Source organism: Perognathus longimembris, chromosome 17, assembly GCF_023159225.1.
Source record: "Perognathus longimembris pacificus isolate PPM17 chromosome 17, ASM2315922v1, whole genome shotgun sequence".
In the NCBI taxonomy this organism is placed as follows: Eukaryota; Metazoa; Chordata; class Mammalia; order Rodentia; family Heteromyidae; genus Perognathus; species Perognathus longimembris.
This window is the reverse complement of record NC_063177.1, coordinates 16,866,276-17,139,478: the sequence shown is the minus strand read 5'-3', so window position 1 is coordinate 17,139,478 and position 273,203 is coordinate 16,866,276. Positions and strand designations below refer to the sequence as shown.

At 46.6% G+C, this 273,203-nt stretch overlaps 6 protein-coding genes and 1 long non-coding RNA gene across 15 annotated transcripts; 2 read left to right on the top strand and 5 right to left on the bottom strand.

Moving 5' to 3' along the window:
* The first annotated feature begins 18,745 nt into the window (after positions 1 to 18,745).
* On the top strand, positions 18,746 to 47,017 carry Doc2b (double C2 domain beta). Of its 2 annotated transcripts, none has more exons than XM_048365071.1 (9): positions 18,746 to 19,279; positions 27,470 to 27,549; positions 32,275 to 32,349; positions 33,554 to 33,663; positions 33,797 to 33,923; positions 38,094 to 38,251; positions 45,191 to 45,272; positions 45,804 to 45,900; positions 46,732 to 47,017. In XM_048365071.1, the coding sequence occupies exons 1-9, from the start codon at positions 18,907 to 18,909 to the stop codon at positions 46,866 to 46,868; spliced, it is 1,239 nt and encodes a 412-aa protein (XP_048221028.1). In that variant the 5' UTR covers positions 18,746 to 18,906; the 3' UTR covers positions 46,869 to 47,017. The 2 variants fall into 2 exon arrangements, with proteins under 2 accessions (XP_048221028.1, XP_048221027.1); XM_048365070.1 differs by having other exon boundaries at positions 18,785 to 19,279; positions 33,797 to 33,998.
* Positions 47,018 to 59,742: 12,725 nt separating this feature from the next.
* Ywhae (tyrosine 3-monooxygenase/tryptophan 5-monooxygenase activation protein epsilon) lies at positions 59,743 to 100,978 on the bottom strand. The gene is made up of 6 exons (XM_048365485.1): positions 100,804 to 100,978; positions 78,309 to 78,508; positions 72,169 to 72,275; positions 70,873 to 71,079; positions 68,513 to 68,649; positions 59,743 to 61,001 (listed from the first exon to the last, which is right to left on the bottom strand). The coding sequence occupies exons 1-6, from the start codon at positions 100,865 to 100,867 to the stop codon at positions 60,949 to 60,951; spliced, it is 768 nt and encodes a 255-aa protein (XP_048221442.1). The 5' UTR covers positions 100,868 to 100,978; the 3' UTR covers positions 59,743 to 60,948.
* A 25,837-nt stretch (positions 100,979 to 126,815) lies between these two features.
* On the bottom strand, positions 126,816 to 148,932 carry Crk (CRK proto-oncogene, adaptor protein). 2 transcript variants are annotated; one of them, XM_048365647.1, is made up of 3 exons: positions 148,548 to 148,932; positions 139,763 to 140,298; positions 126,816 to 129,375 (listed from the first exon to the last, which is right to left on the bottom strand). In XM_048365647.1, the coding sequence occupies exons 1-3, from the start codon at positions 148,786 to 148,788 to the stop codon at positions 129,238 to 129,240; spliced, it is 915 nt and encodes a 304-aa protein (XP_048221604.1). In that variant the 5' UTR covers positions 148,789 to 148,932; the 3' UTR covers positions 126,816 to 129,237. The 2 variants fall into 2 exon arrangements, with proteins under 2 accessions (XP_048221604.1, XP_048221605.1); XM_048365648.1 differs by having other exon boundaries at positions 139,933 to 140,298.
* Positions 135,519 to 135,903, top strand: LOC125365523. Its single transcript, XR_007213713.1, has 2 exons — positions 135,519 to 135,556; positions 135,782 to 135,903. It is a non-coding gene; the product is annotated as an uncharacterized LOC125365523 (long non-coding RNA).
* Positions 148,933 to 161,843: 12,911 nt separating the features above from the next.
* Positions 161,844 to 186,623, bottom strand: Myo1c (myosin IC). 4 transcript variants are annotated; one of them, XM_048365640.1, is made up of 32 exons: positions 186,369 to 186,623; positions 178,767 to 178,922; positions 178,548 to 178,663; positions 177,882 to 178,080; positions 177,720 to 177,800; positions 175,513 to 175,692; positions 175,333 to 175,431; positions 175,021 to 175,134; positions 174,857 to 174,928; positions 174,352 to 174,471; positions 174,151 to 174,233; positions 173,842 to 173,947; positions 173,653 to 173,733; positions 173,344 to 173,435; positions 170,391 to 170,485; positions 170,164 to 170,210; positions 169,962 to 170,042; positions 167,087 to 167,192; positions 166,877 to 166,994; positions 166,223 to 166,336; positions 166,070 to 166,146; positions 165,784 to 165,852; positions 165,611 to 165,695; positions 165,361 to 165,520; positions 164,993 to 165,076; positions 163,960 to 164,053; positions 163,810 to 163,865; positions 163,514 to 163,649; positions 163,366 to 163,436; positions 163,180 to 163,277; positions 162,968 to 163,067; positions 161,844 to 162,548 (listed from the first exon to the last, which is right to left on the bottom strand). In XM_048365640.1, exons 1-32 carry the CDS (start codon positions 186,441 to 186,443, stop codon positions 162,522 to 162,524), a joined length of 3,192 nt encoding a protein of 1,063 aa, XP_048221597.1. In that variant the 5' UTR covers positions 186,444 to 186,623; the 3' UTR covers positions 161,844 to 162,521. The 4 variants fall into 4 exon arrangements, with proteins under 4 accessions (XP_048221597.1, XP_048221600.1, XP_048221601.1 ...); XM_048365643.1 differs by lacking the exon at positions 186,369 to 186,623 and adding an exon at positions 185,504 to 185,648; XM_048365644.1 differs by lacking the exon at positions 186,369 to 186,623 and adding an exon at positions 180,524 to 180,543.
* A 2,833-nt stretch (positions 186,624 to 189,456) lies between these two features.
* On the bottom strand, positions 189,457 to 210,471 carry Inpp5k (inositol polyphosphate-5-phosphatase K). 2 transcript variants are annotated; one of them, XM_048365646.1, is made up of 12 exons: positions 210,269 to 210,471; positions 207,841 to 207,948; positions 207,414 to 207,522; positions 202,140 to 202,256; positions 201,642 to 201,817; positions 200,484 to 200,595; positions 199,770 to 199,879; positions 191,985 to 192,171; positions 190,487 to 190,624; positions 190,143 to 190,226; positions 189,904 to 190,008; positions 189,457 to 189,730 (listed from the first exon to the last, which is right to left on the bottom strand). In XM_048365646.1, the coding sequence occupies exons 1-12, from the start codon at positions 210,322 to 210,324 to the stop codon at positions 189,671 to 189,673; spliced, it is 1,362 nt and encodes a 453-aa protein (XP_048221603.1). In that variant the 5' UTR covers positions 210,325 to 210,471; the 3' UTR covers positions 189,457 to 189,670. The 2 variants fall into 2 exon arrangements, with proteins under 2 accessions (XP_048221603.1, XP_048221602.1); XM_048365645.1 differs by lacking the exon at positions 210,269 to 210,471 and having other exon boundaries at positions 207,414 to 207,515.
* Positions 210,472 to 212,159: 1,688 nt separating this feature from the next.
* On the bottom strand, positions 212,160 to 261,245 carry Pitpna (phosphatidylinositol transfer protein alpha). 3 transcript variants are annotated; one of them, XM_048365649.1, is made up of 13 exons: positions 260,997 to 261,245; positions 256,677 to 256,725; positions 256,384 to 256,414; positions 248,033 to 248,178; positions 241,385 to 241,476; positions 232,886 to 232,893; positions 231,877 to 231,951; positions 228,768 to 228,851; positions 223,671 to 223,748; positions 223,406 to 223,516; positions 222,526 to 222,648; positions 216,439 to 216,507; positions 212,160 to 214,780 (listed from the first exon to the last, which is right to left on the bottom strand). In XM_048365649.1, exons 2-12 carry the CDS (start codon positions 256,697 to 256,699, stop codon positions 216,463 to 216,465), a joined length of 816 nt encoding a protein of 271 aa, XP_048221606.1. In that variant the 5' UTR covers positions 256,700 to 256,725; positions 260,997 to 261,245; the 3' UTR covers positions 212,160 to 214,780; positions 216,439 to 216,462. The 3 variants fall into 3 exon arrangements, with proteins under 3 accessions (XP_048221606.1, XP_048221607.1, XP_048221609.1); XM_048365650.1 differs by lacking the exon at positions 256,677 to 256,725 and having other exon boundaries at positions 260,997 to 261,244; XM_048365652.1 differs by lacking the exons at positions 248,033 to 248,178; positions 256,677 to 256,725 and having other exon boundaries at positions 260,997 to 261,244.
* Positions 261,246 to 273,203: the final 11,958 nt, after the last annotated feature.

Here is a 273,203-nt window from a genome sequence, read left to right as displayed (position 1 = left end):
GCTCAAGGCTTGCCCTCTACCACTTTGAGCCACAGCACTACTTTCAGTTTTCTGGTAGTTAATTGGAGATAAGAGTCTCGCGGACTTTCCTGCTGGGGCTGGGCTTCAAACTGCAGTCCTCAGATCTCAGCCTCCTGAGTAGCTAGGATTACAGGCGTGAGCCACTAGTGTTCAGCTCTTGTTTGTGTTTGTGTTTGGGTTTTTGCATTTGTTTTTGTGATACTGAAGATTGAACTCAGCCTTCCACTTACTTGCTAGGCCATATTCCCAGCCCCTCTTTTTTTTTTTTTTTTTTTTTTTAAGTTTGTTTTCAGACTTTTTTTTTTTTTTTAATGCCAGTCCTGAGGCTTGAACTCAAGACCTGGACACTGTCCCTGGGCTTTTTGCTCAAAACCAGCATTCTACCACTTGAGTCACAGCTCCATATCTGACTTTTTGGCATTTGGAGATAAGAATCTCATAGACTTTCCTGCCAGGGCTGATTTGGAACAATGATCCTCAGATCTCAGCCTCTGAACTACCTAGGATTACAGGCTTGAGCCACCAGTACTGGGCACATCCCACTCTTGATCCACCTCCCTCTGCATGCCAAGTAGTTGGGTTATAGGCATATACCACCACATTCTATTTTTTTTTCTTTTGATGGTAGTAGTCAAACCTAGGGCCTTATGTATGCTAAGCTCAGAGGTATAGCCCAGCTCTTGTGGAAATCTTGGATGGATGAGGATGAGGATAGTGAGGAGCACCCCCATTTTCCATGGTTAACATTATCTTGTAAATTTTGATCTCTTAGGGAGTTTAGGAAAGAATAGGCTCTCCTTGCTCACAATCAAATGGCCCCAGGGAGTGAGAGCTGCAGCTGGCAACTAACAAACACATCAGGAGACCAGCCCAGGATGGGCTCCTCCTGCTCTGCTGCTCGTGCCCCCGGGGAGACCAGGCATCTGCTGGTGGGCAGGAGATAAACGAGCATCACCAAGATGTTGTTCTGGACTTGCTGGGAGGCCAAACTCGGACTCTGAGATGAGCTCTGTTCTAAAGACATTTTTCACTGTTTAAAGGGTTTTGATCCCTTCGAGGCCCAGGAACTGGCTGAGTTCCCAGGGCCGAGGACGTTGCCTTGAAGTTGACTGCTGGGGAAGACAAAGAGCTCTCCCCTGTTTTGTTATGGATTTGATCCAGAGTCTGCATTAGTAGCATAAAGATTTCAAACATCCTAAGTAGATTTCTGCAACTAGACTGTTTTTGTTTTTGCAAATACAAGAATAAAATTGGGGGGACAGACACATAAAGAAAAATAAGACCCAATGTCAGACAGATGCAGACTGGGCAGGGGGTATCCTACAGACACTCAGGCTCCAGAGGGATTCACAAGCCAGAAAAATGACTTGGGTTTGAGGTTCACATTTTAACTTGCATGAGGAGTGGTGGAGCACATTTGTAATCTCGGGACTCAAGAGGCAGAGGCAACAGGATCTCTCATTCAAGGCCCGGTATAAGACCACCTTCATTTCAGAAAGGAGAACATTTTTATAAAAGGCATTTCTTATAAACTTAATACTGTGAGTAACTTTCTCCACTGCCCTCTGTATCTCCCACTGTGTCTTGGACTGTACGGGAAGACTTCCTCATGAACTGGTCAGATTATCAGCTTTTGCAAACCACCAGGGCAGGCCCGAGACTTGGGAGATGGAAGCCAGAACTCTGGGTGGCTACTAGGCAGTAGGGTCTTCTGAGCACAGGGCCTGGAGTTGCACTCAGAGCGTAGCTCTTGCTGGCAGAGGACACTGAAGGTAACTGTGCCTCAGCTTCCCCATCTGGACAGTAGTGGTAGTTGCTGTGCCCATTTCTTAGAGGGGCAGTGAGGCCATGTGTGCACTTGGTCCTTGGTTCCTATTGGTTGCCTGTTTGGTTGAACATGGGGCCTCAGACTTGCTACATGGGGACTCTACCACCTGAGCCAGGCCTCCAGACCTTTTTGCTTTTGTTATTTTTCAATGGGGTCTCATGTTTGCCTGGGCTATCTGGATTCCAACCCTCCTATTTCCACTTCCTCCATTGCTAGGATGACAGGCACATGTCACTACACCCAGCTCCTGGTCTCATGAACTTTTTGCCTTGGCTAATAGCTGCCTCCCAAGAAGCTGAGATTACAGATGTGAGCCACCATGCCCTCTGTTGTCACTTTTTCACTTGTGGCTCTGTGGAGGGAAGTTCAAATGAGTACAGGGATAGGCATGTCTCTGGAGTGGAAGCTTGAAAGCCAATTGGTAGAGAATGGACACAGCTGCCCCTGAGTTCATGTCCAGCTCTGTTCTCCTGGCCAGAACTATGAGAGGCCTGCAGCAGACTCCTGGGCAGAGGCTGCGGGGCTTAGGGCAAAGCCCCGCAGTTAGAGGATGCCTTTATCAGAGGGGCATCCCAAAAGGCGAAGCCCCATCTCATACCACAAGCACAGCAACTCACACACCCATGCACATATGCACAAAGGCATGCACTTTCTCTCTGTCACACACACACCCTGAGCCAACAAAGAGCCTCTGAACACCAACCATGGTTAATTGAGTGTCTGTTCAGCAATGCACATGCACAGGCCTGTGTGGGTGTGCACCTGTATGTATTGCTTATTTACACAATTGTGTGCACAGACGTGTGCACATAGGAGTGCTGCATGCCATGTGTGAGTGTATATACATGGGATTGCCTTTCATGAGATAACGTGAGTGTAAAAGAATCCAGATGTTAGCTCTACCATGTCTCCCTCACTTTATTCTCTCTTCCTTTCTCCCTCTCTCCTGCCCTCCCTCCCTCTCTTTTACTTTCTTCCCTTCTGCCTCTCCCCCTCTGCCCCACCTGCTACTCCTTTCTTCCTAGTTTCTTCTTCTTTTTTTTGGCCAGTCCTGGGCCTTGGACTCAGGGCCTGAGCACTGTCCCTGGCTTCTTCCCGCTCAAGGCTAGCACTCTGCCACTTGAGCCACAGCGCCGCTTCTGGCCGTTTTCTGTATATGTGGTGCTGGGGAATCGAACCTAGGGCCTCGTGTATCCGAGGCAGGCACTCTTGCCACTAGGCTATATCCCCAGCCCTAGTTTCTTCTTCTTGAAGAAAGGAAGGCAGCAGAGGAGACGAGCAAGGGGCCAGGCGAGCTTGGGGGTCGCACACCTTGGTTCAAGTCCAAGCTCTACCACTCCATGCGTGGTGTAGCGCCTGGGCGCTTCCCTCCCTGGGCCTGGTCCACACCGCGGGAGCACAGCACTGGCTGTCTGGCCCCATGGCAGGAAAGTTCCTAGCTTCACTGGGGCCAAGACCTGGGACCAGCCCTGGGGCTCGGGCTGTTTCTGATACAGTGATCTGGGCCACCTCTTATCCTTTCTGTGTCTCTGTCATCCTAAGGCTGCTCCTTTCCCAAGTAGCTATTAGGACCAAAAGTGGTGACATTGAGTCGAACCCAGGGCTTCATGCATGCTAGGCAAGCACTCTACCACTAGGCCACATTCCCAGCCCCATTTATGCTTTTAGAGAAGTGATGGAAATGTTCTGCAACTGGATTCTGCTGATGATTACACAGCTCTGTAAATTTACTAAAAAAATCATTAAATTGTACACTTGGAATGGTTTGATTTTGTGGTATATAAATTATGCCTCAGTAAAGCTGGGGGGTTTTTTGTTTGTTTTGTTTTGTTTTTTTAGAGTTGAAGGGGAACAACTGGCAAGATTATATATGCAACATTATTACCACTTATGAAAAGTTCTAACTTATATGCAAGGATACTGCTCTAATGCCACAGTGCCATTTCCAGCTTTTTCTAAGTAGTTTATTGGACTTTCTTGGCCAGGCTAGCTTCAAATCCCGATCCTCAGATCTCAGCCTCTTGAGTAGCTAGGATTACAGGTATGAGCCACCTGCACCCAGTTATAGTTATACTTTTAAGATAGCAGGAGGCTGAGAATGTGGCCTAGTGGTAGAGTACTTGCCTCCTATACATGAAGCCCTGGGTTCAATTCCTCAGAACCACATATAGAAAAAGCCAGACGTGGCGCTGTGGTTCAAGTGGTAGAGTGCTAGCCTTGAGCAAAAGAAGCTCAGGGACAGTGCTCAGGCCCTGAGTTCAAGCCCCAGGACTGGAAAAAAAAAAGACAACAGGAAAAACAGCACAGTGGCGTCATGAGCATTAGAATATAGTGGGTACAGGAGGCAACGTGGGTGACAGGGACTTGGGGGGGGGGACAATTCCATTTATGATTTTGCTGGTGTACGCTATACCACTAGTCATTACCATGGGCATCAACATTCTGTGCAACTTTACCTATAGCAGGTGTGTGTGTGTGTGTGTGTGCACACGCACATGCATGCATGCTAGGGATGGGACATAAGACTTTTGCATGCCAACCATGCCCTCTGTCATTGAACTACACAGCTAGCCCCTATAGTCCCAATTTTTTTAAGTTAAAAAGAATCTCTTTTTAAAAAGAAAAAGATGAAACTGTTCATTTTGGTGGGTACATCTTTGAGTTCATGTGTTACTCTTTATACCCTGTGTATTCACATTTAGACAAAAGGCCTGCCTGGCAGAATGAGAGGAGGGCTACAAGGAAAATGAGAAGGCGTTGAAGTGCCTGCAGAGAGAAAAGGAGTTGGTGGTGTGGAGGCCCCCTCCTCAGCCCGGGGCTGCTCCCACTGTCCCCAGTCCCCCGGCCTAGCCTGCTGACCTGGCTTCCAGTGACCCAGAGTGCCATGCAGACAGTAAGGGAAGGGGCCTCAGACAGCCTCCCTGATTTACCAGGCTCTCCGCGCATCGCAGCTGATGGATGATCCCCCTCTCCCTCCTCCTCTCTCTAAGCACCACCCACCCCCCAGGCTTTGCAGGAGCAGCAGGGAGGAGCCACTGGCTTGGCTGCTGGGCCTCTGCAGGCCTCTTCCCAGTTACCCTGCCGGGGGGAACTCCATGGATTCAGACCCCTCCCACCACCCCTGTGAACTGAGTGCCCAGTGACCCCACAAGGAGCATGCAGCCAGTACACAAAACACCAGCCAGACACGACTGGCTCGTGCCTGTGACCCTAGCTACTTGGGAAGCTGAGATCTGAGGATAGAGGTTCAAAGCCAGCCCAGGCAGAGAAGTCCATTGGTGAGACTCTTTATCTCCAAGTAGCCAGCAAAAAAGCAGAAGTGGAGGTGTGGCTCAAGTGACAGAGCACCAGTCTTGATTGAAAAGGCTAAGGGACAGTGCAAGGTCCTGAGTTTAAGCCCTAGTACTAGTACAAAAAACAAACAAACAAAACAAAACACAGGGGCTGGGAATATGGCCTAGTGGCAAGAGCGCTTGCCTCGTATACATGAAGCCCTGGGTTCAATTCCCCAGCACCACATATATAGAAAATGGCCAGAAGTGGCACTATGGCTCAAGTGGCAGAGTGCTAGCCTTGAGCAAAAGGAAGCCAGGGACAGTGCTCAGGCCCTGAGTCCAAGCCCCAGGAAAGGCCAAAAAAAAAAAAAAAAAAAAAAAAAAAACAGATGCTTTTAGTGGCTCCTCTGACCTCTCTAGGAGCTGTCCTTGAGCTGAGACCTGAAAGGTGAGAATGTACCATCATAAGAAGATTTGATGTAATGATACTCCAGGAGTGCTTTGCTAGTGCAAAGGCCCTGAGGTGGGTCTAAGCATTGGTCTGTGAGCCTGGGCAGGCATAAGACAAAGGAAGGTGGGAGAAATAAGTGAAATGGATTATTCCTACACACTGAGTATCCTTGCCAATGCCCTGTGGGTGAGGGCTTAGGTACTGTAAGTACCACAATGCCAAGCTAAGGAACAGCCCCCAAAACCAATCTGTGGGCCTCACTGGGGTGGACTTAAAGCCTTGAACTTAAGACTGTGGCCCAAGATGGCAGGAGAGGATAGAACCAGCTTCCTATCCCTGCCCTCTACCCTTGCCCTGGACAGAGAGGGCACAAAGCTAGGATCCTGGTAGTAACTTCAAAGTTACTGTGACCGTTAGTAGCTTAGTGCCCTCTCTGGGCCTCAGTTTCCACATTAACGAAGTGATCTGTGCTTGAACATGGCTGGAACACTGGGGGCATGGCTGATTCCAGACCCCAAGAGGTTCCAGAGTGATTAAGTTGGACCCCACAAAGACGGACAGGCTACTTCCAAGGCCTCAGACAGGAGACAGACAGTCAATATCCTAACACGTGTGACACACCCCACCAGACTGCAGATGCAGCTGCCATCAGTGCCTGTGATGGGAAAGCCTGCTCTGTCTTCACAAAGGGAGCCACGCCTGACTGGGTGCTGAGGCTAGCCCAGCACATGCTGGGCGGGTGGCCCTGGGGGGAGGAGGGCCATGAAGCAGGCAGCCTGAGGCTGGGGCTGGCACTGGCTGTGCAGCAGGAGGTACTGGAGAGGCCGGAAGAACCCTTCAAACCTGAACCTTCCATTGCCAATGCAGACACGAAGCCCAGAAGGCAGATTGGGCCAGTGTGGCCAGTGCTCTGGGGAGCGGGAGGGGAGGAAGGTGCCGTGCCAGGCCCAAGGGCCCCAAGCAGTAAGGGCGAAGGCTAGGCCTCCTGGGCTGTCCAACAGAGAGGCCAGGGACCCAGGGGACAAAACAAGGAGGCAGGGGCTGCCAGGCTGGTAGCCGGAGGTAGATTCTGTACTCGTGGAGAACACTGGAGTGAGCCTCATGCCTGGCCTTGCAGGGAATGTGGAACCCCAGGTCCTTGTCCTGTGAGAAAGAGAGAGGAAAGGACCGGCCCAGGGCTGGCAACTACTATCAAGGATCTTAAGCTCCATTATCCCCAACGCACCAACCAAGAGAGAGGCTCTGCCATGTTTAGACCAATTGTAGCTTGTCACAGCCTCAAGTGTTGGCTTTGACTCCAGTTATGAGTTGTTGGGTAATTAGTGCAATGTATTTTATAGTAATATTGTGTGTTTATCTCGATGTTCCAATAGGGAAATCTATTGGGGTTGGTGGGGGGGGGGGGTTCTTGGGGGTTGGGTTTTTGTTGTTGTTGTTGTTTTTGTCAGTCCTGGGCCTTGAACTCAGGGCCTGAGCACTGTCCCTGGCTTCTTGCTCAAGGCTAGTACTCTGCCACTTGAGCCACAGCACCACTTCTGGCTATTTTCTATATATGTGGTGCTGAGGAATCGAACCCAGGGCTTCATGTATACAAGGCAAGCACTCTTGCCACTAGGCCATATTCCCAGCCCTGAAAACTATTGTTGTGAGGACAAAGCTAGCCTGATACCTCGTGGATTTGGTTTGGTGCTAGGAAAAGGAACACCCTGAGCACACTCTACCAAGCTATACCCCCCAGCTCTTTGATACATCATTAAGTGAGTCAAGTTGAAGAAAATCAAAAGGCAGGACTCTGGTGGCTCACACCTATAATCCTAGCTACTCAAGAGGCTGAGATGTGAGAATCAAGGTTCAAAGTCAGCCTAAGCAGAAAAATCCTATAGACCATTTTTTTGAGGGGTGGGGGTGAGGTCCTGGGGCTTGAACTCAAGGCTTAGGCACTGTCCCTGAGCTTCTTTTTACCCAAAACTAACTCTCTACCTTTTTAGCCACAGCACCACTTCCAGCTTTTTCTAGGTAGTTTATTGGAGATGAGTCTCACAGAGTTTCTTGCCCTGGCTGGCTTCAAACCTAGGTCCTCAGATCTCAGCCTTCTGAGTAGTAGGATTACAGGTGGAAGCCACTGGTGACCAGCACCTCCTTGAGACTCTTACTTCATATTCACCAATAAAAAGCTGGAAGCAGAGCCTGTGGCTCAGTGTTAAAGTGCCAGCCATGAGCAAAAAAAGCTAAGGAAGAGCTTGAGGCCTTGAGTTCAAGCTTCAGCACCTCCACCCAAGGGTCTACAGGTAAGGAAGGGAGGGGAGGGGAGGAAGGGGAGGGGAAGGGAGGGAGACTCCAGGTGAGAAACTGGTCTCTAGCAAGTTGGTGAGAGAGAGAAAGGTGAGGTCAAGGGCATATTTCATATTTCATGTCTGGCTATGGTTTGGGTTCTTCCTGGAGGCCAATAGTTCTGTTCCTCAGATTCTGGGACCCCGAAGGGACTAGGCCCTTTGAGGGGTTAAGGGCAACAGGGTGGAAAGAAGGAGGCTCCTCACCACTGTGGACTAGCTGTCCTTTCTTTGAGGTCTGACCTCACACTGCACCTGAGACCCTAGCATCGCTGCACATGTGTGACTTACGTAGGGCAGCACTCTGGGGTGGAGAGAGAGACTGCTGAGGCCAAGGGGAACTAGGGCCACATGTAAGCCAGTCAGCAAAGACAGGGCAGCATAGGGAGGGTGTTAGGGTGTCCATGGGGCTGACATACCGCATCAGGGGCAGAGTCTCAAAGGAAGGGGGTGGTAACCACACTGCCAATTGATGAGGAACGGTGGAAGGACTGGCTAGGACAAAACGGTGGAGAGGCCCAGGTTATCTGAGGTCTGTGTACAGACAGGAGTAGGGCCAGGGCTGGAGGGAAGTGTGGGGGCTGGGAAGAGCCAGGCCACTAGATCAATGGGGCACAGCATGGTGGGTGGTGCTAGGCCAATGGGGCACAAGAGGCTGTAGGATCACAGCGCCCTCCTATGGAGTGTCCTTTCCTCTCCCCCAACCCCCCCCCCCCCCAACACACACACACACCCATGAGCTGCTGTTTCCAAGCCTGCTTGTTCTTGCAGGGGTATTCTATGCAAATATATATATGTGTATACACACATACACACACACACACACACACACGTATCCTTCTATTTATACCCAAAGGGGGCACACTGATTTATGCCTCTTTCTTTTTTTATTTAATAATAAATCTGAGGCGCTGGTGGCTCACACCTGCAATCCTAAGAACTCAGGAAACTGAGATCTGAGCTGTGTCTCAAAGTGGTAAAGCACAAGCCTTGAGCAAAAACAGCTCAGGGACTGTGTCCGGGCCCTTAGTTCAAGCCCCACAACCAACAATAACAATGACAATCATAACAAATTTGAGAAATCAACACATCAAGGTGCCTTCCACATCGGAGCTGCTTCATTCTCCTGTTGTTTTTTCCCCCTTGACACATATTTGGCTATGGAGCTCAGCTTATCTACCTCAGCCTGCTGAGTATTGGGATTACAGGTGTGTATCACCACACTTAGCTGCTTCGTTCTTGTTTTTCTGCTTTTTGTAAAAGGGTTTCACTCTATAGCCCAAGCTGGCCTCCCACTCCCTATTTTCCTGCCTCAGCCTCACAAATGCTGAGGTTATAGAATGCACCGCCATGCCCACCTGCTTCATCCTCTTTAATAATCTGTATAATGTTTTCTTGATACAGGAAGAATGACACTATATTTAATGAATCCCATATTGATAGAAAATCTTACAGCCGGGCACCAGTAACTCACACTTATAATCCTAGCTACTCAGGAGGCTGAGATCTGAGCATTGAAGTTTGAAGCCAGCACTGGCAAGAAAATCCATGAGACTCTTATCTCTAATTAGCCAGCAAAAATCCAGCTCAAGTGGTAGAGCCCTAGCTTTGAGCAAAAAAAAAAGCTCAGAGCCAGTGCCCACGTCCTCCAGTACAGAGGGGGGGAAAAAAAGAAGAAAGAATTCCTCCATTTGACTTCTTTTTCTTTATTAACATCACATAATTACCTTTAGTAGCAAAAATGAATTAGCACTAGTTAGAAGGAAAATAAATAGAAGAGAAACCCTTTAATGTCTCCCAGACACTCAAAACCACAAGTCTGAGGATCCCAAGTGTTGATGAAGATGTGGAGAAATTGACAGGAAATGGACGGCTAGTGGGAGAGGACTGGCTCCAATCAGTGCAGGGAGCAATTTAGTAATCCCCAGTCAAGCTAAAGGCATTTACTTAGCTCCTCAGAGTAGTAATCTCCTGTCCAGGTTTTGCAAAAGCAACAGTGCTCCTACACATGGGCCAAGAATCAGAGCTGGCGTAGGGTCCAATGCCAGAGTGCTTGCCACCTAGATTCCATCCCCAGCCCTGCCAAAAGGAAAAAATAAAGAGACAAGAATAACAGCACAGCACGTTGATAATAGGGAAGTATAGGAATCAACCTACATCCCAAAATTAGAAAAAAGTAAATTACCATTCATTCCCAGAGTAGAATAAGTACCGGAAGGAAAACAAATACAACTACACCACGGGTAGGAAGAGAGCTCACAAACACTATGAGTCAGAAACTAAGTTAATGAGGATCTGTACATTCTGATAGTATGTGTGTGGAGTTTTAATGCAAGCTAAACAATGACATTTATTGTTTAAAGGTACGTGTTTGTTGAGTAAATATAAAAAAATAAATGCATTGTTGCCAGGTGCCACACACCAGTAATCCTAGCTACTCGGGAGGCTGAGATCTGGGGATCACCTTTCCAAGCCAGCTGGGGCAGAAAAGTTCCCCTGAGACTCATCTTCAATTAACCATTGCAAAAGCTGGAAGTGGGGCTGTGGTTCAAGTGGTAGGGCGCTAGCCTTGAGCAAAGAAGCTCAGGGACAGTGCCCAGGCCCTAAGTTCAAGCTCCAGGACCAGCACACACACACACACACACACACACACACACACACACACACACACACACACACAATTAAAAAAGGCATGGAATGGAACTGACCAAATTCAAGATACTTTTTGCCTCTGCAGAAAGCAAAGAGAAGGAAGAGAAATATTGTATCAAGGGATTTCAGATACATTTGTAATATCCTTTGGTTTGGGGTTTTTGGTTGTTTTGTTTTTTGGCCAGTCCTGGGGCTTGTATTCAGAGCCTGAGCACTGTCCCTGGCTTCTTTTTGCTCAAGGCTAGCACTCTGCCACTTGAGCCACAGCGCCACTTCTATTTTGTTTTATATATATGGTGCTGAGGAATCAAACCCAGGGCTTCATGCATAAGAGGCAAGTATTCTACCACTAATCCATCTTCCCAGTCCTCTGTTTTTTTATGCCAGTCCTGGGGCTTGAACTCAGGGCCTAGGTGCCGTCCCTGAACTTTCTGGCTCAAGGCTAGTGCACTATCATTTGAGCCACAGCTCTACTTCTTGCTTTTTGGTGGTTAATTAGAGCTAAGAGTCTCACAGACTTTCCAGCTCAGGCTGGCTTTGAATGGGGAATCCTCAGATTTCAGTCTCTTGAGTAGTGGGAGGCACTGCTGCCCAGCCTTTTCTGTTTGTTTTTAGGCAGGGTCTCCCTATGTATCTGTGGAATGAGCTGTGGAACTCAGGCTGACATCTAACTCCCAATGCTCCCACTGCTGCCTTCCAAATACTAAGATTACTGAAGTGTACTCCTATGCGTAGCCTATAACACATTTTTTTTAATTGTGGTAAAATATAAATGACAAAGTTTGCCTTTTTAGTCATTTTTATGGAGTCTTGCGAGTTGAATCAGAGCCTCTTAAGTGTTTAATGAGCTACCCAGCCCCCCAATTTATTTTATTTTATTTTTGCCAGTCCTGGAGGGCCTGAGCACTGTCCTTGGCTTCTTTTTGCTCAAGGCTAGCACTCTGCCACTTGAGCCACAGCACCACTTCCAGCTTTTTCTATATATGTGGTGCTGAGGAATCAAACCCAGGGCTTCATGCATACTAGGCAAGCACTCTACCGCTAAACCACCTTCCCAGCCCAGCCCCCCAATTTTTGATCATTTTAAATGTACAATTTTGTTTTACATTCACAATACTATATACAACTATTATCACTATTCCTGAAACTTTTTCTATCACCCTGAACAGAAACTCTGAGCCCATTAAACAATAATTCTCCATTCCCTGAGCCCCTCAGTTTGGGGACCCTCCGATTTGTATTCTGCCTCTATAAATTGACCTCGCCTAATATCTCACGTAAGTGGAACCACATACTAGTGTGCTTTTACTTCACTCACCATGTTTTTAAGGTTCATTCATGCTGTAGCATATATAAGAACTTTTTTTTATTTTTATGACTAGACAACACTCCACTGCTGAGCTAGCTGGTGCTCTACTGCTGAGCCACACCTCTAGCCCTGTGTTTTGCTAAATTTTTTGCCAGTCCTGGGGCTTGAATTCATGATCTAGGCACTATCCCTGAGCTTCTTTTTTACTCAAGGCTAGCATTCTATCACTTGAGCCACAGTGCCTCTTCCAGCATTTTCTGTTTATGTGGTACTGAGGAATTGAACCCAGCACTCTACCACTAAACCACATTCCCAGGCCTTTGCAAATTATTATTTTTTTTTTATTTATTTTATTATTATTTTTTTTGCCAGTCCTGGGCCTTGGACTCAGGGTCTGAGCACTGTCCCTGGCTCCTTTTTGCTCAAGGCTAGCACTCTGCCACTTGAGCCGCAGCGCCACTTCTGGCCATTTTCTGTATATGTGGTGCTGGGAAATCGAACCCAGGGCTTCATGTATACGAGGCAAGCGCTCTTGCCACTAGGCCATATCCCCAGCGGCAAATTATTTTTAAGATAGGATCTCACTTTCTGTCTGCACATGTGCCCAGACTGCAACCTGCCCATTTGGGCTTCCTATAGTTGCTGGGATAGAATGAACATGCCACAAGTGTGTTTCTCTCTGTTAAGATGGAGTCTCTTGACTGCTCCTGACTGGAGCTGACCTGGAACTGAGATTCTCCTGATCTCATCCTCCAAAGAAGTTATGATTACAGGTGTGAGTCACTAACCTTTTTTTTTTTTTAGACAGGATCTTAACTACACTGCCCAGCCTGGTCTCAAACCCCTGAGTTCAGTTATCCTCCAGTTCAGCCTCCATAACTAGAGGCATGCACCACTGTGCCAAACTCCTGTGTTTAGCTTTTCCCTTATATTTATTCTTATTTATCATTTAATTTTGGTACAGTGTTACATCTCAAACCCAGGACCTTGTACATGCTAGGCAAGCATTCCACTACATTGAGCTACACTCCCAGCCTCTTTTTTTTTTTTTTTTTGCCAGTCCCAGGGCTTGCACTCAGGGCCTGAGCACTGTCCCTGGCTTCTTTTTGCTCAAGGCTAGCACTCTGCCACTTGAGCCACAGCGCCACTTCTGGCCATTTTCTGTATATATGGTGCTGGGGAATTGAACCCAGGGCCTCATGTATAGGAGACAAGCACTCTTTGCCACTAGGCCATATCCCCAGCCCCACTCCCAGCCTCTTAAATGTAGCTTTTTTGAAGGAATTTGGAATGAGTTACTTTTAAGTCAGCTGATGGGTACATTATACTCGAAACCTTTTTGTATGACTGAACTATTTTATGAATTTAAGAGGTAGAACGGGTTATAATTGGAAGCTCCCACTTGCATTGTTAATACCTTTGAACTGCATGTGCCTTGCGTTTCAAAATCATTAGTTTGAGTACTTCCTTTGTGGAGGGGCAGTGCTGGAGATCACACTGAGGGCCTTTCACGTACTACCGGGCAAGTGCCCTACCACTGAGCCATACCCTCGAACCCCAGTTCCTGCCATTCGGATACATTTATTACACCCCACTTCTGATGTGAACCAAGCCCCTGAGCCGCAGTAGCCCTCAGGCCTGGGGCTGGAAGGACAGCTCATCAGGCTGTCACCTAAGACTCAAATGACTTTTCTCTCCCAGAGGTCGCAAGAGGATAGAGCATGTTCTCTTTATAGGAAAATGAACTCCCTGAGCTAATCCCTCCTGGAAGATGAGCCTCTTTCTAGCCTGGTGGCCCAAACAGTGGCCATGTGGAGAGACAAGGCCTCAACTTTGCACACAGGGGGCGGGGGGGGGGGAGGGGGAGAGACATCAAGAGACTTGACTGAGTCACAAGCCGGCCTCGCGGGCCTCCATGCCAGGCACTCTGTCTCTCCAGGCCTCATGTGCCTCATCTGGAGAGCTGGAGTGGGTGCAGTGAGGAGCCCCCCCACCCCCCCCCCACCCCGCAGGTGCCTCATTGAGTCCATCACTGCAGCTGCAGAGCGTTTGACATCTGCAAAACATCATTAGGTAAGCCTTAACTCGTCCCCACTGCTAGGCCAGTGCCCGTAAATGTACTGTGACGAGTGGAATGTGTTTAGGAGAATGTGCATAATAAATTATCTGAAATAGCTGCATTTTTAATATCACTTAGTACATCAAGTTTGCCCCGCAGCAGACACAAGCTATATTGCAAACACTTAAACTGCCTTGCTGGCATCCGTGCTCTCCAAGTCCCTCCTGTGCTGAGGGCATGGTGAGTACAAAGGTACAATGAAGGCAAGGGTCCCACAGAGAGGAGGGCTGTGGCACCCCATCCTTACTTACCGCCCCCCTGCCCCCGTCATCCAAACTCTAAAGAAAATCAGAGCTTTGCCAACACCTGGTCCTCTGCAGCCCACAGCATGGGGCCTGTGACAAAGGCGTCACTCAGTAAACATTTGTTGAAATATGGCTTCATAAATAAATGAATGGACAAGAACCTCTAGGCGGCTCCTCTCTGCCAGCCAGCAACACTGTTTAGAATTCTTCCACCAGCATCCCCTTTGGGTTAAAAATTCCACTCAGCACAGGCAAGGTTCTAGCAACATAGCAGGACAGGTGTTCCCCCCAATAATCAGGGAAAGGTGGATAAATTGGGGGGTACGTGTTATGCTGGGGCTAGTGAGGGGCCTTTCTCCCAGGGTACATGGGCACTAGCCAAAGGTATCAACCAAGGACACCCAGACAAGTATTGGGTAGAGGCTGCTTCCTCAAAAATCAAGTCATAAGCCAGGCACAGGTGGTTCATGCCTATAAGCCTAGCTACTCCGGAGGCTGAGATCTGAGGACTGCATTTCAAAGGCAGTCCATGCAGGAAGCTCCATGTGACTCTTACCTCCAATTAACTAGCAAAAAGCTAGAAGTGGGGCTGGGGATATAGCCTAGTGGCAAGAGTGCCTGCCTCGGATACACGAGGCCCTAGGTTCGATTCCCCAGCACCACATATACAGAAAACGGCCAGAAGCGGCGCTGTGGCTCAAGTGGCAGAGTGCTAGCCTTGAGCGGGAAGAAGCCAGGGACAGTGCTCAGGCCCTGAGTCCAAGGCCCAGGACTGGCCAAAAAAAAAAAAAAAAAAGCTAGAAGTGGAGTGTGGCTCTAGCACCAACTTTGAGCAAGAAAGCCCAAGCCTTGAGTTCAAGCCCTATCTCACTACACACACACACACACACACACACACACACACACACACACACACACACACACACACACACACACACCCCTATTGGAAGGAAAGGTATTCACTGGTTTTTCTGAGCCAGGAAACACATCCTAATAGCCAAGGTGGGGTGTACCAGGCTCCCCACGGTGGCTTTGCTAAGCCCCTCTAGAAATTCCAGCACTGCCACTGCCTCCCATAACTCCCTCTGGCACTCACCTTTCCAGCTGAGAACTGCTAAATATCAAGAGATGGTGTGCATTACCCATGTGAGCAATGTGGGAGCTGCCAACAGGTTTGGAATGGTTGTGAAGCTATTTGCACCTCCTAACCCAGCCATTCTCAGCCTTTCATTGTGCATAAAAAGGATGGGGGGGTGCTTTGTTGAGACACCTCCAGCCGTGTGAGGTAGGGAACTGGGATTGGCATCACTAATAGGCATCAGAATGGGCCAGGGGCATGAGGTTCCAGGTGTCTAGGAACAAAAGCACACTCCACCTATGTAACTTTGCCCAAGGGCCAGTCCAGCTGCCACGCTGCCCACCCCAGCAACATGATTGATGGGGCTTGGATGTTTCCAGCTGCGCCATGGGCCTCACACCTGCCAGCTTGTGCCATCTTGGCAAGCACATGTGCTTCTCAATGTCCTGGTCCTGACAGCAGACAGGGGGAGCAGCCAAGTGCTTTGCACTGATGGAGAAACTGAGACAGGGCTGGGAATATGGCCTAGTGGCAAGAGTGCCTGCCTCGTATACATGAGGCCCTGGGTTCGATTCCTCAACACCACATATACAGAAAATGGCCAGAAGTGGCGCTGTGGCTCAAGTGGCAGAGTGCTAGCCTTGAGCAAAAAAAGAAGCCAGGGACAGTGCTCAGGCCCTGAGTTCATGGCCTAGGACTGGAAAAAAAAAAAGAGAGAGAGAGAGAGAAACTGAGGCAGACTTTTTGATGGTCAATTGGAGATAAGAGTCTCACAGACTATCCATCCAAGCTGTCTTAGAACCAGAATCTCCAGACTCAGCTTTTTAGATGTTAAGATCACAGGCATAAGACACTGGCACTTGGCTAGATATTAGCTTTTGAATTCAAGTCTGTCTCCTCCCCTGATCCACGTTCTTTCTAGAAATTGGACACCTGTCCACTTCTATCCCATCATGGGCTCCACCTCATCTGCACTGGGCTCATGTCCTCATCAAGTCAGACTCAGAATGGACCTGAGTTCTGTCACCTGCCAAAGGTTTTCTCCAAATATACCCCACAGGGGGGAAGCATATTGGGGTTCCCTGACTCTATTCTTTGGATGCTGGGCCCTACACCCTACTTGTTCCAGGCCTTACCCACCCACCCCAATAGCCAACTCCAGAAGAGCCAAGAACTGTGAGCTCATCTCCAAAATGCTAGACACACAGAAGATCAAGAGGCCAGGAGGGAGCCATCAGTCTCATCCTCTGTCCCAACTCCTAGAGAACACAGGGGTCAGGGGTCAGTGTATCCTGTCTCTGGTCTGTGTCTCACTAGTCAGCTAAAGTCTCAGGTTCCCATCTGCAAGATGATTATCACACCGTCTTACTCTTCAGTAAAGAAATTATGAACAGCAGTTCCATTCTGTATTTTAATCCCCGTAGCATTACATAATCATGATACAGCCACCTCTGGCACAGCAAAAGTCGATATGTGCCTATTTAAGAACTAATCCCCTTAAGTAGTTCTAGAAGGAAAACCCCACTGAGCCCAGACTCCTCTGTCCTTCTCTGGAGCTGTGCCCCACCAGGACCCAGGTCATTTCCACTGTAATCTCCAATGCTTTCTCTGTCCGCTTCCTCTTCGCTCTCCTCCTCCTCCCTCACACCATTCTCCACTGAGTTGTTCCTTAGGTTTTACCTGCACAGTCGGCTCTCTCTGCGCCCATGGGTCTCTGTAGGAGTGGGGAAGAAAAGGTAGAAGAGAGAAAGTGGAAATGTCAAAAGGTGGAAAATCTGTAGGTTTTAATTCCAACTCTCATCAACCAAGCAGTCACTCAGGGCAAGTCCTGTACCTCAGTCTTTATTTATTTATTTTTGGTGGTGGTGGTAGTGGTTGAACTCAGGCCCTGGGCACTATGCTCTTTTTGCTCAAGGCTGGCCCTCTACCACTTTGAACCAGAGTGACATTTCCAGTTTTCTGGTGGTTAATTGAAGATAGTCTCACTGACTTCCCTGCCTGGAATGGCTTTGAACAGCGATTTATCCTCACATCTCAGCCTCCTGAATAGCTAGGATTGCAGGTGTGAGCCACTGGCACCCAGCTCTTAATTTCTTTACCTACAAAATGGGAACCACATGCTCTGCCTGTTTTCTGGACTAGTAAAGGAATCAGAGTTGCTAGCAGTGAAGAATGTTGGAACAGATGAATGTGGTTGTCAAAAGTAGGTAGAGCACAACACAAAACAACGTACAGTTCACCGCTACTCAGCAGTGCATCCATCCGTGGGGAGCAGAGGGCAAGAAAACAAAACATCTTGTTGAGCACCTTGAACCTGTTACACTCAGTGCTAATGGCGCCTCACCACAAAGCCTCACCCAACTGGGGAAACTGAGGCTCAGAGTTCAAATGACCTTCCTGAATGATGCATCTGCAAACGAACAAAGGAAAGCCTCTCTTACCTCAGGGACTCACTGGAGGGGCCCAGCCCAAGAATTCCATCCACACTGGGGTTTCCTGAGACACCCCTGTATAAGTAGGAGCTTGTTCCTAGCAGAGTCTGCTCCCAGAAAGCTGGGCACTAGCTTGCCAGGGATTTATTTAGTTAGCTGACAGTGTGGGAGGCCTGAGGGCGGCGACTTGGCTGCCCTGTCCTGACCTGAGGTCCAGGTCCTGTCCCAGTGGGTCCCTCACACATCATGGTCTGAGGGGATGACTCAGGTAAGAGTACTCACCTGAGAGTGGACATCGGCAGGGCCAGGAGTGTCCTGGGACAGCTGAGGGGCCATGTGTCCTGCTATAGTGTGTGTGTGGCCTGTTCCCACTGGGCTAGGAGTGTGTCTCCTAGAAAGGAAGCCAGACCTAGATTCCCCAGTGGCTTCCACAGAGTGGGGTTCTGTTATCTGTGCCTAGATGCATGGAAGACTGTGGCCTGGGTGTCCTTGATCCCATGTGTGTGTGAGATCTTACACGTGTGTGTTTTCCTACACTGATGTGTGTATGTGTGTTGGGAGTGTTGTGCCACAGCATCCTCCTCCAACTCTGCCGTGTTCGCCTGCTTCAGCCTGGCTTGGGCGGACACTCCACTAAGTGTCTCTGCACGCGCTGGAGAGCGCGCGGAGTGTCTGTGCACACCCGCATGGGCAGGGAGAGTGAAAGGAGCCTCCCCACCCCCCCACCCCCACTGGCCGGCCCGCCCTGGGATGCGTGCGCGCAGTCCGCGCGGTCTGGCGGGTCGGGCTGCGGCCCGCTCTCCGCGTGTCCTGCGCGGGACGGCGAGGCCCGGGCGCACGTGTGCACGCGCGGGGTGCCGCCGGCGCGCGCGCGGGGCGGGTGAGAGTGCGAGTGTGGCGGCGCTGGGCTCGGCGCCCGCCTGCACACTCGCGCTGCTTGGCTGCTACCGGGTGACGCGGGCTGGGCCCGCCCCCTGCCTGCCGGCCGCGGGCACTCACTCGCCCGGCCACCGCGGAGCAGGCAGCAAGCCGCGTCAGCGCCGTCCGGGGGGCCGCGCCGGTGATGCCCGCAGCCCCCGCCGAGCCCCGCCGGGCCTGCTGAGCCGCCCACCGGGCCAGGGTCACACCAGGCCGGGGTCGCGCCCGGGCGGGGCGGCGCTGCCTGCATGACCCTCCGGCGGCGCGGGGAGAAGGCGACCATCAGCATCCAGGAGCATATGGCCATCGACGTGTGCCCCGGCCCCATCCGGCCCATCAAGCAGATCTCCGACTATTTCCCCCGCTTCCCGCGGGGCCTGCCCCCGGACGCCGGGCCCCGCGCCCCGGCGCCCCCGGACGCCCCCGCGCCCCCCGCCGCGGCTAGCGCCGGCCGCCCCAGCCCCTCCGACGGCGCCCGCGACGACGACGAGGATGTGGACCAGCTCTTCGGCGCCTACGGTGCCAGCCCGGGCCCCAGCCCCGGCCCCAGCCCCGTGCGGCCGCCCGCCAAGCCGCCCGAGGAGGAGCCCGACGCCGACGGCTACGAATCGGACGACTGCAGTAAGTTTCTCGTCGCGGACTCCGCGTCCCCCGCCTCGCGCGCCCCCTCAGCCCCGCGGTCCCCGCGCGGGGTTCGCGCGCTCCCCGGGCACGCACCGCCCGCTCCGGCCCTCCCGCGCGCCCCGCAGACCCGCCCGACACCTCCCCCGACCCGGACTCGAGACGTGGGAAGTTTGGGGGCGCCCTCTGGGGGGTGTCCCGTTTCCAGGCCCGGGCATCCCGGTGCCCGCGCCGCGACCCTGCTTGGCCCGCGCGCCTGGAGCCCGGCGCGGGCAGCGGCTTTTGTTCCCGGGAAGGGCGGAGCTGCGCCCCGGGGAGACACCAGTTGCTGCCCACCGTGCTGTCTCTCCCGCCGGGGAGCCGGCCCCGGGCAGCCCCGCGGCCGAGGGTCGGCACGGGGCGGGGCGCGCCGCGGAGGCCCGGGGCTGGGGCCCGCCCGCACGCCCGGTGGGCCCGCGGCCCGCACAGCGCCGCGGCTTTGCTGGCGTGGGCCGAGCACCAGGAGGACCGCGGAGCCGCTTGTCCTTTGCAAAAACCTTGGCGGTTCTTCCTCCCGCGATGTTGGACCCCGTTGCGGCGGCGCTATCCCGGGCCACCGACCTTCACCCACCTGTTACACGCCAGCCTTTCAGGGCAGGAGCCCCCACCCCCCCCCAGCCGCGCCCCTTCCTCCCGGGACTGAGCCCCAGCCCGTGAGCAAGTGAGGGTCCCCCAGGCCGAATGAGGCCAGGCTGGCGGGAGTGCCTGGCCTCTTTCTACAGACCCTGAGGGTGCCTGCTTCGCACCACCTGATCGCCAGGGAAACTGAGGCCCAAAGATGCCACAGGCCGGTGTTCAGTCGTCTTGCATGGGGACATGGAGAGGTCGCCACATGGAAAGCCCCCAGCTCAAATGAGGACGCTTAGACCTGGAAAACCACTGTCCAAAGGGCCAGTGGTGGCGGGGAGGCGTGGACCTTGCAGAGCGAAGGTCCTGTGCCAGCTGCTCGGGGCTCCTCCGACCCCCCTTTGCAGTAACACTGGCTGTGCCTGGCCTGGGCGCTCACTCAGGCCTCTGAGCTGGAGCCGGGAGTTCTGCAGTGTGTTTCCAGAAGCTGAAGGTGGGGGTTCACAGTGCCGCCAGGGGTGCAGACCCCTCACTGCTCCACCTCTGGGAGGCCATCAGCCATGGTAGGTCAGAGCTGGCTGCTTTGGGGAGCATGGCTTGCTGTGTACTTTCCCAGGCCTGCACCACAGCCCTGCAGCCCACGTGTATTGAGGCCCTGCCCTGGGGCATGAGGGCTTGGGGGGAGGGGGTCAGCCCTCTCCCTCACTTTCTTGCTGGCTTGGAGAAATTGGGTCCAGAGAGCTTATTGCCTGCAGGACTGTGCCCTGGATCTGCTCCCCTCCCAGCTCCCAGCACCCTGTGCAAGGCTCCTCCTCCCTGGGTCACCGGCCTCTGGGGAAGCCCTCACTAGGACCCGAGGAGAAGGGGTGGGAAGTTGTTTCCGTTTCTAGCATCTAGACTGCTGCACCAAAGAGGTGAGCAAGGCTTCCACCCAAGCCTGGGAGGGACCACTCTCCAGGCACCGCAGCAGGCCTCAGCCAGGAGGGGAGGGATGCAGTGTTGCTTTTGATTGTCCCCGAACCCACAGATGGAGGGGACCAGAAAGTCCAAAGCTCAAGTTGCCCATCACAGAGCACTCACGTCCCAGGTCCATGGGTGCAGAGCAGGCAGGAGGCCCTCCTGGGAACACCCACGCAGGGTGCCCAGGGCAAGGCTGTTCCCGGTACAGCTTTGCCAGCTTGAAGTGAGGGGCTGGCCACACCCATGCCATCAGGACACACTAAAGACACCCTAAGAAAGAGGGTTGGAAGTTTGGGGGTTAAGGAAGCAGGTGTGTGGATGAGCCAGGCTGTCCCCCTTCAAAGGCGCCCACCCTAGACATGGACCCCCACATGGACCACCGTGGCTGGGGGCACAGAAATCTTAGGGGAAACAGGTTCTGCATTTGGCTGAGTGCTGACAACCAGATACCTAGAATAAGCCTAAATGATTCAAGCCAGATGGTTTGTTACAGCTTTAGCCAGGGTTATGCTATTTGCTGCCCTAATTATTGGATTATCTCTTCTGACAAAAAGGGCGGCGGCTGTGTTGTCGAAGCAGAGAAGGAAGTACTGTTTACAAGGCTTTTTCCTCCTCTTTAAAGCCCTTTGTTAGTCACCCCAAAGCACACACCCAGGACTCACACGTCCCCAGCCCATCTCCCAGAGGGACAGTTATGGGGAGAAGACAGAGCATAGGGAGAAAGCACCAGCCCAGGCCTCCCTTTCCCGCTGTCTCAAGCTGACTGTTGCCTGCTCCCTCTAGTCAGGCCCTGTGCCCCCCCATGCTGCTCTGCACACGGCCCCCAGCAGAGACGCAGCTCCACCTGCTCCTCACAGGGGTAGCGGCTAGGGTGCTTTGGTTTACAAGTAGAAGAGCCAATTCAAAGTGTCTTCAACCAAGGGGGTAGTAGAGATCCTATGGTGCAAGGGTGTACTGTCACAGCAGCCTCTCGCCACCTGTTTCTCTTCCCACTTAGCCAGCGTTTTGACTCCGAGGCTGAGAATTGGAAATGTCTTATCCCCAAGCAAGTATGGGAGGGAAGCACCCAAGTACAAACCACAGTCCTGATAATGCAGTTAATCTCTATCACCTGAACGGGACCCTCACCATCCTCATGGCTGCTTTGGTCCAGACATCACATGTAACAATAAGGTCCTCTATTTTGTTGAAGATGGGTTTCCTCCCTCAATGCTGAGTTTAAGATCAAAGGAACCTCTCTCAGAAGATCCCAAGAGACCTGTCCTTTTGCCTTATTGGCCAGAATTGTGCCACATGCCCAGCTTCAAGCTGCCCCCACCTGCCTCGCCCTGGGCAAGAGTGATGCTTATTGAAGGTATGGGGTAAGGGGGGGAAGTAGAGGTATCATGGCTGGGGCAGATCCCAGATCCTACTGGATATGATTTCCCTTCCTCTGAACCCCAAACTTCCACGGGCCTGAGTCACAGACCTGGTATCACATTTTATATACTCAACATTACAATACCACTGTGTGCCGGGCCCTGTGGGAAGCACAGCCTCCAACCTCGTGGGGCCCAAACAGGAAGCTCCAGCTTGCTCCCACAGAGAGGGCTCTGTTCTGAGGCTGTGTGGAAGCAGGGAGTGGACTGGCATGATGAGAGGAGAGGAAAGGGGGCAACCGTGAACACAGGACACCCAAGTACTGGAAACAGCTGGCAGAGGCACTGTAGAGCTGGACACTGAGGCCAAGGCCTTTGTGGTCATATCGCAGAAGGTCTCGAACACCTCGCCAAGGAGGTCAAATGAAATCTGGGAGGCGAAGAACTTATGAACAATTTAAAGCAAGGAAATAAAGAGATGTATAAAGGTTCTACAAACCTTTGCCTCTAAGGTTCTGGGAAACAGGGGTGTTTAGCACATTCCTCTGGCCCTCCCTAAGCATCCCCCCAATCCAGGGTCTACCTCAGTTTCATACTGAGTTTCTATTCCCCAGGGTGTAGGGGGTCAGGCAAGTTCAGGTGCAGACCAAGGTCACAGTGGGGCCCAGCTGAGGGGGGGGGCGGGGGTTCAGCCTTAGAAGAACCCACAGGGCCCTGAGCTTGATTTTCTCTGAATTAGTCCCATTAAAGCTCTATAATTATCGACAAGCGGGTGACAACTCTCAAAGGCCCATTAGTGACCAACCTTCATTATGTTTCCAAAGATGTAAACTTTCATCAGGGCGTATGATGTGAGTGGTTCCAGGGGCAAGGTGGCAGGATCTTGGGGCTCACAGAGGCACAGCCTCCCCCACCTCTCCATAGACAGGGGTACATTTCCTGTCCCATCCTTCCCTAGCAGTTCTCTCTCTCTCTCTCTCTCTCTCTCTCTCTCTCTCTCTCTCTCTCTCTTGCCTCATCCCCCAAAGACTGCAATTAAACAAAGTAGAAGATGAGAAGTTTCAGGGGTTAAAGAAGAAAACTGCCCACCCCCCTGACAAGATTGCCTCCTATTTCTGAGCCCAATTTCTCCAACTGGGAAGGGAATCCTTTGGATGCTAGGCTCCCTACTTCTCTCTCTATCCTCACACTCCTGCCCACACATCCCTCAAGACTGTGACCACATTTCCACTTACAAACTAGCTTCCCTCACCCACATCTTGGGGCTTGGGCTCAGGGCCTCAGCCTCTTGCTTGGCTTTTTCACTCAAGGCTGGTGCTCTAGCCTGTGAGCCATACCTCCACTTTCAGCTCTTTTGCTGGTTAATTAGAGATAAGAGTCTCTCAATTTGTCTACCCTGGGTTGGCTTCAAACCATGATCTTCAGATCTCAGCCTCCTGAGTAGCTAGGATCACTGGCATTAAGTCACCAGAGCCTGTCTCACTAGTGTGACTTATAGAAATCCCAGCGGAGGTAAGGAAATGTGGCTGTCCCCTCCTAGGGCACTTGGGGTATGCTGCTCCTTCCCAGGACTTGGCTTCTCCAGGGGGCAGTGTCAACCGTCGGTGGACAGGGCCTTCTGAGAAGCAGTGGCACAGACCTGCATCCACACTCCTTTTGGTCAGCAAGGAGCCCATCTGCCTCCTTGGCTCGTCTTCTCTGGGATTGGAAGACAGACAGCATGACATCACACCAAAGCCCCCTCCTGGGAGACACTGGAGAGCAAGGTAGTTTGCACGGAACCCCACTGAACTCCTAGTGTCAGAAGGTGTGGCCAAGGCAGACCTGAAGGGAACAGAAGATTGGTTGACTACCATTCAAAACCCACACAGCTCAGCCCTACACTGGTGGCTCACGCCTGTGATCCTAGCTATTCGGGAGGCTGAGCTCTAAAGATTATGGTTAAAAGCTAGCCTGAGGACTGGGGATATAGCCTAGTGGCAAGAGTGCCTGCCTCGGATACACGAGGCCCTAGGTTCGATTCCCCAGCACCACATATACAGAAAGCGGCCAGAAGCGGCGCTGTGGCTCAAGTGGCAGAGTGCTAGCCTTGAGCGGGAAGAAGCCAGGGACAGTGCTCAGGCCCTGAGTCCAAGGCCCAGGACTGGCCCCCCCCCCAAAAAAAAAAAGCTAGCCTGGGCAGAAAAGTCTAAGACTCTCATCTCTAACCACCAAAAGGCTGGAAGTGGAGCTGTGGCTCAAGTGGTAGAGCATCAGCCTTGAGTGAAAAGGCTAAGGGACAGTGCCCAGACCCTTAGATCAAGCCCCCAGCCCAGGCCAGGTGAGTCTTGGGCCTGTGGCTGTGTCAGTGGGCACAGGAAGGGCAATGGGTGTTTCTCCTGCTCATCCTCACCTGCCCACTGCACAGATGGAAGCGAGGACACAGGCAATGAAGGGCCAGACTCAGTTCACACTGAAGCCCACATGTTCTACGCAGGCTCACGCCTGACCTGTTGACTCCTCGTCTGGCCACAGTTCTAACAAGCATCATGGAGCTCTAATTGGTCTCACAGAGGGAAAAAAATAGGAAAGAGAATTGTCTATGTTACCAGAGGCAAGTACTCTGCTGCTGTGGAAGAACGAGGCAGAAAAGAGAACATCTTAGCCGGACACCAGTGGCTCATACTGTAATCCTAGCTACTCAAAAGGCTGAGATCTGAGGATCACAGTTCACAGCTAGCCAGACAGGAAAGTCCCTAATTCTCTTCAATTAAACACACACACACACACACACACACACACACACACACACACACACACACACACACACCAAAAAAATCCTGACGTGACACTGTGGCTCAAGTAGTACAGTGCTAGCCTCAAACTAAAGAGCTCAGGGACAGCACCCAGGTTCTGGGTTCAAGACCCAGGACTGGTACAAAGAGAGAGGAGGTGGCTCCTGGACACCACCCCCAGGAAGGATTGCTTCACACCCCTGTGTGTGACTGACAGGGTGATCACAGGTATCCAGTGACTCGGGTTACTCAGAAGCTTATGTGACCATTGGCACATTCTGTCCCCAAAGACAGGGAGGGGGCGATCCAGTTTAGAATGGGCTCCTTCCAGAGCAGGCCTCAGAGGAGCCAGCACAGTTATCCAGAAATGTCACTGAAATAGATCTGCGTCTGTAATCATCCGCTGAGCACTCACAATGCCCTGGGTACTGCAGGGTTCTCTCGTTTCCTGAGCCCCTCTGTGCCAGTGTACAATGCCTACTGATCATTCCTGGCTCAGGGGAAGCCTCACCTCCTCCAGGAAGCCTCCCTGATGGCCCCAGATCATACAGAGTGCTGCTGTCCTTCCTTGGGACCCCACAGCTCTTGGCTAACCAGACTTAGGACCTGCCCAGCAGTTGGCAGGACCAGGACTTCTGAGACATTTAGGAATGTGCTAGGGTCTCCCTCACCCCTGCCCTGGCCTATCTGTGGGAGCCTCTGGCGCGCAGAAGACACAGCTGCTCTGAATGACACAACTTCACCTGGTTGTTGTTGCATGCTCTGGCCTGTCCCTTGGGACTTGCCACTGCCTTGGGGAGACTTGGGGGCAGCAGCATGGGACCCAACTGGCCTGTCACCGTCTCCCCACAGGCCCCCTTCAAGGAGCCAGGGAGTGGGGAGTGAATTAGCAGGTCAGCCTGGCTAGGCTGGGGCCCCATTCACCTTCTCACACATTCCTGTGGCACTGCCCATATGAAGGAAGCCTAGACCCAGTACCCAGGCCAGCAGCTGCACACGGGGGACAGGCACCCGATGTGTGGGGAGCACTGGGCCGGGCCAGGCAGTGCAGAGAGGGCTGGGGCCCGGGGCAACTGCTGGAATGTGATGTGGGTGACCACTTGTGGCGCCCTGAGTGGCACATGTGGGTGTGCACACGCACACACATGCTCTGAGCATCAGCTCCTCATCTGGACAGTGACAGGACATTGTCACTTTCCATAGTTGGGTGGGGAAGGGGGTATGGGTGAAAGAATTGGCCTACCGTTGGTGGCTCCCCCCCCCCATGAGATTTTGGCGGTCTTTGATTCCTTGATTATTGGGGGGGGGGGCGCGAATCATCATATGTCATTATACTGGAGTGAATAGTTTTGTTGGTAATATATAGAGACTTTATTTTTTTGCTTTTTGCGGTGCTGGAAATGAACACAGGACTGTGCACACATAAGGCAAGTGCTCTTCTACTGAGCATACCCGCTCTGTGTTTGTCTTTCACGAGCGAGGGAGTATTGTGGATTCGAATGGTGGTGTTGCTCCTGGTTGTGAATGAGAAGGGTTGCCTGGGCCCTTAGCCAACCTTCAGTGTTCCTCAGCACTAGGAATTTTGCGTTCTTCCCTAATCTCAACACAGAAATCTTTTGGGAGGAGGCTGAGATGCGAGGATCATGATTTGAAGCCAGCCCAAGCAGACAAACCTGAGAGACTCATCTCCAGTTAACCAGCAAAAAGCCAGAAGTTGGAGGTGTGGTAGCATGCCAGCCTTAAGTGAAAATGCCAAGCAAAAACATTAGGCCCTGAATTCAAGTCTCAGTACCAGCAAAAAATAAAAATAAATCATTTGGATAACTTAAAATGTTGTTAATGCCATTCCTGCATGGTTTCACTAAGCTTCTTTTTTTAGGGGCTTGAACTCAGAGCCTGGGCACTGTCCCTGAGCCCTTTTGCTCAAGGCTAGTGCTTTATAACTTTGAGCCACAGCACCACTTCCAGTATTCTGGCAGTTAATTGGAGATAAGAAGAGTCCCTTGGGCTGTCCTGGCTGGCTTTGAACTGCGATCCTTAGATCTCAGCCTCCTGTGTAGCTAGAATTACAGTCAAATTACAGTCATGAGCCACCCGTGCCTGGCTTTGGTGTGACAGTAACACTTTGGTTTCTTTAATTAATTCCAGCCATTAAAAAAAACATTTCTCTCACCTTTTGCATCACACAGCAGCCGTGCAAACAGTGCGTGACAGCCAGCGTCCATTGTCCGTCGGGCCAGGTGGCCTGGGACCTGGGGCTGCGCATACCTGTGGCGCCTCCAGATCAGCTTTGCTGTTACTGCCGCCATTTCCTGCAGATTCTGCACGTTTGCATATTCTGAAAAGGATTATGAAGGATCTTTGTCCTGTGCAAATCTTTTCATCTTGAGGAGGCTGGTGGGAGGGGAAGAGTGGCTCTTCAAACCACACAGGACGGTGGCATTCCTACAGGATGCAGCTGGAGTGTGACCCCTGTCCTCCTCTGCCCACAGCTGCCCTGGGCACACTGGACTTCAGCCTGCTGTATGACCAAGAGAACAACGCTCTGCACTGCACCATCAGCAAGGCCAAGGTAGGCCCCCACCCCATCCCCAGCTCTGGGCTCCTGAGGAATGGCCCAGGAATGGAGGGAAGTCTCCCCCCACCCTTTCTGTTCAGGCTTCAAGGTGTCTATACCATGTGAGGTACAGTATAGAGGGAGGAATTTCTTGCCTAAACCACTTCTAAAGCCTATTCCTAAAAGTACCCTTACAAGCTGGGCACTGGTGACTCGCCTCTGTAATCCTAACTTCTCAGAAGGCTGAAATCTGAGGATCAAAGTCCAACGCAGGAGAGGCTGTGAAACTCCAACCAACCACTGAAAAGCTGGAAGTGGAGGTGTGACTTAAGCACCAGTCTTGAGCCAAAAAGCTAAGAGACAGTGCCCAGGTCCTGAGTTCAAGCCCTAGTACAGGCTTTTAAAAAAGCTCTGTACAATAAGTGCATTTGGTGGAGCAAAAGCAGCGAGGAATCAGCAGGGCTTTGAGGAGGCAGCTAGACAGGCTGTTGAGGTTGGAAGCAGGAAAGTGGGTGTGTCCTGTAGCAAGACAGGGAGGGAGGGCTGCGTGCGGAGGCCTCCTGGCCTGGACCCCCCCCCCCCCACCTGGCCTGCTCTGCAAGCTGCAGGTGCCATCAGAGGAAACTGACCCTCCAGCTAGAGCCCTCGGAGCCCTGCTATTTGGGCTTCCAGGTGTCTGTGAGCCCCTGCAGCGCTGCACTGAGCCAGCAAGTGCAGCTTGTTCTCATCTGTGTTTCTTCATCCCCGCACATGGCTCCTTCTGGGAGAAAGGTGCCCAAGTTGATGTTCTCTCGAAAGGTAAGGGCCAGGCTGGCCAGTAGAGCACCCAGTAGGGCTGTAGAGCACCCAGTAGGGCTGTAGAAGAGCCTAGGCCAGCCCTGCTCAGGGGAAGGGGCTGCCATGGAGCTGCCTGGCCCAGACCCAACCTGCTGTACCCTTACAAACACCCCACACTTGTCTCCCAGCCCAGCCGGGCTGCCACACGAGGATTATCACGGCAGGTGTGAGGACCGTCCCCACTGGGCCCAGCTGCTCTATCCCCTTAAGCCATGACTTGGGGGATACCCAGGCCCACTCCAAGGAATGGAGCCAGCCAGGGCCCCCAAGCCCTCAAGGAAGAGGTCAGACTGTGTGCCAGGCAGACTCTTCTCCTCTACCCTCCCTAGCTTCGCAGAGCTTGTCCAGGCTTGGGGACTAGTTGTTGGTACACCCCCTCCACCTCCCCCACCCCCGCATGCAAACCTCAGGCACATCCTGCCTTCTCTGCCTCCCTCCAGGTGTGTGGGTGTGACTGCACACGTACGTGCACATCTGTACATGCACAGATCTCTCCGGGTACCAGTGCATACACTAATATGCCCACTTAGAGTGCATATCTGAAGGCATCAGTGTGGGAGGCCCCAGAACCACAGTGGGCCCCTTCTAATTCCTTCTCTGTAACTGCAGCTGTGCAGGGAAGACCTGGGGCTTCGGGCTGGGCCCCAGAGTAGGAATTAAAGCAGGACTGAGGAAGTGAAGGTGTGGATCAAGTGTTAGAGCACTTGACCAAAACTTCTAAGCCATAATGCAAGGCCCTGAGTCCAAACCCCACATAAAAATAAGTACACTAGATAAAATAAAGAGCTGGACACTGGTGGCTCACGCCTGTAATCTGAGCTACTCAGGAAGCCTGGGATCTGAGGATCACAGTTTGAAGCCAGTCCAGGCATGAAAGTCCATGAGATTTTTTTTTTTTTTTTTTTTTTTTTTTGGCCAGTCCTGGGGCTTGGACTCAGGGACTGAGCACCATCCCTGGTTTCCTTTTACTTTTGCTCAAGGCTGGCACTCTACCTCTTGAGACACAGTGCCACTTCTGGCCTTTTCTGTTTGTGTAGTGCTGAGGAATCAAACCTAGGGCTTCATGCATGCTAGGCACGCTCTCTACCACTAGGCCACATTCCCAGCCCCCCATGAGACTCTTATCTCCAACAAACAACTCAGAAAGAACCAGAAGTGGAGCTGTGGCTCCAGTGGCAGAGCTCTAGCCTTGAGCAAAAAAAGCTCAGAGGCAGCACACAAGCCCTGAGTTCAAGCCCCAGGAGTGGCAAAAATAAATGAAATAAAATAAAACAAATTAGGGCTGACTCAGTGCTTTGGGGTTGTGGGGTGATGGGGGAAGCCCCTCAGGGCTGCACCCCTTACCTTGGGTGAAGTTGGTCTCCATTGCTCATCTGTAAATTGAGCTCATTTTGCCACCCTGTGTAACTTCTGTGCGCAGAAAACAAGGGAACGGGCAGCACCTCCTAAGTACTCAGTGCCCGGCACTGTCCTGCAGGACAGAGGCACACGCTCGTGAACAGGGCACAGTCCCGGAGGACTTGGTGAGATAGTGCAAACATAAACTTTACCATGGCAACCATTCTGAAGTGCACAGGGCTGGTGTGAGGTTGTGCCCCATGAACACCATCCGTCCCCAGAATTAAGTTGGTTTAATTGTCTGTTTGCTTTTTATTACTGGGGTTTGAAGCCAGGGCCTTGCTCAGCAGGCCCGCTGCCACTTCAGCCATGCTCCCAGCCCTTTCAGCTTTAGGTATTTTGAGGATAAGGTCTCTGTCTATACCCAGCTAGCCTGGACCACCATCCTCCTATTTATACCTCCTTGTGTAATTGGAATGAGAGATGAACACCACCATGCCCATCTATTGACTGAGATGAGGTCTTTACAACTTTTTGCCTAGACTAGCTTCAAACCTCAATCCTCCCAATTTCCACCTCTCAAGTAGCTGGGATTATAAGCATGAATCAGCATACCCAATCCCCTCAAACTCTGTGTGTGTGTGTGTGTGTGTGTGTGTGTGTGTGTGTGAGAGAGAGAGAGAGAGAGAGAGAGAGAGAGAGAGAGAGAGAGCACATGCATGCGTGTGCATATGTATACCAGGACCAGGGCTTAAACTCAGGGTCTCTTGCTCAACTTTCTTGTTCACAACTGGCAATCTGCCACTTGAGCCATACCTCTAGCCTAGCATTTTGCTGATTCATCGGAGATAGTCTCACAGACTTTTTTGCTAGGGCTGGCTTTGAACCACAAGCCCCCAGATCCCGGCCTCTTGAGTAGGTCAGATGAGTGCTTATCATTTCACTCAACCCCAACCCCCCTACCAATCGCTGCTGGAGCTGTCGGAACACTTTCCTTCTCCAGACTGGGCCTGGTGGCCACCTTGGCTTTGACAATGCAGAGAGCAGCCTCTGAGCCCCTCACTAGCCAGCAAGGACCTGGGGTTTGGGAGGAGGACCATTTGTCCTCTTGGTGCCAGCACCTCCTCTGCTGCCCTCCCTTGGCTTCAGCTTTTGTCTCTTGCAGACATGATCAGTGGAGAAGACCCCTTCCATAGCCTCTGACCTCATTTCCTCCCAGGGTCAGGCTCCCTGCTGGGCAGCCCCCACAGAGGACTGAGGGAGGCCTGACACCAGGGACAGGGAGGCCACCTGCATGAAAACAAGAGCGATGCTACCTCTGGCAGTGTCCATGTCAACTCTTCCTACTTCTGGCAAGGTGTACAGCTGCCTGGGTGCCCAGGACTGGCCTAGTGGAGGGGCGCAGCGGTCCCACTGCAGTCTGGGGGTCAGAAGGACAGAGCAGGCCTCACCACCATCCCAGCCTGACAATCACACACATGCCCCAAGCCCCATCTAATCATGAGGACCCCAAAGATCTGCAAGAAAAGTCACAGATTTGACCCAATGAAAACATTTTAAGCCACAATAATAAGCAAATGTGTGAGAATTATAGAAATAAAACACAAGCCTGCAGTCATCCCCTGCTCACAAGGAGTCACTGGATTTCCCAGGATCCTTTGAATTTTGCTACAGGCTGTGGAGGCCCGGAGGATGGGCCAGGCTTGGCCCAGGGCCCCTTGCCTAGAAAATGGGAGCCGGAGCTGAGTGCTGAGCTCCAGCCAGCCTACCCACCCCTCTGCCCTGTTTTGACAGCTGAGAAGTGATAGGTAGAACCCCCCCCACACACACACACACAGCCTTTCAACCTAGAGGCCAGGCCTGGGGGTGTCCCGGTAGCAGCAAGATGGAATAGACAATGGGCCTGCCCACACCACCCTGCCTACCCCCTGGCCCTGTGCAATTTCCTGATGCAAACACCTCCAGGCCCATGGTGCCTGTGTGCCCCTGAGGCCCTGCATACCTGAGTAGTCAGGACTGGAAGCAGCATTAGGGAGGGGTGCCATCTTGTGGAAGAACCCTCCACAGCCAGGCAGCCTGTGGCTCTGGGGACCCTGACTGGCTGACAATGGAGCAAATCCAGAGAGAAGCTGAGCACGGGTCCATCCAGCCTCCCAGGATGCAGAACACATATCCCAGCCACCAAAGGAGTCGTGTACATGAGTGAACGGAGGGTCATGTGGACTTAGGGTCAGGAAGGGAAGTCTCCAAGGAGACTTCGAGAAACGGGAGAGGGGCTGGGATGGGGGAAGGACCTGCCCAAGGCAGTGAGGCTTGTTGGTCCCTGCCTGCTGCGCATGATCCCGAGGCTAGGAAAAAAGGCCCCATGGCAGCTGCCCTGGGCCACGGTGTCATAGGGAGGGGAGAATGAGTCAGCCTTACACAGCCCATCTAGGACTTTGGCTTGGCTGCACAGAGGGTCATGAAGGAGCCAAGCCAGGAGGCTCCAAGGGTGTGCAAAATTATCTGCTGGTGGCTCCATGTCCCTGATTTCCAGCTCACACCCTCTGGTGGTCTCTGCTCTAGGGCCTGAAGCCGATGGACCACAACGGGTTGGCGGACCCCTACGTCAAACTCCACCTGCTACCAGGAGCCAGTAAGGTGAGAGGGACAACGTGGCATAGAAGCGCTGCCCCTGTGCCTGCTGAGCCAGCAGGCAGACAGAAACACAAAGGGAGGAGGAGAGGCACTGCACCAGCCCTCACAGGACACACCATGACAAGACATGCTCTAGGCAGAAGGAACAACCTGAGCAAAAGCCAGGAAGAGGGGACCTGAAGGAGGTCCCCCGCCTCCTGTAGAACCAGTGCTCCCCACAGAGGCCTGAAGCGGAAGTACTCCTCAGGGCAGCTCCCTGTGGTAGCCTACAACAACCTGCCACAAAGTTAAAGAGCTTAAAACAACACATGTATTATCTCCCTGGTCTGTCTGTGGATTAGAAGCCTGACAGGCATCGCTACACTGAAAGCAGGGTTACATTTCTTCTGGAGTCCTGAAAGTAATCTTAGTTCCCCTCCCTTCCCAGCTTTTAGAGGTTACCTGTATTTCTTAGCTTGTGGCCCCTTCCTACACATTCAGAACCAACCATATGCATCTCCTGACCTGCTCCCATAGTCGCACCTCCCTTTCTGGCCCGCTCTTCTATTTTTTTCTTTTTTTACCAGTCCTGGGATTTGGGACTCAGGGCCTGAGCACTGTCCTTGGCTTCTTTTCACTCAAGGCTAGCACTCTGCCACTTGAGCCACAGCGCCACTTCTGGCTTTTCCTATATACGTGGTGCTGAGGAATCGAACCCAGGGCTTCATGTATACAAGGCAAGCACTCTACCACTAGGCCACATTCCCAGCCCTACTTTTAAGGACCCATGGGATGACAGGTACCCCTCTCTAGAATAGTTAGCTTTTGCTTTTTTTTTTGGTCAGTTGTGGGCCTTGAACTCAGGGCTTTGGTGCTATCTCCAAGCTCTTCTGTTCAAGGCTAGTGCTCTACGACTTTGCACATCTCCACCTTGTTTTTCTGGTAGTTAATTGGAGATAAGACTCTCACAGACTTTCCTGCCTGCGCTAGCTTTGACCCATGATCCTCAGATCTCAGCCTCCTAAGTAGCTAGGATTACAGGTGTGAGCCACCAGTGCCCGGCTCAAAGTCAGCCATTTGGTGATCATCATTCCATCTGTGGTCTTAGGCCCCCTCTGCGTGTCACCACGCCACAGGTTCCAAGAACTAGGATGCTGTCTACTTTGGGGGCCTTGATTCTGCCTATTGCGCTCATTTGGGGCTAATCATTTTTTTTTCTTTTCCCCAGGCAAATAAACTCAGAACAAAAACCCTGCGGAACACTCTGAACCCCACGTGGAATGAGACCCTCACTTACTACGGAATCACAGATGAGGACATGATCCGCAAGACTCTGCGGTGGGTGAGGGCCCCGGGCCGCCCGACCCACAGGGCTGCCAGGCCCAGGACCAGACCCACAGTGGCTGTGGAAGCACGGGTGGTGCCCCTCCCCGCTGTGTGTCTGAGGTGCTGGCCTTGCCCTCCCCCCCAGGATCTCCGTGTGCGATGAGGACAAGTTCCGCCATAATGAGTTCATCGGCGAGACTCGGGTGCCCCTGAAGCGGCTGAAGCCCAACCACACGAAGACGTTCAGCATCTGCCTGGAGAAGCAGCTGCCGGTGAGCGGCCTCGGCCCCCACGTGCGTGGCCACAGGTGTGGGAGGCACTTGGGACTTCCTTTAAGAGGCGTGGGGGTGAGTGGAGCCCAAAGCCAGGAGAGGGGGCCATCCCAGAGGTAACATTGGGAAGCGGATGCTAGGCAATGACATAGGGATATCTGGGGGGTTGGTTTAAGATTTAAATTTGGGATCTGAGCTGGCGCTCTATGACCAGAGCCACACCTCCATCCCCAGGTTTTCGTGTGTGTGTGTGTGTGTGTGTGTGTCTTGTTGGTTGTGGGGCTTCAACTCTGGGCCTATGCACTGTGCCTGAGCTCTTTTACTCACTGCTAGCTCTCTACCTCTTTGAGCCACAGCGCCCCTTCTGGTTTTCTGGTGGTTAATTGGAGGTAAGAGTCTCCTGGACTTTCCTGCCTGAGCTGGCTTTGAACCGCAGTCCTACTCCTCAGATCTCAGCCTCCTGAGAAGCTAGGATTACAGGTGGGAGCCAACAACACCTGGCTCTGCTTTTGTTTATTGTGTTAGCACTGAGGCTTGTATTTGTGCTGTTGCTTGGCTTTTTCTGGCTGGGGATTTGAACCCAGGGATTTGAATAAGTCCCCAGCTCTCAGCTTCTTGGGCTCAGATTGGCAAGAAGAAGAAGGAGGAGAGAGGGTAAGGGCCCCTCCTAGGCCAGAGACAGACCTGCTTCCAGACAGATGTCCCAGCAGGCTGGGCCTCGGGTGAGGCAAAGGGCAGTTGCAGGTCCGGGGCCTGAGCGGCTGGCGGCACCAGGCGGCCCTTGACTAGGGGCAACGGGAGCGACAGCCATGCAGGAGCTCAATTGGAACACGTTAGACTTGAAGTGCCTCTGAGATGCCCAGAGGAGACAGCAAATAATTCTTTTCCTAGCAATTGCAATTGTTTGAAAATGATGTCAGAGAGCTTTTGCCCCCTGGCTGGCTTCAGCAGCTGAGCCTCCAGAGCCTGCTCTCCGCTCCTCACTGTGCGCCCACCTCCCTCTCTGTGCCTGGCCTTCACATGGTTCAGAAGGGTGGGGAGAGGCCACTAGTGTCCAGGACCAAGAGAATCCCTGGCCCTCAGCTACCGGAATATGCACATGGACAGGGACACCACCCTCTCAGGGGCCTGATTGAGGTGAAACCGGGAGGGACAAAGCCCAGCAGCCTGTGTGGAGGACACGGCAGGACACAGCCCTCAGGATGTGGACTGGCCCCTGCACAACCCAGGGCTGCCTTTTTTTCCAGGTCTTCCAGTTACTTGGCTGGAACTCTTATTAATGAGCCACACCTCCAGTCCTGCTCTTTGCTAGTTAATTGGCGATATGAGTTCCATGGACTTTGCTATCGTGACTGGCTTTGAACCACAATCCTCCAGATCTCAGCCTCCTGAGTAGCGAGGATTCCAGTGTGAGCCAGCCACGCCCGGCTCCAGTGCCTGGTTCTGCACATCATGACGGATCTATTCCCTTGTCGCATCTCTCCCACTCACAGATACTGTGTGATGGGTGAACTCTTCTCTGCCTTATTGTTAGTCACTGACCACAGGCAACTGGGTTTTTCCAAATACTCCTCATCACTCAGGAAGGCAACACAGGTTCCCACAGTCCTCATGTTCCTGAGCTCCAATCACAAGCACACACACACACACACACACCCCTTTATATGAGTGGCCATATAGAGGTGCATGGATTGTATGTGCAGCCCAGGCACCAGAGGAGCCAGGCCCAGAGTCCTGGGAGAGGTCCTGGGGGGAGGGGCATGGGCTCCAGCAGGCATGTCTGAGTGGGCAGAGGGCAGAGGAAGGAAGAGGCTTCTGGGATAGAGGCCTGGAGCTGAGCCCCTGTGGTGGGGACACAGAGGCCTGGAGCTGAGCCCCCGGGGTGGGGACATGGAGGCCTGGAGCTGAGCCCCCATGATGGGGACTGGGCATGAAGAGGCCCCCCGGGGACTGGTGGCTTTCCTGCCTGGCTCCCAGCCACCCTGGGGCTGGAAGGGGCAAAACTCTGTCTTCTGGGCTCTCACAAAGCTGCACCCTGAAAGATGCTAGGCAGCCTCCTAGGACACCAGAGCTAAGGTTGAGACTTGTCTTCTAGAATGCTCCATGTAGAGCCTGGACAGCCTTTTGTCCTTTCTCTGAGGCCCACCCCAGCATAAAGTTGAACCCAGAGGGGACCATCTGTCATTCTGTTCCCAGATGAAGGTCAGAACAAGCTTCTGTCGAGGCAGCTCAGTGTCAGGCCCTTAGCCAGTTCTGAAGTTGAAAATTATACAACTAAGCCAGGCACCAGGGGCTCCTGCCTGTGATCCTATATACTCAGGAGGCTGAGATCTGAAAATCACAGTTCGGAGCCAGCCAGGGCAGGAAAGTCCGTCATTCTCTTATCTCCACTAAACTAGCAAAAAAAAGCCAGAAGTGGACCTCCTGTGGCTCAAGTGGTAGAACACTAGTCATAAACAAAACGCAGGGACAGAGCCCAGACCCAAAGTTCAAGTCCCAGGACACTGGTGTGCACGTGTGCGCACACACACATACAAGTAGATCCAGGCTCACTGGCTAACACCCATTAATCTCATCTATTTGGGAGGCTGAAATTGGGAGGATCACTGTTTGAGGCCAGCCCTGGAAAAAAGTTCTTGAGACACGCCCCCCCCAACTCCACCAATAAAAACCTAGGCATTATGGTTCAAACCCATCACCTCAGTTACCTGGGAAGTATAAATAGGAGGATCACAGCCCAGACTAGCCTGGGAAAAAAGTTAAGATCCTACTTGAAAAATAATGAAAGCAAAAAGGGATAGACTCAACCGGGCGCTGGTGGCTCACATCTGTAATCAGGAGGCTGAGATCTGAGTATCACAGTTTAAAGCCAGCTGGGGCAGGAAATCTGTGTAACTCTTATCTCTAATTGGTGCTGTGGTTCAAAGTGGTAGAGTGCTAGCCATGAGCAAAGAGCCCAGGTCCTGAGTTCAAGCCCCATGACAAAAAGGGAAGAGGGGGGCTAGAATCATGACTTCAGCAGTACCAAGCCTGCACGGCAAGCTCAAAGATGTGAGTTCAAATTCCAGTACAGAAAAAAAAAACACAAGTAGAATCTGTTTTCCAGGGACCTAGAACCTAAGGGCAGACACGTGAGGAAGCAGAGCAGAGAGGGGACGGCCAGCCACCAGGTCAGGGAAGCCAAGCAGAAGCCATTCGGGTGGTATCGGTCCTAGAAAGACCAGGGCTCGTGGGTCAGGTAGGACAGGAGGGCACGCTGGAGAGGACGCAGCCTGGGCTAAGGTGTAGCGTGGGAGCCGACCTCAGCACTGAAGACCCCGGAACAGACCCAGTTTGGAGTGGGGAAGAGGAGCAGAGCCCGGACTGGCACAGCAGCAGAGCGCTTCTGCAAAGGGACCATGGTGAATATGTTAAGCTTCTCCAGCCTTAACACCTCTGTTCACCCACCGTCACTGTAGAGCCAAAGCAGCCTAGAGGAGAGGTTCATGGAAGGACAGTACTATGTCCCGATGAAACTTTGTTAATAGACACTAACATTTCTTTTTTTTTTTTTTTCATGAAATTGAGTTTTGGACTCAGCTTTGAGCTCACTCTATTTATTGCTTGGTGGGGCTACTACTTGAGCCATTCCTCCAGCCCTGCATTTTGCTGGTTACTTTGGAAATGGACTCTGGAGGGCTTTTCTGCCTGGGCTGGCTTTGAACCCACGATCCTCTTATCTCACTCTCCTGAGTAGCTAGGATTACAGGTGTGAGCCACTGGTGTCTGGGAGAAGCTATTTTTGGAAACATAGCCTTGCACTTTTTTTGCCCCAGCAAGCCCCTTGCTGCAGTCATCCTAACCATGCCTCCCACATAGCGAGGATTACAGGTGCTGCCACTTTTTTTGACCACTTGAGAAGGAAAAAAAGAAACCACTTTTAGCCCTCACCCTATGAAGAGCCAATGTCCAGCCTGACTGGGCCCGTAGACCCGAATTTGCTGACGCCTGAGCTGAGACATGCAGGACCCTGGCTCCAGGAAGGGTCAGGGTCACCGTCCACCTCAGATCCCTTAGGAAGGAAGTGGTGGCAGAAAAGCCTGAGGGGACATGGCTGGGGCTGCTCACAAGGGGCCCTGCTGAGGCCTGGGGGGCAGTACAAGACAGCCGAGTAACTGCCCCGCCCAACAGGTGGACAAGACGGAAGACAAGTCCCTGGAGGAGCGAGGCCGCATCCTCATCTCCCTCAAGTACAGCTCACAGAAGCAGGGCCTGCTGGTGGGCATCGTGCGGTGTGCACACCTGGCCGCCATGGACGCCAATGGCTACTCAGACCCCTACGTGAAAACGTGAGTGTGCAGCCAAGCCTATACCCGCACCCCTCCCCCCACCTCTCCCTTCCCCACCCCACGGGCCCAGCCTGTGCCCAGCAAGCCATGGTTGCTTCTTTTGACAGCTCAGGAAGGGACAGGGAGGGGTTGTATGTGGCCAGCCTATTTCACAGGTAGGGAAACTGAGGCTCGTAGGCACTGAGTGCTTTTCCTAGGGTCACATAGAGAATAGTTATCTCCTGGTGCCATGGATGAGCCTCCTCTGTGACCCCTGGGGTCCAGAGTCACATGGACACGGGAGGAGGGGACAGGAGGAAGTGGGGGCCATGGCAAGGGAGGGCAAGAAGCCGGGAGACCTGGCGAGGGAGCTCCATCCAGTCTGCCCTGTGTGCCCCGCCCTATACTGGATGAGGACAGACATGCATTGGTAGCTCATGCCAGTGACCTGAGCCTGAACTTCTCGCCTAGCCGGGGAAGACCACTTTGAGCCTGGTGGGGCAGATGTGGTCACAAGTGAGGAATCATGGGGTCCTGGGGGCTCCCATCTCCAGTGCGGGGCTCCTCACAAAGGGAGTGGGCTTGCTCAGGCTCCACAGAGACTCTCCTGGCGGGGGGGGGGGGGGGGGGGAGGGCGTGAAGAAATCCAACTCAACAGAGCAGCGCTGGAGCTGCTGGGGAGAGGACCCAGGAACTATGGGACAGGATGCATGCGGGCCCATCCTAAGGGTGCACTGAGGAGACACAGGTGGCTGAAGCCATCTTGGTCCCACCAGATGGCCAGTATACAACTCTAGGGGGCCATGCCTGGGGGGATGGGCTCAAGTGGTAGAGCACCTGCTTTGCAAGTACAAAGCCCTGAATTCAAACCTCAGAACTGCCACAAAGAAGAAAGAAAGCAGCTGGGCCCCAGGGACTCACACCTATAATCTGAGGCACTCAAGAGGCTGAGATCTGAGGCTCAATGTTGAAAGTCAACCTGGGAGGACAGATCTGCCTGAGAGATTCCTAGTCTCCAATTAACCAGCAAAAAGACAGATGAGGTCCTGAGCTCAAGCCTCAGTACTGGCAAGGAAGGCCAGGGGAGAAAGCCAGCAAATACGCACGTCTCCTCAGGGCGCCTGGGGGGGTGAGCCATCCACACCCCCAGTGTGGGGTTTCCTGGAGGCATCCCAAACTCATCCACTGCAGCACGCAACACTGACAAGGCCATCAGAAAAACAGCACAAACCCCCCCCCGCATGCCGCATGCTTTCACTTACCTTGAAGTGCAAAATAGGTAAATACATAGCAACCCAACCAAGTAGGTAAGTAGTTGCCCAGATGAAGAATGGGGAAGTTGGGAGAAAATGGAGAATTTCTGCTAATGGGTATAGGGGTTTCTCTTTGGGGTGATGAAGATAATTGAAAATTGTTTATGGCGATGGCTGCGCAATTCTTGTGTCAGTACCACTAGGCAAGTGTTCTGTCCCTTTAGCTATATCCTCAGTCTCTTTTAAAATTTTATTCTAGGGCTGGGAATATGGCCTAGTGGTAAAGTGTTCACCTTGTATACACGAAGCCCTGGGTTCAATTCCCCAGCACCACATATATAGAAAATGGCCAGAAGTGGCGCTGTGGCTCAAGTGACAGAGTGCTAGCCTTGAGCAAAAAGAAGCCAGGGACAGCATCCAGGCCCTCAGTTCAAGCCCCATGACCAACAAAAAGAAATTAGCTAAAATATTTTAAAATTTTATTTTGAGATAGGGTCTTGCTATGTAACTCAGTTGGCCTCCAACTCTTGATCCTCCCGCCTCTGCCTCCTCAGTAGCTAACAGGTGTGAGCCACTGGTTCCTGGCTCCAGCTGTAATACTAAAAACCCACTGAATTAGACTTTTTAAAAAGGGTACATTACACCGGGTGTGAATTATATCTCAATAAAGTAATTATTTTAAAAAAAAATTTAGGGGGGCTGGGAATATGGCCTAGTGGCAAGAGTGCTTGCCTCCTACACATGAAGCTCTGGGTTCGATTCCCCAGCACCACATATATGGAAAACGGCCAGAAGGGACGCTGTGGCTCAGGTGGCAGAGTGCTAGCCTTGAGCAGGAAGAAGCCAGGGACAGTGCTCAGGCCCTGAGTCCAAGGCCCAGGACTGGCAAAAAAAACAAAAACAAAAAACTTAGGGGCTGGGAATACGGCCTAGTGGTAGAGTGCTTACCTCGTATACGTGAAGCCCTGGGTTCGATTCCTCAGCTCCACATATATAGAAAAAGCCAGAGGTAACACTGTGGCTCAAGTGGCAGAGTGCTAGCCTTGAGCAAAAAGAAGCCAGGGAGAGTGCTCAGGCCCTGAGTTCAAGCCCCATAACTGGCAAAACTCATCACCCAGGCTGCAGAAGCAGAAACCAGGCATAAAGGATGGCGACTATATTGTCGGAGAAAGTCAGGCTCCTGAAAGAAGTAGTCCCGGGATTACTACTGGTTTTCTATGAGAAACCTGAAAGCCAAATTTAACGAAACAATGTTACCAGTGGATTAGAAACCCAGGGAGGATGGAGTAACTGTGGGAAGACAAGCCACAGACTCAGTGTTGGGGAGAAGTTGGAAAACATGCCTTCAGGCTGTAGGTGTGTCCTCCCTGGTTCCCCTCCTAGAAACGGCACAGGTGGAAAGCTGTTTATCCTTGTACTAGCCCGACTTTTGTCAGCAAAATAAATGAAGAAATATGGCATCTGCATAACAGGAGAGTATTAGGAAGTTAAAAAGAATAAATTAGAACTAGACAGCTATCCAAAAGGTACTGAGCCAAAAAAGCAAACTGTAGGAACATGCATGGTTTGTCTAGATATTTTCAGCATCTGTGGAATCCAACTGCAGATCAAAAATATTATTCGAAAAAATAATTGCACTGTGTTCTCTGAACACAGCATAACAACAATTTCCACTGCAGTTCCACTGTTAACAGCATTATAGATGGCTTAAAGCCTAAGTAAGGATGTGTATGGATTATATGCATATTCTGGAGCCTTTTATACAAGGGGTTTGAGTACCCCCCAATTTTGTTACCCCGAAGGGGGTCCTGGTAACAATCCCCCACAGATACAGAGGGACCCCTATATTTCTTGAGTGGTGGTCTCTGGAGAGGCAGTTTTGTGCCTTCACCTCTACCTGCAATGCTAGATTACTCTTCAGACAGAAATACCATGTGAAGCCAGTCTCCTCCTTCCTAAACAGCGTAAATGAGGGTGCAGGCTAGATTCTCAGCAGTGCCCCCCTCAGCTGTGGTGTTTTGTTGTTTTGGGTTTTTTTTTTCAGTCAGGGCCTGGTGCTGTCTCTGAGCTCTTTTTGCTCAAGGCTAGCAATCAACCACTTTGAGCCACTGCTCCTTTCGGCTTTCTGGTGGTTAATTGGAGATAAGAGTCTCCTAGACTTTCCTGCCCCGCCTGGCTTTGAACTACAATCCTCAGATCCCAGCCTCCTGAGTAGCTAGGATAACAGACGTGAGCCACAGCTATGGTCTCCGTGAAGCATTGTGGCTCAGAAGGAGAACTCGGCGGGGGGGGGGGGGGGGGGGGGGGGACGGAGCAGGGTGGCAGACTCTGAGGAGCAAGCAAGCCTCCGTGGGCCAAGACGTTCTCTCACTTGTTTCCCCTAACCTGCATTCCTAGTAACACCAGCCTCAGCTTCCCCAGGCTCAGCCCCTCAGCGTGATGGGCAACACCGGGTTATAATCCTAAACACCATGTGGCAGGCCTGAGCTGTGACCTTCGTTTCCCCTCCCACGAGGCCCTGCGCTCGCTAGGCCACGCGGGGCAGCTTGCGGTGCGGGATCCTTCCGGGAGCCTTTGGCAAGCACAAGTCGCTGTACCGAGGAACTCAAGGTGGCACTGCCGGGTGCGGGGGCGGAGGGGGGGAGGGTGTTGCGCGACAGCCGCAGGGCTGGAGAGGGTCCTGACCCCAGGGAGGTGTCAGGAGTCTTGACGACCCGTGCGCACGCAGCGCTTGGAAGCCATGTGCAACGCCCGCTGCTGGGAGAGCTGGGGTAGAGGGGGCGTGGCAAAGCCGAAAGTGGGCGGGCTGTCGAGAAAGGCGGGGCTACAGCAGATGGTGGGCGGGTCAAAAGGGGTGTTGGGGCCGAGGGGGCGTGGCCTAGCCCGTAGCGCCAGTGGAGCAGGGAGGAGGGCTGGGTGTGGAGGAAAAGGTAAGGTCTCCGTCTGGGAGAGAGAGGGAGGGAGGAGGAAAGAGAAGTGAGGCCTGAGAGGCCCGAGGCAGGCGTACAAAGCTACTGACCAGGAATCTTGGGGACAAAATAAGTGCCCGTGTTCAGTGGAATGTACTTTGTTCTTTGGAATATTTCGTCTCCAGTTGGAGCAAAGGACAGGCCAACTATATTGGCATACCGTCTTCTGGCCGAGGCTTTCATGGCATCCTCAAATGGATGCTGACTCTGGTGTCTGGCTTCTTGAGCCCAACAGGAGGCTTTTGAGGTTCCTGCATGTGGTGGTGGTGGGAACCCATGGGTTAGTCTTCCTTCTTGCTCAGTAGTCTATGGCTATGGGGATAAACCACAGCTGTGGATGACTAGGTCTACCCCGCTGAAGGGCTCATAGATTGTTCCCAATCTGAGCTGATTGTATAAAGCTGATGTAAATAGGTATCCTAACTTCTCCTCCCACTTTTGTTTTTTGTTTTGTTTTGTTTTTTTTGGCCAGTCCTGGGCCTTGGACTCAGGGCCTAAGCACTGTCCCTGGCTTCTTCCCGCTCAAGGCTAGCACTCTGCCACTTGAGCCACAGCGCCGCTTCTGGCCGTTTTCTGTATATGTGGTACTGGGGAATCGAACCTAGGGCCTCGTGTATCCGAGGCAGGCACTCTTGCCACTAGGCTATATCCCCAGCCCTCCTCCCACTTTTGTTGACACATACTTTCTAGTATCTCTTTAATCAATATTATCTATGTAATGAACGTTACAAATTGTTTTGTGTGCCAGTATTGGGCTTGAACTCAGGGCCTGTGCTCTGTCCCTTAGCTTTATTGCTGACATGCTACCACTTGAGCTATAACTTCTGGCTTTTGGTGTTTTAATTGGAGAAAAAGAGTTCAGAGACTTTTCCTGCCAGGGCTGGCTTCCAACTGTGATCCTCAGATCTCAGCCTCCTGAGTAGATTGGGTTACAAGTGTGAGCCACTGGCAATCAGCTAATAAAATCACAACTTTAAAAGACAAAGGAGGGGCTGGGAATGTGGCTTAGTCATAGAGTGCTTACTTAGCATGCATGAAGCCCTGGGTTCAATTCCTCAGTACCACAGAAAAAGCCAGAGATGGCACTGTGGCTCAGGGGCAGAGTGCTAGCCTTGAGCAAAAGAAGCTCAAGGACAGTGCCCGGACCCTTAGTTCAAGCCCCAGGACAGGAAGGGAGGGAGGGAAGGAAGAAAGTTAGTTAGGAAGGAAGGAAGGAAGGAAGGAAGGAAGGAAGGAAGGAAGGAAGGAAGGAAGGAAAAAGAAAACAGTAAGATGCCAGCAAGGATTGAACTAGAAGTTGATGCCACCTGCCTTTGGGCATATCATGGCACTTTTAGGAATCCAATCACTCTTTTGACACTGAAGCAGGTGCCAGGAAGTTGGTGGTGGGAGACTGAAGTGACTGTCACCTAGAGCACACTGGGCAGGAGTAAAGCAACCAGGCAGGGACAGGGCAATGGGCTCTCAAGAGCTCACAGGAACCCCTCCCTCCTCTACTCATCACTGGGCATGGCTTCCAAGCACTGCCCTTACGAATGGCAGATGCGGAAGTTTGCACAAGTCAGTCCATGTCTTTGAGCCTCTGGAGAAGGCAGTTTGTCAACCTCGCCTCCCTCTCCAGGAGGCCTTTTCCTCCCTGTGGGAAACACATTGGAAAGACACTGGGTTTTATACTTGATAAGGATGGAATTTATGGTGTGTGAATTCATCAAGGACCTCTTTTTAAGTTTCACAGTGTAGCTTACACTAGCTTCAAACTTCTGACTGCTGGCATTACAGGCTTGCATCACGATGCCTGGTGTGGGGGCGCACATATGCATGCTCCTACACACACCAGTCCTGGGGCTTGAGCTCAACACCTGGGCACTGTCCCTGGGCTTTTTTGCCCAAGGCTAGTCTTTTAACACTTGAACCACAGCTCCACTTTTTTTTTTTTTTTTTTTTTGGTGGTTAATTGGAAATGAGTCTCGTGGACTTTCCTATCCCCCACTAGCTTCACACCCCCATCCTCAGGTCTCAGCCTCCTGAGTATTTAGGATTCTAGACAAGTTACTTGAGCCTTGATAGGCCTGGCTTTTAATCTGTTTAAAGAAATGTGCCAGTGGCTCATGCCTATAAGCTATTTGGGAGGCTGAAAACAGGCAGATCACAGTCTAAGGCCAGCCTGGACAAAACGTTGGTGGGATCTCTTCTCAACCTATTCCAGGCATGGTGGAATGTTCCTGTTGTCCTAAGCTAAGTGGGAAGCTCAGGATGGGAGGATCATTTTTCCAGGTGAGCACAGGCAGACATAGAGGCACCTGCCTATCATTCTAGGTAGGGCAGAAAACCTAAAATAGGCATATTGAGGTCCAGACATACAAGGGCAGGAAGTGAGGCATTATCTCAAAAATAATAAGCACAAAAAAAGCTGGAGGCTCATCAACCCTAAAGCACCCAACTGGCCAGCACAAAGTCCTGAGCTCAAGCCTAGTCCAGCCAGAAAAAAAGAAAAAACAATTGAACAAAGGACCGGTGGCTCTGCTGAAAAAGGAAATCTGAGCTTCATGAAAACTGAACTTCCAGAGACAGCACCACTCTCTCCATCGGGGGTGGAGGGCCTGTGGGCACCGTGACTGGGCGCAGGCCCCCTTCCTTCTCCACAGCCCGGTGCTGGGCAGCCCTGGGACGAGGCTGGGCTCTTAGCTGTGTGGCCCTCGGCTCTCCCCAGCCCTGACTGCCCTCGGTTGTCATTCTAGATACCTGAAGCCAGATGTGGACAAGAAATCCAAGCATAAGACAGCAGTGAAGAAGAAAACCCTGAACCCCGAATTCAATGAGGTACCAGGGGCTGCCATGGCTTCGTGAGGCCTTCCGACTCCTGAGGGAGTGGGGGAAGCGCGTGGAGGGGTGAGCTTTGCACTGTAGAAGCCGGTGGGGGCAAGCAAGAGGTGACCAGCAGGCAGGACAGCCTCCACACTTAGGGGCCGAGGCCCCCACCAGGCTGTGGTGATAGGGGGTGGGGGGTTTCTGGGAGGCTCCACCCTACAGTGTGGGGATCTGAGGAGAGGAAGAAGGGCCCATCCTCAGGGGAACCACAGCCACAGCCAGCAGAGAGGACTCCACAAAGCGAAGCTAGCCCAGAAGTCAAGTAGAAACAGGACCCACACACAGCAAGAGGGGCTCTCAGAGAGCTAGAGGATGGCTTCCATGCGAAGGGGCTATGGATGAGGGAATGGGGGTCCTGGCTGAGGATGGGTGAGACCCCACGATTGTCCAGCCCCATGCCTGCCCACCTCTCCCTTCCCTGTCCTCACCACACTGCACAGCCCACATGTGGCCCTGGCCTTGACGCCCCCCTCTGGCCACCAGGAGTTCTGCTACGAGATCAAGCATGGCGATCTGGCCAAGAAGACTCTGGAGGTCACAGTGTGGGATTATGACATTGGGAAATCCAATGACTTCATCGGTAAGGGGGCAGTGGGAATGGGGTTCATCCTGTGCTTGTCCTGGGTTTGGCTGAGTCAGGTCACTGCCCCTCCTTGCTGGTCTCTGGGGAAGCCTAGGGCTATGGACCATTTGTCCTCAGTGTTAGGTGTTTCAGACATTGTCCCAACCTGCCCCACATGACAAGTGACAGGTCCATAGGGTGATGAAGGCCTAGAAGAGCCACATGTGAAAGGGTAGAGTGGGGGGGAAAGGATGGTCAATGCATGGGGCTGGACACTCAAGCCCATGTGGCCCCAAGTTCCCGGTGGTTGTGACACAGTACCCCTGCATGGCCCTATTCTTTCTCTTCCCCTACTTGTAGTAGGATTTGAACTCAGGGCCTAGCACTTGCTAGACAGGTGCTTTAGCACTCACTTCAGGCCCCCAGAGTGGCCTCAGATCATGAGCCTCTCAGACAGCTGGGATCATAGAAGTGCACCATCATACTTGGCTTGTGGAGATGGGACCTTGTTTTTTTGTCTTGCTAGCCTCAAATTGTGATTCTCCCAATCTGTGCCTTCCAAGTAGCTGGTATTACAGATATGAGCCACTACACCCAGCCTTCTTTCCCTCTTGTGGCCCCCATTCGTCAGCCCCTCCCACTCAACTTTCCCAGCCCTATCCCCATCCCCGTAGACGAAGAGCAGGAGCCAGGGCTCTGACAGGGGCTGGGGAGGCCGAGTGTGGCTGAGAGCCAGGCCTGGTGGGCAGGGGAGAGTCCAGCTCACAGCACAGGCTCTGGGTGGGAGAACGTCCCCGCGCCCCTGGTCACCAAGGTCCCTGTCCCCCCCACCCCCGGCCCCTCCTGCAGGTGGTGTGGTTCTAGGCATCAACGCCAAGGGCGAACGCCTGAAGCACTGGTTTGACTGCCTGAAGAACAAGGACAAGCGGATCGAGCGCTGGCACACACTCACCAACGAACTCCCCGGGGCAGTGCTCAGTGACTGACTGCCCCCCTCCCCCCACCCAGCCGCACAGGCCTGGCCCTGGGCTTCCCCAGCTGCCACCAAGGGCTGTGGCCCCAACGCCAGGCAACCTTCAGAAGGCCTGCTCGGACACAGAGCCACTGCAGCTCCATGGCATGGAGGACAGAGTGCCCGGCCGCTCGGAAAGGGAGGGGGACAGCGACGACAGAGCCCTGGGACCCAGGATGGCCAGGGTGGGACAGGGCCTTGGCCGCAGCACTGCCTGGGACTGGCAGAGGGAGGGTGGGCAGGCACAAGACAGGACTCCGAAGGTGAAGGCAAAGGGCGCTTCCGGCCACATCCATTCCCCTCGCACTGCTAGGCAGGTGGAAGGCCTGTGAGCCGAGTCCAGCACCACTTCGAAGGCTCCAGTGGACAGGATCTGCAAGCCCCAGGGAGGTGAAGTGAGCCCCCCTTCTCAGGAGGGAGCTGAATGCCAGCTTCTACAATAGGGGGTGAAGCAGGAACAGTGGGCCCCTGCAAGTGCTGTGGTTACTGCGGACTGCTGGGAGGCAGGGAAGGCTTCCTGGAGGAGATGTTCAGTCAGGCCTTGAACGATGACCAAGGCTCTAGGAAAGGAAATGGCGGTCCAGGCAGTGGAAGCAGGGCCTAGAGGTTTGGGGGAGGGAGAGGAAGAGGATGGGAGCGGGAAGGTCTTGCCAAGCTCTGTGCTCAGACCTGGCTCTCCCACTCTGCTCCCTTTGGCTTCCCGAGAGGACCTTGCTAAGTTGTCCTCAGCTCCAAGAAGAGAAAAGGCATTCCTCCTAGCCTCTGTGCCCATTTCCCATCCCTCTGGGCTCAAGCTGGTGCCAGCTCAAGCTGGCTACCCAGGGCATTCTGTCCTAAGGGGGCCATAATGTCCCTTTCAGGAGTATCACTGGCAGTCAGGATCTTGTTCACAAAAGGCCTGTGGGGCTGCCTCTGCTGCCGAGGAACTATGATAAAAGAGACCCTGCCATGCCAGTCAGTCTCTCCAGAAAGGGGTTGAGAGGATCTCAGTCATAGAGCCGAGGCCCAAAGCCCCAGCCTTCAGGAACATTGGATAAACAAATGCTTCACTCCATTCCTACATGACAGAGCAGACACCCTGAGGAGGGCGACCCAGGAACCTAGCACAGCTGGAGCCAGGACCCAAGAAAGGCCACTGGGGTGATAGTTTGAATCCCACGTTATTCTCAGCCCTTTTCTAGCTGGCAGGGAAAAGAGATCTGCAGCGTCACTGTCCCTGGCACTCCTGCCATGCATGGATATGGGTTCCCCACCCTGAGGAAGGCCTTGCTTATGTTTGGGGGGTGGGGGTGGGGGGAACAGCAGACACTGGAGAAAGTGTGATAATTGGCCAAAGCCACATAGCTGGGAGAGGCAAACCAGGTCTCAAACCCTTTGTCTGCTATGTACTGAGTACTTGGTACAGTTGGTTACATAGTGGACATGGGGGCCTGTCACCCTCTAATTGGCCTTGACAACCATCCTGCCACTTTGGGCTTGCCTTGTGGTCAAGGAGCCCTCTTCTATGCTCACAACTGGAATGGGGACTGTCTGGGGACATAAAGGAGGTGGCCTACACTTAAGGGGCCTTGTGTATGGGTGAGCGCTGAGTATGTCCTGGGCTTCCTGTTTTGGGCAGCCAATCCAAGAACAAGGACAGGCTAGAAGGGCTGAGCGCCCCATCTAGGATGACTTTCTTAAAAGACACTTGGGGAAGTGGGGGCCAGCTGAGACAAGAAACCAGGATCTGTAGTACCCAATTCAGGGCTCTCCACTGCCCCAGGCTGTACAGGAGTGGACTTGGTCAAGAAAGATGGTCTTTACTGACCATAGGACAGAATGGGAGCTGAGGTTTCTGACCAGCTAGCTCAGGTGTAAAATGGGGAGTCCAACAGGAGGCCCTAGGAGTGGCAAAACCTCCCATCGGGTCCTGAGACTATTCTAGGCCTTGTGCACATTGCATTTAAGTGCTTTGAGAAGCTGCAGAATCGGCTCTGCTTTTGATGAGCATCTTTTCGTGGGCCCATTACTCTTTCAACGCTTTTTTCCCCCTTTAAAAAAAAATCCAGACTCATTCCAAAGTCAGGTGTCAGTAACTAGTTCTCTGCCCCGCCCACCGCACCTACACTAGCCAATCCCTGATGGGCCTGTCTTCCAACCCTAAGGCAGTAACCTCCTGGCCTCTAGTGGCGAGAGGGAGGAACTGCACCTCCCCGGCCCATTCGGGCCGTGCATGTCCTGCCCTTTGTTCCGTCTCAACCGAGTGAACCTCCCGATGCATGGACTCTGGCTGTCGTCGACGCAGACTCTCGTGCACTGCTTAACACTGTTTTGCTACCATGTGATGGCTGCAGAAACTCCTCACATTGCAGCCTCACAACAAAATTTTTGTACTTTTCGTCTGGCCTTCCCAAAGGTGTCCTTTTTAAGTCTTATTAATATTTATAATGGCATATAATCCAAAGTAAATGGAAACATCATATTGCAATATTGACGTGTGAGATTCATTTCAACAGATTTAGAAGAATGAGTGGATGGGTGAGGGGAAGGCTACTGGGGCTTTACTGTTCACTAAGAACCCACTGGAGTCATGCCTCGTTACAATTGGGGAAACCGAGGCTCAGGAACGTGGACATGTATAAGTGATGATATAGACAAAACTCATATTCCAGCTTCGCAGAACTCTGCACAGCCAGGCCAGCATGCCTATTGGCACCTGCATGTGTGTCCTGCCCACTAACAGCGTGTGGGAAGGTGGCAAGCAAAAAGAATGGGCAGAAACGAAGACATGACCAAAAAGGATTACTGGAGGGCTGGGAATATGGCCTAGTGGTAAAATGCTTGTGTTGTATACATGAAACCCTGGGTTTGATTCCTCAGCACCACATATATTTAAAAAAGCCAGAAGTGGCACTGCGGCTCAAGTGGCAGAGTGCTAGCCCTGAGCAAAAAGAAGCCAGGACAGTGCTCAGGCCCTGAGTTCAAGCAACAGGACTAGCAAATAACAACGACAACAATATAATAATGATAATAATAAAATAACCAATGGGAAAAGGGGCTGGAGATGTGACTCAAGTGGCAAAGTACCCACTTTGCAAGTGTTAAGACTCTGAGTACTCCAGTACTAGATAGAAATAAAGGTAATGGAAAGCATTGGGGGTAGGAGAGAGGTTAAAATCAGGTGGGGTTGAGTATCATAATACACACCTGCAATCCAGTAGTCAAGAGGCAGGAGGATGAAGAGTTCAGGCCAGCAAGACTTACATAGCAAGACCCTGTTTAAAAGAAACAGAACAGGTTTTATATGGATCAGGTGGGGTTGCAGAGAAGGTAACTTTCTGTTACTTTTTTGGTAGTACTAGAGTTTGATTTAACGCCTTGCACTTTTGAGAAAGGTACTCTACTGCTTGAGCCACTCAAAAGTCCTTTTTGTTATTTTTGAGAGAGTCTCATGTCTGGGAACAACCCGGACTGCAATGCTATTTGCCCTTCCCTGTGTCGCTCTAACGACAGGCACCTGGCCCCTGTACCTTGTGCCACAGTGCCTCCCTTTAAGGTGGTCAAGATGAGCGTCTCACAGGACAAGCTCTTCTAAACTTTTTGGGTGGGGCCCTGAGTGCACCAAAACCAATCCCCCCACCCCAATGTTCACCTCCCAAGTAGCTAGGAATAAAGGCTTGAGCCACCACTTGGGGTGACAGGGTGACCAGAGAGGACTTGGAAGAAGTTCAAGAGGGATCTGTGGGATTTGGGTCAGCAACCTTACATTATGTATCTAAAACCAAGCTACTAAACATAAAAAGGTCTAAAATAGACCTCTCAGTGGATCACAGTAGCTCAACAGCTATGTATATATGTTCATATAAGACAAGGATAAGCAAATTCTATTGTTGACATATTTAAAGTTCTAATTTCCTTTGGTGTACGCTATGTGGCTACTGTATATGATTTTGGTACACTGGGTATTGTATATATGCCTAACTGATCTAGGGAAGGGAAAGAAAACGAGGGTGTAAGATATCACAAGAAATGTACTCACTGCCCTATTATGTAATTGTACCCCTTTTGCACACCTTGTCAACAAAATTTAATTTAAAAAAAAGAATCTGTGGGGATCCTGGAGAAGAATGTTCTAGGCATACGCTTGATACGGCTGGAGACTATCAAAGTGTTTGGAGCAGTGTGGGTCAGGAAGGCTAGTAGATGAGGGCAGACGGAATGGGGCTAGGCCAAATAGGGCTTTAAAAACGATGCACATTTCTAAGCAGCAGCCTGTTGGTAATCAGCCTGTAATCTGGGGTACACAGTCAGGCACTGTCTGAAGGTCCTGGGTGGATGTGCCAAGGGCCCAGTACCACAGCAGAGGCACCAGGTTCTAACCAATACCGCTGCCTCATGATTTTGGTGAGGGTCTGGCTGCCCTTTTCCCTTAGTAACTGCTGTGTGGCGCTGATCTTCATTTGTGTAAGATAACACAAGAAATGTACTCACTGCCTTATTATGTAACTGTCCCCCTTTTGCACACCACCTTGTCAACAAAATTTAATTAATAAAATAAAAAATTTTTAAATGGTGTCCCCAAAGCAAGGTAAGGATTAATGCACTTGATTTAAGTAACAAAGTGGAATTTTTAGATTTGTTGAAAGGCTGCAGGTCTTTAATATAAATTGGGTGCTGTGGTATAAATGAAGCAATCACCAGCTGTATAGTACTGAACTCTGGGCATCCTGAGCATTCATAGTTTTTCCTCACTGGTGGTCTCTTTGGAATCATATGCACATGGAAAACAAGGATCTTCTTCTGTAAGCATAATCAGCTCCTCATAGACCAAAAAAAAAAAAAAAAGAAGAAGAAGAAGTCGTCAGACTGGGAATATGGCCTAGTAGCAAGAGTGCTTGCCTCATATACATGAAGCCCTGGATTTGATTCCCCAGCACCACCTATATAGAAAAGGCCAGAAGTGGCGCTGTGGCTCAAGTGGCAGAGTGCTAACTTTGAGCAAAAAGAAGCCAAGGACAGTGCTCAGGCCCCGAGTCCAAGCTCCAGGACTGGCAAAAAAAAAAAAAAGAGTCAAGCGCTGGTGGCCCATGTCTGCAATCCTAGCTACTCAGAAGGCTGAGATCTGAGGATCCTGGCTGGAAGCCAGCACAAGAAGGGAAGTCCAAAAGACTTCCATCTCCAATTAACCAGCAAAAAGCCAGAACCAGTGTTGTGGCTCAAGTGGGAGAGCTTTCATTAGCGTTGAGCTAAAAAGCTAAGTGAGAGCATGACCCCACACACATGACTGGAGACACTCTGTGGCCCTTCACAGGACTGGTGAGCCACGTGGCGTCCCCAGAGTGAACTCCCTACAGGGTGGGAATCAGAAAGCAGAGAAAAGAACATCTCCGAGGGTCCCGGGTCCTCCCTGCAGGCTCTCTGAGCCCTCCTGTGTCCCCTCCTCTCTCTGCAAGCTCACAGGCTCTTGACTGATACTTATCAATATGAAAGTTGGTAAGTTTGAATACCATAGCCATGAGACTGGTAACACATCAATGAATAAACATACCCAACACCTCCACCTCCCCGTTTCCTTGGAGAAGGTTAAGAGATGCAACCTCAGCCTATTCTGAAGTACATAATACAGAATTGTTCATTATAAACACTATGTTGTACAGCACATCTCTAGAACAAATTCATTAGCAGAAAGAACACTATATACCATTTTCCCCACCCCTCACAAGCACTACTGTAATCTCTGCTTTGAAAAGTCTGATTATTGCAAATCCCTCATACAAACGGAGCCATGCTGTGTCTGTCCTCGAATTCTTTTTTTTTTTTCCAGGCTGCATGACCTTTCATTCAGCACAACTGCTTTTCCCCTTTTTCCACTCATGGCATTGGGGTTATGGCGGCTTGTCTGGGTTTGGGTCCAACACCATCCTAACCAGTGCCACAAACACACAGGGCTTGGCTCCCTGCAAACATTTAACAGAATTCATTGACTTGTTAAATTCTTACTGGAGGCCTACTCTCTGCTTGGCCGTGGGCTTAGTGAGTGGATAAACTAGACAGATATGCTGGGTACTGGTGGCTCACACCTGTAACCCTAGCTATTCAGAAAGCTGAGATCTGAGGATCTCTGTTCAAAGCCAGCCTGGACAGAAAACTACTCAGAAAAAGCCACCTGAAGTGGCGCTGTGGCTCAAGTGGTAGAGTGCTAGCCTTGTGCAAAAAGAAGCCAGGGACAGCACCCAGACCCTGTGTTCAAGCCCCAGGACTGGGCAAACAAACAAAAACAAACAGATAGATGTGGTCTCTGCAGTCATGAAAGGGAGCAAGAAGTCGCAGTCTGTGCTGATTCAAAAGTACACGGCCTTTCAGGCTGCCTCTCCACAGCCACTGAGGAACGTTTTTGGTGCCCCTTAGCTCAGGTTTTAGAAATTAGTCGAATGAAGTTTAATCACCTCCTTGGACCAAAGGACAGGGGTGACATCACAGTTAAAACCATGGCCAGGGACAAGACTATCACACCAAGTCCCCAAGCCAGCAGCAAAAGAGAAGTGCTATCCAAGGAAAAGAAGGGACAGGGCTGGGAATGTGGCTTAGCCGTGCTTGCCTAGCATGCATGAAGCCCTGGGTTCCAGAAAAGACCCAGAGTGGCGCTGTGGCTCAAGTAGCAGTGTTAGCCTTGAGCAAAAGAAAGCCAGGCCCTGAGTTCAAGCCCCAGGACTAGCAAAAAAAAAGGCGGGGGGGGGGGGGGGGGACAGATGCAAAAAAGCAATGCCCTGCTACCTAGAAACCATCTTAACAGCAAATAATAAACAGCCAATCTCTAAAAACAAAGCAAGAAATGACCCCATGACTCACACAGAGGATGGTTTCCACATGGCCCCTATAAAGGCTCAAAGGTCAAGTAGCCATTACTGTAACTTTTTTTTCTAGTACTAGGATTTGAACTCAGGGCTATGTGCTCTGAGTTTTTTGTTTTTCAGACCAGTGACTGCAGCTTGTTTTTTTCCTAGTCATTTTGGAGATAAGAATCTCACAAGACGGTTCTGCCAGGCTACTTTCAAACCTCAATCCTTCTTCAGATCTCAGCCTCCCAAGTACCTAGGATTATAGGTGTGAGCCAACAGTACCTAAGCAGCAGGGCCTGGGTTCTGTCCCTGAGTTATTTTGTGCTCAAAGCTAGTACTCTACCACTTTGACCCACAGCTCCACTTTGTTTTTGGGTAGTTAACTGGAGATAAGAGTCTCAAGGGGACTTTTCTACCTGGGCTAGCTTTGAACCACGATCCTCCTATCTCAGCCTCCTAGTATTTAGGATTACAGGTTTGAGCCACCGGCACCTGACCTGTTTACTTTTGTGCTCTTGAAGTCTAGGCCTTGTGTACATGTAAGCTCTCCTGCTCAAAGCTGGCACTCTACCAAAAACTCTTCCAGTATGGCTATTTGCTAATTAATTGGAAATAAGAGTCTTGAAGACTTTTCTGCACATTCTGGCTCAAGATCCTCCATGTCTCGACCTCCTGAATGAATAGCTAGGTTTAGAGGAGTGAGCCACCAGTGCTCAGTTACAAAGTTTCTAATATTTCTATGATACTGTGTACAAATAGATTCTGTTGTAGAAAGTGACAAAAGATTCATGATCTTGGGGCAGACCTTTTTTTTGAGACAGGTCTCATTGTGCACAGCCTCCTGCATGACAAATATCTAAGTAACAGGCACTTACCTCAAAGGAAATACGGTGCTTGCTTAACACACCTGAAGTCCTGGGTTTCAGTTCCCGCTGCTCAATTAAGATGGGGAAAAAAGGTATCATTATCAAGACAGACACAGAATGATAGTAGCAATTACAACTCCAAAAAGCAGACTCTTCCTAAAAGACCTCCTCTACAAATTAGAAAGAAAACTACCACCTAACTAAAACAATCAAGTGGATATTTAACAAAGAGTAATATTCAACCTATTAAAAAGTCATCAGGGGGGGCTGGGGATATAGCCTAGTGGCAAGAGTGCCTGCCTCGGATACACGAGGCCCTAGGTTCGATTCCCCAGCACCACATATACAGAAAACGGCCAGAAGGGGCGCTGTGGCTCAAGTGGCAGAGTGCTAGCCTTGAGCGGGAAGAAGCCAGGGACAGTGCTCAGGCCCTGAGTCCAAGGCCCAGGACTGGCCAAAAAAAAAAAAAAAAAAAAAAAAAGTCATCAGGGAAATTAAATCAGTCACCAGAGAGATGCAAACCAAATCCTGAATTAAGTCCATTGACACACATAACAGAATGGCTGTGACTAAACAGTGATCACACCAAACGCCAAGGGCTTGGAGCAAGTGGAGCTCTGCAGCGTTAGGACTGGAACACCTGCGCACTTTCCACTAATGCTGAAGACTACACCTCCCACTTAATCCCATTCTCTAATATACATACAACAGAAATGCATACCAAAAGACATGTCCAAGCATGTTCACAGCTGTGTGTGTGCTAGTCCTGGGGCTTGAACTCAGGCCGTTGGCACTTTGAGTTTTCTGTACAAGGTTAGCACTCTACCTACCACTTGAGAGCCATAGCTCCACTTTCTGGGTTTTTTACCCACCAGTGCCCACTGTTCATTTACTTGTAATAGAATAACATTAATGCAACAGACTTATATACAAGCCACAAAAACACAATGACATAGTTCAATCCCACAGAAAAAAAAATCTGTAATTGAACTTATATCAAAGCTCAAATACTGATAGTGATTGGAAAATCCTGGACCCCCTTTTACAAGGTAAAGGGTAGTACCTGAGAGGGCATCAGAGAGTCTTCTAGGATGCTGGTGCTTTTATTTTACTTTTATGGGGCATGCTTGGTCTACCTCCCTCCAACAGCTTTTTGGTTAAGTGGCCAAGGCTGGTCTCAAACATGTTATCCACCTACTTGTGTCTTCCTTAGAACTGAAACTACAAGCCTGTGGCACTATGCCCAGCCTTGCTCTACTTCTTAATGGGTGGTAGTTGTGTTCCCTTTGGGAAAATTCATTAAGCAACACACTTTCCTGAATGTTAGAGTTGAAAGCTTTAAAATACCAACAGCATACACATGATCATTTCTCTCCATGAAGCACAATTGGCATTTCTTAACTATTTTAGCTTCCAGCTCATTCATTCTTTTCTTATACTGATAATGGGGCTTGAGCTCAAGGCCTGTTGCTCTCACTCATATCTTACCCTCAGACCTTGGACATGATCCCTGAACTGCTTCTGCTCAAGGTTGGCTAGCACTCTGCTTCAACCACAGCTCCACTTCCAGCTTTATGTGAGCAGTTGAGCCCCTCAGGCTTTCCTGCCCAGGCTGGCTTCCAACTGTGATCCTCAGATCTCTGTACTGAGTAAAGAGGATTACAGCCAACCTCTTTTCTTATTAAATTCATTTTATTGGGGCTGGGAATATGGCCTGGTGGCAAGAGCGCTTGCCTCCTACACATGAAGCTCTCGGTTCGATTCCCCAGCACCACATATATGGAAAACGGCCAGAAGGGGCGCTGTGGCTCAGGTGGCAGGGTGCTGGCCTTGAACTGGAAGAAGCCAGGGACGGTGCTCAGGCCCTGAGTTCAAAGCCCAGGACTGGCCAAAAAAAAAAAAATCATTTTATTGGAGAAATGGGCTAATTGTAAAACAAAACAAAACAAAAGCCCACAAAATTTAAAGTAGAATAAACCAGGATTTCATTATTTTCTTCCCCACAAAGCAATGGTTAGTTACTCTCTCCAGACCTACCCACAGCTGTTGTTCTGAGAGGGGACCGGGCGTACTTCGTGAGGACACCTCCAGTTAACTAGCTTTTTGCTAGTTAACAATCTCACAGGTTTGTCTGGCATGGCTTTCAAATTCTCAGATCTCAGCCTTCCGAGTAGCTAGGATTAGAGATGAGCTTTTACATCTCCTTAATGGTAAAACTCACTCTACTTATCATTTTTGGGGTAGTCTGCAGGTTTGAACTTCTGACCTTACCTTTGCTCGAATAGGTCTTCTACCTTAAGCCAGTCCATGGGCCCTTTTTGTGCTGGTAATTTTCGAGATGGGGCCTCCCACCTAGGCCAGCCTGGACTAGGATTGTTTGTGCATCCTCACATTGTTGGAATGACAGGGGTGCACCCGTGTGCCCAGCATTCGGCCAAGTTGGAGTCTTGTCAAACTTTTCTTTAACTGATAGGCTCAAGAACTGCAACTGGAATTCTGCTTCTCAAGGAACTAGGATTACAGGACTGAGCTACGAATTTTTTCATCTTTTGTTCTTAAATTGAACCCAAATGCTAAGAAAGCAGTTATTTGTGGTAACTATAGATTGGACAAGGCAATTTTGGTGCTAAAATGAGCCAAATCAAATCAATCCTTCAGCATCAAAAAGATCTTTATGGAAGGACCTGGAATGCCCAGGGAATGCTGGGAGTTGCTGCCTAACTAGAAAATCTCAAAGGATAAATCAAGACAGGGAAAAGAATGTTCCTGAACATGACTCAATCTGCCCGAGTTGGACAAATGACACACACGCAGAACCACTGGGAATATGGAATTATCAAAGTGCCAGTTTTATCTTTAAAGAAAATCAACTTCGGGGCTGGGGATATAGCCTAGTGGCAAGAGTGCTTGCCTCGTATACATGAGGCCCTGGGTTCGATTCCCCAGCACCACATATACAGAAAACGGCCAGAAGTGGCACTGTGGCTCAAGTGGCAGAGTGCTAGCCTTGAGCAAAAGGAAGCCAGGGACAGTGCTCAGGCCCTGAGTCCAAGGCCCAGGACTGGTCAAAAAAAAAAAATCAACTTCAACCTATACCTACACCCAGAACAGTGAGCAGATTATGACAGTCAACAAAGGGTTGTCCTCAAAACAGATGGGTTTTTTTTTGGGTGGGAGAGGGGTCATGGGGCTTGAACTCATGGGTTGCACACTGCCCCTGAGCTTTTGTGCTCAAGGATAGCTAGCACTCTATTTCTTGAGCCACAGCACCACTTCCGGCGTTTGAGTAGTAATTTGGAGATGAGTCTCATGGACTTTCCTGCCCAGAATGGCTTTGAACTGTGATCCTCAGGTATCAGTCTCCTGAGTAGGATCACAGGCATGAGCCACCAGTGCCCCAGGTCAGTAAGCTAGTTAGCAGTTCTACTTCCAGCATCCCCCACCAAACACATGGTGGCTCATAGCTATATTCTATTGCTGCTCATAACTAAGAACTGAGCCAGAAGTCTAAAGTATGAACTACCACCGCCAAGCTTACATCTTTCAGGTCCATGCATCAGGCATTAGTATTCACACTTAGTGTTAGTGTTCAGTCTAGAAAATCTTGCCTCCTGTGCATGGTTTAAAACTACACCACAACCAGCTGCACACTCAATCTCACAGTGGTGCTTCCTGACTCACCTAAGATTTCTCCAACAGTTGAGTTGTAGGGTATATACTGTATTTAATAAATGCTTTATATAAATCCTATAAAATTTTATTAAATAAATGTTTTATTTTTACCAGTTAAAAAAAAAAAACTACACCACAACCACATGCTGATGGCTCACACTTCTGATCCTAGCTACTCTGAGAAACTAAGGATCCACGTTTGAAGCCAGCCTGGGCACATGAATCTGAGACATCTCCAAGCAACCACCAAAAGGCAGAAGTGGAACTGGCTCAAGTGGTAAAGCACCAGCCTTGAGAGAACTAAGGGATCGTGGCCAAGGCCCAAGAGTACAAGCCTTAATACATAAATATATCAATCTCTTCAATTCTGGCCTTAAATTGTCATACAGGGAAGTCAACCTGAAAACCTTTTTATATACAGCCGTCTCCAACTATTTTACGAAGACAATTTTCAAAAACATGATTCTTCAAATGGCTTATGTAACCGAAGATAAAACCTACAATACCACTCACACGTTGAATCTTCCACGTCTTTGCTGGGCTACTAAGATCTCAAACCATGACTATACTTTTGTCCATGTCATTAAAAAAAAAAAAATCAAGGGGCTGGGAATGTGGCTTGGCAGTAGAGTGCCTGCCTAGCAAGCATGAAGCCCTGGGTTCAATTCCTCAGCACCACATAAACAGGAGTGGCGCCGTGGCTAAGGTGGTAGAATGCTAGGCTTGAACAAAAGGAAGCCAGGGACAACTCTCAGGCCCTGAGTTCAAGCCCCAGGACTGGCCAAGGAGGGGAAAAAAAAAAAAAGTCAAATGTGGGGAAGAAGCACTTACCAACTGAATAATGTGTTTCCTTCCGATTCCCAGGGAGGAAAAATTTTCTGACATGCAATATCTGTAACCTTACAGACACAAAATACAAATAAACAGAAATCACAAGTAAGAGTATTTACTGCAGCAAACTTTTATAACAGCTGGAAAGAACTTGTCCAAAAGTAAACTGGCACTGCAAACTTAAGGTGTACAACTGTGTTAACATAAAATCAATACATGAGACAAATTAAGTATCCACATGGTTACATATCATCTACCTCTGGAAGAAAACTACTCACATGTAAGTTTCTGCATTTGTTGGTTTTTTGTTTTGTTTTGTTTTGGCCAGTCTTGGGGCTTAGACTCAGGGCCTGAGCACTGTCCCTGGCTTCTTTTTGCTCAAGGCTAGCACTCTGCCACTTGAGCCACAGCGGCACTTCTGGCCTTTTTGTATACATGTGTTGCTGATGAATCAAACCCAGGGCTTCATGTGTATGAGGCAAGCAGTCTTGCCACTAGGCCATATTCCTAGCTCACACTTAAGTTTCTGGTAAGAAAGAACACTGGGAATGGACTTCAATATTTTCTGGGAGTATACCATTTCACTTCAGCCCAAGAATTCGGCCTAACTGGTTCTACCCAAAACTCCAATGGTAGAAAATGATTCATAGTTACACCTGTGTTAAATACACATGTTATACTTTAATGATTAACATAAATACTGTGTTAAGTGGCTTGGAAAACAGGACATGTCAAAGACTGACTTATATTACTCAGTATTCTTCACAACCAGATTACAAGCAACGTTTTTGTTTTTGCAAAATATACATCTTTGGGAAACATAAATGATTTTTGGAACGGGGTATATTATATCTTTTCACATTCAGACAAACATAATACTGTCAATATATGTTTGGGCCAGAGATTTTATTTTAGAAGTATAAAGGATGGAGGCGCAATGTATTTGGCATTTTTCATTTAGGTTTGTTTTATTTAAGTTTAATGTTAATTCCATGCTGTGTTTCAGTAAGAACAATACAGATTCTGTATCTGTGGCTCCAGTCAGATATCCAGTAGTACAAATTAGCTTCAAGTTACACATACTGAACAAAAGAGGTTGAGCGAGCGAAGGAGAGGGAGAGAAGAAGGAAGGGGAGGAGGAAGGAAGAAGGGATGGCAGGGGAGAGGGAAGGAGAAGAAACAAAGAACTGAACACGCATGCAGGCTTCTCCATATCACCTTCAATGCTAACCTGCTTCGGAGGGAGAGAAAAAGTAGGCAAGAATGAGCAGCCACGGATTGGTGAACTGTTACCAGCACTCACTTTTCAGCCAACACTTCAGCGGAGTTTGAAACTTTTTACAGCAAAACCATTGCAACAAACTCCCCCCCAAACAATCTTTAACCACTTCAAGTTAACACCCAATTAAATTTAAACATTGGTATAAAATTTGATTTAAACAATTAGAAAAAGGAAAAATGATTCACATATGCCTCTTTAGTGTGATCAATCTCTTTTTTAAGATGCATCACCTAGGAGTCTAATGGCTTTCAAATGTAATTTCCATTTCTAATGATCTTGCCACATCTGGCATGGAGACAATACAGTAATGCTGAAAAAGCCTCTACACAGTCCTGTTAGTGTCTTAAAGAACCTAAAAGCTGGGACCAGTAAAATCCACAGAAATTCACTCTTGCCTTTAAGAACTTTTGAAAACTGTTTAAAAAAAAAAAAAAAAAAAACAACCAACAGGGCAGGAACCTAAATTCTGAGACCAAATGTGAAAGTCAGATTTTGTGGTTCTCAGTGACAATGGGGACTTTCCAAGGGAAGGGGTGGGGAGGACTGGGGTAGTCAGAGATGGTTTCTCTTGTTGGCTTTTCTGTCTCACTGATTTTCATCTTCCACATCCTGCAGCGCTTCCTTATTCTGCTCTTCACCTATAAGGAAAAGACAAAATTCCATCAGACTTGGCTATTAAGTAAGAGTAGTCATAAAGATGTTCCAAAAGCACGAAGGTTTCTTCTTTTGGCTAAATTGCTATTAAATATAGACAGGCAAAGGACTTCAATCATCCTTGACATCTGAGATGCTTAAATCAAGAAGAGCTGCTGATCACAATCCTGATAAATATCAAGTCAAAAACCAAAAATTGATGCATGAAGTCAATGATGTTTAAGCTAAATAAGCTCTTTAAAGTTCACAGCCACGGTAACCATATTCTTAAAATGATTTTCAAGCTTTCATGTAGATCCTGGATCAGATACCTTTTTCAATAACCTCCTCAAGAACCAAGTTTCTGATTGGTTTGAACACAATCTAATTTACTTACTAGCTCATTATCAGAAATGCTCCAATAAAAAGGAACTGAGTAGCAAAATGCTCCACAGGAGGTTCTATGTATTCTGCTGTTGGAAATGAGCATTTAAAATTTTGTTTTTTGGACTATCATTTATCAAACTCTAACCAGATTGCTCGTTTCAGAATGTAAACTGCCTGCTGAAAGTAAACCAGACCATTGAGGTTATTAAAGAAGAGCATTTGGACCAGTTTTCTCAAGCTAACTCTTTTTTTCTCTTTGAACATAACAAGGTAATTAATTAGCCTAGGGAATTTCAACCCCGCACTAGGACATGCAACAAAAAAGCCAGTCTCTGGAGGGTCTTCTACCTGTTAATAAGCATTAATCAAAAATCAGCCAAAATGAAGCATGCAAAGAAAGGCCTTTGCTAAAAAAAAAAAGAGTAAAACAGGTAAAAATCACATTCTTTCTTGTACTTTCACCACTATACTGAAAATTTCTTGTAGTCACTAGTTTGAATCAAAGTAAATCAATTAACCAGAGCTGGGAATATAGATCAGAGGCAGTGTGTGTATTCAGCATGCAGGCCCTGGGTTCCATCCCAGCACAGCATAAAAACAATATGCATACACAGTAAGTGCTATCTAAATAAAGTTAAGAAAAAAAAATAAGCCCAACAACCATAAAAGCAATTCAGATGGCAACCTATACAATTCATTCATAATGCCTGTTCAATTAGGATGGCCAACACTAAGACTGGCTTCCTACAAACAAAACACTGAGGCCAGCTTTTCAGCAATCCTAAGCATCTTGGTGTTATAATCAGATGTTGTCATTCATAGCATTAAGGATTAATAAAGACAGCTTCAAAATTACTTCTGTGACACATACATTTAGATTAATATGTGATTCTTAGAAAGTTAAAGCATTCATTTCTAACTTACAATACAGAGACATGCAAAAACAAAAACAACCATTTACGAAGGAAAAGGAAAGAAAGACACCAAGTGTTCCCCCAAAGAACAGTAATATATTCAGACTGAGAACACATCATTCACTCAAAACATTTTTAACAGGAATACACTACCAGAATCATATAGCACTACAATACACTCCAATTCACTCATAAGCAACCATTAGATGTAGCAAAAGTTCCAAGTAACTTTGGCATGAAAATCATATAAATATATCTTCATACAAGTCACACCAGAATAGACAAAAGCAGAGTAGCAGGCTATCGATGTCTTAGAAAGTCTGTAGCACCTTGGTGTAGAACAGGCAGTTTTGTAAGCGACAGGATGATAATGTGCAGGCATAATTAGTTAAGAACCAAAACTAAAAGCAAAATTCACTGTGCCATGATAATGACTTACAAAGTAGATTTTAGGAAAGGAAGAGTTGGATTTTCCTTTAGGAATCTATTGCAAGGAGAAAGGGAGGGAGAACAATCATATCAAAGCAACATTACCAGAAATATCAACAGAGCAGGACAAAAGAAAACATCAATGATCCAGGGAAGTTAAGGTTTTTCTTTGTGTGTGTGCAGTCAAGAAACTTGAACAGGGCTGAGGATATGGCCTAGTGGTAAATCCTCGTATACATGAAAGCCCTGGGTTTGATTCCTCAGCACCACATATAACAGCCAGAGATGGCGCTGTGGCTCAAGGGATAGAGTGCTACCCTTAGCAAAAAGAAGCCAGGGACAGTGCTCAGGCCATGAGTTCAAGCCCCAGGACTGGGCAAAAAAAAAAAAAAAAAAAAAAACAAAAAAAAACAAACTTGAACAAGGCCTCTGGAACTCTGAGCTTTTGTGCACAAAGTTAGCCCTCTACCACATAAGCCACAACTCCACACATCTGACTTTTTTAGTATAGTTAATTGGAGGTAAGGGTCTCATGGACTTTCCTGACAGTGATAGCTTTGACCCATGATCCTCACATCTCAGGCATGAATAAATAGCACCTGGCCAGATTTTGGTCTTTTAAACTGCAACCATACACAGGAAAGGGAAAAAAAAGGTATCTCTAAGTATTTCTTTACCCACTATTTCTAGATTTTGGTGAAGAATAGGCAGAGAGCACATACATTTCTTCTATGGCCTTATGTATGAGAGTCCACTTACTGGTTAGAGAAAAGGACCCAAACATACTTAAAAAAGTACAGACCCCTCAAAAGAAACACACTGGGACAGATATTTTGTTTTCAACATATAAGTGTGTAGGTAAACCACATACAATCCTCCATATTCCCTTAGAAAATGCTGACCCTATTTTTTGTAGGAAAATTTAAAAAGATCTAAGTAACACTTACCTAAGTGCAAATAACATTCTAAAAAACTGAATTCTATAACCGCAGTTCTTTCATAGTTAGCACTGAATCTACCACAATTTAAAGGAAAATGTAGTACCAGATTTTCAGTAAAACAAGTGAATAATGACTATCCAAGTATTCATAACAATTTTAAGTTCAGGCAAGTTTCAGTTAATTTTACTAGAATGTTATCAATCTTTTCACAAAGCTATCACACTTCTTTATTGCATTAAAAGGAAAAAAAAAACTAAAAATAGAGGGCTGAGAATGTGGCTTCCCGGTAAGAGTGCTTGCCTAGCATGCATGAAGCCCTGGGTTCGATTCCTCAGCACCACATAAATAGGAAAAGCCATAAGTGGTGCTGTGGCTCAAGTGGTAGAGCGCTAGCCTTGAGCAAAAAGAAGCCAGGGACAGTGCTCAGTCCCTGAGTTCAAGGCCCAGGACTGGCCAAAAAACCAACCAACCAAATAAATAAATAAAATAAAATAAAAGTTTAAAAAAAACAAAACAAATAGAAAAGGCCAGAAGTGGAGCTGTGACTCAAGTGTTAAGAGGCCTTGGAGCAAAGGAAGCTCAAGGACAGTGCCTTGAGCTCAAGCCCTAGGACTGGCGGGGGAAAAAAAGAAAAACCTAAATAAATTTACTAAATTAAAGTTTAGTCTCTTAACCAACATTACTCTTAAGACTTAAGTACTGAAGCAACTAGATTTATCTAGAAACAAAACTGAGAGCCTTTTATTCGTATTTCCTGTGAGATGAGAAGGAAAACGTTTCTCTTTTTGTATTTCTACTTTAACCCTGTTACACTAAAATAACTAAAACCTAACAACAAAAATGTGTTCCAGAATCAGGAAAAAAAAAAAAAAAAAACCTTTGTTTTTCTTTCTTTTTTTTTTTTTTTACCAGTCCTGGGCCTTGAACTCAGGGCCTGAGCACTGTCCCTGGCTTCTTTTTGCACTCTGCCACTTGAGCCACAGCGCCACTTCTGGCCATTTTCTGTATATGTGGTGCTGGGGAATCGAACCCAGGGCCTCATGTATACGAGGCAAGCACTCTTGCCACTAGGCCATATCCCCAGCCCAAGAAAACACCTTTGTATGAAGTAGTTTAAGCCAGGTCAAGGTGGCTACGCCTATAATCCTAAACTGAATTCAGGAGGCCTACTTGAGGATTGAAGTTCAAAGCTGACAACATTTGTCTTATCCCCAATCAGCAAAAGCCCACAACTGTAGGTAGGGTTTAAGTGGTACAGCATCAGCTGAGTGAAAAGGCCAAGAGATCATCATATCAAGGCACTAAGTTCTAGCACAAGGATGGGCACCATATGTACGTTTGCATTCATTTATACATGCATGTAGTTTAAAGATGAGCCATTTTATAAAACTATGTAACAAATACATTTTTGTGTATGTGTCAGTTCTGGGGCTTAAAAACTCAGGGCCTAAGTGCTGACCCTGACCTTTGTTTCTCAAGGCTGGCACTGCACTAATTTAAAATACATATAAACTTTACTTCTATTAGATTTAATATACTTAAAAACTGGCTTCAGATGCGCTAAATTTACTTTTAATTCCCTTTTGTGCTGGTATGGTACTTCAGGACCCTAGGTACTTTACTGACTTTTTTTTTTTTCCACTAAAAACTAGCACTATCACAGGAGACACAGCTCCACTAGGGGCTTTTTGTGGTTTATGCTTGTCTTTGGAGGCTGCCAGTACTGGGGCTTCAACTCAGAGCCTAGGCACTATCCCTGAGGTCTTTCTAGAGCCATAGCTCCATTTCTCATTTTTTTTGTGTGTGTGCTGGTCCTGGGGCTTGAACTCTCAAGGCCTAGGCTCTGTCCCTAAGCCTCTTTATGATCAAGGCTAGTGCTCTACCACTTGCACCACAGCACCACTTCTAGCCTTTTCTGTTTATCCCAGCCCCATTTCTCACTTTTTGTGGTTAATTGGAGATAAGAATTTCATTTTAAAAAAGGCTTTCCAGCTGGGGCGGTGGCTCTCATCTGTAATCCTAGCTACTCAGGAAGCTGAGATCTGAGGATCGTGGTATGTACCCAGCTCAGGCAGAAGTCCCTGTGAGACTCTTACCTCCAATTAACAACTCAAGACTGGAAGTGTCGCTGTGGCTCAAGTGGTAGAGAGCTAGTATTGAGGGAAAAGGAGGCTTAGGGACAGTGCCCAGACCCTGAGTTCAGGCTCCAAAACTGACCAAAAAGAAACAGAAATGGGGAAAAAAACACAGACACACACACACAAAAAAAAACAAACAACTTTTCCTGCCCAAGTTGGCTTTGAATTGCACTCAGCTTTCAGCATCTTCAGTAGCTAAGTCTATAGGTGTGAGCTACCAGAGCTACCAGCAACTGGCTACTTCGGGCCTTTTCATGGTTAACTAGAAAAAGTCTCACAGACTTTCCTGCATGGGACTGGCTTTGAACAGTAACCCTCAGATCTTAGCCCCCTGAGTAGCTAGGATGAGATTGCAATGAGTCACTGGCACTGGTAGAAAAGTATGTAGAAGAGTACATGGCACATGTAGAAAAGTATTTTACTCCAGGTAAACTTTATTTTCTTCACCCTTAAAATGTCCCCACTTTAGAACTGTTTAGGAAAGAGCAGTGATCTACACCATTTACCACACTCTGTACATGCTTTTTACCCACTAATAGAGGCAGAGATACTAGTGTTCTCAAACCATCCAGCTGTGAAGAGTGCACAGTTGTTTAGCCTTTCTTGACTAAAATATAATCTAATTTAAAACTAGAAGAACTCTAAGTTATTTGCTCAGATATATGGTAAACTGGTTTTGCATTCCAAGGGCTAGTCTTTAAAAAGTGTTATTTGGAAATGCATTCTGTAGTTCCTTCTAGCAATGTTGTAAGTAGGTCACAAATCATGACAATACTGATCTACAGTAATACATTGTATTTACTTGACAGAGCTAGTGAGTTTTAAAAGCTTAGCTACCTAATTCTCATGTTAGTTCCATAACCAGAAATCTGACTCATCTTTAAGGAAGAAACTAGGAACACACATGACTGATAGACAATTCCAGAGGTACTTTTAAAGTTACTCTTAAGGAATACAACATTTGCTTCAGTTTGGATAACCCTCAGAGAAATATCAGCTCAAACTAGTAACAATAACAAACTTAATTTCCAATCCATCACCAGCAACTACATTATCTCATAGTGAATGGTAACATTACACTGCCATCTACACAGAAAAAAAAGATCTTTGGGGATGAGGGTGTCACTAGGTAAAGCATGTATATGGCATGTAGCACGAGGCCCTGGATTCTATCTGCAGTACCAAAAAGGGGGGGGGGGGGAGAAGGTGAAAAAACTTTTCCAAGATTGGGAGGGGGGGGATCTTCAAAATAAATCAAATATGACAAATTTGGAATTTTAAATTTGAAGTTACCATTTATACACACTGAAAACACTCACACACCAAATCACAAATTAAATTTTGTAAAATACTCTATTAGAAACTAAAACCTTAAGAACAGGCACATCAGACCCTCTTAAATATAGACCTAAGGATGTAAACATTTTACTTCTCTACATAATCCAAAGAGAAAGTAAGCTCCCTTCTAGATTTCCACAATGAAGATATTTCCTAAATAACTTTTGTTTTTGTTGGCTGTGGGGCTTAAACTCTGAGCCTGTGTGCTCTGAGCTCTTTTGTACAAGGCTGGTGCTCTACCCACTTTGAGACACAGCACTACTTTCCAGTTTTCTGGAGATAAAAGGCTCATAGCTAGGCACCAGTGGCTAATGCCTTTAATCTTAGCTACTCAGAAGGCTGAGATCTGAGCACCGTGTTTTAAAGCAGCAGAAAAGTTTATGAGACTCTTATCTCCAATTAACCACCAGAAAACCAGAAGTGGTGCTATGTGGCTCAAAGTGGTAGAGCATTAGCCTTGAGTAAAAAGAGTTCAATGACAGTGCCCAGGCCCCAAGTTCAAACCCCACGAATGACCACCTCCATCCCCACTCCAAAAAAATCTCCAAGACTTTCCTGCCTGGGATGACTTTGAACCTTCATCTTCAGATCTCAGCCTCCTGAGCTGCTAACTGCTAGGATTACAGATATGAACCACCAGTGCCTAGCCCCTAAGTAACTATGTTAGCCTCAGTGGGGCTGCCTGTACCCACTATATCTGAAAAAGATAAACTGCTTTCTCCCATATTTATCTTGAGCCTTCAAACCATAGTGTGAAGGAAGTCAATTAACAAACATTATATAAATTCAAAGCCAGCTGGCACCAGTGGCTCACACCTGTAAGCTACTGAGGAGCCTGAGATATAAGGATCACAGTTAAAAATGCCAGCCCAGGCAGAAAAATCTATGAGACTCTTATCTCCAATTAATCACCAGAAAACTCTAAGTAGAACTATGGTTCAGTGATAGAATGCTAGCCTTGAGCAAAAAAGCTCAGGGACAGCACCCGGCCCTAAGTTTAAGCCCCAGGACCAACAAAAGTAAATAAATTGAAAAATGAACTTTAAAACTATGAATACTAGCAAAAGGCTTCTTTCCCTTTTCCAAGGACTAGGGAGTCTAACTGAAGTGCTTGCCTAGAAGTATGAGGCCTGGGTTCAATCCCTCACACTGTAAAAATAAAAGTCCTTTCTTCAAACAGGTCTTTCACTTAACAACATCAAACACCATAGTTCACTGGTTTCATTTTTCGTGAAGACAGTAAATAAACTTTAAATAGTTCATTAGCAGATAGGCTCTGAGTGAAAACTATAGTTTACAGAAATACAAAGCCATTTCTAAAATAACCTAGGAACTAAAAGACCTATGTAACTTCAGGAAGTTTGCTTACCGTCCCCCTGCATGTCTGAAGTCCATAGTGTCAGATTATCACGTAACAACTGCATGATAAGTGTAGAGTCCTTATAGCTTTCTTCACTCAGAGTATCCAGTTCTGCAATTGCATCATCAAAAGCTGCTTTTGCCAACCTGAAACAAACATTACAAGAACTTAAAAACCTAAAACGTTAGTCATTATAAACTTTAAAAGTTAGCTAATGGTCTTTTTTAGTTATTACCATGAGCAATAATAACAATGATAGAAAAAGATATGGCTGATGAAAATAAAGCTGGAAAAGGTTTTAGGATTTTGTGTGTCAGTATGGAGGCTTGAAATCTGAGCATGGGCACTGTACTGCTTTTGAACTAAGAGTAGCACTCTACCACTTGAACCAATTTGATCTCTAATTAACAATAAACCCTCCAACCCCCATTCCCACCCCCCGCCAAGAAGCTCCACTTAACAGCATTGGAGACAAGTCTCACGGACACTCCTGCCGGGGCTGGCTTGCTAGTAACTCATATACGTACCTACTCCGGAAGCTGAAACCTGGAGGCTAGAGGTTCAAGACTGGAATTGATTAGAAAAGCCCATGAGACTTATCATCTCTAATTAACTAACAAAAGGCCAGGTCCTGAGTTCCAACTCCAGTTTGGCAAATCTTCTCCCCCAAAAGGTGAAAGTTTATATATACAAACATTCCCAGGCTGGATATAAGTGCTTGTCTAGTATACATAAGGTCCTTGGTGTGATCCCTAGTATTAGTATAAAAGGAAAATTGTATTCATGTCAAATTTGTATCTATAATATGAAAAAATATAGGAATAAGCTGAAGTAAAAATGTGAGAAAAACCCAGAACACTGGTGGTGGCTTAACACTGTAATCCCATAAACTCCTAAGGCTCAGATCTCAAAATCATGGATTGAAGCCAGGAGGGACAGAAAATTACAAAAGACTGTGTATCTCTAACCAGCAAAAAAGCTAAATGAGAAGTATGGCTCAACTAGCAGTGGTGACTGAAAGAGTGGGAGGCCCTGAATTCAAACCCCTGTAGCATTAATTAAAAAGGGTATATATGGATACACGAGGCCCTAGGTTCGATTCCCCAGCACCACATATACAGAAAACGGCCAGAAGCGGCGCTGTGGATCAAGTGGCGGAGTGCTAGCCTTGAGCGGGAAGAAGCCAGGGACAGTGCTCAGGCCCTGAATCCAAGGCCCAGGACTGGCCCAAAAAAAAAAAAAAAAAAGGGTATATATGGGGGCTGGGAATGTGCCTTTGTAGTAGAGTGCTTGCCTAGCCTGCATGAAGTTCGATTCTTCAGTGCCCACATACACAGAAAAGGCTAGAAGTGGCACTCTGGGTCAAGTGGTAGACAGAGCCCAGGCCCTGAGTTCAATCCCCAAGACTGGGGAGGGGGGGATAATATGTGACATTGGTGAACTTAAAATATTTTAAACAAATCACAAAAAGGGTATGATCACTATGAAACTGTTGTATGCCTGTAGGAGCTGGGAATATGGCTTGCACACATAAAGCCCCAAGTTGGATTCCTCAGCACCACATAAACCAAAAAAGCCAGAAGTGGCACTGTGGCTGAGCAAAAAAAAAAAAAAAGCCAGGGACAGTGCTTAGGCCCCAAGTCTAAGCCCCAGGACTGGCAAAAAAAAAAAAAAAAAAAAAAAAAAGAACAAGAGAGGGAGAGATGAGTCTCAGAGACTATCCTGCCCTAGCTGTCTTTGAACTGTGTGATCTTTAGATCTCAGCCTTCTGAGTAGTTAAGATTACAGTGTGAACCACCGACGCTCAGCTTAGATTCTTCTCAATTTAACAAGAACAGAAGCTTTCCCATCAATGTAAATTATGACAGTGTATTCAAATAAGTCTGTCCTTGTATTATCCAAAGTATTTTCACTAAAGTTAACAAAAAAATCTTATGAGACCAGCCTTCAAAGACAGACAGAAGGGCTGGGAATATGGCCTAGTGGCAAGAGCGCTTGCCTTGTACATGAAGCCCTGGGTTCGATTCCCCAGCACCACATATATAGAAAATGGCCAGAAGGGGCACTGTGGCTCAAGTGGCAGAGTGCTAGCCTTGAGCAAAAAGAAGCCAGGGACAGTGCTCAGTCCCTGAGTTCAAGGCCCAGGACTGGCCAAAAAAAACAAAAAAAAAAAAAAAACAAAGACAGAAAAATAAGAGGCAATCAGTTCCTCTAGAAGAATCCTTACTTCCCACTGAATGCTTTTTCTCTACCAGGTATAGTTGTAGACACTTGTTATCTCAGCAGAAGGATCAGGAGGTTCAAGCCCAGCCTAAACTGTCTCCAAAAAAGGGGGGAAAGGGGTCCTTTTGCTTTCATCCGTGACATACCTGCAGGCCCTGTCAGGAGAATTAAGAATTTCATAGTAGAATACGGAAAAGTTGAGAGCAAGACCTAAACGAATTGGATGCGTTGGTGGAAGTTCTGTCATTGCAATATCACTAGCAGCTTTATAAGCCACTAGGCTGTTTTCCGCAGCCTCCTTCCTGTCATTTCCTGTGGCAAATTCAGCCAGATACCTGTGGTAGTCCCCTTTCCTACAACAAAAGAAAAACAAAAGTGGAATTAAGAACAATGCTTTGAAAGGAAAACAAATGTAAAATTGTGCTATTTCATGTAAAATGTGATAAAAATATTTAAAATTAAAGCATATTTTAATAAAATTTAAAACTCTCAGACATGATCAGCTTGACTATTCCTTTTTGCCTAAGATATTATATATTAATCAATATAGCAAAGGCCCAGACAAATTAACTACAGAAAAAAACCCACACAAAACAGACACTAACTGACAGAATGAAACTAAGAAACAAGTGATTCCAAATGACACAAGTTTACTGAAAATAAAATCAAAACTTTCTGGGTTTATTACTCTATTTACTTAACAGTGCTCAAGATTTTACCCAGGGCCTCAAGTATGTACTCTACCACTGAACTACAGCCCCAGTCCTCAATATTACTCTATAAAAAGTAAAAGTTGGGGCTGGGAATGTCGCTTAACGGTAGAGTGCTTGCCTAGCATGCATGAAGCCCTGGGTTCAATTCCAACATAAACAGAAAAAGCCAGAAGTAGCTCAAGAGGTAGTGCTAGCCTTGAGCAAAAAGAAGCCAGGGACAGTGCTCAGGGACCTGAGTCCCAACTGGCAACCGAAACTGGCAATCAACTGGCAATCAATCAAAATTGCACTGCAAAATGTATAGCTATAATCAGAGCAATGCAGCTAACAAAAACCAGAGTTAACACTTTTTTTAACAGTAGTCTGACCACTCAAATAACTTTATTAGCCAGGAGCCAGTGGCTCATACCCGTGATCCTAGATATTCAAGAGGCTGATATCAGAGGACTGCAATTCAAAGCAAGCTGAGGCAGAAAAGTCCTTGCCCACCAGACTTGATCACCAGTTAACTAGATAAAAGTGGCTCAAGTGGTAGAGAGCCTATCATGAGCAAACAAGCCAAGCAAGAAGAATATGAGACACTGATTTCAAGCCTGGAACCAACAACAACAAAAAACAACAACAACAAAAAAACTATCTTAAATAAAAGTTGAAAACCTACATTTAAAATGTCATTGGCAAAGGCCAAACTTTACTCTTACATTTTTTCCCTTCTAGTATAGAACCTACATTTTATAATAGAAAACCTTGGACTCGCCAGTGTTAGCTGCTGGAATGAGGTGTTTGTCCAGTACATCCAGAATGTCACAACAGATTAACTTTAGTTCAGTCTCAACCTGGGGGGGAAAAAAAGAATCTTTAGGTCTAGAAATTGTACAAAGTATTACACAGTCTACCTAACTCCTGATTTTAAGAATATAGTACTAAGAACACACATCTTTCTACAAACCTCCTTCCACCTTGACATAAAAGCAGAGAAAAGCTGTATGTATTGAGATTGTAGAAAGTATCTTTCCCTCCTTAAAACATGCACGCATACTGGATGCACAATCATACTTCAGTAACACTAAATGCTAATTGCTTCTTACTACATGCAGCTTCTATGAATAAACTTATTATGAAAAAGCTATTGTCACCACTTAAATAGGAAAACAGAGTAAGATACAGAACTTGAGCACTGTCTGTGTGTGTTTCAAGAAACAGAACATCTGCCAAAGCTCAAGGCTCTGAGTTCAAACCCCAGTACCATAAAGAGGAAGAAAAAAAAAAAAAAAACAGGGCTGAGAATATGGCCTAGTGATAAAGTGCTTGCCTCGCACACATGAAGCCCTGGGTTTGATTCCTCAGCACCACATATATCGAGAAAAGCCAGAAGTCGCACTGTGGCTCAAGAGGTAGAATGCTAGCTTTGAGCAAAAAAAAGAAGCCAGGGAGAGTGCTCAGACCCCAAGTCCCAAGCCCCAAGCCCCAGGGCTGGCAGGCAGGCAGGCAAGCAAGCAAGCAAGCAAGCAAATAAATAAATAAATAAATAAAATTCAGCTGGGCACTGGTGGCTTACACCTGTAATCCTCCCTACTGGGTAGAGTGAGACTTTAGGATTATGGTCTGAAGCCAGTCTCGGCAGAAAAGTCACAGTGAGACTATCATCTCCATTTAACCACCAAAAACCAGGAAGTGGAGCTGTGATGCCAAGTGGTATAGCACTAGCTTTGAGCAAAAAAACTCAGTGACTGTGCCCATGCCTAGTCCAAGCCCCACAACAACCAAAAAAAAAGGGGGGGGGGAACCCAGGAGAGTGGGGCTAGGGATGTGGGTGCAATGGTAGGGCACTTTCCTACCATCCAAGACCCTGGGTTCAATTCTCAGTACCACAAAAAGGGGTCAGGCATAATGTCCCAACACCTACAATTCCAGGTACGGGAAGGTGAAGATCAAGAAGGGTTGAGGCCAACCTAAGTAACTGAAATCCCCAATCAAACAATAAAGCTGGGTGTGACGTTGTTCACCTGTCTACCCAGCTCATGGGTATAGGTGGCATAAATCAAAGGATCACAGTCGGTGCTGGTCCTGGCAGAAATACAAGACCTCTATTGGATAAAATAAGGCCAAGGCCATGGTTCAAGTAGTAGAATGGTTGCTTACCAAGGCCCTGAGTTCAAATCTCAGTACTGTAAAGAGGAAGACATCAACTCAGGCAGGATGTGAAAAACAGAACCAAAATTCAGACCCAGGTATTTTTCTCTGGTACTTATATTCCTAAACTAAGTACCTACAACCAGTTAGGCATTCACCTCACTTATTAGTTTATAATTTCTAAAATGCTAAGGCATGTCTAACCACAGTCATCTTGCCCTCCACTTTCTATTAACTCACAAAGACTATGTTGGATCTATACAATTCAATCTTCAATTATAAAGATCTAGGTATCCTTGGAATGCAGACCCTGGGAGACTCAAGTTTTTGGCCAGTTTAAGGCAAAAAAATGTTTTTGAGACTCCCATCTCTACCAGTGGTGTGCCTGTCAACCCCAGTGACGTGGGAAAATAGGATTACATCCCAGACTAGCAAGGATAAAAACCAAGACTCTCTCTCAAAGTAACCAACACAAAAAGGGCATATGGCTGGAGTGATAGGCAGAGGGCCTGCGTAGCAAGCTTGTACATACTGAGGAGTTCGATCTGTAGTGCCAAATGAAAGGGGGGAGAATGAACTCTCCTTTATAGGCTTATACTTCTAAGCAAAACTAGTTCTATTCTAAAATCCTGGTAAGTTTTCAAGAATAGACAATTTATAAACTCTTATTAGACTCTTGCCTCTCATTATTCCAAATTCCTCTTCCTGAAAAAGCTCATCTCAACTTGTCAACAATTCATCTCCATGCCCATCACCCTCATTCACTAAGTACATACAGCTATTTTTTCAATACCTGATGTTAGACAAGGACATTATCAAATCATGCTCTATTCAATCCAAACAGCTCTATGACCTTCACATGTCAATACCCCCAACTACTGTCTTATCTCAGAAATCTTAAACTCCAACATTCCACTCTTGGTTTACAGCTTCATTTTCTAGTCCTATTCACTAATGATTATGTTTAGAAGCATATCAAGACCTCAAATTCTTTTTTTTAGCCAGTCCTGGGGCTTGGACTCTGGGCCTGAGCACTGTCCCTGGCTTCTTCTTGCTCAAGGCTAGCACTCTGCCACTTGAGCCACAGCGCCACTTCTGGCCGTTTTCTGTATATGTGGTGCTGGGGAATCGAACCCAGGGCCTCATGTATACGAGGCAAGCACTCTTGCCACTAGGCCATATCCCCACCTCCAAGACCTCAAATTCTTGATTTCATTTTTTTTGGGGGGGGCCAGTCCTAGGACTTGAACTCAGGGCCTGGGCACTGGCCCTGAGCTTCTTTTCCTCAAGGCTACAAAGCCACAGAGCCACTTCGAGCTTTTTCTGTGTGTGGGTACTGAGGAATCAAATCCAGGGCTTCAAACATGCTAGGCAAGCACTCTACCACTAAGCCACATAAATTAATGCCTATATATTTTTTTTCTAATGGTTGTGGGGCTTGAACTTAGGGCCTACGCATTGTCCTTGAGCTTCTTTGTACTCAAGGATAACACTCTACCTCTTGAGCCACAGCACCACTTCCCAATTTCATCTTTTCTGTTCATCAATTACAATCCTTACTTCCCACTTCCCTTTCCTGCTTAATCCAAATCCTAGCGTCTAGCTCCTTCAGTACCCCTACCTTTCTCATTTTCCTCATCCTTTACATCAAACTAATCTATTGCTAGCCTATAGTCCTTGTTCTAATATATCTAAGGGTCATACTACCTATCCCAACTTTCTTTCTTTCTATAGACCTTGAATTTTTGTCACCTAACTACTAAGAAGACCTCCATTTTAGAACTTATTTTTTGCAGTGCTAGAGGTCAAACCAAGAGCCTAGCAGTGCTAGGTAAAAACTCTGAGCTATATATAATCGCCAATCTTGTCCTGAAATAAGTTCATACAACAATTCTTAGCCCTTACATTGATGGAAACCCTATTATTTTCTATTCTGTTTCAAAAACAGCAATTAGCCAGGCAGCAATGTTCATGCCTGTAATCCTAGCTACTCAGACGGCCGAGATCTGAGGGTCACAGTTTGAAGCTAGCCAGGGCAGAAAAGTCCCCCTGAGATTCATATATCCAAATAACCACTCAAAAACCCAGAAGTGGGTGCTGTGTATGGCCCAAGTGGTAGAGCCCACAAAGAGGCTGAGACAATTTAAGCCCCATAACTCTTGAAAAAATAAATAAGTCAGAACAAGCTTCCATAGGACAGTAAATCAACTCATCTCTTGATCGAAAATACCTAACAAATTGTGTGGCACACAAGAGACGTACAAATATTTACTAGATTAACCCAAACGTGAATGGCAGGTATGGAGTATTTTACAGTTACTAACATAGGGGCAATAATTAAACTTGTTTGACTTGGTTGTGCAGTGATCAAAATTGAATTCCTGCACTAGGGACATATATCAGGGGCACAGTGTGCTTGCCTAGCAGAGGCAAAGCTTTGGGACTAATCCTTAGTACTACAAAACAAAAACTAAATGGAATACCAATGTCTGCAGTTTCTAGCATAATAAATTATTTGCTTCAGTCCGGAAATTCTGTTATTTCTAGTCCAGGTGAGTACTAGACAGTGACCTAAAATATCCAACATCTAAGGCCAACTTACTTACAATTATAGGCCTGAGACATAATTCAGACACTCAAAAGAATTAGGACATATTCAGTTAACTACCACCACCTGTAAAATAAAAGTGATTGATTTCTGTACTAAAAATGATAATATTATGATGGCTTAAATTAATGCCCCTATTTCTCGTCTTTGCTCCCCAGCTAACAATGCAACTGGCTTTGCTGTCACTACCACATACAAGGTCCACCATTGGAACCTACCCTACTATGAACAGAAACCTCTGAAAACCATAAGCCAAAATAAGAAGTAAACCTCTTTGCTTTAAAAGTTGATCAGTTTGGGGTTTTGGGGGGTTTTTATTTTTGTTTTTTGCCAATGGGGCTTGAACTCTGGGCTTGGGCGCTGTGCTCAAGGCTAGTGCTCTACCATTTTGAACCATAGGGTCACCTGCTTTCAGTTTTCGAATGGGTAATTGGAGCTAAGAGTCGCATGGGGACTTTTCTGCCCAGGTTGGCTTCAAAGTGTGATAGTAAGGTCTCAGCCTCCTAAGTAGCTAGGAATACAAGCATAAGCCATTGACGCACAGCTAAGTTAATAATTTCCAATACAAATCAAAAGGGACATTTTGATACTCTCAGCCCTTACCTAGCATGCACAAGACCCGAGTTTGATGCCTAGCAGGGAGGGAGGGAGAGCTTTCAGTGGAAAAGGAATGGAGCTGGGCCTATAATCCTAGCTACTCAGGAGGCTGAGATCTGAGGATCACAATTCCAAGCCAGCTTGAGCAGGAAAGTCTTGGAGACTTATCTCTAACCACCAGAAAATCAGAAATGGCACTGTGGCTCAAATGGTAGAATGGTAACCTTGAGCTGAAGAGCTCAGGGACCGGGCCCAGGCCAAGAGTTCAAGCCCCGTAACAGGAGGAAGGAGGAAGGAAGGAGGGAGGGAGGGAACCCGGAACTGGAGGCATGGCTCAAGTGACAGCAGCCATGCAAGAAAAAAGCTAAACTGAAGTGTGAGGCCTTGAGTCAAGCTCCAGTACCAGCACAAAAACTATCAAAGCTATAAATTAATATCAACATGTAGTCAGGCACTGGTGGCTCGCACCTGTAATCCTAGCCACTCAGGAGGCTCTAAGAGGATTGAGGTTCAAAGCCAGATCAGGCAGAAAGGCCATAAGACTCCAATTAACCACTGAAAATGAGAAGTAGCTTTATGGCTCAAACTGGTAGAATAGCTAGCCTTGAGCAAAAAAAGAGCTCAGGGAAAAGTGCCCAGGCCACAAGTTCAAGCCCTACAACCAACACACACATACACAGACAATCAACATGGATATTTAAGAAGCAGTAAGAAAGCTGCAAGCCAGTGGCTCATGCCTCTAATCCTCACTACTTAGGAGGGTGAGATCTAAGGATCAAAGTTAAAAGCCAACCTAGACAAGAAATTCCAGGAAGTGAAAGTGTGACCCAAGTGGTAGAACATCATCATTGAGGGGGGGAAAAAAGCTAAGAAACGGCATAAAAGCCTTGAATTCAAACCCTAGTACTGGTACATGCATGTACTTGCATGCACATACAGACGTAGGCATGCACACATGCACACACACACACACAGGGCAGCATCAATGATCTAATGGTCTTCCTTTAAAAATACATAGAGAGGCTGGGGATATGGCCTAGTGGCAAGAGTGCCTGCCTCGTATACATGAGGCCCTGGGTTCGATTCCCCAGCAGCACATATACAGAAAATGGCCAGAAGTGGCGCTGTGGCTCAAGAGGCAGAGTGCTAGCCTTGAGCAAAAAAGAAGCCAGGGACAGTGCTCAGGCTTGAGTCCAAGCTGGCAAAAAAACAAACAAAAACAAAAATAAAAATACACAGAAAGTCAGGTGCCAGTGGCTCGCACCTGTAATTCTAAGTGAAAGCTGAGATCTGGGGATCAGTTAAAAGCTAGCACCAGCCAGGGCAGGAAAACTCCTTGAGACTCTTATCTCCAACTAACCACAAAATGCCAGCAATAGAGCTATAGCTCAAATGTAGCCTTGAGTAAAAGAGGTCAGAGACAGCACACACACACGGTTGGCATACTTTATGAATGTATGAAAATAGACCAAGCCTGTTAAAATTGTTTTAAAAAGGAAGAATAAACAGAAACTGACACACAAACCCTCACCATTTGCCGATATTCCTGAATCATTTTTAGTTTGTTTTCTCCTCCTTTGTTTTCTTCTTTCTGTTCGATGCTGCTAATTATTCTCCAGGAGGCTCTTCTAGCTCCAATCACATTTTTATACGCAACAGATAGGAGATTTCTTTCTTCAACTGTCAGCTCCACATCCATTCCTGCTACTTTCTTCATTGATTCCACCATTTCTATGTGAGAAAGAGAAAATCAGATTGCACAAATTTTAAGTTTTGTTAGCATATCCCTTTCACAGTACTCTTTTTTCCTCTTAAGCTAACACAAAAAAACAATGTATTAAAATTTAACAAAAATTGTGTCTGGGGGCTGGAAATACAGCCTAGTTGTAGAATGCTTGCTTGCCTCACATACATGAAGCCCTAGGTTCAATTCCTCAGCACCACATATATAGAAAAAGCCAGAAGTGGCACTGTGGTTCAAGTAGTAGTGTGCTGGCCTTGAGCAAAAAGAAGCCAGGGACAGTGCTCAGGCCCCAAGTTCAAGATCCAAGACTGGCAAAAAAAAAAAAAAGGTAACTACACAATACAGTGCATGAGCCCTGAGTTCAATCCCCAGCACCCCACTCCAGGAAAAAAAGTTGTCATCCTAGCTATTCAAGGAAGCTGAGATCTAAGGATTACGGTTCAAAGCCGGACTGGGAAAAGTTCGTTGAAACTCTCATCTCCAATTAACCACCAGAAACATCAGAAGTAGAGATGACTCAAAGTGGCAGAGTGCTAGCCTTGATCAAAAAGATCTCAGAGACAGTGTCCATCCAGGCCCTTAGTTGACTGACAAAAATAACTTGAGGGGGCTGGGGATATGGCCTAGTGGCAAGAGAGCTTGCCTCGTATACATGAGGCCCTGGGTTCGATTCCCCAGCACCACATATACAGAAAACGGCCAGAGGTGGCGCTGTGGCTCAAGTGGCAGAGTGCTAGCCTTGAGCAAAAGGAAGCCAGGGACAGTACTCAGGCCCCGAGTCCAGGGCCCAGGACTGGCCAAAAAAAAAAAAAAAAAAAACTTGAGCCAGGTGCTAATGGTTCACACCTATCCTGGCTACTCAAGAGGTCAAGATCTGAGAAATGAGGTTTGAAGCCATCCAGATAAATCCAAGAAACTTTTTTTTGTGTGCTGGTCCTGGGGCTTTTGCACTCAAAGCTAACACTCTTCCAACCATGAGCCAGTCTACTACTTCTGGCTTTTTGGTGGTTAATTGGGAGATAAAGTCTACAGACTTTCCTTCCTGGGCTGGCTTTGAACCTCAATCCTCAGATCTCAGCCTCCTGAGTAGCTAGGATAACAGGGTTTGAACCACTGATCCTTGGCAAGAAACTCATCTACAACTGGGGGGTGGGGGGGGAGAGAACTGTTATGGCTCAAGTGGTAGTACTTCAGCCCTGAGTGAAAAAGCCCAATGACTATAAGACCCTCAAGAGTTTAATATTCAGTACAGGAAGAAAAACTAAAAAGAATTCAAAACCATCAAAACCCTGTAATCCCAGCACTCAACCCAGGAGGTTGAGGCAGGAAAATTACAAATTCGAAGGAGCCTAAAATACATAGCTAGGGGCTGGGGATATGGCCTAGTGGCAAGAGGGCTTGCCTCATTCGTATACATGAAGCCCTGGGTTCAATTCCCCAGCACCACATATACAGAAAACGGCCAGAAGTTGTGGCTGTGGCTCAAGTGGCAGAGTCCTTCAGCAAAAAGAAGCCAGGGACAGTACTCAGGCCCTGAGTCCAAGCCCAGGACTGGCAAAAAAAAAAAAAAAAAAACATAGCTAGTTAGACCTAACAACGTAAATTGAGGAATAAAGTAGAAAATAATATAAGAAAGCCAGGTATTTATGAAGCCAGGTGTGGAACACCCGTAATCACAGCTACTCAGAAGATGGAGGTAGAAGCATTTGAGACCAGCCAAAGCAAATCTGGAGATGCTACCTTAGTAAGAATACAAAGGGGTTGGCATGGACTAGGAATATGGCCTAGTGGCAAGAGTGCTTGCCTCGTATACATGAAGCCCTAGGTTCGATTCCTCAGCACCACATATATAGAAAACGGCCAGAAGTGGTGCTGTAGCTCAAGCGGCAGAGTGCTAGCCTTGGGCAAAAGGAAGCCAGGGACAGTGCTCAGGCCTTGAGTTCAAGGCCAGGACTGGTAGGAAAAAAAAGGGGGGGGTTGGCATAAGTGGTAGAGCACTTGCCTGGCATGTTTTGAGGCTCTGGATTCAATCAATCCCCAGTATCAGAGTTGGGGGAGAATATATCATATATGAAATCAAGAAGACTTCAAACCACGCCTAGTATTACACTATAATTTGTAGGTATCTTTCAAGTTAAAAGTCTCTTATTTCCCTTAACAAATTAACACAAATTAAACTGCATTTCTCAAAAACACAAAGTCAGCTCAGGGTATAGCTCAGGTTTTAGACTATATGCATAGGGGCTAGGTCTTCAATTCCCAATACTTAACTAAAGACATGGAGGAAAGATTCCCTCAGAGCTAAACATATTACTCACAAGCATGAATTGCTGCTCTATCCTTCTAGAATGCTAATCTACCAAACATTAACTGGCAAGCCTTTTGCTGGCTTACTGTTACCACTAGGTGGCGAGAAATTAAAGGGGGCTAGGTAATAATTGGGCTATATCCCGAAACAAAACTGAATAGGATTGAAAATATGCTTTTAGCCAGGCCCCAGTGGCTCACTTATAATCCTACCTATTCAGGGGGCTGAGACCTGAAGATTAGGGGCAGGAAAGTCCATTAGGACTCCCATCTCCAATAAACTACTCAAATAATACAGAAGTGGTACTGTGGTTCAAGTGGTAGAGTGCTATCCTTGAGCAAAAGAAGCTCCGGGACAGGGCCCAGACCCTATGCTCAAGCCCCAGGACTGGCAAAAAAAAAAAAAGCTTTTAAAAAGGCTTCAGTGGGGGCTGGGGATATGGCCTAGTGGCTAGAGTGCCTGCCACGATCGTATTCATGAGGCCCTGGGTTCAATTCCCCAGCACCACATATACAGAAAATGGCCAGAAGTGGCGCTGTGGCTCAAGTGGCAGAGTGCTAGACTTGAGCAAATGGAAGCCAGGGACAGTGCTCAGGCCCTGAGTTCGAGGCCCAGGTCTGGCAAAAAAAAAAAAAAAGGCTTCAATGGCTGGGAATATGGCCTAGTCGTAAAAGTGCTTGCCCTAGCCCTGGGTTGGATTCCTCAGCACCTAGAAAAAAGCATCTAGAAAAAGCCTGAAGTGGCACTGTGGCTCAAGTGGTAGAGTGCCTTGGGCAAAAAGAAGCCAGGGACAGTGCTCAGGCCCTGAGTTCAAGCCCCAGGACTGGCAAAAAACCAACCCAAACCAAATAAAAAAGGCTTTAACATTGTTACTACCAAGTGGCTCTCCATCTTTGTTACTTGGTAATTTCATGTGACAGTACAAGAATTTGCATTTCAACAGTGCCCTTAGCATACATAATACCTTAACAAGTATACAGTGACTTCATGAAACACTGCTTAATGGGATGCACATCTTACAGATGTGCAACCCCAGGGAATTTTTTCAAAAAAGAAAATCATCCCTCCAGAAGTACAAGAAATTAATAGTGTATGTAATATTATATGTTATAATACAGAAACTCTTTAGAAATCACTTCAGCTGGGGGCAGCAGCTATAATCACAGCTACTCCAGAGGCTGAGACCTAGAAGATCATAGTTAGAAGCCAGCCAGGTCTGAAAAGTCCTTGAGACTCCATTTGCAATTAACTAGCAAAAAAAAGTAGGCTGGAGACCTGGCTCAAATAGTAGAGTTTAAGAAAGGGAGCGGGAGGGGGAGGGAGAGAGGAGGAGGGAGAGAAGAAGAGAGGAAGGGAGAGGGGGAGAAGGAAGGAGGGGGGGGGAGAGAGATAGAGAGAGAGAAACAGGCCAAGCACCAGAGACTCAACACCTATAATCCTACCTACACGGGAGACTTAGATTTGAGCACTGAGATTCCAAGCCTCCAAGCCAGTGCAGCCTTGCTTTCCAATGAACTTCTCAAAAAAAAAAAAATAGCCGGAAGTGGAGCTGTGGCTCAAGTGATGAGAGTGCTAGCCTTGGGCAAAACAGCTCAGGGGCAGCACTCAAGCCCTGAGAGTTCAAGCCCCAGGACCTGCACCAAAAACTGCTCCAACTAACTACCAAAATAGCACAGGTAGCTCAGGTGATAAGAGCACTAGCACTAGCCTTGAGCACAAAAGCTCAGGAGCAGCACCCAGGCCAGACTTCAAGCCCCAGGAATTGCAAAACTTACCACAGTTTTCCTAAATGGAAGCTTTATCAATACAATTTATATACGTAACAGTTCATCCATTTAAAACATGCATTGCTCTTAATAAAGGTACATAATTCTCTAACCATCACAATCAATTCTAAAACAATAACTCCCAAAAGAAAATCCCCAGATCCTTTAGCATCATGTCCCATTTATTCCCAAATACAACCAATCTTTTTGCCTATTCTGGATATTTAATATAAATGGAATGTATGTGTGGCCTTTGGATGACTAGCTTCCAAGTTTCATCCACAAGATCATGAACAACATGCCAATTTATCCGTTCACCAATTAGTGAGGACATTTGGGTACTTCCACTTTGTGATAATTATGAAATACTGTTGTGAACATTCATATAAATGTATGGTTATATCCTAGCCTAAGAGTATGGCCTTCAGAGTCATACAGTAACATTTTGAAAGTAATACTAAATTGTTTTCTAATTATATTCCTATCAGTGTTTTCATTCATTCTCATACCTATTTACCTCTTGCTGTCCCTCCCCACTCCATCACTCCCATCCCTCTCCTAGCGCTCCTCTTTTGTATAAGCCCCCCCATCTTTTCTTTATTGCTGAGGATTGAACTCAAGGCCTCTTGCATAGTAGGCAAGTACTCTGCCACACATTCAGCGCCCTACTGTGGGGTTTGTAGTTTTGTTGGTTTTTGCTTCTGTGTATGGGGGGGGGGGGGGGGTTTGTTCCATCAAATTCAAAATCATATTGCTTCAACCTCCTTTTTTTTCTGGCTGTGGGGCTTTGGACTCAACTTGGGTGCTACCCCTGAGCCTCTTTTGTTCAAGACTCTTACCACTTTGAGCCATTGCTCCATTTCTGGTTTTTGAGTGGTTAATTGGAGATAAATAAGGGGGACTTTTCTGCCCTGGCTGGGTTAGCTGGCTTCCAACCATGATCCTCATATCTCAGCCTTCTGAGTAGCTAGGATTACAGGTATTACCTGCACCCAACCCATCACTTAATTTTAAAATTACTGATAAGTTATTCCATTTTGTGTACTGGTACTGAAACCTGAACTTGGAGCCTCACATTCTCTCTTAGCTTTTCTGCCCAAGACTGTTACTCTACCACTTGAGCCATATGATTCCACTTCTCATTATTTGCTTTTTAGGAGCTCAACAAAATCAGCCCCTCATCTTTGGGGGCTGATTTAATATTTTTCTTATTATAAAGGTGACATACAGAGAGGTTACAGTTACCCAAGCCAGGTAATCAGTACATTTCTTTTTGGACATTGTCACCCCTTCCCTCACTCTCTGCCACTTTTTCCTTCCCATCCTCACCCACAAGTTTACATAGTTTTCAATGTAGCGTCTAGTGAGTGGCCACTGCCACATTTGTTTACCACCATAAGTCCCTTCATTTCTTCTTTTTTTTAACTTTTTGTTTTATTTAGTTTTTGTTGCCAGTCCTGGGGCATGAACTCAGGGCCTGAGCACTGTCCCTGGCTTCTTTTTGCTCAAGGCAAGTACTCTACCTCTTGAGCCATAGCTCCACTTCTGGCTTTTTTTTTATATATATGTGGTGCTGAGGAATCAAACCCAGGGCTTCATGTATATGAGGTGAGCACTTTACCACTAGGCCATATTCACAGCCCAGTCCCTCCATTTCTGTGCCTCCCCTTACACTCTCAAAACAAAAGCAGCCACGAAGGAAAAAAAAAATCAGTTACCATTTTCTGGAGCTCATTTTGTATTTTGTATGTTCAGATAAACATAGGCATTGTGCTTTTGTTTTTCTCCTACGTGTATCTTCTTTGGATTCTCTTCTTTGGATTGTGAATGCCTAGAATCTTGTATAATTTATTGTGTTTTGGGAATCCTTTTATATAACCTTATTATCCTATCTGCAAGCTATTATTTTTTATTTGTTTGTAGTACTAAAGTTGAAACTCAGGGCCTGCTAGGCAGGCAGGCTTTCTATCCCTTGAGCCATGTCTGTGCCATGAATAGTGGATTAAGGAACAGTGCTGAAATTAAGCTGGAACTTCCTTTATCCTCTAAATATCTAAAGCCAATGTTTTATGAATAATGATTGTGATAAAGCATATAACATAATCCTAACTGTAATATACCTCACTCAAAGCTATAGAAGCTCCAATTTACCCCACTCTTATTAACCATGCCATTAAAACCTTCACCAATACAAGACTATTAATGAAGTTCTTCAGCATAAATATCATTTCCTGAACTCTTCTTGCTAGCAAATATTTTATCAATGTAATATATAACATTCCTAGGGGAGGAGGTCACATGTGTCTTCAACAAGTATAATTTATACACCTCATGATGGAATCACTATTTGTGGGTAATACAGGTGGTTTGGTATTGACAGGCTTGGAATGACATATACTTGAGACTTATTTTAAAGACAATGAATGACTGACTCAAGATAATCACTGTTACATCAATTCTGAAACCCCCACAATAAGTCAAAGATCATATACTGAACACATTAAAGTTTGTTGTGTGTTTTTTCCCCCCAAGTTATTTTCCCTTCACTGTGAAGACCTAGATACTCACTTCTAGGAACAATCTTCTGTTTGGGACATCTAGTAGTACTTCCAGGAAAGTCTAATGTCTTTCTTCTTGACTTTCCTCCTTACCTCTTATATGACTTCATCTTCAACCCTAGCTTTGTTTTTTGGTTTCTCACTGAAGTATTTACACATTCATTCAACAAACTCATTCACAAAACACCATAGGCTAAGTTCAATGGTCTAAATGCTACCATAAAATATCCAACAGTACTATATTTTACATGAGGAAAGTAAACATGGAGCTTAGACTTGCTTAGAATCACAAACAATGCTTTGTTTTTTGCTGCTGGGTATTTTTGTTTTGTTTTGCCAGACTTGGGGCTTGAATTCAGGGCCCCACATTGTCCCTGAGCTTCTTTTGCTCAAGGTTACTAGTAGTCTGCCACTTGAGCCATAGCACCATTTCCAGCCTTTTCTGTTTATGTGATACAAGGAATGGAACCCAGGGTTTCAAGCATGCCAGCCAAACACTATACCACTAAGCCACATCCCCAGCCCATCAGTGCTTTGATCACATTTCCTCAAATCTAGGTTCACCTGTATAAGGATCCCTTTACTTGCATTTATAAGAACAGGCTTGAGCTGAAGATGTGGCTCAGTGGTACAGCACATACACAGCATGCTCAAAGAACACACATCCACCAAGGTGAAAGGTAGGGATAAAGCGCAGTGACAGAACAGGCATAAGGTGCTGAGCTATAGTGACTCATGCCTGTAATCCTAGCTACTCAGGAGGCTGAGATGAAGATCACAGTTCAAAGCCAGCTGAGGCAGCAAAGTCCTTGAGACTCATCTCCAATTAACCACCAGAAAACAGGAAATGGAGCTGTGGCTCAAAGTGGTAGAACTAGCCAGCCTTGAGCAAAAAGAGCTCAGGGAGCCCCCAGGCCCTGAGGTCAAGGTCCATGATCAACCAAAAGAAAGAAGAACATGCATGAGGCGAATCTTCAGCACCAAAAAGAATCATGTAAACAACTGGTTTCACTTATTATAAGACAAGGTTTTTAAACAGAGACAAATCACATTTTTTCTACCTAGAGGTCAGCTTGACCATTATTTCTTCCAAGACTGCCCCTGACAACTGGTGAAACAAGTCTGCTTAGTTTCAACAGTCCTCCTGTAATTTTGAGAGTAAGTCTCCCTATGTAGCCCAGACTTGCTCTATGAAGGATGGCAGAGAACAGAACATATTTCACCTATCATAATCAGAAGTTACCACAAAGCTTAATACTACAGATCCTAATGACAACCATGGACAGGACAGAAGCAAACTGTTCAGAACTGGTCATAAAGAAAACCAGCAGGCTCTGTACTAGCTTAGAGAATCACTGTCTCATATCAAAGTATATACACTATAATCTTTTTTTTGCCAGTCCTGGGGCTTGGACTCAGGGTCTGAGCACTGTCCCAGGCTTTTTTCCTGAAAGCTAGCACTCTACCTCTTGAGCCACAGCACCACTTCCGGCTTTTTCTGTTTATGTGGTGCTGCGGAATCGAACCCAGGGCTTCGTGCGTGCTAGGCAAGCACTCTACCTCTAAGCCACATTCCCAGCCCATATATACCATTATAACCTCCCAAACATGGAAAGAAACGTTTGACAATTGTTAAAATTACTTTAGTTTTTATTTATTTTTTTGTACAAGATTTGAAAAAGCCACTCCCAATCAGCTTTTTCATTCATGGCTGGCACTCTACCACTTGAGGAACAAACATCTGGTTAAATTGGAGATAACCTTACAAACTTTTCTGTGGTGGCTGGCAATCCTCAGACCTCAGCCTCCTAAGTAGCTAGAATTACAAGCACTGAGCCTGTAATTAAGGTAGTCAGCACCCAGTCAACTCCCTCAGTTTTAAAGACAATATAGAACTCAAGGTAATTTGCCTGAAGCCACAAAATGATAAAACCAAAATTCAAATCCAGACCAATTTTCTTTTGTTTTTTTCTTTTTTTAAGACAGCATTTCACCATCCTCCTTCCTAAATGCTAGGACTATTATATTTGCACAAATTTCACCTAGATGATAATATGGCTCTTAACTACCATACTTGGCTGACTTTCCATATAACTGCTTATAAAAGTAAAATTGGGGGGCCGGGAATGTGGCTTAGTGGTAGTAGAGTGCTTGCCTAGCATACATGAAACCCGAGGTCCCATTCCTCAGTAACACATATAAACAAAAGCCAGAAGTGGTGCTGTGGCTCAAGTAGTAGAATGCTAGCCTTTGAGCAAAAAGAAGCTCAGGGACAGTAACCCAAGCTTTCAGTTAAAGCCCCAGGACTGTCTTTTGTTGTTTTTTTAAGTGAAATTTTTAGCTCCCTATCTCCGCCTTGCCCCCTACCCACCCACCCCCCCCCCCCCCCCCCGCCAAATTGACAACCCTACTGAAAGTAAGCTGGTGGCTCATGCCTGAAATCCTACTATCCAGGAGGCTGAGATCTGAGGATTGCATGGTCAGTCAGTCCAGGTAGAAATATCCGTGACTCTTACCTCTAACCAGCACAGTATCATCTTATGACACACAAAAAACCCCCACAGTATCTGATGGGAAAAAAAAAAGGCTAAGATGATCTAAAACACGGCTGTTAAGAAATTGGAATATACTCTAATGGGATTGATTGGATATGTCCTATATAACTGATTTAAGGACCCCTCTAGAGAAAATTAAATTCTGTAATTCTTTCTGGGCAATTTCAACTAATCCTTTTTCTGCAACCCATTTAATTTAATGAGAAATATATCTATCGTCCTTAAAGCATTTAAAACCCTTAAAATGTCCTTAAAGTATTTAAAACAATCATTTTTAAGGGATGCAGTTTATGGCCTAGTGGTAAAAGTGCTTGCTTCATATACATGAAGCCCTGAGTTCAATTCCCCAGCACCACATATACAGAAAATGGCCAGAAGTGGCACTGTGGCTCAAGTGGCAGAGTGCTAGCCTTGAGCAAAAAGAAGCCAGGGACAGTGTTCAGGCCCTGAGTCCAAGCCCCAGGACTGGCCAAAAAAAAAATATATATATATATATATATATATATATAATAAAAGTCTCATGTGTCACATACTACCAATTTAGCAAAAGTGCCTATATGGTTGGATATCCCTAAGTAAAAAGATTATGGCACTTACATTAAGAAACTAATATATAATCAGATCCTGAATACATGAAATAACCAAAAGAGAACTAGTAATGTTTTTTTTTTTCTTTTTGCCAGTTCTGGAGCTTCAACTCAGGGCCTGAGCACTGTCCCTGGCCTCTTTTTGCTCAAGGCTAGCACTCTGCCACTTGAGCCACAGCGCCACCTCTGGCTTTTTCTATATATGTGGTGCTGAGGAATTGAGCCCAGGGCTTCATGTATATGAAGCAAGCACTTTTACCACTAGGCCATATTCCCAGCCATATGAGCCAAGGCATTTAGGTATGCTAAGAACCTGGTATAATGTAATATAAAAGCCTCAGTATTTCTCTGCTAGGGTATCAAGAAAAGCCAGCAAAAAACAGCTCCTGACAGCAAGTAAGCCCTGAGTTCAAGCCCCATGACTGGAGCCCCTCCTCTCCACAAAAAAGGAAAAGTCAGACCATAGAGAGGTCTTTAACTTGTCTTTGTATAAACAAGTATCTAGTTAATGTAAATGGGGGAAAAGTGAGAAAAAAAATTTCAAAGCAATCTAAATGAGAGACAATAAACACACAATTCCCTTTATGATGTATTTAGAACTAGGCAATTATGGGGGAAGCCTATTTTCCTCCTTACTCAAAAGACTAAAATGATCCAAGTAGCTCTGTCGCAAATTCTGTAGTCCTTTTCTTAAAAAAAAAAAGTAATCCAGATATGATGATAGTGGCTGTGGATATGCCAATTGACTGGGAGCCAATTGGAGGGAAAAAATTAGTAATAATCTCCAAAGATCCAACATGAGAAGAAATACAGGAATGAAAAGGAATTCCACAATGGCTTGTATGAAAGTAAATTTCCTAAATTTGGTTAAATAGGATTCAAAGTTATTTTAGGATTCAAAGTTATTCACACAACTATTATGAGACTAGCCAAGGTAGAAAAGGAGACAAAGCAATTGGTAAAACTGTAAAATTAACATACATGCGTGTGTGTGTGTGTTGGTCATGGGGCTTTAATTCAGGGCCTGGGTGCTGTCCTTGAGCTTTTTTGCTCAAGGATAGCACTCTACCACTTGAGCCACAGCTCCACTTCCAATTTTCTGGTGGTTAGTTGGAGGTAAGAGTCTCAGGGACTTTCCTGCCCCAGCTGGCTTTGAGCTGTGATCCTCTGATCTCAGCCTCTTGAGTAGCTATGGTTACAGGCATGAGCCACTGGAGCCCAGCTCACAAGTATTTTTTAAAGTCTTAGCTTAAAAATATCATATAAAATTGCCTTTGGCCAGGCACACTGGCTCAAGTCTTTAATCCTATCTTCTTGGGAGGTAGAGATAAGAGGATGGAGGCTAACAGCTAACATGGGGGAAAAATATTTCAGGGGACTCCATCTTGACCAATAACTGGGCAGTGATACATACCTGTCATCCCAACAGAGCAATGAAGAACAAAAATTAAAAAGGATCTCAATCTAGGGCTAGCCCAGGCATAAAACAACAAGCTATCCCCCCCCCCCAAAAAGCCAGGTGTTGGTGGGTCACATCTGTAATCTGACCAGCAGGAAAAGTCTGTGAGACTTCTATCCAATAAACCAGCAGAAAACCAGAAGTGGTGCTGTGGCTCCAGGATAACCTTGAGTAAAAGAGCCCAGGAAGAGCCCAGGGATAGCACCCAGGCGCTGTGCTCAAGCCTCACAATGGACCCCTCCCCCCCAAAAAAAGCTGGCTGGCAAAGTGGCTCATGTGAGAGCACATTCATATATTCAAACCCCAGTGCCTGCCCCCCAAGAAAAGCTTCCAGAAAAGCAATGCTTGAGGTCTAGTATTGGTATATACCTGTAATCCCAAAAGGACTGATAGCTTGAAGCCAGCCTGGGCTACATAGCAAGGCTCTAATCAAAGAAAGAGAGAGAAAAGAGAGGGAGGGAGGGAAAGTGTAGGGCCCTGATGGCTCAACTGAGATCTGGGGATTGCAGTTTGAAGCCAGCTCAGGCAGGCAAATTTGTGAGACTCATTTCCTATTAATCAGCAAAAAGCCAAAAGCAGAGCCATGCTCAAGTGGTAGCTCAGCTTTGAAGGAAATACTGAAAGAGCACAAGGCTGAGTTCCCTTGGGAACTCAGTCCCTTGGGAAGATGGCCTAGTGGTAAAGTGCTGGTCATATATATGAAGCCCTGGGTTCAATTCCTCAGCACCACATATATAGAAAAAGCCTGAAGTGGTGCTGTGGGACTGACTGCCAGGGACAGTGCTCAGGCCCTGAGTTCAAGCCCCAGGACTGCCAAAAACAAAACAAAACAAACAAACAAACAAAAAAGAACAGTCCCAGAAACTGACATCTCAAAGGGACAGCATTCAAGAGCTAAAACCCTGCACTGGACACACTGCCCTACATATATAATCATTCCGGGTCTCTAGTTCTAATTTCACTATCTCTTGGTGCCTCTCCTATAGAAAGCATACTCATTCTACTGGGCCCTAGTGTCTCATTCCTATAATACTAGCTACTTAGGCAGCTGAGATCTTAGGATCCAAGTTTCAAAGCCACAGCCTGTTCCAAAACATCCATGAGACACTTATCTCCCATTAACCAGCAAACATCAGGATAAGCCATGGCTCAAGTGGTAGTGCACCATCCTTGAATAAAAATTCCAAACATGAGTACAAGGCCCTGAATTCAAATCCCAGTACAAGAAAAAGTTTACCAGGCTCGGGGGATGTAGCTCAGGGGTAAAGACTTGCCTAGCAAGTTCAAAGTCCTGGGTTTAGTCCCCAGTACCCCCCCCCAAAAAAATCGAAACAAGTATTAATAACATCCAAGTATTACTTATTTATTTACTTTGCCAGTCCTGGAGCTCAAACTCAAGGCCTGGGCACTGTCCCTAAGCTTCTTCTGCTCAAGGCTAGCACTCTAACACTTGAGCCACAGCACCTATTCCAGTATTTTCTGTTTATGTGGTACTGAGGAATGGAACCCAGGGCTTCATGCATGCTAGTCAAGCACTCTGCCATTAAGCCACATCCCAAGTATTACATCTTATAGTCTCACAATTTCTTAACAGGCCTGTAAATTAGTAGCCAAAGCAGATTGTATGACTACATCTGCCAAAATGAGTCATAATTCTTATTCATAGTGTAATGCTGCCTTCATATTTCATATATAGATGGAATTCAACATACTTCACACTGCATTAACTTGATCCTGATGGTCATAAATTAAGACTATCAATGAGCAATCTGTGGAGTTACTGTGATCATGAGAAGGGTTCTCTCCAGGTTTCGAGATTAAATGTCAAAAAAAATAAACACTGAATCCTGGACAATATAGTTCAGAAATATGACTATAAACTTGGCATCTTTTTTCTCTTTTTTTCAGTGCCGGAGATTGTACCAAGAAGTCTTGCCTAGGATGTAGAAGTTCTAGGAACAATCCCCAGTGTAAACAGAACAGTCACATCACAAGGTATGGCAAAGGCTTCAAAACTTACACATGGGACAGAAATCCGGACCTCAGGACACTGTTGCCAACACCAAAATCTTGGCTTTGAAACTACCATATTGACAAGCCGATATGCCAAACCTCTGTTCTCAGCAACTACTTTTTTTTTTAAGTATACAAAGGAAAAAGTACATAAAAGTATATAAAGCAGTAACAACCTTAAGTAGAATGACCCTTAGAGCAAGTTTATCACACCAAGAATAATGCAGATTTCTACCAGTTGTACTAGCACTTTTATGAATTAGTATCTTTTATCCTCCAGATTTGTTTTGGATGGTAAATTTTGAGGGTTCTTTTTGTAGGGCAATTTAAATAAGATTTTAAAACTGTTACTAGCATGGACATGAATGAATTCAAGCCATAGTTGACAACAATACACTATTTAACTATTAAACTATTCACTGACCAGTTACTTCAAAAGCAGAACTAATTTATTTTGCTGTTACTACCCTTTTAACAAGATTCTGTTTTATAGGATCTCAGCTACCTGGGCTCTTCGGAACAACTTTTATGAATCATATGCCAACTTTTGTCCTTTCTATAAGTTTTAACATCTTTAACTAAGCAGCAGTGGCTCTTACCTAGCTTCTCAGGAGGCTGAGATCTGAAGACCACAGTTCAAAGCCAATGGGGCAGGAAAGTCTATGAGCCTCTTATCTCCAATTAATTCCAGAAAACTGGAAGTGGAGCTGTGGCTCAAAGAGGCAGAGTGCTAGCCTCGAGCAAAAGAGCTCAGGGGCAGTGCCCAGGCCCTGAGTTCAAGTCCCATAACCAACAAAAAACGGGCTGGGAATATGGCTTAGTGGTAGAGTGCTGGCCTAGCATGCATGAAGCCCTGGATGATTCCTCAGTACCACATAACCAGAAAAAGCCGGAAGTGGCGCTGTGGCTCAAGTGGCAGTGTGCTAGCCTTGAGCAAAAGAAGCCAGGGATAGTGCTCAGGCCCTGAGTCCAAGCCCCAGGACTGGGAAAAAAAAAAAAGAGAGAGAGAGAGAGAGAGAGAGAGAGAGTAAAGCTAGGGCTCACACCTGTAATCCTACTCAGGAGGCTGAGATCTGAGGATCACAGTTCAAAGGCAGCCCAGGTAGTTTGATAAGTTCATGAGATTCATCTCCAACCAACTACCAAAAAAGCCCTAAGTGGAGCTGTGGTTCAAGCGGTAGAGCACTAGCCTTGAATACAAAAGCTCAGGGACAGTGCTCAGGCCTTGAGTTCGAGCTCCAGGACAGACAGATACACACACATACACACAGCCAAGCACTGGTGGCACATGCTTGTAATCTTAGCTAACTCAGTAGGCTGAGATCTGAAGATCAAGGTTCAAAGCCTGCCTGGTCAGGAAAAATGTGAGACTTTTATCTCCAATTAACCACCAGAAAACCAAAGTGGAGCTGTGTTCAAAGTAGTAGAACACTAGCCTTGAACAAGTGGCTCAGGGACAGTACCCAGGCCCCAGGCCTGGGCAAAATAAAAATAGAACCTTGCAAGTTAAAGTAACAAAAAAGACCAGCCTCAGTTTTTAAAATTATGCTTCAGATTACCTGAGAATAGGGGTCCTATAAAATTAGACACAGGTGGGCTGGGAATATGGCCTAGTGGCAAGAGCGCTTGTCTCATAAAATTAGACACAGTAATTTACTGGGCTGAAATTTGACTTAACATACCAGATTAAGATCAAGTAATTCTTAAAATATTTCCTAGGGTTGTGGGTAGAGATGAGTGGTAGAGCTGTTAAAAGTTCTTACCGAGATTAGTATGCACAAGGCTCAGAGTTAAACACCAGAAGAGACCAAACAAAGATAAGATGCAAACAGACTTCCCACTTGTTTCATAGCTAGTCAAGAAAATAGGGGAGAAAAAAGGTTGTTTTGCAAGACACTTATTCTAGATACTCAGCTGAGATCTGAGGATCCCTGTTCAAAGCCAGCCTGGACAGAATTGCCCACATTTGGGGGGGGGGGGGTGTCAATCATGGGGCTGTCCCTGAGCTCTTTCACTAAAGGCTAGTTAGTACTCTACTACTTGAGCTACAGTGCCACTTCCAGCCTTTTTTGCTAGTAGTTTACTGAAGACAGAGTCTCACACACTTCCGTGACCTGGGTTAGCTTTGGATCATGATCCTTAGATCTCAACCTCCTGAGTAGCTAGGATTATAGGCCTGAGCTACCAAAGCCCAGCTTCCCATAAAATTCTTATCTACATCAAAAAGTCAGAATAGGGGCTGGAGATATGGCCTAGTGGCAAGAGTGCTTGCCTCCTATACATGAAGCCCTGGGTTCAATTCCCCAGCACCACATATACAGAAAATGGCCAGAAGTGGTGCTGTGGCTCAAGTGGCAGAGTGCTAGCCTTGAGCAAAAGAAGCCAGGGACAGTGCTCAGGCCCTGAGTCCAAGACCCAGGACTGGCAAAAAAAAAAAAAAAGTCAGAATAGATGTGGTAGAGCACACGCCTTGAGCAAAAAAGCCAAGCAAGAGTGGGAAACATTGAGTTTAAGCCCCAATAGTGACACAAAAAGAGAACGCTGGGTACCAGCGGCTCATTCCCTAGCTACTCAGGAAAAATGATTCAAAGCCTGTCCAAGTAACCACCAAAAAGCAAGAAGTAGAGCTGTGGCTCAAAATGGCAGAAGACTAGCCTGCAACAAAAAAGCTCAAGGACAGCAGCCAGCTCAAGCCCCAGGACAGATAAGACAAACCAGATTGATCAGACCAGACGGGAAGAAAGAAAATTAGGTAGAGTTTTTGTGTGTTGGTTTGTTGTTTTTCTGAGGCAATACCAAGAGTTGTATATATGGCTAGGCAAGTACTCTACAAATGAGTTACATCCACAGTACTATCTTTGTCATAAAAAATAACATCAATTGTACAAAAATAATGGATATTAGTAAAAGATATTGGGGGCAGAGGAGGGGGAAGTCCTGGAGCTCAAGTGGTGAAATGTCTGCCTAACAAGCCTGAGGGTCTTGAGGGACTTCAAAACCCCCAGTACCATCACCAAACAAAAAGACTTGGCCCTTTTTTTCTCCCTATATATGTGGTGCTGGAGGAATTGAACCCAGGGCTTCATGTATACAAGGGGAGCATTTTACCACTAGGCCATATTCCCAACCCCAAGACATAGCCCTTTGAAGCAAGGTCTTAACTGAAATGATCAAATAAGCCATTAACTGTTTTTTTTATTATTAATTTACTTTATTGTTATTGTAGAGGTGATGTCAGGTAATGAGTACATTTCCTTTCAGTGTGTTCTGTTCCCTCATTCTCTACCAGCCCTCCAGTCTCCATTGGTAAGTTGTATAGCTCACTTTCATCAATGTCTAATGAGCTCAACTACTGCACTTTTTCTCCATTTTTCCCGCCCCTTCACCCTCCCCAAAATATACATGTGAATACACCATACATAAAGTAAAGAAGACAGAACCATCAAAAACTAAAAAAACTGAGCTGGAAATGTGGCTGGAAGTGGTGCTGTGGCTCAAGTGGTAGAGTGCTAGCCTTGAGCAAAAAGAAGCCAGGGACAGTGCTCAGGCCCTGGGTCCAAGCCCCAGGACTGGCAAAAATTAAAAAAAAAAATCAACCAACTAAACACTAAGGAAGAGCCTTTTGTTTCCATACCATGGAGTTTGTTTCAGCAGGTATATTATTTTATATAAACATGAAGAGGTGATTAGGCACTGTGCCTTTGTTTCTCTTCTAATAGTATGCTCTTTTGGTCTCACTGTGTATATTTAGAACCCACTATCATTTGTCATATCCCAGTTCATCTAGAGCCATTTACTTTGTGTGTGTGTGTGCCGGTCCTGGGACTTGAACTCAGGGTCTAGGCACTGTCCCTGAGCTTCTTTTGTTCAAAGCCACTTGAGCCACAGCGCCACTTCTGGCTTTTTCTGTGTATGTGGTACTGAGGAATCAAACCAAAGGCTTCATGCATACTAGGCAAGCAGTCTACCACTAAGCCACATTCCCAGCCCCTACAACCATTAGCTTTTGACCCTTTCTTCACCTCATCCTCTTGAGTAGCAGGAATTATACATATGCCACCTCATGGAATTCTATGGATTTCCTTGTGCTTGCTTGCACTTTTTGTTTTTTTTTTGGGGGGGGGGCAGGGCTGGGCCTCTTAACTCGGGGCCTGAGCACTGTCCCTGAGGAATCGAACCCAGGGCTTCATGCATGCGAGGCAAGCACTCTACCACTAGGGCCACATTCCCAGCACCTTGCTTACACTTTTATAAAGCTTGTTCCACCTATTACACGTCCAGGTGTTTTTTCCCATATCAGTTTAAATTACAATCTTATGTACAAGTATGAAAAGTGCTTGGAGAGTTTCCACAGTATTAAAAATCTTAACCTGCCGGGTGCTAGTGGCTCATACCTATAATCCTAGCTACCCAGAAGGCTGAGATCTGAGGACCAAGATTCAAAGCCTTGAGACTCCCAGAAATACAGTTGTGGCTCAAAGTAGTAGAGAACTAGCCTTGAGCAAAAGGGACAGCTTAGGGACAGAGCACAGGCCCTGAGTTCAAGCCCCACAAACAACACTGAAAAAAAGAGAATTGGTAGACTGCACACCAATGCCTCAGGCCTCTAATTCTACTTAGGAGGCTGAGACTTGAAGATTTCAAGGCCAGCCTGGGTAGCAAAGTCCTTGAGACTCTTATCTCCAATTAATCACAGAGAAAGTGGAAGTGGAGCTATGGCTCAAGTGGTAGAGTGCTAGCCAAACACATGAAGGTCTGGGATGCCCAAGCCCTGACTCCAAACCCAGGACCAGCATCAAAAAATTAGTAATAATAATTGGTAATTAACCTAATCTAAATGCTCTTAATCTTATCATGATTAGTTCAATTTACATTTTTCTATTTTTAACAAGTCAATTCAAAACATACTCATTTGGCAGAGGCTAAAGGTGAGGCTTTGGTGTTTTAACATAACTAGCAAGCAAGTGACTGAGAACAGATGCATTCCTGATATTGATGTATTCTGAGTGATTGTCAATTTTACCCCACCAATCACTGGAAGTGTAATTCAAATGTAAGAGTACTCATCTATGAAGGTCAAGGACCTGAGTTCATTCCAAACTCCAGTATGAAGGGGAATTACCCCACCTCACATGGAACCAATTTTGAAAGATTATTAGGAAGAGGCCAAGTGACAGTGGCCCATGCCTGTAACCCTACCTATTCAGGAGGCTGAGTAGTTTCTACTGAGCTGTGGCTCAAGTGGTAGAGCACTAGCATTCAAATAACAAAAAGCCCAAAGACAGCACCCAGGCCCTGAGTTCACGCCCCAGGACTGCTTGCTTACAAACTATTTTGTTTATTTATTTTGTTTTTGTTGCCAGTCCTGGGGCATGGGCTCAGGGCCTGAGCACTGTCCTTGGCTTCTTTTTGCTCAAGGCTAGCACTCTACCACTTGAGCCACAGCACCACTTCTGGCTTTTTATATATGTGGTGCTGGGGAATCGAACCCAGGGCTTCATGTATACGAGGCGAGCACTTTACCACTAGGCCATATTCCCAGCACCTTACAAATTATTTTAAAAGGACAAAAAGAGCAACCATAGCTCAGTGCCAGTGGCTCATGCCTGTAATCCTAGCTACTTAGGAGGCTGAGATCTGAGGACCTCTCTTTGAAGGCAGTAGGACCAGGAAAAGCCACGAAACTCATCTCCAATTAACTACCAAAAAACCAGAAGTGGTGCTGTGGCTCAAAGCAATAGGGAGTTAGCCTTGAGCAAAAGAAGCTCAGGAACAGTGCTCAGGCCCTTAATTCAAGCCCCAGGACTGGCCAAAAAAAAAAAAAAAATCATAGAAGCTCTAATGTTGACCCCCTTTTTTCTCCACAAAGAGAAAAATATTCATTCTTACCTGCCAATAGACCCTACTTTTCTATACCAATGTAGTCATTCATATAGATGGGAAGATTGAGACTTGCTTCTGGGGCTGGGAATGTGGCTTAGTGCTTGCCTAGCAAGCATGAAGCCCTGGGTTCGATTCCTCAGTATCTGAGTTCAAGCCCTAGGATTGGCCAAAAAAAGATGACAACAGGCTTGAGGAATACCAAATATTACACTATGGCTACCAACACATAAAAACCTTTTTTTACAGTACTTGATTTGTTAAAGGGGCAAATGCCCAATTCAACAGTCCTAGCCCAAAACCAGTATTTCCCATATGCAACCTCGAACTGTCCAATTCCTGAACAGTTTAAGCTCTTCTAGCACCATTAAGCAATCAGTATAAATTGATTTCAATTCTCTAGGGTAGTAATGGAGAATAGTTTTAGGTACTTGTCGACAGTATGCAAAATAAAAGGTAAGCCTAAGGCAGTAACAAAAAGAGAAGGACATTTGGAGGCCAACATTTAAACATTCAAAACCCAAAGCATTACAATGTCATTTCAGTTTCACACCATACACCTGATAAGTTTTAAGTGACTAATACAGGAGCACACTCTCATTTCCTTCCACACTCCCACACCTGATAACTTTCTTTTTTTTTTGGCCAGTCCTGGGCCTTGAGCTCAGGGCCTGAACACTGTCCCTGGCTTCTTTTTGCTCAAGGCTAGCACTCTGCCACTTGAGCCACAGCACCACTTCTGGCCTTTTCTGTTCATGTGGTTCTGAGGAATCGAACTCAGGGCTTCATATAGAAAAGGCAAACACTCTTGCCACTAGGCCATATTCCCAGTCCCTACAGGATTTTTCTGTCACCACAAAACCAAGTTATTTCATGTTATTAGTGAAAGAGGGAACACAGATGGAATTTTGGTGATTGCCTCTCTTCTCTCCCTTTCTACTACATCTCTTCCTTATGCTACAGTAAATCATACTTCCTCAACTTTCATAAAGGGGATACAAAAAGAGTAACCATGTGGCTCTGCCCTGAGTCCAATGTAGAACAATCAGGGCTTGGCAAAAACCCTCAGTACTCAAATGCCAATATGATTATCACTAACCTGTCATTTATTTGGAAGCTACAATCATAAACTTTCAAGTAAACTTTCAAATCAGTTCTTTTAAATGAGTTTAAAAGAGCTTCTGCCCCAATATACATCCCCTTTAGCTCAGCCAGTGTATTCAAAGCTTAAATTCCCACAGAACAGAAAGTATTCAAATGGAATTTCAAGTTTCTTCCCCCCAAGGGCATCAGAAGAAAGAAACTTATTTGGGGCCCTGAAGAGAGAAAGAGACTTTCATTACTAGTCCACCTTCATTTGTTTGACTTTTAAACACGGTGGAATAATGGCAAAGATGACCTTGAGCTGTACTCCTCATTTTATATCCCCACCTCTTCCCAACAGGAAAAACCCGTAAGACTAAATTTAGCTTACTATCTTAACTTTTGAGTTTTTCATTTCTCTTACTTCTGAAATCCTTGAATTTCCGATGACACACTAGGGCTAGTCCATATGACTCAAACTACTATTCAAAGGCCCTAGATAATGTTTTGAAAAATAAGTGGCTTAAATAACTAAGGAAAATCTAATGACCAACACCACTTGATTCTAACCATGCCAGCTATCCCCACAAAAACATAAAAACCACTGGAACCATGTATGTGATGTTTCTCTTTTTAAACATGTCATGTTTCACTTTTTAAATACTATATTAACTTAAGTATCTAGATCCAAAATGTAATGGGCTGAAGGTGAGATTAAAAGAAAAAAAACCGTCCAGGACTGACTGGACAAACACAGTAAATCTCTGGAAAATTATTAAAACATCAACTGAATAGGGGCTAAAGGTGTAGTAGCTCAGGGGTAGAGCAATAGACTAGCATGCTTAAAGCCCCAGCACAGAAAGAAATTAAGAGGACTATTAAAATTTGTACTCGAAAAACTGCTAAGTTAAAATGTTAAAAAATGAATGAGACTGCCTACATTCACAATCCAATCCAAAACTCCCAAGCCTCAGTTGAGTGCCTGGAACAAATTTCATCCCAAAAACGAAATTAAGAACATGTATTCTACGCCTGGTAGTCATAGTACAGTGGCTTATAAAAAAATAGGTACTTATTTGAAATCATTTTTCAGCAGGTCTCTCCGTGGGCCATAAAAGTCATTTCTTACAAACCAGCAGACAGATGCATGACCATTGTCGGGGCATAACTAAGGAGTCAAGGTTTCTGTTCCCAGCTTTGCGGTCGATCTATCTATCCACCAATACAGTGCTTGTGCAACCAGTAAAAGATTGCAGGCACTTCGGGGTCTCCAGGGACAGTCGAGGAGAGGGAGAGAGACTCTGCACCTCCCCCAGAAGACTGCAATGTTGCAAAGCCCCTCACCCTCCCCCCAAAAAACCCTAGCTACATACAAGGTGTGTGTCGGCCTGGGAAGAAATCCTACCGTAGCATCTCAGCTCGCCTCCATCCAAGGATGTTGGCTGTGATTCCCACCCCTGCCTCAACCCTACCGAAGACTAAGCCCCATCACAAGCCCAAAAAGTACCCCACCCCAAAAGGATCTCCTTTATGAGGCGATTCCACAGCAGCCGCCGCCCCGCACAGGGCCTCCGGGGAAAAGCCACCGCCCCCACCCGCCATATTTCCCTGAAAGGCGCCCGCGCTACGGCTCCCCGTCTCCACTCCGTCCCATGTGGCGGGTGTTTCTTCTCCCTTCACTCCACCCGATTCTCCCTCTCACATCTCAACCGTCCCAGAAGCTCCCCGCAGTAAAGCTCGCCCGGGGACTGCACCCGCCATCGCCCCCTCCCCCGCCCAGGGACTCGCCCTCCCCCCTCTAGCCGCCATTTTACAACCAACTCCTCCACCCTTTTCGCCTCGGCCTCCCGGCTCGAGACAGTCTGCGACTAAGGACACTGACCAGGTCAAATTACTAGACCTGGAGACTCCCATCGCTCCGGGAGCCCACACACGCCATTTCCTGCTCTCCGAATCCACGTCCCCGGGCTAGGCTCAGAGACGATGCCGCCATTTTGTCTCCTGATCCCGGGCCTCTGTGGGCGGCGGCAGAGGGTCCGAAAATTCCAGCCCCCCTTTGCCCCCCCAACTCACCGTCGTATCGCTCAGCCTGCTCGGCCAGCTTCGCCTGGTACACCAGATCTTCCCGATCATCCATAGCGGCAGCGGCTCCGGCAGGGTCTGCGCGACGGATGGAAGCGGATAGCGTCTCCGACTCTCTCTGCCTCTCGCTCTGCGTCCGGGCAGCAAAAATGGCGGCGCCTCGATCCGGGACTTCCGCCTGCGCACGCGGACAACTGCTCGGCTCTATGGCAACCGCTCCCTGGCAACTGGCGCGGGGGGCGGGACCTGGAGCTCCGCGCTCAAAGAGGCTGGAACCCACGAGACCCCCCTCCTGCATCCGCTCAGCCCGCGCCAAAGGACCCAGGCGGGAACTGCGACTGCGCGTAGGGACGGCAGCCCGCAGGGTGGCCTTTTGGCTGCTTACTGACAAGGTCGGCCTGGATTGTGTCTTGAAAGCCAAGGAGAGAGCCCGGGCCAGAACTTACAGAATGCGGGAGACTATAATTGTTTTTGTTTTTGCAATGGCAGACCTTCCTTGCTGAAATCAAGCCTTCTGCCCTTGCTTGCTCTCTCTTTTCTTACCTAAACCCAATCCTGGGCCATTTTCAGACCTCTTCAGCAAAGAATTGGGCCCTGCTACAGTACCACCGATGTCAAGGGAAGCAGGTGGGGCTCCAGTCTTCACACTTCAACTCACTGGTATACTAATCTTTTTCCTCTGTCTTTGTTTTTCCTCTTAGATTCTGCGTGGATAGGCACTGGGAATGTGTTAGAAATACCTAGGAGCCAGAGGTGTGGCTCAACAATTAAGCTCCTGCCTAGAAAGCTGGATGCCCTGCTGCGTTCAAATTCCAGTACTACCGAAAAAGAATATCAACAATTATATTTACAAAAAATAGGAAGGAAAAAGGGAAAGAAAGGAAAAGCAGGAATTGGCCAGGGGCTGATGGCTCACCCTGTAATCTTAGTTACTCAGAAGGTTGAGATCTGAGGATCACAATTCAAAGGGAGGAGAGTCTGTGACTCTTATGTACAACTGAGCACCAAAAAAAGGTGGAAGTGGAGCTGTTGTTCAAGTGGTATAGCACTAGCTTTGGGAAACAAAGCTCAGGGACAGTGCCCAGGCCCTAAATTCAAGCTTCACACGCCAAAAAAAGTAATGAGAGCCTGATGACCGATGGCTCACTTGTATAATCCTAGCTGTTCAGGAGTTTCAGGTCTGATGAAGGAGATTCAAAGTCCTTGAGGTTCTTCTCTCTAACCACCTGAAAGCTGGAAGTGGAGTTATGGCTTGAGTGGCTGGAAGTGAAGTTGTAACTCAAGTGGTAAAGTGCTAGCCTTGAGAAAAAAAACAAAACAAAACTCAGGACAGTGCCCAGAACTTGAACTCAAGCCCCAGGATCGGCACACACACACGTCCTATGATTTACCATCTATATAAACTTGGGACTTGCCAGGTGCCAGTAATCCTATGTAGACTCTTACCCCCAAATAACCACTCAAAAACTGGATGTGGAGCCATGGCTCAAAGTAGTAGAGGGCGAACTTTGAGCAAAAGACCTCAGGGACAGCGCCCAGGCTCTGAGTTCAAACCCTGAAACTGACACCAAAAAAAAAAAAAAAAAAAAAAAAAACTTCAGGAGAGCTGAATCTGAAGATTTCAAAACCAAGAGTTCTTATGTCCCAGGACAAGAGAAGATGGACATTCCAGCCTCAGGAGTTAACAGTCACCCTCCCTCTATCTTTCCTTCCATTCTCCCTGATTTGGGTGATGCCCCCCTTATTGGTAAGGGAAGACCTTTTTTACTCAGTCTACTGGTTTAGATTATAAACTCTTCTGGAACACCCTCACGGAAACACCAGAAATGTTTCATTAGCTCTCTGGAGAGTCCCTAGAGAAGTTGACATGTATGTGTTGACTTGGGTTTCTGGCTCAGTAGTAGAGCACTTGCCTAGTATATATGAGGCCCTGGATTGGATCCTTTGTGCTGGGTATGGTTGGAGAGACAAGAAAAAGAAATAACCATGCAAATCATATGCCAACAAATTATATAGGAAATGAAATGAACAAATTCCTAGAAACACACAAATTATCATAAATAACTCAAGAAATATGACTGAATAAACATATAACAGATTGACTCCTTAATCAAAAACCAACAATATAACAATGTGAATGTTTGTTTTACAATAATGAGGATTAAACCCAGGCCTGTGAGCTTGTCTACGCAAGTGCTCTAAGACTTGAGCTACAATTTCTACCCCATTTTTTCAATTCTAGGGATTGAACTCAGAGCCTTGTATTTGCTACTCGGTACTCTACCACTGGAGTCACATTCCCAGCCCTTTTTGTTCTTGTTATTGTTGAGTTATAGGGCTTCACTTTTTGCCCAAGCCACCCAAATTACAATCCTACCACCATAGCTAAAAGGACAGGCATGACTACCACACCTAGCTTTTTCTGTTGAGGCTTGGACTGGCCTCCAATCATCCTAATCTCTGACATCTGGAGTAGCTAGAACTCTATACCTAAGTCGTCAGTGCCCCGGTTGCTTTTTTTGTTTTTCAATCTGTCATGGGTCTTAAACTCAAAGCCTGGGCACTGTCCCTAAGCAATTTTGCTCAAGGCTAACACTCTACCATTTTGAACCACAGCGCCACTTCCAGTTTCTGGTGGTTAATTGATGATGAGTCTCACATACTTGGGCTGGCTTTGAACTGCAATCCTCAGATCTCAGCCTTCTGAGTAGCTAGAATTATAGGCATGAGCCACCAGTGCCCAGTGATTTTGTTTTTGAAATAGGGTCTTACTAACTTTGCCTAGGCTGGCCTTAAACTTGCTATCCTTCTACCTCTGTCTCCAGCATATCTGATATTACAGGCATGTACCACTATTCCAAACTACAGTGTGAATGCACTTAATACCCATTGTACTCTATGTACCTAATGTTAATTGTACTCCAAAAATTATTAAAATGATCAATTTTATTGTGGGCAGGGACACAGTGATCATGAGGTCACAAACAGTATGATATCACAATATGTCTAAGATGTCAAAATGGTGATGTGAGATCACAAAGGAAATATATCACAATGGATGTGAGATGTAGAAATGCATAATGGTCATGACTCACAATAGGGATAGAAGTTCACAATAGGTCTGTGATGTCACAAAGGTGATGTGCGCACCATGATCATGGGGTCACAAAAGGGATATGTCACAATCTGAGATATCACAATGTTGATATGCAGGCACAATAGTCATAAAGTCACGTGGGAAATGTGGTATCACAATGGGTCAGTGATATCACAATGAAGTTAAACTTGGGATGTGAGGTCATAATAGGTATGTGGTGTCATAATAGGCCTGAGGTGTCACAGTAGCAATATGAGGGCACATTGGTCATGAAGTTACAAAAGGAAATTATATCACAATGAGCATGTGACCTCAAAATAGCAATGAGATCACAAGGGCACTGTGAGGTCACAATGGGGGATATACCACAATTGTCGTGAGGTTACAAAGGGACTATGATGTCACAACAAGACTGCGATGTCACAATAGTGATTTGAGTGTACAATAGTCAGGAGGTTACAAATGAAAATATGTCACAATGAGACTGTGATGTGACAATGGTAATGTGACATCACAATTTTCATGAGGTCACAATGGGTCTGAGATATCAAAATGGCAATGTGAGGGCACAATGATCATGAAGTTACAATGTGGCTGTGATGTCACAAGTGCAATGTGAAGTCAGAATGGTCATGAGATCACAGAGGAAAGAAAGTGATATCACAATGGACCTATGACATCACAATACAATGTGAAATCACAATGGTCAGCAGGTCACAATGATGATATGAAATCACAATGTGTCTGTGATGTCACAATGGAGATGTGAGTGCACAATGGTTATAGGGTCACAAATATGTGACATCACAATGACATGAGGTCACAATAATCATGAGGTCACATGGGAATGTGATAGCACATTAAGAGCCATCTTTGATAAAGATAGTGCTCTACAATTTTAGTAATAGCTCCACTTCTGGGGTTTGGTGGGGGATTGTGGAAAGAGTCTTATAGGAACTGGGAATATGGCCTAGTGGTAAAGTGTCCACCTCGTATACATGAAGCCCTGGGTTCAATTCCTTAGCACCACCTACATAGGAAAAGCCAGAAGTGGTGCTGTGGCTCAAGTGGTAGAGTGCTAGCCTTGAGCAAAAAGAAGCCAGAGACAGTGCTCAGGCCCTGAGTGCAAGCCCCAGGACTGGCAAAGAAAAAAAAAAAAGTCTTACAGCCTCTTGCTCAGGCTGGCTTTGAACCTCCATCCTCAGCTCTCCACCTCCTGAGTAGCAAGGATTATAGGCATGAGACACCAATGCTCAGCTGCTTTGTTTATTTTTTAAACAAAGCCTTGATTTTTGCCCAGCTGGCCCAGACTGGGATAGCAGTCTTGCACCACTGTGCCCAGCTTTTACTATGGAGATGGGCACAAAACCCTAACAAGTAAGAATTAAGTGGGAAGCTGAGAATTGGTGGCTCACACCTATTATCCTAGCTACTCAGGTGGCTGAAATCTGAGTATCACAGTTTAAAGTCAACCTGGGCAGGAAACACTATGAAACTCTTATCCCCAAATTATCCACCAAAAGCCAGAAGTGGAGTTGTGGCTCAAGTGGTAATGTGACAGCCTTGAGCAAAAAGGCTCAAGGAAAGCTGGGCACTGGTGGCTCACACTTGTAATCCTAGCTACTCAGGAGACTGAGATCTAAGGATCACTGTTGGAAGCCAGCCCAGGCAGGAAAGTCTGTGAGACTCTTATCTTCAATATCTTCAATAAGCTATTCAGAAAAGGCCAGAAGGGGCACTGTTACTTAAGTGAACACAAAAAAGCTGAGGGACAGTCCCCAGGTCCTGCGTTCAAGTCCCAGGACAGGCAAAAAAAAAAAAAAAATATATATATATATATATATATAAATAATTAATTGGGAGAGACTATACGAAGAGGGCCTAACATTCAATAATAGCTATGTTTACTAATGTTTCTATAGTCCAACCTTGAGTGAGAATCAAAAGTTAGTGTCAGGGCTGGGGATATGGCCTAGTGGCAAGAGTGCTTGCCTCTAATACATGAAGCCCTGGGTTCAATTCCCCAGCACCACATATACAGAAAACTGCCAGAAGTGGCACTGTGGCTCAAGTGGCAGAGTGCTAGCCTTGAGCAAAAAGAAGCCAGGGACAGTGCTCAGGCCCTGAGTCCAAGGCCCAGGACTGGCCAAAAAATAAATAAATAAAGAGGGTGGTCAGTAGTATTAAATTCTGCAGAGACATCAAGCAAGCTTGCACTAAGGAAAAGCTATTGGATACAGCAGTTAGGTCATTGGTGACCTTCAAGAGTAGTTTCAAAAGGGTGCTGGGAGCCACACTGCTCTTGGCTGAAGCACAGGGAAGGTGAGAGGCTAGGGGGAAGTGTTCAGTCTCTTGAGAATGGAAGTGAAGAGCCAAGGGGTGATAATTTGTGACAGAGGAGTGGCTAAGAGGTATGAACAAATAGTGGACTTGGTCCACACTTTCACACCCTCTTCGAAGTCCACAAAGCTGGCTCTCATGCCTGGTTGGTTACAGGACTGCCTTAGACATGTAGAGATTAATTAAGGATAAGCTGCTTTACCTGCTGTGTTTTCTCTTCCTTTAAATGAGACTCTGAACAGTGACTTCAGTTCTCCCTGAAGTGCATCCAAAAGGGCTGCTTCCTAAGAAGCTGCTTTGAAAGCAGAAATATTAAACCCATATTGATCTCTGACTGCACAGTTTGTTCTCTCAAAGAGAATGCAAAGGACAGTTGTTGTTGATAGGGGACCAAAAATATAAACAAACATTTTTTATGATAAACAAACATGAAAAACTATACTATATTAGGTGGCTTGCACTATATATCCTGCATATCCCACCATTGCCCAGTTATGGATACTTTGTGCTCCATTGTGAATCCTTTAAAACAATCAGAATTCTGGGTCACACACTTAAGCATACTTAAGTGAGTCACTTAGCTTTACAGAAGAATTGACTTGAATAGAAACAAGAACTCTCCAGACGCCATCGGCTCATACCTGTAATCCTAGCTACTCACAAGGCTGAGACCTGGGCATCAGGGTTTGAAGCCCTGATGGCAAGAAAATCCATGAGACTCTTATCTCCAATTAACTACCAAAAAGCCACAAGTGAAGTTGTGGCTCAAGTGGTAGAGTGCTAGCCTTGAGCACAAAAGCTTAGGCACAGTACCTAGGCCCTGAATCCTAGTCCCAGGACCAGCACACACACAGACACATAGACACAGACACAGACACACACACACACACACACAGAAACAAAGATTCACTTAATTTGCACTGATTAGAACATGCATTACTACATGCAGGTAATAAACAATGAGAATCAGTAAACTGTAAGCCAGTAAGAATAAGTAAACAGTAAGCCAGGCTTTTCAAACCCCAATTTATGCTTCTTAAATTATATTTTGTTTTTAGCCAGTGGCTCAGGCCCATAATCCTAGCTACTCAGGAGGCTGAGATCTGAGGACCATGGTTCAAAGCTAGCCCAGGCAGGAAAAAGTCCATGAGACTCTTATCTCAAATTGGCCACCAGAAAACTGGAAGTGGAGCTGAGGCTCAAAGTAGTAGAGCACTAGCCTTAACCAAAAAAAAAAAACAACAACTCAGGGACAACACCCAGGCCCTGAAGTCAAGGCCTAGGACCTGTACACGCAAAACAGTAAAATAAAACAAATGTTAGTCTCAAGGCTGGAGCCTTGCTTTAATGGTAAAGTGCCTGCCTGGCAAGTGCGAGAAACTCTTGAGTACAAATCCCAGGACCACCAAAAAAGAAAATAAAAAACAACAAAAGAAAAAGAAGGTTAGGGGGCTGGGGATGTGGCCTAGTGGCAAGAGTGCTTGCCTCGTATACATGAGGCCCTGGGTTCAATTCCTCAGCACCACATATACAGAAAATGGCCAGAAGTGGCGCTGTGGCTCAGGTGGCAGAGTGCTAGCCTTGAGCAAAAAAGAAGCCAGGGACAGAGCTCAGGCCCTGAGTCCAAGGCCCAGGATTGGCAAAAAAAAAAAAAAAGGTTAGGGGTTGGGAATGTAGCTTAGCAGTAGAGTAATTACCTAGCATGCATGAAGCCCTGGGTTAGATTCTTTAGCACCACATAAACAGAAAAGGCCAGAAGTGGCGCTGTGGCTCAAGTGCTAGTCTTGAGCAAAAAGGAAGCCAGGGACAGTGCTCAGGCACTGAGTTCAAACCCCAGGACTGGCAAAAAAAAGGTTAATTTCCGTCAGCCAGGTGACTCTCTTGCAATCTCATCCTCTGGAGGCAGAGATTGGAAGAAAGCAGTCAGAAAACAAGCCAGGCAAAAATTCCAGACCCTGTGTAAAAAATAACCCACAGCAAAAAGGACTGGAGGTGTGGCTCCACTGATGAAGTGACCTGAGGTCAAACCCCAGTACCAACAACAAGAAAACAATGTTCATGCCTTGACACACATGCTCCTTCATGTATTTTTCCCCTAAAAAATTTTCAACTGTTTGGAGGAAGCCATACAACTACTTGAATAGCTGTTTCCAGATTCCTTCCCAAGCCTGGCTGCCTCACATGGAGCTGCCAGCCAAACAGACCCTTGGCAAACATCTGGAGGGCCGCCAAGCTAGCCCAGCTGTTTTACATCTTTCAATACCATTGAGAGGAACACTTGACTCTAGCTCCAAGTATTATTGCAACAAAGCTAGGATTCCTTTTCCAGAAGGCCCGCTCATGTCATGATCGCTCCAAAACAATTTTCCTTCCTTGGAAGACATGCTTCCAGACAAGTGCCCATGAGCTCCCGATTACCTTGCTCACCCGCAAGGAGAAAACCCCTTTTTCCATTCCCCTACACTGTTCTCTGATTGCATGGATTGGTGCGCTGAAAAGCCTATGATTGGTCCTTATGGAAGCCCAAGACTGGAGGATCTGGAAACTGTGCTGTGGTTGGTGCAAATTACAATGCTGAATTTGTATGTCACACTTAAACCATATCCTGTTGCCATCTGGTATCACAGTGTTAGGCTCAATAAAAAAGGCTTTACTGTTTTTGTGTTGTTGTTGTTGTTATTGTTGTTTGGGGGGAGGAAGTCATGGGATTGAGCCCAGAGTCTTGTACATGCTAAGTAATGCTCTATCATTTGAACCACACACCCAGACATGAATAATCTTTTCTGTGTACTTATGATCTCCTTCACAAGTAGAACAAGCTGAGGGGGTAACACAATGAGAAGCAGGGCCAGCAAACAATTGGACCAGAAGGTTATACTAGTTACTGTCTGTCCACCAACAAACAAAAGATAGCACAATAAACCTTCAGCCTCCAATCTGTATATCTTAGCCTGGCCTCCAGAGCCTGCAGCCATATACTTTAGCTGAGGAGTTGGACTTACACTCTTTTTGTTAGCCCAGCCCATAAGCTTTTGACAACATCCCAGGACTGCAACCTCTGCAAGAGCTTTACTCCTTACCTACTTGAGATTTCTGAGTAGAGCTGATTAGAAACAAGATAGTCAGTGGTAGAGTTTTTGCTAAGCATGTGTAGGCTTCTAGCTTCAATCCCCCAGCTCTGATAAAGAAACACATAATAGAAAGTCAAAATATATTGTTTAAGGCGCCCAGCTGTTTTGCAACTTTTCAACAAAATATTTTCAGCTGAGTGTTGCTGGCTCATGCTCATAGTTACTCAAAGGGCTGAGAACTGGGGATCATGGTTTAAAGTCAGTCTGGGCAGGAAAGTCTGTAGAACTCTTGCATTCAATTAACCACCAAAATAAGCTGGAAGTGGGGCCGAGAGCCAGGTCGCTTGAGGGCTAACCTTGAGCAAAAAATGTCAAGGACAGTACTGGAACAAAAAATAATTATTTTCATAAGTTTTCATAAGTATAATCTTTAGGAAACAAGTAAAAGAAGCAAAGGTAGTTTATGCTGAAATAGTGTTCTGTAGGGTGCTTTTTTTTTTTTTTTTTTGCCAGTCCTGGAACTTGAACTCAGGGACTGGGCACTGTCCCCAACCCACTCTGTGCTCAAAGCTAGCACATGAGCCACGGCGCCACATCCACATGTGCTAATGAGGAATTGAACCCAGGGCTTCATGCATGTTAGGCAAGCACTCTGCCACTAAACCACATTCCCAACCAACTGTAGGGTGCTTTTTTCATGGAATGTATCATAATAAGTACCTTTTTTTTAAACAGTAAAGTAAGTTTATTTTTAGTTTTTTATTTTTGGTGCTGGTCCTGGGGCTTGAACTCAGGGCCTGGACACTGGCCTTGAACTTTTTCGCTCAAGGCTGGTGCTCTACCACTTCAGCCACAGCTCTACTTCTGGCTTTTTGGTGGTTAATTGTAGGTAAGAGTCACACAAACTTTTCTGCCCAGGCTCACTTTGAATTGAGATTCTCATATCTCAGCCTCCTAAGTAGCTAGAATTACAAGCATGAGTCACTAGAACCTGGCCTGTAAGTTTATTTTTAGTAACTTTGATAGCCTCTCACATGAGCATGACCTCATTTAATCAGTCCTCTTAAGATATTTAGGTTCGTGTGTGTGTGTGTGTGTGTATGCACACACATGCACCTGTCCTGGGGCTTGAATTGAGGGCCTGGGCACTATCCCTGAGGGTTTTGTTTTTTTTTTCAAGGCCAGCATTCTACCACTTGAGCCACATTTCCACTTCTGCCTTATTTGACAGTTTATTGCAGATAAGAGTCTCACAAACTTTCTTAAATGGGCTGGCTTCAAATCAAAATCCTCAAATCTCAGCCTCCTGAGTAGCTGGGATTACAAGTGTGAGCCACCAGCGCCCAACTTCCCTTCAGTTCTGGCTTGTTGCTGGTGAATTGCGATAGAGTCTCAGGGACTTTGCCTGCCAGGATATGCTTCAAACTGCAATCCTCAGATCTCAGCCTCTTAAGAAGCAAGGAAGGATAGGCTGAGTCACTGACACCTTAAATTCCTGCTGGAATTTTTTTTTTTCTTTTTCGGTCATGGGGCTTGAACTCTCGGCTATGGCATTGTCCCAGAGTTCTTCAGCTTGTCTACTGTTCTGCCACTTGAGCCACAGTGCCACTTCTGGTTTTCTAGTGGTTTATTGGAGTTAAGTGTCTCAGACTTTCCTGGCTGGATTGGCTTTGAACCGTGATCCTCAGACCTCAGCCTCCTGAGTAGTTAGGACTACAGGCATGAGCCACTAATGCCCAGCTTCCGACTGAAATTTTTGTTTTGTTTTGTTGGCAGTCCTGGGGCTTGAACTCAGGGCCTGAGCACTGTCCTTGGCTTCTTTTTGCTCAAGGCTAGCACTCTACCACCTGAGCCACAGTGCCACTACCGGCTTTTTCTATATGTGGTGCTGAGGAATCGACCCCAGGTCTTCATGTATACGAGGCAAGCACTTTTCCATTAGGCCATATTCCCAGCTCCCTATTGGAATTTTAATGTTTTTTTGTTCTACTACATGAGCCCAAAGAGGCTTATATGGTAAAGTCTTGGCCTCCAGCTAGTGATGATAATGGGTAATGGTAGAAACATCAGAAGATAGGCCCCAGCTGGTTACTTGGGTATACCCTTGAAAGATATCATGTCTTTGAAGCCTCCCTATCTCCCTCTAGTTCCTGGCCACCATGAGGTAAACAGTATGCTCCAACACTGTCCCTCCGCTATCATACCTCAAGTCCAAAGCAATGGGTCTAGTGGACCTTGAACGGACACCCCTGAAACAATGAAACAAAAATAAGCTCTTCTTCCTTTTGAGTTGTTCTTTCAGGCTTTTTTTCACTTTAACAAAAAAGCTAATGCATGTATGCTAAGTAAATTTTCCTTTTCAGTTTCTCAGTTTTGCACCATATATCAAAAGTTTCCTGGACATTCAACACTACAAAAACATCTGTGTTTTTTCTTGTTCTGTTACTTAATATATTGGAAATTGTATGTGTTGGGAAGCTAGAGAGCTTTTAAAATATTAATATGCCTACTGCCATTAAAAAATCCATTACAACTCAGCTGATTTGAATTGGTTATCTTTACTGTGTATTGAATTTTCTAGTGTCTGGTCCTAGAATATTTAGGTTCACTGACTTGTTTATTCCTACACTAATATAATTTAAATTACAGTACCTTTACAAATCATTCTTCACAATTTCACTCATTTTGTACTTTTCTTTTTTTTTAATTTTTTGGCCGGGCTGGGGACTCAAACATAGGATATGCTAGGCAAGAGCTCTACCTCTTAGCTACACATTGAGACCCCCAGGCTTTGCTTTTATGGACTATGGTCTCTTCTTTAATTAGTAAGTATAGCTAATATAGCTAATTATTTTAATTGAACTCCATTTACATGTCTGGAATAATTACTCCTTATTCATAGGAGATTGATGGCTGACTTGCCCGAGGACATTTGTAGAAGTCCTGTGGAGGGTTCCACAGGGCTCCTCTTCTTGCAAGGTTAGAGGAAGGTAGCTTCACTTATTTTGAAACCATTTGACCCTAAGGAAAATACCCACATTTTTTCTGAGGAAGGTATCTAGTACCTAATGCTTGCTAGGCAAGTACTCTTAACAGTTGAGCCTTACACTTGGTCCCCATCATTCTTCTTGTGCCCATCAATGAAAAAGCATATGCTGGGCTGGGAATGTGGCTTAGTGGTAAAAGTGCTTGCCTAGCATGCATGAAGCCCTGGGTTCCATTCCTCAGCACCACATAAACAGAAAAAGCCAGAAGTGGCGCTATGGCTCAAGAGGTAGAGTGCTGCCCCTGAGCTCTTTTGCTCAAGGCTAGCCCTCTACCTCTTTGAGGCACAGTGCCACTTCCAGTTTTCTGGTAGTTAATTGGAGATAGGAGTCTCACAGACTTTTCTGCCTGGGCTGGCTTCAAACCATGATCCTCAGATCTCAGCCTTCTAAGTAGTTAGGATTACAGGTGTGAGCCACCACCACCTGGCATCTCTCTTTTAATCTTGTCAGAAAGGCACAGACACATGCATAGTCCATCACAGCTAATCGTCTACCTTTGTAGCTAATTCATATCAAGATTCTGCTCTTTGCCTGGCACCAGTAGCAACAAAGGAGACTGAGAAGAAGGATCTTGGTTTAAGGCCATCCTAGGCAGAAAAGTTCATGAAACCAACCTCAGCTCAAAAAATAACCATGGGCTGGGGATATAGCCTAGTGGCAAGAGTGCCTGCCTCGGATACATGAGGCCCTAGGTTCGATTCCCCAGCACCACATATACAGAAAACGGCCAGAAGCGGCGCTGTGGCTCAAGTGGCAGAGTGCTAGCCTTGAGCGGGAAGAAGCCAGGGACAGTGCTCAGGCCCTGAAGTCCAAGGCCCAGGACTGGCCAAAAAAAAAAAAAAAAATAACCAGCAGGCTGGAAATATAACTTAGTGGTAGAGTGCTTGCCTGGCACACATGAAGCCCGGGGTTCAATTCCTCAGTACCACATAAAGAGAAAAAGTCAGAAGTGGTGCTGAGGCTCACAAGGTAGAGTACTAGCAAAAAGAAGCTCAGGGACAGTGTCCCAGGACTGGCAAAACAAAACAGAACAGAACAAAACTCCATCCTGATAAGAGTATCAGACAAGCAAGCAAGTGAAGTAAGTGTAAGTTCAAACTTCAGTACCAGCAATAAATAAATAATAAATAAATTTAATGTGGCAGCTGGGTATCAGTGCACAAACTTGTAATCCTAGCTACTCAGGACAGTGAGAGTAGAGGACTACAGTTCCAAGCCAGCACATGTAGACATATCTGAGAGACTCTTAGCTCCAATTAACTAGCAAAAAGCTAGAAGTTGAAGTGTGGCCAAGTACTAAAGGTCCAGCCTTAAGTGACAAAGCTAAACAAGACCATGAGGCTGCCCTGAGTTCAAGCCCCAGTACCTGCACAAAGCAAATAAAAAGAATTTAACATGATAAGCTAAGTATAGTGCACATATTTATATTCCCAGTAGTAGAGGTTGAAACAGAAGTATCACTATTTTCAGGTCAGCTTGAGCTACTAGGTGAGACAAGTCTCCGAGTACTGGTACCTTATGTCTGTAATCTTAGCTACTCAGGAGGCTGAGATCTGAGGATCATAGCTTGAAGCCATCCAGGACAGGAAAGTCCCTGAGACTCTTATCTCCAATAAACTACTCAGATAAAGCTGGAAGTGGTGTTGTGGCTCAAGGACAGAGCCAAGACCCTGAGTTCAAGCCCTAGGACCAACACAAGAAAAAAAAGTCTAGGGCTGGGAATATGGCTTACTGGTAGAGTGTTTACCTAACATGCACGAAGCTCTGGATTCAATTCTCAGTACCACATAAAGAGAAAAGGCCAGAAGTGGCTAAAGTAGTAGACTACTAGTCTTGAGTAAAAGAAAAGAAGCTCAAGAACAGAGGCTGGGAATGTGGCTTAGCAGAAGGGTGCTTGCCAGCATGCACAAAGCCCTGGGTTTGATTCCTTAATACCACATGAACAGAAAAAGCTAGAAATAGCACTGTGGCTCAAAGGTACAGTGCTAGCCTTGACCAAAAAGAAGCCAGGGACAGTGCTCAGGCCCTGAGTCCAAGCCCCAGGACTGGCAAAAAACAACAACACACACACACACACACAAAAAAACAGCTCAGGAACAGTGCCCAGGACCTGAATTCAAGCCCCATAACTGGGGAGAAAAATCTCTAGAGGTTGAAATTTTATGCATATACATCAGCAAAACATTACATTGTGGAGAAATTAGGTAAAGTAGGAGAGTTTTCCATAAAAGAATGCTTTTTAAGCACTGAAAGTAAAAATCAACAAGTTGAATAAGTACTGGAAATAACAAATAAATCGAGTATTATATAATGAATAGAACTTGAAAGAGTGTAAGGCCCAGAATTCAAGCCTCAGTATAGTCTTAAAAAAAAAACTGTGATTGTAAACTACACATAATGCAGCAAACAAAATTCACAATCTGTGTCAAGTACACCAGTGTGGGCCTACAAATTCACCTTTTTTTTTGTCAATCTCCTGGCTTGAACTCAAGGCCTAGGCACTGTCCTTGAGTTCTTTCACTCAGGCTAGCACTCTACCACTTTGAGCCACAGTGCCACTTCCAGTTTTTGAGTGTTTAATTAGAGATAAGAGTCCCACAAGGTGAGGAGGGTTGCTGGGAATGTGGCTTAGCAGTAGAGTGCTTGCCTAGCATGCATGAAGCTCAGGGTTCTATTCCTCAGCAGCACATAAACAGAAAAAGTCAGAAGTGGTGCTGTGGCTCAAGTGGTAGAGTGTTAGTCTTGAGCAAAAAGAAGCCAGGGACAGTGCTCAGGCCTTGAGTTCAAGCCTCAGGACTGGCAAAAAAAAAAAAAAAGTCTCATGGTACTTTTCTGGTCATGCTGGCTTCAAACCATGATCCTCACATCTCAGCTTCCTGAGTAGCTGAGATTACAGGTGTGAGCCACCAGATGGGCTTAAAGTGTGTGTGTGTGCGCGTGTGTGTGTGTGTGTTTGTGTCAGTCCTGGGCTTGACTTGTGACTGGTTCTTTACCACTTGAGCCATGCCTCTTGCTCCAGATTTTTTTTCCACACTGGTTAATTGGAGTTAAGCATTTTGAAGTCTAATCCACCTGGGTTGGCTTCAAACCTCAGCCTCCAGAGTTGCTAGGATTATAGGCACAAGCTACCAGCACCAGGCTAAAAACTCATTAAGTAAGTACATGGTTGAAACCTGTTAAGTGCATTCACATTATCATGCAAGACGCTAAATTATCTTTTATAATGTTAAATGAAGGTTTTACTTCCCAGGCTATTCTGCCTGGAGAATTAGAATTGGTAAACACACTTTGGAAAGCTAAATGTTGAAATGCAATAGTAGCTGTGACTCAGTAATCCTACTCCTGGAAATTTGTGCTAAAAATAATTCAGCTAAATGAAAAGACTCATGAAGATATGTGTAATATTTTCCTATGGCTGCTGTAAGAAATTATCATGAACTTTCTGGTTTAAAACAACAACATTTGTTACCTTGCAGTTCTGGGGGATGAGGATTTCCCCCATCCAGGCTGTGCTCCATCTGGAGGCCTTAGAGAACCTGTTTCCTTGTCTTCCTAACTGTAGAGTTGGACAACATTCCTTGGCTCCAGGCCCCTTCCTCCATCTTCAAAGTGTTTAACAAAGCGTGCTCATTATCTTACCTCCTTTTCTGAATCTGACACTTACTGCATTATTCTTATGAAGACAATGTGGGCCAGGCTCATACCTGTAATGCTAGCTAATCAGAGATCATAGGATCATAGTTTGAAGCCAGATAGGCAGAAAAGCACTTGAAATTCTTTTTTTCTTTTTTTTTTGCCAGTCCTGGGGCTTGAACTCAGGGCCTGAGCACTGTCCCTGGCTTTTTTTTTTTTTTTCTCAAGGCTACCACTCTACCACTTGAGCTACAGCGCCACTTCTGGCCTTTTCTATATATATATATATATATGTGGTGCTGAGGAATCGAACCCAGGGCTCCATGCATACGAGGCAAGCACTCTACCACTAGGCCACATTCCCAGCCCAGCACTTGAAATTCTTTTTGTCCCTTTTTTAGTCAGTTGTGGAGCTTTAACTCAGGACCTGAGCACTGTCTTTGAGCTATTTCACTCAAGGGTAGTGCTCTACCATTTTGAACCACAGTGCCACTTCTGGTTTTCTGATGGATAATTGGAGATAAGAGCCTCAGAGACTTTTCCTGTCCCAGCTAGTTTCAAACCATGATCCTCAGATCTCAGTCTGCTGAGTAGCTAGGATTACAGGCGTGAGCCACCAGCGCACAGCATACATGAGATTCTTAACCCCAATTAACTACCAAAAATCCAGAAGTGGAGATGTGCCCAAAGTAGTAGAGCCCCAGTCTTGAGCTGATAAAGCTAAGGTATAGTGCTCAGGCTCTGAGTTCAAGCCCTAGTACTAGTACACACACACCCAAAGAAACTGTGATTGCATTGGAACTCTAGGAAGAGACAGTGTTATCTTCCAATCACAGCCAGCTCTCACCCCAAATCCTAGCTACTCAGGAGACTAAGATCCAGAATCAAGGTTTGAAGCCAGTCTGGGCAGGAAAGACTGTGAGAAAGTAGAGCTGTACCTCAAATTGCAGAGCACTAGACTTTAAAAAATAAAAATTAAAAAAGCTATGGAGCCAGGCACTTATTCAGGAGACTCAGATGTGAGAATCTCAGTTCAAAGCCAGCCTGGGCAAGAAAAGTCTGAGACTACTCAGAAAAAGCTGGAAATGGTGCTGTGGCTCAAGTGGTAGAGCACTAGTCTTGAGCACAGAGAGGCTCAGGGACAGAGTCTAGGGCCTAAGTTCAAGCTCCAAGACCAGCAAAAAAAAAAAAAAAAAAAAAGCTATGGACAGACCTAGGCCAAGTTCAAGCCCCAGTACCAACACACACACAGAGCTAGACATAGCTACACTTGGTGGTCCTTGCCTGTAATGCCAGCACTCTGGAGGCAGATGCAGCAGGATCAAGAGTTGGATGTCGGGGCTGGGGATATGGCCTAGTGGCAAGAGTGCTTGCCTCATATACATGAGGCCCTGGGTTCAATTCCCCAGCACCACATATACAGAAAATGGCCAGAAGTGGCGCTGTGGCTCAAGTGGTAGAGTGCTAGCCTTGAGCAAAAAGAAGCCAGGGACAGTGCTCAGGCCCTGAGTCCAAGCCCCAGGATTGGCCAAAAAAAAAAAAAAAAGAGTTGGATGTCAATACCATCCTTAGCAACTTAGCAAGACCTTATCTCAAGATAAAAATTTGAAAAAACATACTGATAATGTAACTGTATAGAACACTTGTCTAGCATGCCCAATATCCTCAGTTCAATCCCCTTTAATGAAAGAACAACAACAAAAAGCAGGCATATACCTACATCCTAATTACTACTAAAAATGTGATTGAAAAAAGCTGGAAGTAGGGGCTGGGGATGGCCTAGTGGCAAGAGTGCTTGCCTTGTATACATGAAGCCCTGGGTTTGATTCTCAGCACCACATATATAGAAAATGGCCAGAAGTGGCACTGTGGCTCAAGTGGTAGAGTGCTAGCCTTGGGCAAAAAGAAGCCAGAGACAGTGCTCAGGCCCAGAGTTCCTAGCCCTAAGACTGGCAAAACAAAACAAAACAAAAAGCTGAAAGTGGAGATACGGCTCAATTGATAGGGCACTAGCCTTGAGCAGAGAAGCTCAAGTATAGCACCAGGTCCTGAGTTTAAACCCTAGAATCAACATCAAAAAAAGAAAAGAGAGGGCTGGGGATATAGCCTAGTGGCAAGAGTGCCTGCCTGGGATACACGAGGCCCTAGGTTCGATTCCCCAGCACCACATATACAGAAAACGGCCAGAAGCGGCGCTGTGGCTCAAGTGGCGGAGTGCTAGCCTTGAGCGGGAAGAAGCCAGGGACAGTGCTCAGGCCCTGAGTCCAAGGCCCAGGACTGGCAAAAAAAAAAAAAAAAAGAAAAAGAAAAGAGAAAAATGCTGGGCACTGGTAGCTCATGCTTGTAATCTTAGCTATTCAGAAGGCTAAGATCTCAGGATCAAAGTTCAAAGCTAGCCCAGGCAGGAAAGGCTGCAAGACTCCAATTAACCACCAGGAAATCAGAGGTGGCACTGTGGCTCAAAGTGATAGAGCACTAGTCCTGAGTAAAATGGTCTGAAATCAGTGCCCAGGCCCAGAGTACAAGCCCCACAATCAACAACAACAACAAAAAGAAAAAAGTGGTAGCAATTAAAATTGAATTCACCAAAATGCAATGCATGCCTGTTTTCTAAATTCTAAACTTGGTATTTTATCTTTGCACTTCAATGAAATTTACTGTAAATCATCTTGAATAACAAGTGTTCTCCCTGTTTTTGCTTATATAAATGTATGTCACCATGACAGTAACAAAATGCCCCCAATCACATGGTAGAGATTGCTGAGAAAGAAGCAAGCTGGCCTAGACATTAACTTAATCTCATAGACATGCTTAACAAGGCAAACAAGAAACTAGGGCAACTTAATATTCGAAAGAAAAGGTTGCAGAGAGCTAGTGGCTCATGCCTATAATCTTAGCTATTCAGGAGGCTATCTGGGGATTGTGGTTCAAAGCCAGCCTGGGCAGGAAAGTCTGTGAGACTCTTATTTCCAATTAAATATAAAAAAAAAAAACAACTAGAAATGGAGCTGTGATTCAAGTGGTAGAGTGCTAGCCTTGAGCAAAAAAGTTTGGTAACAGTGCCCACACCCTGAGTTCAAACCCCAGTACAAGGTTACACACAAACACCGCGAGGGGAAAAAAAAAAAAAAAAAAAGTGAGGCTGGGGATATAGCCTAGTGGCAAGAGTGCCTGCCTCGGATACACGAGGCCCTAGGTTCGGTTCCCCAGCACCACATATACAGAAAACGGCCAGAAGCGGCGCTGTGGCTCAAGTGGCGGAGTGCTAGCCTTGAGCAAAAGGAAGCCAGGGACAGTGCTCAGGCCCTGAGTCCAAGGCCCAGGAATGGCCAAAACAAAAAACAAAAATAATCTTATGGGCTGGGGATATGGCCTAGTGGCAAGAGTGCTTGCCTCTTACACATGAGGCCCTGGGTTCAATTCCCCAGCACCACATATACAGAAAACGGCCAGAAGTGGCGCTGTGGCTCAAGTGGCAGAGTGCTAGCCTTGAGCAAAAAGAAGCCAGGGACAGTGCTCAGGCCCTGAGTCCAAGCCCAGGACTGGCCAAAAAAAAAAAAAAAAAAAAAAGTGAGGGCTGGGGATATGGCCTAGTGGCAAGAGAGCTTGCCTCATATACATGAGGCCCTGGGTTCAATTCCCCAGCACCACATATACAGAAAACGGCCAGAAGTGGCGCTGTGGCTCAAGTGGCAGAGTGCTAGCCTTGAGCAAAAGGAAGCCAGGGACAGTGCTCAGGCCCTGAGTCCAAGGCCCAGGACTGGCCAAAAAAAAAAAAAAAAAAAAAAAAAGTGAAAATAAAGGGAGCACATTGATTTTAAGTAGAAGATAGCCAAATAATTTAAATAATTTCCTCTTGTTACAATGTCTTTTGGTCCTGGGATCTGGACTTTCCTTTTTTCTTGTTATATCACAAGGCTCCTAAAAGGATTTGAACTCAAGACTCAAGTTAACTCTACCCCCAATTTACCTTCACATTAGGAGTTGTTATAGGAAGTAGAGCTGACTCCATCTTGATTAGGGAAACATGGTAGCAAATATTAAAATGAAGTTATATTAGGTCAACCTGATTGCAAAGTTCTGCTTCTACTTGCTCTACCCTCTGTGTCAACCCCCTATATCTGTGCTATGCTTTTACCTTTATAGACCCCAGCTTGTGGACTGTTAGGGGTCGCAGTTTCCACTCCCAAGTCTGTGCTGTGTTCCTGGCCAATCAGTTCACTTTTTGCTTCCCCAATAAATCCATCTTTTTGCCTGAGACTGTCTCTGAGTGGTGGACTCTTGGAGGGATGTGGAATCTCCTCCCTCGAACCAACAGAGTCATGTCCTTAATGATTATGTATAGAGAGAATTCACAAGAACTCTGCTCCTCTTCCTTCCCTTCTCTTGTATGGTACTAGGGCTTTAACTTAGGACCTTAGGTGTTCAAGTGCTTTACTACTAGAACCAAGCCTCTAGTTGTTTTGCTTTTCAGTTTGTTTTTCTGGTAGGATCTCATGTTGACCTTGCTTGGGCTAGCCTCAGACAAAGATCCTCCTGCCTCTGCCTCTGCTTCTTGAGTAGCTAGGATCACGAGAATGTATTACTCACAATCAGCCCTAAACATATATTTTTAGTTTTTGTGCCTTTTAGGCAAGTGCTCTACCATTTGAACCACCCTCCCAAGACCTTTTTAATTGCTTTACTGAGTTAGTGCCTTTGGGGTTTGGAATAACAAAAAAATACCAATAGACCTGAGTGAGAATAAGATCAGAGGTAATTACTTAAGCAGGTCACTGGTGGCTAACATCTTGAACCTTAGCAGCTCAAGAGGCTGAGATACAGGGAAACACAATGTGAAGCCACCCAAGGTGGGCAAGTCCATGAGACATTTATCTCCAATTAGCTTAAAAAAACAAAAACAAAACCCAGAAGTTGAGCTGTGAATCAGTGGCAGAGTGCTAGCCTCCAGCAAAAGAAAAGCACTTAGGCCACCAGTTTAAGCCCAAGGACTGATACCAAAAAGAAAAAAAGAATTGCAGGGGAGAAAATTCTTCAAATGACAGAGTTTGCCCATCTGATAAGCTGAGGGAAACCGCCTGCCAGGGATCGTTAGGAAAAGCTGGAAGAAACAAAAACATGGCCATGTAGCCTGTTGCAGGCCTGTGCGCAGTGGTACATGTCATCTGCCATTGCATAAGCAAAATACTAATTGGGACTTGCTGTGGCCATTAAAAATAATAATAATAAGATCCGGTCCGGTGCTGGTGACTCACTTCTGTAATCTTAGCTACTCAAGGAGGTTGAGATCTAAGAATCAAAGCCAGGAAGAAAAGTCCATGAGACTCTTATCTTTAATGAGATTCCAAAAAAGTTGAAAGTGGAACTGTGGCTCAAGTGGTAGAGCACTATCCTTGAGCTTCTGAAGCTCAGGGACAATACCCAGGCCTGGGTTCAAGCCCATAGACCGGCGCACACATACAAATATGTATACATATATATATAGAGAGAGAGACCCTATTTGATTTTTTTATTTTTTTTTGCCAGTCCTGGGCCTTGAACTCAGGGCCTGAGCACTGTCCCTGGCTTCCTTTTGCTCAAGGCTAGCACTCTGCCACTTGAGCCACAGCGCCACTTCTGGCCGTTTTCTGTATATGTGGTGCTGGGGAATTGAACCCAGGGCCTCATGTATATGAGGCAAGCTCTCTTGCCACTAGGCCATATCCCCAGCCCCGAGAGACCCTATTTGAAAGATAAGCAAAAAGGCTTGGGCTGTGGCTCAAGTGGTAGACTATTTGTTTACTAAATTCAATGTCCTGGCTTCAATTCCCAGAACTGCAAAACAAACACATTCAGCCCAACTAATTCTTTGCATCCTTATGCATCATTTCTTTCTTTCTTTTTTTTTTTTTGGCCAGTCCTGGGGCTTGGACTCAGGGCCTGAGCACTGTCCCTGGCTTCTTTTTGCTCAAGGCTAGCGCTCTGCCACTTGAGCCACAGCGCCACTTCTGGCCATTTTCTGTATATGTGGTGCTGGGGAATCGAACCCAGGGCCTCATGTATACGAGGCAAGCACTCTTGCCATTAGGCCATATCCCCAGGCCCCCTTATGCATCATTAAATTCACTTTCTTAGCATCAAGAAGGGAGGAGCCCAGCACAGATGTTACCTCAGGACTCCACTTTTTGAGTTCCCTTGGTACTTAAAAGCTTTGGAAATCAGACACCGGTGGCTCGTGCCTGCAATCCTAGCTACTCGGGAGGCTGAAATCTGAGGATCGCAGTTCAAAGCCAGCCCAGGCAGGCTGTGAGACTGTGAGACTCTTATCTCCAATTAACCACCAGAAAACCAGAAGTGTTGCTGTGGCTCAACCAGGGACAATGCCCAGACCCAGAGTTCAACCCTCATACCAGACAAAAATAAAATAAAATTATAAAATAACACCTTTGGAATAACTACCAGTCTCCTTAGCTTGAAATGAAGCACTCAAATAGAACTGGAGAGGCTTGAACAAGCCTACCTCCAAGTTCAAAACACAACCATTCTCCTCTGTATATCACCTTTATAACAGTAAAAAACATAAAAAAAAATTAAAAAAACAAACACCAGGGCATATGGCCCAGTGGTAGAGTGCTTGCCTCATATATGAAGCCCTAGGTTCAATTCCTCAGCACCACATATACAGAAAATGGCCAGAAGTGGCACTGTGGCTCAAGTGGCAGAGTGCTAGCCTTGAGCAAAAAGAAGCCAGAGACAGTGCTCAGGCCCTGAGTCTAAGCCCCAGGACAAAAAAAAAAAAAAAAAATCCATTCTCCTTCCCTCCCCAAGAAAGCTAAATAGTCCACTATCTCTTACTTATGCAGGTCTAAAGTCAGGTAAAACTGGAAGCACCCTCTTGACCTGTTAGAAACGCACACATAATAGGTGTGCATTATTTCTGATGCTTACCTACAATCTCCTTGGAGGATTCTCCAGCACTGCCTTTTGAACCTCACTTGTGTTTGTGTATGGGGTGTGTATGTGTGTGTGCTGTTACTGGGGCTTGAACTCAGGGTACTGAGCTTTTACATGGCTGATTTACTCTTACTACTTGAGCCACACCTCCTCTCTGGCTTTTTGCTAATTGATTGGAGATAATCTTTAAAGTCTTTAGGACTTTTATGAGGGCTGACTTTAAAGCTTAATCCTCTAGAATTCAACCTCCTGAGTACTAGGATTAGAGACATGAAACACCAGCAGTTTTATACACCTGGCTATTGTAAAAAATTAAAATGACTGTATAGTTACAATTTAACCAGTCCATATAAACCTCTTTTTGTGTGTGTGCTGGTCCTGGGGTTTGAACTCAAGGGCCTGGGTGCCATAACTGAGCTTTTTTTTTCTGCCAGTCCTGGGGCTTGAACTCAGGGCCTGAGCACTGTCTCTGGCTTCTTTTTGCTCAAGGCTGGCACTCTACCTCTTGAGCCACAGGGCCACTTGTGACCTTTTCTGCTTATGTGATGCTCACGAATTGAACCCATGGCTTCATGCATGCTAGGCAAGTACTCTACCGCTAAGCCACATTCCCAGCCCCTTCAGCTTTTGTTGTTGGTCGTAGGACTTGAACTCTGGTCCTGGGCAAGGTCCCTGAGATCTTCAGCTCAAGGTTAGCACTCTACCACTTGAGCTACAGTGCTACTTCCAGTTTTCTGGTCCATAATTGGAGATAAGTCTCACAGACTTTCCTGCTCAGGCTGGCTTTGAACTGGGATCCTCGGATCTCAGCCTCCATACTAGCTAGGATTACAGGAGTGAACTAGTGCCCAGCTTGGTGGCTTTCACTTTCAGTTTTTGGTGGTTAGTTGGTGATAAGTCTCATCATCTGTAATCCTACTCAGAAAGCTTAGATCTGAGGATCACAGTTTGAAGCCAGTCAGAACAGAAAAGTCAGCGAGACTTCTTTTTCTCAGGTATGGGGCTTGAACTTAGGGCCGAGTGCTGTCTCTGAGCTCTTTTGCTCATGGATAGCACTCTACCACTTGAATCACAGCACCACTTTCAGCCTTTTTTGAGTAGTTTATTGGAGAGAAGAATCTCACAAACTTTCTTGCTCTGGCTGGCTTTGAACTGTGATCCTCATATTTCAGTCTCCTGAGTAGTTAGGATTATAGGTGTGAGCCACTATCGCCTGACTCGGTGACTCTAACCGGGAGTGGAACTGTGGTTCAAGTGGTAGAGCACTAGCCTAGTTCAGAGCTAGCATACAGGTACCAAGTTCAAGCCTCAGGACTGGCATATGCAAAGTCTCAACTTTCCTACCTGGGCTAGCTTTGAACCACAATCTTCTCATCTCAGCCTCTTGAGTACTTAGGATTATAGGCATGATCCACACGCACCCAGCTGACCCTCACCCCTTAGTAGTTTGTTATGCTGTTGCATATATATATATATATATATATATATATATATATATATATATATTTAAGATGGGTTCTTGGTATATAAATAATCAAAGCTAGCCTCAATCTGGCAACTCGACTGCCTTAACCTCTTAAGTGCTGTGATTATAGGTATATACTGACACAGCTGGCTCACTTTTTTTCTTTATAGTAGGAATGGTAGCAGAGGTTCAAATTCTCAGCCCACACTTACCCCCTAAATTGAGGACTATTTTCACATTTCTCCTATGGAGGCATTCTCCTCTCTTCATATCTATAAAAAGAATAAAATTTAAAGTCAGGTGAGGCCAGGTACTGGTAGCCAGCAAAATGCTGGAAGTAAACAAAGGGGTAACAGTCAAAAAAGGAATGTACTGTTTACCTGACTTATGTAACTTTAACCCCTCTATACATTATCACTATAACAATTTTTTTTTTAAGCTGGAAATGGAGCTATGGCTCAAGTAAGAGTGCTACCCTTGAGTAAAACCTCTCAAAGACAATGCCCAGGCCCCAAGTTCAAGATCCAGGATCAGCACAAGATAAAGGAGAAAAAAAAACACCAAACCAAAACATCAAGTGTGGGAGGGAAAAATGGGGAAGAATGACAGAAGCATTGATTAAAATACTTATACTCATTACCTGACATAGAATTGAGTTGTACCTCTTTGTGCAACTACTTATTAAAAAAGGAAAAAAGCCAGTTACAAAATATGAGCCAGAATACATAACAGTATTTAACATATTGAGACAAAATGTTAGTGATTCATTTTTGACAGTAAGCTTGAACACTTAGATCATCTTGCTTTTTAAGTTCATAATATGCCCAAACTGGATCCCTTTGGAGTCATTTCCCCAAATGGTGTATCGACAGCAGCAACTAGATGTGTTTTGAGTCTACGAATAACACACAATACGCAAACTCATTTAGCTTGGACATGGTCTTGCTGTCACACAGGCTGGCCTCAAACTACTTAGACCTAAGTGATGTCTCATCACAGAAAGCTGTGATGAGACAAGTATAGGCCACAGTGCCCAGGCTTGTCTTTTTCTTTGAAAACTTCACCCATAGGCTACAAACCAAGAATACTATTTTTTTTTTTGTCAGTTTTGGGGCTTGAACCAGGGGCTGAGTGCTGTTCCTGAGTTCTTTTGCTCAAAGCTTTACCACTTTGACCCGCAGTATCATTTACCATGGTTAACTGGAATCTCAATGGTCTTTCTTGCCTGGCCAGCTTTGACCTGGGATCCTTAGATCTCTGCCTCCTGAGTAGCTAGGATTACAGGTGTGAGCCCCTAGCACCTGGCTCGATACTTTTGTCTGTACATATAACTTAAGGAGGATGATAAGAATATATGGTTTAACCTGTTTGTTATTACTTATATTTCCTTATTGAACAAGTATTATCTTCATATGAAAGGGGAAAGTATTTATACCAGCATTATTCTAGCACCCTTATTTAAAACTCAAATTCCTTTTTTGGTCGGTGGAGGAGCTTGAATTCAGGGCCTGGGTGCTATCCCTAAGCTTTTGCTCAAGGCTAGCACTCCCTCCCTCCTGGTTTTCTGGTGGTTAATAGGAGTAAAAGACTCATGGACTTCCCTGCCTGTGCTGGCTTTGAACCACAACCCTCAGATATTAGTCTCTTGAGTAGGTAGGATTACAAGCATGAGCCACCAGTGCCTGGCCCATGTTCTCATTTTCTTTTACCCAAAGATATCCAATTTTGTTTTGTTTTGTTTTTTTTTGGCCAGTCCTGGGCCTTGGACTCAGGGCCTGAGCACTGTCCCTGGCTTCCTTTTGCTCAAGGCTAGCACTCTGCCACTTGAGCCACATCGCCACTTCCGGCCATTTTCTGTATATGTGGTGCTGGGGAATCGAACCCAGGGCCTCATGTATATGAGGCAGGCTCTCTTGCCACTAGGCCATATCCCCAGCCCAAGATATCCAATTTTGGAGAAGTCTGATTATTCTGTCTACAACATTCTACTTCCCACATCTTTCTACATACATGATTCTTATCCTCACAAATCAGTATTTCTTGATTTCTATAGATCCTTTAAAACATACAATGACCAATCCCACCTTTAGTAATGTCCACAGTGCATATAATTGACCCAATTGTTCATGGCCTGTTGAGGGCATATAACATTAATTCCCTGTAAGCATAAAGACTCAGCTCTTTGGTTGGCTGTGGTTTAGCACACCTTTAATCCCAGTATTCAGGAGGCTGAGGCAAGAGGATTACAGGTTCAGCCTGTAATGACAGGCTGGCTTAAAAAATCCACAGACTGGGGATGTAGCTCAGTGACAAAGCACTTGTTTAGCATTTGCAAGGCTCTGGCACTTGATTCCTACTAGCACCACGAAAAAGAAGAGAAATTAGCACTTTGTGACAAATATTCAAAGATTGTTTTCTTCAAAAGATCACCAAGCCAAATATTTGGCCATATCTTTATTTACTACATATACTATAAACATATACAATACATGCTACAAAAAAACATTTTTTTTAAATTTAACTGTCAAGAAAGTGTATAGTGTTATAATACAATGGCACATGTTCATATTTTATTTCAAATTGGTTTGCTGATCACCCATTTCAAACCATTAATAGTGAAATGTTACTTGTGGATAATTAAAAATTATCTATTTGCATTATTAACAATAAACAATTCCAACAAATTAATAAGAATTAACCATGTCAAATATTAGTATTCAAAAAATGGGCTTTTGCAGAGTGATTATATATAAAATATAGCAGCCAATTTCAGTTTACTTTGCTCTATGACAATGTACATATGAACTTGGAGCCTAGCATTTGCTTTTTTATTGGAAGATACTTAGGCGAAGTCTTTTTATTTCTTGAGGTCCAGTAACTGCTACACCAAGCCAGTCCAACCCAAGAGTTCATGTAATGGCTTCAGACAACTGATCATTGAGAAGTTCTTGTCATTTAGGGTAGAGTTGCATGTTCCATTAACATTATATGATGAAGAGACATATTTTCAGCCATATCAAAGCCAAAAGAAAATACAAACATTCAGATCATTTGTGACAAGGATCTTACAAACATTTTAGATGCCACACTTTCAGGAAAACATAATCGAAGGTGTATTTGGATTTTACAGTATCTATGCTAACTGGAAATGTACAAAGTAGTCAGGTGGAATTACATCGAGTATTGCAAATCTGTTCATCCAACATTAAGCATCCAACTATGTGCATAGCACTGTGCTAATGTTTTGTAAGTCGAGTATTACTGTCTTTATCAAGCATTACCTTAGTGTGAGGTAAAAATAAATTAGCGTCAACTCATTAGTTTGCCTGTGATGAGGTTTGTAATCCTGTGCCAGTTGACTTCCCTGGGCCATGTAACATGCTTCTGCATTCCCCTCATTCACTCACACACACAGCTACACATACTGTGCTCCAGGCAATGTGCTAGTCACTGAAATACCACAATTTGGTATGTTTCAAGAATGCAAATTTATCATATAACCTATGCAGGACAACTAGAAAGATACATTATTTTTCAAAAATGAGGTCCGAAGCAAAGTACAGCTACTTTTATTGGTCATATGACACCAGAGACCAGTGCCTATATCAACTGGATACTAACTTTGAAAGTTTCATGTTGTAGTTAAAAAGAGCCTAGATCATTTTTGGTCTCCTAGGTCTATTCTTTGGAGCACGAGACTCCATATAAGCCATTCTACTTACAAGATTTGTAAACTAAATCTGGACATAAAAAGAACCAAAACCAAGGCAGTTTATAATGTCATGTACTTCAAACACTATTCTGGCCATGTAAAATGAATACATAATTCATGATTGATTCACACATTTTTCAAAGCTCTAGCCCTACCCCAAACTCATATAATTCTAATTTGCCTTATATAAAAGTTGCACACAATGTAGAGGGCAGAATTTGGCCCTGAAACCTTCCATGGAATAGTATAAGATTGGTCCTTCCACTCCAAGTAGAATCTGAGAATTAGAATTCTGCATCTCCTATGAGGAGACTGGCACCCAGGAGAAATGGCCTTGTGAGGTCCCATCAGCCAGGAATTTCTTTAGGTGCTGTAGCAGTATGGACCTACTATGACTCCTCAGGGGCAGGCAGAGAGCTGGGAATTTGCTCACTGAGCGAATCCAATACTGGCTTAAAGCTATGCACTGAATAAAGTGCTCTGAACATCCTGCTTTTTGTCTGGAAAGAAAATATATATTATCTTAAGAATAAGCCTACTTGTAGTTCTGAAGGAAGAGAATGTAAGAATTGAAAGAATCCCAAGAAAAAGTTTGAAGCAATGACTGGGAAGGAAGACAAATGCCTCTAGTAGTGTTCTCAGAATTCTCAGGATTTGAAATGTCAGAATGAGTCATACAATGGTCATGTTCCATAAATGAAAATGCAATCCCACTGGGTACTATTCACATGGTGCATTACTTAACAGGGTGAAAGGGAACAGTCTCCTGCCATTTGATAGTATGGTTTCAGAATAAAAACAGAACCACTGGACAAATCAGGGTAAGCAGTTTTCCACAGGCTAATATCTACTGCCTGAAAGGAGGCAAGATAACTATCCCTTCTGATACAGGCAGGACCAATATCAAAAATTACCAATTCAGAAGTTAACCACACAAGCCCTCCAGTTTCGTACCCTGAACATGGTAAGAAATAGGAATGGAGTAGTTCAGTCTAAAAAAGATCACAGGTAACAGAATGCTTATATAAACTAGACTGTTTTGATACCTGTAAGAAAATTGTATAGATGGCAACTGGGGTAAGAAAAAAAAATTGTTCCCATATGTCAGCAAAACTGTTGAGCTATACTCAGCTGAAGTCCTCATCGGGATTCTGTTGATCCAGCAGACGGACATGTGTGAATGGGAAGTGACCTCGTTTGCCATTACACTCCCCTTCCCACTGACCACTCACATTAATCTTCGTAACCTTTACCAGCTCACCGACCTGCAGGAGGAGAATAAGGAGAGCACTTTATTTCCAATTAAGAATGCAAACTGAAAATTTCCACTTTGGTTAGGCATACCCTGCCCATGTGATTACTCTAGGGCTGATGTTACAGAAATGACTACTACCTCCCCCGCCCCAGACATCAGACTGGTTACTTATGGTTAATGCAGGCAAAAGGAAGAAGTGTTTTTAGCATGAGAAAAAAAACAGAGAAGAAAGTACATACTAGAAAATAATCCTTTTGTTTTTTCAAACCTAGAAATAATACCCTTTAAATATCCTAGAAAATAATCCGTTTTCACAAACCTCAAATTTCTCTGGATGAGCAATCCTGACCTAAGTGAGCTAGTATTCCTTTTCTTTTCTTCCTTTTTTTTTTTTTTGTCAGTCCTAGGACTTGAACTTAGGGCCTGGGCACTGTCTCTGAACTGCTTTTGGCTCAAAGCTAGTACTCTACCACTTGAGCCAGAGTGTCACTTCTGGCCTTTTGTTTATATGGTATTGAGGAATTGAACCCAGGGCTTCATGCATGCTAAGCAAGCACTCTACCACTAAGCCACATTCCCAGCCTGCTGATCTTCTTTTTGCTGAAGGCTAGCACTCTACCACTTGAGCCACAGTGCCACTTCTGGCCTTTTGTGTTTATGTGATACTTAGGAATGGAACCCAGGGCTTGCAAGTCAAGCACTCTATTATGCACATTCCTAGTCCATTATTCCTTTTCTTGTACCCACTATCCTCAGCTCCTGCCTGCCCTTATATAGGCCCTGACCCCTCCTTGGCATATGCAGACGCCCAATCTCCCAGCCCACTCTCATACATTCCTCCAATCTGCTGTTTGCACAAGAGGAAACATGACAAGCATACTTTATATGACCTAAGAAATGAAAAGTTTCTATTATCTTCAGATCAAAGGGAAGCCTTTGGAATAGCCACAAACTATAAACCTACAAGTCTTCCACCTTCTCAAACATCTATTAACAGACCTTGTTGAGCCACCTGGCTCAAAATCAACTATCAGCCAGGCTCTCGTAGCTCACTCGTGTACTCCTAGCTATTCAGAAGGCTGAGATCTGAGGATCCAGGTTGGAAGGCAGTCAGGAGCAGGAAAGTTGGTAAGAAAATATCTCCAATTAGCCACCAAAAAGCTGAAAATGGAACTGTGGCTCAAGTGATAGAGCACTAGCCTTGAGCACAAAAGCTCAGGGACAGTACATGGGCCTTGAGTTCAAGCCCTAGGATCAGCATGCACATGTGTGTGCGCTCACGCACACACACACAAATATTTTATCATTTTATATATTATAAACAACCCAATCATTGCTTCGGTTTCTTGTGAAATCAAATAATACAGTTTTAACAATATAGGATGCACCTACAATGAAATTTAAGTAAAGGTCAGTGTGGTGAATGGATTCATTCTGCAGCAAAATATTAAAGGTAAGATTAAAAACCTAGGTGTCCGAGCTGGGAATACGGCCTAGTGGTAAAGTGCTCGTCTCATATACATGAAGCCCTGGGTTCAATTCCTCAGCACCACCTCTACAGAAAAAGTCAGAAGTGGCACTGTGGCTCAAGTGGTAGAATGCTAACCTCGAGCAAAATGAAGCCAGGGACATTGCTCAGGCCCTGAGTTCAAGCCCTCGAACTGGCCAAAAAACCAAAACAAAAACCTAGATGTCCACTAGGCACACCAGTGGCTCAATCCTAGGTACTCAGGAGGATAGGAGATGAGGATCAAGGTTTGAAGCCAGCCCACACAGAAAAGTCCCCATGAGACTATTATCTCCAATTAACCACTCAAAAACAGAAAGTGGAACCATGGCTTAATTGGTGGAGGGCTGGCTTTGAGCACAGAGAGGTTCAGGTCCCCCTCCCCCCGCTGAATTTTGGCTCTTCAACTGGGAAGGCAGAGGGAAGGGGAAACAAAAACAAAAAAACCTAAGATGTCATTGGACTAAAGGAACTCTATGAGCTGGGCACTGGTGGCTCATGCCTATAATCCTAGCTAATCAGGAAGATGAGATCTGAGGATCAGTTGAAGCCAACCAGGGCAGAAAAGCCTGAGAGACTATTACCTCTAATTAATCTTAGAAAAAGCCAGAAGTGGCACTGTGGCTCAAAGTGGTAGAGTGCTAGCCTTCAGCACAAAGCTCAGGGACCGCATCCAGACCCAGCGTTTGAGCCTCAGGGCAGGCAAAAATACAAACAACAAAAATCAACAACTCCATGACCATCCTTTAATTATCAATATTTGAGTTCTGAGTTCATAAGTACCTTCAAAACCTAACTGTTCATTTAGTTTTATAAAATAGCTATTGGCGGGCTGGGGATATGGCCTAGTGGCAAGAGTGCCTGCCTCGGATACATGAGGCCCTGGGTTCGATTCCCCAGCACCACATATACAGAAAACGGCCAGAAGCGGCGCTGTGGCTCAAGTGGCAGAGTGCTAGCCTTGAGCGGGAAGAAGCCAGGGACAGTGCTCAGGCCCTGAGTCCAAGGCCCAGGACTGGCCAAAAAAAAAAGTTACAAAAATAGCTATTGGCCAAATTATTTTTTTGTTGGTTTGGGGGCTTGAACTCAGGACCTAGGCACTGTCCCTGAGCTTCTTTTGCTCAAGGCTAGAACTCTACTACTTCAACCACAACACCACTTTCAGCTTTTTCTATTTATGTGCTACTGAGGAATCGAACTTAGGGCTTCATGCATGCTAGGCAAGCACTTTACCACTAAGCCACATTCCCAACCCTTTTTTTCTCCAGCTTGGTTGTGGGGCTAGAACTCATGGTCTGGGTACTGTTACTGATCTTTTTTATTAAAGGCTAGCACTCTAGCACTTGAGTTAGAATGCCACTTCAGGCTTTTTCCGAGTAGTTTATTGGGGATAAGGGTCTGCTAGGGCTGGCCTTGAGCCCTGATCCTTAAATCTTAGCCTCCTGAGTGGCTGATTACAGCATCCTGTAACAAAAGAATTTCATGAAAATTGTTTTCCCATCTTTGTAACTGCAAGATAGGAACTTTTATTTCATAGAGAAGGAAATGAAGATTCAGAATAATTACACAAAATAACCAAACTCAGTATGAGGGACAAGGTAACGAACAGTACAAGAAATGTATCCAATGCCTAACGTATGAAACTGTAACCTCTCTGTACATCAGTTTTATAATAAAAACTTAAAAAAAAAAATAACCAAACTCAGATAGCCAGTGATTTGAAATCAGAACTTGGCTCCAAAGTTCATTTATGCTATTTCTACGATAGCAGGAACCCTCAAATTATGGTTTAGGAGCCCCTAAGATCATAAAAGGGTTCTTTGTGAACATTTCTAGGACAGCTGCTAGGCAAAGTAAAATCAAAGGCATCTTCTTTTTTTTTTGTCGGTTCTAGGACTTGAACTCAGGGCCTGTATGCTGTCCCTGAGCTTTTCAGCTCAAGGCTAGCACTCTACCACTTGAGCCACAGCGCCACTTCCTGTTTTCTGGTAGTTAATTGGAGATAAGAGTCTCATGGATTTTCCTGCCTGGGCTGGCTTTGTACTGTGATTCTTAGATCTCAGCCTCCTGAGTAGCTAGGATTACAGGCATGAGCCACCTGGTGCCCAGTGTTATGGGTATCTTCTAAAACCAGCTTGATCTCAACTCAGCAGAAACAGCTTGCTTACTGACCTGCAATTTCCTAAGCAATGTATGAAAACTACAGGTCAGGCTAAAGTGGTTGTGTGGGTAACATGACACTAAGAGAAAGAGGAATGAGGGGAAAATAGAAAACAAAGGGCTGGGAGCTAATGGCTAGCTCCTGTAATGCTCAAGAAGCTGAGATCTGAGGATCCAGATTCAAAGCTAGCTGGTAGTAGTAAAGTCCCCAAGACTCTTATCTCCAATTAAACACCAGGAAATCAGATGTGGCAACTTGGCTCAAATGGAAGAGCTCAACTGGGGGGTAAAACAAACAAACAAACATCAAAGGTTAAGATACAGAAGATGAGGGGCTGGGATATAGTTCAGTGGGAAAGTGCTTGCCTGGCCCTAGGATCATTGCCCAGCACCAAGATATGAAAGTGAATAAAACTGCTGCTTGATCTGACAATATCATGAAGGTCTGTGTAAAGGACAGGGCTGGGAATGTGGCCTAGTGGTAGACTGCTTGCCTAGCATGCACAAAGCCCTGGGTTCAATTCCTCAGCATCACATATACAGAAAAAGCCAGAGGTAGTGTTATGGCTCAAGTGGCAGAGTGTTGGCCTTGAGCACAAAGAAGCCAGGGACAGTGCTCAGGCCCCAGGACTGGCGAAAAAAAAAAAGAAAAAGAAAAAAAGACAAGCCCATCTTTTTGTGATGATATCCAAACCCTACAAGCTGCTACTACCAATGATTTGTTCACTCCTAGCAACTTCTCAACATCCCAGCATCCAAGTAGGTCAACTATGACAACTCACTGTTTTTTGGTGCTGGTCCTAGGGCTTGAACTCAAGAGTCTGGGCATTGTAACACTTGAGCCACTTCTGATTTTCTGGTAACCAAATATTTGCCTCTGAAATGTTTTGGTTTTTGTTTTGTTTTGTTTTTCCCCTTGCCAATCCTGGGGCTTGAATAGGGCTTGGGCACTGTCCCTGAACAACTTTTGCTCAATGATAGCACTCTACTACTTTAACCACAGTGCCACTTCGGGCTTTTTCCGTTTATGTGGTGCTGAGGAATCAAACCCAGGGCTTCAACATGAGAGGCTAAGCCATATTTCTAGCCCAGTGTTTTACTGTTAATGATACAAAGAAATATAGGAACAGCAGTAGTTCTAATACTGTGTTTTCAAAAATCCATGTAATACGAAAAAAATGAGTCAGGCATAGTGGTACATACCTATAATCCCAGCACTAGGAAGGCTGAGACAGGAGGATCAAGAGAAGCCAGACTGGGCTACATAGTGAGAACCTATTTCAAAACCAAAATGGATCTGTTACATCCTTAGGAGCAAGACTTCACGCCAATCATGGAGTCATTTATAAAGAGGGCTGAAGGTGGTTACTTATTTCTTATCTCTTGAGAAGCTAGCTCAATCAAGATCCTAGTATAGATAAAATCAAATCTGTAACTGTTCCAGGAGCTGTTCCTGACTAGAGAATGAAGAAACCAGAACACGAATGGCACTCATTTCTGGAATTCACTCAAGAGGAGATAAGAAACCCTGTGACCTCCTTTATGCGTACAATCCCAGATGACTATTTTCTAGCTTCTGTCTCTATTTAACCTAACAGGAAAGACATCAATAACTGCCGGGATCCAGTGAGCTCAGGACAGGAAGTACACAAAAATTTCTGTAAAATAACCAGGGAATAGTACCAGGGAAAACAAGTACACAAAGTAGTATAGGGGCCTTGAAATCTTTTCTAACACACTAAGACACTTAACAAATATTTCAAGATTAGGCTGGGGAAAAAGTTAAGGAACCATCAGCAATCTAACACAGGGTTCAGCAAACTATTGTTCATGAACTAAAGCCACTTTGTTGATATTTTAAATATATATTTTTTGAACATAGTAAGCTGATTTGTTTTGTTGTTTATGGCTGCATTCTTGCTACAATGGCAGAGTAGAGTGCTTATGACAGAGACCATGTGGCTCTTACCGGTTATTACAGAAAAAAGTTTTTTTAATTTTTTTATTTTGGTGACACGTTCTGAACTATGTACTCTGGGCTGGCCTCCAATTGCAATCATCCTGCCTGCCCCACCCTCCTAAGTGCTGGAGTTACTGGCGAAGCAGACCCCTGGTTTAAACAACAGATAATTCCTAACAACTCATGAAACTGAGATCAAAATTCAAAGCTAGCAGAAAAGTCTAAAAGATTCTATCTGCAATTACAAAAAGCTGGGCTGGAGATGTGGCTCAAGTAGTAGAGCACCAGCCAAGACAGGAAGCCAAATGTTTTGTTTTGTTTTTTTGGCCAGTCCTGGGCCTTGGACTCAGGGCTTGAGCACTGTCCCTGGCTTCCTTTTGCTCAAGGCTAACACTCTGCCACTTGAGCCACAGCGCCACTTCTGGCTGTTTTCTGTATATGTGGTTCTGGGGAATCGAACCCAGGGCCTCATGTATACGAGGCAAGCTCTCTTGCCACTAGGCCATATCCCCAGCCCGACAGGAAGCCAAATGTGTGTGGCTCTACATTCAAGCCTAGTACTAGGTAGGGGCTGGGGATATGGCCTAGTGGCTAGAGTGTTTGCCTCCTATACATGAAGCCCTGGGTTCGATTCCCCAGCACCACATATACAGAAAATGGCCAGAAGTGGCGCTGTGGCTCAAGTGGCAGAGTGCTAGCCTTGAGCAAAAAGAAGCCAGGGACAGGGCTCAGGCCCTGAGTCCAAGCCCCAGGACTGGCCAAAAAGAAAAAAATCAAGCCTAGTACTAGCAACAAAGTCAGTGTGGGAAGGGTGCTGGTGGCTTACACCTGTAATCCTAGATACTCAGAAGGCTAACATCTGAGGAGCTGAGATCTGAAGATTGTGGTTTGAAGCCAGCCCCAGCAGGAAAGTCTGTGAAATTTAGCTCCAATTAACCACCAAAAAAAGCTGGAAGTGGCACTGTGGTAAGTGGAAGAGCACTAGCATTGAGAAGAGAGGAAAAGAGAAAGAAAAAGAGAGGAAGGAAGAAGGCAGGGAAGGAAAGGAAAGGAGGTAATCCAGTGGTAGAGTGCTTGCTTAGCATGCTCTAAACCTTGGGTTCAATCTCCATTACTACAAAAATAAAATAAAGCCAGACACCAGTAGCTCACGTCTGTAATTCCAGCTATTCAGGAGGCTGAGATCTAAAGATGAAGGTTCAAAGCCAGCAGAGACAGGAAAATCCATACGACTCTTTTCTCCAACTAGCCACCATAAAGCCAGAAGAGGCGCTGTGGCTTAAAGTGGTACCATGCTAGCCTTGAGCAAGAGTTCAGAGACAGTATCCAAGCTATGAGTTCAGTTCCATAACCAACAAAAATAAAATAAAAATTTCTGGATCATAGCCCATTTGTTTAAAAACATTACTGTAGGGGCTGGGGATATAGCCTAGTGGCAAGAGTGCCTGCCTCGGATACACGAGGCCCTAGGTTCGATTCCCCAGCACCACATATACAGAAAACGGCCAGAAGCGGCGCTGTGGCTCAAGTGGCAGAGTGCTAGCCTTGAGCGGGAAGAAGCCAGGGACAGTGCTCAGGCCCTGAGTCCAAGGCCCAGGACTGGCCAAAAACAAAAACAAACAAACAAAAAACATTACTGTAACAGGGTTTCAGTGGCTCACACCTATAATCATAGCTACTCAGGAAGCTGAGATCTGAAGGAGCCTGGGCAGGAAAATCTGTCAGTCAGTCAGGCCAGACAGTCCTGAGACAGAAGCAAAACTGTAAATTTGAGACCACTTTGGGCTTCACACACAAAAAACAACTGTCTCAGAACAAATAAACAAAAAGATGTAGCATGATATTGGCACCTGAGACTGTTGGAAGTAGACATATGGCTCAAGTGGTAGAGCGCTAACCCTGAGCAAAAAAGCCAACCAGAATGCAAGGTCAGTTCAAGTCCCAGTACCAGTGCGCGTGTGCACACACACACACACACAAACACAACACACATGTGTGCACAAATAGACCTGGCACCCAGGTGCTGGTGGCTCATGCCTATAAGCAAGCTACTCAGGAGGCTGAAATCTGAGGATCCTAGTTCAAAGCCAGTCTGGGCAGAAAAATCCCTAAGACTCTATCTCTAAATAGTCAGAAAAAGAAGTGTGGCTCAAGTTGTAGAACACCAGCCTTGAACAAAAAAGCCAAGTGAGAACATGAGGCCCTGAGTTCAAGGCTCAGTACTGGCATCAAAAATAAAAGTTACCTCCCTTATACCATTCTAGTGTCAATTTCCACATTCCTCACAATATTCAGTGTATATCTACATTATTTCATTATTTCATGTCTACTTTCTTTAACAGTAACCAGTGTCTGCCTTATTTAGTGTTATATTCCCCCCAGGATATAGTTCTGGATCAACCCATAGAAATTCAGTGAGCAGAATACCCTTGCTTCAGTTCTTTCCATAATCTTTTTTTTTTTTTTTTTGGCCAGTCCTGGGCCTTGGACTCAGGGCCTGAGCACTGTCCCTGGCTTCCTTTTTGCTCAAGGCTAGCACTCTGCCACTTGAGCCACAGCGCCACTTCTGGCTGTTTTCTGTATATATGGTGCTGGGGAATCGAACCCAGGGCCTCATGTATACAAGGGGCAAGCTCTCTCGCCACTAGGCCATATCCCCAGCCCCTCCATAATCTTCATACCTACTAGAGGGGGGAAAAATATATATATATATTCAAGATATTATATATATATATGTATATACGTATATTATATACGTATATTATATACGTATATGTATATACGTATATTATATATATACGTATATACATATATATATATAATATCTTGAATTCAACAGGGAGAGACTAACAGCAAATCATGCCAGAAGCATTCTTCTTATGATGAAAGATGGTAAGTTTTGAATTTTCACCTCTACTAGCTTGAATGACCCCATTCAGCTTATCTTGTTCCTTTTACTTTTCCTTTTTGAGATAAGAGTGTCATTAAGTCCCCAGGTGGCCTGGTCTTACTGAAATCTTCCTTCTCAGCCTCTTGGGCTAAATATCACCATTTCTTGTTCAACCTATGTTAACATCAGTTTTTTTCCATGTATCAAATGATATTTAAAGTTCCTGCTAACTCTAGAATTATGATGCCAAACTATTTTTTTTTCAAGTACATTAAAGAAGGTGCTTCAACACTATTTCTTAGGGTATGTGTTCTAATTTGAAAAAGGTCCTTCACAGCAAAGAAAAACATACATATCTCAAAACTACTAAACTACTAGGAGCTCACATCAGTCATCCTACCTATTCAAGAGACTTGAGACCCAAAGGATCCCAGTTCAAAGCCAGTCTGGATAGGAAAGTCCACTATACTCCATCTCTAAAATTATCAAAAAGTCATGCAGAAGGCATGGCTCAAGTAAAGGAATACCAGGTGAGTAGGCAAGCCAACCAAATTCAAGACCCTGAGTTAAAATCTCAGAATACCCTTCCCCCTAATAAGACAACAAACTTCTTAATCCCCTGGCATAGTAGCTCACACTTGTAATCCTAGCTACTGAAAGATAGAGATCAAGAGGATGGTGTGGTACACAGGCCAATCTTAGGCAAAATAGTTAGTTAGATCCCATCAACAAATAGCTGGGCACTGAGGCCTGGGCATATCATGCCAACTATGTACGAAGTTTAATAAGTAGGATAGTGGACCACTAGGGGCAGGCATTAGATAAGACCCTATTCTCAAAATAACTAAAGCTGATGACTCAAGTGGTAAAGCACTTGCCTATAAACACTTGGCCCAGTTCATCCCCAGTACCTACACACACACATATACATGCACACACGCACGCACAAAACCTAACCAAGGCCCAGATACTGTAAAAACTTATTCTTAGCCAGGTGCTAGCGGTTCACATCTATAATCCTAACTACTCAGGAGACTGAGAGCTGAGGACCAAGGTTTCAAGGCAGCCCAAGCAGAAAAATCAATGAGATTCTTATCTCCACTTAACTACCAGAAAACAGAAGTGACACCGTGGCTCAAAGTGGTAGAGCGCTAGCCTTGAGCAAAAAAGCACAGGGATAGTCCCAGGCTCTGAGTTCAAGCTCCATGACCAACAACAACAAAAAATGGTTGGTCAGGAAATGAGCTACCAAGGATAAGTACTCCAAGGAAAAACTAATCTCTTAGGAAGAACTATAAAATACATTAAACAACAAAGACTAAGATCTACTGTTCCTCACTCCGCTGCCTTCTAATTCTATTTATTTTGTGTAATGGAATTTAGACATGTTAGCAAGTATTCTACCCACCCCTTGAATCTTGACAAATGCAATTAATAGTAAGGAACCTCATATTTCCTAAAGAAAAACATTTTTTGTGGGAAAATTCTACTTAGGTGCTTTGCTGTATATTACTATTACACTACAATCTTGGTGAACCCACCTTCTTTTAGACAATAATAACAGAAAGAGAGATTAAGGTATAGATGAGAAAAATGATTTTAGGTTAATTCTTATGAATTCAGGTATCATTAGTCACAGTATGTTTAGTAGATCAATCAGAACATTCAGTAATACAGTTTTAAGTTTACTCATTGCAAAATAGGTTTTCTATTAAAAAAAGAAAACCAAACATTAAATGTCAAAATCAGTACTTAATGGTTTGACATCTACAACATCATAATGCTGGTGCTTGTATTCAGCATTCCTACAAAGCTCTAAGAGGTGTGAAAGGGAGACCCTGTAGCAGATCTCTTCTTTCTACATTTTGCACGTTATGTACCTCCAAAGCCAAGGCTGTCTTGTCGTAGGCATTAGGGACTCGCTTCTGGATAACCCTGGCATAAATGGGCCCATTCTGGAGGTTAGGGAGCGGAGTGTTGACGCTGGGTTGGGCATAGGGCCCAGGCTCCGGCCCACCCAGTGGCTGTGGGTGGGAACCCTCCTGGTTACCTCCAATCAGAGCCGATACTGAGGCGGAGGCAGGTCTATACTTCTCCACGTAAGGGACTGGGATCATTCCCCTCTTTCCTTCGCTGTCCTCTGCATTCCACCACTGCTCTTCAGGTTTATCCCGGATTCTCAGGATGTCTCCTTTCTTAAAGGGAAGATCTTCTTCATCATTCCCATTAAAGTCAAAGAGGGCTCGCACATACTCTGCCTCCTCTGGCCTGAGAATCACTCCACTACTCTGCCTAGATCTGGAAACTGGTTCTATCAATGTTGTAGTGTCCAAATAGTGTATTTTGTAGAATTCCAGTAAAGCAGGCAATGAATCAAATTCTTGATCTCCTATCCGGAGTCTGGAGGGGCTCACCCCTGAAAAAAACAGAGCAGAGTGTTAGATGTACTGAAGATGAAATACAGATTTCAAGCACTTCCTGCACATTTAGTCAATACTTAATCAGGGAAAAAAAAAAAAAGATGGGAAGATGGGGAGGGGCCCTCTCCACATAATATCTGGGAAATACTTTGAAGATGAGCAACTCCTGGGAAGGTACCTACAACCACAGGGTGAGGGTGGGAAAGGAGTGTAGGGGCAGAGAAGAACGAGAAGACCACTTGGGCTTACTCTCATACAACCTTACAGGGGCTCTTATTCATTGTCCCACCCTATCTAGTTGTCACTCTGACTATAAAGTAGCATAAGATATAAGGTTTTGTTTTGTTTAGTCATGGGGCTAATCCAGAGCCTGGATATAGTCCCCGAGCTCTTTTGCTCAAGGCTAGTGCTCTAGCACTTTGAGCCATGGAGCAATTTCTGGTTTTCTGGTGGTTAATTGAAGATAAGAGTCTCAGACTTTACTGCCGGGGCTGGTTCAAACCACTATCTTCAGATCTCAGCCTCCTAAGTAGCTAAAGATTATAGGTGTAAGCCACTGACTTATACATTATTCTTAATGAAATGGGGGAAAGAAACTAAAAATCTGTTCCAGCTTTAAGAGGCTCACAGAATAGAGAGGAAGGCATAAAAGTGCATGGTTGCTTAGCAAGGAACAAAGTAGCATGTCTTAGGAATACATTTCTCCGAGGCCAGCTTTTATTTCAATAAGAGATGTGTTCCTATCAAAACTAGCAGCAACAAAAATAAACTATCCTGACATACTACAACTCACAATGAAAAGGGCAATTCTGATCATCTATGATCAGAACATTCTTTTTACTCTAAAAAGAAAAGTAACCACTCCCTTTCATCCATTGTTATTTTTCCCCTATTACTGTACTAGGCCAAGTGAAATCTGTGTTTTCCTAGGGGGATGGTAGTGGGAAATGTAAGAACAGGTATGATCATTAAGTCAAGTCCCTTTCAAGATCAGTGTGAAAAAAAACTGGTAGCTCCGGGGCTGGGGATATGGCCTAGTGGCAAGAGTGCTTGCCTCGTATACATGAGGCCCTGGGTTCAATTCCCCAGCACCACATATACAGAAAATGGCCAGAAGTGGCGCTGTGGCTCAAGTGGCAGAGTGCTAGCCTTGAGCAAAAAAGAAGCCAGGGACAGTGCTCAGGCCCTGAGTCCAAGCCCCAGGACTGGCAAAAAAAAAAAAAAAAAAAAAAAAAAAAAAAACTGGTAGCTCCTCTGGCACAAAAGAAAGAAAGAAGTTAGTTTAACTTCTAATGCTACGTGGTGTAAAACGGCCTCACTAACTTCCATATCTTTTTTGGCTTGGCATCTCTGACAAACATGGAAATACAAGCAAAACAGCAAAGGAAACCTTTAACATATTTTACCCATATTACTTTTTTTTTTTTTTTGCCAGTCCTGGGGCTTGGACTCAGGGCCTGAGCACTCACTGTCCCTGGCCTCCTTTTTGCTCAAAGCTAGCACTCTACCACTTGACCCACAGCTCCACTTCCACTTCCAGCCTTTTCTGTTTATGTGGTGCTGAAGAATCAAACCCAGGGCTTCATGCATGCAAGGTGAGCACTCTACCGCTAAGCCATATTCCCAGCCCCCCATGTTACTCTTTCTATTACTAATGCTATAATAATTCCAGAGCAATGCATGGTTTTGTATACTACTGGGCAGACAGAAATATATAGGGCAAGTAAGTTCCACTGATTCAAACTCCAGTGGGAAGCTAGGAGAAAAGAACATATATAAATCCCAGATAAGTCCAAATTCCATCACAGCTATGTGTTCTAGCTCTTTTCCCTCCTTTCTCACCTTTCAACCACTAATAGCCAAAGGTAGGAAATGCAAGGGTGGGAAAGGAAGGACAAATAGTCAGTCTAGAGGACAGAACTGACAGACTTTTTTTTATAGCTATCTGGGACTTGGAAAACCTCTCTGATTCTAAGTCAAAGCAGGCTGGGTTCTGAATATGTAATTATGAATTAACACAATCAGAAATAAAAATCAAGGCAAGCAAGTTGGGTATTCTTTGGTTTCTCTGTACCTGATCCTAGCACTTTAGCCCTCAGATTTCATGAACACCTGAGGCTCTTGTAGAAAGACACTAGTTCCCCTTCCTGTATCTCATACATGAGGCATCATAAGCCTTTCTTGACTGAATACCTCACCACTTTCTCTTTCCTTCATTCCTAATCCATCTCTTCCTTCTCCTTGCCTATGGTATTTATACTCCAATAATAGGTAAAAGGCTGCTGACTTCTGAGAAGGGATTCTAAAGACTACAGAGAAATATGGTCATCTAGACATTGGATATCAGCACAGAATTCTGCAGATTGACTCTGACCCTCATTTACTAGTTATATGAGCTGATTTCCAACTTTTCTGTGTCTCAGTCATTTATTCATTCTGTAAAATTAGGCACAATATCTATTAAAGTTTCTAAAAGTGGCTAGTATCAATAAAAAAAGCAAATTCAGCATGTCTCCCCTCTTTTTTCTCAATTACTTCAGAAAATTTCAATTAACTCACAAATCCATTCTATAACAGTGTTTGCCACTAAAGATTCCACAGAACTTCAAGATGTTTTTCTATGCTCACACCTATCTGAGGATCATGGTTCAAAAGCCAGCCCAGGTGCTAGGAATATGGCCTAGTGGTAAAGTGCTCGTCTCGTATACATGAAGCTCTGGATTCAATTCCTCATCGCCTCACATATAAACCTGGAAGTGGCGCTGTGGTTCAAGTGGCAGAGTGCTAGCCTTGAGCAAAAAGAGGCCAGGGACAGAGCTCAGGCCCAGAGTTCAAGCCCCAGGAAGGGCAAAAAACAAAACCAAACAAAAGCCAGCCCACACAGGAGTCTGAGATTCTTATCGCCAATAAATCACCAAAATGCTACAAGCGGAGCTGTTGCTCAAGTGGTAGAGTGCTGGCCTGAACACAAAAGCTTAACCACAGCACTCAGGCCCCAAGTTCAAGCCTCATTACTGACTGGCAACTCCCCCCAGCCCCTCAAAAAAAAAAAAAATTCCATGGTCAGTAAGCTTATTAGACATGGTAGTACACTGCTATAATTACAGTATTACAAAGGAGACATAGTAGATCTAGGCCAGCCTAGGTTACAAGCAGATGTTCCTTAAGGGGGAAAAAAAAGGAGGGGGCGGGGGAGGGGTTGGGAATGTGGCTTAGTGGTAGAGTGCTTGCCTAGCGTTTATGAAGCCCTGGGTTCATTTTCTCAGTACCACATAAACAGAAAAAGCCAGAAGTGGTGTTGTGGCTCAAGTGGCAGAGTGCTAGCCTTGAGCAGAGAGGCTCAGATATAGAGCCCAGACCCTGAGTTCAAGCCCCAGGACTGGCCAAAAACAAACAAAAACTGAGCAGATTGCCAATGGCTCATGCCGCTAATCCTAGCTAGTCAAGAGGTGGAGAGCTAGCTCAGAATTGAGGTTCAAGGCCAGTATAGGCAGAAAAATCTGTATCTCTAACCATGGAAAAGACAGAAGTAGAGACACAGCTCAAGTGGTAGGAAACCACCTATGTGCAAAACACTAGTGAGAGCATAAGGCTCTCAACTCAAGCCCCAATAGCAGCCAAAAAATACCCAAACCACCACACAATATTTTTGGTGCCGGTCTTGGGCTTGAACTCAGGGTTTGATGCTCCCCTAAGTTTTTGTTTGTTTTGCTGGTCCTGGGGCTTGAACTCAGGGCCTGGGCTCTATCTTTGAGCCTCTTTGTGCTCAAGGCTAAAACACTACCACCTGAGCCACAGCACCTCTTTGGCTTTTTCTTAGCTATGCCTCCCACACTGCTAAAGATTGCAGATGTGTACCACCAAGCCCAACTTGTTCATTCTCATGGGATCTATCTTAGTGACTTCTTACCCAGGCTATCCTTGAACTGTGATGCATTCTTCTACCTCCCCAATAGCTGGGGTTATATATGTGTATATATATATATATATGTATATATATATATGGGGTTTGAACTCAGGGCCTAGGCACTCACTGTTCCTCAAACTCTATGCTCAAGGCTAGCATTCTACCACTTAAGCCATAGCGCCACTTCTAGCTTTTTTTCTGAGTAGTTTATTGGAGATAGAGTCTCATGGCCTTTCCTGCTCAGGCTAGCTTCAAACCGGGATCCTCAGCTCAGCCAACGAGCAGCTAGGATTACAGACATGAGCCACTTGTGCCCAGCCCCAAGTGAGCTTTTATGCTTCCTCACCCACTAGGGCAATAGGCAGTAGGCTTTGGGCTAAGTAGGTAGCAGTGAATACCATGCTACTACCACAAACTAAACCCAAAGTTCTTTCACAATCTTTTCTCTTTGGTGGTACAAGGGTTTTATTTTTTGTTTTATTTTATTGTTGGTTGTGGGGCTTGAACTCTGGGCCTGGGTGCTGTCCCTGAGCTCTTCAGCTCAAGGCTAGTGCTCTTACCTACCACTTTGATCCACAGCACTACTTCCCAGTTAATACTGGGGTTTTAACTTGAGGCCTGCACTTAGCTAGACAAGCATTCTATCACTTAAGCCACACTTCCATTTTTCTTTAGGTTTTTTTTTTCTCAGAAAAGTTCTTGATTTTTGCCTGAGAAAGCATTAGACTACCTCCTGTTTTACACATTTCTTCATGTATCCCATTTCTTCCTACCTAGCACTGCTTCCAGAGGTTTCACCAGTGTTTATCAACCATGCTGTGCAGGCCAATGAGCCTCAAAATTGAGAATGAATTTTTCTTTTATTTTTTCCTGCACTCAAGTTTGAACTCGGGGCCTCACTTGCTAAGCAGGTACTCTACTGCTGAGCCACACCTCTAGCTGGCTTTTGTTTCAGCTACTCTCATTATGTTCTTAACATTAATACTTGTAACTTTCAAGTACTTAATATGCTCACTATGCTCCTAGGTATTTAATGTGTTTGAACTTAACCCTATGAGGCATTACTATGTTCGCTTTCACAGATGAGGAGCCTAAAACAGGGAAGTTATGTAACGTCCAAAGTTCCATGAAGTGGGCTGGGAATGTGGCTTAGTGGTGAAGTGCTCGCCTAGCATGCATGAGGCCCTGGGTTCAATTCCTCCATACCACAAATAAACTTTTTTTTTTTTTTGGCCAGTCCTGGGCCTTGGACTCAGGGCCTGAGCACTGTCCCTGGCTTCTTTTTGCTCAAGGCTAGCACTCTGCCACTTGAGCCACAGCGCCACTTCTGGCCGTTTTCTGTGTATGTGGTGCTGGGGGATTGAACCCAGGGCCTCATGTATACGAGGCAAGCGCTCTTGCCACTAGGCCATATCCCCAGCCGAACTTTTTTTTTTTAATTACACAGAAAAAAAGCAGGGAAAAAAAATATATTTTTTAAGTTACGGGAAGTGGCAGGAAAATAAGATTCAAACTCAGGCTCCAGACAAACTTGTAACTATGAGAATATGTACTTACATTTATTCGGTTTTAAGGATTCTACTGATGAAGGTCTAACAGTCCTTAACAGTTCCAAGAAGCAACTGTGAACTAAATCTTCTGAACTATGCCCAATCTGACCCAGGGGCACAACCAGGGATTCCCAGGCTATAGCAGCATAGGTCTTGTAGGAGCTAAGGAACTAAGATAAGTTAAAACAGGCCACTCAAAAAGGTGGTGAGACTGGGAATGTAGCTTAGTGGTAGAGTGCTTACCTAGCATGCATGAAGCCCTAGGTTCAATTCCTCAGCATCACATAAACAAAAAGCTGGAAATGGTGCTATGGCTCAAGAGGTAGAGTACTAGTCTGGAGCAAAAAGAAGCCAGGGACAGTGCTCAGGCCCTAAATCCAAGCCCCAGGACAGGAAAAAAAAAAAAGGTTGTGAATCCTTGGACCTATTCTACCCCTAGACCTCCTACACCTAAGCCATTCCCTACAAATTTTACCTATCAGATGTATATACAACATACACTCTATAACCCTTAGCAAGAATCTCCTCTTACACATAATCTGCCACATAGTTTAGGGCTTAAACACAGGGCCTTGTGTACACTAGGCACTCATGCTCCATGACCTTGGTATCAGATGTGTTTTTCTCTTGCTAGCCCTTTTTTTTTTTTGGTCTTTAAATATAACCTGGGACCCCAGGGCAGAGACAACTGTCAAAGAGAATCTTTTATGAACACCGCAGGGATCCTAAGGAAAGAGTAGTGTAAAAGGCTCAGTGCTCATATCCAAATTCCTGCTCTCCAATTCTGGTCAGTCTCACACTCTGTGTGACCTGAGACAATTCACTAAATCAGACTTTCAGTTCCCTCCTCCATAAAATGCAGATCTTTACTATTATTATAGTGAATGAGCTAAGGCACAAGTAAAGTGCATGGCATGGAATAACCAGTCAATAAATGTAAGCTATTAATATTGTATATGCCTCTCTGAAATTGAAGAAATTCAATTGAAGTGTGGCTTCAAAAGAAAAAGAACTTAATAGGGAAGACAAAGACTAAGTAGTCACTATAAAGACAGCAACTGAATCGATAATGCTATACAGAAAATGGCACACAGGGTAGAATAAAGAATTACCACAATGCCCATGAACTTTCCACACCCCATCTACAAATTCTAGCAACCTTCACTTCAGGATCTGAACACTTATCTGTTTTGTAAAGGTGGAGCTCAATATCAAGTTAAGTACAGAAATATAAAATCACAATGTCACAGTATGGAGGAATAATCAAGCTAATCAACAAAATGCATGCACAAACAAAAGGCAGAGAGTTGAATTTCGGTCATAATATGCCACCCTGTTATTGCATTTAATGGAAAACTTGAGATACCTTGCAGATGGAATGGAAGCAGAATTTATCTGGTTTAGTGCAAATACATGTTATAGTAGTACTACTTAAATGATCACTGAGAAAGATCTAGGATAACTTGTGAATTTAAGACCCCCACACTCATTTTTTTAAGGGTCATGTATTAACAACAAAGTGACCATCTACCACATCTTCTGGCTAGAGTCAGTAAATCTAAACTGGAATTATCCTAAAAGAGCAAGTCCACAAAGGCTGGCCCAGAAGCCTCCTAACTCATACGAGCCTGTACTGGATATAATCTCAGCTGGTCAGGAGGAAACTGCTTCCATCTGCTAACAGTGAGAAGGCACTTAGGACCCTGGTGCTGTTCCATAGATACACATATAGAGATTACGACTGTAATCTCTCAATTGCCCTACATCTGTTTCCTTAACATTCCCCAAATAACTCCAATAATGTATGAGGGTCACATCTCCATGATCCTTGAGGAGGAAGATTCAGTAGGCTCGGTTCTCTAAGGATCTCCCCAACAGAGTCTGTTCCTAATATCCAGGAACTCTGGGCCACAGCCCCAACTTCTTGGGCAATGAGAGGACCAAGGCAAGACTGACAAATGTTGAAGCCCAAGGAAAATGACGCTCTGTTCATTTCCAGGAAGGGTACTGCTTCCACTAGTTTATGACTGGTTACAACAACCTTTTCCTCCACTAAGTCCTTTCAAAAGTAGAAGCTCCTAAATGCAATGAAGAATCTTCTGAACCTTAAAATGTCTGGGACGCGGCCAGCCAGGCATTCACTTAGGCCGGTCTGGTCATAGAAGGCTTTCTTCTACCACCGAAACACTTGATTCACCACCTTCCTCCTCCCCAGGGGAAGAGAACGGTAAAAAGCCTTCTGGAAAAATGCCCAAGAAAGGAAAAAGCTGACCGGTTTCCTGAGGGTGTCTCCATCCCTCCCAGCCAGTATGTGGTGACTTCCTACTGAAGGCCACCAGGGGAGTATGGCCAAACCCAGCTCTCCAACACTACAGGAAATGTTTCAAATCTAAAAGCCACTTGTAGGATTATGGGATTCATTCTGAGAACCGCTGCCAAGTGATGCCCCCGCAGTGCCAACTTCCCCCATCAAGCCCTTTGTCACCACGTTGCCTGTCCCGGCCCTGTCCCGGTGCCGGCCCCCGGCGCTAGCCCCACCCTGGGGCCGAAGCAGTTCCCCTACCCCAGGCTGGGTCGTCCTCCAGGCACACCCTGAGGCCCGGGTCAGCGGCCTCTCCTCCCCCACTCACTCCCGCACCCCCTCCTCCGTGGGAACCGGCCCTCTGCCCACATCCCTCGTGCAGGTCCGCTCGCCGGGAGCAGCCCGCTCAGCTGGGAGTTCCGCGGCCCTCCTCCCCCACCCCCGCCCGAGGCCTCCCGTCCGTCGGTCCGTTCGTCGGTCCCTCACCGGGCGGAGGCTGAGCGGGCGACGGTGGCACCGGCGGGCGCGGGCCGCTGCTGTTGATGATGTAGTGGGAGACGCGCGAGTTCTCGGAGACGCTGAGCACATAGTCCCCGGGGCTGGTGCTCGAGTCCCGCACCAGGAACACCCCGTGCCGCTGGCCCTGCAACAGCGCCACCGCCTCCTGCCGACTCAACCGCCCCCAGTACCAGCTACTCCTCTCCTCCGAGTCGAAGTTGCCCGCCATGGCCGCCTCCGCGCCTAGACGGTGGGCCGCCGCCGCCGCCGCCGCCACGCGCGCCCCTCCAGCCCCGCCGCCCCGCCGCCCAGCGGACCGGCTTCGGTCTCAGCCTCACAGAAGCGCCTGAAATGGCGGCGGCGGCCGCGGGCCTTCCCCACCGGAAATGACGCGCTTCTACCCCGAGGGAGGCTGCCGGGAAGGGGACCGCCGCCCGCCATTGGGAGAAGGGCAAAAGAGAGCGGGAGTGCGCACTGCGCATGCGGATTCCTGGGCGGCGCCGCCTGGCGCGAATCCAGACTGCGGGCGAGGGGAAGGCGGAGTCTAGAGTGTAGGGGCGGAGCCACAGCTGCAGTTTGGGGATTTGTGTTTTCTGGGTGAGTATGGGGCCTCTTTCCACCTTGCTTGGAGATTCCTGTAGGTGCAATTGCCATGCAAGGATTGTAGTAGAGTCGGGCACTGGTGGCTCACGCCTGTAATACTGGCTACTCAGAAGGCTGAAGTCTGAGGATCATCGTTCGGAGCCAGCCGGGGCAGGAAAGTGTGAGACTCTTATCTCCATTTAACCACCCGAAAACCAAAGTGGTGCCACGGCCCAAAGTGGGATCCTTGAGCAGAAGAGCTCAGGGATGGCGCCCAGCCCCTGAGTTCAAGCCTCAAGATTGGCAAAAGAAAACAAAGTATGAGGGTTGGGTATGTGGTTCAAGTGATAAAATGTCTGGCAAGTGCAGGGCCTGAATTCAGTTCAAACAAGGAAGAAAAGGTAACCTGGGCCTTAGGGCTTGAGTTCATAGGAAGACCTCCTTTTACAGGCTGTTTCTTTTTTTGGGGGTGGGGTGGGGGGTGGGGTCTAGCTTGTCCCCTCCAAACCAGCTAAAGTATTTTCATTGATTGATTCTGTAAATAGTGGCATTGCACTGGCCTTTCCAGTACAATGGTGATCAAAATTGGGCGACGGTGTCACAAAATTCACAGACCAGTAAGAAGGGACCAGCAAAGAACTAAGGAGGAATAATTAGGAATTAATTAGGAATGGCAGAAGCTCTGATGAGAGGTCAGGTGCCAGTGGTTCTTGCCTGTAACACTCAGGAGGCTGAGATGTGAGGAACACAACTCAAAAGTCAACCTGGACCAGAAAGTCTTATGTTTAATACACCAAAAAAGGCCAGAAGTGGAGTGGAGCTGTGGCTTAAATGGCAGAGTACTAGCCTTGAGCAAAATAGGACCAGCACAAAGAAAGAATAAGAAGCTCTGATGAAACACAGACAAGAATATAAATACTGTTTAGTCTGTAGAGAAATCCAAAAGGGATTCCAGAAGAGATGGCTTGGGAGGAATGTTGAAGGGCAAGTGAGAAGATTTAAGAAAGTGAAGTGTGTCCAGCCAGGTAGAAGAATGGAGTGCCCTTTCTATTGAGGCCCTCACATCCCTGCCCAGATTTTTCTAAACCCTAAGTTGTGACCATAGGCATCTTCTAATCACTACATTGGTGATCCTTTACCCCACAACCCTTCTCTCTCTCCCAGGCTGGCCTCCAGTTTGCCTCCCCCTCCCCCACCTCTGTCTCCATCTCTAAGTGTTGGGATTACAGGTGTTTACTACCAGACCTGACCATGATGGTCTTTTGAGTATATTCTTGTGGGTGCCATGCCTAATGGTGGTTCTTTAGTCTTACAGTCCCCAGTTGCACTGTATAAAGCTATTAGTGTGTTTTCTAAAATATAAATCTGTATAAAGCTTTTCACAGCCTTCAGGAGTTAAAACTCCCACAACAGAGAACCAAGCTGTGGTCTCACCCTAACTACTCCTATATGAATCCTGTGTTGTTGTTTTTCGAATATCTTTTTTTTTTTTTTCTCATGGGGCTTGAACTCAGGGCCTGGGTGCTTGTCTCTGAGTGCTTCTGCTCTAGACTAGTGCGCTACCACTTTAAGCCACAGCATCACTTCTGGTTCTAGTATTCTGGTGGTTAATTGGAAATGAGTTTCACAGACTTTCCTGCCTGGGCTGGCGTTGAACTATGATCCTCAGATTTCAGCCTCCTGAGTAGCTAGGATTCCAGATGTGAGCCACCAGAACCCGGCTTTATTTATTTATTTTTTTAATGCAGGTACTGGGGCTTGGACTCAGAATGTGAGCACTGTCCCTTAACGTTTTCACTCAAGGCTGGTGCTCTACCACTTGAACCACAGCTCCACTTCTGGATTCTTGGTGAGTATCTAGAATTACAGGCATGAGCTACTGATGCCCCTTCTCTTCCTGCATTTTACAGATGAGAAAACTGAAGCACACAACTTTTCTGGTGATACACAGCTACTAAGGAGCTGGGATTCAAATCCCTGAATGAGAGAACTCTGGTAGCTTTGCTGTACCCTCAAATTTCTGGAATGGAAATTGAGGGATACAGAGGTGGCAGAAATCTACATGTGAACAAATGTGGCTGGAGCACAGCTTACACGGTAGAGTGCTTGCGTAGCAAATGCTAGGTCCTGAGTTTCAATCTCCACTTCCAAAAACAAAAAAGCCCTGTCTAGTGAATAACACTGGTCTCTGGGATCTATCTCACCTTACCCCTGGGCCAGCTAGGAAGGGGAGAGGGGAAAAGGGCATCTTCCCTGCTATGGATGACTCATTGTGTTCCTGGCTTAGTCACCATTATGTCACCACAGTTAGCAGCAGAACCTTTCCAGTGTGAATTCTGGCCCTTTGAGAAAAAAAAAAAAAAAGATTGTCCCTTTTCCATTTCCCCAGGACAACTGGTCTTCAGGGCAAGACCTCACCCAGTGTCTGTGAAATCCAAAGCTCCTTCCCTATAACAGATGAAATAGACAGGAAGAATTTTGTTTTTGTTTGTTTTTTGTTGGCTGTGGAGCTTGAACTCAGGGCCTGGGTGCTGTCCCTGACCTCTTTCACTCAAGGCTAGTGCTCAACCATCTTGAGCCCTAGCACCACCTCCGGCTTTCTGGGGTTAATTGGAGATAAGAGTCTCATGGACTTTCCTGCCCCAACTGGCTTCAGGCTGTGATCCCCCTGTCTCCTGAATAAGCTAAGACTACAGGCGTGAGCCACTGGCACCAAGCAGGAAGAGTGTACTAAAACAAGAATTAAACAGGGTAACAATGTCCAAGAAGAAATGTACTCTTTACCTGACTTGTGTAACTGTAACCCCCCTGTACATCACCTTTACAAGAACAATTTAAAACATTTTTAGGGCTAGTAATGTGGCTTAGTGGTAGAGTTCCTGCCTAGCATGCATGAAGCCCTGGGTTCAATTGCTAGTACCACATAAATAGAAAAACCCATGGGCTGGGAATATGGCCTAGTGGCAAGAGTGCTTGCCTCATATACAGGAAGCCCTGGGTTCGATTCCGCGAAGGGGTGCGGGATGCCCCGTCCAAAGGCAAAATGCACAAAAGCCCTCCACTCTCTCCAGACTGAAAAAAGGCATTCCTTATACCAACCATGGAAAGGAGGAGGCCAACAACCTGCTCACCTGCCTGTTCAGCATCCTCTGAAGTTGCCAAGGTTGCTTCATGCGGCTAGACCTGTTCAACTCTGGAAATGATGTGAAGGGAATGCTCTGGAACTGGACTAGTTATTTATATTCCCTGCACTGGGGATTGAACTCAGGACCTGACACTCTTGCCAGGCTTTCTTGCTCACAACTAGTGCTCCACTAGTGCTCCCACTGGTTAATTGTAGAGAGAATCTCCTAGAGTTTTCTGCCTGGGCTAGCTAGCTTCAAACCCAGGAGCCTCAGATCTCAATCTCCTGGGTAGTTAGGATTACAGGTGTGAGCCACTGGCACTTGGCTTCAATTTCCGTGTGTGTGTATGTCGTGCACACATGCATGCACCAGCACTGGAGCTTGAGGGCACTGTCCCTTAGCTTTTTTGCACAAAACTAGTGCTCTATCACTTGAGCTATAGCCCCACTTCTGGTTTTCTGGTAGTTAATTGAAGATAAGAGTCTCAAGACTTGCCTGCTTGGGTTGCTTTGAACAGCAATATTGAGGTCTCAGATTCCTGAGTAGTTAGGCTGACAGGCAGGAGCCACTAGCACCTGGGTTCAATTTCCTCCTTTTAAGAGATAAGTCTCTTTAACAAATGCAGCAGTGGCACTCTCTAGACACTATGTTGAAAATAAACTATACAACTTGTGGGTGGGGACAGGAAGCTGGGAGAGAGCAAGGGAGGGTGTGCCACTGTCCAAAAAGAAACGTACGTACTCTGGGCTGGGCATATAGCCTAGTGGTAAAGTACTTGCCTTGTATGCATGAAGCCCTGGGTTCGATTCCTCAGCACTATGTATATATCTGGAAGTGGCACTGTGGTTCAAGTGGTAGAGTGCTAGCCTTGAGCAAAAGAAGCTCAGAGACAGTGCTCAGGCCCTGAGTTCAAGCCCCAGGACTGGCAAAAAAAAAAAAAAACAACCCAAAACAAAAAGAAATGTACCCATTACCTGTCTTATGTAACTGTAACCCTCTGTATATCACCTTTATGTTAACAATTTAAAGAATTTTAAAAAGAGGAGTCCCTTAAAGCCTGGTGCTCAGGCTTTCCCTTAACTCCTAGGCTCAGTTGATTCTCCTGTCTCAGCCTCCTGAGTAGCTGAGGCCACAGACATACACTTTATCTCTTGAACTGCACAAAGGCTCACGTGCCGGTGGCTCAGTCCTGGCAACTCAGAAGGCTGAGATCTGAGGATTATGGTTCAAAGCCACCTCCAGTAAGAAAGACCGAGATTCTTATCTCCAATTGAACACCAATAATAATACTACTAATAATGTTTTAAAACACCAGAAGTTGAGCTGTGCCTCAAGTGGTAGAGTGCTAGATTTGAGCACAAATGTCCATGGACAGCACCCAGACCATGAGCTCAAGCCCCAGGACCAACACCCAAATTAATTAATTAATTAATTTAAAAATGTGTGCAAAGATAAGGCGTGAAGACAGACACTACAGGAAAGCTCTGGGTGCCACATGACAGGACTCTAAGGAGTGTCTTCCGGTGCAGAAGGGTCTGGGAACTCAAACATGAGGCTAGACGTTCCAGAAATGTTATTGGCATGTTCTCTGTGCTGACATGGCTGGAGGAGAGAGAATGGGTCACCGGCTTTGCTGCAGCATAACTGCCCCAATGACTCCCACAAATACCTTTTGGGACACAGAATCAAGAAGATGCTCATTTCCTTGTTCCTGTCCTCTCAGAGCTGAGGAAATGAGGACATCTGAAGACAAGAGTAAACAGCACTTGCCCTCAGTCCTGCCCTCCCACCCCCAGCTCCACTGGCTCACTTGTCCTCTGATAAACCCTGCTCCTGACTGGTGTGGCTCTTGCTATTCCCTGTGCCTACCTCTTAGTCTAGATAGCTAGCAGCCACTTTCTCTCCTCCTTACTCTTCTATCTACACCTCTCCAATGTAAACTTCATGAGAGCAAGGACTTGGATCTTCCTTGTTTCTGCAATAATAAGAATGCCTACCTAGTAGGCAATTAGTAAATACTTGCTGAATGAAGGAATGAATGGAATGGACAGTCTGGTGGAAGTTCTTGTCCAGAGCTGAAATTTGCTTCCTACAGTTTGCAGATATCTCCTAGAGGGCACTGGACTTTCCTCAGGATGTGACACAACCATTCAAGGCATTCCTGATGACATAAACCATTCTTGGTTAGCCTTTCAAAAAATCTACTCAGTTGCCTGTGGCTCACGTCTGTAATCCTAACTATTCAAAAGGCCGAGATCTGAGGATCATAGTTTGAAGCCAGTCCAGGCAGGAAAGTCCATGAGACTCTTTTCTCCAATTAACCACCACAAAACCAGAAGTGGTGCTGTGGCTCAAATGGTAGAATGATAGTCTCGAGCACAAAACCTTAGGGACAGCATCCTGGTCCTGAGTTCAAGTCCCAGAATAGGAATAACAACAACAAAAAACCCTGTGAAAGTCAAGTATGGTGATACACATCTGTCATTCCAGTATTGAGGAGGTTATGGCAGGAGGCTACAAATTTGAGGTCAACTCTACATAACAAGACCCTATCTCCATATACAAAAATCATAGTCAGCCAGGTGCTAGTGACTTAGGGCTGTAATCCTAACTACTCAGGAGGCTGAGATCTGAGAATCGTGGTTCGAAGCCAGCCTGGACAGGAAAGTCTGTGAGACTCTTATCTCCAATTTATCACCAAAAAAAAACCTGGAAGTGGAGCAGAGGTTCAAGTGAGCATTATCCTTGACCACAAAAAGCTCAGGGACAGGATACAGGTCCTGAGTTCAAGTTCCAAATTGGTACCAGAAAAAAGCCCCAGTCAGGGCTGGGAATATGGCCTAGTGGCAAGAGTGCTTGCTTTGTATACATTAAGCCCTGGATTCAATTCCTCAGCACCACATATATAGAAAACAGCCAGAAGAGGCTCTGTGTGTGGCTCAAGTGATAGAGTGCTATCCTTGAGCAAAAAGAAGCCAGGGACAGTGCTCAGGTCCTGAGTTCAAGGCCCAGGACTGGCAAACAAAAAAAAAAAAACAAAAAAAAAACCCCAGTCATCTTCAACTGATTTGTGGGTTGTCTGTGAAATTATTCACATATGTTCCAATTTACAAACAAGAGGAATGCTGCTATAGTTATAAAGCTGTAATTGAACCTAATTCAATGCATATCTTTTTTTTTTTTTTTTTTTGCCAGTCCTGGGGCTTGAACTATGGGCCTTGGCACTGTCCCTGAACTCTTCAGCTTAAATAAAGTTAGTGCTCTACCACTTTGAGCCACAGCACCACTTGCAGTTTCCTAGTGGTTAATAGGTGATAAGAGTCTCATAGACTTTTCTGCTTGGGCTGGCTTTGAATTTCCATCCTCAGATCTCAGTCTCCTGAGTAGCTAGGATTATAGGCATGAACCATTGGTGCCCAACTTTTTTCTTTTCTTTCAGTATTAGGGTGTGAACTTAGGCCCTTAAGATTGCTTGGCTTGCTTGTTAGGCTGACACTCTTTCACTTGAACCACATTTCTTTTTTATTTTTTTGCTAGTCCTGGGGCTTGGACTCAGGGCCTGAGCACTGTCCCTGGCTTCCTTTTGCTCAAGGATAGCACTCTACCACTTGAGCCACAGAGCCACTCCCAGCTTTTTCTGTACATGTGGTGCTGAGAATTGAACCCAGGGCTTCATGCATGCTAGGTAAGCACTCTACCACTAGGCCACATTCCCATCCCCTTGAACCACATTTCTTTTTTTTTTTTTATTAATTGGACATAAATTTTTTAACAAGGTGTTGTGCAAAGAGGGTGCAGTTACATAGTAGGGCAGTGTGTACATTTCTTGTGATATCTTACGACCTGTTTTTCTATCCCTTGTCTAGGTCAGGTTGACATATATGCAATATACAATGTATCAAGAACATATACAGTATTCACAGACTTGGTCTCTACTGTCTCTCCATCTCCCTTTGTTAACAGTCATATATCAGGGAGATCATGCCCCTTTGTTTTCTGTGTTCTAGGCTTGTCTCACTCAACATTATTTGTTCAAGTTCTGACCATTTCCCTGCGAATAACAGTATTTCACCATTCCTAATCGCTATGTAGTATTCCATTGTGGATAAGTACCATATTTTTTGGATCCATTCGTCTGTGGAGGGGCATCTGGGTTGTTTCCATATTTTGGCTATTGTGAATTGTGCCGCGATAAACATGGAAGTACAAATGCCTTTTTGATATCTTGGATTTTGCTGTTTAGGATAGATGCCTAGGAGTGGTATGGCTGGGTCATAGGGTAGGTCTATATTGAGCTTTTTGAGAAACCTCCATACTGTTCTCCAAAGTGGTTGTACTAATTTGCACTCCCACCAACAATGGAGAAGGGTTCCTCTTTCCCCACAGCCCCTCCAGCATTTGTTGTTTCCTGAGTTCAGAGTATAGGCCATTCTAACTGGGGTGAGGTGGTATCTCAGGGTTGTTTTTATTTGCATTTCCTTTACTAGCAGGGATGTTGAGCATTTCCTCATATGTTTCTTTGCCATTTTTATATCTTCTCTTGTGAAGTCTCTCTTTAGCTCTTTTGCCCATTTCCTAATAGGTTTATTGGGCTTGGAGGGGCTTAGTTTTTTGAGTTCTCTGTAGATGACCGATATCAGGCCTTTGTCTGTTGCTGTGCTGGTAAATATCCTTTCCCATATCGTTGGCTGTCTTTCTATTTTGGTGGCTATGTCCTTAGCTGTGCAGAAACTTTTTAATTTGTAGTAGTCCCATTTGTCGAGTCTTTCCCCTATTTGTTGTGCCCCTGGGACTCTATTCAGGAAGTTCCTTCCTGTGCCTATAAGTTCTAGCGTCTTTCCTACTCTGTCCTTCAGTAGTTTCAAGGATTCAGGTCTGATGTTGAGGTCCTTGATCCATTTTGAGTTGATCTTGGTGCATGGTGATAGGCTTGGGTCTACTTTGAGTTTTCTGCATATGGCTGCCCAGTTCTCCCAGCACCAGTAGTTGAAGAGGCTATGTTTATTCCATTGTATGTCTTTAGCTCCTTTGTCGAATATCAGTTGGCTGTAAGAGTGCGGTTTTATTTCTGGGTCTTCAGTTCTAATCCATTGGTCTTCCGATCTGTTTTTATACCAATACCATGCTGTTTTTGTTATGATGGCCTTGTAGTAGAGCTTGAAGTCTGGTATTGTGATACCTCCTGCACTGCTTTTTTTTTGCCTAGAATTGCTTTCGCTATTCTAGGTTTTTTGCTGCTTGAACCACATTTCTAACTCTGTTTTTTGCTGGCTATTTTAGAGATGGAGTCTAGCAGACGTTTCTGTCTAGCCTCAATTCTCTGGATTTCAGCCTTTTGAGTAGCTAGGATTACAGGTGTCTATCTTACCAGCTTCTCAGATCCACCCAAGATTATGACTGATAAAGTAGACAAGTTATTGTGATTCTGTTTTCCACAAATTTAGTTTGGTTTTGTGTTCGGAGACAGATTCTTTTTTTTTTTTTTTCCTTTTTCCTTTATTGTCAAAGTGAAGTACAGAGGGGTTAGTTTGACAGATTCTTTTTCTATTACCTAGGCTGGCCTTAAACTTGAGATCCTCCTGCCTCTTCCTCCTGAGTGCTGGGATTACAGATGTCTACCACCCAGCTTCTATGAATTAATTTTGGAAAGGCATCAAATCTAGGCATGTTCAGGGATGGCATCAAGCAGCCAACAGTTATACATTGTGGTTGGGTTTTTTTTGTTTGTCTTTGCAAGTCCTGAGGCTTGAATTCAGGGCACTGTTCCTGAGCTTCTTTTGTTCAAGGCTAGCACTCTACCACCTGAATCACAACCCCACTTTGGCTTTTTCTGTTTATGTGATATTGAGGAATCGAACCCAGGGTTTCATGTATGCTAGACAAGCACTCTACCACTAAGTTGCATTCCCATTCCCATATGGTGTTTTTATTTATTTTCCCCAAGTACTGGGGGTTGAACTCAGGACCTTTTGCTCACTCTGGCTTGCTTGCTTGGTTCATACTCTACCACTTAAGTCAAAACTCCACTTTCAGCTTTTTGTTGGTTAATTGGAGATAGAATCTTGAGAGGGCTGGGGATGTGGCTTAGTGGTAGTGTGCTTGCCAAGCATGTATGAAGCCCTGGGGTTGATTATTCAGTACTACATAAAGAGAAAAAACCAGAAGTGGTGCTGTGGCTTAAGTTGTAGAGCGCTAGTCATGAGCAAAAGAAGCCAGGGACCATGCCCAGACCCTGAGTTCAAGCCCCAGGATTGGCAGAAAAAGAAAAAAAAGTCTTGAGAGTGAATTTGTCTGCTTTGGAGCTGGCTTTGAACTGTAATGATTGCATTTCAGCATCCTATCTAAGATTATAGGCACAAACCACTGTGCCCAGCTCTGAATCACATTCTTTTATTTTTTGCCAGTCCTGGGGCTTGAATTCAAGGATTGTGCACTGTCCCTGAGCCTCTTTGTACTCAAGGCTAGCACTCTACAACTTGAACCACAGCGCCACTTCTGGATTTTTCTGTGTATGTTGTGCTGAGGAATCGAACCCAGGGCTTCATGCATGCTAGGCGAGCATTCTACCAGTAAGCCACATTCCCAGCCCGCGTATCATATTCTGTTAAAAACTTTTGCCCTGGGTGAGGAATCTCAGCTTTAGCAGGTGGCCTGATCCCACCTCTACTTTTTCTTGACTTAGCCCTACACATGCATTTCTTCTTTCCTAATGTGCTTCCTGGTTGCCTCTGACAGCTCAGGGGTTGCAGCTTGTAGCACTTTTTCCACCGGAGACCATGATTTGATTCCCTTTGGGGAGTCATCTATCTCCTGCTCTTGGTCCTTGTGGTCAGTGTGGGCACCACATTCTCTCTGAGCCGAGAAAACTGAGGACATATGAAGGAGATGAGAGGCAACTGCACCTATCTTCCATTCTGCTCTCTCCTCTTCAGCTCTACTGACTGCCTTTCTTTCTGATAAGCCCATTCATTCCTGAGGGGTTTGGCTCTTGCTATTCTCTATATCCTTAACTTCTTATTCAATATCCAGCAGTCAAGTCCTCTCCTTGTTCCTCTTTCAGGCCTTGGCTCCAATGTTGCCTCCTCAGAGAAGCCTTCCCAGCCCAGTCCATTGAAATAACCAATTACACTCAATACTCCCTCCCCACTTTATTGATTCTGTGTGGTTGCTTTTGGCTACAGAGGCCCAGGGCTGCCAATCAATGTGCTCTTCTAAATTACAATGTCTAGATCAAGACAGAACACCTTATTCAAGTGGGTCCTCTGAGAATGGGTCTTTCTGACTCTGATGCTAAACTTGTTGAATGAAAGCCTGGAAGCCAGGCTCCAGAGGCTTACACTTGTAAGCGTAGCTGAGATTTGAGGATTATGATTCAAAGCCAGCGGAAGGAGGAACATTCATGAGATACTTATCTCCAATTAATCACAAAAAGCCAAAAGTGGAGCTGTGGCTCAAGTATAGAGCTCCAGCCTTGAGTACAAAAGCTCAGAAATAGGGCCCAGGCCCAGAGTTCAAGCCCTCAAGATTAGCAAAAAAAAAAAAAAAAAAAAAAAAGCCTGAAGCTGCTGGCATTGTTACTGCCACCTGACCAGGGAGAAGTCTACTGTAAAACCACCTTGGAGGAAAGCTAAGCCTAGAAGTGGCCCCAAAAGTTCCTAACCATATCATTTGAACACTGAGAAGCAACCTTTCCCAGTTTTATAAAATTGCCAATGCCCTTTTTTTCCTACATTAGTTTGGACCTGGGTTGTCACCAACAGAATTAGAACTAGAGTGAGGTTTTGTTTTGTTTTTTTGCCAGTCCTGGGGCTTGGACTCAGGGCCTGAGCACTGTCCCTGGCTTCCTTTTGCTCAAGGTTAGCACTCTGCCACGTGAGCCACAGCGCCACTTCCGAGTTTTTCTGTGTATGCAGTGCTGAGGAATCGAACCCAGGGCTTCGTGCATACAAGTCAAGTGCTTTACTGCTAAGCCACATTCCTAGCCCTAGAAGTGAGTCTTTTGAGACTCACCTGAAATGCCACCTTCCCTCCCAGAAGCCCATTTCTCATTAGTATACACTAAGGCTGTTTGTCCAGATGCTGCCTGGCCATGTGGGCGGACACTGTGCATGATGTTCCTTTGCTCCCAGCCCAGAGCACTGGGCAGGCAAAGCAGAGTTTGGCCAACAGTCAATGGAATCATGTCTGCAGTAAATGACTAGTTAGGTTATCATGTCCCTGTGTGTGTGTGGAGGCTACTGCTTCTGTGAACAAGACAGAAATTTTTTTTTTTTTTTGGCCAGTCCTGGGCCTTGGACTCAGGGCCTGAGCACTGTCCCTGGCTTCTTCCCGCTCAAGGCTAGCACTCTGCCACTTGAGCCACAGCGCCGCTTCTGGCCGTTTTTCTGTATATGTGGTGCTGGGGAATTGAACCTAGGGCCTTGTGTATCCGAGGCAGGCACTCTTGCCGCTAGGCTATATCCCTAGCCCCACAAGACAGAAATTTTAAGATCCCAGTTGTCCTCTAAGGCCCTCTGCCATTCTCAATACCCACAAGGAGACCGTGTTGGCAAACGCATATTGCTTTATTTAGTGTTTCTCTGGATTGCAGAAGTGTCAGCAGTGGGCTGAGGTCCCCCGAGGGTGCTCACCTCCAGGCCCTCTGGGGGTACAGGGGAAGCAGCAGAAAGAGGTGATGCCCCTGCAGTTCCTCTAAGGCTGGCCCCTTCCCCACTCTCTCAGGCTGCAGAGGGGGTCCGGAACCAGTGAAGCTCCCACATTCTTGTACTGGGTACAAGGATGTGTGAGGGTGGTTATCCTCCTAAGGCATGGACTGAGGCAGAGGAGTTCCTCCTACCTGGTGGCCCCCAAGAGTGATTGCTGGTCAGGGAGCCAAGTGTGCACTTAAGACATGACCCATGTTTTCAATGGGGTTCGTTGTCTCTGGGAGAGGCAGTGAAGAGTGCTGGGGTTGGGGTCTTACTTCTGGTTTTGCCCCAACTGGCTGTATGACCTTGGGTCAGTGTCTTCCCCTCTTTGGGCGTCTGTCTCCAACTCTGTAACCCCAGAGGTCTGGACTAGATAGATGCTTTCTCGAAGTTTTCTAAATCCTATGTCTAACATTTCTTTTCCTACACTGGCAAGAAAATATTTAATATTTAGATGGTCATTTTTTTTTTTTTGCCAGTCCTGGGGCTTGGGACTCAGGGCCTAAGCACTGTCCCTGGCTTCCTTTTGCTCAAGGCTAGCACTCTGCCACTTGAGCCACAGTGCCACTTCTGGCTTTTGCTGTTTACTTGGTGTGGAGGAATTGAACCCAGGGTTTCATGCATGCAAGGCAAGCACTCTACCACTAAGCCACATTCCCAGTCCCACTTTTTTTTTTTCCTTAAATGCTGGATATTGAACTCAAGTCCTCACACATGCTAGGCACATGATCTACCACTGAGTTGCTGTCCCACTTCCTAAACAGTCATTTCCTTTTGTCTTTGTGCCTGTACCAGGACTTGAACTCAAGCCTTCCCAATCTTACTCAGCTTTCTTGTTCATAGCTAGTGATCAATCACTTGAGCCATGCCTCCAGTCCAGCATTTTGCTGGTTAATCGAAGATGGAGATACTTAGAATTTTTTTGTCCCAGGCTGGCTTTGAAATATGATTCCCTAGATCTCAGCCTTCTGAGTAGCTAGAATTATAGGCTGGAGCCACTGGTGCCTGGCCAAAAGGACATTCTTAAGGCAGGAATATGGGGGCAGGCAGGTGGAGGTCAGTGGGCTGCAAAAGGGGCAGGTGGGCAGGCAGACAGAGAGGCAAGGTACCAAGGAAGGAGGAGGGGAGGTGGTCTGGATAGGGCCAGCCCACCCAACCTCCTAGCTACATTCCTTGCCCTGTTTGAGTCAGGGAAACACATCCAGTGTGTCTTGGGGTAGGAAAATTGATTTTTTAAAAAATAGTTTCCTATAATGCATCAAAAATCTCAGAGAAAACCTCAGCAAAAAAGTCCCTTCCCTCATGTATTTGGCATCAGCAGGGGGGCTGGCACAGCTTGCTCTGGCCCCCGCTTTCCTATTGCTGTGGCCCGGCCTGGCCCGCTCCTGGGGTAGCTCCCTAGCCCCTGGTACCCCTCAAGAGCAGGGTGAATAGGGGCAGGAGTTTTCAGGTGGGCTTTGAGGTGTCCCTAGGTCCCTGTCTGGAAGCTCGAATCTTTGGTAACTGGGAGGGGCAGAGGGGGTAAGCAAAGCATCAGGAGTCAGGTTGGGGTCCGGAGGGCACTTTCATCACCGAGAATTCAGCCGTGGGGCCACCTGTGGGGACAGCGGGAGAAGCCCAGGTGGGAAGCAGGTGCTGTGAGTACCTGTAGGCCTGGACTAGACACAGCAATAGCAGATTTGGCAGGTCTAGGGGTCTTGTACCTGTAGACTTTGGTCCTCCTCCCACAGAAATACTTGCTGCTCTGGCCAGAGTGGGCCTCTCCTCCCATCTAGTACACTGCCTATTCCCCCATATCCTCCCTATATCCCTTTGCCACCATCTTTATGACCCTCTGCATCTTGGAGACTCAAACCGTCCCTCTGTGGCCCTCAAAGGAGATAGGATGGAGCTCTTTGGATTAAGGATGCAGGTGGAGTGTTCAGGGACTGCCAAGCATTACCAAGAAAGGCTTGGCCACTGGTAGGCTCTACCCTAGCTTTAAAGTGACCCCTGGGAAGCAGATCCCACTCACCACAGCCAGGTGCCCATTCTTGGCTTTGGTGATGAGCAGCTCTGAGCCAGGTGTGAAGTCGATGATGCCATCCCTGCCAGGGCCCCCTGCAAATGTGATGCTGGAGGGAAGGGAGCATGTGAGGACTTTCCCACAGAGTCAGACCCATGGTTGAGTCTCTGCTCTGTGCCCAGGTGCAGATTCAGCCCTTTCACCATCCCTGCTCGCCTTACCTGCCCTGGTTGATGTTGATATTGTTCACACGGTCCGCGCTGAGGGCCGTCTTGGTCAGTGTCTCAATCACATGGTCACTCTGTAGCACCACATCCCCCTGGGAGGGCAGGTGGAAGAAAATATCAAGCCCAGTTCAGAGATAGAAGATTCTCCCCCCACCCAACTTCCCAGCCCTAAATGGGCACCTTCTGCTTATTGTCCTCACGCTGCACATGAAGTACGAACAGGCTGTCACTCAGGCTGCTGACGGAGATTCCTGAGGAAGAGGGGCAGAGGTCAGGGATTGAGGGTCAGAGCAGAGATCCTCCCTCAAAACCCTGGATCCTGACTGACCAGTCAGATTGGCGTAATCAATCCTCTGTTTGACTCTGGCGTCCTCTACGATGACCACAGCGCTGGGTGTGAGTAGCAGCTGCCGAGAGCGAGGCTTATAGCCCTTTCGGTCATATTTCACTACTGGCACAGCATACTGGAGACACAGGGCAGAGAGAGTGAGTAGCAGGGGAGGAACTGAGGGGCAGGTGAGGGGCTGAGGGACTCTAAGGGTGGCCTACCCTCTGCTCATACCCTGCTCCACCCTTGGGCAGCAGAGATGTGCTAGACTAGGGCTGCTGCAGATGGGGTCTTACCTGGATGGGCTCAGAGCCTAGGGCTTGTAGCACTTTGGGGCTAATTTCATCTGTGCCTGCAATCCAGATGGGGGAAGAGTGAAGTCAGATATGATGAGAGGAAATAGGACAGTGATGGGAGGTTTGAGGACTGCAAAGTCAGGGACTCACCGAGCCTTGTACTGATGAAGAGCCTGGGGACACTCTGGGGGTAATTATCCTTCTTGCCTTTAAAGATTTCACTAGCCACAGCCTTTTGTTGTAGCTAATAAAGAGAAAGCATGTGTGTTGTATAGAAGTTTTATAAGGAGTGAAGACCATGGGGGAGGTAGACTCTGTCCCTCTTCTCTCTGATTCTAGCATTATCACTGTACCAGCCCCTCCCTTCCCTTCCTCTTTGTCCTCATCAACCAAGGCAGAGAGCTCCCCAGAGGGGTCATGACAGTGCTGTTCCATTCTAAGGCTAACTTCAGGAATGATTCCCCCTGATGATTCTTTATCATGCCCAGAAGCTCCACAGATAAAGCTCTGGCTTGGGATTCCTTTTGGATTCTGACTCAGAGCCTCATGCTTCTAGGCAAGGCTCTACTACTTGAGCCCTACTGCCACCTTTTTTACTTTACTTTTCAGGTAGGGTCTTGTGTTGTTTGCTTGGCTGGCTTGGACTGAGATCCTCCTATTTAAGTTTCCGACAGAGTTGGGATGACAGGCACAGGTTACCACAATAGCTATTGGTTGAGATGGGTTTCTAACTAAGACCTTCTTGACATCAGCCTCTAGAGAAGGTGGAATTATAGGTGTAAGCCTTCAAGTTTAGCTTGAGATCTTGTGATGGGCTAACTGCGAATACTCAAATCTACTAAGGTTATCTGGGCTGAGTGGACTCCTTGATCATCCTCAATTCCTCTGTTGGTAACCAGAAGACACCTCAACCATCCAGGTCTGTCTCTGTAACCATGGCAGCCTTTCAACATGGAGCTCTGGGCATCTTCTAGCACATAAGTAGAGTTGGTCCACAGATGTACTCTATTTGTTTGCCACTCAAACTCAACTCCAATGTTTACTAACTACATGAGGCCCAATTTTCACTGAAAGTTATGGGATAAATCAAGATAAAACGCTTTCCTAGGCTGGAAACCTTTCTATGATGCCTGCTACTACCAAAGCCCATTGCCCAGTCCTTGTTGCCTCCTGCTCCCCACACCTGCTGCTTCCACTCAGGGCTGATGCTCCGGCAGTACTTCCACACCATGTTCTTCATGCACAACTCTCGCAGAAGCTCCGAGGCCTGTGTGAAGGGCAAGATTAGAGCACCTACTTAGACTGACTCCCTTGCCTCTTAAGACCTGCAATGGCTTCCCACCACAAGGTCTTTGTAGCAACAATTCCCTACTCCCCTCACCTCTAGCTGGACAGCCTTTCTGACCTTGAGTGATTTCCCCTCAGAAAACTCACTTTTCACAAGCCAATTCTACTTCCTCTTCCTGCTGAGCCCTCCCTTTCTGCCCCTCTGCCAACATGCTCTGAGGCATGCTCTCATGGTCTCGAACTCAGCAGGGTGGACTCACGTACCTCGCGAAGGGCAGGTGGAGGCGTGGGCCACGAAGTGTCTAGGACATTCTGAGGCAAGTGCCGCCGCAGGTTAAGTAGAAATGAAGTGCGCACGTGGTCCAGGAAAAAGGCATTCTCGGGGCAACGGGGTGTATGGCGCAGGATGAAGCCACGGATGAGCCTGAAAGTGGTGGGCCAGGCAAGGTGAGAAGCCTGACAATGGTCCTCCATACACACCTGGCTCCCCACCCCCTCGAGTCTCAGCACTCACCTCCGGATGGTCTGTGCTGCCCACTTCCTCTTGGCTGCTTTCCTCCGGCCTAATGTTCCCCGCCACCACGACTGGATACAAATGGCTGTGAAGACCACAGGTGGTTGGCCTCTATCTCCTCATCACCCCCTAGTTCCAGACCCTGCTGCTCCAAACACCCTGGGCCCCCAAACCTGATCGCTTCACCCGGAGGAATTTCTGCCGCCAGTGAAAGCCCCTCCATGCAGCCTGGATCTTGGTAGCTGGGGTTGGAAAAGAAAGTCAAAGCAGATGAATGTGGGAATAGGATGGGAGTGTGTAGTCAGAGGCCAGGCCATTGGGCAGGTGGGTGCTAAAGTTGGGAAAGTGAGGTGGGGCTAGATGTGGGTGAGCAGCCTCCGAAGAAAAGGAGCCCAAATTCAGTGACTCCCTCCTCAGAAAGGACTCCCACAGGACAGGAAGGGTGGGTCTCCCTCTTACCCAGGCTCTGCCTCCGGACCTCTAGGGCATCCTCTGTGGCAAACAGGGTCTTGGGGAAACGAATGAAGATCTTGGTCCTGGAAGAGCAGTAGGGATCAGTCTCTGGTTAGCACTCACCACATCCTTCAGACACCAGAGATGGGGACCACTCACCTGCCCATCTTGTACTCTTCTGGCTTATATCCTAGGTGTCTGACCAGTACAGCCACCCCATCCTGGGGCTGTCCTGTCCAAGTGGGCCATGTCTCTGGGCACAGTGACTTGTACCTGGCAACAGGAGGATCAGGAATGCCTCTGGCCACACTCCAACGCCCTCTTCTGGAGGTCACCATCAGCTTTCCCTGGGCACCTACTGGGTGCTCCCACTGACTTGTTCATAACTCAGAGGTCTAGAGCTCCTCATCTTAAAGATGAAGAACTGGAGGCCAAGAGATATAGAGCAGTAGAGATGGAGTTCATAACCTGATTAACAACCCAAAGCCCTCGCTCTAAGTGACTAAAAGTCCTATTTCATCCTCTCTTAAGTCCCTTTGTCACTGTCTGTCTCTGGTGGCAAGCATCTGGATGTGCTCTTTATGTACCTAGAGGCTCCAGGGCCTAGGGGGAGCCTGGCGTTCTCTTAAAGTGACTTTAGGCCTGCAGTACTAAGAGGTCCCTGGCTGGCCCTATAGACCTTTAGGACACTTATGTCATCATTTCTAAATTGGGGAGTGAATGTCCATCCTCATTCACAGGACTCAAAGCTCCCACAATTATGTCCCCCCCACCCTAGCACCCCCTAGCCCCTGTGAGCAAACCCTGCCTCACCTCTGCAGGAAAGCCTCATATTTGCGACGATAGGCAAAGCCAGCTCTGCGCACACGCAGGTTCTCCATCAGCCCCAAGTATTTCACCTGGTGCCGGATCAGCACCTCATCAAAGCGGCCTGGTAGAGGGTAGTAGAGTGGGTCAGCAGACTTGCACAGACAGATGGCCTACTGGCCAGTCCCCACCCCACCTATAGGGGGAAGGGCCTACCAGGCTGTTTGGCATCATTAGGCTTGATGCAGCGAATGTAGGCGGGTTCTTTAGACTTCAGAATCTCTACGAGCTGCAGGAGGCTCATTTTGAACTGGGTGGCCACCTGGAGACCCAAGAAGGCAGGAAGGATTGGCTAGAGCTAGGCTGAGGCTGTCTGCATCTCTGTGCATCTGCCACAAAGCTGGTCAGCCCTGCAGTGGCCTCACACCTGTTTTCCCTTTACTGTCCTCCCATAACCCCTTCTTTGCAATAGAGGAAAGGGTCAGCCTGCTTACATCCCTGTGCAGAGGTAGAGACCAGTTTAGGAACCTCACACCATCCTCTTGGTAGAACTTCCAGGCTACATTCTTTTTTCTGTTTGTGGGGGGGGGGGGGTGGTGTGTGCTGGTCCTGGGACTTGATCTCAGGGCTTAAACACTATCACTAAGCTTTTGTGCTGAAGACTTGTGCTCTACCATTGAGCCACAGCTCCACTTTCAGATTTTTGGTGATAAGAGTCTTACAGACTTTCTGGCCTAGGGTGGCTTCAAACTGACCTCCTCAGATCTCAGCCTCCTGAGTAGCTAGGGTTACAAGCATGAGCCACTGACTGGCTAGGCTACATTCCTAAATAGAATGCTCTATACACATGCATTTGACCATTATCTCCTCTGTTCACTATACTCCAAGGGCCTTTAAAGATTGCAGGCATGTGGGAGAAGCAGATTCCTTATCAAAGATTTGCAATCTCTTGTGATCCCTTTAATACCAGAGTATGTCCCTAAGGGCCCGGAAGCAATAAAAAGGAACGGCTAGCTAGTCAGAGGGGTAAAGGGTATTAAGAGCTGGAAATGACCTTAACGTGAGACTGAAAAGTAGGAAATGGCAGGAAGGGGAGAGAGGATGGCAGTGTAGGCAGAGGGACAGGCTGAGAAAGGCTTAATGAACACAAGGAAGTATAAGCAAGAACCAAGTGGGGTGTAAAGAAGTGGGGTTAGAGAGGCAAGCAGGGTCAATGTCGTGGGAGAATTGCCCTGAGATTAGATTTTTCACTTTGACATCTTCTTAGTGTCTGTTTTCCTTGTTTTCATCTGGCTATATGTTAGCTGCACAGAGTTTTGTTGTGAACTTTTTTTTTTTTTTTTTTTTTTTTTTGCCAGTCCCACAACTTGAACTCGGGAGCCTGGGCACTGTCCCTGAGCTTTTTTTTTTTTTGCTCAAGGCTAGCACTCTTATCACTTGAGCCACAGTGCTACTTCTGGCCTTTTCTGTTTATGTGGTACTGAGGAATCGAACCCAGGGCTTCATGCATGCTAGGCAAGCACTCTACCACTAAGCCACATTCCCAGCCCCTGTTGTAAATTTCTATACATGCATATGATGTACTTTGACCATATTCATCACCTGTGGAATTGGATTTTATCTTGGGGGGAAACAGGGAGTCAATGAGGAATCTGGAGTGAGGGAAGAGTGATCTGCATTTTGAAATAGCTCTACAGCAGATAATGTGGAAGACTGATGGGTAAGGGCGATGGGAAGCCTGGGAGGAGGCTGGCCATTCTGGCTCTGGGGAATAGTAAACAAAGACTGACCCTGGAGCAGTGATTACAAAGGAGGAGCCAAGGGGAAGAAGTTGAGAAGTGCTCTGGCAATAGAAATAGTTGCTATCCAGTGGCGGGGTGAGGGTGGTAGGGAGGAACCATGCATCATGGCTAGACTCCTGGTCTAAGGGATGGGGTGGAAGGTGGTCTGATTTATGAACACAGAGGAGCTGAGGGGCGATCAGTGGACTCATGAACCTGTGACATGCTGTCAAGGCCTGGGCAGGCTGCGTAGGTATCCTGACAAGGGAGATGCTGTGCCTGGAGGAGGGTGATTAGGGAGATGGCAGAGCAGACAGAAGAGGCAAGGTCTTGGGTGGACCTCAAAATGCCTCTGTGGGTTTCAGCCTGTAGCATCCTGGCTCCTGACCTAGGGCAGGCTGGGTCCCTCTTGTCCAGCCCAATGGTCACACCTTTGCTCTCAGCTCGCTGCAGCTCTCCCTGCATATGGCCACACCTGCCTTTCCAAGCCCCTCTCAGCTACCATACTGCCAACCTCTTGATTTTTATTGGTCTATGTGTCTCTGCTGGGCTCTCTTGCTGTTAACACTGGCCCTGCACAAGTCCATCTGACAAACATTTACCCATTCTCTATTTATCTCCAAAGCTTCCTCTTCCAGGAAGCCTTCCTTGACCCTCCCCATTCCACTCCCTCTGGCTGCTGGCTCTTCCCTTCTCTGAGTTTTCAGAGCCCCCTGTGCATGAATGCTATTCACTCTTGTATTCTTGGTACTTAGAGATAACTGCTGTAAATGTCTGCTTGGTCAGTGGGCACACATGGTACCAACAGACAGGTGCACACCCTGTGTATACCCACATGAAGACAGGTAACTGTGCACACACTGACTCAAACTTAAGGAATAAAAGGATACACAGGCATACACTTGGAGATTAGAAAAGGTCTTCCTAGGCTGGGAATATGGCCTAGTGGTAGAGTGCTTGCCTTGCATGAATGAAGCCCTGAGTTCAATTCCTCAGCACCACATAAACAGAAAAATCCAGAAGTGGCACTGTGACTCAAGTGGTAGAGTGCTAGCCTTGAGCAAAAAGAAGCCAGGGGCAGTGCTTAGGCTCTGAATCCAAGCTCCAGGACTGGCCAAAAAAAAACACCCCAAAAAACCAAAATTAAAAAAAAAAAAAGGTCTTCCTGAAAGCAACCTCCTCCAAACACACAGATAAGTACACTGGCACCCACAAACATGACCACATACACACTGGCAACTCCCAGGCCGTGCAGACACTCATCCACACTCAGGCACCCGCAAGTCCCAGCAAGCCCACAGCCTCCGCACCGTCTCTGGACGCTTCTTGTCACTGAGCTCACTCCGGTCAAAGCACTGGCTCATAATGGGGTTCTTTGAGCTGCACATGGTCTGTGAGATAAAAACAGGGGGACACAGTGGTACATAGGACCAGCAGCACAGACTCCTGGGCAGAGGTGTTTACAGAGCTGTGGGCTCCCTACCCTCACCAGCACCTCCTTTGAGTCCTCACCTCTTTCAGGTTCCGGAAGAGAAGGTCATTGTTTTTATCCAGAAACCCTGGTAGAGGAAAACAGACAAGACATGAAGGAGGGGCTGGGTGCTTGGTGGCTCATAACTATAATCCTAGCCTACCAAAAACAAGCCAGTTTGAGAGCCCAAGGCTCAAGCCTCAAGAAAAACAAATGGTGAAGGAGAACCCCCTTCTGCTCCACAGGGTCCCAGCCTCAGGATCCTTACCAGCCACACTGTAGGTCACCTCCCCAGCATAATGCAGAAGGCGGAATTCTCCTCGGCCCAGGGATTTCCTGGTCCGCTGGTCGGCAAGTTTGTGCCTGAGGTGACAAGGACAGGAAGCTAGCAATTGTTGCTCTAAGGCATGCCCTGGTCTGCCCAAGTAATCTGAAGAACTATCTAGTAAAGATCAAGCAAGCCCCTGGTCTGTCATACATTATAGCCATGTGGGCAGGGCTATTGCTCCCTGCACAGGGATCACAGGCTCAGGGTGGTTGACAGCCATGCCCAGGTCACACAGCACCAGGACCTAAAAGGAGAACCTTGAGCAGAAGAAGACTGCTTTCATTTTTTTTTTTTTTTTTTTGGCCAGTCCTGGGGCTTGAACTCAGGGCCTGCGCACTGTCCCTGGCTTCTTTTTTCTCAAGGCTAGCACTCTACCACTTGAGCCACAGTGCCACTTCCGGCTTTTTCTGTATATGTGGTGCTGAAGAATCGAACCCAGGGCTTCATGCATACCAGGCAGGCACTTTTACCACTAGGCCATATCCCCAGCCTCGACTGCTTTCATTTTATGTGGCTGCTGCATGACTCTGCTCCGAGGGTGGTAAGCTGCCCACTACATTTTCAGAATGGAATCTGTCCCAGGAGATTACTTAAATCTCCAGCATATTTATATCTTTTAGCCCATTTTCTACTTTTAAGAACTATGCTAAACCAGACACCAGTGGGTCATGCCTGTAATCCTAGCTACTTAGGAAGCTGAAATCTGAGGATCATGGTTTGAATCCAGCTGGGGCAGTTAAGTGTGTGAGACTCTCATCTGCAATTAACCACCAAAAAAGCCTTAAATGGAGCAGTGGCTCAAGCAGGAGACCACTAGCCTTGAACACAAAAGCTCAGCGATAGCGTTCAGGCCCTGAGTTCAAGCCCCAGGACTAGCACAACAAACACTTTTCTAAACAACTAATAATAGATACAGGCAAGATTTAAGGCACAAAGATATTTGAAGCATTCTTTTTATCCAGCAGAAATCTGGAGGCTGGGACTAAGGATGTAGCTCAGTGGTAAAGTGATGAGGTCTGGGTTTGATCCCCAGTATCACACAAAGCAAACCCGGAGACTGGCCAGGTGCCCCTCAGGCTGGGTTAGCACAGTAAAAGAGTTTTGAGACAAACTGTCTATTTGGTGATGCAGGAAAATACTCAGGATATAGCACTTTCCTGAGCTTTATACACAATAAGTTCTCTCTCGACTATGGAAAAAAATGTATAGAAAAAGGCAGGAAGGAAATGCCTGGAATTGTTGACAATGATGACCTCTTGGTGACAGGGCTCTAGAAGGCTTTTGCACACATTCCAACTTTTCTTTAGTGAGAAATATTTTTATAATCAGAAGCAAGCTTTTAATATGCTACTAAGCAAACAATGATCAGGGCTTTGGCATTCAACAGCCCTGGGGCTGACTCCCAGTTCTGCAACCTAGATAACCTTGGATGACTTCATTTTTCCGAGTCCTAGTAAAATGAAGAAAACAGGGTCTGGGAATATGGCCTAGTGGTAAAGTGCTCGCCTTGTATACATGAAGCCCTGGGTTCAATTCCTCAGCACCACATATATAGGAAAGGCCAGAAGTGGCGCTGTGGCTTAAGTGGCAGAGTGCTAGCCTTGAGCAAAAAGCAATCAGGGACAGTGCTCAGGTCCTGAGTTCAAGCCCCAGGACTGGCAAAAAAAAAAAAATCATTTAAATGTTTTCTTGCCAGTATAGGAAAAGAAGTGTTAGACATAGGATTTAGAAAACTTTGAGAAAGGGCTGGGAATATGGCCTAGTGGCGAGAGTGCTTGCCTCCTACACATGAAGCTCTCAGTTCGATTCCCCAGCATCACATATATGGAGAACGGCCAGAAGTGGCGCTGTGGCTCAAGTGGCAGAGGGAAGAAGCCAGGGATGGTGCTCAGGCCCTGAGTCCAAGGCCCAGGACTGGCAAAAAAAAAAAAAATCATTTAAATGTTTTCTTGCCAGTATAGGAAAAGAAGTGTTAGACATAGGATTTAGAAAACTTTGAGAAAGGGCTGGGAATATGGCCTAGTGGCGAGAGTGCTTGCCTCCTACACATGAAGCTCTCAGTTCGATTCCCCAGCATCACATATATGGAGAACGGCCAGAAGTGGCGCTGTGGCTCAAGTGGCAGAGGGAAGAAGCCAGGGATGGTGCTCAGGCCCTGAGTCCAAGGCCCAGGACTGGCAAAAAAAAAAAAGAAAAACTTCGAGAAAGTATCTATCTGGCAAAAAATAAAATGAAGAAAACATCAAGACACCTCCTTAGAGGGCATGGGAGGTGCAAAAAGTATGCAGAACTCACTGGGATACAAGTTCTTGTTTCTGTTTCCACCCTTCCCACTTCCGGATTATTACTTAAATTAAAAAAAAAATTTCCAAATAGGGCACTAAAACAAATAAAAATTTCAGCTGGGTGCTGGTGGCTTTCCCTGGAATGCTAGCTACTCTGGATGCTGAGATCTAGGGATCAAGGTTCAAAGCTAGCCCAGGCAGGAAAGTCCAGGAGACTCTCTCCAATGAATCCCTAGAAAACTGGGAGTGGTGCTGTGGCTCAAAGTGGCAGAGCATTAGCCTTGAGCAAAAGAGCTTAGGGACAGCTTTCGGCACTGACCAAACAAACAAACAAACAAATATCTCATGCTTGCTCCAGGGACATGGCGGCTTGGTTCAATTGTTCTTAACTTAGCACTTTCCCTCTTATCTTGTGGCTATAGGCTTTCTTGTTAGTTTTGTTCTTAATGTAGGGATACAATTGGGGTCTTGTAAGAGCTAAGTGGATGTTCTATGCCGTGAGGCCTGCAGCCCAGTGGCTGGTGTTCACTAATGAGGACGGACCATAGCCTTCCGGAGGCTCTGTCCCACGTGAGTCCTTGCCCCAGAAGTTCAGGAGCCCCACTCACGTCAGGAAGTGTGGATGGTGCTTGACGGTGTCCTCCAGCTTTTCCAGGAAGGTCATGTCTGTGGCCTCTCCAGGTCGCAGACACTCCTCATCCTGAGGAGCAGGGCACAGGTGAGGGATGGACTTGGGCACTGTGCAGGGAGGCATGGTACAGGGAAAGGGACGGAGCATGGGAAGCCCCCCCCCCCCCCAGAGCTTCCAAGACCAGGCCAGCACCGCGCCTCTCCTTGTTCCTCTCCATCCCCAAGCCCAAGCTGCAGGGGACAGAGGAGTATGGCCCCCAACAGACCTAGAAAAGCAAGGGACCCACCAAGATGGAGATGATGCCCTTGAACTTCTCTTCCACCAGGTCACAGATAATCTTGTTGTTGAAATACTGGACAGGCTCCCACTGTGAGGAAAGGAAAGAAGGGCATCATGATGGGGTCCTGTACATGTTCCTAAATGCCCTGATGCCCAGCTTCCCACTGTGCCCAGGGTTCCCTGGGTGCTCACGTACCGCAATGCCCTCTGCCTCATACTCCTCCTGTTCTGATTTGAGAGTTAGCTCGATGAAGAGTTGCTGAAGCTTCTCGTTGCAGTAGTTGATACAGAACTGCTCAAAGCTGTGGGAGAGCAGAAGTCATAGTAGCACCAGATGACACAGGGGCAGGGGGCAGGAGATAAGGTCCACTGAGTGGCCTGAGTAAGACCCAGAGTGGGTAATGGAGGCATAGAGCAGGAATGATGGGCAGGGGACAGGATGTGTGTGGGGGGGTGGGGGTGGGGAATAGGAGGAGAGATCAGCAGGGGTAAGGAAGATGCTGACCTATTATGCTGAAACACCTCAAAGCCATAGATGTCCAGGAGCCCAAGAACTGTGGTGCTTCGCCAGCTGGGGCTCTCAGCATCCTAGGGCCAGACCATCCACAGAGAGCATGAGCTGCAATGTCTGTCACCTGGCTCCAGGTCCCCGACTCCCTGACTACCCTCCCACCTGCCTTGGAAGCGACATGGACACAGAGCTCACCTTGGAGGCCAAAGACCTGTTGATCTTCTTGACCAGCCAGGTGAAAGTTCGGCTATACACGGCTTTAGCAAGGGCATCCCGCACATATGCGGCCTGCTCTAGGTTCAGCGGGCTCAGAAGCTGTCTCAGAGGGTGAGACCAAAGGTGAATGCCAGACCCTCTTCTGTTCCAGCTCCCCTCTGGACCCAGGCAGAGGGCAGAAATCTCCCACCAGCCTGCCCTCTAGCACTAGTGAGCCTGGGGACACTCAGGGAGAACACAGTAGCCACACCAGAGGGAAGGTGGCAAGAGGAACAGGAAGCCTTGGTCCTAGAGGTGAGAGTCTTGGTTCTGTCACCTTCTTCCTGTGCAAATGTAGCCAGCTCACTGTTCCTCTCTGACCCACCTGCCTTATGTCCCTCCAGCAGTGCTGAGAGGGTCACTGAGCAGGTGAAGAGAAGGGGGTGATGGGAAGGGCTATCTTGGACAATGTGCACCCCCTCCTATGGCAGGGGCTAGGCCTCACCTCTTCTCCCTTGGCTATGATCTTCCTGTGTGTAAGAGCTTCTCGCAAGGTTGAGCCTTCCACACCAAGAAGCTGTAGGGGCCAGAGAAACATCGTGAATCATGGGAGGCAGTGCCCTTTTGCCCTAGCTGCCCCTCTCCTTGCCCTCTGTCCACCCTACTCACCCTGGTCAGATACTTGAGTTGGTTCTCAGTGGTGACCTGGGCATTACTCTCCTCATCAGCGGCAAAGTGGATGTTGCCAAGATGCAGGACACTGGCCACAACGCTCAGCAGGTCCTGAGGGAGCAGACAGTGGCAGGAGGTGGTTACACAGGGTGGGGAACCCCATGAGGACAAGATGATTAGCTGGAGCAGGGAACAGGTGACAAAGCACTGGGAGGAGAAGGGGGCTAGGAGTGGAAGCAAATTTAAAAGCAGATGGTTTGGGGAGTGTGGAAAGGGGAATGTTTCTAGAATTTCCAGGAAAGCCCTTACCTCCACTTCATCTTCTGTGAAGTCGATGACTGTCAGTGCCTTCCTGACAACCTTCCAGTCACTCTTGTCATTGATGGAGGAGACTTTGGCACACTGGCCCTAAGGAAGGGGCATAGCTGGGTAGCCAGTCATGCCACGGTGCTCCGTGGATAGCTCCCGCCCTGCCTGCCAGCTACTCACCTTCACCAGGTACAGGTAGCTCTGGGGGTTCCGTTCCAAACCCAATCTACGCAGTGTCTCCTCCTCACCCCCCTCCAGCAGCTGGTAGAAGACATGGAAATTGCGCTCCCCGTGATTCTGATGCACTACCCGGGACTTCTCCAGAAGGTAACTGAGGATGTGGCCACCCACAGGAGCACCCTGTGGGCAGAGCAGGCAGAGGAACTGGTCAGTAGGACTGGGAAACAATGCATTTTCCTTTTTCTCCCGTGCAGACTCAAGCTCTAATTCGATCTCTGCCTACAGCTGTGTGGGCTCAAACATATCGCCCTCTCTGACCTCAGTTTCTTCACCTAAGAACGAAGAAATGGGGAGATTCAACTGTTTCACAGATCCACCTGGATGCCTGACAGATATCATGCATTTTTTTTTATGTTTTTTTTTTTTTTCTGGCCAGTCCTGGGGCTTGAACTCAGGGCCTGGGTGCTGTCTCTGAGCTTTGTTTGCTCAAGGCTAGCACTCTACCACTTGAGCCACAGTACCACTCTGGCCTTTTGTTTATGTAGTACTGAGGAATTGAACCCAAGGGCTTCAGGCATGCTAGGCAAGCACTCTACCACTAAGCCACATTCCCAGCCCGCATATTAGTTTCTTTTCAGGCCTTTCTACCTTGGTCAGTGGTGCCATGCTGCCAGTTATTAGGACAAGAAATTTGCAATCCTGGAAGCTCTGTGTGTGTGTGTGTGTGTGTGTGTGTGTGTGTGTGTGTGTGTGTGTGTATTGGTACTGGGGCTTAGGCTCAGGGGCTGGGTACCACTCCTTCATTTTTTTGTTTTTTTTTGTTTTGTTTTGTTTTTTGCTTACAGCTGGTGCGCCACCAGTTCTGCTTGGACTGGCTTTAAATTTCGATCTTCTGATCTCAGCCTCCTGAGTTGCTAGGATTATATTCATGGGCCACCAGCATCCAGATGCTGTTTCTGCTGCTGCTGCTTTTATTTTAGTTTCACTGCTGGGTGCTGGGATTATAGGTGGGTGCCACCATGCCCGGCTCATCCTATAAGCGTTCTTGTCTTCCATTTCCTACATCCAAAAACTCTATCCTGACATGCTAACTTTCAAATCATCTAGATTCCAATGACTACTCACCATGTCCACTGCCACCACTGGTCTGAGCCACTGTCATCTGTCACCTACATTATTACATCAGTCTCCTAACCGGTTTCCCTGCTTGGCTTAGTTCCCCCACCATCAACTCCCAACAAAGCCACAAGAGTGACCTTTCAATCTGGAAAGTTGGATCATAACACAGGTCTATTCAAAACCTTCTGATAACCCCCAGCCACTCAGTTTTTAAAAAGTTCTTTCAGGGATGGGGGTGGAGCTTAGTGGTGGACCATGTGCTTAGCATATGGGAGACCCAGAGGTTCAATCCTCAGCCCAAAGCAATGAAAAAAATGCTGCAAAGGCCCAAAAGGGCTGGCCCCATCTGGCCTCCTTTCCTGCTCTTCTGCTCCTTGCTTTCTTCTCCAGGCACTCTAGGCTTCTTGTCCTTGACTACATCAAGCACTCTTTCTCTGGTCATTCTCATCTGCTCTACGTGTTCCTCTGTCTCCAAAGTTTTACTGAAATGTCACTTCTCAGCAAGGCCTACTTTATCTGCTTTATTCAAAATTGCAGACAGAGCTGGATGTGGTGGCACAGGTCTCGAATCCTAGCTATTTAGATGAAAGAGGCAAAAGATTAGGAGCTTGAGACTCACTTCAGTTACAGGCAAGCTACTATCTAAAATAATAATAAAAAATGTAAAAATGAAATTGTCCCTCACCTTTGCCTAAATTGTTATTTTTCTGTTTATTATCTATTGCCCTAGGAGTACAGACTTTTTTTTTTCCTTTGGCCAGTCCTGGGGCTTGAACTAAGGGCCTGAGCACTGTCCCGGCTTCTTTTTGCTCAAATCTAGCATTCTACCACTTGAGCCACAGCGCCACTTCTGGCTTTTTCTCTATATATGGTGCTGAGGAATCGAACTCAGGGCTTCATGTATACGAGACAAGCTCTCTACCACTAGGCCATATTCCCAGCCCGAGTAAGGACTTTTATCTGTTTGGTTTGGTTTCCTGCTATACAAGCAATATCTGTTACAGTACACAGCACATAGTAGTTGCTCATCAAATATTGAGCCTATTGAATGGGAAACTCCTCCCTCTGCCCCATGTACCCATAGGTACCTTGAAGTCAAATTGCACATCCATATATTTCCCGAACCGGCTGGAGTTATCATTCCGGAGAGTCTTGGCATTTCCAAAGGCCTAGGAGGGGTTGGAGGTATGAAGGATGCCTGGCATTCTCACCCAGTCCCACCCTCCCCTCAGATGCTGCTGTCTTGTCACCTCTAGCACTGGGTTGCTCTGCAGTAGCCGATCCCGCACCGCGCCACCCCGCTCAGGGGCTGGACAGGTCTCTGCATAGAATTGCAGCAGCCTCTTCGTAGCCTCTGTCTTGCCAGCCCCACTCTCTCCAGAGATCATTACAGCTTGGTCTCGGCGCTCCGTGCGCAATGCTCGATACACAGTGTCAGCCACTGCAAACCTGAGGCAGAGGCTTGTCAGTGAGTTTGGTGGTGAGGGGCCAAGTGCTGCAGATGGTAGAGCCTCATAGGGAGGATGGGGGGAGGGGGCATGCCCATATCTCATTGTTTTTCTCTCGTGGGTGGAAATAGGGCATAACCTAAAATGAATGGGCATTATGGCATGGACCAAGGGAGACCTTGTGTGATTGGATGGGGTCATGGTCAGATCCAAGGGGGCAAGGACTGCTCCAGGTGTTGGAGATCAGATGAAAATTGGGGGCACTCAGAGGTAGGGTTGGGAGGTCCTCCTGGGTGGGCATCAGAAGGTCATTAAGGTTAGAGGGCTATGCCTAGATAGAACTGAAAGAATAAACTGTACCTGTGAGCTAGGGTGGGAGCTGAGGATCCTACTTGGATGGAGCTGATCTTTTTAGAGCACTCAGATAGGGAGGGTGGGCCCCTCCTGAGAGAGTAACAAGTCACTTACAAGTGGGGTGGCACTTCGTAGAAGCTGACACCACGGTAGCGTTCCATATGCTGTCGGCTATAAATCTGTAGATCCCGGTAGGGGTTGACAGAGACCAGGACAGGACCAATATAGGTCTGGAAGTTGGGAAAGAGAGGTCAGAAATTTGTCTCAGAGGCCCTGGGTGCCTCCTCCCTCCCCCCCTCAACTCAGCAGCCCCAACTCCCGACTTGGCCTCACATAAATGAGGTTCTCTCGGAAACGCCGCCTCAGGTTCTCAATGAAGGCAGCTTCGCTGGTGAAGTTTTCCAACAGCACAAAATCCTGCACCCCTACCCGGTCGCGGGCAGTCAGGGCGCTCTCCATGGTTACCCGCACTCCGTCACTGCCCAGGGCCTGTGGAGTGTATGGGGAAGTGAGAACCAGGAGGGAAGGGAAGGCAACCAGGTAAGGCCACGTCTCCTCCCATGCCTGCAGGCTATGGAAGGCAGTGGCAGGTGGACACAGCTGGGCTTGGAAGGCCCAGGTCACAGAAAGCTTGCAGAAGCCACAGAGGACACAAGCGACCTACACACCACTCTCATGAGCACCTGGGGCTACTGGATATGGGCACAAAGCCATGGAATCCAGGAAGGTGCTGGTTTTGTGCAGAAAGAGGTGGGTGCTGAGAGGGAACTCCTTGGGTGGTAGAAAGAATGCCATATCGACCTTGGACAAATCCCCCCTTCTTTCTCAGGGCTGCTTCCCCCTCAGGGGGGAGGAGCTGAGTTAGTCCCTTACCTCCAGCCACATGTGACAGGTGCTTTGAAGGACAAATGGCTCAGCGTGAATTCTGCAGACACACTTTTCCAGCTCTCACGCTCTCAAAATCTCCAGGGGTGGAGTTGTTTAGGGACCTAGCCAGAGCTACCCAGCAGAGAGAGGGTTTTCCCTAGGGGGCCCTCCTGCCCCAGCTGGAGTTGATACCCACCCCAGAAGGAGGAGACCTGCCTACCCTCCCATAGCTGGGGCCACTCCCTCCCCTCCAGCGGCTGGGCTCCCCAGACGCCTCCTCCACTGAGAGTCCTGGGCAGTCCCGGGAGGTGGGGCTATTACCAAGAAAAGCCCAGTTGTCACTGGAGGGTGGGAGGCACAGAGCCTTAGCAAGACCCTCGTTCCAAACCTAGGGCTGAGATTCCTCTTCAAAGAGGGTCAGAAGGCTCTAGAAACCTGACACTACGAGTGCCAAGGGTCAGAGGAGAGGAAGGTGGGGGATGCGGGGGTGTAAGACTCCTCCGATCTCTGGCAGTGAAGCCCCTCTGAGCATGGGGGCCTGCCTCTCTCACCCCTGCCTCCATCCCACCCCGGACGGCGGCCGGGACGGCGGCAGTCCCCGCCCCTCCGTTAGGGGTGCGGGGTCCCAGTGCTCTCCGCCTTTCCCAGGACCTCTCGTTCCACCCCGGGTCCGAGCCGGGCCGCGGCCCAGCCACGCCTCGGCCTCCCCGCTCCAGTGAAACTTTCCCAGACGTTCTACCACCCGAAATTCCTGGGCGGCGCCCGGAGTCGGGGAGGGGCGCCCGGGACCCCCGCCCTGCCCGCCAGCCCCGCTCACCGACGCCCGGTAGCGCATCCTGCCGAGTCGGCCCGCCGCCCCGCTCGGCTCCGCTGGGCTCTGCCGCCCGCTCCGTGTGTCCGGGGTTCGGCGGCGGCGTCAGCGAGGGAGGGGCCGGCCCGCCCCACTCCGCCCCGTCCCCGCGCGCGCCCTAGGGCGCGAGGCCGCCACCTCGGCCGCGCCGCTCGGATCGGGCTCCGGCTGGCCGGCCGGGGCGGGGAGCACTGGGGAGCCGCGGAGTAGTGGCGGGGGGGGGGGGGGGGGCGACGACCGGAGGGGGCGGGCTCCCCGCCGGGCCGGGGCTCCGCCCGAGTCAGGTTTTCCAGGAGGGGGGGACGTCGTTAAGTTCCCGGGTGGGGCCCCGGAACCCGCTCGGCCGCCGCGTCTACACCGGCCCGGAACTCACTTCCGGGCTAGTGTCTACCCTCCACGCGGCCCGGCCCGGCGTGGGACGAGGGCTGAGGCCCGTGGGTCCCAGAGGAAGTACGACTTCCCTCCCCCCCCCCCCACCAGCCTCGACTCCCGGGAAAGTTAAAAATAGAACGAAATGTCCAAATACGGCCGGGTGCCTGTGCGGGCGGAGCCTCCGTTGGGGACACTGTCCACCCCAAACACACAGTGTGGGCCGGGCCAAGCCTTTAAGCTCCAGAAAAATCTTAGTGTGTGTGTGCCAGTACTGGGACTTGAACTCAGGGCCTGAGCACTGTCCCGCAGCTTTATTGCTCAAGGCTAGGGCTCTGCCACTTGACCCACAACTCCACTTCTGGCGTTTGGTGCTTAATTGGAGGTAAGATCCTTAATGGACTTTCCTGTCCAAGCTGACTTCGAACCGTGATCATCAGATCTCAGCTTCCTGAGCAGCTAGGAATACAGGCATAGGCCAGGCTTCTCCCTCTCTGCTCCCCATCTCACTAAGTAGCCTAGGTTAGCTTTGAACTTGAGGTTCTCCTGCCTCGGTCCTACCGAAGTGTGGGGCCATCACTCCGGAGAAGAAAATCTCGTTGGGCCCTTTCCTTCGTGGCATTCACTCTCCAGGGACAGGAGGCCACTGGGTACCTTTGCTTAAGGCAGCGTCTTCTGGCTTCAACTGGGAGGCCTCAGTTTTCTATTAGCAGCATCTGATCCTCCCGGGCATCTGTAGCCTATACCATTCTCCAACCTAGACATCCTTCTCAGGCTTCTGACCCCCAGAGGCCTCTTCTCTCTTTCTCCCTTCTGGAGGAGGCCATCTTCTTGCAGGTCATTGCTCTCTTTCCAAACTATCCTCCAGCTGGTGCACCTGCATTGGGCTCTCTGGAAGCACCAGCCTTCCTTTGGCCTCTGGGTGCAGAGTAGCTCAAATCCCACAGCTGGTGGGATGGTAATGGTTATTGCCTTGGCTTTTTCTTACTAGCAATATGCACAACTATGAGCAAGTCACTTCTCAGTCTGTTCCTCATCCTTACAATGAGGCCAGTTTGTTGGGTAGCCTGAGATTAAGCACGAAGGCCTCTGGCAGGCCCTCAAAACCATTACACCGTTTCCCCTTCCTTCTTTTCTCTAACACTCATTTCACATTTGCTTGGGGTAATTGGGTCATGTCACCCCCACCCCATGTGCCTGCTAGTTACAAAGCTTTTTCAGGTACTTTACCTGACCCTCACCTGACAGGTAAGGAAACTGAGGTGCAAAGGTCACTGAGGACGCTGACTTGTCCTAGGAAAGCAAAGCTGAGCCAGGAGCCAAAGCCCTGGCGCTCCCTACCCTCAGGCCCGGGCTCCCTGGGGGAAAGGGGGGGGGGCATTGCAGCAGGTGCAGGCTGAAGCCTCTGGGGGAAGGCTCATTACTTCAAGAACAACAGCTCGGCCAGAGACACGGCCCGGGGGACCCTGCGTGGGGGCGGCAGCTGGGAGACGGAGCCCTCCGGAGAGGGTGAGAGAACCAGGTGCAGGGGGCTGCAGCTGGGAGATGCACGGGAGGGGGAGGTAGGTTAGGGGCAGGGTCACCCTCTGCGGTGCCCCCCCCCCCAAGTTTGAACTCCAGCAGGGAGTGGTGAGAGCTAGGGCCTGCAGTCCTCCCAGGGGTGGAGAGCTTTAGAAGATGAGGGGGAGTGGGTCCGGGGTTGGCCTTCCTCAGGGCGCGGCGGGGGGTGGGGCGGGCTGGAAAACGAGGCGGGGCTTCGCGGCTGGCGTGCTTGCCCCGCCCCGCCCCGCCCCGCCCGGCCGCGTCAAGCGGCTGGAATGAGGGGAATCCGCTAGCGAAGGGGCGGAGGGGTCGGGCGGGCTTCCCCCAGTCCCGAGCCGGGGCGCAGCACTGCATTCCCGGGATGCCCGCCGGCGCCCCCGCAGCCGCCGCCCGGCAGCGGAAGGAGGGGGCGGCGTGGCCACCCCGTGAGCCTCAGCCCGGCCACAGCCCCAGCAACCCTCCCAGGCCTGCTCCACCTCACCAGACAGAGCACCAGCCCCGAGGACGGGTAGAGAAGTGGGAGCCAAGGGTGTGAAGTCACAGCGACCAGGACGCCAGCGCCAGGCGCTTCCTGAATTCTTGGCACTTTCTTTTCCCTTTTTGCCGGTCCTGGGGCTTGAACCCAAGGCCTGGGTGCTGCCCCTGAGCTGCTTTTTGCTCAAGGCGAGCACTCTACTACTTGAGCCACAGCTCCATTTCTGGCTTTTTCTGAGTAGTTTATTGGAGATTAAGAGTCTATGTCATAGACTTTCTCCTCTGGCCTAGAACTAAGATTCTCAGATCTCAGCCTCCTGAGTAGTTAGGATTACAAGCGTGAGCTACCTGCCTTCCCTTCAATGACCCAGTCAAGCTATGGTGCCTGTATTAAAACTCCATTTTAGAGGGAGAAACTGAGTCTTGGTAGGTGAAGTGACTTGTTCAGGATCTCTAGACTTATAAGAATGAGACAGAAACCCACTTTACAGGGCTGTCCTGAGCCCTTCTGTGTGCTAGCAGGTACCACAGTAGGTTGTGACAGTTCCTCTATGCCCGGCAAAAGGCCTTGTGTATGTTGTGTGTGTATTGATGTGTAGGACTTAAGAATGGAAACTAGGGAACAGGCCAAGGCCTTCTAAGAGCTGGCTTCAAGCTAGGGCAAAACTGCTGTCTATAAAATGACGGAAGACTTTCTTCTCAAAGGACCTTTGGGTCCTCTACCTGGGGAAGGGTTCACTAGAACCACAGAGAATAGGTACTGGGCCTCACCAGGATCAACTGTGGTTCAGGTATTGTCCCAAATGACTTCTGGGCTGGGGTGGGGGTGTGAAGGAAAGTCCCGGGCCTCAAATGTAGCTCAGGACCCACTTCAGGGCCATAACAGCTCTGAAGGGACTGCTCTCAGCAACCCCAAGCTGATTTCCACTGAGGCCTCTTGGGGCAGGGGAGGGACAATCATAGCCTGTCACACTGGCAACTCAGGGGTGGGCATGAAGCAGCTACTGTATGTATGTACGTACATACATATGTATTTTTTTTTTTTTTTGGCCAGTCCTGGGCCTTGGACTCAGGGCCTGAGCACTGTCCCTGGCTTCCTTTTTGCTCAAGGCTAGCACTCTGCCACTTGAGCCACAGTGCCACTTCTGGCCGTTTTCTGTATATGTGGTGCTGGGGAATGGAACCCAGGGCCTCATGTATACGAGACAAGCTCTCTCGCCACTAGGCCATATCCCCAGCCCCCATATGTATTTTTTGAGGCAAGGTCTCATTATGTAGTCCAGGGCTGGCCCCTACCTCTGGAGTGCTGAAATTACAGGTGTGTAGCATCATGCTCAGCTCAATTTACATTTGTCAAATAAATCTAAGGTATGAAGCTGGATGCTGGTAGCTCATGACTGTAATCCTAGTGACACAGGAGTGAGATCTGAGGATAGAGGTTTGAAGCCAGCTTGGGTAGAAAAGTCTGACTTATGTCTAATTTATCAGCAAAAAAAACCTGGACTGGAAGCAGGGCTCAAGTGGTAGAGCACCAGCTCTAAGCAAGAAAGCCTAGTGAGAACTCAGGTCCCTGAATTCAAGCTCTGGTACTGGTATAATAAACAAAACCTTAGGTCTGAGCTCAAGCTGCCTCATCAAGGGCTATTCCAGACTTCAGGGTGAATCATGCAGAGAAAGCAGGGTAATAGGGACTCTGCTTGCTCCCTCACAGGGCCTAATCAAGGACTATACACAGTGGCTTCAGAACTATGGGTGTTGGCTTGCCCAAGACCTCTGCCTAGGGGTATAGTAAAAGTAGAGTACCTTGCCTCTTAATTTAATGTTCTTTGCTTAGAGGGTGGAACCTCCAGCTGGTTAAACGTCCTGCCATCCCCCTTCCACTCTCCACATGAAGCAGTCATCACCCTCATTCCTGGTGTGGTCTGGTCTGGCTGCCTCCCTCCCACCAGTCCATGTTCCTATGGTAACCAGTGATATTTAGATGCAACTCTGACATCTCAGGTCAAGGGAGTGAATGAAGGGTTATAAAGTACCGCATCCCAATGGATGTTTCACATCCATTGCTTCTTGTCAGGCCTTTGCATGTGGACTCCGCAGTTCCCTCACTGGTGGCCCTCTTCTAGTTCATTTTCTCACTCCACCTCACCACCACCACACACAGCCAGCAGGAGCAGCTTGCACCGCCACCTGCCACACGTGGCTCTCTAAGCTTCTGTGCCTTTGCACCAAGCACACAGGGCTTCCCCACCTCACTGACTCCAGTTAGTCATCCTGAACACAGCTCAGGTATCCCCCAGAATCCCTTCCCGACGTCCCCCAACACAGCCTTTTCCTTATCAAATCAAGCACGAAAGGTCTGTTTCCTTGTCAGTTTCTCCCAGACTGCTCTCATCCTGCCTGGGTGCTCAGCTAGGCACCCACCTGAGATGAATGACCCACTCATGGGTGTCTGCGTGAATGAATGAATGAATCTCGGAGCCCAAGCATGGTCGGGGCGTGTCGGAGCTGAATACCGACGAGGGCGCGCCATTCATTCTCTCCCCGGGGAGCAGCCACCCACCGCACTCACGCTCGCCGCGCCGAGGCACCGAGGGGCCCCCCCTCCCCGGGCGGGCGACGGGAAGGGGCGGGGCTCGGCGGGCTCTCCGGAACCCAAACGCCCAGCGGGTTTGGGGAGGAGCCTGAAGGGCGCCCTGAGTGCCTGGGTCCCGCGCCCCAAGCCGCTCTTCCCCGCCCTCTCGTTACCCGCAGGAGCTGTAAGCGCTCCCCCTCCCCAGCTCAAGTCCGGGTGCCTCCAGATCTTAGGACCCCGCACCGGCCAGGCCGATCCCCGGGTGTCAATAGCCTCGGCGGAATCCTGCCTGAGACCCTCCCGCCACCCCCACCGTAGCTCCGGGTATGGCTTGGCGCCTGGCCTCCCGAGGCTACGGGGCCGTCTCCCGCCGTACTCCCTGCCCCACGTACCCACCGGCTCGGCTCCTCGGGTGCGCGGGCGGGGGCCGGGCTGGGCGGCGTGGCCGCCTCGGGAGTCCGTGGCCCCGGCACGCTGTCCCCGCCCAGGGCCCGCCAGGGGCCGGGCCGCCGCCTGTCGTCATCCCGGGCTGGGCCCAGGCTCCAGCGCGCGCGCCCTCGAGCCCCGCCCCGCCAGCCACAGCCCGGGCCCGGGCCCCGGCCCGCGCCCGCGGAGGCCCACACCGCACTCAACTAGCGCGCGGGACCAGGCGCGTCATTGTCGCGATCATGCGCGCGCACACACCTCCTGCGGCCGAAGACCCAGCCCACTGCAATGCGGGGTGCGCCAGCCAGAAGGGCTTTTTGCTCCTCGTGCTAAATCCCCTTTGCATCCTCAGCGCAAACAAGATCATCCCTTGTGCTAGGTCTGGGGAGTTTCCCCCCATTTCTAGCAACCTCTCTGCCTTCATCCGCCTCCTTGGTGCAAACTACTTTCTCCGAACTGGGCAGTCCCAGTCCCGCAGGCCAGGTGGAAAGGAGACGCATTAACTGGACATTGCTCCTGGAACTTCGCGTGCCCTTGTCCTCTGACCCCATAGCAACCCCGCCACCTGATTGCTTGGCACAGTTCACTGTCTGGTAGTCCTCTGAGTTTCAGGGAGCTGGAGGAGGCATTCAAACCCGGATCTCTGCTTTGAAAACTTCTACTAGCCTTTCGTCCCTTATTCCTTTCCACTTAGGCCTACTTATCTAGCTAGTATCCGGCAAGAATTAGACCTACCCTCCCTGCCCACCTCCTTCTAGATGGGCATGCCTGGGAAAGGGCTGCCAGACCCTAGAGAGATATCGCCACCCTTCCAGCCCAGAGCATTCCAGCTTACAAGCTTGCATGGTCTGTGGGGATGAACCACGCGGATGATCTCCCCGGTGGGTATCAGCTCCACTTGCAGCGCCATTCCGCCCCGTGGTGAGCCAGCCTTCTGAGCGCTGAGCAATGAAGCAAAAGCTGCCTGGCAGCCTACTGACTGGCCGCTCAGGAGCCAGGAATCTACGGTCTCACTTGGTTCTGCTTCAACTCCAGCCCCAAGGGATCTGGTTGGTCCAGCTCCTCAGGACACAGCTGGAACAGTCTAGGTCTGATTGAGAGGCCTCTTGGCTGGAGGGTTCAGGCAGGAAGGGGAGGGGCTGAAGGATGGAGGAAATGCCTGTTGTCCCAGGTAACCAGAGGAGCTGATGTGGGTCCCCCATGGGGGGATCCTGAGCTCTAGGTCAAAGGGTAGGAGGACTTTCCTCTTTGTCCCAGTGGCTCCTTGGCTGGGCCTTTGCCACTGCCCAGCCTAGTATCAGCTGGAGAGCCCAGGGATCACTCCCCTAGCCAGATGACATACCCTCCCCCAAGCAATGAGGAACTCTTAGTAGGTTCTGTTCCCCTGGCATGTCCCTACAATTGGACTGCCTAAGAGAACAGAAGATGCCTTCCCTTCCTCTCCTTTGTTACCCTCCCCTACCGTTGTCTTGAACTTCAGGATTCAAAGGATCCGCCTGCCTGAGTCTCCCAAGTGCTAGGACTGCATGTGAGTATCATCCACCTCACTACTTGAGTATTAGAAGGTCAGGTCTAGCCATGCTGGGCATGTGTATGTTAGGGACAGTAGGAGTAGGAGAAATGGAAGGTTTGGCACCTCCAGCACTGGAGAGGTTAATTCCTGGGTTCTTTGGGTTTGTACTTCTAGCCCTTTACTTACTTTTCAACTGTACCCTAGGTCCCCCCTCCTCCAAACCCCGCCCCAATGTTCCTGTTTTTCTCGTTGCTAAATCACAGCTGACATTTTCCTGGCCTGGGACTCAGCTCGCCAGTCTCCAGTCATTCCTTATAGGAAGTGAGAATGGGGAAGTGGCGGGGGAAATAGACCTTTCCAAAGGGAGAGGCTGGCATGGGAGGGGCAGCTGTTCAATGAGCCTGAGCCGATACTGTTTGGTGGGCAGAGATCTTCCCCGGGCACCTTTTCCTCCCCACAGCTTCTCCCGCCCAGGAAAGGCCTACAAAGCTTCCTTCCTTCCTCTGGGAAGCACATCTAGTCAGGACAGGATCATCTCCAGAGGCCACACAATGGCTCTTATCAGCCATGGAGCCAGGCGCTGAGACCCAACACACACCAAGTCTCACATATTTCCTGTTTCCACCCAGCGGGTCAGGGGTGGGCCCAGAGCAGCCATATCCTGATGGGCAGAGAGGAGGGAGAGCAACCCCCTTAACTTTTCCGCCTCTCAATCACTGCTGGACTCACCCCTCCCCGTGCAGGAGGGGCCCTGCACAGGAGGTAGGGGTAGGACTGTGTAAAATACTAACTGTAGGAAGGACAGAAGTGACTGTGTGGAAGACACAGAATCAGCCAGAAAGTCAACCCCAGGACTTCATAACCAGAATGGGGCAGTGAGTACTCTTTTCCTAGCAATTGTTCTTTCATAATTTTATGAACAGGTATATTATTTGTATTTTTCTGACTACTGACACTTCCATGTAGGTAAAAGCAAGGGAGGCTGGAACACTGATTTAAATCCAGGTTTTCAGGCCCCATTTCTGCCTGTATTTCCAGTTCTCACTCCCAATCATGAAGGAGTCGCACACATAGTTTAAAAGCCACATTTCTAATTATCCCCCAAAGTAACAACCATTGCTTGCTAGAAGCCAGGGAAACATTTTTTGGGGAAGGGCAATTCTTAATACATGTAGCTCCTAGGGTAGAGTATAAAGCATAGAGCAATTAGAGTGACTCTCGGGTCTGAGGTCACAGAATGAATGTAACAGTCACAGAGCAACCTCCTAAGAGATCTTTTAGGAAGATTGTTGGCCACTGGCAGAGGGCAACTGACAGAAGTGGGAATAGACTATTTTTTTCATTGCACCTGGAAAATGCTCAGAGCCTTGGTGCCAGAGCCTCAAAAATATCTTTTACTTGGGGGCGTATTTTGACAGTGTCTAGTAGCTGAGCCTTCCCTTGAACTCATGGATCCTTATTCCTCAGCCTCCCACATGCTGGGATTACTCCAAAATGTCTTCTGACTCCTCTTTCTTCTTTTTTGGTCGGCCATGGGGCTTGAACTCTGGGCCTGCAAGCTGTCCCTGAGCTCTTTAGCTCAAGGCTAGCACTCTACCACTTGAGCCACAGGGCCACTTCCAGTTTTCTGGTGGTTAAATGGAGATGAGTCTTTCACAGACTTTCCTGGACTGGCTTTGAACTATGATCCTCAGATCTCAGTCTCCTGAGTAGCTAGGATTACAGGCGTGAGTCACCAGTGCCTGACTTCTGACTCCCCTTTCTGCTTAATCCCATACTTCTAGGTCTTGGAGGGGTCCAAAGACAGGAGTTTTCTGCCAATGACTCACGAGAAGGGTGGGGCCAGATGAGCTTGATCTTCAAGAATCACTCTGGAAGTCTGTGGCTGCCACTCCTCTATCACCTGTCAACCCTTCATAGAAGGACAGGCTAGGGGCACAGGGCCCAACCAAGCTCAGTCTAAAGAATTCTCTCTGCTTAGACCTTAGAACTCCTGAGTCTGACTCCATGCAGAAGGTAAGGGAGGGTGGTATGTTAGTAGGATGACCCTCCATTCTATCTGCCTAGTCACACTGCTTCTGTTGAAAGCAGGGATTCCAGACCCTCTATACTCATCCCTCATGGGGACACATTATGATATGGGAGCCCAGTGTTGCTTTTGCCACCCAGTTGGTGGAGCCTGTACAAATACCTCCCCCTCCTAGGAAGCCTGAGGCCCAGGATGGTGTGACAAGAATGCAAGCCTGTGCCAGATGGGGCATGTGCCTGGCAGGACTGCTTGGGCGGGAACGGGAGTCTGTATGTGTGTGGAAAATCAAGAAATGAAATGTTGGCTGGACAGTCTTTCCTGTATCTGGAGGACTGTCCTCAAATCTTCACTGCTGACAAACTAGTTGCTTTCACTCACAAATCAGCAACAAAAACCTGTATTTAAGTGCCAATTTCAGAGCTCTGGCCTAGAGAAAGCAAAGGGAGTCTGGCTGAGCTCCCCCTGGGAGTGTAGGTTACTTGGCTCCTTCCTCAGGGGCAGGGCCGGGCCAGGCCTAGTCTTCCTGGCAGTAGTTAAAGCAGAGCAGGCTGCCAGTTCTAGCCTCCACCCTGGATTCACTCATTCCTAGTCCAGCTCAGATTCGTGGTTCATCCTCATCCAGTGAATTATCCTTCAAAAAGAAGCGAAGCGGGATCTGTAGGAATAAAACATGTAGCAGAAGGAGGAAGTGAAGGTCTTCCTCCACATCTTGTCAATTCCCCAATTGCTCACAGGTATGAATTGTTCCTGGGGCCCTGGCCTCAGGAAATCAAGGGTGAGTTCAAGTACTCAATAATAACTTCCCCTTCTCCAAACATCATCCCTTACCTTGAAGGGTTTGCTTATCCCCACTACAGAGTTCAGACTGTTGCTATAATAACAGAGAAGAAACTCATTCTCAGTCTTAGGGATATCGCTGATGTTGATGTATACCTGTAAAAAAGGAATAATAGAAACAGGATCAGCTCTAGAGTTCTGGGCCTTTCCTGGCTTAGTGACAAGCTATCCAACACTCTTGTTCCAAAAGACAAGAGTGTTAGGGCAAGCCCAACTCACTGGAGATGTACCTGATTCAGGTTGTCACTCAAGGAGACCTGGTTGTCTCCAGCCCAGACATAGGACACATAGTCATAAATGTGGCGCATTCCCACCTGTGAGGGGATCAGATGAGACAATCAGTGGTTGGGGAGCACACGGACCAAAGGAAATCCTAAGGAGAGGGTGGGCTTGCTGCTGGTGCTGACCACCCAACTGTGTTTTCTTTTCTTTCTTTGCCAGGCCCTAGGTAGACAAGTATCCCTGGGGTAGATGGTGAGATTTTTTAGTGTCTTGCCCAGTTCCTGTAAGTCCCAGGAAGGATAAACCAGGGAGCTGTGGTTGATGGGACTCATTGCTTTGCCTACCACATCACCTTGTATAGTCCAATCCAGTCCCAGCAGCTGCTGAGGAAGTCTGGGGTGGAAGAGTAGCTGATCAACATGTCGTTCTCCACGGTCCACAGGCTCTCAGGCATCATGGTTATCAGTGGAACGGACATCAGTGGATTCAGCTACACACAGAAGGTGGAGTTAGGTTGAACTCTTGTAGCACTATTCCCTCTGAAGCAACTGTTTCCCATTGTTTCTACCTAGTGCAGTGAGGGGAAGAGGGCACCCAAGGGAATGGGCAGAGAATTCCAGTAGGCTATCCTAGCTGATTAAGGGCCAATGGGTTATTAGGGGGAGTTGCTCTGCCAGGGGCTGAGAGCCAGGTAGTCAATGCAGGGAGCCTAGTGATGAGGGTGGTAGTGGAGGGGGAAGAGGTGGTTGCTCAGAGGCTTATAAAAGAAGCCTGACAGCTTGCCTACTAGGCCTAGCAGAAAAGGGAATAGGAAACACACATGGTGGCCAGCCCCAGGTCTCTAAGATTTCTGACCCAAAGACCCAAATTCAGTTTTGTGTGTGAGAGGGGTGCTCTGGTGAGAACAACTAGTTACAGAGCACAATACTGTAAGACAGAAAAAGTGAGGGCTAGGTTCGGGTGCTGGTGGCTCTGGCCTATAATCTTAGCTACTCAGGAGGTTGAGATATGAGGATCACAGTTCAAATGCAGCCCAGGCAGTAAAGTCCCCCTGAGACTCTTATCTCCAATGAACCACCAGAAAACTGGAAGTGGCGCTGTGGCTCAAAGTGGTAGAGCTTCAAGTGAAATAGCTCAGGGACAGCACCCAGGCCCTGAGTTTAAGCCCTATGACTGACTGACCAAAAAAAAAAAAAAAGAAGAGTGGGGCTGGCAATATGGCTTAGCAGTAGAGTGCTTGCCTAGCATGCATGAAGCCCTGGGTTCAACTCCTCAGTACTACATTACTACATACACAGAAAAATCCAGAAGTGTTGCTGTCCCTTAAGTTGTAGAGTACTAGCCTTGAGCAAAAGAAGCTCAGGGATAGTGCCCAGGCCCTGAGTTCAAGGCCCAGGACTGGGAAAAAAAAGAAAAAGAAAAGTGAATAGTAGGATGTAGCCTGTATCTTGAAGGAGGTCAATACTACCTTGTTCATTAGAAGGCAAGGTCCAAGGATGGAGGGAACTCCCTTTGCAATTTGATCCAGAAGTTTACCACAAAGAAAAGGAAGTCCTACTTCACACAGTACATAATAAGCCTAATGGAACTCATTAGCCCTAAGGGAGAGTAGTAAGAGGAAACAGAAACCTAGTCACAAGGGCTCAACATGGATTTGATAGAAAGAGCTATCAACAGCTCCTCAGAGCTGGGATACCTGACCTGGGAGAAAAGGCAATCATGTCCTCTTACAGGTCTCCCCTGGGGAACTGGATGACATTAGAATCCAGGCCTGGGGGGGGGGGGGGGCTTAGGGATGTGGCTCAATATGGCTGTTCCTCTGCCAAGTGTTGGACAGCCCAGAAATTCACCTCCAAGTCAAAGGTGCTGGTGACAGGCTTATGGTCACTGATGCTGTACATCATGTGGCTGACGTAGCTCTTTAGAGACAGGAAGAAGTAGGGGGCGGGCAGACAAGGGGTGAGGGGCTTGATATGGGGCTGCCGCTTCAATCTCCATAGGATGCGGTCGGTCCATGCAGGCTTGCGTTTTTTCTCACTGGGATTAGAGAAGAGGAATGAGGAGAGAAGAAAAGGTTGCCGTAAGAGCAGGAATGTGCCCTTATGAGCCCCAACTCCAGGATCCATCAGCAGCCAAAGGCCCTGAACTAAAGCTAGAAGGAGCATGACAGCATCCAAAATGGTGCCCAACAGGATCTGGCTTGTCCTACTTAGCCAATGACCCTCTGTCTACTCCATATTTTCTTTTTGAAAGGGGTGTTTCTTAGCCTTGTACTTGGCTAGGTGGGTGTTCTACCACTTGAGGCCCCCCCCCAGTCCCATATTCTATATTTTTTATGATTCAAATTGAGACTCAAACATTCCATTTCCAAGTTTTTATTTCTTCAACAAAAGAGAAAACCAAAGAGATTATCTGAGACTTGGATTTTGGAGTTATACAGAGAGGAGCATGAATTTGGCTTTCTTGCCTATTAAAGGTGAAAGTGACCACGAGAGAGAAGGGAAGTATTTGGGGAACAGTTATTATTCACCCTTCACAGATGAGAAAACTGAGTCTTCAGAGGAGAATAACTTTTCCCACGTCACACAGCTACTAAGTGGTGGAGTCAAAACTTCAGGTGTCACTTCTGGGTTTTTCTGTTTATGTAGTGTTGAGGAACTGAACCCAGGAATTCGTGCATGCTAGGCAAGCACTCTACCTCTAAAGCCATATTCCCAGTCCTCCCACTCATTCTTTTTTTTATTATTAAATTTTATTGACAAGGTGATGTGGAAAGGGGGTACAGTTGCATCATAAGGTAGTGAGTACATTTCTTGTCATATTTGTTACACCCTCCCTTATTTTTCTTTCCCTTCCCTATTTCAGGTAAGCATGTATACAATATCCAGTGTACCAAAATCATATACAGTAACCACGTGGGGTACGCCAAAGGAAATTCACCTAGAACATTAAATGTAACAACAATAGAATCCTCCTGTGTCTTTCTCTTGGAGTTCTTTTTGCTTATCCTCATCTTATATAATCATGCTCCCACCTGTTCTTGACTGCACTTGCTAGCTTCCCTGAGAAGAGTAAGATCATTTGGCCTTTATAGGCAAAGTACATTCTAGGTAACTAAAGTCTCTGCCCCTTACCCAGCCTTGCTAAGCCAACTATTGTATATTTGCTATGCCCTGTCCTCCAGAGACGCTGGTGAGCCCAAAGCACTGGAATGGTGTGGGGCAGGGAGAAAAGCTGCTGTTTCTGAGTTCTTTTTTAGTGAAAGATTCCATCTCCCAAATGATCCTCAAGGTAGTAAACCTTGATTAGGTGTTCTGGCTTTTGTGCCAGTACTGAGGCATGGAACACTGGGCCTTTCATACTCATGCTGAAGGCTGTCCTAATTCTACCACTTTACCACATTTCCACTTCCAGGGATTTTTTCTTTTTCTGGGTAATTGGAGAATCTGTCTGCTGGGTTGGGCTTTAACCTTGACCTTCATATCTCAGCCTCCTGAATATCTAGGATTACAGAGCCAATTACTAGCATCAGGCTCTACCATAAAACCTTTAAGGAGTTGGAAGCATGGCCTGTCCATAGTGTAGCCACCTAGAAAATATAAGGTCCTGAGTCCCAACAAAAAATAAAATAAAGGGCTTCCCAGGGCTGTCCTAACTCATTTACCTACCACCTCCCCAGACTCATTCTACTGTTTTTGCTCCTTGGAATACTCTTCTTCACCAGGTAAGGGCCCAATTCCAACAGTGCCTTCATCATAAATATTAGCCACTCCTGATTTCAGCTTTCTGCTTCCAAAGCTTTTAGTACCAGCATTTATCCAACTACACTATATTGTAATTTTGTGTCTCAGTGAGCACACCAAGTAGTATGTGGACTCTAAAGACAAGGACTGGCTTTTGGAGTCTCTTGTATGTCCTCAGCATTGTCAAAGACCCTGGTAGTTCAATATTCATTAACTGCCCAACTGCAAAACCACATGTTCAGGGTTCCTTCTCAAAAATGTTCAGTCCTTTTTTGGGGGGGAGGGTGACTATACTGGAGCTTAAACCCAGTCAGGGCCTCATGCTTATCGGTTGTGGAGCTTGAAATCTGGCCCTGGGAGCTGTCCCTGAGCTCTTCAGCTCAAGGCTAGCACTTTGAGCCACAGTGCCACTTCTGGTTTTCTGGTGGTTAAGTGGAGATGAGTTTCACAGACTTTCCTGTCTGGGCTGGCTTTGAACTGCGATCCTCAGATCTCAGCCTTCTGAGTAGCTAGGATTATAGGCGTGAGCCACTAGTGCCCAGCGGCCTCATAATTTGCTTGGCTTTTTTGCTCACAGCTGGCACTCTGTAACGTAAATGGAAATGGAGTCACAGGGATGTTGCTGTCTGGGTTGGGCTTCAAACTTCAACCTTTCACTTCTAAGATTACAGGCATGAGCCATTGGAGCCCGGTTCCCATTCCATCACATCTTAATGTATATAGTTCTTATACATTCATCATCAATTTGAAACATTTTTATCTCCTGCCTTTATTAAATTACTATTTTAAATAAATATTCCCAACACACTGTTATCTTTCCAGCAGTACAGCCTTTCTAGCAAATGAGGACAGCATCATGGCGAACTCCAGACTCTAGAATCTGAGACAACTAGGGGAGGGTTCTGTCCATGAAATTCAGAGCTATATGCCTGAGGGTAAGTGACTTCACTCTTCTATGCCTCAGTTTCTTCAACTGTAAGATGGGGTGATAACAGCACTTACATCAAAGGCCAATAGCAAGGATTAAAGAAATTAAGATGCATCAAGGGAGTGGTCAAAGAGCAGTAACTGGCTAAACTACAATCTGCTAGTCAGCTCCTTGGGTTATTTCCAGACTTTCACTCTTCTGAGGACTGTTCAGAGACACTGGAAGGTGGCATTCCTTTTTTTTTTTTTTTTTTGGCCAGTCCTGGGGCTTGGACTCAGGGCCTGAGCACTGGCTTCTTTTTGCTCAAGGCTAGCACTCTGCCACTTGAGCCACAGCACCACTTCTGGCCGTTTTTTTCTGTATATATGGTGCTGGGGAATCGAACCCAGGGCTTCATGTATAGGAGGCAAGCACTCTAGCCACTAGGCCATATCCGCAGCCCATAAATTTTTGTTTTTTGTTTTTTTTTTTTTGGCCAGTCCTGGGTCTTAGACTCAAGGCCTGAGCACTGTCCCTGGCTTCTTCTTGCTCAAAGCTAGCACTCTGCCACTTGAGCCATAGCGCCACTTCTGGCCATTTTCTGTATATGTGGTGCTGGGGAATCAAACCCAGGGCCTCATGTATAGGAGGCAAGCACCCTTGCCACTAGGCCATATCCCGAGCCGGAAGGTGGCATTCCTATCCTACAGATGAAAGGGACTGAATCCCTCATCTACTGCAGACATTAGGCACTTAGTATGGGAAGAACCACATGAATGCACCTTTTCTTGCAAAGCATTCCCCCTCCCCAGTTTGCTGTGATGATTAAGAGCCTAGATCTACTGGCACATCAGGAACTACCATGAGTCTTGACTACAGCCCCTCTTCTTCCTCTTCAGGACCTCTTCACTTTCCTTCTTTCCCTTTTACATGACCAGGCACCTGGCTACACTGCTTATTCTTTCAACCAAGGTCTATCTCTCTCTTTTTTTTTTTTTGCCAGTTCTGGAGCTTGGACTCAGGGTCTGAGCACTGTCCCTGGCTTTCTTTTGTTCAAGGCTAGCACTCTACCACTTGAGCCACAGCACCACTTCTGGCTTTTTCTATATACGTGGTGCTGAGGAATAGAACCCAGGACTTCATGTATATGAGGCAAGCACTGTACCAATAGGCCATGATGGCTGGCTAATAACTAGAAGTTAGGTGTAGTGGCTCATGCCTGTAATTCCAGCTCCTTGGAAGGCAAAGATTGGGAAGATTATAGTTTCAGGCCAGTTCAGGAAATACATTAGCAAAACCCCATATCAACCCATAGCCAGTTAGTTATGGCTGTGCATACCTATCATCTCAGCTACTCAGAAAGTAAACAGGATGAATGTGGTCTAGGATATCCTGGGCAAAAAGACCCTATTTCCCAAAATAGATAAAGCAAAAAGGGCTTAGAGGTATGGCTCAAGTGGTAGAGCGCCTGCCTAGCAAGGCCAAGACCCTGAGTTCACCCTCCAGTACCACATAGGCACAAGATAAATAACACCTAAAAACTGAACTTTTGTGTACTAGCACTATGACAGGTGTCCCATGAGCAGTCCCAATCTTTCCAAGGAACATCTCATAGGTTGTATTTTTCTCCAATGAGGGCAGGACACTGAAGCTGATAGGTGGAGGCTGGATACTCACCCTGGTCTGCTGACCAGAGTTTGTGTGCTTTTCATTGCTCTCCAGTATCTCCCCTAACGAGCTCCACTGAATCAGTTCACAGTGGTAAGAAAGGTTCTACAGCATGCATCACCAGAATGGGGCTTCACTAAGACATTTTGGCTAAGTGGTTTGAGTAAGACAATTATTTATGAGCTAAATAAACATACCTTTGCTTCCAAAAAAAATTAAAATAAAATACCTCTGCAAGGTGTGCTTGTAAGAGCTGGGTGCTGTTGGCTTATACCACAGCCTACTGCTACTCAGGAGGCTGAGATACGTGGTTCAAAGCCAGTCTGGGCAGGAAAGTCCATGAGACTCTTATCTCCAATTAACAACCAAAAAAGCCAGAAATGGAGTTGTGTGGCTCAAGTGACACAATTCTAGCCTTAAGCACCAAAACTCAGAGACAGAGACCAGGTCTCCGTAGGACCAGAAAAAAAAAAAAGAAAGAAAGAAAAGCAGTATTAAACAGATAGATCCAGTCTCTTGACCCTAGAGTCCGAATGTGCCCAATTTCTGGGTATGAAAACACTTCTCCCTTCCACTTTCTGTAAATAGTTTTTAAATGTCTTACTGAACTCTAGAGCCATGGCTAACCCATTAAGAACTTGCTATTTCTGGGACATAAGTTCATTTAACATCTCTGCAACACAAGCATTGACTAATTTTGCTCATAATATCCCTTACTCATTGCCTAAAGAGAGGCTGTCTGTATTCATAATGGGAAATGTAACAAAACCTAGTGAAATCCCTGACTCTAACAGGATTTCCCACTCTGCCCTCAGCCCTTTCACCCTCCTCTGTAATGGAGCTGTCCTCGTTTCTCATTACATCTTGGCTCAGGACTGGCCAAAGCTACATTCCATTCACTGCACACAAATCACCCACAGTCACTTTGTATAGCTCAATAGGCCTACAAATCACAACAGTCATTTTAAACAGGCCACGGTCTCGCCTGGGTCAGGCCCCCTTGAGGTGCTTCTCATTAGTGGTTCTTCCAAACTGGAAAGCCTGCCCTTCTTCCTTCAGCCCTCTCTGCTGCCTCTTTCAATAAACTCTCCTATATACAGCACCTTTGAGGCCCTGGATTTGATCCCCAGTATGGCCAAAAACCAGAAACAAAGCTCTTTGCCACATCTCACTGACCTCCTCCTGTCAGCTGCCGGCTTCCTTTGGCACATTTACAGAGTTCTGGAAGCCTTCTGCTGGTAAACTCATGCTAGATAGATAAGCAATTATTTGTGTCTTCTTGCCAGACTGGTCTAAATATCAAGTGTTTTCCTTTTGTCTTCTTAGACTTCCAATTCAAATATATGACGGAAACAGTCTTCATACTGATGTCTTTGCAAGGCAAGCTACATCTTAAAAGCACCACTGAAGCATGGTGTGTGCAAGGCTTGATGGCAGTATAGGGTAGGAGAAAGTCAATGAGTGAAGGAAACAGAAGTCCTTCCCGGGCTGGGAATGTGAAGTAGCAGTAGAGTGCTTACCTAGCATGCATGAAGCCCTGGGTTCGATTTCTCAGCACCACATAAACAGAAAAGGCTGGAAGTGGTGCTGTGGCTCAAGTGGTAGTAGAGTGCTAGCCTTGAACAAAGAGGAACTCAAGACATGCTCAGGCCCTGAGATCAAGCCCCAGGACTGGAAAAAAAAAACAACACACCAACAAAAACCAACAAAAACAAAACCAGAAGTCCTTCCTGGCAGAAGTAACTAAACTGGCCTTCAAGGATGGGTAAGTTTGACTACACTGGTTGTCAAGTAGGATCAGTCCTCTATAGCAGAGGAACGAATAGTTGTCTCTGGACCCTGGCTCCAACCAGGAATATTGTGGTGTCCATAGTTTCTACCCAACCACAAAAACATGTAGGTGAGAATGGGAGGGAAAAACTAGGAGAGAAAAGGGGAAGGGCTAACGTTATCCAAAAAGAGATATACACATCACCTAACATGCAACTGTAACCCCTTTGTACATCACCTTTATAAACACACACACACACACACACACACACACACCAGTGCTTGAACCAGAGGCCCTGCACATGCTATATATATGAAGTCAAGAGATCTACCACTGTATTACATTCTGAAACCAAGTGATAGATGTAAGTGATAGATGTTCTAGCTCCAGTTTCACGGAGGCTTTGCAGCTTCCATGTTGACTCTTAATTTTTAATGGCTGTGTAGCCCCACCAGCCAGCTACAGCCTGCCCTCTTGCCTCCTTTCCTGCCTGCTCTGTTGCCCTGTCTCCAGAGTTTACTGCCTCTTTGTGTCAGCTGCCTTGGCCATGTCCCCATCCTATCTTGCCACACTGAAATGGTTCACTATTTCTCCCTTTCCTTGGCAGGGCTCTGCTAAGCCACTTCTAGAACTAGCCTTTAGTTCTACCTATTCATCCCTTAACTTCCAGGGACCTGGGCTTCCTGCAGGTTCACTTCCCTACTAAACAGTCTTGTTAGAGGAATGAAGAAAATGCTTTCTTCTAAGAGATAAGGGCCTGTGCTCCAAACTGGATCTGAGACCTGTGATGCTTTTCCCCTTTTATCTAAGTCTCCAGTTTTGGTGATTACCAGGCCCCTTATCATTATCAGCTTCTTGGGAAGGTGCACAGTAAAATTACTACCTAAAGACACAAATCTAAAAGTAACAATTGCAATCATCACCCATAATTACTGGGTGTTAAGCACTGGGTAAGCATATGCAAGGCCCCCTCAAGCCCTCAGCCCCAAGTGTGTGCATCAGTATTACCCCCGATTTCATGGATGACAATACCAAGGTTTACACACCTTGTCCAAGGGTCAGATGGCCGATGAGATCAACAGCATTGTCAACACTGTCTCTATCTTGTTCCCTATGAAGTTCTCCACTGTTTTTCATCTTCTCACATAGTATCTGACCCACTTCCAGGCTGGGGCAGGGATACTAAATGTAAATTACTAGCTAAGCCAAGCTTTTTGCTCCATCTGGGGACCAGAAGGCTATGGGAAGTGGAGGCAATGGTTCCCAGAAAGCTGGAGTACCTTCCCTTCTACGTCTGGGCTGCCTCCCCTTGTCTCTTGCAGCCCCTCCTGCCACCATCCCAACCTTGCTAGCACCAGCTTCCCCTCCTGCTTTCCCTGAGACAATCTAGGACAGCTCAGAACCTCATGTGGGGAGCAGGAGGTGCCACTCCTGAGAAGTGATGTCTGGAGCTATTCCTGCTTTCCTAACACTTCTATTCTGAGACAGCTCCTGCTGCCACTAGAGCTGACATAATCCCACCTCCTGGGATCTATTTCCTCCTTACCTGGTGTCATAGTTGTTGGACTTCTTATCAAACTTGTAGGTGGGTGGGAAGAGCAGGGGGCCCTCCTGGAATTCCCGGAGCAGTGGGTCATCTCTCTTGGCAATTCTGAGCTATAGATAAAGACACAGCTTCCATTGCCCCACTGTCCTGACCCATGGGCCCAGCATCTCACTTATTTTTCTTACTGCCCCTGTAGCCAACACAGTGGCTTCTCTCTTCCAGGAAAATCTTTCTGGAAATATGACCCCCATATGCACAGACAAGGTAGTTGCCTGTCATTTCCTAGGTTTTGGACTATAGGAAGACTCAATTCTAGCTCTCTGGAGGCCATTAGAAGACTTGTTTCAGAGGGAAAACTGGGGGTGGTGCAAATGGGTGGTATCTCATCCTCTAGGAGGTAAACAAGGCTTGGGATAGGGAAGACAGGGATATAAAAGGGGTGATGCATGGTATGGGGCCATGGCAGGCATAAAGCCCTTCTGGGTTCTTATTCTAGAGTACACTAACAGCTCCTCCAGGTGACAGGTGAAGATTAGACACTGATAGAATGGTCCTCCTGTTCTCCCCCACGTGTGAAGCTCTAGTAGACTCCCTTCTCTACCAATGGAGAAAAGGGAAGCCACCAGGAAATCTGAGTACTGCTTGCTACACTTTTCATATGGACCTCTGCAGTGGGCTCAGATTAATTCTAGGAACCCTCCCATCATTTGATACCTGATCCTTCTCCCACAGCTGGCTGAAGTTCTTTTTTGTTATGGATTCCCGGACAAAGTGCAAGCCGAAGTCCTCAATCCGAAAGTTCATGTCTCCAAACCACAGAATAAGGCTTCAAAAAGAAAAAGGGGGGGGGGGGGACAGCCTGAAGTCTGGGATGAGGTCAGCAAAGTGGGGAGCAACAGGTGGCTCTAGTCTGCTCAATCTAAGGGATATTAGGGAGTAGAAAGTTTGAGGGTAGTGCCGGTGAGAAGCCAGGTGCTAGGAGAGGATCAGGTGAGGACAAGGACATGCATGGATCCAATAGGACCGATCTCATGATGATGTACATCATTTAAGCCAAAGAGGGGTATATGGCAAATGTGCAGGGCTCTAGCCCTCTCTTCTGCTCTCTCAACTGGCCAGCAGGGCATGCTAAAAACAAGATCTCCTGGTGATCCTTATTTTTTATTTATTTTTGTTGGTTATGGGGCTTGAACTCTGGGCCTGGGCGCTGTCCTTGAGCTTTTTATTTTTTATTTATTTATTTATTTTTTTGGCCAGTCCTGGGCCTTGGACTCAGGGCCTGAGCACTGTCCCTGGCTTCTTCCCGCTCAAGGCTAGCACTCTGCCACTTGAGCCACAGCGCCGCTTCTGGCCGTTTTCTGTATATGTGGTGCTGGGGAATCGAACCTAGGGCCTCGTGTATCCGAGGCAGGCACTCTTGCCACTAGGCTATATCCCCAGCCCACGTCCTTGAGCTTTTTAGCTCAAGGCTAGCACTCTACCACTTGAATCACAGCACCACTTCCAGTTTTCTGGTGGTTAATTGGAGACTCTCACAGACTTTCTTGGCCAGGTTGTCTTTGAACCTCAATTTAATTTCAGGCTCCTGAGTAGATAGGATTACAGACGTGAGCCACTGGTGCCTGGCACCACAAGGTTCTTGACCTGGGATGTTTAGAAGCATCTAGGCATTCTAGAGAGGGGCTAGAGGAAAGGGGCCCCAGGCAGGTAAAGCTCGGTGGGTCAGCAGATGAGACATCAGGGGAGGAGTAGGGGGAAGGGCAGAAGATGGAGCACTACTGACTGGTTGGGAGCAGAGACTGGACAGACGATGCTAGCCTGGGCTGGTATTGGGGAGAGGGCAGGGGTGTCAGCTTGCAACTCCAGGCTCACTCATGATCCAAGACGTTGGGGATAGCAGATCCCTCAAAATTCTGTGTCTCCAGGATCCGGTCAAAGTGTTCCAACCGCTGGTCATTGTTGCATAGATGGGGAGGCAGATGGCAGTTGATGATACTTACATAATAGCCATAAAGTTTCAGGCAAATGTTAACTCCTCCTTTGTTCCCCTGGCAGGACAGGTAGGCAAAAGTCTGAGGAGCTACTCTGGATTGGACATACCCTCTTTTCCCATTTTAGGCCTGAGAGGAAACAAGTTCATCTCCCCTAGGATCTCCCAGGGATAGACACCCAGCTTCTCATGGTCCCATGGTAATCTCCTCAAGCTCAAAGCTCAATCCACACGGCTTGGGGTCTGAGGTCCCTGTGCAGGAGGAGCAATATGCAGAGCACAAGGGATGGACATAGTACCAACATTTTACTTCCTGTTTCTTTTGCCCAGCTTCAGAGCTCCCAATCCTTTTAAGCTGCAAACAACAGCTCAGTCCTTACCCAGTACCCATAGAGGCCAGTGGGAGTAGATTTCGTAGAGAGGATCTGGATGTAGGGCAGATGGTGATACTTGGCAAAGAGCAGTAAGAGGAGCCCCTGCATGCGAACATGAGAGATCTGAAGCAAAGTAAAAGCAAAAGTTATTCATTACACATGCTCGGTGCATCCCTGCTATACCAAGGCTAGAGAATCTATAGAGTCCCGAGACGCACAAAATGCCCTCCCCAACCGTCTGTGCTCTCAGTTTGAGAGTCAAGAGTTTTATTCTTTCTTCCTTCTCTTCAGCTGCTAAACAGTATGTTCTCAGAGCTAAAGTTTCAGTGGGCCTAGGAGTTAAGGGGGAGAGGAGGCCATCAGGATACCCAGCTATCAGAAGGGCACCAAGCTTTCGACTCTAGCTTTACATATGCCTGCATGCTCTTTTCACTTGCTGAGATGCTTTGAATGCTCTTCAAGTAGCTCAAGCCTTTTTTTTTTTTTTTTTTTTTTTTTTTTGCCAGTCCTGAGGCTTTTGCTCAGAGCCTGAGCACTGTCCTTGGCTTATTTTCGCTCAAGGCTAGCACTCTACCACTTAAGCCACAGCGCCACTTCTGGCTTTTTCTATATATGTGGTGCTGAGGAATAGAACCCGGGGCTTCATTATGTGAGGCAAGCACTCTACCACTAGGCCATACTCCCAGCCCCCTCAAGCCCATTTTCTCATGGACAAAGCAACAAAAATACTATACCATACATACTTGGAAAATTATCTGATGGATGTTATTTTTTGGCTTGAGGATTCTTAAATGAAGGGAAAGAAAACAAGAGAGGCTTCTAGGATGCTAGAAATGTTTTGAATCTTGACTTCACTGATAGCAATAGTATTATGAATTTGCAGGGAAAAAAAATCTACCAACCTGAACACCTGACTTTCTGCACTTTTCTGTATATTCTCTGTGAAAAAAACACAAATCCAGACACAAGTGGCTCATGCCTGTGCTCCTTGCTATTTACTGGAGGATCATGCTTTGATGCCAGCCTATGCAGAAAAATTCAAAATTTCATTTCAAAATTTAAAAAAGCAAAAAGCCAGGTTTCAGGCACAGCTCAAGTGGTAGAAAACAAGTTGAGCAAATAAGACAAGTAAATGAAAGGCCTTGAGTTAAAAACCCAGTACGGCCACAAAATAAAACATTTAAAAAATTTGAATAAAAAAACAACACTAAGGAAAAGATACCCAGGGGCTGAGAATATGGCCTAGTGGTAGAGTGCCTCGTATACATGAAGCCCTGGGTTCAGTTCCTCAGCACCACATAAACAAAAAAGGCTGGAAGTGGCGCTGTGGCTCAAGTGGTAGAGTGCTAGCCTTGAGCAAAAAGAAGCCAGAGACAGTGCTCAGGCTGAGTTCAAGCCCCAGGACTGGCCAAAAAAAAAAAAAAAAAAAAAGAAAGAAAAGAAAAAGATACCCCCCAAAACCCCATTTTAAAACAGATTGTTTGCAACTACGAAAATGGAAAAAATATAATAAGTCAGGTTTGGTGGTGCATTCCCAACACTCAGGAGGCTGAAGCAGAAAGATCAAGAGTTCAAAGTCGAGCAAAATACAGGTGCCTCATGCCTGTAATCATAGCTACTCAGGAGGCTGAGATCTGAGGATCAAAGTTCAAAGGCAGCTTGGGCAGATATAGCCCAAAAACTTTTATCTCCAATTAACCAGCAAAAAAGCCAGAAGTGAAGTGTAACTCAAGTGGTAATTTGTAAAGTATCAACTGTAAGCAGAAAAAAACTGAGAGAGCCTCAGTTCAAGTCCCACTATCAGAGTATCTGCACACACACAAGTACATGCATGCATACACACAGGAAGAGTTCAAGGCCAGCTTGGACTCTACAACAGAACCCTGTCTCAAGACAGCCATGGTTGGATATCCATGAAGGCACAGGGATGACAGTACGATTTGGGGAGAATAACACCTAACAAAGAGCTTTGTAGCTCATTTAGACCTTTCCTCAACTCTCTAGAATGTGAGACTGAGACTCAGGAGCCTAATTGGCTAATAGCCAATCCTATTCTAAGTTTGTCAAAATGCCTACTATCTTAGCTCCAGGGAGTGCGGTGCAAATGAGCTACAGCCAGTGACCCTCTCTCTCAGGTTCAGGCTGTCTACACCCACTACCTGAGTAGCTGTTTCCGGAGCATGAGGTACAGAGGCCAAGGAGGAAATCCCCGGGTGGGGAGCATGTACTGGGGCCTTCCAGGAATTATGAAACTTGATCCCACAGACCAGGAGCTCTAGCACAGTAGAGAAGTCAAAGCAGGGAGAACCCCTAACTCGGGCCTGAACAAGGGAGGTGTTAGAATCTGAGGTTTGGCCCGAGGTTGCTACAAATGTGTCCTCAATCCCATCTTCCACTCCAAGGCATCTATCTCTCCCACACTAAAGTAGGGGCAGGGCTATATTCTGAGGGACTGACTCACAGGGTCAGGACTGAGCCAGGAAAAGTGATAAAGCCTCAGGAATAGGTTCAAGCTAAATCTTAAACCACAGAACAGTTTTAGGCTACTGGGATCCACTTTGCAGAGCAGTAGTTAGGGGGCAGAGAGAATGTGGGAAGGGCAGGAGAGGGTCAGACTGAGAGAAAGGGTGGGGCTGGGGGAAAAGTAGACTTGTAGGGAAGTTCCACTTCGAAGGAATAAAGTAGGAAGAGCTAATGAAGACTGACAGGAAGCAGCTAGAGCTTTGGAGTAGCAACTCCAGGCTTCTTAACTTATAGCCAGCAAATCCTGGCTGAAAGAACAGGCTGTAAACAGGACTCGCCTGTCCATCTCAATTCATGGCTGGAGGAAGGAGGGGCATCCGCTTTGGGTGCCTTGCCCTCAGGCTGGCCTACCAACTTCGGAGGCCACATGGATGGAATGGGTTGTGTCCCTGCCACAAGCTGAGCTAATTTCCTTGGCTCCACTCCATCCTACCAATCCCTTGGCATTTAGCTAAGGCACAAGAAGGCCTGCAGTCTTGGGAAGGGAGTGAGTGGTAACAGGGAAGTGGTTCTTCCCTGCTCTGTGAGGATCTAGCACCAAGTCTGCCAGAAGAGCCTCTGTGTTTGATTTCAGGAGAACCAAGGACTCAGGGGCGAGCATAGTCCTCAATAGGACTAAATCATATCTTCCTCTTTCTTAGAGCTCTTGCTCCAGCACCCTCAGGAAAAGTAGAGTAATAGATGATAATGATTATCACTATTGTTTGGTGGTGCCAAACAATAATGATATGTCTTTTGACATGCTTGGCAAGTAACTTCAGCCATACTCCTCCTGAAAGCCATACTCCTACTGTCCCTTTTTTTTTTTTTTTTTTTTTTTGGCCAGTCCTGGGCCTTGGACTCAGGGCCTGAGCACTGTCCCTGGCTTCTTCCCGCTCAAGGCTAGCACTCTGCCACTTGAGCCACAGCGCCGCTTCTGGCCGTTTTCTGTATATGTGGTGCTGGGGAATCGAACCTAGGGCCTCGTGTATCCGAGGCAGGCACTCTTGCCACTAGGCTATATCCCCAGCCCCCTACTGTCCCTTTTTGCTCAAGGCTAGCATGCTACTATTTGAGCTACAGTGCCACTTCGCTTTTTTTTTTTTTTTTTTTTTCTTTTTATGGGATGCTGAGGAATTGAACCCAGAGCTCCATGCATGCTAGGCAAGTACTCTAACCTTAAGCCACATTCCCAGCCCCCGGTTTTTTAAATTAAATTTTATTGACAAGGTGATGTACAGAGGGGGTACAGTTACATAATAAGGTAGTGAATACACCTCTTGTCACATCTGTTACACCTGCCCTCATTTTTCTTTCCCTTCCCTAGTTAAGGTAAGCACATATACAATATCCAGTGTACTAAAATAATACACAGTAACCACATGGGGTACGCCAAAGCCAGCCCCTGGTTTTTCTTTTTGAGACAAGGTCTCACTATGTAGCTCAGGCAGACCCGGAGTACTCAGTCTGTGTGAATCTGTTTCCTGAATGGTAGGATTACAGGTATGCAATACCATACCTTGCCAGCCCATGTGATTTCTGAGCCTTAGTTTTATCTTCAAAATACTCAATTTCAAGAGTTAAGATCTTAAAATAATGTACATAAAGATCTTAATTTCTAATGCTCAACATCAAGTAAGCACTCCATAAATGGTAGCAATTATTGCACTCAGATTTCAGGCTGGGCAGTGAGTAGGCTGTAGGGTGGGGTAGGGGAAGGTACTGAGATGATAATAAGCCCAGTTATACCATCTTCAAGAATTCTCCCAAAAATGGTCAGAACTTGAACAAATAATGTTGAGCGAGACAAGCCTAGAACACAGAGAACAAAAGGGCATAGTCTCCTTGATATATGACTGTTGGGGGTGGGGGGGACAATGACAGTAGAGACTAGGTCTGCGAAACAAAAAACTTCTTTTCAAATGGTATTTCCACAGGTTTGGGTCAGCGACCTTACATTATGTATCTAAAACCAAACAACTACTAAACATAAAAAGGTCTAGAATAGACCTATCAGTGGATCACAATAGCTCAACAGCTATGTACATATGATCATATAAGACGAGGATAAGCAAAAACAACTCCGAGAGGGACACGGGAGGATTCTATTGTTGATGGTACATTTAAAGTTCTAGGTGAATTTCCTTTGGTGTACACTACGTGGCTACTGTATTTGATTTTGGTACACTGGGTATTGTATATATGCCTACCTGATCTAGGGAAGGGAAAGAAAAATGAGGGTGTAAGATATCACAAGAAATGTACTCACTGCCTTATTATATAACTGTACCCCTTTTGCACAGCACCTTGTCAACAAAATTTAATTAATAAAAAAAAAAGAATTCTCCCAAGGTATGGGGCTGGGAATGTGGCTTAGCAGTAGAATGCTTGCCTAGCATGCATGAAGCCCTACGTTCGATTCCTCAGTACACACAGACAGAAAAAGCTGGAAGTGGCACTGGGTGGCTCAAGTGATAGCGTGCTAGCTTGAGCAAAAAGAAGCCAGGGACAGTGCCCAGCCCTGAGTCCAAGCCCTAGATCTGGCAAAAAAAAAAAAAAAAAGAATTCTCCCAAGGTGCCAAATATCAATGTGTGAAACTAAACCTAGTCTGTGGGATAGCACAAGCAGGCAGGAGCCCTAGGGAACCAGCTGCAATAATGTTTAAATCTTTTAATAAATGGGAAAAAGTATGAAAGTGGGAGTAAGAAACCCAACAAAACTACTGGGGGTTGATGAAGATGAGACATACTTCTCCATCGTCCATGCATTTTAGTTACCTTGATGAAATTCAGAGGGGAAAGTACATCCATGAAGAAACTGCTCCATGGGTCTTCAAAGGCAGTGTCAGAAAGGAGGCTTATGATCCCAGAGTTCATTTCCTGCAAACTGACCATTCCAGATCAGAGGCTCATCCTCTGGGTCTGGAGGATATTACCTCTGCCACAAACATTTAGGACTGTCCTCATCCAAACCCTGGGTTCTGATGACCATGATTTCTCCCTCCCTCAACTAACTAACTGGCCATTACTTTCACCCCTTCCCACTGCTGACCCAGGACAAGAGACACAAGACTGGCCCCAATAAGGATGAAAGGCCCTCATTGTCAGATTCCAAACCAAGGGAGGATAGGTTATAATGGTACCCCATGGTAGATATTATCTCCAGGGATAGAGTATAGGTGAAAGAGACCCTGCAGATACGTACCCAATGATATACATATCCAGATTCAGGTTCTGATTGTTCAGGAGAAGAAGGTCACTCAGGTCTCGAGGGGGAGCTGCTGAGGCCACATTCCATGTCACAACATGTATACTGTAGTAGAGATGCAAAGGGGAGGCTAAGAAGGCTGAAGTGTTGTCTAGATAATGGACAGAGATTTAAGCCTGCTAATGGCTGCCATTGAATGATAGTGGGAAATATATTTCTATACCTAGTAAACTCTTTTTAAAATTTTTATTGTCAAGGTGATGTACAGAGGGGTTACAGTTACATATGTAAGGCAGTGAGTATATTTCTTGTCATACTTGTTACCCACCTGGTAAACTCTTGGTCACTTTTGTCCCCTGAAATAGGAATCCCTACCCTGAACTACCTTCAGCTGCCCATATCTGAACAGTATTTGGTGCAAAAGGAACCCAAAGTCTTTTAGAAGTGATGATGGATAGGCTGAATCGCCAGCTATTTGTTAACTCACCAGCTCCTCAGCTATCCATACCTCAGCAATCATCTATGGCTCGGTCAGAAACTTCCCACCACTGCTCCTCAAGCCAGGGGTTTTACCTATCAGAGGCCTCAAAACTATAAGGATGGAAATTTCAAAAATAACAGGCCAGGCACTGGTGGCTTGTCCTTGTAATCCTAGCTACTGAGGAGGTTGAGATCTAAGGATTGCAGTTCAAAGCCAGCCCAGGAAGGAATATCTGTGGGATTCTTATCTTCAATTAATCACCCAAAACCCAGAAGTGGAGCTGTGGCTCAAGTGGCAGAGTGCTAATGTTGACCAAAAAAATCTCAGGGACAGTGGTCCAGGCCCTGATTTCAAACCCTAGGACTGGCACCACCACATTCTCTCCTACCTAGCAGACTCCCTAAGCACAACAGATTCTACCATGCCCTTAGGGAGCCTGAGGAAATGCTACTAACAGGTTTCTCAACATCTCTCTCAAGAGTCTATCTACCCTCATCTTTATAACAATAAAAAATAAAAATTAAAAAAGAGCCTACCTTCTACTGGGAAAAATTACCAGTTGGATAATATTCTCCATTATCAATCCCATGCAAAATTAAGAGGATCAGACCAGCAGCTCTCAATAACACTATACCCCAACAGCATTTCAGGAGAGATTATAAGTTTTCTTTTCTTTTCTTTTTTTAAGTAGTGAAACTCTCCATCTGGAAAGGGACCTCCAAAAGGAGTCCCTTTAAGATTCTTTCAATGAGTAGTTATAGCAACAACACTCCAAGGAAGCCCAAACGGTGCTGACACAGCAGCAGAAGCTACAGTCCCTACAGACACACAAGACAGTCACTAAACCTCCTGGAACACTGTGAGAAAGTATGGAAGCACCTGCAAGCAACTCAAGATCCAGAATGGGTGAGGACGACTAAAGAGGAGTGGGAAGATGGTTGTAAAACATCTCTTCTCCTGGGCACTGTGGCTCAAGTGGTAGATGGTTATCCTTGAGCCAAAGCAGCTCAGAGACAGTGCCCAGGCCCTGAGTTCAAGCCCCAGGAATGGCCAAAATAAATAAATAAAGTAGGTAGGTAGATAAAAAAAAAAATCTCTTCTCCATCAGATCCTGTTCTTAGAGGTTCTAAACATGAGTTGAAGAAATTCTTGGCCAGCTTAAAACAGCATCCTGCCCCTCCCTATGAACATGAACATAAAATGTAAAACCACCCTGTCAAGAATCCAGTTACATTCATTTGTTTACGGTCTCCCCCTGCCGTCCAAATGAGGATTAAGGCTCCCTGTTTTCCCAGGCACTAGCTTTAAGCAGTTGGGGTTTCTTGTCCCCACTCGGTCAGATTTGACTACCAGCAACAAATCCTCACAGGCACTTGTTCTAATTGGATGGAAAACAGAAATCGGATTTTTTTTGGGGGGTGGGGGGGTTACTCTTTGGTTCAGCTATGAGCAGCAAATCCACGCATCGTGACTGAACACGTTGGTGATTAGCACTGTTCTCTGTGAAAGAGCAGGCTTGAGACCAGGCTTCACTTCACTAAAGAATTTTATCTTAATCCGATTTCGGATATCTGGAGGTCATAACGGGATCAGACAGATTCCAAGGTGTATATGCTGATGAAAAGTAGCGACAGAACTTGTATTCTAGAACCCAGGGACGAACACCTTCTGCCTCCTCAGAAACCATGGGGACACCTGCTTGGGGCGCTCCAACGGGAATGAGCTTGGCGGCCTCCTAAATTTAGAGGAGTCGCGAGGCTCAAGCCCAACACATCCTACTCGACACTGGCCGGGGAACCTTGGGAAAGTCTAGGCAACAGGGTGGCCACGCAAGTGGCCCCTCCCCTCCCGGCGTAGCTCGGTCCCCAAGGCCCGCAGCCCGTGTGGGGAGGGAGGCAGCCCTCTGCCAGGTGCAGGCCAGCGGGCACGCAGGCGTCCACTCACCTGAGCTTGGTGTGTTTGGGTCCGCTCGGCTTCCGCTGGTTGACAGCCGCCATCATCCCCACCCGGTGACCCCGCAGGCTCTGGTTTCCCCTCTCCTGCCGGTGGAGGCCAGAGCAGCCTCTCCAGCGCAGGTCTCGTTCGCCGCTCGCCCGCCGGCTTGTTTTTCTTCCGGATTCTGACCGCCCGCCTCGGCTCCCGTAAGAGGCGGGGCCTTTACGTCGACGGCTCGGGGTGGTGGGGCTCGGGAGGAGAGGCGGGACTCTCCAACGGGCGCGAAACTGCCAGCCGTTGAGCACCGGGGCTCCGGGACGCTAGGATGAGGAGGCGGGTCTTGCGGCTACTGTCCCCGCCCACGTGTGTGTGGGGGAGGCGTCCGCGGGACGTGCTCGCTCCGAGTGAAGATGGAGCGCGAGGGGGCGGAGCCGCCACACACCTTCCGGCGGAAGTCGCTCGCCGCCCCGCCCCACCCCGCCCCGTGTCTGCTGAGAGCGCCGGCCTCTGAGCTGTGCAGGCGGGGATACTGGGGTGGGGACACCCTGCGTAGCCGCTGTCCCGACACCTGTGACAGGTAACTAACTTCCCCAGTTCCCATGGCACCCTCACGTTAGTCACAGAGATCCAGCATTCTCAGTTCTCTTCTACTTTCAAATGGCTTTTGCTGTTCGAACTCGATTTACTTATTACTCATGGGACGTTCTGAGGCCCCAGGACTCTTGGAAAACAAGCCATGCTGAATGAAAAATAAGTTACGGTTTCTGTTTGGTATAAATTCAAGAATACACATCAAATGAGGGTTATTTTTTACTTTGCCAAAGTCTTTCCTTAAGTCTTGCTTTTTGTTGTTGGTAGAAGTTATAATGCATGAGATTCCTTTGAGAGCCATAACTTTCCCCAGAAAAATGCACACACAGCTTTACAAACAAATTTTAAGAAGTTCACAAACCGAAAGCCAGGTTAAGAATTTCTATTTCAGGGCTGGGAATATGGCCTAGTGGCAAGAGTGCTTGCCTCATATACATGAAGCCCTGGGTTCAATTCCCCAGCACCACATATACAGAAAATGGCCAGAAGTGGCGCTGTGGCTCAAGTGGCAGAGTGCTAGCCTTGAACAAAAAGAAGCCAGGGACAGTGCTCAGGCCCTGAGTCCAAGGCCCAGGACTGGCAAAAAAAAAAAGAATTTCTATTTCAGCCGATGCTAGTGGCTCACACTTTTAGTCCTCACTACTTAGGGTGCTGAAATCTGAGGATCGAGATTCAAAGCCAGTGGGGACAGGAAAGTCCTTGAGACTCCTATCTCTAATTAACCACCGGAAAACCGAAAGTAGTGGTACTGTGGCTCATTTGGTAGAGCGCTAGAGTGGTAGAGCTGAAGAGCTCAGGGACAGTGCACAGGCCCAGAGTTCAAGCCCCATGACTGGCAAAAAAATAATAATTTCTACTTTAGCTTGGTATTGTAGAGTGCTTCCCATCTACTTAAGAGGTTGAAGCAGGTGACTGCCTTAAGCACAGGGGTCAAGGGTTTCAGGCCAGCCCTGGCAACAGACACCCTGTCTCTAGGGTGAACAAAAAACCCCAAACCAACCAACCAAACAAACAAAAAACTTGTATGTTAAACATATTACTTGGTACAGTGGACAAAAAAGGACAAAGGCAAAAATGAAATACTGCCAGTAGAAGAAAGTGGCTGTATTATATTTAGATATGCAATGTTGTATAAGTAAATTGACAAAAGGAATGATTTGAAAATTCACCTGCAGAAATTTCCAGAGATACTACTGTACTTTTTCCCAATCATGCTTTGGTAAAATCAGGGACATCAATAGGAATTTGAGGGTATCTAAGTTGTAAAGTGGACCCTAAGAACATCACCAATAAGCTGGACTCCAGAAAACTCTGTCTAGGATTTTATTAGACTGCTTTTTTTTCCCAATATACCTGTATTGGAAGATTGAGACAAAAAGGCACAAACTCACATTAAATAAACAAGGTAATCTAATCAGTTCTACAAAGTGTAGTTTGTAAAAGAAGTAGCACTAGGAACCAACCAAATAAGTCAGGGAGTCCCAGTAGGGACTGTAAAGGAAAACTTGGGGAGATACACGCATGCCCACAATACTGACCCTGTCCCTGGTCTCTCTCCATGAGAACTCCAGAGCCCAGCGGCCTTCTTGTGAAGCACTGCTGCTTTGAGTTGGGATTAAGACCCTAGAAATCTAATGGAAGCAGCTGGTCTGAAGGGGCATGGCACACCCTCAGGTATTATTCCTGGAGCTGAGCCTTTGATCATCAGTCCCTCTGAGTGCTCATCAGTTTGGGGTGGGTGAAGAGGAGAGAGGGTACTTAAAAGAAGCCAACATTTTTGTCCAGCAGCAACACCATCCATGGAGATGGAATAGAGCAGAGATGTCCTTCATGTTTACATGGCCAGAAGCCTCAGATCCAGGCTGATCTCAGTACGTTTAGCTCAGTTCACTTGGATGCTTTCGAATGTGGGCAACAGGTAGAGGCAGGAGGAGCCAGAGGAAAAGGCAGATAAAAAGCAAGCCCCCACGAAAGCCAATATGTGTGGATATAGTGATATGTGTGGATATAGTGATAAAGTGATATGGCTCTCAAAGAAGAGCTAAAAGGAGCAGATGAATATCTGCTGGCCCTCACACCACATAAACAACTGTCTGCTTAGAGTTTCATTTCTTCCAACATAACTCATTTCTGGACTTTACCTTGTTGATGAATTAAGAAGTAAAATCTTTAAGCACAAATATAATTAGTAGGCAATACAGAGCTTATAGGAAAATATTTACATATTTCTCCAGTAGGAATGCCTCTTCTCCAACTTTCTTTCCCAGTCCAAAACATGCTATCAGCAGTTGAAATGCCCCCAAGTCCACCATTGCAGACCCCATAAGATGAGGAGACTAACAAAAAGGAAGGTGTCTGTAACGGACATCTGGTTCCAAAGGGACCTCAATGATGATCAGAGTGAACCATGCGGAGGGGCTAAAATCTGTTTACCCTTGCCCCAGGGAGCCATCCAATCAGGATGTCACAGGTGTATCCTCTGAGACACTCCCTTATTGCACTTAGAAATGAGTAAGGCAAACAGACAAAAAACAAAAAGCAAAAACAAACAAACAAAAACACCCATAAAATTATCCCATCCTACTTGTTATTCCTCCAACAGAGATTTGGTCCCTCTCATTAGCAGAGGTACCTGGCTAGCATGGGCTTGAATCACTGCACACTCAAGCCAACTTATTTCATAAGGTTTGGGAAATATCAGTGACACTATAGCTATCTAAGATTCTCTCACCAAGAAGGCATACTCAGGTTCTGCCAAGTTGTAGGAACTAGGAAGCACTCAATCGTTTCTATTCCCCTGGAGCTTGGACTTCTTCAGCCTACTTTGGTACAGTTCTATACTACCATCACTACTTGCTTTTGATTGTCCAGGAGAGATCTCAGCACCGGGACAGGATGAGCTGAGTTCTTGATCTGCACATTCCTTTCCAGTGATTGGAGACAAGAGGGTACATGTTCTGCAGGGGGGAAAAAGCTTTTTGCATGCTCAGTTTGTGCAGCATGAAAAAATCCAGACTCTTGCATCCTAACCAGCCTCAAAGACAGAGGACAGGAATCTAAGAAAGTACAGAGAAAAGAAGATTATTGCTAAGTGGCAGCACCAGCCCAAAAGGGAAGAGAAGCATGGACATACAAATTACTCAGGGTCAGACAGATTGCTATCTACAGGGTATACTTGATTCTAAGGGCCACATTGGACAATTCTCTCCAGGTAAAAGAGGTGACTAGAGTGTCTTTTAGGTTCTACAGACAGATTCAGACAGAGTGGACAGGAGAGCAGAGAAGCCACAATTGTTTCTAATAGTGACCAGAGATGTAATGAATGGTGCAGGAGTTAATTCGTTACTTTGCTAAATTTCATTAAGCAGAGGCTGGCTGGGCCTTGGGGACCTCCTTGGTACTTCAGAGCAGAGATCAGAGTTAGGAAGTCACATTCCTATTGTGTGGAACTAGGAGAACAACAACTGTATTTTTAACCCATTCTCTCTCCCCAAGTGAGCACTCAAAATTGCAAAGATCTGCCCAGGAAGCAAAATACCTCAGTTTATCCCAAAGTTGAAAACAAGTGAACTTAAATCACCACATCACAAAAAGGCAGCTATTTTGAAAGACTAAAAATGTCACTTGGAAATAAAGGTTGGGGGCACACACAGAAATGGGTCAGAATACAATGGAGAGAGAGGGAGGAGCTGTTAATACAGCAACCTACCCGCCACATATCTCAGAGGAGCAGGTTCCCGAGCACACAGGCTTTGTAACACCAGACGGTCTATTTGTTCACAATATTAAAGGGCATCTAGAATTAGCTACAGTAAGGGATGGATTGGAAGTTGCCTGAAGAATGGGCACAGAAAGGCTGCGTCCGAAGATGGCCTGTCACTCAGGAGGGTGGAGCTGCTGGGCCTTCCTGTTGACCACTGTCTTGCAAAACTAGAAGAAAAATACAGTTATTAAGGAAACAACAAGGGGAAACAAGTACATGTAAATCATCTTGAGGAATTTCAACAGGACACCAGTTAAAGGGGAAAAGCTTCAGGAGACAGGGTACTATAGCTCCAGAAATGACCGGGAAAGTGGCATTCACTTAATCCTACCCTTCTATCTCCTAGAAGCTGCCTTTAAGAACATAGCCCAGCCAGAGAGCACAGAAATATGCATCACTGCTGGTGACCCTTGGCCGTTTGGTGCTAAAGGTCAACCAATATTTTTGTTTGTTTTGCTTTGGCTTTGTTTTTGCAAGTACTAAGACTTGAACTCAGCATCCCGTGTTGTTGATTTCTTGCTCACAGCAGGTGTGCTACCATTTGAGCTATACTTTGAGTCTGGCTTTTGCATGTTAACTGGAGATGGGAGTTTTTTGTTTTTTTGTTTTTGTTTTTGCCAGTCCTGGCTTGGACTCAGGGCCTAAGCACTTCTGTCTCTGGCTTCTTTTTGCGCAAGGCTAGCACTCTGCCACTTGAGCCACAGCGCCACTTGTGGCCATTTTCTATATATGTGGTGCTTCATGTATGTGAGGCAAGCACTCTTGCCACTAGGCCATATTCCCAGCCCCAAACTTTTTTTTTTGGCCAGTCCTGGGGCTCGTACTCAGGGCCTGAGCACTGTCCTAGCACTTTGCCACTTGAGCCACAGCGCCCCTTCTGGACGTTTTCTATATACGTGGGCATGAGGAATTGAACCCAGGGCTTCATGTATACAAGGCAAGCACTCTTGCCACTAGGCCATATCCCCAGCCCGAGATGGGAGTTTTGCAGACTTTTCTGCAAGGAGTGGCTTGCAGGAGTGGCTTTGAACTGTGATCTTATAGATTTCAAGCTCCTGAGCAGCTAGAGTTACAAGCATGAGTCACTGGTGGCTGACAGTTTTTTATTTGATCAAATAATTTTTTCTCAGAGCTTAGCTAATAGTAGAGCCAGGTTATTCTCTCCATGATCAAGACCACTTTGAGCTGCTAGAATGAGTTTCAAGGTGTGCAGGCACTAGGTAACCAGCATTGGGAGCTAATAAACAAAAAAGTCTTGGGGAAAAAGGCCAATGTGTAACAAAGAATACCTTGTCCTGGCCCTGTGACATGGGCAGAAAACACTCTCCCAGTATCTGAAAGATGCTGCCTCTGTTGAGGAAAGCTACTTTGTATGGCATCAGAGAAGGAAGGAAATGAGGTGCTTGACCTAGCAATGAATGCTAAGAAAAGCTGGTTAGCTTTCCCAGGGAAGGGCGGGGAATGCCAGCATTTGTGAGCTAGGGGCTGCCCTAACATGCCAGCTTGTACTTGAGCTGGCTCAAGTTGCAAAAAGGGAAGAGTGATTAGTAGCACATGAACTTTGTTTCTTCTACACTCCACCCTCTCTTCTTACCACCCTACCTGTGTCTACCTTAACAGGACCCTAGAATATCCTAATAGCCATATTCTCTGTTCATTGGAAACCCAAGAGCTCACTGTTTAGCATGGCAGTCACCATTATTAGAGTGAAGGATGAGGAATGAAGTAGGTTTTCTGATTCCACAGTGGACTGCTGAGGCCTCGAGGAGCCAAGCTGACTTTAGCTTCTATGACATGCATGGTAAGAGAGAAATTCAGTACATACAGTGCAGAAGGGGGAGGAGTGAGTTTAGTCATCCGCTGTCATTCCTTTCACTGGGTCCTTTTGTCTCATCTGAAATAGAAAAAGCAGGGAAAATTGAAAGCTCTTGCTGCTGACAGAACTCCACTATAAACATATCTACCTTCTCAACCATGCTAATAGATAGGGTGGAACATATTTTTGTAGAAAAAACAAGCCACTGGAAGGATAGAAGTCTGCATAAAGAGCACAAGCCATCCTGTTTCTAACTCTGTCACTAGTTCCACAATCCATGACAGTTTAATAACTTCCTGGCGCAAAGCCAGGTTTTAACTTTTCACTGTTTTGGTGTTTGTTTGTTTGTTGTTGTTTTTTGCCAGTCCTAGGGCTTGAACTCAGGGCCTGGGCACTGTTCCTGAGCTTCTCTGGCTCAAGGCTAGCACTCTACCACTTGAGCCACAGTGCCACTTCCAGCTTTTTCTGTTTATGTGTTACTGAAGAACTGAACCCAGGGATTCATGCATACTAGGCAAGTACTCTACCATTAAGCCACATTCCCAGCCACTCTGTAAGATTTTTATCTCCAACTAACCATCAGAGAACTAGAAGAGGCCTTATAGCTCAAAGTGGTAAAGTGCTAGCCTTAAGCAAAAAAGCTCAGGGGCAGTGCCTAGGCCCTGAGTTTCAGCCTACGTTTGATTAAAACAAGGAATAAGTCATAATTCCTATTGCAAACTTTATCTGTATTCTTCTGTGATACCCTAATACCATAGAGTAAAGGTGGGAAAAAAGGAAAAAAAAACGCATAAAGAGGAGAACAGAGGTGACACCTGCAGATGGAAGATGATAACATTCTGGAGGATGGGAACAGGAGAATGAGTAAAGATTTGCAGAATGCCCAAGAGGACAGGGAGCCCAGGAGGAGCAAACTCATCTCTGCTGGGCAAGGTCCAGGAACTGGAAGCACCAGGTACCACTACAGGAGGGAGTGTTCAGTGGTGTTGACACAGTTGACCTCTGTGAAAGTCTGAATAGAGAAGAATTGGGTCCTACTGTTCGTCTCCCTGCTCTGAAGCCAAGAAACCCAGCCTTCCTTTCTGCTATAGCAAAATCTAGAGGGTTCACTTTTTAGAGGTACTAAAGAAAACCTGGACTTAGGATCCTGGGCTCAGCCAGAGGCAAAGGGGGCATGGTACAGCATATGTGGGGATTAAGTTAGATCCAACCAATGGCATGAACCTATCAGGACACTTCCTCACTTTCTCAGGATGTTGGCTACCTGATTACCTCCAAAGCAAGAGACAGGAGGCAAAATAAGGAGCCCCACAAAAGACTGAAGCGCCCCCGCCCCATTGTCACTACCTGAGTATCTTCCAATGAAACCCATCTATTGATTAAATGAGAGCGCCTAATATGAGACAGAATCTGACAGGAACTGAACATAAGAACTCAAGAAGTGGGCTGAGAATGTGGCTTAGTGGTAGAGTACTTGCCTAGCATGCATGAAGCCCTGGGTTCGATCCTCAGACTGGCAAAAACAAAAATGAACAAAAACCTCAGAAGAAATGATATACTTTTGTATGAATATTTAAAGATTAAAAAAAACTCAGAGGAAACTATATTCAGAGAAACTAAAAAAAGAAAGAAAAAAACCTCTCAATCTATAGCTTTAAGAAGCCAGTGGCTCACGTCTGTAATCCTAGCTACCAGGAAGCTGATCTCTGAGGATCATAGGTTCATAGCCAACCTAGGCAGTCCATGAGACTCTCATCTCCAATTAATTGCCAAAAATCAGAAGTGGCACCGTGGCTCCAAGTGGTAGAGTAATAGCCTTGAGCAGAAGAGCTCAGGGACAGCACTCAAGCACGAAGTTCAAGCCCCAGAACCAGTAAAAAAAAAAAAAGAAGGAAGACAATACATTTCAGGAAGCTGAGACCTGAGGATTGTGGTTTGAAGCCAGCTAGAACACAAAAGTCTGTGATACTCTTATCTCCAACTAAGCACCAAAAAAAGCCAGAAGTGGAGCTGTGGCTCAAGTGGCAGAAAGCTGGCCTTGAGCAAAAAAAACTCAAGAATCGCTGGGCACTGGTGGCTCACACCTGTAATCCTAACAACTCAGGAGACTGAGATCTGAGGATCATAGTTCACAGCCAGCCTGGGCAGGAAAATCTGTGAGATTTTTATCTCCAATTAACCACCTAAAAAACAGAAGTGACACTGTGTTTCAAAGTGGTGAGCAGAAGAGCTCAGGAACGTGCTCAGATTCTGAGTTCAAGTCCCATTAAAAACCAAAACAACAGCAAAACAAAACTCAGGGACAGTACCCATGCTCTAAGTTCAAGCCCCAGGACCAGTTTAAGAAAAAAAAAAAAAAAAGAAGAAGAATACAAAGCCATGAGCCAGTGGCTCACACCTGTACTCTTGAGCACTCTAGAGGCTCAGATCTGAGGATTGCAGTTCAAAGCCAGCCCAAACAGGAAAGTCTGTGAGACAAAAAGCAGAAAGTACAGTTGTAGCTCAAGTGACAGAGTGTTAGCCTTGAGCATAAAAGCTCAGGAGCAGAGCATAGGCCCTGAGTCCAAATCCTAGGACTAGCACACACAAAAAGAAAAGAACACAGAACAAGAAATGCTTAATTTTTTTAACCAAACATAAGAGAAGTTAATATTGGAAAAAATCTCCAAGAAAGCAGACAAAAAGAAAAATAATTGAGAAACTAATAACATAATCATATAATATGGAAATATGGCAGTAATTAAAACAAGAATGAGAACTGCAAGGGGCTGCTTCTTGGGGGGTAGACCTCATAAGCCTCAGATATTGAATTAAATAACTATAAATAAAACTTAGATTAAAAATAAATATGTAAGGGGCTGGGGATATGGCCTAGTGGCAAGAGTGCTTGCCTCGTATACATGAGGCCCTGGGTTCAATTCCCCAGCACCACATATACAGAAAACGTCCAGAAGTGGCGCTGTGGCTCAAGTGGCAGAGTGCTAGCCTTGAGCACAAAGAAGCCAGGGAGTGCGCCCTGAGTCCAAGCCCCAGGACTGGCCAAAAACAAACAAACAAACAAAAATAAATAAATAAATATGTAACCTTAAAAATATATGTATATATACTTTTTTTTTCTTTCTTTTTTTTTTTTTTTTTTTGCCAGTCCTGGGGCTTGGACTCAGGGCCTGATCACTGTCCCTGGCTTCTTTTTGCTCAAAGCTAGCACTCTAGCACTTGGGCCACAGTGCCACTTCTGGCTTTTTCTATATATGTGGTGCTGAGGAATCAAACCCAGGGCTTCATGCATGCTAGGCAAGCACTCTACCACTAGGCCATATATATTCCCAGCCCTATATATATATTTTTGTATGTGTGGTTCTGGGGACTGAACACTGTGCTTGCTAGGAAAGTACCCTAACATCATGCTGTATCTTAAGTCCAAAATATATAAATGTATTGTATGTATGTATGTGTGGGGACTGGGCTTTGAACTCAAGGCCTCATGTTTGGCTTTTTCCACTGAAGACTCTTATGCCTGGGGTGGTTTTGAACTACAGTCCTCAGATCTCAGCCTCCTGAGTTTCCAGAATTACAGGCATGAACCACCGGGACCTGACTACTATGAGTTAGTTAAAATTCTAATCCCAAAAGGCTCCTGCATTGGCAGTTGTCCTGAAGGATAGTAGTTATATAGCTTTTGGCACAAACCTCCATGGAATGTAAAAACATTAAAAATAAAAAACAAAACAGGGCTGGGGATATGGCCTAGTGGCAAGAGCGCTTGCCTCGTATACTTGAAACCCTGGGTTCGATTCCCCAGCACCACATATACAGAAAATGGCCAGAAGTGGCGCTGTGACTAAAGTGGCAGAGTGCTAGCCTTGAGCAAAAAGAAGCCAGGGACAGTGCTCAGGCCCTGAGTCCAAGCCCCAGGACTGGCCAAAAAAAAAAAGAATTTGAGCAATTGCCTTGTATACATGAAGCCCTGGGTTCAATTCCTCAGCACCACATATATAGAAAAAAACCCGGAAGTGGCTCTGTGGCTCAAGTGGCAGAGTGCTAGCCTTGAGCAAAAAGAAGCCAGGGACAGTGCTCAGGCCCTGAGTTCAAGCCCCAGGACTGGCAAAAAAACAAAACAAACCACCAAATTAATGAAATGAAAATTTCAAAAGAAAATTTGAGCATTGCTTTTTGTGGAGATCCATACTAATAGCTCCAAGAATTTGAACTCTACCTGCACAGTGTAAGGAAGACAGCAAATACAGTGTACTTTATGCTGGCTTTTGTCAGGCAGTGGCTGAAACTCCTCACCAAACCCCAATAGAAGCCTTTATATTACTCTATTTGGTAACTTTATTTTGTAAGGGTTAGAGTGACCAAAGATTCAAGCTCTCATACAGACAGAACCATCCGAATCCTGAACATGCAAGCATACAACTTCCTGAGGATGCTTAGCAAAAGAATCAGGGACGGTGTCCAAAATCCTGCCACTTCACTGCCAAATGTAGTTGAATGCAAAACCAAAATATCCGCCCTCGGCAGGAACTAACTCAGCATACCACTTACCAGTGAGTCAGCCCAGGAAGAGAGTCATCCTGGATGGCAAAGAGAGTTCCCTATGGGGCTCCAGAGGAAAGAGGCTTCTGGGCCCAGGTTCCACCCTAGACCAGTACTGTGAAGCACAGAGCTATGTGTCACATGGGCACCGGTGGCACCCATGTTTGGCCCTCACCTGAGGCCCTGAAGGAGAGTTGGATGAGGCTATTACAAAACAAGACCTTTGCTGGACACTCAGGACCCAAGCCAACCTCCACTTGGAACAAAGAAAGAGAAACAGATGGTGGATCTTAAGACACAGAACGTCCTGCCTTATTTTTAGCACAAGAAGGTAAGAGGGTCCCAAATGGAGAGAGGAATAAGGAAAGTGGTTTAAGAGCAAAGACCTTGACCAGACAATGCTACAATGCTGGGACCTGGCACTGAGTTCTCAGCCACTTATTCCTTAGCTAAGAAGCCTCCTCACAGATGCTGTGATGACTAAAAGCTAGTAGAATGAGGGTGAACAAGAGCAGTCATGGTATTCAGTATACACTATGTGGCAAATGAACTATGCAACTTGTTTGCAGGGACAGGAGGAAGAAACTGGGGAAAACTGAAGGAAGGGGTGACATTATCCAAAAAGAGAAATGTACTCACCACCTGACTTATGAAATGTTAATCCCTCTGTACAACACCTTAATTATAAAAATAAATATATATTTTTTGCCAGTCCTGGGAGCTTGAACTCAGAGCCTAGGCACTGTCCCTGAGCTTCTTTGTGCTTAAGGCTAGCGCTCTACCACTTGACCCACTTGAGTAGTTTATTGGAGAGAAGATTCTCATTGACTTTCCTGTCCAGGCTGGTTCCGAACTGAGATCCTCAAATCTCAGCATCCTGGGTAGCTAGGGTTATGGTGCCTGGCTTTTTTTTTTTTTAATGGCCCTAGAATGATGCCTTGGTGACAGGGAGTGCATGATGGTTATCCACTAACCATCTCCTCTGAGTGGACCTCTGGGAGAAGCCTTCCTTAAATGAGCAGGAATACTGGGTCTCCGGGCTCCAATGGAGCACACTGCCCTCCTTCTGGGATCCATGCCAGGAAACAAAAACAAAAAACCCAAAAGCTCTAAACTCTAAAAATAGCTAAAAATCATATAGAGTGCATTAGCTTCTGCATATGCTATGGCTATCCTCTGTGGGTAATGTTCATGGTATCTGGATCAGTGCAGCCTGCCTCCTCCCAGGGTCACCTCCAACTCCACAGCCCAGCACCATCTCCCACCTGGCTCTGCAGAATCACTGCAGTAGCTGAATTACTCACTTGGCATGCAGCACAAACTACCATATTTGTCCCTGTGGATATGACGAGACCTCAGTTAAACTGCAAATTGAAGAGCACAGACTGTTCTCTTCCTTATATTACCCATACAGCTTGGTACTTTACCCACAGTACAACCTGACGTGTTCCTAGAACTCCAGGTGATGTCCTCAGTGTTGTGTCCTAACACAAGTCTCCTTAATATGAGTATATATATGTAACCCAGAGTCACAGAGTACCCTGGGATCCTACTCACCTCATCCAGCTGCCTCTTCGTCTCTTCTTCCATCCTTCGAATGTCATCCATCGTCAGGTCAACCCACTTATCAAGCCAACAGAACAGCTGCCTGTGAAAGTTTGTAAACAGACGTTTCTCTTGCTATAAAAAGAAGGGAACCAAGTTAGAACACAGAAAGTAAAGGCCATCACTACAGCCCTGACCTCATGATCTCTGCTAATACCTACACCACTGGAGAAGTAGAAGGGAGTGATGTCTGGCTGGCTTATCAGGATCAGCCACAGGTCTGTGACCTCTGCCTTCACATGTTTTTGATTAGGAGAAAGCCCCCAAGAAAGGACAGGGCCTTATTTCACATCTAGGCCCATTGCCCATTATATTACCAAGACAAGCAGCTTATGAGGCTCTAGCCAAGCCAAGGCCTCAAAACAACTGCCAGATTTTTCTCGTCTCTGATGCTTTATACCAACTTGTAACTGGCTAGCTGCTATGAAATGTTTGCCCAATATAATCTTAACACATCAGAGAATTTAAAGGCTATAAAACTTAAGATATGCCTAGCTGAATAATACAGGACATTGGAGATTTGGGTTCACAGTGCCTCCTGCCTTTTGGCTTCAAGAAAAAAAAAAGAAACTTAAGTTTTATTTGTAATTCAATCACAGAAAGTGTCTCCAGTTTCTTTTGCCTGGGTTTCCTTTTCAGTCACATGTGATACTCCTGGATGGACAGCCGAAAACTATAAAACAGTTACATGCAAGGGAAAATGGGAGTCTGGAAAGCCAACTGTGAGATATTCTTATGCTAGCAACACTAGGTCATGTCACATGGTTGTATGATCTCTTGTTCACCCAAACACCCACCACCCTTACCCTACCCTGAAGAAAGGCTCATTTACCTTATGTATAAAGTTTTCCACTTTGTTCTGCAGGCCCCACCACTTGAACTTGACAGTAACCAGTTTGTATGCGCACATATATGGGCAGTCTTTCTGATTTACAAGTTCTTGCTGCATTGGAAACATACCCAGAGGCAGGTTGGTAACTAAGAGGAAAGAACTCAGTTTGTTCCTTAGCCTAGCCCCAGCCATTCCTTCCTTCTCCTGAGGGAGAGGCCCACCCACACGGTGCCCGACCCCCTGGTGGTAAGTGTGTGAACTGCACCTTCCAATTTGGGCCCAAAGGTCCTCGCCCTGTTTTCATAGATTTAAATTTTGCTGGGTCTTCTTCTGCCTTATAATCCTGAGAGTTTGGGGATGGGGGTTAGAGGAGAAGAGGACAAAGGAGAGGAAGAGGACAAAGGAGAGAGAACAGATTTTCGTTAGAGTACACTTCATACCATTTCTTGATGCTGCTGGTATAAATATGGGCAAATATTATAAACAAAATAAAGAACTATTCATATTTGCCTCAAGGAAGAGTTCTATGTGACTTTCTCTGCCAGGGTTTGGTTTTAGTTTTACAAGTGTGACAGTGTCACCATACCATCTGAGCAAGCATGTGCTTCCAATGTTTTTAAGACAGAGATTGTTAATCTGTATGAGAAATTGTCAGGGAAGACTTTTTTAAAATGTAGATTTCTGGGCCACTCTACTTAAAACCCAGAAGAAAGCACAAAACCTGTAAAACTAATAATATCTGCAGGTGAGGGCTGCATGTTTTTTCTTCTTCTTTTTTTAATTTGCAGGTGATTCTAAAATATAGCCAGGGCTTATAACAAGTAGTTGTTATTCCTGAAATCTAATAGAATCTCCCATTGGCCTGTTTTAATAAAATAATTGTTGAAAATGTTCAGTGTGTAGAATTTATCCTTTTGTGAACTATAAATCAGTTTTGCTTACTAGTTTATTTATTATTTTGGTCAATCCTGGGGCTTAATCTCAGGGCCTAGGCACTATCCCTGAGCTTATTTTGCTCAAGGCTAGCACTTTACCACTTGAGCCACAGCACTACTTCTGGCTTTTTCTGTTTATGTGGTACTGAGGAATTGAACCCAGGGCTTCATGCATGCTTGGCAAGCACTCTACCACTAAGCCACATTACTAGCCCCTAGTTTATTTTTTTTAATTTAAATTAATTTTAACTAGAACATAAAAACAAACTATTCATATTTATGGATAAATAATTTTATATATTTATATAGTGTAATGTTTAAATCAGATTAAACATATCTATCTCTTCAAATATCTGTCATTTCTTTTTTATTTTTTGAGTAGCTCTAGGATTTGAACTCAGGGCTTCACTCTGGCTGGGTTTTCTTTTTTTTTTTTTTTTTTTGGCCAGTCCTGGGCCTTGGACTCAGGGCCTGAGCACTGTCCCTGGCTTCTTCCCGCTCAAGGCTAGCACTCCGCCACTTGAGCCACAGCGCCGCTTCTGGCCGTTTTCTGTATATGTGGTGCTGGGGAATCGAACCTAGGGCCTCGTGTATCCGAGGCAGGCACTCTTGCCACTAGGCTATATCCCCAGCCCATGGCTGGGTTTTCTTGCTGGGATGATTTCTCTACCACTTGAGCCACACCTCCAGCTCCAAACATATGCCATTCAAACATCTTTCTCCTAGCCTTTTGAAATATATAGTACATTATCATACTCTAAAGCCACTCTACTGTGCAACAGCAAGCTACAACTTCTTTGACAGTCCGGGGCTTGGACTCAGCCTGAGCACTGTCCCTGGCTTCTTTTTGCTCAAGGCTAACTCTACCACTTGAGCCAGAATGCCACTTCCAGCTTTTTCTGTGGTGCTGAGGAATCGAACCCAGGGCTTCGTGCATGCTAGGCAAGCATTCTACCGCTAAGCCACATTCCCACATTCCCAGCCGAGCTACAACTTCTTATTCCTATCTAACTACACCTTCCTTAGTATCTACTGATCAACTCTCTATCCCTCAACTTTACTAACTAAAAATGTAATCAGAGCCTGGTGCTGGTAGCTCAAACCTGTAATCCTAGCTACTCAGAAAGCTGAGATCTGAGGATCAAGGTGTGAAGCCAGCCTGGACAGGAAAGACTATGAGACTCTCATCTCCAATTAATTATCAAAAATGCCTGAAGTAGAATCCTGACTCAAGTGGGAGAGTGCTAGCCTTGAGCAAAAAAAAAAAAAAAAAAAAGCCTTGAGTTCAAGCCTTAGGACTGATGTGTGTGCACACACATAAAATATAATAAACTCTGTGTTGATTCACCACAAAAGCTCAATTTTTAGCTGTTCTACATAAACTAATATAGGTTCCTAATAACATCTATTAAAGAAAAAAATTGAAAAATAATAAATCACACACAAAATACTTTCTAATTTTAAAATAATATATGTGTACTTAAAAAAAAAATCTTCCCCATCTGGGCACCAGTGGCTCATGCCTTTAATCCTAGCTACTCAGGAGCCTGAGATCCAGAGGACTAAGGTTCAAAGCCAGTTCAAGCAGTAAGGTCTCCAAGAAGGAGACTCCATCTCCAGAGTAACCAGGCAAATATAAACCAATACTAAAAAATCAGTAGGTTCTCTATACCCTAACAATGAATGGGTGAGAAAGTAATCAGCAAAACAATTCTATTCATAATAACCTCTAAAACAATAAAATACTTTGGCATTAACCAAGAAACTGAAAAAGACCTCTACAAGGAGACCTATAAACCTTGAAGAAAGAAACTCAAGACAGATTGGCAGAATATTGTGAAAACAGCCATACTTCCAAAAGCAACCTATAGATTCAATGCAGTAACCATCAAAGTTCCAATGAAAAAGAAATCAATTTTATAAAAACCCTCATAAATGCTGGGTGCTGGTAGCTCACATCTCTAATCCTAGGTATTCAGAAGGCTGAAATCCAAGGATCGTAGTTTGAAGCCAACCAAGGCAGGAATGTCTGTAAGACATGGAGGTGTGACAGAGCTCAAGTGGCAGAATGCTATCTTTGAACAAAAGCTCAGGAATTCAGGCCCTCAGTCCAAGCCCCAGGACTGGCAAAAAAAAAAAAAAAAAAAAGAAAAGAAAAATTCATAAGAAAGCATAAGACTTCAAGTAACAAAAGCAATTGTTAGTCAAAAGAACCACTCTGGAGGGATCATGATACTAGACTTCAAAATATACTACAGATCCATAGTAATAAAAACAGCATAGTACTGGCATAAAAGCAGACCTGAAGACCAGTGGAACAGTATAGAAGGCTATATAGGGACTGGGGATATGGCCTAGTGGCAAGAATGCTTGCCTCCTATACATGAAGCCCTGGGTTCAATTCCCCAGCACCACATATATAGAAAACGTCCAGAAGTGGCGCTGTGGCTCAAGTGGCAGAGTGCTAGCTAGCCTTGAGCAAAAAGAAGCCAAGGACAGTGCTCAGGCCCTGAGTCCAAGGCCCAGGACTGGCCAAAAAAAAAAAAAAAGAAGGGGGCTGGGGATATGGCCTAGTGGCAAGAGTGCTTGCCTCGTATACATGAGGCCCTGGGTTCGATTCCCCAGCACCACATATACAGAAAATGGCCAGAAGTGGCACTGTGGCTCAAGTGGCAGAGTGCTAGCCTTGAGCAAGAAGAAGCTAGGGACAGTGCTCAGGCCCTGTCCACGCCCCAGGACTGGCCAAAAAAAAAAAAAAATTAAAAAAAAAAAAAGAAGGCTATGTAATAAAAACTGCACCTGCCAGGCTCCAAGTAGCTCATGTCTATAATCCTGGCTACTTAGATGGCTGAGATCCAGAGTTTGAAGCCAGCCCAAGCAGAAAAGGCTGAGAAACTCTACTTCCAGTTAACCAGTGAAATGCCAGACTCAAAGTGTGGCTCAAGTGGTATTATGCCAGTTGAGTGAAAAAGCTGAGCAAGAGAGCTTGAGGTCTTTAAGTTCAAGCCCTAGCACCAGCACATGTGTGCATGCACATCCACTAATGGAAAAAAAATTACACAGCTATAGCCACCTAATTTTTGACAAAAAAGCTAAAAACACACACTGGAGAAAGGACTCCCTCCTTAAACAAATGTGGCTGAGAAAACTATTTATCCAGGCTGGGATAAATAGCCCCAGGGCTGGCCAAAAAACAAAACAAAACAAAACAAAAAACTATCCACTTTCAGGAGACTGAAACTGGATGCCAACCTTTACCCTGTGCAGAAATCAACTCCAAATGGATCAAAGAAAGACCTGAAACTTTCAATCTATTATGAAAACAAAGAAACCCCTGGAAGTTACAGTCACAGGTATATTTTTTCTGAATAGAACTCCAGATGTTCAGAAAACAGGAGCTGGTCTAATAGGGAGGGTGACTGAGGTGAACATGGTGGAAGCAGATAGTCTCCATGTATGAAAATGGAACAATGACAGATGAGACAGGTGAGATGGCTTAGAACACTTGTACACATGTATAGAAAAGACACAATGAAATCTCCACTCTTGTATTACTAATACATACTAAAATAAAAAAACAAAGAAAAGTAACCGGCAAAAAGCCAGGTGGGAGGTGTGGCTTAAATTGCAAACAAGACAACCCTCCAGGAAAAAAATAAAAGGGAAAAGAATCTTCCCCAACACTGCTTCCCTCCAATCATACAAGCAAGGATGGCTAAAAACTCAAAGAACCTGGGAATGTGGTTTAGTGGTAGAATGCTTGCCTAGCATGCATTGAGCCCTGGGTTTGATTCCTCAGTACCACATAAACAGAAAAAGCCGGAAGTGGTGCTGTGGTTCAAGTGGTAGAGTGCGAGCCTTGACCAAAAGAAGCTCAGGTGGGGCTTGGGATATGGCCTAGTGGCAAGAGTGCATGCCTCGCATACATGAAGCCCTGGGTTCGATTCCCCAGCACCACGTATACAGAACATGGCCAGAAGTGGCGCTGTGGCTCAAGTGGCAGAGTTCTAGCTTTGAGCAAAAAGAAGCCAGGGACAGTGCTCAAGCCCTGAGTCCAAGCCCCAGGACTGGCAAAAAAAAAAAAGTTCAAGACCCAGGACTAGCAAAACAAACAAAAACCCTCAAAGAACTTTACTTTCTGCTAGCATTGTTTGAGAAATTATGTAGGTATATCAACTTAGAAATAATTCATCAAGCTGGCTGGGAATGTGGCTTATCGGTAGAGTGTTTGCCTAGCATGCACGAAGCCCTGGGTGTGATTCTTCAGCACCACATATATAGAAAAGCCAGAAGTGGTGCTGTGGCTCAAGTGGCAGAGTGCTAGCCTTAAGCAAAAAGAAGCCAGGAACAGTGCTCAGGCCCTAAGTTCAATCCCCAGGACTGGCAAAAAAAAAAGGTTCTCTTTTCATCCCACATTTAGTTCCTACCTTGCTAAGTACTTGGCTTCGATCTGCAATGTCTATGTATATGGCTTCCACATGTTTCCATGCCTCAGGCTCCAGTTTATGCACCTGTAGGAAGAAGGGAGACCACTTATACATAGGCAGGTTTTGTAAGCTCTCAGCCCCTTCCCATAACCATAGATGTGATATTCCCATTAGCAAAGAATTATAGAGATAGTGCTATAGCTCAGTAGTAGAGCTCTTTCCTAGCATGCACAAGGCTTAAGTTTGGATTTGATCCTCACCACCACACATAACAACCAACCACCACTGCAAACAAGAAAAAAGGAAAAACCTGACACTTGTTTTTCCCCTGATACTGAATCTTGAACTCAGGGCCTTAAGCTTGTTCTGCTTGCCTTGCTTGGCTAGTGCTCTACCACTTGAGTCATGCCTCCAGCCCTCCTGAAAGTTTTTTCCACCTGTCCTCCTGCAGTAGGTTATAGTAACAATGCAGGCATGTTAAAAATACTACCTTGAAGCTGAATATGCAAGGTATATATGAAAAATCAATTTCAGATTTATACTTGGGTCCCTTCCTTATCTTACCATTGGCATATATTCATTTTTAAACATCCCAAAATCTGAAATCTGAAACATATCAAGTCCCAAGAATTTAGAATAAGGAGAGATCATCCATACAAAATTACCTAAAAGAATGGAAGATAGCAGGCTGGGAATGTGGCTTAGCGGTAGAATGCTTGCCTTGCATGTTTGAAGCCCTGGGTTCGATTCCTCAGCTCCACATAAACAGAAAAAGCTGGAAGTGGGACTATGGCTCAAGAGGTAGAGTGCTAGCTTTGAGCAAAAAGAAGCCAGGGACAGTGCTCAGGTCCTGAGTCCAAGCCCCAGGACTGGCAAAAAAAAGAATGGAAGACTATATTTTAAGTAGGCATAAACTTGAGAAAGAAAACTCTGATTTTTCAGGCTCAGTTCTAACCTGCAGGTCAACACACCTCATGATTCTCTAGAGCACCTACTGTTTCCACTGGGTCCCTTAAAGAAAGACCTACTGGACATGATGCTTATTTGATCAGGATGCACTTGTACATAATATAAAGTTTTGAGGGCTGGGGATATAGCCTAGTGGCAAGAGTGCCTGCCTCATATACACGAGGCCCTAGGTTCGATTCCCCAGCACCACATATACAGAAAACGGCCAGAAGCGGCGCTGTGACTCAAGTGGCAGAGTGCTAGCCTTGAGCGGGAAGAAGCCAGGGACAGTTCTCAGGCCCTGAGTCCAAGGCCCAGGACTGGCCAAAAAAAAAAAAAAAAAAAAAAGTTTTGACATCAATTCAATATATACAAAAGGGTCCAACAAAGAGGAACTCTCCCTCCTGCTTGTCCTTAGCCTCACTGTGGTATACAGACACTGTAACTAGTCTACCTACACACAAACATTCATGTGCATAGATTTGCCTTTTAATATAAACAGCAGCACATCTACATACTGGTTTGTACCTTTTTTACTGGGCAATGTTTTATAAGCACTGTTTCCAAACAAGTCTTTTTGTTGTTGTTAGTTGTGGAGCTTGAACTCAGGGCCTAGGCGATGTTCCTAAACTTTTGTGCTCAAAGATAGAGCTCTATCACTGAGCCACAGCTCCACTTCTTGTTTTTAGGTGGTTAGTTGGAGATAAAAGTCTCATGGTCTTTCCTGCCCTTGCCAGCTTCGATCCTCAGATCTCAGGCTCTTGTGTAGTTGGATTATAGGTGTGAGCTACAAAAGCCCAGCTCACCTGGCTCCTTTTAATGAAACTGCTGCTATACAATTATTTGGCCACATAATTATTTAATGATGTCTACTCATAAGCTCTTAAGTTGTTCTTAATCTTTGGCAATGCAAAGAATGCTGAATTCATTGTCCAGTATATGTTAATTCACATATGTGGGAAAACAATTTAATAAATCTTTAGCTATGGAGCTGCTGAGGTCAAGGATAAGTGAACTTTAAATCTGGGGAATTACTGCAATTTTTTTATATTTTAAAAATACTGCTTCTTCAATCTGGGTGCTGGTGGATCATGTCTGTAATCCTAGCTACTCAAGAGCCTGAGACCTGAAGCTTGAGGTTTACAGTCAGTCTGGGCAGGAAACTCTGTGAAACTCTAGGGTTTTTTTTTGTTTGTTTGTTTTTTGCCAGTCCTTGGAGCTTGGACTTAGGGCCTGAGCACTGTCCCTGGCTTCTTTTTGGTCAAGGTTAGCACTCTGCCACTTTAAGCCGCAGCGCCACTTCTGGCTTTTTCTATATATGTGGTGCTGAGGAATCAAACCCAGGGCTTCATGTATGTAAGGCAAGGACTCTACCACTAGGCCATATTCCCAGCCCCCTCTATGAGACTCTAAGCTGGAAGTGGTGCTGTGGCTCAAGTGGTAGAGTGTTTGCCTTGAGCAAAAGAAGCTTAGGGACAGCACCCAGGCCCAGAGATCAAGCCCCAGGACCAGCAAAACAAAACCCCAAAAACTACTACCTCTTCAAAGGAAGGGACAACACTGTCCAAAAGAGAAATGTAAACATTACTTGAGTTGTAAAATAGTAACCCTCTGTACAATACTAAATAATAATACAATTATATTTTTTAAAATGCTGCTTCTTGGTGGGCACTGATGACTGATGGTTATAGTCTTAGAGACTCAGAAGGAAAAAAGTTTGAAATTAGCAGGGGCAGATAAATCTGAGAGACTATTATCTCCAAATAAATAGCAAAGAGCTGGAATTGGAGGCATGGCTCAAGTGGTAGAGTGCCAGCTGTGAGTAGAAAAAGCTAAGTGAGAGCATGAGGTCCTGAATTCAAGCCCCAAAGTGGTACCCAAAAGCAAAAACAACAAAACCCTGCTTCTCTGTGCCAAGAATTGCCTTTTAAACCAATATTATCACCACAGGGAATGCCCAGTTAGGAATCTTGGCAATCATATTTTACAATTAGAGACAGGGCAATCTCATCTGAGCAGGATAGGAGGCCATTGCTTTCCTGCCCAGGCAAAGGAGGACCACAGAGAGGGCCCTTCAACAGGAATGGAGAAGCTACAGGACAGATCTTCACATCATGCCCTGGTACCAGGAACTCTTGGGCTCTTGGAAAGTACTACTTACATTCTCTTGGGTGCCAAGATCTGGTTTGTGCCATGTTTCAATTTTAATCAGAAAGTCTTCTTTCATGTACTCATTCTGAAATAAAAAATAACTTACAGTCACCAGGCTCACAGCTAAAGAGTAACTATCTCCATTACTGGGATCATGAGTACTGGGGAGACTCCAGCTCCAGCCTGACAATAACAGTTAACTTGACTGGGAGACCACAGTACTTTAAGTACACATTAGCCCAATGGAATCAACCAGCTTGTGAGGTCTATATAGTCACTCTCATTTTACAGATGAAGCAAGTGAAATTCAAAAGGTTAGGTGACTTGTCCAAGGCCACAGAAATCAACACAAAGCTAGGCCAGAAAATAGGTCTGTATAACTTTAGAATGCATGTATTTAACCAGTCTTCCATACTGCTTTATTCATGTTACTAATGGTTAATCCATAATGTATACAGAGCAGAGAAAGATGTTCTCTCATCTAGCCTTTTGCTAAGGCAACCCTTCATGCTAATTATTGTCTTAGAGCTCTTTATAATTGGAACAACTGTAAGAAGGAAAAAATGTCCCAAACACTGGAGCTACTCAAAGGAGGAATTCAACCCATTATCCCCTTAGCAGGAATTAGTTTCCCAGAAAGGGCAAGGCATTTGGGTGAGTATGCTGAAGGGTGGCATGGAAGGGCAATGACAAAGGGGACAGTCATGGAAAAGATATCTTGTTGACTTCACAGTTTTGCCAAGGGTCAGTGTTCATAGGGGCCAAAAGGTTGCTGAACCATCAGGTTGCTGAACTGAAACTTCTCATCCACCCTGAATAGTCATGACCTGAGGTGGGCAGCAAAGGGCCTCTCGGTTCATTCTGTACTCTAATACTTCATAAAGGCACAGCCAACTAGCAAGCTCCTCATTAGGACTGAAAATCCTAAGCCTCAATGACTCCACATGTTGCCCAGGGAAAGCAGAGAATATCCAAGACCTCTAATCATCTGCAACTTCAAACCCCCTGAAAATACTTACTGTAATAACTGCTCCAAGGCAAGGACATGAAAAGAAGAGAGAAAAGGGTTAATGAGGACAAATAAATACCTGTTTCCCATCCCCTGGGACCATGCATAGTGAAGTATTCTCTACTTCCCATAGCTTATTCCATTGTCACCTCTAGGCCCCAGAGAATTAAGAGTGCTTCTGTGCGCCCACTCACCTCAAGTTTTACTCATGAAAGTCCTGAAATATCAAATCTGGACTTAAAGTATGGGCTTCTTGAGACTCGTTGATCACAGGCTCCATGGCCTATCACTTTGTGGTTGGAGCATCGCCTGCATCCCACCTCCACTTCTACCTCGAGGAACACCGAGCAGGGCACTCTGAGCCAGGCACTCTATATGCTGGTGGCATCCTTCCTCTCACTGTAACCAAATCTCTCTGCACTCCTGCTCATTGTAATGGGATCCCTCGGAAAGCACAGTTCAATTATTTATCAGAGAAAATGACTGAAGCTCTCATGTCACTGGGGACAGACTAGCTCCCTCCTGGCAATGCCTAGTTCATTTTGTATCCTCTAAATTTGGGAGCTATTGTTTCTGATGGACAGCACTCTCCTGGGTTTGGAGTTCATGGAGCCAACAAACTCCATCACTGAAAATGTGAAATTAAGGCAACCTCTGGAACTGAAATGAGGAAAAGTTGAGATACAGGGAGGGGCAAACGACTTTACAGAAAAAAGACTTGTCATTGGGCACCAATGGCTCATGCCTGTAATCCTGGCTACTCAGGATCACAGTTTGAAGCCAGCCCAGGCAGAAATGTGCTTGGGACTCTTATCTCCAGTTAATCACAGAAAAAGCCGGAAGTGATGCTGTGGCTCAAGTGGTAGAGCGCTATCCTTGAGCACAAAGAGGCTCAGGGACAGTGCCCAGGCCCCTGAGTTCAAGTGCTAGGACCAGAAAAAAAAAAAAAAAAAAAAAGAGAGAGAGAGAAAGAAAAAGAGGAACGACTTGTCAATGAGTCCCCCAAACTCATGAGAGACACTGGAAGGAAACACTAATACCAGATTACGATTTTAACTAAAGGACTATAACTGAAACAACTGCCCAATTAGCAGTTTTAGAAAATCCTTTTACAGAAAAAAGAAATGATGGGTGCCATATGTATCCCAGGGAAGGCCAATTTGCAGAAGTTCTATTTCCCTGTTGTGGGAACATACCTCCACCCCTAAGTGGAAATGGCAACGTCATGCCTAGTTTGATGACAATAAGCAATAAACTTCCCCAATTAAATACAGTATATAGTATTCTTTTTATTTTTTGGTCCTGAGGCTTGAACTCAGGGCCTGGGCTCCATCCCTGAGCCTTTTTGTGCTCAAGGCTAGTTGCTCTACCATTTGAGCCACAGCACCACTTTCTTTTCTATGTTTGTGGTACTGAGGAATCAAACCCAGGACTTCATGAATGCTAGGCAAGCACTCTACCACTAATCCACATTCCTAACCCTAAACACATTATTCTGAATCCACTATGTCTAAGAATTCCTCTTCTAGTCTATCTAGCCTCTACAGAAACGGAATGTGCTAATCAAGAGACACAGAACCTGATCAACTTAGCCAAGTGGACATTTTTCACTACCTGTGGGTAGTTCTAATTGCTATTTGGTTTCCCATATAGAATTCACAAGGAAAGAATGCTCTGATCAATGAGCAGGGATATCTGATTTCATTTATAATTCTGTATTTCAACAAACTCAGAGATTTGTGGGTTTTATATATTAGTGGTTGTAAGACACAGAAGCAAATTTACTCAATTCTGATAAGTTGGCTTTCTTTTTTTTAATTTATTAATTAAAATTTTTTGACAAGGTGTTGTGCAACAGGGGTACAGTTACATAATAGGGCAGTGTGTACATTTCTTGTGATATCTTACACGCTGTTTTTCTTTCCCTTCCCTAGATCAGGTAGACATATATACATTACACAGTGTACCAAAAACATATACAGTAGCCACATGGCCTACGCCAAAGAAAATTCATCTAGGACTTTAAATGTAATGTCAACAATAGAGTTTGCTTATCCTTGTCTTATATGAACATACATACATAGGTTTTGAGCTATTGTGATCCACTGAGAGGTCTATTTTTGACCTTTATATGTTGAGTAGTTGTTTGGTTTTAGTTGCATAATGTACGGTCGCTGACCCAAACCTGTGGGAAATACCATTTGACAAGAAGTTTTTGGTTTTGCAGACCTGGTCTCTACTGTCTCCCCCTCCCCCCACCTTAACAGTCATATATCAGGGAGATCATGCCCCTTTGTTTTCTGTGTTCTAGGCTTGTCTTGCTCAACATTATTTGTTCAAGTTCTGACCATTTCCCTGCGAATACCAATATTTCACCATTTCTATTTCCACTGTGTATAGGTACCAAATTTTTTGGATCCATTCATCTGTGGAGCGGCATCTGGGTTGTTTCCATATTTTGGCTATTGTGAATTGTGCAGCGATAAACATGGAAGTGCAGATGTCTTTTTGATATTTTGGGACCTGTTGTTCAGGATAGATGCCTAGGAGTGGTATGGCTGGGTCATAGGGTAGGTCTATGTTGAGCTTTTTGAGGAACCTCCATACTGTTCTCCAAAGTGGTTGTACTAATTTGCACTCCCACCAACAATGGAGAAGGGTTCCTCTTTCCCTGCACCCCCTCCAGCATTTGTTGTTGCCTGAGTTCAGAGTATAGGCCATTCTAACTGGAGTGAGGTGGTATCTCAGGGTTGTTTTTATTTGCATTTCCTTTACTGCCAGGGATGTTGAACATTTCCTCATATGTTTCTTTGCCATTTTTATCTGAAGATACGAACTTCCCTGGATTTTAATGTTAACTTGAGTGATCAAATAACTTCCCCTTCCCCTTCTCATAGCCCTCTTCCCCTTCAAATATCTCTACATTTACAACATTCCAACTGCAACCCTGAGTATATGAGATATAGAAATTCCCAGGCCAGCATGCATCTTGAGATCCTGACCTCGGGTGCAGTCCTGGTGCATCAGTACTTTCTCGCTCAATAAAATTCTCTCTCTCTCTTTTTTTTTTTTTGGCCAATCCTGGGCTTGGACTCAGGGCCTGAGCACTGTCCCTGGCTTCTTTGTGCTCAAGGCTAGCACTCTGCCACTTGAGCCACAACGCCACTTCTGGCCATTTTCTATATATGTGGTGCTGGGGAATTGAACCCAGGGCTTCATGTATGGGAGGCAAGCACTCTTGCCACTAGGCCATATTCCCAGCCCCTAAAATTCTCTTTTTCACCACCTCCAAAAAAAAAAAAAAAAAAGAAATTCCCAGGCCAGGTGCCAGTGGCTCACACCTATAATTCTAGCTTCTCAGGAGGCTGACATCTAAGAATGTGGTTCAAAGCCAGCCCAGGCAGAAAAGTCCTTGAGATTCTTATCTCTAGTTACCCAGCAAAAAGCCAGAAGTGGAGCTCAAGTGATAGAGCACTAGCCTTCAGTGAAAAAGCTAATGGACAGTTCCCAGGCCCTGAGTTCAAGACCCAGTACAAACTAACTAAATAAATAAATATTAAAAAATAGGATTCCCAAGTAAGTTAAAAATGTGTTTCAATAGCAGGACTAAGTGAATTTGAATCCAGCCAAGGTTCAAGATTAGAGAGACAAAAAAAGAAACAGAGGCTAGGAATATGGCCTAGTGATAAAGTGCTCGCCTCATATACATGAAGCCGTGGGTTCGATTCCTTAGCACCACATATACAGAAAAAAAAGCCAGAAGTGGCGCTGTGGCTCAAGTGGTACAGTGCTTGCCTTGAGGAAAAATGAAGCCAGGGACAGTGCTCAGGTCCTGAGTTCAAGCCTCAGGATTGGCAAAAAAAAAAAGCGAAGAAAGAAAGAAAAAGAAACAGAGTTGGGTGCCAGTGGCTCACACCTGTAATCCTAGCTAAACAGGAGGCTGAGATCTGAGGATCAAGGTTCGAAGCCAGCCTGGGCAGGAAAGTACAGGAGACTCATTTCCAATTAATCACAGAAAAAGCCAGATGTGGTGCTGTGGCTCAAGTGGTAGAACACTAGCCTTGACCAAAAAGGGAGCCTAGAGACAGTGCCCAAGCCCAAAGTTCAAATCCCAGTACAGGCACAAACATGAAACTTTCCTCACGTTCTAACTCATCAGCTGCAGGGAAAGAGAGGAAAATAAATAGAACAGAAATTGCTGGAAATGAATAGGGTTTCCCAATCTGTTCTCATTCCTCTCAAAATAAGATTAGAACCATCCAAAAGGCACTTTACACATCTTACCTCCAATTTGATCTACTTAGGCCAAGCTAAGACATTGATATTAATGATCTCTCTTCCAGCCACTCCCAGAGGGAACTGGAAAGTAGCATTCCTTGCCTGTTTCTGTCTCTTATTTTAAAAGAGCAGGTGTCCAGCTGAACAGGTCTAGGATTTAACTCTTCACTGAAGAAAGTAGCCTTTCTCCCATCTTACTACTATCTCTCCTTTACCTGGAGAATTTAGAAATTCTATTGGTCTTGTGTCAAGCATCAACATGCAAACTAACATTTGCTGTGGAGAAAAATGCCATGCCAGCTGTAATACATTCTTCCTAAGTAGCATCTCTTGGGTGGCATGAGCTGTGCACCCAGAAACTACCTCGGGCCTGGAGAAGTTCATGTTATCTGTTTTCCTCCTCCCTGCCAACCTGGCTAGGGTTCTTCGAACACATGTTCATTGCAATGCTTGAAGATACCAAGAAAATTCACCTTTGGCGCTAGACCAGACACACCCTGCTGCACTGCTCCTATGTGTTTGTATACTGTTATCTAGGCTAGCCTGGAACTTTCTATGTTGCCCAAGCTGTCCTTGAACTCAAGGTCCTCCTGCCTCAGCCTCCTGACTGCTGGGATTAGCACAAGCCCTTTAAAGAACATGCCTCAATTCCAAGAACTGAATAGCTTCCACTGCCATGCTTAGAAAGTAGTGAGGTTTGTGATTTCAGTTTCAGCAATAAAACGTTAAGTGCTCCATGTACCAGGTCCCACCCATGCCTGTGCATCTCCTGATGCAAGGTCTTTGAACTTGTAGCATGAGGACAGCTGGAGGGAGCAATGACTTTATTCATTGCCAAAGTCCACAGGGTAAGGGTCACCTGGGTTCCACACATAAGGATATATCCTTATTAGATACAACCCAGGAAGTACCAGGTTCGAAAATGAAGCAGGTAAGCAGAGGCTAGCACAGGAACCCCTGAGCCAGACTGTGCCAACAAATGAAGGTTGATGGGAGGAAAGATCACCCACCTCAGAAAACTCTTGAACTTCCCTGGCATATAAGTCAGTGTTTGCTTGTGCTCAAGAGGTCCTAGATGTCCCTGGAGACTTCAGATCTTGCAATGCTGAGTGAACTACTCAAAAGGAATGCCATACTATCTGTACTAGAACAGAAAGTTTGGTGTAGTGTCAAACCTTCCCTTCCCTTCTTTTTCTTTCTTCCTCCTTCCCTTTCTCTTTTCCTTTCTAGAAATTCCACACAGGAGAATAGCCAAGATTAAGAAGATAATTCAGCCTCCACCCTCAACTATAGATCATGCTGGTTCAGCATAAGGTATGGATACAGAGCCTGCAACAATGACAACCACCCCATGCTCCACTGGAGACTCTGCCGTTGGCTCAATTTTTTATTTTATTTTATTTTATTTTATTTTTTGCCAGTCCTGGCCCTTGAAACTCAGGGCCTGAGCACTGTCTCTGGCTTCTTTTTTGCTCAAGGCTAGCACTCTGCCACTTGAGCCACAGCGCCACTTCTGGCCATTTTCTAAATATGTGGTGCTGAGGAATCAAACCCAGGGCTTCATGTATAGGAGGCAAGCACTCTTGCCACTAGGCCATATTCTCAGCCCCAGTTCTAATTTTTTTTCCCCTTTAAAAACCTGGCTTATTTCAACTTTTCCCCAACAGTATCAGTGACCCTTACTAACTGACCTTGGTGTCCAGGCCCTTTCCTATGACTGTCAAGTTCCAGGGCCTCAAGTACTTTTTTTTTTTTTTTTTTAATGCTAGAATTGGGGCTTGAACTCAGAGCCTCATGCTGTCATTCAGCTGCACTTGGCGATTTGAGCCATGAATACGGATCTGGCTTTAAGTTGTTTAGTTACAGATAAGAGTTTCATGGACTTATCTGTCCAGGCAACTTCCAACTGTGTTCCTCAGATCCCAGCCACCTGAGAAGCTAGGATTATAGGTGTGACCCAACAACACCTGGTCCAAATCTCATTTCTTTTTCCTTTTATTTTGGTTAGTACTAGGGTTTGAAGTCAGGATCTAATGCTTGCTAGCAGGGACTCCATCCCTTGAAGCATGTCCCAGGGCCCCCCCCCTTTTTTTTTGCTAGTCCTGGGGCTTGAACTCAGGGCCTGGGCACGGACCTTGAGTTTCTTCTGCTCAAGGCTAGCACTCTACTACTTGAGTCACAGTGCCACTTCTGGCTTTTTCTGTGTATGTGGTACTGAGGAATCAAACCCAGGGCTTCATGCATGCTAGGCAAGCACTCTACCACTAAGCCACCCAGCCTCCCAGGCTCTTTTTTATTTCAGTTATTTTTCGGGTAGGTTATTTTTCGGCTCTTTGCCGGGGACTAGCCTCAGGCCATAATCCTACCTACAGCCTCCAGAGTAGCTGGTATTATAGCAGCTGGGATTACAGGCATGAGCCAAAACTGGCTTGTCTGTTTAGATAAGGTCTCACTAACTTTTTGCCAGGTTGGCCTCAAACTGCCATCCTCTGATCTCTGTCTCTTAAGTAGCTAGGATAACAGGCATATGTCATCATGGCTGGCCCAAATATTTTTGATATACAGTTCATAGATTCCACACATATAGAACCCACGGGAACTGTTGACCAACTAACTATACATTCACATGATAGAATACTATAAAGCCATTATAAACCTAAAAAATGATAGACTATATAGTGACATACAAAATATTCTTAGTTAAGAAAAATGAACAATAAAGAAATTAGCAATCATATGATCTAAAATCTGTCCAGAAAATGTACCTAAAGATTTTACATATACATACATCACTAAAAAAAACAAACAAGTGGAAGCTGGGCAACAGTAGCTCATGCCTTATAATCCTAGCTACTCATGAGGCTGAGATCTGAGATTATAGTTCAACATCAGCCAGGCAGAAAAGTCCATGAGACTCTCATCTCCAACTACTCAGAAAAGGCTGGAAGTGGTGCTGTGGCTCAAGTGGTAGAGCACTAGCCTTGAGCAAAAGAAGCTGAGGGATAGTGCCCAAGCCCCATAACTAGCAAAACAAAATAAAACAAAAAAGAATAGAGACAAATACTGGTGGCTCATGCTTGTATTCTTAGCTATTCAGGAAGTCTGAGATCTGAGGATTCTGGTTCAAAGCCAGCATGGGGAAAAAAGCTCATGAGACTCTTTATCTCCAATTAACTACAAAAAAAGTCAGAAGTGGAGCTGTGGCTCAAGTGGTAGAACACTAGCCTTATACAAAAAAGCTCAGGGACAATGCCCAGGCCCTAAATTTAATCCTCAGGATACACACACACACACACACACACACACACACACACACACATACACACACTCATACTCACAAATGAGTGGAACACTGTGGCTCAGAAGGTAGAATGCAAATATTGAGTGAAAAAGCGAGGACAGTGGGGCTGGGAATGTGGCTTAATGGTAAAGTGCTCGCCTAGCATGCATGAAGCCCTATGTTGGATTCCTCAGCACACTACATAAATGGAAAAAGCCAGAAGTGGTGCTGTGACTCAAGTGGTAGAGTGCTAGCCTTGAGCAGAAAGAAGCCAGAGACAGTGGTCAGGCCCTGAGTTCGAGCTCTAGGACTGGCAAAAACTACAACGGTGCCTAAGCCCCCCCAAAGACTATAAAGAATATACTAAAATATTAATAGTGACTATCCAGAGATAAATCATGCGTGATCTTTTTGTTTTTATTTATTTTTCAAAATACATGAACAGAACATTACTTTTATAATTGATAAAAACAAAATATACAAAAACAATGAAAATTACTATACTCTCCCCAAACCAGAGGGGTTGGTTCTGAACTGTCTCAGGCTGTGACTACTTGGTGGTACTCACCTTTTTTTTTGGCTAGTCCTAGGGCTTGAACTTGGCCTGAGTGATGTCCCTGAGCTTCTTTTTGATCAAGGCTACCACTCTACCACTTGAGCCACAGTGCCATTTCTGGCTTTTTCTGAGTAATTTATTGGAGATAAGAGTCTCACAGACTTTCCTGCCTGAGCTGGCTTCAAACCATGATCCTCAGATCTCAGTCTCCTGAGTAGCTAATATTATAAGTGTGAGCCACCAGCACCCAGCTGTCCTCCCTTATTGATGGCCCATGTCATCCCTTTACTGGTTTAATCTGGAAAGTGATGGTGGGACACAAAGCCCTCATGCACCCCCTCCCTGGTCCACTGGACACCTGTGTCTATCCAGCTCTTAGCTGAGTCTGTGCTCACCAGTTCTGCAGTAAGGGTAGGCATTCCATGCTTTCTCGTGTATATTCAGGGCTCCCTCTGGGGCCAGCATGCGAACAAAAGCAGGTACTTTGCTGTAGGGAAGAAATGGAAAGAAAGAAAAGAAAGAACAGGCTTTTAATATCATCTTCTTCAGGTCACACCTCCAGCTTCTTCTATGGGAAATGACAGACAAATTTCCATGAAGTAAGTAGGTTACTCTGTGAGAAGCCACCTGCCAGGACCTGACACCTCAAGTTGATTGAGGCATCCCAACCTTGCCCCACAACCCAACCAGGTCCAGGACAGTCTATGAGACTTTCCCTGACCATTAATTCTCATTACACAGCTTTCCAAGCTCACTGGCTCACAGAGCATTGTACTACCTAGAGCAAGAAAAGGAAAGGAGATGCCTTGAGTGTGTACTTCAAGGGGTGAATTGCACTTGTCAGTCTAGGTTTACTGGCCTGGGTGACCAGCTGATGAACTTACAATACAGGATCCAACATGACCCACTCTAATTTCCTAAGTTTTATTTATTTTTATTTATTTTTGCCAGTCCTGGGCCTTGGACTCAGGGCCTGAGAACTGTCCCTGGCTTCCTTTTGCTCAAGGCTAGCACTCTGCCACTTGAGCTACACCACCACTTCTGGCTGTTTTCTATATATGTGGTGCTGGGTGCTGGGTGCAGGGCTTCATGTATATGAGGCAAGCTCTCTTGCCACTAGACCATATTCCCAGCCCCTAATTTCCTAAGTTTTAAAAGGACAAAAGAATTTAGGGCTCTCTGTCTCCTAAAACAAACACCTCCTTTCTATTTTGAAACAGTCTTACTATGTAGCCCACACTGGCCCTTAACTTACAATCTTCCTGCCTCAGCCTCCCAAGTGCTGGGATTACAGGTGTTCACTCCTGCAATTTGTTGATATTTTCTTCTATTCCTTTCTCATTTGTGTGTATGTGGGTGTGCATGTGCATATGCACCAATGTTATTGCTTGAACTCAAGGCCTTACACTCACTTGGCTCTTTTGCTCACAGATGGTGCTCTACTATGTAAGCCACATCTCTAATCAGGCTTTTTGCTGGTTAACTAAAAATGGAGTCTTGGGGAATTTTTTTGCTTGAACTGGCTATAAACTTCTATGATCTAGTCTCCTGAGTAACTAGGATTACAGTGTGAGCCACTGGTACCTGACTTTTTCCTCAGTTTTTAACTTTCATCTTCATAGTCTTAGCAGGATCTAGCAACCCTCCTAAGCTTTAGTGCCTCAGGCCTAAGAGCAAGCTAGCCCCAGCAGAGAGCTAACTCAGTTTAGAGCAAGCCTTTCCTGTACTGCAATACTCAGTCAGAGATACTTCTATTTCCAGATACAGAGAAAAAAACAAACATTCTCTCACAGTAAACACAGGGATAGGGATAGGATGGGGAGAGACACAGAGTGCTGTGTGAACATGGCAAAGAGGCACCTCAGGAGAGCTTGGATGACATGAGCACAAGTAGCTGGGATAAGGACTAAGCAGACAAAAGGATAGGAGTGAGGCAGGAAAATCTGTGAGGAAGAGAGAGTGGTTGGTGCAAGGTATGAGGTGGTGTAATGCAAGAGAACAGATCTTGTAGATTATGTCAGACACTGTGGACTTCATCTTGAGGGCAAAGGGAAGCCATCTACCACTTTCAAGCTGGGAGCAACATATCTTTCAGATAGGATGTGCAGGGGCTGGGGATATGGCCTAGTGGCAAGAGTGCTTGCCTCTTATACCTGAAGCCCTGGGTTCGATTCCCCAGCACCACATATATAGAAAATGGCCAGAAGTGGCGCTGTGGCTCAAGTGGCAGAGTGCTAGCTTTGAGCAAGAAGAAGCCAAGGACAGTGCTCAGGCCCTGAGTCCAAGCCCAGGACTGGCCAAAAAAAAAACAAAAAAACAAAAAACAAAAAACAAAAAACAGATAGGATGTGCAGCTATATGGAGGCTAGAAGGTAGGAAGACCAGTTGGGAGCAATACCACTTGCTATCGGAATCCAGGCCAGGGATAATGGAAAGAAATAGATATATTAGAGATGCTAAGGAGATGAAGTCAATAGGCTTTGATTTGCTAGGAAGGCGTCTGTCCTGAGAGCAGGTATTGACAGCAGTCACTGCTGGCTTTTGATACTGCTATTGCTATTTAGGTGCTTCATAGTCAGTCACTTGTGGTGAAACAACTGAGTCCTGAGGAACCAACTGGCTCCTTCTGCCTAAAATATCATTTCAAAGTCCTCTTTAAAATGAGGCTGGGAATATGGCCTACTGGTAGAGTGCTTGCCTTGTCTACATGAAGCCCTGGGTTCAATTCCTCAGCACCACATAAACAGAAAAAGCCAGAAGTGGTGCTGTGGTTCAAGTGGTAGAGTGCTAGCCTTGAGCAAAAAGAAGCCAGGGACAGTGCTCAGGCCCTGAGTCCAAGCCCCAGGACTGGCAAAAAAAAAAAAGTACTAATATGTTTGCTTATGTAAGACTGGCCTGTAACTTGCTGTTGTAATTTCCTTGTCTGATTTTGATACCTAGCTTATAGAATACCTTGGAGAAACATACCAATAAGACCTGTAGATGGGCTGGGGATATGGCCTAGTGGCAAGAGTGCTTGCCTTGTATACCTGAGTCCCTGGGTTCGATTCCCCAGCACCACATATACAGAAAACGGCCAGAAGTGGCGCTGTGGCTCAAGTGGCAGAGTGCTAGCCTTGAGCAAGAAGAAGCCAGGCCAAGGCCCTGGACTGGCCAAAAAAAAATAAGACCTGTAGCATACTTTGCATATGACTATGTATAAAATTACAATGATGTGTTCATTATGATTCCAATAAAACTTGCTTGAGGAAAAAAAAGTACCATTAGTGGGGGGAAAGTGAAGGAAGGGGTGACATTGTGCAAAATAGAAATGTACATATTACCTGAATTGTGAAATGGTAACCCCTCTGTACAATACCTTAATAATAACAAAATTATATTTTATACACACACACGCGCACACATGCGCCAGAGGCCAGTGGATCAAACCTGTAATACTAGCCACTCGAAGGCTGAGCTTGGAGGATCACAGTTCAAAGCCAGCCCATGCAGGAAAGTCCATGAGATTCATCTCCAATTAAGCACCAAAAAAACCCCAGAAGTGTAGCTATAGCTCAAGTGGTAGAGTGGTAGCCTTGAAAAATACATCTCAAGGACAGTGCCCAGACCTGAATTCAAACTCTAGGATTGGCGCACACACACACACACACACACACACACACAAAAGCCAGAAGTAGAACTGTGGTAGAACGCTAGTCTTGCGCAAAAAAGCTCTGGGGATAGTACCCAGGCCCTGAGTTCAAGCCTCATACAAGGCACAAAAATAAATAAGTAACCAAGGCAGTATCTTGAGAACCTAAAACTCTTCTCTCTCCCCACCCCCCCGCTCCGAGTCTAATATTAACAGTTAATTGCTCACAAATGACTAAACAGAAGAACAGTGGTAGCAATGGGGGAGGAGAGGAGACATTGAGGACAGAGTGTGGCCAACAATGACATTTTCTTACTTTATGGAGTTGCTCTCTTCCTGCTCCAATCCTGCAATATCTTGGAGCTATGGGTTTGTACTTTTTTTTTTTTTTGTCAGTCATGGGCCTTGAACTCAGGGCCTGGGTACTATCCTGAGCTTTTTTCAGCTCAAGGCTAGTGCTCTATTACTTTGAGCCACAGTGCCACTTCTGGTTTTCCAGTGGTTAATTAGAGATAAGAGTCTCACAGACTTCCTGCCCTGGCTTGGCTTTGAACTGCAATCCTCAGATCTCAGCCTCCTGAGTAGCTAGGATTACAGGTGTGAGCTACTGGCACCTGGCTGATTTGCACTTTTCTATCACCAGAGTGGCAAATGACTGAACATCAGGGATTTTTATCCAATGAAAATTAAACTGGTTTCAGTTTCACTTAGGACTCTAATTATGATTCAAGTTTAAGTCATAAAGCAAGGTGAACGTACTTTATATCACTGAACTGGACATTTGAACATGGTGAATCTTATGCTGCATACTGTTAACAATAAAAAAAAAAAGATTCAGGTTTATTTTCTCAGTTCTTCAAAGTTTCTAGAATAGCCTGATTTGATTTCCATTCAAGATGATACATATTTTCGATTACCTTCAAAGCTCTTCTGATGAGCTCCTACTTTACTGAAATGTTACTCTTTTGATTAGAGATTCAGTAAATTTGTGTAATTTATTATGAATTCTGATAAACAAATACATTTGAGTCATTTAAAAGTATTTATGGGGCTGGGAATGTGGCTTAGTGGTAGAGTGCTTGCCTAGCATGCATGAAGCCCTGGGTTCAATTCCTGAGCACCACGTAAACAGAAAAAGGCGGAAGTGGTGCTGTGGCTCAAGTGGTAGAGTGCTAGCCTTGAGCAAAAAGCAGCTCAGGGACAGTGCCCAGGCCCTGAGTTCAAGCCCCAGGATTGGCAAAACAAAAACAAAAATATTTCTGTTGCTGGGTGGCTCATGTCTATAATCCTAGCTACTCAGGAGGCTGAGATCTAAGGATCACAGTTCAAAGCCAGCCTCAGGAAGAAATATTCATGAGACTTGTATCTCCAATTAACTGCCCAAAGCTAAAAATAATAGAGCACTAGTCTTGAGTAAAAGATTCAGGGACAGTGTCCAGGCCCTGAGTTCAAGTTCTAGGACTGGCACAAAACAAAACATTTTGTGTTCACTCATATGTGTAAGCTAGACCTAAAAGACATACATATTCATAGACATGTACATATATATGTACATGTACATAATTTATATGGATAAACATGGAATATAAATCAAACTAAAGAAGAAGGAAAGAAGAACGGGAAAGGAAAAAAGGTGAATGATTTTGTGAACATTAAAAGTATACATAGAAACAGCATAATTTATCTCAACGAGGCTCTGTAGGAGGGGTAACTCGGGGAAGTGGTTGGGATAACAGGGAGGAGGAAGAAGGCTGATTATAGTCCAAATAGATTATTATGTGAAAATAGAACAATGAAAACTGTTGAAACTGTTTTAGGAAAGGGGAAATAGGCAGGGCTTAGGATTGACCAGGATAAAAATGCACCATTCTACTGTATAATGTAAGCAAATTTTAAAAAGGCTCTATATGACAACATTATTAAACTGAATTTATTTTGTAATACTGAACCTACTCTTTTTTCATCCTCCACAACATAAGATCTGGTTCAGAGCGGTACACAAAACACATACTCAAAAATACTATAGGAAAAAATTCTGTCTGTCATTGGGCTTGAACTCATGGCCTGAGCACTATCCCTGAGCTTTTTTGCTCAAAGCTAGCATTCTATGACTTGAGCCACAGCGCCACTTTTGGTTTTCTGGTGGTTAACTGGAGATAAGACTCTAACAGACTTTCCTTCCCCAGGCTGGCTTTGAGCCTTGATCCTCAGATCTCAGCCTCCTGAGTAGGATTACAGGCATGAGCCACCAATGCCTGCCTAGTAATGAAGTTTTTTTAAAAGAAATTTTATGTTTTTGACCAAAAGAGGCCACAATTTCTTTAGCAGCTGATTTCACAATAGCAGAATTTAAAATAGGACCTGACCTAGTAATTATATTATTAGGAGTATTTGCTATAGAATTCCACATAAGAGTATATAAAAAGATTTAGATTTTTTCCAGGCTAGAGGTACTGCTCAGTAGTAGAATGCCTGCCTTGAAAGTATGAGGCTGAACTCAGGCTTCAGTACTGAAGAAGGAAAAAATTTATCTACTAGCTTTACTGGAGTATAGAGACACCTGGAAATGACTGTAAACAGAGACCAAGAAAGTATGGTTTTCAAGTGCTGGTGGTGCACGCCTATAATCCTAGCTACTCAGAAGGCTGAGTTCTGAGGATATTGGTTCAAAGCCAGCCCAGGCAGAAAAGTCTATAAGATTCTTATCTCCAATTAGCCAGCAAAAAGCCAGAAGCAGAGGTGTTGGCCAAATGGTAGAGCACCTTAAGGAGAAAAGTCAAGAAGGGAGGGGAAGGATTGGTGCTTTGAAAGAATACAATAGGAGGATAGCCTGAGACTGAAAGACTGCTATAATATAATCTGTAACAAAAGAGCAGTATATAATCCAGGCACCGATAGCTAGCTACTCAGGAGGCTGACACCTGGAAGACTGAGGTTCAAAGCCATCCCAGGTAGAAAGGTTGAGGTTCCATCTCCACTAAACCAGCATAAAGCTGGACAAAAGCTGTGGCTCAAGTGACAATGCCAGCCAAGAACAAGAAAGTGGAGCAAGAGCTTGAGGCCCTGAGTGTCAGCCCATTACTGCTTCAAAACATTAACAGTACCTCTAGTGATCCCATCTACAAAGGAAACACACTGGTTTATACATACATACTGCATACACACTTCTATACCACAAGCAATGTGAGGACCTATACGAAACCAAATTCTATCATTTCATGGGACTGGTAGGGCAAGGACTACCTTTTTCTTAAGTAACAAAAATCTTTCAATGAATGAAGTACATCCACACCCACTCTCATGGGTGAGGCAACTTAAGCAGCCAGCTAATAACCTAGAAACACCCCCAATTAACTAATACCAACCACGGCCAAACCAGGCTAGTGTTCCACCCCACTGCCATGTCACATACCTCTGTAGGTGGTAGATCTTGTGTGTGTACTGGCCTTTCTCACCATCCTTCTCGTACGGTTCATTCACCAGGACCTCTACACCTTCACCACCACCTGTTTCATTTTTACTGGCCTCAGCCACAGAGTACAGCTGTCCCACCTGATACTAAAGGAAAAGAGAGACAGGTATCATTCTCCAGTAACACACAGTGCAGCTGCTAATTTAAGTGAGTAAACCTGGGGGTCCTCTCATCTAGGAGCTCAGCGCATTGGTCCATCTACACAAAGCAACTGAGATTTCTGCTCTGTGGTCCCTCTTTAGACTTCATTTTGTCACTCTATTTCTCACATCATTTGTTGGGGTTTAAAGAGCCTGGGGAAGTATTCTTTTTTTTTTTTTTTGGCCAGTCCTGGGCCTTGGACTCAGGGCCTGAGCACTGTCCCTGGCTTCTTCCTGCTCAAGGCTAGCACTCTGCCACTTGAGCCACAGCGCCGCTTCTGGCCGTTTTCTGTATATGTGGTGCTGGGGAATCGAACCTAGGGCCTCGTGTATCCGAGGCAGGCACTCTTGCCACTAGGCTATATCCCCAGCCCTGGGGAAGTATTCTTAATCTCACAGAACCACTCAGAAAATAGACTATAGAGTCTAAGGTAGCTTTATCCTGGGCCCACCTCTGGCATTAAGACCCCAAACAGGATCTGGTTGCTAGAAATCTCTTTATCCTATTCATTTAAACTGATCCAGCACTTCTTGTTAAAGAAAACTGCCCAGAGCCCTGTAAAGTCTGTAACCTCTGCTGTAAAACCAGCTCACCCACTTGCTTTCCCCCCCAGTGTTGTGCCCTCCTCACCATCACAAGGAACTTTTTTTTTTTTTTTGCCAGTCCTGGGGCTTGGGACTCAGGGCCTAAGCACTGTCTCTGGCTTCTTTTTGCTCAAAGCTAGCACTCTGCCACTTGAGCCACAGTGCCACTTCTGGCTTTTTCTATATGTGTGGTGCCAAGGAACTGAACCCAGGGCTTCACGTATACGAGGCAAGCACGCTTGCCACTAGGCCATATTCCCAGCCCCACCACAAGAAACTTAAAGAAGAGTGTTTGTGACAACCAGACTTCCCAAAGCTTTCTAGATTCCTGGTGGGGCTGAAGCAAGTGCTCCTGCTTCCTATATTAGACATAAAGATTCTATCCCTCATCTGCTGGCTTGGTACCCTCCTTGTGTTGGCAGTTACTAGATGGCTTTTCCTTTATTTGTGTCACATATCACCCTATCAAATTCCTAACAAGATCACTGGCCTCCTCTGACCCCCTTGTGCTTGGGCCAGTGACCTGGGCAGTGTCCAGGCCTGGCCCTTCTGCCTCTTCTTTCTGAGGAAGGCTGACTGGAAGAAAAAAATGTGGTGAAAACAGCATGAACAGTGACAGAGCAGAAGTTTTTTTTTTTTTTTTTAACCAGTCCTGGGCCTTGGACTCAGGGCCTGAGCACTGTCCCTGGCTTCCTTTTGCTCAAGGCTAGCACTCTGCCACTTGAGCCACAGCACCACTTCTGGCCGTTTTCTATATATGTGGTGCTGGGGAATTGAACCCAGGGCTTCATGTATAAGAGGCAAGCACTCTTGCCACTAGGCCATATTCCCAGCCCCAGAGCAGAAGTTTTATCTACACCAAAGGACACATTTTCTCCATCACTGCCAGTACAAACCAGGCACAAGGTTTAAGTAACATAAAGAAAAGTAAATGCCTGATCAATTAACATGTTAGGGGGATAAAGATTAAACTTTCCCCCATCCTTCCTGAGTCTCCCAGGGGTGAAAGACTAGTGATTTTCCTGTCTGTGGAGTAAAGCAAAGACTGTCCTCCTGGCACCTGCCACTGACACTATGACCTGTAACAGCAAGATGTGAAGCAGCTTCCAGTGCTGCTTCATCAAACCTGGGAGCCTGTTCTACAGCACTGCAGGGCAATTTCTGTGCACTGGAAGGCAAAGCAATAGACCAGGACAAATCACTGCTCACCATGAAGCTGAAAGAGCCCTAATTTCCAAAGCAAAGCCCAGTACAAAATGCCAAAGAAAGGTCCAGGCAAATGATCAAGGCTCAGTTAATCCCATAAAGAGGAACATCTGGGTGAGAGCCAGTCACCTTGACCTTGCTAATCCAGAGCAAATCAGTGCTGCCCCAATGCTTCCACAGAACCTCAGTGTCTCTCTATGCCTTTCTAGTTGTGCCACCTGGCTAAGGCACATGAAACTGCTAACAAGTGGGTCAGGGTTTGGCTGAGCCAGGACTTCCTAACACGGAGCAGGAACTCAGTCTCAGAGAAGAGTCACAAGAATACCGAATCCCTTACTCAGCAATCTGAAAGGGCAGGCTGGGACAAGTGCCTAGTCGAGGGGACCAGGTGGTTAGTGGTGCTCCTAGGGGAGGGGGTCCTCAAGGCAGGCAGAGATTAATTGTCTTCACTGGGTTTCCCTTCAGCTATGGAAATCATAGGGCAGGTTCTAAGAGGATCAGACTGGGTTGACATCTTCCCCCTTTAATCTCTCTTGATATTCTGATCCATTAATTCCAATGAGACAAGTGAGGCAGTTTTGGTAATCCAAAGGAGTAAGACTGCCCTGCATAAGTTACAAGTGAGGGATGCTTTTCATATCAGAGCATTCCCTCTGGCATAGCTGGTCTGCACCTAGGAAAGCTGCCAGAATCAGAGTAGATGGCAGTAGGGGTGGGGGATAAGACCATTCAGATAAGGATTCCAGCCTCTTCCAACCTGAGAAAATGTTCTCTGCCTTTGAGATTAGATCCTTGTCCTATAGACTAAGAGACTCAGCTAAGAAAAACAGAGGTGCTACAACTTTGGCACCCAGAGGTGGGAGCCCAGGAAGATGTTATAGGTGGGCCGGATATACTGACACAAAACAAGAAATGAACAACAGTACAGCTGCTGGTCCTGCCCCCAAGGCTGTCAGGGCAGGTGCCATAGGGGAATGGTGCCATGAATCTCTGCCTGCCCACAGTGGAAGGTGGGTCAGCCTGAGCCAGAAACCACTGTGGACACACCCACATCACATGGCAAGGGCTTTCCTGCTCTGTTGCACAGTGGTTAGAAACCCAGGACAGTGTTATCAAAGGCTGTGCTAGAATTCAAAGCGAATTCTGCCCCCAAATATTGACTCAGGCCATCAGAATGACTATAGAGATATGACATTTTTCTTTTTTCGCTTTTCTCCTCAAATCATAAGCTTCAAGGACCTCAAGTTACAGCCTCCTGTCACGACCTTCAATATAGGAAATGAATCTACCCATCACATGATTCTGGGCTGCTGCATGGTATGATGAGTCAGGATGGGGTTACTGACAAAGACTGGAAGGTTTGTCTTTACTAATTTTTTCTTTGGCCTCCCTATTTAAGAATTTTCTGGGGCTGGGTATATAGCCTAGTGATAAAGTGTTCATCTCGTATACATGAAGCCCTGGGTTCAATTCCTCAGCATCACATATATAGAAAAAACCAGAAGTGGTGCTGTGGCTCAAGTGTCAGAGTGCTAGCTTTGAGCAAAAAGAAGCCAGGGACAGGGCTCAGGTCCTGAGTCCAAGTCCCAGGACTGGCAAAAAAAAAAAAAAAGAAAGAAAGAAATTTCTGATCTTTAGGAACTCAGGTTCAAGGCATCAAAAGAGCAGCCTCAGCTCTACCAAGCCATGCACCGCTCCCCTGGCAGAAGTTTCTTGTTGAGAACAGGCTATCACCACAGATGATGAATCCTAACTACCATTTACTTCCCAAGCTTTTGGCCTAGGCTCTGATTGCCCCGCTTCTCCTTGATACTTCCTCAATATTACAACCATCACAAGCTAAAACCTGCCGTAGTGAATACTCTCAAGGCAGATTTCCTCTCTGTATACTCTTGGCCCCATCATAAGTCAGGGTCCTCACTGCTAATGATGAAGAGGTGCTTCCTGACAATGCTTGCCCTTTGACTATAGCACTCTCAAAGACAGTGAAACCTTCATTCCATCAAGAATAACTCCCTGTGAAAACATCCATTCTTCCTGAAACAACACACTGAAGAAGTCCCAACACAGTGGGGAAATATACTCTTGATGAGGTGGGGGAGTAGGATGATCCTATACAGGAGAAAGTCATTGGACCATTGCCTTAAGTTTCAGGGCAAAGGATCAGCTAGGTTTCTTGCGTGGCCTTGCTATTCCTTTTTTTTTTTTTTTGGAAGGGGGAAATTCTGGGGGCTTAATCCAAGCCTGGTTGCTGTCCCTGAGCTGCTTTACTTCTTTTGTTCAAGGCTAGCACTCTACCACTTGAGGCACAGCTCCATTTCTGGCTTTTTTTTGGGGGGGGGGGTAGTTTTTAATTTGAGATAAGAGTTTCACAGATGTCCCTTCCTGGGCTGGCTTCAAATTGTGAGCCACCAGTGCCTGGCTACTTGCTCTTTTGTTGGTTGAGTTTTTTGTTTTGTTTTGCCAGTCCTGGGGGCTTGAACTCAGGGCCACGCCACCATCCCTGAACTTTTTTTTTTTTTTTTTTTTGCCAGTCCTGGGCTTGAACTCAGGGCCTGAGTACTGTCCTTGGCTTTTCTTTTCCTTTCTTTTTTTTTTTTTTTTTTGCTCAAGGCTAGCACTCTACCACTTGAGCCACAGCGCCACCTCTGCCTTTTTCTATATATATGGTGCTGGGGAATCGAACCCAGGGCTTCATGTATACAAGGCAAGCACTCTTGCCACTAGGCCATATTCCCAGCCCCCCTGAACTTTTTTGCTTTCTTCTGTTTATATGATACTGAGGAACTGAACCTGGCTGGGGCTTCACACGCCAGGTAAGCACTCTACCACTAAGCCACATCCCCAGAACCATGCTTGCTTTTTTCTTTTTTTTTTTTTTTTGCCAGTTCTGGGGCTTGAACTCAGGGCCTGAGCACTGTCCCTGGCTTCTTTTTGCTCAAGGCTAGCACTCTACCATTTGAGCCATAGCCCCACTTCTGGCTTTTTCTATTTATGTGGTGCTGAGGAATAGAACCCAGGGCTTTACTTTACCACTAGGCCATATTCCCAGTCCCATACTTGCTATTTTTAATAATGAATGCAAGCAATGGGGCACCAGTGGCCCATGCTTGTAATCTTAGCTACTCAAAGGCTGAAATCTGAGGATCATGGTTCGAAGCTAGCCTGGGCAGGAAAGTCTGTGAGACTCTTATCTCCAATTAATCACAAAAATCCAGAAGCAGAGCTCTGGCTCAAGTGGTAGAGTACTAGCTTTGAGCACAAAAGTTCAGAGACAGCGCTCAGGCCCAGAGTTCAAGCCCCAGGACCAGTACAAACAACAACAACAAAAAGGAGTGCTATGGGTTCTGTTAGCCTCATTTCACTTTTCAAAGGTTATCTCCTATTTGGAGCAAAGGGGAAGTTATATGCTAGTGAGTCACCAAGTATGGCTAGGGAGAAGCTCACAGATTTGCAAGAAACAGATGGAGCCATGACTGAGGGCACGACAATGGCCAACAAACCACCCAGACTGAGCTGCACTAGGAGCTGGAGTGGGGCCTATGGGTTCAGGAGGAGGCAAAGAACAAGTCCGTACCAGAAGAGGAGAGGAGGGAAAGTTTAGAGACAGGGTGGGACAAGGGAGGTTCCGCAACAGTTTTCTGCTGTTCAAGAGACCAACTCTGAGTCAGCACGGCCTATGAACCTTCTTATGGCAAATGCTGCCAAATCCCCAGACAAAGGGACATCAGATTCAAAGCCATAAAAGGACACAGGGAAAGCCAAGCCCATTTGTCATTCCCTGCTCTCCCTCAAAGGAGGGTTTTGTGCCAGGTATGATGATGGTACAGCCCTCTAATCCAGTACTTAGAGGGAAGAGGTAGGAGGATAGTGAGTTTAAAGACAGTGAAGGACTGCTGGGCACCACTGGTGGTTCACATCTGTAATCCTAGCTACTCAGGAGGCTAAGATCTGAAGACTATAGTTAAGCCAGCCTGGGCAGGAAAGTCCATGAGATTCTTTATCTCTAACTACCAAAAAAGCCAGAAGTGGAGCTGTGGCTCAAGTAGTAGAACACTAGCTTTGAGCACAAAAGCTCAGAGATAGCACCCAGGCCCTGAGTCAAGATCCAGGACAGATACCAAAAAATACCAAACAAAAAAAGAGCCACTCCAGTTTCTAAATCCAGTGGATAGTGGTTGGAAGCAACAGAAAAGTTTGCTAGACTCTGTAAGGTCCATCCCTGGAAGGCTCCACGTAGATGCCCCCACCTCATTAAGTCTCCACCCAGTTACCTGGGTAACCAGCAGACCTGGAGGTAGTTACCTCCCCTTGCCCTGAGGTCACATCCTAATCCACCTGGCCACACCCCTTGCCCCTGCCCTAGATAAGGCAGGGCTGGGTGGGGGTCGCCCCTTCTCTATCTTCTCTCATCTGCCTGCTTACTTTATAAAACTCCCAAGTCATACACCATCCTGATAATGTGCCTTGCTCACAAAGCTGCCTCTTTTCACAGACCTCCGAAACTGAGGCTTGACCACCAATGTGCTTTGTCAGCAAAGATATCTAAAAGTTATTTTCTCTAGCATTGACCACATGGTGGATATTGGGTTTAACAGGCACTATTATGCCATGCCACATGTTCTGCTAGTGTGTTTGTGTTCTCCGGCCACCCCCCTCAACATGGCATCCCACTGGAGTTTATCAAAATATGGTTTCTCCATTTGATAATCTGAAAATTTTTGTTTGCTAGCAAAATTGTTTTTCTAACCGACCATGTGGTTCTAAAATATTGGGCAAAAAATGTCATTTACTATTGGAATTCCAAAAGAGTTACTGCTGAAATTCATTTTTGCATGCATTTTGCATGCATGTGCACAGTGTGTATGTGTGTTCCATGTATGTATGTCTGCGTAAACGTCATTTGTTAGTGAAGTCTCAGAAAAGGGAATTGAAGAAACAGTGTAGGAAGAAGAGGGTATGGGTATGTCTTAAATCCATACAAGCCAAATATCGTTAAATTGGTGTATAATTGTTGGCTGTGACTTAAATACTGATGTAAAACCAGTATGCCATTCTTTATATGTCCATCTAGCTATATATCTGTGCTAAAACTCATCACATCTACTAAGTTTTGTCATTGCAGAATTCTGGCAAGTATTTGGTCAATTCTTGACAAGGTACAGGTAAGCTCTAGTCCCCTTGGTCTCCTTGTTGCTTTAATTGGAAATAAAAAAGGGCTTTTGTGGCAAAGACTCCTTGGATTGCAGTTGGAATCCAGCCCGGGCAGGAAAAAAAAATATCCCTCTAAAATTCCATCTCCCAACTAACCAGTGAAGAGCCAGGCTGGAAGCATGGCTCAAGAGACCTATCTCTAACCAGTCAAATGCTGGAAGTGGAGCTCCAACTCCAACAAACAGTAATAATAATAACCAGCAAAAAGCATGGCTGGAGGTGTATAAGCAAGTTGAGCAAAAACAAAGTCTGAGTTCAATCTCTAGCACTACCAAATTAAAAAAAAAAAAAAAAGGAAAAGGGAAGTGGGCGCTAGTGGCTCACACCGGTAATCCTAAAGCCAGCCTGGGCAGGAAAGTCTGTGAGATTCTTTTTTTGGGGCTTGGGACTCAGGGCCTGAGTACTGTCCCTGGCTTCTTTTTGCTCAAGGCTAGCACTCTACCTCTTGAGCCACAGTGCCACTTCTGGCTTTTCCTGTTTATGTGGTGCTAAGGAATCAAATCCAGGGCTTGATGCATGCTAGGCAAGCACTCTACCATTAAACCACATTCCCAGCTCCCGTGAAATTCTTATCTCCAATTAGCCACCAGACTAGAAGTGGTGCTGTGTTTCCAAGAGCTCAGAGACAGTACCTAGGCCCAGAGTTCAAGCCTTATGACTGACAATAAAAAAAAAAAAAGAAAGAAGAAAAGCAAAGCGTTCTAAGTCCTGGTCCTGCCAGCAGTCACTAGAGTGGCTAGGAAAGACCTCAAGATTTCCTGCCCTGCTGGTTTGTTGCACAACTTCAGAGTCATGCACATCTCCTAGTGGAATCATAAAGGTCGCAGAAATGCACATACTTCATCCCATCAGTGTCCCCAAACAGGCACAACTCCTGCAGGCAATGGGCTGATTTAGTCTCTGTTCATAGCCAACTATCACACCAGCACTGTGGGGCAGGATATTGCCCAGATACACCACATAAGTGCTCTCTTTCCACTCTAAACAGCACCAGGAAAATTTACTGAAGACACTGAAACTGGTTACCTCTGATTTAGGATAAATAGGAAAGCTACACAAACAATATGGCCACATTTGGCCTAACTGAGCCAGCAATCATAAACAAGACTTGAGTACAACTATGGACAATAAAGAAAAAAGACTTACCTCATCTACAGACACAGGCAGGATGACTCGACTACAAGAGAGGGAAAAGAAAGAATCAACTTCAGGTTCTAAAATCTGCTCAAAACTCTTAAAGAATCATTTTAGGACAGTATTCACTGTTTTACTGTATATGACTCTATACTCACTGATAAAAACCCAGCAGGGAATGGCCCTCTGAGTGATTTGAGGTTAGGACCCACTGTGCCCTTCTGGAATCCCATTTAGAACCCTGTGACTGAGGGTAAACTTGAATCTCCCCCACCTCCCAGCTACTTCCCAGGCTGCTGACTCACATTTGGAGCTGTCTTCTTCTCATGCTCCCTCACCCATCTCTTAATGCGTCTAGTAAAACAGAGAGGTTAACACAGAAGGACCCACCATGAGGAGGATTCAGACCCAAAGAACCAGGCCCTGGGGATTTGCATCTCTGTGGACCCAGCCTCCCAAAATCCGCCCTCAAGGTGAAAGACTGGGAGAGAGGCCAAGATCGCTGGAGACTTAATCACCTTCAGCATGCACGGAACCAGATATAGTGGTTCATATCTATAATTGTAGCACTCAGAAAACCGAATAGGAAGATCCTAAGTTCAAGGCCAGCCAGGGCTACAGAGTGAGTTTGAGGCCAGTTTAGATTATATATCAAGACTCTGCCTCAAAAAAATAAAAATGAGGGCTGGGAATATGGCCTAGTGGCAAGAGTGCTTGCCTCATATACATGAAGCCCTGGGTTCGATTCCTTAGCACCACATATATAGAAAACGGCCAGAAGAGGCGCTGTGGCTCAAGTGGCAGAATGCTAGCCTTGAGTAAAAAGAAGCCAGGGACAGTGTGCAGGCCCTGAGTTCAAGGACCAGGACTGGCCAAAAAATAAATAAATAAATAAAACTGATACAGAAAATGAAAAAAAAAAGCACGTGCCAACCACTTCTGCTATGGGGCAGGATATTATAATATAAACTATCAACATGCCTGGTGCTGGTGGTTCACACCTGTAATCCTAGCTACTCAGGAGGCTGAGATCTGAGGATCACGGTTTGAAGCCAGCCCGGGCAGGAAAAATCCATGAAACTCATTTCCAATTAACCACCAGAAAGCCAAAAGTAGTACTTGTGCTCAAAGTGGTAGAATGCTAGCCTTGAACAAAAAAGCTCAGGGAGAGCACCCAGGCCCTGAGTTCAAGCCACATGATTGACAAAACCAAAACAAACTAACACACAACTCCAAAAAAGAACACCCAACTTGTGCCCTGACTTCCAGAAGCTATCCAGAAGGCACCCCAGTGGATCATTTTTTTCTTTTCCATTTCAATGATGATCAGTTGTTAGAGAGACTAGCAATGACCTGATGGAGAAACCACAGTCAGTAAACTCCTCCAAGGAGTCAGAAGAGTGAGAGACAAAAGGGCTACTATCAGTTCTCCAGGTGGTTCGCATTTATAACACAGACCAATAGCCAATCCCAGTTGAGAGAGCTGTGGAAAAAGGCCTTGGCTGTCAAGGCCAAGTTGGCTCCCAAGCATAGATTCTCAGTACTCAAAGCCTTTCTGGGCCCTGCTGGGCCCTTCTGTGTCTTATGTGCTTGCTTGGTGAAACATGATCATACCCTCCTTAGTAGGCAGTGGGTTCAAGTGTCATTCGTTGCTTCAGGCTGCTAACTAGCTATTTTATGGTTCTATACAGGACCCCCAAGAATCAGAAGCACACAGAGGGGTCTAAGGAAAACATCACAGCAAAAGCCAGGCATTCAACAGAAAAATAGCAGGGAAATCAAAATGGGTTCCAAGTCTTATTGTCTTCTAACATCTCCCATCTTCCAGAATGACTCAAGTAATGTAAATCATCTCGTTTACTGGATGCTGCTACTAAAGCTTTCCTCCCATTAGAGAAAGCTAGCAGTGCAGAAAAATACTCCCAACTTGGAGGCCAGAATTCCTGCACCCTCATAAGAAACTTCCTAGAAAACAATATGTCTTTTATCTTTAAGAACACAGCAAAAATCACATCCAAGAATTTTTAGAAATCAAATCAAGAAGAATCCTGTTAGAGGAAGTATTAGAAGAATCAACAGGGACAATCTTCAGATCTAAGTCTCCCTCCCCCAAAAGACTGGTACCGGCCAGCTTCTCATAGAATACTCTCATTTACAGATGCACACCCAGACATGTTTCCGTGGGAACAAAACTTCAGCAATAGGGTACAATTCCAAAGAATAGGGTACAGCTGGGCTGAGACAGGAGCCATGCAGTATACTAGTGTGACCTTCACTCGCACCCTTCCTAGAGCTGCAGCACTGAAGCCACAGCCTAGAATCTCTCCGATGCCCCCTCCCAGCTTGTTCCCAGCCCAGGGATGCAGACACTGAAAACAAGTCCGGCAGTAAGGAAATACAGATGCCAGGCCAGGCTCTGTATCCCCAGCACTTTGGGCCTTTTCTTGGCAGACTTCAAGGGAAGGAGAACAAAGAATGGGAAAAGAGTACCTCCCTTACAAATTCAGTCAGATCTCTTTTGAAGGGCTCTTCCTTCCCCTTCATGACCTTCTTTGCAAAACTATAGATTTCTACAGATTCTAGGCTTCATTGAAGAATGAGGGGGAGGGGATAGAAAAAAAGATCTGAAGAATGAGAAAGCTACTGCTTTGGACACTGGAGATTAAACTGCAAAGTGTATCATCATGCTCTTCTCTTTGGAGAACCTTAGCATCCTAGAGGTTCTTCCTCTTCACCATGTAAAAGTCAGCTCTGGCTAGATTGAAAACAGACAATGTCAAGAAAGAAGAATGAAGGGACCTCCACTTTATGTTCTTCACATAAAGTGTCAAGCTGGGTGACACCTGGGTATCTACTTCCTTTGTCACCCAAACTCCACACTATGTCCTAAATGTACTCACAAGGGGCAAGCTAGGTGGGGCTGGAAATGTGCCTTTGCTGACAAAATAGAAAAACTCTCTGTAAACCTACCTGGCTAAGAGTCCCACAAGTTTCTTTCTTTCTTCTTCTTCTTCTTTTTTTTTTTTTTTCCAGAGCTCAGGACTGAACTTGGGGCCTTGCACTCACCAGGCAGGCACTTTTCTGCTGAGCTAAATCCCCTGCCACAAGTTTCTATCCTACCTGGCTACTAAGAGTCCCACAAAGGGGCTGGGGATATAGCCTAGTGGCAAGAGTGCCTGCCTCGGATACACGAGGCCCTAGGTTCGATTCCCCAGCACCACATATACAGAAAACGGCCAGAAGCGGCGCTGTGGCTCAAATGGCAGAGTGCTAGCCTTGAGCGGGAAGAAGCCAGGGACAGTGCTCAGGCCCTGAGTCCAAGGCCCAGGACTGGCCAAAAAAAAAAAAAAGAGTCCCACAAGTTTCTACTTGGGTATTGCCCACTTCAGGATTTTCAGGGCTTCTGACTCAATGTTGTCAGAATCTTCAGAGATAGGTCACCTTGTATTTGAAATATTTAGCCATCGAATCCCCTGGATTTCAGGAGCAAACCACCTCCTTGTTAATTCTTGCCCCAAATTACCAGCTTCTCACCCCCACAGCATTAAGAACTCCCTCATCCTTCAACATCTCTCCTCAAATAATGACTTTATGGAATCTTCCTCAATTCCTCAAAGCCATTTCCCCATCTCTTCACACTCAGAACCCTCAGTCAGAAACATGCTATCCCTATCCTTGTCCCTGCCACCTTCAATAACATGTACATTCATTGATAAACATACTCTCCTTCTAGGCTGTTCTTGATCTTGATAACTTCCTGTTCCTTTCCATTATCATAACTCCCTCAAATAATTTCAGTGTGCCCAACATCTGGACTCTACTCAGGTGTCCCCAAGTCCTAACCAGTCATCCTAAGATTTTTCTAAATACCGCCTCTTCTGTACCTACCATCTGGACACCATGTCACTCCAGCCTCCCCACCCCCACTCCTACTCCCACCCCGCATCTTAGCCCCTTAAGCTATACTTCCCTTCCTCTATCACCCATGCCTGACCCTGACTCTCTCTAGTCCTTTTCCTGGGCCGCCCAGTGATTACAATCCTTCCCTGCTGCCTAAGGCAGCCACTGTCCCTGCTCCAGGTTCCGCTTCAACACTCCTCGCCACTCCTCGCCGGCATCTCACCCCATTCCAGGCGCTGTCTTATCTGATCCTGCCCCTTAGTACTGTTCAAGCCCACAAATCCCTCCCAACCACGAGCCGGCTCTCCAGCTATGCCTGCCCTTGTCGCACCGTTCCAGGGTCCATCAGACAACTCCTCCATCTCCCGCGAGTCCCATCAGCCTTTCCTGCAGTGCCGGCTGGCCCTTCTATCCATCTCCCTCGGCCCCTCACGATGACCCGTAGCAGCAGCTTCCTGTCCCTTTGACCCCATCGTACGCCCAGTCCGGCCCCGTCTGGGCCCCTCGGCCTCTCCTCAGGCCTATTCGTCCCTGGCTGCCCCTCCACCTCAGGTGCCGCCTGGCTCTCTCTGCCCCCTTTGGCTTCACCTCGATCCCTGTCCGGCCCCCCATGTTCCCCTCCGTCCCTGCTGGGCCACCCACTATCCCATCACGAACCTCCCTAGCCGCCACCCCGACGCTCCCTCCCTCCCTCCCGGCTTCTGCACCGCGGACAGGACACTCACTACTCCTTGAGCAACACCATGTCGCTTCGCGGCTCGGCGACTGCCCGCTGTCCGCCCGGCCTCCCGCCCGCTTCCCGGAGGCCGCTCTTCCCGTGGCCCGGCCCGGCCCGGCCGCCTGTATGCCTTCGTCGTGAGCTGCTCCGTCCCCGCCGCTCTCGCTGCGGTCGCCGCGCGGGCTCCTGCCACCCCGGCCTCGTCGCCTCCCGCGCCGCTGCCGACGCCGCCCGGAGCTCCGGTTCCGCAGCGCCGCGCGGGGGCGGGGCGTCTCTGCGGCAACCAGAGCGTCACACGCAGCGGTACGCGCTGACCTCACCGCGGGGGGCGTGGCCTCTCATGGCACGCCCCCTCTCGAGGGCACTCCCCCTCGCGCCTTTAAGGGGCTGCGGTCCGCGTGGACGGCAAAGGTGGGCCCCGGGGCCAGCGCCTGGACCCGGTTAGTAGGCAGAGCAGGCATCTAAGGGGCTGGGTATGAGAATGCTCTTCTACAGGACAAACGACTGAACTCCTGCTGCCAGGGTCTCTCCAGCCGGGTAGGTTGAGATCCCCATAAAGGTTGTGTCAAAAATTAAGGAAGCAGGGATATAGCGCCGCGGCACATCGCTTGCCCAGCACAATCAAGTAAATAATTGTAATAAATAATAATGAAAAGCGTGTTCAAGTTCTCCTTTAAGTATTCGATTTATTACAACTCTACCAGAAAGGTACGGTTACTGTCCCATTTACAAGTGAGGAGATTTAAGTTAGACTTGCTCAAGTCCACAGCTCTAGTATGGTGGAGTTGAGAGTTTTTTTGTTTTGTTTTGTTTTAAACCAGTCCTGGGCCTTGGACTCAGTGCCTGAGCACCGTCCCTGGCTTCCTCTTGCTCAAGGCTAGCACTCTGCCACTTGAGCCACAGCGCCACTTCTGGCCGCTTTTTGCATATGTGGTGCTGGGGAATGGAACCCAGGGCTTCATGTATAGGAGGCAAGCACTCTTGCCACTAGGCCATATTCCCAGCGAGTTGAGAGTTTTAACTCAATTAATGAATTAATTTTAAAATATCATTAAGTAGTTGTAACAAAAGAATTTCAATTCAACAAGTCAGTATGTGAGTACAAGGCCGAAGCCGCATTTGGCATTTGGTCAGTGTCACCCCTTTTCATCATTCTCTGGGATTTCTTCCAATCCCACCCATCCCAACCCAACAGCCTCATTACTGTGTCATCCACCCAGTAAACATTTGCTGTGTACCAGAGCCGGCACTTTCCCTAAGAGTGAATCTAGCCCTTAGGGAGCTCAGAGTCAGATTGTGTAGGAGTCTGGAGGTGACAGAGCCAGGCAATTAGAATGACACAAGAAGCACGTGATTAAATGTGAGGTAGGGTATATAGTCAGGGAAGATGGCCTGGAGGATAAGATTCTAGGCTGAGATTCGCAAGGGTGTGGAGGGGAAGAGTATGGCCAGAAGAGTGAAAGCAAAGGCTGCAGGCAACAACATACTTCATTGAGAAACTGAAAGAGGTGACTGGAGCTTTAAGTTTGGAGGCCAAGGAGCTAGGGCAGACATGTGAGTCAGGCAGTGACACAAGCAAGTTCAGTGTGCAAAGGCTCACTCTAAAGCCTAAGGAGTGGAGACATCTAGGAATCTAGATATCTGGGCAGGTGTTAGGTGTGAATGATCTTTTGTAAAGGAACAGGTACACCCCAAAGCTTGGATGTTCCCTTGGGAGAGAGAGGGTGGCTGAGATCCAGGAAAAGGTTGTGTAAAAAAAAAAGTTCCAGGGCCAGGTGCAGGTGGCTCATACTGTAATCCTAACTATTTAGGAGGCTGAGATCTGAGGATCTCGGTTCAAAGCCAGCCCGGGCTGGAAAGTCCATGAGACTCTCATCTCCAATTAACCACCAGAGAACCAAAAGTAGTGCTGGGGCTCAAAGTGGTAGAGAGCTAGCCTTGAGCTGAAGAGCTCACAGACAGCACCCAGGCCCAGAGTTCAAGCCCCATGACCAACAACAACTAAAAAAAAGTTACTGGGCTTGGTGGTGCACTCCTATAAACTCTAGCGATGTCAGAAGTGTAGATAGGAGGATCAAGGTCAGTGGTCAGCCTCAGTCAAAAGTGCTGAAACCTGAAAAGGAAAGCAAAAGGAAGAGGGGACATGGGTCAACTAGTAGAGTACTAAAACCCAGAAGGACAAGTTAAGGACTGGACATGGAGTGGACCAACAGGGAAGCAGTGACACTTGTTAGGAACCTGGCTGAGAGGGAGACAGAGTATTAATGATGAGTTGGTGAAAAAAACTGGAGGGTTTCCAGTCTGGGAGCCTGGGTGGCCAGTACTAACTTCAGTGAAAATATAGGAAGACAGGCTGGCCCAGCAATAAGGACTTCGGTATGGGACTCACAGATAGCAGGGATGATTCCATTCAGGTGAAGTGGTGAACAGATGCTCAGGGAGGGAGGGTAGAGCAGGTACTGCTGTCCAGTGATGCCCAGTGCCCAGGAATTCCCTGGGTGTTGCATGTATTGACAACTCATTCGTTAGACTACAGAGTAGGAGCAAAGGTACCTCTAGAAATCCAAGCCCAAGCTCCTCAAGGGAAAGCCAAGAAAGGAGATAGGAGGGACCTGAAGTCCAAGAATAAGTAAGTATCTTGGATCCTGGTTCTCTGATGCTCTGGCAGCAAAGGGCTTTCTCATCTCTGTTGTATCCATGAATGGTTCTTTAACAGACCCTGTGTACTGGCTCTCTCCAGGAAGTAACCAGATCCTGTCCCCTGGGAACTTGCAGTCTAGTTAGGGAAACTTCAATTCCTCATTCACTCAATAAATATTGATTGAACACCTGGCTTTGTCCTGGGTCTTTTTTCTAGGCACTCAGGATTCAGGGGTGACCAAGCAAAGCAAGATATACACATGACATTCTGTAGTGATAAAGAAGCTGAACTGGTGACTAGCCTTGGTGGGCAGCATTGGTATGTGGTCAGAAAAACCTTTGGGAGAGACCATATTTATTTCTTTTCTTTTTCTTTCTTTAGGTCCAAGACCAGACTCAACCTCAGTACCTGATGCTTTCACTCACTGGCTGGCAGTCTACCAACTGAACCACGCCTCTAACCCCAAGACCATGTTTAGATTGAGACAAGAAAGACCAGAGGGATTAATACTTAACTGGCTACTTAGTTGATAAGAATTCAAGATGAGATTCAGGACTTGGCTGAGCATCTGAGGGAAATAAGGTGCCAAAACAAGCACCAGAATTTTTGAGGAACAGCCTCATCTCTAGGAAAGAGAACTCTCACTAGAAGAAAACAGTCACTGCCTGGTGCTAGTGGCTCATGCCTATAATCCCAGCTACTCAGGAGGCTGAAATCCGAGGATCACAGTTTGAAGCCAGCCTAGGCAGGAAAGTCCATAACACTCTTATCTCCAATTAAGCACCAAAAAGCTGAGAGTGGAGCTGTGGTAGAGCTCCAGCCTTGAGCAAAAATCGAAAGGACAGTGCCAGGGACTTGAGTTCAAGCCCAGTTACTCACTAACAAAAAGTAGTCACTAGGAACTGGATGTAGCTTGGAGTGTGTGTGTGTGTGTGTGTGTGTGTGTGTGTGTGTGTGTGTGTGTGTATGGAGGGGGGTCCTGGGGCTGTCCCTGAGCTTTGGTAGTTTATTGGAAATAAGTCATAGAGTTTCCTACTTGAGTTGGCTTTGAACCACAGTGCTCAGATCTCAGCCTCCTGAGTACCTAGGATTAAAGGGATGAGCTACCTGTGCCTGGTTTGGATGTAGCTTTTGACAAAGGAGATTGGGTCACCTTGAGCGACATCACTAGATAAGATCTGAGGTATAGGAAGCACCTGAGAACATAGGTGACTTGAGCTGGATAAGACTAGGGGGCAGAATGACCTCTTCAGAGGGAAACTAGCGGAGCAAAAGTGCAGGACAGGATTCAGTGCTGGAGATCTGAGCAGAGCATGCTGGCTGTGGTGAACAAAAAGTGAGGTGAGGGGCTGGGAACATGGCCTAGTGTTAAAGTGCTCGCCTCGTATACATGAAGCCCTGGGTTTGATTCCTCAGTACCGCATACATAGAAAAAGCCGGAAGTGGCGCTGTGGCTCAAGTGGTAGAGTGCTAGCCTTGAGCAAAAAAGAAGCCAGGGACAGTGCTGAGTTCCAAACAAGACAAAACAAAAAGTGAGGTGGCCAACAAGTGGAGCTGAATGTGGGGCCTTCAGTCCCAGGTGAGAGAGCTTGGAGATCCATTTGAGGGCCTTAAGGACCTCCCCCCAATTCAATGCCCAGTTTTAACTGTTATAAACTATTTACCACTCTTGCTTCTCTCTTTTCTTACCGGAGGTACGCATATATATGCAGGGTGTAGGTATGTAGGTATTGGCAGTACTGGGCTTGAATTCAGTCCCTTGAACTTGCTTGGTACTGCTCTACCATTTAAACCATGCCTCTAACCTTCCTGAAGCCTTTATTTATTTTTTTCATAGACTTTCCTGCTTAGGCTCACTTCCAACTGAAATCCTCAGATTTCAGCATTCTGAGTAGCTAGGATTACAGGCATGAACTACCAGCACCAGCACCTGGATTTTATTTTGAGACAGGGTGTTACTATGTAGTTCAGACTAGCTTTGAAACTCCAGAACCTCCTGCCTCAACCTCCTGGATACTGGGATTACAAGTGTGCAAACACCAGCAGCCTGAGTTCTTACATGTTTTGTATTCTCTTTTTTGTGTCTATCTGCCCTGTCTCTTTCTCCACCCCCACTCCCCTGCATCTGCTTGTTTCTATCTCTTTGTACCTCTCTCCCCCTCCTTCTCTTTAGGTTTTCCCTGCATCTCTCCTCCCCCATGTGGCCCCACCGTTGGTCTCAGTTCTTGTCATTGCCCTGGGGCAGTGGACCTTCAGCCAGACTTCCATCTTCTCTATGCAGCTGTTCCTTCCCACTTGTCTGGTTCTCTCTCTCTCTCTCTCTCTCTCTCTCTCTCTCTCTCTCTCTCTCTCTCTCTCTCTCCCTCCCTCCCTCTCTCTCTCTCTCTCTTTCATTGTGGGGAACTGTGTGCTTACATCTCTCTATCTGTGGCCCCCTGCAGTCAGCCCTGGCTGGTCCCTCATTATGGCCACACCGGTTACCCATCTCTTCTTTCCTATCTTGGAGAGACTGTGTTTCACTGTTTCCATCTTCTGCCCTGTCTCTTTCTGGCTGCTGAATGCGTGCTCCTCTCCAGCCTCGTCTCTGTTTCAGCCTTTTTCGTTTGCAGTAAAGAGGCTTGAACTCAGGGCCTCACAAGTACTCTACCACTTGAGCCATGCCCCAGCCCTGTTGTTTTTCTTTTTGTTTTGGAGTTAGGATCTTGCTAATTTTGCTCAAGCTGGCCACAAACTCATGATCTTTCTGCCTCCACTTCATGAGTATCTGGGGTTATAGGCAGGTACCACCACACCCAGCTCTCTGTCTCTTTTGTATTTTATTTACTTTTATTTATTTTGTTGGTTGTAGGGCTTGAACTCAAAGCCTGGGCGCTGTCCCTGAACTCTTTTGCTAAAAGCTAGTACTTTACCACTTTGAGTCACAGTGTCTCTTGCAGTTTTCTGGTGGTTAATTGGAGTGTTTCATGGACTTTCCTGCCTGGGGTGGCTTTGAACTGTGATCCTCAGATCTCAGCCTCCTGAGTAGCTAAGATTACAGGTGTGAGCCACCAGTGCCTGGCCTCTTTTATATTTAGTACTGTGTGTCTATCTCTTTTTAAATTTCATCCCCACAATATTTACTGAGTAACTCTTCTATACCAGGAAGTATAGTGATGATCAAGGTAGGGTAGGGTGCATGCCAGCTTTCAAGGAACATTTGTTCTGGTGAGGAGACACATGGGCTCTCTGTGTATGAGAGAGAGAATTGCTTAGCTTATAGGAAGCCCTAGGTTCCACCCCCAGTACAGTTGTGTGCTTTTTATTTTATTTTATTTTTTTAGTCAGTCATGGGGCTTTAACACTGGGCCTGGGTGCTGTCCTTGAGCTCTTCAGCTCAAGGCTCATGCTCTACCACTTTGAGCCACAGTGCCACTTGGTTGTGTGTGTGTGTGTGTTTTTTTTTTTTTTTGCCATTCCTGGGGCTTAAACTCAGGGCCTGAGCACTGTCCCTGGCTTCCTTTTTTTTTTTTTTGGCCAGTCCTGGGCCTTGGACTCAGGGTCTGAGCACTGTCCCTGGCTTCTTCCCGCTCAAGGCTAGCACTCTGCCACTTGAGCCACAGCGCCCCTTCTGGCCGTTTTCTGTATATGTGGTGCTGGGGAATCAAACCTAGGGCCTCGTGTATCCGAGGCAGGCACTCTTGCCACTAGGCTATATCCCCAGCCCCCCTGGCTTCCTTTTGCTCAAGGCTAGCACTCTACCACTTGAGCCACAGTGCTACTTCCAGGCTTTTCCTATACATGTGGTGCTGAGGAATTGAACCCAGGGCTTCATGTATACGAGGCGAGCACTTTACCACTAGGCCACATTCCCAGCCCGGTTGCGTGCTCTTAGTAAAATAAAAATAAGAAGAGCTAGCCAAGTGTGGGGTCACCTACTTAGCCCACTGGGCCCAAGAGTCACACTGGCTGTGGGCAGGGCCAGGGGCCCTGGAGCGTGGGCTGGCTCACTCGAAGCTTCTCTGACAATTTCTTGTCCCTAAATAGAGACTGAGCACCACAGGGGACAGAGATGAGAGTGTTTAACCTATTTGCTCACTCAGTAGCATTCACTATGAGCCAGTCTGGGGAAGACAAAAGTAAACAGCAGAAAGGCTCAGCCCAGTAATGCAGGAGGGAGGGGAATGTATGATCTGCTGGGCAAAAGGGATACCCTGCGGCAAGTGTCCTGTGTCCAGAGAGGGCAACAAGACCCTTTACTTGCTCGCCTCTGTCCCTACATCAACACTGTTCAGCCTACGTAGGGTTAAAAATGATCTGAGCAGCTGTGATATTTTTCTAAAAAAGTCCTTTCAGCCAACATTTGAAAAGGGGGATATTTTATGTAAATCTCAGCTTCCAGCTTCTCTTAAAAAAAAAAAAATCAAAAGGTCTGGCGACTCATCTCCAAATGACAGCAAATGGCTGAGCTGTATCCAGGCTGTTCCCCCTAGGCGGGGGCTATGTCTTCAGGTCTCCCCCACCCAGCTCCTCTCATTCCAACATGGAGGTCAAGATCTAGCTGTTCCTGTTTGACCACAGAGCTTATACAATGGCTTTCCTAGAAGAGCTGTCTCCATCAAAAGCGGGAAATGAAAGGCGACAACAAAGGGATGTTGGCGGAGCCTTTGAAGTTACAGCCCCGACAAGCAGCAGCCACCAGGCACATCCTGGTGTGTCTGGCATGTCTCTGCCCTGGTTGCAGGGCCCCACCACTCATTCCTTCCTGAGTGGCGCCACCCCAGCTGTCCATAACCTCACCTGGGCCCCAAGTTCCCAGTGGCAGGTTATAGGTCTCAGACAGCTTGGTTTGGCCTCCTCCCTGCCTGGTTCAGAAAGGAAGCTCCCAGGAGCTTCTCTGGGTAGGCTTAGAGGCTGTCTCCCTCCCACAGCCATTGCTCAGGGTCCTGGTAGGCAAGTGGTCAGTTTGGTGGGAAGGCCACAGGAGGAAGAGCAAAGATAGCTCCACTAGAACCAGGATTCAGTCAGTGTGAGCAAGTAGCTCACACCTGTAATCTTGGGTACTCAGGAGGCTGAGATCTGAGGATCATGTTTCAAAGCCAGCCCAGACAGGAGAATTCCATGAGACTCTAATCTCAGGTTAACCGCCAAAAAGCTGCAGGTGGAGCTGTGGCTCAAGGGTAGAGTGTCAACCTTGAGTAAAAAAGCTTAAGGGAGAGTGTCCAGGTCCTGAGTTCAAGTCCCAGGACTGGCACTAAAAAAAGAAAAAAAAAAAGGAATCAGGATTTGGCAGCAGCCCTGGTATTCCCACCTTCCCACTAAGAGGCCTCTTGCTCTGTCCTGCCCACCTTCCTCAAAGGACAGAAGACCAAGGCAGCTAAGGCAGCCTAAGGAGGAGAGAGATCAGGGTGCATGTATTTTCAGAAGGGACAGGAATTCTGGACACGAGATACATGATCAGGGGAGAAAGAAACACAGGAAGCATGGAGAGAGCAATTCTTAGTCATTCTCAGCAGACATTTATTGAGTGCTTACTGTGTGCCAAGGAGTAGGCCAGGTGCTAGGAACAGCAAAGGGGCAGGGAAGAACCAGGGTCAGCTGCTGAGTTGTCAGTGACACTGTGTGACCCTGGTTAACACCGAGAATGGATTCCCCCTCCAGTGCCACTCTGAGACCTGGGCTGGGCCCTGCACCCTGGACCCTGAGCCCTGGACCTGGCTTACCTAGATGCTCCTTCTAGCAGTAGAAAGAAATGCAGCCAGTGAGGGCCTTTTCTTCTCCATCAGGTGTCATGGCACACATTCCTCTAAACACAGACATACCTGGACACACTCGGAACAAGTCTCAGAACACACACACACACACACACACACACACACACACACACACACACACAGAGAAACCCAGCCAAACAGCTGTCCAAAGAAGTGGTTCTAGAGGTGCTGTGCCCCCTGACCCCTTATGGCTTGGGATTGGAGTCATCCCATTCAGTACAAACCTGCCCCATTTAGAGACAATCCAGACACACAGGTCTTATGGGAACAACATAAAGGAAAAGTGGTCAAGGGAATCACTTCTTAAGGCTTTGCTGAGACAATGGTTCTGAGAGGAGTCAGGTCAGAAAGGGACATATGTCACTGTTTACTTGGCTGCAAATCCATCCTGCTCAGAGCCACCTTAAGTAGATGTCCTGTCATATGGGTGGGGCTGCCTTGTTCCTGGTGCTGTCTGCCCTTTTAGACCAGGGCCATCAAATAATGGCCCTGTGGTTAAGTGCCAGCTAACTGCCAGATGCACCACTGTACAGGCGCTTTACTTATATGCTTGTACAACCAGTCTTGGAGAGCACCATTGTCTCCATGATATACATGAGGAAACTGAGGCTCAAGACGTGCCTAAGTGCACCAGAGAGGATGTGGTCAGGCCTCATGACCTTTGCTCCTCGGTGTCTCCTCAGCATGGGAGATGGGCCACCCTCTGAGAAGGACGAAGGTCAGGAATGGCCAGTGTCCCTTCTTCAATCTTGGATCTTCCCAGTAGGGTGACAATAACTAACTTCAGAGACCAAGGGTGGTGACTTCATACTGGCCGGAAGAGGCCAGAGTGGTGACAGGTGACAGGCCAACCATAGGAAGCATGCAGAGCCTCCTTGACCCCCAGGAAGCTCCTTGATCCCGCCCCCTCCCATCATGCTCTGTGTCAGAGTATGGTGGAAAGTCACACAGAGCCCACCTGCTCACCCTGGCACCCTGGCACCCCACCCCAGGGAACGGCTGCAGCCTGGGGAAAGGCAATCCCTCTGATTCAGAGGCCCTGGGCTGCTACCCTCATAAGCCATGTGTTTGGAGAAATTGGCCCCCCGGTAATTAGCACAGACAAGGCCCTTAAGAATCTGTCATTGAGCTGTTCACAGGAAAGGTGACTGCTACTGAATGGCCCCCAGAGCCAGGTTCTGTGGAAAATAGAACACTTTACAGTACCTCTTTACCACAGGTTCCTATAGCTGGTCCCTGCCCCTCACCATCGGCTCAGGTTCAGACACACAAGTACATCAAACCTCCACTTAGCAGGGCTTGGTGATGCATGCCTGTAATCTCAGCACTCTGGCACTCCAAAGGCTAAGGCAGGAAGATTCAGAGTTTGAGGCTAGTGACATAGCTAGACCCTGTCTCCTGGAAGGGGCTGGGGGTGAGGGGAAGCACCCCCAACTCTACTTATCTGAGAGTGTTTGCGCTAAGGTCTAGGACAGTCCTGCCTGTTATGATCCCAATTCCAGATCCCTTTGTTTCCAGTGTCCTTGGGTCCTAGTACACTATGATGTCCTCAGATTGCCTAGGCCATAGAAAGACTGTGTAGAGTTCTTTTGACTATAACCACACTGGGCACAGGAGGGAAAGGGAGTGGAGTGAGAGAGGGGCCCCTAAGGGCTGGTATCTTGCCTTTGGCCTTTGCCAAGGGAGAACTGATTCTGTGGATAGGGCTGGCAGGAGAAGCTGCACACAGGGGTCCAGAAGGCTTGGAGGAAGCCAAGCACAGAGAATCTGGACCCCAGGATCTAGGGAGACTAGAGAAGAGGTGCTCCCACACTGCTCCTTCTCTGAATCCACTTCCGGTTCCTGCCCCCACGGGAGCCTGGAGGACCAGGTGGAAGATGGGAGGGCTGTAGCCACTTGATGCCCTGGCTTGTGACCAGGTCCCCATCTCAGGGAGAATTTAGAGTGAACAGAGAATTGCTCCCCCAAATGACCGGTCCACCTCCAGGGCTCAAATGACCACTGGGGAAGCAGAACATACTCTACACTCGAGGAAGCTCTGCATGTTGAAAAGAGACCACACCTCAGCTTGCTCCCTTTTGTTAAGCTGCTGCTGTCCCCGGGGAGGCTGGTGCACTGTGGGCTGCAGCAGTGAATGGGATTCCTTGGTCTAAAGGGAAATGGGCTGCTTTGATGACTCAAGACCTGCGCTGGAAGCCCCAGTTCTAACCTCCAGCAAGTTACTTCCCCTCTCTTGGCCTCCATTTTTCTAAGTGTAAAAAGGATGATAGCATCTATTTCATCTAGACTGTTAACACAATTGCATGATAACAAGAAGAAACTATGTAACTCATCTATTCTATAAAAAGTCAGGGTAGAATGGCTACTGACTAGGCTTACTTATCTGGCTTGTGCTCCAGTTTTCTGCCTCTGCCTCTTGCATTGCTGTCCACGGATTGCTTTCTGCCCTCATTTCTTTTCTTTTTAAATTTCTTTTTTTTTTTCAGTCATGCGACTTGAACTAAGGGCCTGGGCATTGTCCTTGAGCTTTTGTGTTCAAGGCTAGTGTTCTACCACTTTGAGCCACAGCATCACTTCCAGTTTTCTGCTGGTTCACTGGGGATAAGCGTCTCACAGACTCTCCTGGGCTAGCTTCGAATCAGAATCCTCAGATGTCAGCCAGGATTATAGGCATGAGGCACCGGTGCCCAGCTTCTGCCCTCATTTCTAGTTTCTCAATGCTAGCATCTTTCCTCCAAGTGCCCCAACCCAGGAAGGCTGGGACTGGATGTTGCTAGGGACAGCACAGGCTGATTGTCCAACCTCCATGTTCCCAGCTGGAATCAATGCTGCCAGAGGTTCTTCAAACCACCTTGCTCCCCAACACCCGAGGGACCTCCACTGTCGATGGCCATCTGGTTACATAGCGGGAGATGGCTCCAGTGATTACAGTCAGGCCTCAGCAACATTTGTTTTTCTCCTTTCCTCTTTTTTGGTTTGTTGAGACAGTCACTACAGCTGAGGCCAGTGTCAAGCTCTCAATCCTTCTGCCCAGCCTCCTAAGTGCTGAGATTATGGGTGTGCACCACCATGCCGGACACCACATCCCTTTCTTGGACAGCTCCAACCCTCACAAATGTGGGGGAAAGTGCTGAGTGCTTACTTTGGAGAAATGGGCTTGACTTTAACTCAGCATTTCCTGTGTTTGACTGTAAAACTTTTCTAACTAGAATAACTATTAACTCTTCACAGACCAGTGTTCTGGGAAGTGTTTGGGAAATGACGATACAGTGCTTTTTGGGAACCCAACCCAGGGTCTTACTCATGCTAAATACATGTTCTATCACTGAGCTACATCCTTAATTCATCATGCTTTGGGTTGTGAGTTTGTTTGTATGTATGTGCTAGTACTGGCAAGTGAGGGCTCCCTCAACTTGCTTGCTCATGGCTGGTACTCTACCACTTGAGCCATGCCACCAGCCCAGCATTTTGCTCATTACTTGAAAATGGAGTCTCGTGGGCTTTTCTACCTGGGCTCTCTTTAAACAATGATAGTCTAGGTCTGTTTTCCTGAGTAGCTAGGATTATAGGCATGAGACATTGGTATCCTCTGGTTTGTAATTTTTTTTGAGTCTTATACATTTTTTTTCCAGTCTTGGGCCTTGAACTCAGGGCTCAGGGCCTGAGCACTGTCCCTGGCTTCTTTTTGCTCAAGGCCAGCACTCTGCCACTTGAGCCACAGCATCACTTCTGGCCGTTTTCTATATATGTGGTGCTGAGGAATCGAACCCAAGGCTTCATGTATATGAGGCACGCACTCTTGCCACTAGGCCACATTCCCAGT

Bases quoted from the DNA above. Each gene is read 5' to 3' on its own strand.
- Crk (XM_048365647.1), bottom strand. From the start codon at position 148,788: ATGGCGGGCAACTTCGACTCGGAGGAGAGGAGTAGCTGGTACTGGGGG. The intron at 140,299-148,547 runs GTGAGGGACCGA...TGTTTTTTTCAG, and splicing joins GCCCGCTCAGCCTCCGCCCG to GGGTGAGCCCCTCCAGACTC. The intron at 129,376-139,762 runs GTACATAACGTG...CTCCTCCTGCAG, and splicing joins AGACAGCCTTGGCTTTGGAG to GTCGGTGAGCTGGTAAAGGT.
- Pitpna (XM_048365649.1), bottom strand. From the start codon at position 256,699: ATGAGAAGAAGACAGCTCCAAAT. The intron at 256,415-256,676 runs GTGAGTCAGCAG...CCTCTCTTGTAG, and splicing joins AGAAGAAGACAGCTCCAAAT to TCGAGTCATCCTGCCTGTGT. The intron at 228,852-231,876 runs GTAAGTAGTACT...TTCTTCCTACAG, and splicing joins ATCTTGGCACCCAAGAGAAT to GTGCATAAACTGGAGCCTGA.
- Doc2b (XM_048365070.1), top strand. From the start codon at position 18,907: ATGACCCTCCGGCGGCGCGGGGAGAAGGCGACCATCAGCATCCAGGAG. The intron at 19,280-27,469 runs GTAAGTTTCTCG...CTCTGCCCACAG, and splicing joins CTACGAATCGGACGACTGCA to CTGCCCTGGGCACACTGGAC. The intron at 33,664-33,796 runs GTGGGTGAGGGC...CCTCCCCCCCAG, and splicing joins ATGATCCGCAAGACTCTGCG to GATCTCCGTGTGCGATGAGG.
- Inpp5k (XM_048365646.1), bottom strand. From the start codon at position 210,324: ATGATGGCGGCTGTCAACCAGCGGAAGCCGAGCGGACCCAAACACACC. The intron at 207,523-207,840 runs GTACGTATCTGC...TGGAATGGTCAG, and splicing joins CTGGATATGTATATCATTGG to TTTGCAGGAAATGAACTCTG. The intron at 200,596-201,641 runs GTGAGCCTGGAG...TTCTTTTTGAAG, and splicing joins CCCAACGTCTTGGATCATGA to CCTTATTCTGTGGTTTGGAG.
- Myo1c (XM_048365640.1), bottom strand. From the start codon at position 186,443: ATGGCGCTGCAAGTGGAGCTGATACCCACCGGGGAGATCATCCGCGTG. The intron at 165,696-165,783 runs GTTTGGGGGCCC...TGGTCTTCACAG, and splicing joins CCTCCGGGTGAAGCGATCAG to CCATTTGTATCCAGTCGTGG. The intron at 164,054-164,992 runs GTGTGGGGAGCA...TCTCTTTATTAG, and splicing joins GCCCTGAGTGGAAGCAGCAG to CTACAACAAAAGGCTGTGGC.
- Ywhae (XM_048365485.1), bottom strand. From the start codon at position 100,867: ATGGATGATCGGGAAGATCTGGTGTACCAGGCGAAGCTGGCCGAGCAG. The intron at 78,509-100,803 runs GTGAGTTGGGGG...TTTCTCACATAG, and splicing joins GCAGGCTGAGCGATACGACG to AAATGGTGGAATCAATGAAG. The intron at 61,002-68,512 runs GTAAGCAAACTT...TTTTCCTTATAG, and splicing joins TTCAGACATGCAGGGGGACG to GTGAAGAGCAGAATAAGGAA.